Raw genomic sequence first — 288,358 nt, 5'->3', positions numbered from 1 at the left:
TGTCCATGAGTAATGGTGAAACCGAACCATTTTTTTAAAGGAGCACTGATACACACAAGCACTATTATGTCTGATTGTGTGTTGTTTATGTGATGTCTCAGGTTTTAATGAATTATTAAAGGCTGTATTTTATTTTGAATGGGAATCCTGCAAGCTACTGAGATTTAACTCCTGAGGGTTGAACATGTGGTATTAAGCATTCTTTGCCACAGCTGATCTTGTCCAAGGTCAGGCAGCAATAGATCAACAAAAACAACAAAAAGAGCACAGAAATACAAGGCAAACAACTGAGCAGATGCTACATCTGGTAGAGATCTGGGACTGGGACTGACAGCTCAGCTAAGTAGCTGGGTAAGTGTGGTGCCTCCAGGAGTATGGTCGCCACAATGGCATTACCTTACTCCTAGGGAGTGTGATGTCATGCTTGGAAGCAATAAAGGATCTCTCTAGCAGTTAATCTCTACATACAACACAGTTCCCACTCCAGGTCAGCAGAGGGAGCTCTGAACCAAAACTGGGGGAAGAGCTACTCTCTGAGGGCCAGGAAGGGGAAAATTAGCCAGTTCTGTGAGGAGGGCAAAGTGTGTGGACGTGGAGAGAGGAGCTGGGGGATTGAGCAGAAAGTTGAGGCTCATTCCCAGCTGGAGCGCGTGATTTGGAGCCTGGTCTCCAAGGTTGTATGGATACTGACGGTCCTGCAGCAGAAACCAGAGGAATAGGAAGCTGTAAATGCTCAATTCCCATCTAAGACTCGGAGGCACAACAGCGACGTGTGAGCCAAAGGAGATAGAAGGCTACAGCTGTCTGCCATACGAGGTAGATCCAAAAGGGAAGAAGAAGGAGGAACGTCAGTGTAACACAATACTGCATGTACCTCAAGTAAGCACTAGAGAGGAGACTACACAACCCATCTGATAGAGAGATTCCTAAGTTGCTTCCAGGCTAATCAGCTCCTGTGCCATCTGTAATTTGGACCCTGAACTGCACTTACAAAGTAAAGGTAAAGAAACTAAACTTTGTTGTGTCCTTGCCTTCTTCCTGCAACTTCTTCAGCACTGCTACATCTCTGTGCCAGACACTGCACCCTCTTCCTCAACACCTACCCTCTTTATCTACACTGCCCTGGGACCAACAGCCCTACCTGTGGAGGGCTATAACATCACTGCTGCACCCCACCATCTGTCCCAGAGGATCTGTCTGCAGCGTCGGCTTAACAACTTCATTGCCGAACACCACACGTGGCGTCACAAATCACTCATAAACTTTTTTCCACCACTCAACTCCTTTTACATGGAAGCCCAGGCCACGGACCGGGTCACCGCTGCTGTGACGCCTCCCTCTGAGAGACCGGCCCGGTACCGAGTACCCCACAGCCCTGGGAGGGCGACCCATTTTGGCGTCACGAAGGATTTACGGAGCCCGGTGTCCCCGGATCCTGTGTGCCAGAGACTGTGTTGTGTGCATTAGACTGTTTGTATCATTGCCGCCATTATCCCGCTGCTTGGCGCGCGCAGGAACCCAGAGGCGGGCCGTCGTGGGTGGAGCCTGCCGAGGAGAGCGAAACAGTGAAGTACCGAGCGGGAAGAGGACGGCGCGCGAGAAGTGAGGAGCTGAAGCCTGCAGCCATAAGCCTGCTCAACACCGGGGCCTGGCTAACGTTAACTAGGGGGGGAAGAGAATGTCAGAGGCACGCGCCGAGGCAGCGGTGGACGCCCCCGCCACCTCCTCAGCGCCGCAAGATGCAGGGCCCAAAGCGGCTGCGGCTCCAATACTACCCACTGCAGCGGTCCCCATAATGCCGCTGTCTATGCCTTACATACCGGGAGCAGCATGGCTACCGCAGTATTCAGGGGAGTCACATACCCTGAGTGACTTCAAAGAGAGACTGTACAGTTTGTTTGAAGTGTTTCCTCTGTCTGAAAGCCAGAAGGTGAACATCCTTATTGGGCAGCTAACAGGTGCAGCACAGAGAGAGGTAAAAGCCTGGCAGGACACTGATAAAGAGACTGTTAAAAAGATCCTAGCTAAGCTAAGAAGCACCTTTGACACCCGCACTGCCGCTGAAATCAAGATGAGATTCTTTGGGTGTAAGCAGAAAGCGCAGGACAGTATACAGGACTATGCTCTTAACCTGCAAGAGGCGCTGCGGGCCGTCAAGCAGATTGATCCAGACAGTGTGAAAGATGGAGACGGACTGTTAAAGGAGCAATTCATTGAGGGACTCCTATCCAGTACCCACAGAGCACAGCTGCGCATCATAACCCTACAAAACCCTGACCTAGACCTTGCTGATTTCAAAGACAGGGCTATCCAGGTGCTGCATGAAACAAATGTCAGCCGTCCAGCGCCCCCTAGGCGCCCAGCGATTACATACCACCTGGAAGCAACATCTTTCCCTTCCATCCCTGTGGAGACTGATGCACAGACTCTGGACAAAGATCCATCTGCAGAACTGCGTCTTCAGGTCCAGGATTTGACCAAGGTTATGGCTGCACTTGCTAAAACCGTGCAGTCCCTGCAGGTATCCTCCAAGGAAAAGATCCAGCTCACCTCCAGTCCAGAGGATGTCCCGTGGCTAAAGAAGAAGAGGATCCCGCCACTCCGAGGAAGGAACAACGATCGCTATAACCAGGACAGACGTCCCATCTGTCGTCACTGCCACAAGGCAGGCCACCTTGCAAGATTCTGTTATTTAAACGAGCAACCCCTGGGGCAGAGGGACAACCCCCCAGGAGTAGGACCACAAGCCCCAAAGAACTGGCGAGCCAAGTATGTTGGAGGGAGACCAGTCCTCCCAGTGGTGATTGACGGTATCCCCATGAACGCTTTGCTGGACACTGGCTCCCAGGTGACAACTATGCCCTATATCCTTTACAAGCGGTATTGGGCTGATTCTGAACTTACTCGTGGCCCAAGTGATGAACTCACAGTAGTTGCCAGTAATGGTCAGTCTTTACCGCAAGTGGGATATTAAGAAATTACTGTTAAAGTGGGTAGAGTAGAGTTAAAATCTCAAGGTCTGATAGTTGTGGATACTGATCGACGAGAATGTAATCCCATGATGACTCTTGGTACCAATGTGATTGAAAATTGTCTTTCCGAGGTTATTGTCTTGTTGCAACAGGTGGCTGAGACTGCTGGTTCCAGTGAACAACGAGTCCTGCAGAAAGAGACCAACGCCCTGATGCAAAGACAGCAGGTAGAACTCTCTGGCGGAGAAATTAGCAGCATCAGAGTGAGTGATTCTTTCCCCATTGCAATACCCCCCAGATGTGAAATGTTGATTTGGTGTTGGGCAGCCATAGGCCTAAGAGGAAAAGATTACCAGGCAATGGTAGAACCAGTGTTCTCTGATAGCAGGCCCACTGTCCTGACAGCCAGAGGGGTAGTTGATGTCCGTAAAGGGAGGGTACCTGTACGCCTCTTGAATTGTGGGGAGGAGGAGGCCATAATACCTCGGTATGCCACAGTTGCTAATCTGCTTACTGTCAGCAATGACGCCATACGGACAGCAGAGCCTTTGGTCTCGTCCAACCAGGTGGAGGACAATGGCTCTGTAAAGCAGCTGGAGGAGTGGTGTCAGCAACTGCAGGTGGGAACTGATTCCACCCCTTCATACCAAAAGAATGGGGTTTACAGAGTGACCCAGGAGTATGAGCGGGTATTCAGTAAACTCCCCCTAGACTTTGGGAAGGCAAAAGGGGTTCAACACCATATCCCCACTGGAGATCATCCACCCATCAAAGAAAGGTACCGGCCTATACCCCCAACACAATACCAGTGTGCCAAAGTTATGTTGCGGGAAATGAAGGAGGCTGGGGTGATCAGAGACAGTTGTAGCCCTTGGGCAGCCCCAATAGTCTTTGTGAAAAAGAATGATGGTACCATGAGAATGTGTGTTGATTACAGAAAAATTAACAACATTACATATAAGGATGCCTACCCATTACCGAGAATTGAGGAATCATTAGCTGCACTTAAAACTGCTAACTATTTTTCCACCTTGGATCTCACTAGTGGGTATTTGCAGGTTCCCGTGGCAGAGGCAGACAAGGAGAAAACAGCGTTTACCACCCCAATGGGTCTCTGTGAGTTCAACTACATGCCATTCGGGCTCTGCACTGCCCCTGGGACATTCCAACGACTGATGGAGTGCTGTCTTGGACACAAGAACTTCGAGACAGTCCTGTTGTACCTTGATGATGTCATTGTTTTCTCCAAGACTTATGAAGATCATCTGAAGCACCTGGCTGAGGTGTTTGAAGCCTTGTCCAACTTTGGCCTGAAGGTGAAGCCTTCCAAATGCCACCTCCTGAAGCCCAAGGTTCAGTACCTCGGTCATGTAGTGAGTGCAGAAGGTGTGGCACCGGATCCTGACAAAGTCACAGTCATCCGGGACTGGCAGAAGCCCAGCAACCTCCATGAAGTACGTCAATTCCTCGGGCTGGTAGGCTACTACCGAAGGTTTATCAAAGGCTTCACTGAGATAGCCACTCCTATGCAAAATCTTCTGGTGGGTCAGCCCAAGAAGGCCAGAAAGCAGAGTCCTACATTCGAATGGAATGAGGAGCTGGAGAGGTTCTTCATTCGACTGAAGATGGCTCTCACAGGAGATGAAGTTCTGGCCTACCCAGATTATGACCAACCCTTTGTGTTGTATACTGATGCCAGCAACGTGGGACTGGGAGCAGTACTGTCACAGGTACAGAATGGCAAAGAAAGAGTGATCTCCTACGCCAGCAGGAAGCTTCGTCCCACTGAAAGGAACCCTGACAACTACAGTTCCTTCAAGCTGGAGTTCGTTGCCATAGTCTGGGCTGTGACTGAACGATTCAAGCATTACCTAGCTTCAGCCAAGTTTACCATCTTCACGAACAACAACCCGTTGACTCACTTGGAAACTGCAAAACTAGGTGCACTGGAGCAACGATGGATGGCTCGGCTGTATAACTATGAATTCACCATCAAGTACCGAGCGGGGCACAAGAACGCCAATGCTGATGCACTGTCCAGAATGCCTAATCTGCCAGATGCATGAGAAGAAATCGAGTTACCTGCCTTCCACCGGCCAATTGCAGCCCAACGTGCCCAAGGAGTGAGAAACAGACGGTCTGGCTTGAAAGAGGCCACCCTAAATCCATTGCCTCATCCTGACTGGGCAGAAACGCAGGATAGTGACCCCGCAGTCCGCCTGGTGAAAGAGCTACTATCACAAGCTGACTCACGCCCAGAGTCAGATGCTCCTGAAGAAACCCAACAGTTGTGGAAGGAAAGAGGTCGGCTGTTCATCTGTGAAGGAAAGCTGTGCCAGAGGAGTATCAATGCGCGCACTCATGAGCTGGTCTGGCAGGTGGTAGTCCCAAAGAGAGAAGCATCAATGGTCTTAGAAGCATACCATAATGGAGCTAGACACTTCGGATGGAAGAAGTTGGAAGCCTTGCTCCAGGAGAGATTTTACTGGGCTGGTATGAGGAAAGCCATTGAAAATTGGTGTCGGGAGTGTGGACAATGCAACCTGCGCAGAAAGGACCGTAACAGCCAGCGAGCTCCTTTGCAGCCAATAATAACCAAACAGCCACTTGAGTTGGTCGCCCTGGACCATGTGAAGCTGGTCCCAAGCCGTTCAGGCTACCTTTATGCTCTTACCATCGTTGACCACTACTCAAGATTCTTGGTAGTTGTGCCTGTCAAGGATCAAACAGCCAGAACAGCAGCCAGAGCCTTCCAACAGCACTTCTGTCCACCACACGGATACCCCGAGCGAGTGCTTACAGATCAAGGTCCAGCCTTTGAGGCGGAAGTGTTCCAGGAATTCTGTAACTTGTATGGTTGCAAGATGATCAGTACAACACCGTACCATCCACAGACCAATGGCATGTGTGAAAAAATGAACCAGGTGGTGATCGACCTTGTGAAGACTTTGCCTTTGGAAGAGAGGAATCTGTGGCCAGAAAAGTTGCCAGATCTGGTAGACCTCTACAACCACATTCCTGTGAATTCCACCAACTGCACTCCAGCCTACCTAATGAGAGCGAGGCCTGGTAAGCTGCCTATTGATTTGGATATGGGAGTCCTTACACCTGAGGTGACATCACCAGATGCTGACTGGGACACAGAGAGGCAGCAACAGTATCGAAGAGTACAAGAGTGTGTAGAGAAGAGTCTAGCTCAGGCAAGACAAAAACAAGAAAGGCACTACAATCAACATGCACCTGCAGTTCCCTTGTCACCAGGAGAACAAGTCCTAAAGAGGAAAAGAAGGATGCATAAATTGGATGACCAATGGGAAGCTGAACCCTACACCGTCTAAGGTGTGCCTTATCAGTAAGGATGGGGTAGAAACCTCAGCAGCAGTATCAAGGGATCATTTGAAATTTTGCCCTGACCAGTTAAGAGAAAGAATGGAAGAGCAAAACAACATCCAACCCATAGAAGAAGAAGAAAAGGTCAGCACTGTACTTGGAGAATTCCCTGTAAATTGGACTAGAGCAAATAATGCCATAGTGGTGCCAGTTTTGACCTTTCCCCACTGGTAGTACAAGAAGTGACTCAAGAGAACTGTGAAAATCAGGAAGTTCAGGTAGCAGATGCCACACCAGCAGTGGAGCCAGAGAATCCTCGCCCTGCCAGTGGTGAATCTGTCATACCCATGGTGAGTGTAAGAGTCCATAGACGGCTACTAACCAGTTTACCCACACCAGTGTTACGCAGGTCTGTCCGTAGTACCCAAGGCATACCACCCTTCAGGTTTCGCATCTAAATAAGTTATGCAAATGTTAAATTGTATGTATATATGTAACGTTTCAAGTTTTGTGCCTACAGAGACTCTGTAAGAACCCCTTGTATATAGTTGACCATTTGCCCAGGAATGGACCATGGACATTGACGCATGGACTATGGTCGCCACAATGGCATTACCTTCCTCCTAGGGAGCGTGATGTCATGCTTGGAAGCAATAAAGGATCTCTCTAGCAGTTATTCTCTACATACAACACAGTTCCCTCTCCAGGCCAGCAGAGGAGGTTCTGAACCAAAACTGGGGGGAAGAGCTACTCTCTGAGGGCCAGGAAGGGGAAAATTAGTCAGTTCTGTGAGGAGGGCGAAGTGTGTGGACGTGGAAAGAGGAGCTGGGGGATTGAGCAGAGAGTTGAGACTCATTCCCAGCTGGAGCGCGAGATCTGGAGCCTGGTCTCCAAGGTTGTATGGATACTGACGGTCCTGCAACAGAAACCAGAGGAATAGGAAACTGTAAATGCTCTATTTCCATCTAAGACTCAGAGGCACAACAGCGACGTGTGAGCCAAAGGAGATAGAAGGCAACAGCTGTCTGCCATACGAGGTAGATCCAAAAGGGAAGAAGAAGGAGGAACATCAGTGTAACACAGTACTGCATGTACCTCAAGTAAGCGCTAGAGAGGAGACTACACAACCCATCTGATAGACAGATTCCTAAGTTGCTTCCAGGCTAATCAGCTCCTGTGCCATCTGTAATCTGGACTGCACTTACAAAGTAAAGGTAAAGAAACTACACTATGTTGTGTCCTTGCCTTCTTCCTGCAACTTCTTCAGCACTGCTACATCTCTGTGCCAGACACTGCACCCTCTTCCTCAACACCTATCCTCTTTATCTACACTGCTCTGGGACCAACAACCCTACCTGTGGAGGGCTATAACATCTCTGCTGCACCTCACCATCTGTCCCAGAGGATCTGTCTGCAGTGTCGGCTTAACATCTTCATTGCCGAACACCACAGGTGGCGTCACGAATCACTCATAAACTTTATTCCACCACTCAACCCCTTTTACATGGGCGCCCAGGGCCACGGACCGGGTCACCGCTGCTGTGACACCTCCCTCTGAGAGACCGGCCCGGTACCGAGTACCCCACAGCCCTGGGAGGGCGACCCATATTGCACTTGAAACACGGAACACCTGAAAAAAGCTCAGCACCTCCCAGACTCAGATTGAACGGCTTAGCTGTCCATCAAAGCACCAACACTTCAGCACATCCCTGCACTAAAATGGATGACAGGCTGTCAGTCACCGCATCCAAGACACACTGAGCGGAAAAATCGTGATACCAGACAATCTATTAATAATTGTTCTGGGGACATTTGAAGTGCTGTCTAACTGTCTAAACAGACTATTAAACTACTGCTGATCGGCAAACATGTTGCAGATTGGCATCATTTAATGCTGCCGGTCAGCTGGTGTTAGGCTTTAGGGCATGTTCACACAGCTAATTGGCTAGGAATTTGGAGTGGATTCTTCTACAAAAGCACATAAAAAGTGACTTCAAATACTCGTTGAATAAACATCATTTTGATGTATTGGTAAAACATGCACATGGTGCTGTTTCGTCCAAGGTTTTTCATGTATAAAAGTAGCAAATTTAATCAAATTTAAGCATAACAATCATCCATACACAAAAACCTGTAAAAAAAAACAAAAAAAAAAAACAGGTTTTGTTGAATGGATTTTTCAGCCAGAAAAATCTAAGTAAAAAAACCCTAATTATTAACCCCGTTACAAATCAAAGTTACAATATCCACCATACACGTAACAGCATCGTGGGAGGTGCGTTCCTGCAAACCACTGATGGTGGGACGATCGCCTCGGCTCACCCACAGAGCCAGTGCGATCATCAGCAGGCATCAGCTATTTATCATAACTGACACCCTGCAGAAACACCCGTGATAACGTGGTACTAGCAGGTACGCAGGATGCAGTGACGAGATGCAAGACGGTTTTGTGTTTTTGGTAGTAACTCTTGTAGGTTTATAGGTAACTATTCGCAGGGGTAGTCTAAGCAACCGAACAAATAACAGGGATTGTCCTCGCAGGGAATCAATACAAACAAACACGGAAGTATAAGAACATGACTACATCCGGCAAAGCCGGTCACTATAGGGCCGCGGTATGGCCGACTACGGGTCCTTAGCTATATAGTGTGAAAAATGAGGATGAATGAACTCATGGAGATCAACATCCAACACTGCGGAGACACCATCACATGTTTCTCAACGCAGTGATTCTAGAGCAATGCCCCCATCCCTCATGGGAAATATGCAAAACACAAGCCGCGGAGACACCATCACATGTTTCTCAACGCAAGCAATGACTAGCCAGGTCTTTCCCCGGGAAGGAACAACCACAGGAAGGGCAGTCTCCAATGAAGGAAACCACCTATGCCAAAACATGGTATCCATCCACAGACAGCTGTTTCGGGGTATTGCCCCTCATCCCGTGGTTGTTCCTTCATAACACTAGGTGTTATGTTATGAATGGGTCACCGAGGAGAAAAAAGCAAAACAAGCTAAGTCACAGAAAACCAGAGAGGTTGGTAACTATGCAGATTGCAGATCCCTGATCCTACCACACAACTAGCAGCAGCCGTGGAGCGTACCTACGATGTTCCTAGACGCTTCGTCACAGCCGGAGGACTAAATAAGCCTGAAGCATGAAAAGGGGAAAACTAACTGCCCCAGAGCAGACCCCAAAGGAATAGATAGCCCCCACACATGTATTGATGGTGAAACAAGATGAAGGCACAAACACAGGCAGGAAAATAGGCTGAGCAAACGATGGGGCCCAAACTAACTAGAAAGGAAAGACACTGTCTGCAACCTGCAAAAAAACCTACAAAAATAATGTCCAACACTTCTGATAGCAAAAATTAACCCTGAAGTCACTAGACTTCACCCACTATATCAGCACTCTGAAATATTCTGAGACAGAGCAAAAAGAGACCAAACTAGTAAGGGACAAAAAACAAATTGGCAAAATACTGATAAATAAGAGTGTAAATTCAGCACAGCCCCCAGCCGAAACTGGCTGACCACACAAAAAGCTGAATAGACCAACAAAATCAAGTGTGAATATTAGCAGAAAAACTTAGCTTTAGATGACTGGAACAGAGCTGAAAACCAAGAGCTGACAAGCCAGAAGGAATCACCAGCAACTGAATAGGGCGTCGGCTGTCTTAAATCCAATCTGAGACTCCTGAGGTCCAATCGTCATCCTCATTCTCAGGTGGCAGATCTCCACCGATCAAATCAGCCTCACTACCTCCTGTTACCACCAGAGGGAGTCTGGAAGGAGAACTCACAACTGGTGAACCAGAGAATGAACTCACAACAGGGTTAGTGCTGATCATAGGCATTTAACCCCTTTGAGGCCACTGTCAAAAGCGACACTGACATCGATCGGATTACAGTGGCAGGGAACTCCCTCTCTGCTCTTATAGGCACAACGCGATTGCGTTTGTTTTGTGCCGATGGTCTCTATGGTGACCCAGGGCCGAAAAATGGCAGTTTGGTCATCCAAGTACAGTGGCCTGTAAGCTCCTGCCTGTAATCAAGACATTGATCTAATACTCTTCAATGCAAAAGTAATGCAATGCAAAGAGTATTAGATCAGCGATCATGGCAAGGAAAGTTGATATCCCATACTAGGACAAGGTAAAAAAAATTAAAAAGTTGTAAAAATCTTAAAAATAATCAAAAAAATCACAAAATAAAGAATAAAAAAATGAAAAAAAAACATTATACAAATAAATACATATCTTAATGTAAAAACAAAAATAAAAAATAAATTACACATATTCGGAAAAACCTAGTCTATAAAACTGTGCACCTAGTTAATCCCTTTAGAGAACATTGTAAAAAAAAAAATAATAATATGGAAAAAAAAACAATGCTTTCTCATCATTCCGCCAAACAAAAAGTGGAATAAAACGCGATCAAAAAGTCAAATATAAATAAAAATGGCATATCTGAAAATGTCATCTTGTCTGGCAAAAACAAACAAACTGCAATATAGTTTCATCAGCAGAGAAATAAAAAAGCTATGACTCTCAGAATATAGAGATGCAAAAACGATTATTTTTTTCTAAAAGATAGTTTTTATTGTGTAAAAGCACCAAAACATTAAAAAGCATACATATTTGGTATCGCCACGTCCAAAATGACCAAATCTATAAAACTGTCATAAGAGATAACTCCTTCAGAGAACACTGTAAAAAAAAGTGCTAAAAAAATTTGCTTTTTCATCATACCACCAAAAAAGTTGAATAAATCGCGACGAAAAAGTTGAAAACGTCATCTTATCCAGCAAAAACCAATCCACCATATACCGTAGCTCCATTAGCAGAAAAATAAAAAAGCTAGAGCTCTCAGAATAAAGCGATGCAAAAACAATTCTTTTTTTTTATAAAATTGTTTACGGTATATTGTGCAAAAGCGGCTTCAAGCATTCATGGTGCTGGGTTGTGTTATGGGCCAGCAGAACCCTGATCGCTGTTCTGAATTGTTTATACATAATGCATTAAAATCCCATAGGGACAGCACCTGGCCCAAATATGACGAGAAGTTTCGCCGGCACTTGGAGTTGCAGCCCGATATTGGTTGGGGGGTAAAAGCTACAGACGTATGGCTGCGGCTCATGATGTCACAGACCATCCCTCGTTAGTCTTGATTAATTATCTAAAGGCTCATATACAAAAAACTAATCCTTAAAAGATACTTTATTATCAATTTATTAAAAAATCCGAAAAAACTTTTTAGACAAACAGGCATAAAAAGTGCTGATTATATCTCTCAAATCCAGCAGTAGATACATAGAAAAAATCAACGCCAGGTAGGGGATAAAAACCTGTTTATCCCTATAGAGCCCTAAAGCTCACCCCTGCCTGACAGTGGAGGTTGGCACCCTCTTGAACGCAAATGGCGCCCCCGCTCCACGGTGGCTTTCCCTAATCACCCTGTTGACTCCTATCTATGAAACACCAAACTGGAGAACAACAGATAGCCGGGTACATCAAATCTCAATCAACAATCATACGTATCCCGTGCCACAAACCACCACAAACAAGAAAATATGTGAAAAACAGTAGCTGGATAAAACATTACTTAATGGCACATATAGGGAGGAAAAATAACTAAAAGTCCCTATTTGATAATCTCCCTGCCTAACAGCGAGCTTTTTCACCCTATGTTACTCTGGTGCCCCTGCTCCACGTAGGCTGAAACTTACTGACCCCTACACTACTGACCTATACAAAGGGAGAAGGGGATTAGAATATAGCAGGGCCTGAATATAGAGAATATATCAAAGGATTATTATCACAAAACTCCTTCCCAAAAAAATAAGTAATAGTAATATGTCTGCAAACAAATCCGACATGCAGGGTTATAGTGAATGATAACAAGCGCAAATGCAAAAGGGAAAAATGGACACTTGTCAATATTCTAAAACACAGTTAGTGGCCTCCCTTTGATAGCAATATTAATCATTTCTAAGGCCACCAATAGTTATTATTGCATCCATTCCCACAACAATAGACCATTATCCACACATTTCATATTGCATTGTGCCCAAAAAATAAGCCATTAACCACACAGCTCATATTACACTATACCCAGAAGAAGAGATCAACAAAAATATATAATACATTCACAAAAACTTAGCTCATCGCTGATAAAGTAACGCCTCTGATTAAGGTATCGCCTCATCTGGTGTAGGGATTTCAGATCTGTTGTCTGGGATCTGATTACACTCGAGGATTGTAGGTAGTGGTAGGCAGAACTGTCCGTCTAAGGACTCAATTTGGTGGTCAGTGTCTTTCCTGCCTGCTGTTGTCACAGTACCTGCACATGTCTTTAATGAGTAAGGAGTGCTTGGTCCTTTAATGTTGAATAGGTCAAAGAATGTTGATCTAGCCAGGGATCGATTACTTTGATCATCCAAAATAGCATACAGTCTTAAAGCTTTGTCTCTATGGCCTCTTGGGTACACTCTGACGAGGCATATTTTAGAACAGGACCTACTGTCTATTGTCCCTGATGGAGCGGGCACTGCTTGTCAGGGTCCTGTACCTTTGTCTCTGATTGAAAGCGGCCAGACCTGTAATTGGAACTTAGAGAAGAAACATAAGTCTTGTGCACTGCCACAGATGTTCTGCGTGGGTTTGCAGCTGGTGGCGGTGCGGCATATGACATTGCAAAGTTAAAGCCGGGATCATTTCTGATTTTCGCTTGTTCGTGTATAAAGTCTACAAAAATGGAGAAGGGAGGGAATGAAACACTGTGTGAGCCACCTCTCCTGTAGATTGTAGGGCAACTTTTGGACTATAGGGTTAACACCTTTGGCTGTGCCAAGGTATGCAAGTCCTTGTAGGTCACCTTCACATTTGGCAACTAGGACCTCCTTTAGCAGGTCACCTAGCTTTCTAAGTTTTGGGAGACCTTTGTTAGATATTTTAGGAAAGTCATTGATTCTTTTGAACAAGGCTCTCTATTACCTCTGCTGAGCTGTAACACTCATCCAGCCTCTTCCAGATCTCTTTGAGGCCAATTTGAGGGTGATTTATGTTAATGTCTCTGATCCTTAATGCGTGTTTGACTGACTCTTCTCCCAGGTATTTGACTAAGAGGTCTATCTCTTCCCTGTATTGTAGCCCCAAGTCTCTAGTGACATTTTGGAAGGAAGCTTTCCAAGCTCTGTAACCTTCAGCATGGTCAGTGAATTTCATGAGTCCCATGGCACCCAGATCATGCCGTGTGAAGAACTTAGCAAATTCTGTTGTGAACCGGTTGTCAGCAGAGTATACTGGTGATGGGTCACCCTGATAGTGATGTGAGGTGCATTCATACCTCTTAGTATCCTCAGGGTGGCGCCAGCCGGTGTCATATTGCTTCGGTCTGATGTGCGGTGTGTCAGCAAGGTGATTCACATTGGTTACCTGGCGAGGGGCAAGGTAGACATTAGCAGAGTTGTTTTGCTCCACGTTTCCTGGAGCTGAGCCTCATGATGACTCCCACTCTCTTCACTGGATGTGTCGTGATCTTGGTTATAGTTTGGATCAGGAAGTTCATTTACATACTGAGATGTGCGTTGTGATGAATCTTGCAGTGGCATCTTCAGAGTTGATGCACTGCTACGGCTATGCAGCTCAGGGTTGTGTGCGGCTTCTAGTGATTCTGCTTCGGCTAGTGCTGCAGCCCCCTCTCTTTTTACTGCTAAGCTCCCTAAGGCGGCATCCACATGTGCCTTCTCTAACTGTGTCATTCTCTCTTGATCCTCTCTCTCTATGCGTGACTTTCTCTCTTGATCTTCTAGGCGTGCTTTCTCTAATTTAAGTTGCATCTCTTCTTCAGCATAGCTTGCTCGCATTTTGGCGACTTCAGCATTTGCGCGGGTAATGGCGACCGCGCTGCTGATAGATACAGTCTTTGAGGAGACGGATGTAGCATATTTTGTCCTGTGTGATTTGTGGGACATGGTGTCTTGGAGGGATGCTTAGCTGGACAGAGATTGCTGTAGCTGTATTAGTCTCTGTGTAGCCGGTGACTTGAATCTCACTAGATGGATTTCTGAAGTTTACTAGTTCCTGCAAGCTGGATGAAGAGCTGTCTTTTCCCTGAATTGCACTAGCTGAATGGCGCTGTGTAACTAGCCTCTGCAGGATGGAAGACTCTTCTATCTCTGAGTTTTCACTAGCTGGATAGCCATTGTTCATTCCGGTCCTGCAAGATGGAAGACTCTTCTCTCTGTATTCCCACTAGCTGGAGAGCCTGTGTTTCACTGTTCTGTCCCCACTAATGAACCGGGATTCATATAGCTTATACAGGCAGCTAAACCGCTATACCAGGGGTCCAATAAGGGAGACTGTAGATGAATCTGTATTTTATTGAACGTAGTGTTGTGAGTTCATTTTCCCCTTCACCGTCAATGTCTGATGAACTCCCTCTTCTGGTGAAGGAAGGTAGTGAGGCTGATTACCAAACACCTGATCTGGTAGATGATGACTGGGTAACAGGAAATTCTGACTGGATATAAGGCAGCCGACGCCCTTCTGAGTCGCTGGTGATTTCTCTGCTGGATTCTTGGAGACCAGTCTGATTCCTGCTTCCCAAAGATAAGTTTTTGCTCTGCTATTGAACTTATTAGTTTTGTTTTGTTTTCTGTTATGAATGAGTCACCGAAGGAGGAAAAAACAAAAATACAAGCTAAGTCCAGAAAACCGGAGAGGTTGGTAGCTATTGGATTGCAGACCCCTGATCCTATCCACAACAACTAACAGTAGCCGTGGGGGGTTCCTACGATGACCTAGACCCCTCGATCACAGCCGGAGAACTAAATAGGCCTAAAGAAAGAAAGGGGAAATCTAAACTGCCCCAGAGCAGACCCCAAAGCAAATGGCAGCCCCCAACATATAATGACGGTGAAGCAAGATGAAAACACTAACACAGATAGAAAGATAGGTTGAGCAAACGATGGGGCCCAAGCTAACTAAAAAGGACAGGGTAGAAAAGCTGCTGTCTGCAATCCGTAAAAAACCCTACCAAAAAATGTCCCAACCGACTGATAGGAAAAACAGGCCCTGAAGTCGCTAGGACTTCAAAAAGAGTATCAGCACTCAGGTAAATTCTGAAGACAAAGCAAAGAGAAAAACTGATCAGAGACAAAAATGGAACTCAGCACACCCCCGACCGGGGATGGCTGAACTCCAAAAGACAAGGTAAACAAAGCAAAACTAATAAGTTCAATAGCAGAGCAAAAACTTATCTTTGGGAAGCAGGAATCAGACTGGTCTCCAAGAATCCAGCAGAGAAATCACCAGCGACTCAGAAGGGCGTCGGCTGCCTTATATCCAGTCAGAATTTCCTGTTACCCAGTCATCATCTACCAGATCAGGTGTTTGGTAATCAGCCTCACTACCTTCTTTCACCAGAAGAGGGAGTTCATCAGACATCGACGGTGAAGGGGAAAATGAACTCACAACACGTAGGGTATATTGGCACGGTGAAACTACAATAGAAAACTTATACACAGAATCAGTACTTGGTTCATAGGAATATATAATATACATAATAGCTAACCAGGGGAGAGCTGACTTAGCAGGGTGATCTAAGACAGGAATTAGATGTGGGAAGCGTGATTACCTACCACAGATGCTGACACAAGGGGAGTAGAGGAATGAGATGTTCACAGGAAGCAGGCTTGAGAGAAAATAGTGAACTGGAGAGAAAAATGGGGCTGGACTAGACCATAATGCTTTGCAAACTTACCCAGAATACATTGTGAATTGGAGGGAAAGAGAATTCAGGAAGTATAACGCATAATAACATGGAGTTATGACTTTGATCACTAGATGGAGCCAAAAACAATGAAAACACTAAATCTATGGCTGAAACTGAACATTATGGATATTCATAGCAAATCATTGTATATATATAAACAAATAGACAGTCAAGGATCATGAATTATGTCGGAGACAGAACACTGCTATCACGTATACTGTAGGGTTGCTGTTAAGATGGCCTTTTCTACTATGATACCAGCTTGTCAATGGGGTGCTCTATATCAAGTCTCTATTTCGAGTTGTTCAGCTGTTTTCTGGAGTGGGTAGTTTGTTATGAGACTGGGTCCAGGTCAATCAGCCATTACCTGGATGATTTTTTATTTGTTTCCTCGTGGGACAGTAGCAGATCTCCTTGATCCCTTCCTTCACCTAATGCAGCATTTCGCCATCCCTCTTTTGAACGAAAAGACATTGGGCCCTATTTGCCGGCTGTCTTTTTTGGCCACAAAATTCGACTGTCTGTTTCAGGGTTTCTGCGCTGCTTCTAAGATGACTTTGAAGCAAATGCAATCACTTCTCAACTTGCTGGCCTTCACATGCCGAGTCATGCCAATAGGTCAAATTTTTTCATGGCAGCTATGCTTATTTACAAAAGGGCGTTACTAGGTTGGAACACCACATTCGTTTAACAAAACCCATGAAGAGCGACCTTGAAGTGGGTCAGGTTATTTTAAAGGCTGTTATCCTTATCCACAAATGGCACTACAAGGCCAGAACACCACATTAGTTTAACAAAACCTATGAAGGGCAAGCTTGAAGTGGGTTAGGGCCCTGTCACACTTAGCGACGCACCAGCGATCCCGACAACTATATGACCTTGTCAGTATCGCTGGTGTGTCGCTACGTGATCGCTGGTGAGCTGCCAAACAGGCAGCTTTACCAGCGATCAGCACCAGCGACACGTGGGTAACAAGCGACGCAGGTCGCTTAGTTACCCACTGTGTACCTTAGTTACTAGCGTGCTGGTGCAGGGAGCTGGTAACCAAGGTACACATCGGGTTTCTAAGCGGCGCACGGCACTTAGAAACCCGATGTGTACCTTGGTTACCAGCTCCCTGCACCAGCGCGCTAGTAACTAAGGTACACATCGGGTTTCTAAGCGCTGCACGCCTCTTAGCGCTTAGAAACCCGATGTTTCTCTTAGTTACCAGCGCCAGCTCACTGATCGCTGGTCTCCTGTCTGCCACACGCAGCGATGCGTGCTGGCCAGCGGGAGACTAGCGATCAAAAAAATGTCCTGACCATTCCAGGACGATCAGTGATACCCGGCAGGGGGGCTGGTTGCTGGTAAGTGTCACACACAGCGATCTCGCTGGTGAGATCGCTGTTGCGTCACAAAACTTGTGACGGGGGCTTCTAAATAAAGAAATAGAGACATCCCTTTACTATAAGTCATTTGACCATCCAACATACCATAAATGGGACACTTTCCATACAAAACACATAAAAATCTATATTGTCTACAGCCAAGCCATCAGATACAATCAGATATGTTCTAACCCAAGGGACAGAGACAAGCACATTGGTGGTCTCAGAAAAACTTTTTTGAACCAAGGCTACCATCCAAGAAGAATTGAAAACCAGATTGCAAGAGCTATCAGAATATCAAGGAATCATTCTACATGACAAAACTAAACAAGAAAGCAACCGAGTGCCTGTAGTAGTCACCTACAATCCAAATCTGGTGGTACTAAGGGAACTGCACAGAAACTACAATCTTTCTTACAAAAAGATGCCCGATTACAATCTATATTTCCAGATCCTCCACTTCTGTATTTTAGGCAGCCCCTGAAGCTTCCTGTCCTCTCCAACAGCTACAGGAACCTTTCCCTGCAAGAAAAAAATGTAAAACCTGTCCAATTATAATGAAAACATACAAGATAAAAATCTCCAACTTACTTCAGGACTGAAAGATTACATGTACTTTCTTTCAGCTACGTCACATCTAATGTACTTAATTATATGTACCAAATGTGCAACTGGGGGTCTGTATGTAGGGGAAACAGGGCAAAACTTATACCAAAGATGAATTCTCAACCCCACACAATAAAAGAAAAAATTATAGATCTACCTGTGGCCAAACATTTTTGTATTCCTGATCACAGAATCAGGAACATGAAATTACTTGTATTAAAAGGTACCTTCAAGTCTCAGCGAGACAGAAGAGTCTGGGAGTATAAACTTATGACAACATTTGAGACACTCAGTGCAGGAATGAATGTGTCGCATGGATTTATGTCTTTCTATAGCAACTAAGGAATGTGCTCTTCAGACCATTTGGGGCATCACAACCATTCACCAGACCTTAATCACGGGACAATAAAATTTCACGCTCCTTATCTACGAACTGTTCCAATATTTTCGGCCACAACTGTTTTCTCCCTGTCCAACACTGATAGTTCTGCTTCACGTCACTTGTCTTATCTGTTGCATTACTCCTTTGTCCTCTTGTGCATAAATATGTGACTCTTCAGATTTTGTGTTACTCTATGCCTGATGAAGAGATCTGAATAGACTTGAAAGCTTTCAGTTTGTTACCACCTTTTCAGTTAGCCATTAAAAGGTATCAACCACTGAGGACTAGCATCGCCATAGACATGTGTGTGCGCGCAGACTGATTTCCCAACAGGTTTACAATAAAATGGCACCTCGGGCGGCGCATTCGCAGGTGTCTCTACATGACTTAATTGAGCCCAGATAATAATCTGCAGATGCGCCACTCACAGCAATGAAGGCAATGCCAGCGCGGTTTCAGATGGAGGGGGCTGGGCAGGAGGAGAGGACCCAGTGCACAGTCCTGCCCCTGTGCACACACACCATAAAGTGGATTTGTTCACTTGACAAAGGACCATGTAGGTCTGAAACATGTTGCCTGAGAGCACAGTGAAATATTTATTTTCTGCGTTTTTAATTTTTGTGCTGTTGGATTCAACCATTTTTTGTGTCTATTATACTACTGGATCAATAAAGCAATTATTTTATGAAGATATGAGTGGCCGCTACCATTTGGACTGTTGCTATTACGGGAGTGCCGTGTACCTGGACAGGTGAGCTGATTGCTCGCTTTTCACATAAAACAGAGTTCTTCACCAAAGGCATCAATGTAATCAGTATTACAGCGCCATTACAGCCATTTCGTTACTTTATATTGCAAAATCAAACTGACAGGTTCTCTTTAAATGAGCACTAGTTTGCCATGCCTTCCCCTGCTAATGGTAAGTTTTTATGTACAATGAGGGGGTCTCTGTGAGTTTCAAGCAAGTGATTGACAATGTGTTCAATAACCAGCAGCAATTTAGTGCACGACAGTAAATAACGCTCATTTACATTCCATAAAACAGGTAGAGAATAGCGGCACAGTGCTTCTGATTGATACACATATTAAAGACTCAGCAGTGACAATACCTGGAATACGGAACATATATTACGGCAGGATCAAATGGAGGACTTGACAGTCGCATTATAATGCAAATTACACTGCAGTACTATGAATTACAAAGTAATAGAAGAATTATGAAGTGCTTCGAGTTATACATTTACGTGTATAAAAATGTAGTAAAATTATGTAGAATCCAAAATTATTGCAGTGTTAGTTATTGTTTTAATTGCATTCTGTAAGTAATCAGTTGGACATTTCTATCCTTGGAAATCTTCATCACAGTAACCTATACAAAATTCTATTAAGGTAAAATGTCGGAGATTTCGTAATATGGTCACTCACAAAACATCATTTATGGTGACAACCATCCACAACCAATTGTCACAGTTACATCAGTGTAGTTTATACATAAGGGCAGGGAGGGTTTCTTTCTCAAGCAAGTTATCAGGACACAAAAATGATCACATTTGTTGGATGTTCACAAAATAGAGTATAGCTTTCTGATCGCAGAGGGTCTGACCGCTGGGACCCCCTGCTACCCAAGAAGGGGGCGCTAAGAATTGGTCTCTGTGACCCTGCCTTAAATAGAGCGGAGCTGTGCATGCTCAATCTCTCCTCCATTCATGGTGTATGGAGCCGTAGGTCAAAGCGGAGAGCAGCCCATACTCCAGCTGGCAGTTGTGAGGATCCATTGAAAAGAGAATATATTGCAACTTGCTGCTGTTATATCTTCAGAGACCCCTATGCATTATTAATAACACACACAACAGACATGAGTGTTTTTTACACAGCAGAATTACACTTTTTTTAAAAAAATTCTACACAAAGATACAGTTGAAACCAGAAGTTTACATACACTATATAAAAAGACACATATGCATGTTTTCTCAATATCTGACATGAAATCAGAATAAACCTTTCCTGTTTTAGGTCAATTAGGATTACCATAATTATTAATATTTGCCAAATGCCAGAATAATGAGAGAGAAAGAATGTTTTAAGGCATTTTTATTACTTACTGCAAAGTCAAAACTTTACATACATTTCATTAAGTATTTGGTACCATTGCCCTTAAACTGAATGTCTTGGGTGAAACATTTGGAATATCCTTCCACAAGCTTCTCACAATAGTTGGTTGGAATTTCAACCCATTCCTCCTGACAAAACTGATGTAACTGATCCAGGTTTGTAGGTCGCCTGGCTTGCAATGGCCTTTTCAGCTTTGCCCATAAATTTTCAATAGGATTGAGATCAGGGCTTTATGATGGCCACACCAAAACATTGACTTTGTTATCCTTAAGCAACTTTTTCACCACTTTGGCAGTAACCCATATGAGGGAGAAAACCACTGTTTGGGCGCTCAGCAGAGCTCGGAAGGAAAGGAGCGCCATTTGACTTTTTGAATGCAAAATTTGATGGCGGAAGCCATGTCGCATTTGGAGAGCCTCTGATGTGTCTAAAGAGTGAATATCCCCCATAACTGACATCATTTTGGAAACTAGACTCCTCAGGGAACTGATCTAGATGTGTGGTGAGCACATTGAACCCTGAGGTGCTTCACAGAAGTTCATAACATTGAGCCGTAAAAATACAAAAAATCTAATTTTCCACACAAATGTTTTTAGCCCAAAATATCGCATTTTCATAAAAGTAACAGGGAAAATTGCACCATAAAATTTTTTGTGCAATTTCTCCTGAGTATACTGATACCCAATATGAGGAAGAAAACTACGGTTTGGTCACACGGCAAGACTCAGAAGGGAAGGAGAGTCATTTAACTTTTTGAATTTCCTGGAATCATTAGCGTACGTCATGTCCCATTTGGAGAGCCCCTGATGTACCTAAACAGTGAAAAAACCCCATAAGTGACCTCATTTTGGAAACTAGACACCTTAAGGAATGTATTTAGATGTGTGGTGAGCACCCTGAACCCCAAGGTGCTTCACAGAACTTTATAATGTTGAGCCGTGAAAATAATGAAATCACATTTTCCCCACAAAAAATGTTATTTTAGCCCGAAATTTTGCATTTTCATAAGGGTAACAAGAGAAATTGCACTATACAATATGTTGTGCAATTTCTCCTGAGTATGCCCATACCCCATATGTGAGGGAATACTACTTTTGAGGCACAATGCGAAGCTCAGAAGGATAGAGGTGCCATATTGGAGTACAGATTTTGCTGGAATGGTTTGAGGGTGCATGTCACATTGGCAGATCCCCTGAGGTGCCAGAAGAACAGAAACCCTCATATGTGAACTCATTTTACAAACTACACTCCCCAACAAATTCATCTAGGTGTGCAGTGTTCATATTGACACCACATGTGCCTCACAGAATCTTATAACATTGAGCAGTGAAGAATAAATTACATTTTTACCACTAAAATGTTGTTTTAGCCCCAAGTTTTTAATTTTTTTAAGGGCTAATAGGAATTATTTTTATTATAAACTGAGATCCATTTTTTCCTGAGTGCGCCAATACCTTACATGTAATTGGGAAAGCTCAGAAGGCAAGGAGCGCCAGATTTTGCTGTTATGGTTTGCAGGTGCCATGACCCACTGGGAGAGCCCATGAAGTGCCACAACAGTAGAACCCCACAAAAGTGACCCCATTTTACAAGCTACAGCTTTCAATGAATTCATCTAGAGGTTCGGTGATCATATTAACAGGATTTTATACCATTGGGTAGTGAAGAAAAAATAACTAGATTTTTACCACCAAACTTTTGTTCTAGCCCCAGTTTTTATATTTTCACACAAGTGGGTAAAAATGGCACCAAAATTTGTCCCACAATTTCCACCGAAAATGGCAATAACCCATATGTGGTTGTATAGTGCTACTTAGCCATACGGAGGGACTCGGGAGGAAAAGAGCGCTATTTACCTCCCGGAGCATCGTTTTTCCTAGAACATTTTAAGGACTCTGTTAGCGCGGGTGGTCTGGAGCGGGAGACTCCGAGAGTGGACCCTCTGGACCGTGGCACCGAGGGACCATTAGCGAGCTGCCAGGTGGAACCGACCCTTATACAGGGACCGTTAGGAGCAGGCCCAGGGGTTCGAGTACCACGGTAGCAGGTACCGAGAGGGGCGGCTCAGGATGGACCGGAGTAAAACTGAGACTGGAGTAGGACGGCAGGAGCACTGAAGGCAGGACTGGAGTAGGACGGCAGGAACACTGAAGGCAGGACTGGAGTAGGGCGGCAGGAACACTGAAGGCAGGACTGGAGTAGGACGACAGAAACACTGAAGGCAGGACTGGAGTAGGACGGCAGGAACACAAGGCAGGACTGGAGTAGGACGGCAGGAACACTGAAGGCAGGACTGGAGTAGGGCGGCAGGAACACTGAAGGCAGGACTGGAGTAGGACGACAGGAACACTGATAGCAGGACTGAGAAGCTGCTGTGAGGAGCAGCCGAGACTGGAACTGCAGGAGCAGAGTGTGCACGATGGAGCGAGGCCAGAGTGTCAGGAAACACAACGATCAGGCGCCTCCCTCAGGGGGAAGCGGCCTGATATGGCCCCGTCTGGGCAGCCATTGGTCCAAAGGTGCTTCCGGGTCAGGGCACAGCCGGAGCATAAGAAGCAGGAAGGAGGTGCGGCCGCGGCCTATGGCGCATGCGCATAGCATGCAGGGAAGGCATCGGTCGCGGGCCTGTCTCAGGTGACCGCCGCGGCCGTCGGGTGGAGAGAGGCTGCGGCGTGGGAGCGGAGGGCGACTGCGGGGTGGGAGCGGAGGCCGGGTGGGTATGGCGGAGCGGTGTAACAGTACCCCCTCCCCTAAGCCGCCCCCCCGGAGGTTAACAAGAAACCTCTTGAGGATACGGGGAGCATTAATATTCTCCCGAGGCTCCCAGGATCTCTCCTCAGGACCAAAACCCTTCCAATCAACGAGAAAGAAAGTCCTACCTCTAACCCTTTTCACAGCGAGGATGTCCTGCACTTCAAAAACGTCGTCGGCACCCACCGGCTGAGGACCAAGATCAAGCGAGGAATGGAAACGATTCAGCACCACAGGCTTCAGGAGAGAGACGTGAAAGGTGTTCGGGATCCGGAGCGAAGCAGGCAACCTCAATTTGTAGGCGACTTCGTTAATACGTCCCAGAATTTCAAACGGACCGATGTAGCGTGGACCCAACTTGTAGGAGGGCAGTTTTAATCAGACGAATTTGGAGGAGAGCCAGACCTTGTCGCCAACACGATACGGAGGAGAATCCAACCTCCTTTTGTCTGCATAGTTCTTCATCTGATCCGCGGATCTCTTGAGTGATGTGTTGGTCTCAGCCCAAATCTTAGAAAATTCCGAGGACAAGGCATTGGCTGCGGGTACCTCAGAGGCAGGAGTTATCGGAAGAGGAACACCAGGATGTCTGCCAAAAACAATAAAAAACGGAGACTTGGCCGAAGACTCACCAGCATGGTTGTTATAACCGAACTCTGCCCAGGGGAGTAAGTTGACCCAATCGTTCTGGTGGGCGTTAGAGAAGTGACGTAAGTATCCCGTAAGCGTCTGGTTGGTACGCTCTACTTGTCCGTTGGACTGTGGATGGTAGGCCGAGGAGAAGTCGAGGGAAACGTTCATGAGCTTACAAAGCGAACGCCAGAACTTGGAGGTAAACTGAACCCCTCGGTCAGACACAATGCGTCAAGGTAGTCCATGAAGCCTGAAGACTTGATGAATGAAGATTTCGGCCAGCTCTGGCGCTGAGGAAAGACCGGGCAGAGGGATGAAGTGAGCCATCTTGGAAAAATGATCCACCACCACCAGAATGACTGAGCTGCCCGCAGAGCAGGGTAGGTCGGTGATGAAATCTATGGCGATGTTCTCCCAAGGAACCGTAGGGACAGGCAACGGAAGCAACAAGCCGGACGGAGATCTCCGTGGCACTTTGTTTTTTGCACAGGATGGACAAGAAGCCACAAAGTCGAGTACATCTTGGTGAAGTGAGGACCACCAGTAGTGACGCTTGATAAGGTCAAGGGTCTTCTTAGTTCCGGCATGGCCGGCCAGTTTGGAGGAGTGCCCCCATAGAAGAACCTTTCGCTTGAGATTCTCTGGCACAAGCGTCTTGCCAGGTGGAGGAGTCAGCCAGTTCACCGGAGCCACGGTGATGATCCTAGTGAGATCAATGATATGCGACGGTTCCTCCGTGGATTCGTGTGGCTGGAAGACCCTGGACAGGGCGTCGGCTTTGGAATTCTTGTTGCCAGGACGGAATCGGAGCTCGAAGTCAAATCAGGCAAAAAATAAAGACCATCTGGCCTGGCGAGGGTTTAGACTCTGGGCAGACTGGAGATAGGCCAGATTCTTGTGGTCCGAGAAGATGACAAAAGGATGGACAGCTCCTTCCAGGAGGTGGCGCCATTCCTCCAAGGCCAACTTGATGGCCAAAAGTTCCCGGTCACCGATCAAGTAGTTACACTCGGATGGAGAAAAGGCCTTCGAGAAGAAGCCACAAGGGTGCAGGCGACCGGAGGCGGTTCTCTGGGATAGCACCGCCCCGGCGCCAGTCGAGGAAGCGTCCATCTCGAGTACAAAAGGTCGATCGCTCTCAGGGCGATGCAGGACCGAAGCAGTGGAGAAAGCCCGTTTTAGGGTCAGGAAGGCCTCCTCTGCCTCAGGAGACCAATCCTTGGAAGTAGCCCCTTTATGGGTGAGCACAGAAATGGGTCTTGTGATCGCGGAGAAGTGGGAGACAAATTGCCGGTAATAGTTGGCGAACCCGAGGAATTGTTGTATCGCCTTTAATCCGACGGGGCGAGGCCATTTGAGGATGGCAGACAACTTCTCGCGATCCATCCTTAGACCAGCGTCGGAGATAATGTATCCCATGAATGGCATAGAGGTCTGTTCGAAGAGACATTTCTCGATCTTCGCATACAGACGGTTCTCCCGAAGACGTTGAAGCACCAGGCGGACACTCTTTCTGTGGGACGAGAGGTCCGGCGAGAAGACGAGGATGTCGTCTAAGTACACGACCACACAGGAGTACAAGAGATCACGGAAGATCTCATTGACGAACTCTTGAAAGACTGCAGGAGCATTGCAAAGACCGAAGGGCATGACCAGGTACTCGTAATGGCCATCTCGAGTGTTGAAAGCGGTCTTCCACTCGTCACCTGCATGGATACGGACCAGGTTGTTGGCTCCTCTGAGGTCCAGCTTGGTAAAGACCTGAGCCCCTCTGAGACGGTCAAACAGTTCCGGAATGAGTGGAAGAGGGTACCTGTTCTTGATGGTAATCTCATTCAAGCCCCTATAGTCAATGCATGGCCGTAGCGTTCCGTCCTTCTTTTTGACGAAGAAGAACCCGGCTCCCGTTGGCGAAGAGGATTTCCGTATAAAGCCTTTGGCGAGGTTCTCTCGGACGTACTCGGACATGGCGTTGGTCTCTGCAGGAGACAGAGGATAGATTCTGCCCCTTGGAGGGGTTGAACCGGAAACAAGTTCAATTGGGCAGTCAAACGGCCGGTGTGGAGGAAGGGCCTCCGCTTCCTTCTTATCAAAAACATCGGCGTAGGAGCTGTAAGCTGGAGGAAGACCCGGGAGGTCTGGAGGTGACCGTGGAGCGGCCGCCAGGCGGACAGGAGTCAGACAGCGAGCTTGGCACGGGTGCCCCCAGCGGAGTATCTCCCCAGAAGACCAGTTGAGAACAGGCTGATGAATCCTTAACCATGGAAGAACGAGTAGAATGGCGTGAGAGAGCTTAGGTAAAATGTAAAAGGCTATCTTCTCTCGATGTAAGGCTCCGATTTGCAACTCCACCTCTTCAGTGACCAAGGTGACGGTCACCTGTAGCGGTTTGCCATCCACGGTGGCAATCTGAATTGGGTTAGATAGAGTGACTACAGGAATTTGGTATTTGTCTACCTCTTCCGGCCGAATGAAGTTACCCGCTGAGCCCGAATCCACGTAGGCCACCTCGGAACCACGCCTCCCTCTTGAAACCAAAAGCACAGAAATCGTAAGGGGTTGAGAGGAATCATCATCACCTAGGAAGGCCTCTCTTACCTGACCTAGGTGGAGTCGTTTCCCTGTCTCTTAGGACAGGTGCGGATATAGTGTGACGAATGACCGCAATAGAGGCACAGACCTTGTGCCCATCTCTCTCTCTGACGTAACTCGGCCAACCTGAGATGATCTAACTGCATGGGCTCACCCGAAGAGAGGGAAGAGGATCCGACTGAACGGGAGCTGGCAGACTGGGTGAAAGGAGAAACTGACCTGGAGGAGCGCCTGTCTCTCGCTGACTCCCGAGCGCGCTCCAGGAAGCGCAGGTCAATGCGGGTAGCCAGTGAGATAAGATCCTCTAAGGTGGACGGGGTATCTCGACCTGCGAGTTCATCCTTTATTTTACTAGAAAGACCGCGCCAGAATGCCCCCACCAAAGCTGCGTTATTCCAGCCGAGCTCGGAGGAAATAGTGCGAAAGCGAATAGCGTACTGTCCGACCATGAGAGAGCCCTGGTGTAAGTTAAAGAGTGACTCAGTGAGAGAGGCTAACCGACCCGGCTCATCGAAAACCTTACGAAACATATCCAGGAAAACCGGGAGACTCGAAACGACCGGGTCGTCACGTTCCCAGAGCGGGTTTAACCAAGACAGGGCCTCTCCCTCCAGATGGGACATGATGAAGGCCACTTTGGCCCGGTCCGAGGGATATTGCTGCGGCAGCCATTCAAAGTGGAGACTACATTGATTTAAGAACCCCCTACAGAGCTTGGGATCCCCGGTGAAACGAGGCGGCTTGGCGAGGCGGGGCGTCGGAGGAGCAGTAGACGCAGGGGGAGGAGTCGGCCCTGCAGTGGCAGCCTGGAGGGCCGACAAGCAACTATCAAAGGAGGCCATGTAGGACAAAATGTGGGTTTGAGTATCTTGCTGCTGACCCAGCTCCTGTTGGAGACTGGCCAGCTGAGTGGCATTTCCAGGATCGGCCACCTGTAAGGCCGACAGACGGGTGTCCATCGACTTCATGACTGACATAATGCGCCCCTGATTCTCCCATAGGAATAGTAGCTCTTTCTGGGTAGCAGCCATAGTACCGGCGGAGTCCATGGCCTGATCGTACTGTTAGCGCGGGTGGTCTGGAGCGGGAGACTCCGAGAGTGGACCCTCTGGACCGTGGCACCGAGGGACCCCGGGGGAGCTGCCAGGTGGAACCGACCCCTATACAGGGACCGTTAGGAGCAGGCCCAGGGGTTCGAGTACCACGGTAGCCAGTACCGAGAGGGGCGGCTCAGGATGGACCGGAGTAAGACTGAGACTGGAGTAGGACGGCAGGAACACTGAAGACAGGACTGGAGTAGGGCGGCAGGAACACTGAAGGCAGGACTGGAGTAGGACGACAGGAACACTGATAGCAGGACTGAGAAGCTGCTGTGAGGAGCAGCCGAGACTGGAACTGCAGGAGCAGAGTGTGCACGATGGAGCGAGGCCAGAGTGTCAGGAAACACAACGATCAGGCGCCTCCCTCAGGGGGAAGCGGCCTGATATGGCCCCATCTGGGCAGCCATTGGTCCAAAGGTGCTTCCGGGTCAGGGCACAGCCGGAGCATAAGAAGCAGGAAGGAGGCACGGCCGCGGCCTATGGCGCATGCGCATAGCATGCAGGGAAGGCATCGGTCGCAGGCCTGTCTCAGGTGACCGCCGCGGCCGTCGGGTGGAGAGAGGCTGCGGCGTGGGAGCGGAGGGCGACTGCGGCGTGGGAGCGGAGGCCGGGTGAGTATGGCGGAGCGGTGTAACAGACTCCATATACAGAGCACCCAATTGCTAGAAGAGCAGAATCCCCCCTAAAGTGACCCCCTATTTCGGAAATTATCTATATTTGGGAATTTATCTACTGGTGTACTGCCGATTTTGACTCCAAGCAGCAGTGAGTGTTGGCGAGTGAAAATTGCAAACCGCCACTGTAGTGACTAGTACGCTGTAGTGACCAGTACGTTGCAGTCACCAGTATGTTATGCCCAACCCGTGCTTCTGGAGACATGCACTCATTAGGCGGTCTCTCATCGCTTCAGAAATGCCAAACGTGGACACAATATGTGGTTGGATTGGGAGTGGAGAATTTGCTGAATTTCTTTTGGGAGCGAGGAGCCATTTCACTTTTCAGCTGACAGATGACAGATCTGAGTAGGGACTTGCTTTTTTTGTGGAATAAATTGAAGCTTTTATTGGGAACATTTTACATAACATTTGGGATCACATTTATCTGGCACTCTACACTGACCAATTAATTAGGGGTTTCCACTTAAATCTCTGAGTGACATGATTCAGATGAAACCCCCAAGGGATCCATTCACTATAATGAGACAGCAGAGTTACTCTGCACTCTGTCTTGCCTCTGTTCAGTGGTGTCCTTCTTTTCAGAAGTGCACAAAACTGGCACTTTTATACAATCCTAAATAGACAGACACGGCTGGATCACTGGTCAGACAGAGTCCACATTACCTTCATATGCCTCATTATAGGGAATCTTCTGCCAGAGCTTCCATCTCAATCACGTATTTTAGTGATTTACACGGAAACCTCAGTGCAAGTGCTCAGCGCAGAGCTCAGGATAAATGTGCGCCAAGCCTTACTTGATCTTAGGGAAACAGAATGAAAGAACCAACAGCTGGTGAAGAATTTTTTTTTTACACCATTTGTCATGCAGTATAAGTGATTAGGTGACTTTATTCTTTGAGTCGATGCGATATCAGATTTATATCAGATTTTTATGTTTGGCCGCTGACACACATTAAAAGACTCTATTTATTGCAAAAAATAGAATTTGCATCACCATATTTTGAGAGTTATAATATTTCCATATTTTGGCCCACAAAGTCATGTGAGGGATTGTTTTTTTGCGGGACGAGTTGGCGTTTTTATTGATACTCTTGATACCAGCAATTTAGGATTTTTTTTAGGGGGCGGGGTTATGCCATTCCATGTGAGGTAAAATTGATAAGGCAATTTTATTCTTCAGGCTAGTACAATTACAGCGATACCTCATTTATATCTTTTTTAATGTTTTGGTGCTTTTACACAATAAAAATTATTTTATAGAAAAAAATATTTATTTTTGCATCGCTTTATTCTAAGAGCTATAACGTTTTAATTTTTCCGCTGATGGAGTTGTATAGAGGCTTGTTTTTTGCGGGACAAGATGACGTTTTCAGTGGTACCATGTTTATTGATGGAAAAAAGGGGGAAAAGTCAGCCCACCACTTGGAGGAGCCCATGCAAGGAAACCTGCAGTGCTGAAGTATGTAGAACATGAAAAAAATTGGAAGAAATCCAGCTTGTTCAGTAAAAATAAGATTCTTTATTGGTAATACCTAAAAATCGCAACAGTGTGCATGGGATTAATAAAATGTGTAAATAGAGCATGTTTATTAATAGCCGTCTTTTTGATCGCGTTTTATTCCACTTTTTGTTCGGCGGTGTGATGATAAAGCATTGTTTTTTTTTACTTGTTTTTTATTTTTTTATGGTGTTCACTAAAGGGGTTAGTTAGCGGGACAGTTTTTAGGACATGTTGTTGCGATACCAAATATGTGTACTTTTATTGCTTATATTTTTTTCATACAAATATTTATTTATGGAAACAATATATCTTGATTTTTTATTATTATTTTTGATTTAATTTTAAAATATTTTTACAATTATTTAAAAAAAATTTATAACTATTTTACTTTGTCCCACTATTGGACTATCATTCTTTCCAGGCTGATTGCTTGTACTGCATGGGGATGCAGCTCTGCACTGACAAACTTGCGCACTGCGCATGATCAGCAGGCTTGTTGGCTCTGGTGACCCGGATGTCGTCATGACAACATTGGGTCACAACAGCAATGATCGGAACCCGTGTCATGCCGCGGGGTCTCCAATCCAAATACAGAGGGGCTGTCATCCCTCTGCCGGCTCCCGAAATGCTGCTATTGCATTCAATGTCAGCATTCAGGGGGTTAAAGTGTCGGGAGTCTTGCATGACCACTCCTGGCATTTTGTACTGGGTGTCAGCTGTCAGAATCAGCTGACACCTGGCGGTAATCGCCCGCGCACAGCCCGTGTGCACGGGCAATCTCAATTACGTAATAATCCGTCCCTGGTCAAATAGGTCCAGGGCACAGGGACGGATTATTTCATCAAGTGTCAGAAAGGGGTTAAAAACTGCAAAAAGGAAAATGGGCCAATGCAAAAGTTTGGGCACCCTGCATGATTAGTACCTAGTAGCACACCCTTTTGAAAGTTTCACAGCTTGTAAACTCTATTTGTAGCCCACAGCTTGTAAAGTCTATTTGTAGCCAGCCAAGAGTCTTTCAATTCTTGTTTGAAGGCTTTTCATACATTCTTCCTTGGAAAATTCTTCCAGGTCTGTTAGATTCCTGGGTTGTCTTGCATGTACTGCTATTTTGAGGTCTAGCCACAGATTTTCAATGATATTAAGATCAGGGGACTGTGAGGGTCATTGTAAGGGCTCATACTCACTTGCGAGAGACTCGCCCGATTCTTGTGAGTCTCTCGCATGAAAACCAGGCACTGCCGCCGGCACTGGGACCGGAGTGTGCGGCTACATGTATTTCTATGCAACCACACGCTCTGGTCCAAGTGCCGGCGGCAGTGGCAGGTTTTCATGTGAGAGACTCGCACGACAATCGTGCGAGTATCTTGCACGTGAGTATGAGCCCTAAACCTCCAGCTTGTGCCTTTTGAAGTAGTCTCTTGTGGATTTTGACATGTGTTTAAGATCATTAGCGGGGCGGACACTGGCAGCTTGGGGTTCCTGGGCAAAAAATGTGTCTGGGCCCCCCTCCTTTTGTGGCGATAAAGCTATATATATGTAATAAAATTTAACATAGCGCCCTCTCTTGTCCTTGACATTCTCTTGTTATTTATAGAGTCCTGTTCTTTATTAAATACCATCCTCTCTTGTTAGATATATAATTCAATGATTGCTGATGGAGCATGGGAAAGCTTCTTTTCTGATGGAGGAGCTGATGGACAGGTCTTCTGGTCAGATGCTGCTCAATCTGCAGTCATTTTATATCTAAGAAGAGAAGACTATGTGATAGAGAGAAGGTGCTGTGAATAACCAAAATAACGAGAATACACTATGTAAGGGACAGTCCTGTACATGTAGTAGGTGTAGTAATATTAGCAAATACCTCCAATTAGAAATGTAGTATAGTTTTCCTAATTAGCTATGTCTGTTATCTCATGTGCAGGCATTGTAGTAGCTTAGATACAACCACTAACAGCTGACTAACTAACTAAGGCTGGTTTCACATTAGTGTTTCTGTGTGCAGCGTATGATCCGCATGCATCATGCGTACATAACTTTAACATGTTGTACGCAGGGACATGCGTTTGCATGTGTTCTTATGCAGATGCTTACCATGTGTCATTTCACGGTGTGCGACTGGGTGTGGTACGAATGCAGCATGTTGCCATTTTTGAGGCGTCAATTATGCGCAGCTATGCGAATGCTGATGATTGTGGATTGAGTGCGTCAAAACAACGCATTACTGTCTATGGGAATGCATTGTTACGCAAGGACATGAGTACGCATTTGTTCGATACAAATGCGTTCTTCAGACTGAACATGGCCAGGAACTGGTTTCAGCCACTCCTAAAACAAAGGGGTAAAAATGGGGTGAGGACAGCCCAGCCTTCAACTTCCACCATGCATCTGAGTGCAGCAGCCCAGCCTTCAACTTCCACCACGCAGCCGAGTTCAGCACCCCAGGAACAGGGAAAAAATGCTGAGGAACCGGTAAAACGAAGGCCAGGAAAAGAAAAGTAGCAAAGAAACATTACCCACCCTCTCCACCCTCACCTCTGAATGTGTCTTTGTTTTGAAATCTGTCCACACCTTCCCTACGTTCTCTCCCATCCAATGAGTCAATCCCTTCCAACTTGTATTCCACTCCTAATGTGTCCTTTTCCCCCAATGTGTCATCTGCCAATGTTTCTGACCCAATCCTCCAATTGACTGCCCCTTCCCCTGGAACAACTTCCCCAACCACTCCTAGCCTACCATCACAGCCCGACACCCCCCAGGTCCACAATGTAACTCCCTCCAGCAGACCCCGAAAGTAAATCCCATTATTTTTCTTTTTTTTATCTATTAAATTTCAAATTGTTTTTATTTTTGTAATTAAAAATTATTTTGCTTCACAATACCTGTTTCCCTGTGTTTTCTTTATCTCTTTATTTAAACATGTGTGTATTGTTGAGTAAAGTATTAACAGGTGTTACAGTCAAGTTGTTTATTATTAAAGTTACAGTCAAGGTGTTAGTATTAAAGTCAGCAAACACTACAGGTACATAACATTAGAAGTACAGTTTACTTAGCGGCTTAAACCATTTCGTCTTGCAATGCCACACATCCAATATCTAAAACAAAGTAGGCAGCAAATTTATTCCTCATTTGGGCAACTTCCATTGTAGTCCTGAGAGGGTGATCTTGGTAATCCTGCAATGTGGTACTAACAGGTTCCTCAAGTTCTAAGTTGGGTCGCTCTTTTGCCAGGATGTATTTGTGGCACCCCCAGGAATACGGTTGCCACAGTGGCTTTGCTTCCCTCCAGGGGGGAGTGATGTCATGCCTGGGAGCAGTGAAAGGATCTCTCTATCAGGTAGTTCAAGCACACAATACGGTTCCTACTCCAGGCCAGCAGAGGGAGCTCTGAACCTAACAGCAGTAGAGCTGCTCTCTGTGGTCAGGAATAGGAAGTTAGGGAGTTGGAGTGTAGACAGGGAAGAGTGTGGACGTGTGGAGACAAGCTGGGGACTAGAGCTAGAGCAGAGCTCACCCCCAAACTGAAGCGCAGTGACCGGACGCCGGAGTCCGAGGCTGTATGGATACTAATGGTCCCACAGCAGAAACCGGAGCAATAAGAGGCTGTACATGCTCTGCTCCCAATTGAGACTTGAAGACACAGCAGCATGTGTGTGTGAGCGAGAGGAAGGCTACAGTTGCCTGTCATACGAGTGGAGTTCTAGGTAACGGACAGAAAGAGGAACTTGTGTTGAGTCCAGAACCACAAGTACTTCAGAATAGCGCTAGAAAGGAGATCTCACAACCCATCTGCATAGAGATTCCCAAACTGCTTCCAGGCTCATCAACTCCTGTACCATCTGTAATCTGAGTCCTGGACTGTACCTACAAAGCACAGAAAAAGGTAAAAGAAACTGCACTCTGTCGTGTCCTTTGAATTCTCACTGCATTACCTTCTTAGCACTGCTACATCCTTTGCTCCTCACTACTTCACCATCTATCTCAACATACATTACAGCTGCCCTGGGACTACAGCTCTGCCTGTGGAGAGCTATTACACCTCTGCTACATCATACCATCTGTCCCAGAGGATCTACACTGCAGCGCTAGTCCCCTTCTGACCAGATACCACAGGTGGCGTCACAAACTTATCTACGCATAAACTTTATTCAGCATCAGTCCTCTTATTTTCATGGACACTCAGGGCCATGGACCGGGTCACTGCCACCGTGACACTTCCCCTTTAAGACACTGGCCTGGTACCGAGTAAACCCACAGCCCTGGGGGTGCTCTATTTTGGCATCACAAACAGGATTATGAAGCTCGGTATCACCGGGTACTGTGTGCCATAGACTGTACAGAACTGTGTATTGAACTGTGTGTAATTGCTGCCATTACCATGCCACACGGCACGCGGGAAGCAGAAGGGGCCTAACATCATGGGCGGAGCCTGTGAGAGAGCGCGAAAAGTGAGGTGCTGCGCACGAAGATATCAGTGGGCGGGAAGCAAGGAGCTGAGGCCTGGAATCCCGGCGTGCACTATCCATTGAGCCTGCGGAGCTAGAGCTCGGTAAAATTCAAGTGGAAATTCAGAGCCTGGCTAAGATTAACTAGGGGGGAAGGGAATGTCTAGTGCAGAAGATGTAGTGATGGATGACGCCATACCCCCCACAGCGCCGCAGGATACAGGGACAGTTGCAGCCGCTGCTTCCATAGCGCAGCAGAATCCAGCGGTCAGCGCAGCTCCCAGAGTGCAGCAGGATAAAACGACCGCCACTGCAGTCCCTATAATGCCACTATCCATGCCATATATACCGGGAGCATTCTGGCTACCACAATACTCAGGGGAGTCACATACCCTGAGTGATTTCAAGGAGAGACTGTGCAGTTTGTTTGAAGTGCATCCTCTGAAAGCCAAAAAGTAAAGATCGTTATTGGACAGTTAACTGGTGCAGCGCAAAGAGAAGTAAAGTCTTGGCAGGACACTGATAAAGAGACTGTTAAGAAAGTGCTAGCTAAGCTGAGGAGCACCTTTGACACCCGCACTGCAGCGGAAATAATGATGAGGTTCTTTGGGTGCATACAAAGGGTGCAGGACAGTATATGGGACTATGCTCTTAACCTGCAGGAGGGGCTGCGGGCCATAAAGCAGATTGATCCAGACAGCGTGAGGGATGGAGACAGACTGTTAAAGGAACAATTTATTGAAGGACTTCTATCCAGCACCCACAGAGGACAGCTGCACATCATAGCCCTACAGAACCCTGATCTAGACTTTGCAGATTTTAAAGACAGGGTTATTCGGGTACTGCATGAACCAAATGTCAGCCGCCCAGCGCCCCCTAGGTGCCCAGCGATCACATACCATCAAGAAGCAGCATCTTTTCCTCAGAGCCCTGTGGAGGCTGATGCAGACTGTGGATAATGATCCATCTGCAGAACTGCGCCTTCAGGTCCAAGAGCTGACCAAAAATATGGCTGCACTTGCTAAAACCGTGCAGTCCATACAAGAGTACTCAAAAGAGAAGATCCAGCTGGCCTCAGTCCACAGGACATCCCGTGGCTATGGAAGAGGATCCCACCGCTCAGAGGGAGAGGCAATAATCGCTATGACCAAAATGGACATCCCATCTGCCGCCGCTGCAGCAAAGCAGGCCACATCGCAAGATTCTGTTATTTAAATGGGCAACCCCTGGGGCAGAGGGCCAACCCCCAGGAGTATGACAAGCAGGCCCAAAGAATTGGGGAGCCAAGTACGTTGGAGGATGACCGGTCCTCCCAGTGGTGATTGACGGCATCCCCATGAACGCTTTACTGGATACTGGCTCTCAGGTGAACACTATGCCATATATTCTTTACAAACAGTATTGGGCTGATTCTGAACTTACTTGTGGCCCAAGTGATGAGCTGACAGTAGTTGCCAGTAATGGTCAGTCTTTGCCGCAAGTGGGATGTAAAGAGATTACCACTAAGGTGGGCCGAGTAGAGTTAAAAAACCAAGGTCTGATAGTTGTAGACATTGGTCGACGAGAATGTGATGCAATAATGACCTTAGGTACTAATGTAATAGAAAATTGTCTTGCAGAGGTTATTGTTTTGTTGCAACAGGTAGCTGAGACTGCTGGTTCCAGTGAGCAACGTGTCCTGCAAAAGGAGATCAAGGCCCTGATGCAAAGACAACAGGTAGAAATATCTGGGGGAGAAATTGGCAGCGTCAGAGTGAGTGATTGATTCATTCCCCATTGCAATACCCCCAAGAAGTGAAATGTTGATTTGGTGTCGGCAGCCATAGTCCTCAGAGGAAGAGATTACCAAGCCCTGGTAGAACCTGTATAGTCTGATAGTCGGCCCACTGTCCTGACAGCTAGAGAGGTAGTTGATGTCGGCAAGAGGAGGGTACATGTACACATCTTGAATTGTGGGGATGAGGAGGCCACAATACCTAGGTACGTCACAGTTGCTAAGCTGTTCAATGTCAATAACAATGCAATATAGACAGCAGAACCCTTGGTCTCATCCGACCAAGCGGAGGACAATGGTTCTTCAAAACAGTTGGAGGAGTGGTGTCAGCAGCTACATGTGGGGCTGACTCCACCACTTCACACCAAAAGAATGGGGTTTACCAAGTGGCTCAAGAGTATGAGCAGGTATTCAGCAAACATCCTTTAGACTTTGGGAAGGCAAAAGGGGTCCAACACCATATCCCCACTGGAGATCATCCACCCATTAAAGAGAGGTACCGCCTATACCCCCAACACAATATCAATGTGCCAAGAGTATGTTGTGGGAGATGAAGGAAGCTGGGGTGATCAGAGATAGTTGTAGCCCCTGGGCAGCGCCAATAGTCTTTGTGAAAAAGAAAGATGGTACCATGAGAATGTGTGTTGATTACAGGAAAGTTAACAGCATTACATATAAGGATGCCTACCCATTACCCAGAATTGAAGAGTCATTAGCTGCACTGAAAACTGCTATTTTTCCACCTTACATCTCACTAGTTGGTATTGGCAGGTTCCCGTGGCAGAGGCAGACAAAGAGAAAACAGCGTTTACTACACCATGGGGTCTCTGTGAGTTTAACTACATGCCGTTTGGGCTCAGCACAGCCCCAGGGACGTTTCAACGGTTACTGGAGTGCTGTCTTGGACACAAGAACTTCCAGACAGTTCTGTTGTACCTTGATGACGTCATTGTCTTCTTCAGAACTTATGAAGACCATTTGGTACACCTGGCTGAGGTGTTTGAAGCCCTGTCCAATTTTGGCCTAAAAGCGAAGCTATCCAAATGCCACCTCCTGAAGCCCAAGGTACAGTACCTAGGCCATGTAGTGAGCACAGAAGGCGTGGCACCGGACCCTGACAGAGTTACTGTCATCCGGGACTGGCAGAAGCCCAGCAACCTCCATGAGGTACGTCAATTCCTCGGGTTGGTGGGCTACTACCGAAGGTTCATAAAGGGCTGCACTGAAATAGCCGCAACCATGCAACCACCGCACCTCTTCGTGGGCCAGCCCAAGAAAGCCAGAAAGAAGAGTCCTACCTTTGACTGGAATGAGGAACTGGAAAGGTCCTTCACTCAATTGAAGATGGTTCTCACAGGAGATGAAGTTCTGGCCTACCCAGACTATGACCAAACATTTGTCCTTTATACTGATGCCAGCAACGTGGGACTGGGAGCAGTACTGTCACAGGTACAGAATGGCAAAAAAAGAGTGCTCTCCTACACCAGCAGGAAACTTCGTCCCACTGAAAGGAACCCAACAACTACAGTTCCTTTAAACTGGAGTTCCTCGCCATAGTCTGGCCTGTGACTGAAAGATTCAAGCACTACCTAGCTGCGGCCAAGTTTACCATCTTCACGGACAACAACCCTTTGACTCACTTGGAAACCGCAAAGCTTGGTGCGCTGGAGCAGTGATGGATGGCCCGGCTGTCCAACTACCAGTTTACCATCAAGTACCGAGTGGGGCACAAGAATGCCAATGCTGATGCAATGTCCAGAATGCCCAATCTGCCAGATGGGGGAGAAGATCCTGAAGCACTCGAAAAAATTGAGTTACCTGCCTTTCACTGGCCAATTGCAGCCCAACGCGCCCAAGGAGTGAAAATCAGGCGCTACATCATAAAAGAGGCCACACTAAACCCATTGCCTCACCATGAGTGGGCAGAAATGCAGGATAGCGACCCCGCAGTCTGCCTGGTAAAGGAGTTACTGACACAAGCTGACTCATGCCCGCGTCCAGATGCTCCTGAAGAGACTCAACAGTTGTGGAAGGAAAGAGGCAGGCTGTTCGTCTATGAGGGAAAGCTGTGTCGGAGGAGTGTCAATGCCCGAACTCACAAGCTGGTCTGGCAGGTGGTAGTCCCAAAGCGAGATGCGTCAATGGTCTTGAAAGCATAACATGATGGAGCTGGACACTTCGGATGGAAGAAGTTGGAGACCCTACTAAAAGAGAGATTTTACTGGGCTGGTATGAGGAAAGCCATTGAAAATTGGTGCCGAGAGTGTGGACAATGCAACCTGCGCAGGAAGGACCGTAACAGCCAGCGAGCCCCATTACAGCCAATAATCACCAAGCAGCCGCTTGAACTGGTAGCCCTAGACCATGTGAAGCTAGTTCCAAGCCGTTCAGGCTATGTTTATGCTCTCACCAGAGTTGATCACTACTCAAGATTCCGGGTAGTTGTGCCTGTCACGTATCAAACAGCCAAGACAGCGGCCAAAGCATTCCAACAACACTTTTGTCGACCATATGGTTACCCTGAGAGAGTGCTTACAGATCAAGGCCCAACCTTTGAAGCAGAAGTGTTCCAGGAGTTCTGTAATCTGTACGGCTGCAAGAAAATCAGGACAACACCGTATCATCCACAGACCAATGGCATGTGTGAGAAAATGAACCAAGTAGTAATTGACCTCTTGAAGACCTTGCCCTTGGAAGAGAGGAATCTGTGGCCAGAGAAGTTGCCAGATCTGGTGGATCTCTACAATCACATTCCCGTAAGCTCCACCAATTGTACTCTAGCCTACTTGATGAGAGCAAGGCCTGGCAAGTTACCTATTGATTTGGATATGGGAGTCCTGACACCTGAGGTGACATCACCAGATGCTGACTGGGATACAGAGCAGCAGCAGCAGCACCGTAAAGTGCAAGAGTGCGTAGAAAAAAGTCTAGCTCAGGCAAGACAGAAGCAGGAAAAGAACTACAATCAACAGGCACCTGCAGTTCCCTTGTTGTCAGGAGAACAGGTCCTAAAGAGAAAACGGAGGATGCACAAATTAGAAGACCAATGGGAGTCTGAACCCTACACCGTCCTACCTTCAAATTTTGGTAATACCATGGTATGCCTCATAAGTAAGGATGGAGGAGAAACCTCATCAGCAGTGTCAAGGGATCATCTGAAGCTGTGCCCTAACCAACTAAAGGAACGGATGGGAGAGCAAAACAACTTTCAGCCCATAGAAGAAGAAAAGGTCAGCACTGTACTTGGTGAATTCCTTGCAAATTGGACAAGAATGAACCAAGCCATCGTAGTTCCCATCCTAATCTTTCCCCAGCCTACTGCACCTGAAGAAGTGACTCAAGACTACCCTGAAAATCAACAAGTTCAGGCAGCGGATGCCACACCAGCAGTGGAGCAAGAGAATCCTCGCCCTGCCATTGGTAAATCTGCTGTGCCCACAATGAGTAGAAGTGGTCTTAGGAAATTAGGTATCCCTGTACTACGTAAAGTCACCCATAGCGTAGCTAGTAAAGAGCGCACTACACCAGTGGTAGTTAGCATAGTGAATCCAGTAAGGTCACCACCAACACCCGTGCTACGTGCTACGTAAGTCTACCCGTAGTACCCAAGGTTTACCACCCATAAGGTTCCATATATAAGTAAGGGGAATTTCCGCCTACCTTGCTCATTCACATGCTGCTGAACCAAAGATCCCTACTCCTGATGTGTTTTTTGGGATCGGTCTAAATTTTTGAATTTCAAAAATAATTGTAAATTATTTTTTGCCTTAAAGCCTAACTCGTCAGGGAGCTCCGTGCAGCGTGTTAAAATAGTCATCATTTTGCTGCGTGGCGATCCCCAGGATTGGGCGCTTTCTTTGAAACCAGATGATCCTATTCTGACTAATGTGAACGCATTTTTTCAAGCCTTGGGGTTGTTGTATGACGAACCTAATGCTATTGATCAGGCTGAAAAGACCCTGTTGGCATTGAGCCAGGGTCGAGATTCTGCAGAATTGTACTGTCAAAAATTCCGAAAGTGGGCGGTCCTTACTACCTGGAATGATAATGCCTTGGCAGCTCTCTTTCGGAAGGGTTTGTCAGAAGCCGTAAAAGATACTATGGTGGGATTTCCTGTTCCCGCCGGTCTTGACGATTCTATGTCATTAGCCATTCAGGTTGATTGGCGTTTACGTGAACGCAGGACTGCACGAGAGGTGTTGCCACCTGTTGAACAAGTGTCTGAACCTATGCAATGTGATAGAGTTTTGTCCAGGGAGCAACGTCAGGAGTTCAGAAGGCGTAATAAGCTGTGTTTTTTTTGTTGAGATGCCTCGCATATTATTTCTGTCTGTCCTAAACGAGAGAAACGTTTTGCACACACGTTTTCTGTGGGTGGTGTTCAACCTAAGTTTCTTCAGGCAATTACTCTGATCTGCTCCCTGTCCACATTTTCCGCCAAGGCTTTTGTGGATTCGGGAGCAGCCCTGAACCTAATGGACTTGGATTTTGCTAAACGTTGTGGATTTCCGATGACACCTCTGCGGACGCCTATCCCTTTGAGGGTGATTGATGCTACTCCTTTGGCGAAAAATAAACATCAGTTTTGGACCCAGGTGGTAATACGGGTCGCCCCAGACCATCAAGAAAATTGCAGATTTTTGTTGTTGCATAATTTGCATGATACCATTGTTCTGGGGTTTCCCTGGTTGCAAATTCATAATCCAGTTTTGGATTGGAAATCTGTGTCTGTGGTGAGTTGGGGTTGTCGGTGTGCCCTTAGTAAGGCTCCGGTTTTTTCCACCTCTCCTCAGTCGCATGATGTTCCTGACTATTTGGCGGACTTTTATGATGTATTTAGTGAGAATGAGTCTGCGTCTTTGCCTCCTCATAGGAGTTATGCAATTGAACTGAGCCCGGGGTGTAAATTTCCCAAGGGTCGGCTCTTCAATTTATCTGTACCCGAGCACGAGGCTATGCGATCCTATATTAAGGAGGCGTTGGAGAAGGGTCATATTAGACCATCCTCTTCACCCTTAGGTGCCGGGTTTTTTTTCATGGCCAAAAAGGATGGTTCATTTAGGCATTGTATCGATTATCGTGCCCTCAACAAAATTACTATTAAATATCAGTATCCGTTACCCCTGATTTCGGATCTATTCTCCAGAGTTAAAGGTGCTTGCTGGTTTACCAAGCTTGACCTCAGGGGGGCGTATAATCTTATCCGCATTAAGCATGGGGATGAATGGAAGACGGCGTTTAATACTCCGGAGGGACATTTTGAGTACCTGGTGATGCCTTTTGGGCTCACTAATGCCCCTTCTGTCTTCCAGTGCTTCATGAACGACATTTTCCGGGACTTTGTGGATAAATTTTTGATAATCTATCTGGATGATATTTTGATCTTCTCCAAGGATTGGAACATGTTCGGACTGTGTTCCGGATCTTGAGGGAGAATTCCCTGTATGTCAAAGGATCGAAATGCCTTTTTGGGGTACAGAGGATTTCATTTTTGGGATTTATTTTGTCTCCGTCAACTATTGAAATGGACCCGGCCAAGGTACAGGCCATTTATGATTGGGTTCAGCCCACTTCTTTGAAGGCCCTCCAGAAGTTTTTGGGTTTTGCTAATTTTTATCGGAAATTTATAGCAAAATTTTCTAGTATTGCCAAGCCATTGACTGATCTGACTAAGAAGGGTGCTGATGTGTTGAATTGGTCTCCGGAGGCTGTTTCTTCCTTTCAGGAGCTGAAGCGAAGATTCACTTCTGCCCCGGTTTTGCGGCAACCTGATGTCTCACTCCCGTTTCAGGTAGAGGTGGACGCTTCTGAGATTGGTGCAGGAGCTGTTTTGTCCCAAAAGGGTCCTGTAACATCTAAAATGAATCCCTGTGCTTTCTTTTCCCGAAAGTTCTCTCCATCTGAACGTAACTATGATGTGGGGAATCGGGAACTGTTAGCCATGAAATGGGCATTTGAGGAGTGGAGACATTGGTTGGAGGGAGCTACACATCAAGTCGTCGTCCTCACTGACCACAAGAATTTGATTTACCTGGAGTCGGCCAAACGCTTGAACCCTAGACAGGCTAGGTGGGCCTTGTTTTTTATACGTTTTGATTTTGTGGTCTCTTTTCTTCCTGGCACTAAGAATGTCATGGCTGGCACCCTCTCTAGGAGTTTCTTTGCTGATTCTCCTGTGGTGACCAAGCCTGCTACCATCTTAGGCGAAGGGGTATTTCTTTCTGCCATCTCGCCCGATTTGAGACGTGCTCTGGAAGAGTTCCAGGAGGACAAACCTGAGCATTGTCCAAGTGGAAAGTTGTATGTTCCTGACCAGTGGAAGAAGAGAGTGATGTCTGAAGTTCATTGCTCTGCATTGGCTGGTCATCCAGGTATTTTTGGTACTAGAGATCTGGTGAGTCGGTCTTTTTGGTGGCCCGCTTTGTCTCGTGATGTCAGGAATTTTGTGCAGTCCTGTGGGACTTGCTCCCAGTCTAAACCTTGTTCTCGCTCTAGTGGGTTGTTGATGCCTTTGCCGGTCCCCAGGAGGCCATGGACCCATATTTCAATGGATTTCATCTCTGATATGCCTGTCTCTCAGAGAATGACTGTTATTTGTGTGATTTGTGATAGGTTCTCTAAGATGGTTCATCTTGTACCACTCCCTAAGTTGCCATCTTCCTCTGAGTTGGTGCCCCTGTTTTTGCAACAGGTGGTTCGCTTGCACGGGATTCCTGAGAACATTGTATCTGACAGAGGAGTTCAGTTTGTGTATAGATTTTGGAGGACTTTCTGTTCCAAGCTGGGAATTCAGTTGCCCTTCTCCTCTGCTTTTCACCCTCAGACCAATGGGCAGACGGAGAGAACAAATCAGACCTTGGAGTCGTATTTGAGATGTTTTATTTCCGCTGATCAGGACGATTGGGTTCAATTTTTGCCCTTGGCCGAATTTGCTTTAAATAATAGAGCTAGTTCTGCCACTTTGATGTCACCTTTTTTTTGTAACTTTGGGTTTCATCCTCGATTTTCTTCAGGGCAGGTGGAGCCTTCTGCCTGCCCAGGTGTTGACACTGTGGTAGAGAGAATGCACCAGATCTGGGACCAAGTGGTGGATAAGTTATCTCTCTCCCAGGAAAAGGCCCGGCGGTTTTCCAACCGACATAGGACCATTGGTCCCCAGTTTAAGGTGGGTGATATGGTTTGGTTATCATCAAAAAATATCGCTATGAAGGTGGCTTCTCCTAAGTTTAAGCCTAGATTTATTGGACCTTACAAGATTTTGGAGATTATTAATCCGGTCTCTTTTCGTTTGGCTCTTTCTGTCACATTTAAAATCCATAATGTGTTTCATAAGTCCTTGTTGAAGAGGTTTGTTGAACCAGTTGTTCCTGGGGTGGCACCTCCGGACCCAGTATTGGTTGAAGGTAACATGGAATATGAGGTAGAGAAGATACTGAATTCCCGTCTGGCTAGACGGAGACTCCAGTATTTGGTTAAGTGGAAGGGTTTTTGGCAGGAGGATAATTCCTGGGTCTCTGCCTCTGATATTCATGCCAAAAGATTGGTGCGTGCCTTTCATCGGGCTCACCCTGATCGCCCTGGTGGCGTGGATGAGGGTTCGGTGACCCCTCCTCAAGGGGGAGGTACTGTTGTGAGTTCATTTTCCCCTTCACCATTGAGGTCTGTTGAACTCCCTCTTCTGGTGAAGGAAGGTAGTGAGGCTGATTACCAAGCACTTGAGCAGGATGATGATGACTGGGTGACTGGAATTGCTGATTGGATATAAGGCAGCCGACGCCCTCCTGCCTTGCTGGTGATTTCTCAGAGGGATTCTAGGAGACCAGTCTGATTCCTGCTCCTCAAAAGCTAAGTTTTCTGCTCTGCTTTTTGCATTTGTGTTTTGGTTTTGTTTTGCCTTGTCAGCACTGTACTCGGTGAATTCCTTGCAAATTGGACAAGAATGAACCAAGCCATCGTAGTTCCCATCCTAGTCTTTCCCCAGCCTACTGCACCTGAAGAAGTGACTCAAGACTACCCTGAAAATCAACAAGTTCAGGCAGCGGATGCCACACCAGCAGTGGAGCAAGGGAATCCTCGCCCTGCCATTGGTAAATCTGCTGTGCCCACAATGAGTAGAAGTGGTCCTAGGAAATTAGGTATCCCTGTACTACGTAAAGTCACCCATAGCGTAGCTAGTAAAGAGCGCACTACACCAGTGGTAGTTAGCATAGTGAATCCAGTAAGGTCACCACCAACACCCGTGCTACGTAAGTCTACCAGTAGTACCCAAGGTTTACCACCCATAAGGTTCCATATATAAGTAAGCTATGTAAATGGTAAATGTAAATATATAAAGTAAATACGTAACTTTCAAGAATATGTGCCTACAGAGACTGTTGTGAATTCTCTCTCTGGCTTCCCTCTGGTGATTACTGAAGATGGTGGAGCTGGTCAGATTGAGAGTTCTCTTTCTGGGCTCCCTCTGGTGGTTACTGGAGGTAGTGGAGCTGATCTGATTGACAGAGGCTTGCCACCTGATGATGAGGAAGACGACTGGAGATCTGGGGTTTCTGATTGGGATTTAAGACTGCTGATTCCCTCTATCCCTGCTGGTGATTTTCTTCCTGTGCCTCCTGAGGTCTGATGTCTCCTGCTCTTTCCCTGCATGTTCAGCTAAAGAGTTTCCATGGGGAAATTCAGTTCTGAATTTCCCCATGGTGGGACGATTAAAGGATTATCTTAGCTAAGTAGTTCATTTGCTATTCTGTTTGCATTTGATCTGGTTTTGTTTATCTCTGCTTGGTGCGGGCCAGCTAGCTCCGGCTGGGGCTGTGCTGAATCACCGCTCATATGTTACTTCAATGTGCCAGTTTGTTTTGTTGCCTTTTTTATTGGTCTCTTTTTGTTTTGCTTTCAGAATATACCAGAGTGCTGATATAGTGGTGGGCGAAGTCGTGCGACTTCAGTGTTTTTGTGCATCAGTCATTTTGGACTTTTTGCATGGTTTTTTGCATGATTGCAGACAGTCTCTTTCCTTTCCTGTCCTGTCTAGTCAGTTTGGGCCCCATCGTTTGCTCAGTCTATTTTTCTGCCTGCGTTTGTGTTTTCATCTTGTCTCACCAACTGTTGTGAGTTCATTTTCCCCTTCACCATTAAGGTCTGATGAACTCCCTCTACTGGTGAAGGAAGGTAGTGAGGCTGATTATCAAGCACCTGAGCAGGATGATGATGACTGGGTGACTGGAATTGCTAACTGGATATAAGGCATCCGACGCCCTTCTGCCTTGCTGGTGATTTCTCAGAGGGATTCTAGGAGACCAGTCTGATTCCTGCTCCTCAAAAGCTAAGTTTTCTGCTCTGCTTTTTGCATTTGTGTTTTGGATTTGTTTTGCCTTGTTTTTCTGGATTTCTGCCATTCCCTGCTGGGGTGAGCTTAATTCCTTTTTGCTCTGTCTTCAGAAAATACCTGAGTACTGATATAGTCTTTTTGAAGCCTAGCGTCTTCAGGGCTTTTTTCCCTATCAGTCTGTTGGCGCTTGTTTTGATAGAGTTTTGGCGGATTGCAGACAGCAGCTTTTCTATCCTGTCCTATTTAGTTAGCTTGGGCCCCATCATTTGCTCAGCCTATCTTTCTATCTGTGTGAGTGTTTTTTCATCTTGCTTCACTGTCATTATATGTTGGGGGCTGCCTGTTGCTTTTGGGTCTGCTCTGGGGAAGTTTAGATTTCCCTTTCTGTCTTTAGGCTATTTAGTTCTCCGGTTGTGATCGAGGGGTCTAGGGCACCGTAGGAACCCCCAATGGCTACTGCTAGTTGTTGTTGATAGGTTCAGGGGTCTGCAATCCGATAGCTGCCAACTTCTCTGGTTTTCTGGACTTAGCTAGTATTTCTGTTTTTGCCTCCTACGGTGACTCATTCATAACACCAACAATATGTTTGGGGGCTATCTATTCCTTTGGGGTCTGCTCCGGGGCAGTTTAGATTTCCCCTTTCTTGTTTTAGGCTTAGTTAGCTCTCCGGCTGTGCCGAGGCATCTAGGATCATCGTAGGTACGCTCCATGGCTACTGCTAGTTGTGTGGACAGGATCAGGGGTCTGCATCCGCTTAGTTACCAACCTCTCTGGTTTTCTGTGGCTTAGCCTGGCCTGCTATCCTCCTCGGTGACCCATTCATAGCAAGAGACTCTGTAAGAACTGTTGAGCAATCTTATTTTATTTTGATGAACAATTAGGCCACAGGACTATGTGTGGTCAGGACTTGCCTTGTATATAGTTACCCACTTGCTCAGGACTGGACCATGACGCATTGACTAATCGTCAAAAGGACTATTTTTGAGCTATAGTTTTTTGTAATATTTCATTTTTTAAATCTTGTAATAATTACAATTGTTTATGTATTAATATGTTTGTTCATGTTTCCTCAGTCCAGGAGTAATGAATTGCACTAGGGGGGAATGTGGCACCCCCACAAGTACGGTTGCCACAGTGGCTTTGTTTCCCTCCAGGGGGGAGTGATGTCATGCCTGGGAGCAGTGAAAGGATCTCTCAATCATGTAGCTCCAGCACACAACACGGTTCATACTCCAGGCCAGCAGAGGGAGCTCTGAACCTAACAGCAGAGGAGCTGCTCTCTATGGTCAGGAATAGGAAGTTAGGGAGTTGGAGTGTAGACAGGGAAGAGTGTGGAATGTTTGGAGACGAGCTGAGGACTAGAGCTAGAGCAGAGCTCACTCCCAAGCTGAAGCACAGTGATCGGAAGCCGAAGTCCGAGGCTGTATGGATACTAACGGTCCCAGAGCAGAAACCGGAGGAACAAGATGCTGTAAATGCTCTGTTCCCAACTGAGACTCAAAGACGCAACACGTGTTTGTGAGCCAGAGAGGAAGGCTACAGCTGCCTGTCATACGAGTGGAGTTCTAAGTAATGGACAGAAAGAGGAACTTGTGTGGCGTCCAGAACCGCAAGTACTTCAGAATAGCGCTAGAAAGGAGACCTCACAACCCATCTGCATAGAGAGATTCCCAAACTGCTTCCAGGCTGATCAACTCTTGTACTATCTGTAATCTGAGTCCTGGACTGTACCTACAAAGCAGAGTAAAAGGTAAAAGAAACTGCACTCTGTCGCATCCTTTGAATTCTCCCTGCATCACCTTCTCAGCACTGCAACATCCTTTGCTCCTCACTACTTCACCATCTACCTCAACATCCATTACAGCTGCCCTGGGACATCTCTGCCTGTGGGGAGCTATTACACCTCTGCTGCATCACACCATCTGTCCCAGAAGATCTGCAATGCAGCGCTGGTTCCCTTCTGATCAGATATCACAGGTGGCGTCACAAACTTATCTACACATAAACTTTATTCAGCATCAATCCTCTTATTTTACATGGACACTCAGGGCCACGGACCAGGTCACTGCCACCATGACATTTCCCCTTTAAGACACCGGCCCGGCACCAAGTAAACCCACAGCCCTGGGGGTGTTCCATATTTGTGCTTAACAACACATGCTTTCACAACCTCATCAAGTATCTCAATTTTAAGATTGATAGCTGTACCCAAAATGCGCCATTTAGATACCATCAGTCCAAAGGCACACTCCACAGTCCTTCGTGCCCTTGTCAGTCGGTAGTTGTAAATCCTTTTCGTGTGATTCAAGTCCCGAATTGAGTACGGTTTTATGAGGTTGGCACACATTTCAAATGCCTCATCCCCAACCACAACAAATGGCATTGGCAGTCCTTCAGTGTTTGGAAGAGGTCGTGGCTGTGGAAAATTGAAATCATTACAATACAAGCATTGGCCCATGACTGAGTTTTTGAATGTCTGGGAGTCATTTCCTCATCCAAATGACCCAACGCCCATGGTGACAAATCGACAGTCAGCATCTGCAATCACCATGAGAACAATCGAAAAGTATTTTTTGTAATTGAAATACTCGGATCCAGCTGGTTTCATAATTCGAATGTGTTTGCCGTCCACAGATCCAAAAAAGTTTGGAAAATTGCAAATGTCCAGAAATTTTGCAGCATTTTCCAGCCAGAGTTCAGTTGTGGATTGGGGGTGGAATTCTTCATGCAGAATGTCACATAAAGCACGGCAGGTGTTTCCAACAATCCCTGAAAGCGTGGACACTTCAATCCGTAATTGAAAATGTAGAGATGATAAGGTCTCTCCAGTAGCCAGGAGTCTGCCGAACAGAAAATGGGGAAAAAAATAAGTACATGACTTTTCAAACGATACTAGCGACATGTGTTTGTTTTTCAAAATTACGTACCTCAGGGTCACCAACAGACATTCTTCTGCAGGAATTGCTCGACGTAGTTGTGTGTCCTGCCTGGCGATGGATCCTCAGACACGTTGCAGCAAGTCATCGAAGCTCTGTTCCGACAACCTTGTGTAGTCGAAAAACTTTTGCGGGTTTTTACGCAGCTCAGTGTACGATGAGTGGTAGGCTCCACGGCTCTCTCGAACTTCAACAATGGGGTGTTGCCAAAAGCGATGATGACATCTTCTCCGTCTTTCTCTTCTTCTTTCTTCTTCACAAGCCACAGCAAAGGCAACAGCCAATTTCAATTGCAAATCAAGGTTAATAAAGAAGCTCTCCACGCTAAGATCCATCTTGCAGATGGATACAGCAGTAAAAGACGGGGAGTTCATCAGTGCAGTGTGTCTATATATAGAAATCCCATGAGACACACCCGTTGGGTGGCTGGTGTCAAGGAAACTCTACTGGAAAAGCATTGGAAATATTGAACGTATGCGCAGTAACAACGCAAACCAGTAGCGCAGCTGCCGGGGGGGCAGAGGGGGCGATCGCCCCGGGCCCTGAGCTCTAACATTCTGCGGCAAAGCAGAGAGAATCGATCTCCCTACTCTGTCGCCCAGCCGCTATGGGCCCCTGAGAAGGCGGTGGGGGGCCCCGGTGCCAGCAGTTGGCCCCCCACCTCACAGCCAGCAATGTCGTCCTGGGCTATTCTGTGTGCACAGGACCTGTGATGAGGTCATGGGAGGGGCAGTCAGGGGGTCACATGATCAGGGGCTTCAGCGGCTGCAGGGCTCTGCTGTGCTGGTCGTCATGGTGCTGGATGAGGTGAATTAAGTTTCTGTGTGGGGTCAGGAGGGGTTTACAGGGTGGATGTAGCAGAGCTGTGTGTATGAGGTGTACAGTGCGGAGCCGTGGTGTGTGTAGAAGGTGTATGGAGCAGAGATATGCATGTATGAGGTGTACAGAGGAGCAGAGCCGTGTGTCTATGGGGTGAGCGGAGCCATTTGTGTACAGAGCAGAGCCAAGTGTGTACGGGGTGTATGGAGCAGAGCCGTGTGTGTGCAGGGTGTACGGAGTGGAGCCGTGTGTGCAAGGTGTACGGATTGGAGCTGTATGTGCACGAGGTGTATGGTGCGCAGTCGCGTGTGTACGGGGTGTGCGGAGTGGAGCCGTGTGTGTACAAGGTGTACAGAGCGGAGCCAGGTGTGTACAAGGTGTACAGAGCGGAGCCACATGTGTACAGTGTGTACGGAGCAGATCCGCATGTGTACGGGGTGTAGGGAGCAGAGCTGCGTGTATACAAGGTGTACGGAGCAGAGCCACATGTGTACAAGTGCACGGAGCGGAGACAGGTGTGTACAAGGTGTACGGAGTGGAGCCGCGTTTGTACAGCGTGTACGTAGCAGAGGCGCGTGTGTATAGTGTGTACATAGCAGAGGCGCGTGTGTACAGCGTGTACGTAACAGAGGCACATGTGTATAGGGTGTACGGAACAGAGCTGCGTATGTACAAGGTGTACGGAACAGAGCCGCATGTGTACAAGGTGTACGGAACAGAGCCGTGTGTGTATAGGGGGTGTGGAGCAGAGCCGTGTGTGTATAGGGGGTATTAGGTGCAGTAATAGGGACACATATGGCAGCAGTGGCTCAGCATTGGGGTATCAGGTGCAGTAATAGGGACACATACGGCAGCAGCGGCTCAGTATTGGGGTATCAAGTGCAGTAATAGGGACACACACGGCAGCAGCGGCTCAGCATTGGGGTATCAAGTGCAGTAATAGGGACACATACGGCTGCAGCGGCTCAGTACTGGGGTATCAGGTGCAGTAATAGGGACACATACGGCAGCAGCAGCGGCTCAGCATTGGGGTATCAGGTGCTGTAATAGTGACACATACGGCAGCAGCGGCTCAGCATTGGGGTATCAGGTGCAGTAATAGGGACACATACGGCAGCAGCGACTCAGCATTGGGGTATCAGGTGCAGTAACAGGGACACATGCAGCAGCAGCTGCTCAGCGTTGGGGTATCAGGTGCAGTAACAGGGATACATATGGCAGCAGCGGCTCAGTATTGGGGTATCAGGTGCAATAATAGGGACACATACGTCAGCAGAGGCTCAGTATTGGGGTATCAAGTGCAGTAATAGGGACACATACGGCAGCAGCGGCTCAGTATTGAGGTATCAGGTGCAGTAATAGGGACACATACGGCAGCAGCGGCTCAGCATTGGGGGATCAGGTGCAGTAATAGGGACACATACGGCAGCAGCAGAGGCTCAGTATTGGGGTATCAGGTGCAGTAATAGGGGCACATACGGCAGCAGCGGCTCAGTATTGGGGTATCAGGTGCAGTAATAGGGACACATACGGCAGCAGCAGAGGCTCAGTATTGGGGTATCAGGTGCAGTAATAGGGGCACATACGGCAGCAGCGGCTCAGTACTGGGGTATCAGGTGCAGTAATAGGGACACATACGGCAGCAGCAGCGGCTCAGCATTGGGGTATCAGGTGCAGTAATAGGGACACATACGGCAGCAGCGGCTCAGCATTGGGGTATCAGGTGCAGTAATAGGGACACATACGGTAGCAGCGGCTCAGCATTGGGGTATCAGGTGCAGTAATAGGGACACATACGGCAGCAGCGGCTCAGCATTGGGGTATCAGGTGCAGTAATATGGACACATGCGGCAGCAGCTGCTCAGCATTGGGGTATCAGGTGCAGTAATAGGGACACATAAGGCAGTAGAGGCTCAGTATTGGGGTATCAAGCGCAGTAATAGGGACACATACGGCAGCAGCAGCTCAGTATTGGGGTATCAGGTGCAGTAATAGGGACACATACGGCAGCAGCGGCTCAGCATTGGGTGATCAGGTGCAGTAATAGGGACACATACGGCAGCAGCAGAGGCTCAGTAGTGGGGTATCAGGTGCAGTAATAGGGGCACATACAGCAGCGGCTCAGTATTGGGGTATCAGGTGCAGTAATAGGGACACATACGGCAGCAGCGGCTCAGCATTGGGGTTTCAGCAGGATGAGGGGTTTGTGCAGGTTGGAGATACATGATGATGGGGCTGGAATATGAGAAGTGAAACGTGTCGTTGTTGTATTCTCTGTAGACGAGTCCTGGCTGGAGGAGTTGTCATGTCGGTCTGGGCCAGATGGAAAAGACGTGAAAAGTGACCGATTCCATCAGAAAGAACGTCAGCGGTAAGACACCAACTATACCTGTGCAGTAATCACATATGTTTTGTAGGACTGGTATTTACCACTGACCATATTGCGGTAATATCCATGCTGGGTCTTTATATAGGGATTATTTTCAGTAACAGCGCATCTCATCTACACTATTAGGGTGCGTCACCGAGTTGTAATCAGAAGTTTTGCCCCCCCCCGCACCTAAACCCTAGCTACGCCTCTGACGCAAACACATGCAAAAACGCGTACAAACGCATGCACACGCAGCGTTTATTGCCATCTCGCGTAAGATGATGCGTACTAAAAACGTTGCTAAACATGCATTTGCATGCGTTTGCGCATGCAGATGATATGCTGCGCACAGAGACGCTAATGTGAGCTTAGCCTAACTGTCATTATATGTGTGGTCATAGCCATGGAGACGTAAGCTGCTGCAATGTCTGCACATGGTGTAGGCAATATAGCTAATCAGGGGAACTATACTACATTTCTAATTGGAGGTATTTGTTAATATTACTATACTTACTACATATTGGAATAGGATCTTGGAGATGGGAATATTCCTTTAAGGACTGTGCTATACATAATAAGTGAGTACACTATACACTAAGGTAGGGGTGGGCAATTAATTTTCCCAAGGGGCCACATGAGAGACCGTGACTTTTGAGGAAGGCCAAACCAACAGGCCAAAATTAATTCTTCTCAATATTAACATATATATTATAATTATTTATACAGTATTTTTCGGACCATAAGACGCACTTTTTTCCCAAAAAATTTTGGGGGAAAGTGGGGGGTGTGTCTTATGATCGCAATATACTTACAGCAGTCCATGGCTGGTGGCTGGTGCGGGTGCCGCAGGGCTCTGTGTTGCGGTGGTGGCAGCGGGCTGTGCTCCGGTGCAGGGGTAGCGGGAGACGAGATTCAAATCTCGGCAACGAGATCTCGTCCCCCGAGATCTCAGGGCGAGATCTGAACCTGCGCATGCGCCGTCCCTGGATCGGCGTCCATCTTCCCGGCGTCCATGTTCCCGGAGGCCACCGCAACATGGCAGCAGCCAGCAACGGATGTGCGGGGGCCTCCGGGCTTCGAGGAAATGCCGGCGGAGCCGCCGCCCCTGCACCGGAGCACAGCCCGCCACCCACCTGCCCCAGCCCACCTGCCCCAGCACAGCTGCCCCAGCCCAGCACAGCCCGCCTGCCCCAGCCCAGCCCACCTGCCCCAGCCCAGCCCACCTGCCCAAGCACAGACCCAGGGGTGAACCTAGCCTCTCTGCTGCCTGAGGCGAACAGCAAAATGACGCCCCCCCCCCACAAAGTAAATTTTCATATCTATCCTGTAAAACTGAGTTCAATAGTGGACATTTTGATTTAGATAAATAGAAAAAAAAAGTGTCCAAAAACACAAGGATGTCAGCGCCATCACACACACATACAAGAACAACACAGAAGTATCCAGAACAAGGACCATTGATGGCAATAGTAGGCTTGCCACAGGGCCAGACTGGGACAAAAATGCAGCCCTGCCACACACATCCCACCAGCCCACAAACTATAGCACTCCTCACCCCGATCAGTGAATTTTTGCTATACTTTGTCGTCCCCTCATCACTCTCTTTAAGGAGTTATATGAAGAGCAACATGTGAATGGCACCACAGTGCGTATGATTGATCACAGCTCCATTTACATGGTGCTCTTCAAAGCTACGTTTCCTAGGATCATGGGTGTCCCAGCGGTCAGATCCACAACAAACAGAAAGTCATCCCCTATCCCCACATAATGCTCCATACAGTATTATGGGCCCCATATATTATTGCATACAGTATAATGGGCACCATATACTACTTCATACAGCATAATGGGCACAATATATTACTTCATACAGTGTAATGGACCCCATATAATGCTCCAGACAGTATAATGGGCCCCATATAATTCTTCTATTCTTCTCCCCAAACCCCGCTGCTCTGGTCTCCTCAGTGTATTCTGATCCTCCGCACTGCTTGGCACAGGGACATCATTACCTTTTCGTATATAATTGTCCACTTGGACTGATAGTAATAGTGATTTGTTTGTACCCTGTTGTCTGGGGCTGGCCCTCTTTAAGGGGTGCTCAGGGCATATGATTATACACCAATAAAAAGTATGAGGTGACCAGTGCCACCTATTTTCCTACCCCCCTTATTCTACTGGTACTGTGGGCACGCTGACTGGTACTGAGGAAAAGAAACAAAGAACAGAGAGAAAAAAGAAAACAGAGAGAGAAAGAAAGAAAGAACAGAGAGAAAGAAAAGAAAGAAGAAAGAAAGAACAGAGAAAGAAAGAAAGAAGAAAGAAATAACAGAGAGAGAGAGAAAGAAAAAAAGAAAGATTAGAGAGATAAAGAAACAGAGAGAGAAAGAAAGATTCTGTAAAGATACTATAGCAGCCCGGCTGTTAGGAATCTGGTTTCTGACACGTCTATACAGAAACCCAGGTTCTCACATGCTGCAGTATCTTGCCCATCTGCTGCAGCAGAAGGGATTGCTGAGGAGATTGTCTCACAACAACTGTCTCCAGAGGCTAAGTCCTTTATTCCATCTATTGGGCATGCTCACGGGACGAGCTGCTATTGGACTTCGGGAGTCAGGTGCTCAGGTCCCGCTCCGGATCCTATTGGCTCTTCCTGGACTCCTGGAGATTTTCGGAAGGTCCCGTGCGCTATAAAAAGTACGCATGGCCGTTCCGCCATGCGCTAGTGTAGCATATTATGCTGTGTGTGTATGGTGATGGATGCATGGACTGGTGACTGAATTATTATGAAACCCCTTCCCTTGGTTATTACAAATGGTGACAGTGTGTCGGTCTTAGTCAGTTACAGCGCCAGCGCGCCATTTGCATCCCTGCCTCAGCAGCCTAGTGTCCATATTGCGCTTGCCTGATAGCAGCGTTTTCTTAGCGGTTGCGTTCCTGCCGCGCTGCTGTAGCAGCACAGTGTACGTTCGCTGTGGCAACGTCTCTGTCACAGACGTATACGGTAGGTCTAGACGGAGTTGGTGCCGTCAGCTCACGCCTCTCCTGTGACCAGTTACCGTGTCTGTGTAGCTGAGCCTCTGTGAGTTAAAGACTCAGCACTTTTGCATTTCTGTTTATCATTGGCAGCTCTGTGAGCTAAACTGAGCTTGCCTAGTGCACCAGGGTGACGTTAACCCCGTGCACTCTACCACCTTATATTCTGCCATCTCCAAGCAGCGGTCTTACCATCTGCCGCACAGTGGACCCCGGGTGGCGAAGGCACTTTATTCATAATTTTTATTTAGTGCTTTCCCCAACTCCTAACACCGGCTCCCACTGTAGTGACCACCTGAGCCTCCCGATGCAGGACATATCATGATCCGCTCACATGGCCGACATCCCTGAGTTCAAGGCGATCCTGCTATCTGCGCTGTTGGAGGAGAACACTGATGGATCTGAAGCATTCCCTGAAGTGCCTCCATGGTCCCGTCACAATCTCCTCCTGAAATTACCTCATTTCCGGTTAGCTTCTAGCACGTCACTTCCGGTGGAACGTCACGTGCGAATTTTAAAGTGCTCCTCGGGGCTCCGCCGTGCACTCTTGTGTCCGCTGGAAAAGTAAGCTCCCAGCCGGGGCAGTATCTCTCTCAAAATCGCAACTGTCCCGCTGGGAGGTATGAATGCTCCCCACCATACACCTTATACACGTATGGTTCCGCATACATCATACACACACGGTTCTGCTTTTTATGCCTCGTACACACGGCTCCGTTCTGTACACCTCGCACACACACGGCTCCACTCAGTACACACATGGCTTCACTCCGTAAACCTCGTACACATGCGACTCTGCTCCGTACACCTTATAGGCACGTGGCCACGCTCTGTAAACCTTGTACACAAATGGCTCCACTCCGTAAACCTTGTACACATGCGGTTCCACTGCATACACCTCCCACACACGCGGCGCCGCTCCATACACACACGTGCGACTCTACTCCGTACACCTCGTACACGTGTGGCTCCGCTCCGTACAACTCACACACTCGCGGCTCTGCTCTGTACACCTCGTACACACACATGGCTCTGCTCTGTACACCTCGCGCACACGGCTCTGCTACATCCACACTGTAAATCCTACCTGACCCCACACATAAACTTCACCTCATCCAGGATGATGAGAACCAGCACAGACAGCAGAGTCCTGCATAAACCAAGGGCTGATACTGGGCACTGGGGGAACATTATACTGTGTATGGGGGGGATGGCGATACTGGGGGAACATTATACTGTGTGGGAGGGGTGACGGTAGTGGGGAACATTATACTGCGTGTGGGGGATGGCGGTACTGGAGGAACATTATACTGTATGTGGGGGGATGGCGGTACTGGGGGAACATTATACTGTGTTGGGGATGGCAGTACTGTGGGAATATTATACTGTGTGGGGGGATGGCGGTACTGGGGGAACATTATACTGTATGTGGGGGGATGGTGATACTGTGGGAACATTATACTGTGTGTGGGGACAGGAAAGGGACATTGCAATATGTGTTTCATTACTTCCTGTTTTCCATACTTGGGTCATATGCATCTATCAGAGGAAAAGGAACAAAATGCTATGGTTCTTAGAAAGTGACAACAAAAAAGCACCAAGATATTCTCAGCTCTGAAAAGGTTACTGCCCCCTGTGCCCAGTAATGGGGAATCTCCAGCACCTACCTCCACCCGCAGAGCCACACTCCACATGGAGGCCCCATTATTCTCTATGTGGATTGTGGCTCTGCGGGTGGAGGTCAGTGCTGGAGGCTCCATTATTCTCTATGTGGAGCGCGGCTCTGCGGGTGGAGGTCGGTGCTGGAGGCCCCATTATTCTCTAGCACCGACCTCCACCCGCAGAGCTGCACTCCACATATAGAATGGAGCCTCCAGCACCGACCTCCACCCGCAGAGCCACACTCCACATAGGGAATAATGGAGCCTCCATGTGGAGTGTGGCTCAACGACCTCCACCCGCACTCCACATAGAGAATAATGGAGCCTCCAGCACCGACCTCCACCCGCAGAGCCGCACTCCACATAGAGAATAATGGAGCCTCCAGCACCAACCTCCACCCACACAGCCGCACTCCACATAGAGAATAATGGAGCCTCCAGCACCGACCTCCACCCGCAGAGCCGCACTCCACATAGAGAATAATGGAGCCTCCAGCACCGACCTCCACCCGCAGAGCCGCACTCCACATAGAGAATAATGGAGCCTCCAGCACCGACCTCCACCCGCAGAGTCACACTCCACAGAGAATAATGGGGCCTCCAGCATCAACCTCCACCCGCAGAGCCGCACTCCACATATAGAATAATGGGGCCTCCAGCACCGACCTCCACCCACAGAGCCTCACTCCACATAGAGAGTAAGGCTACTTTCACACATCAGGTTTTCGGCGTCAGGCGCGATCCGGCGTCGTGCCGGAACGCCGGATCCGGCAACTGTTTCGTAAAACCGGATGTGACGGATCCGGTTTTCTGCCGGATCCGTCTTTTTCTTGACAGACAAAACCGGATCCGTCTCATCTGATTCATCCGTTTTTCGACGGATTACGCCGGATCCGGTTTTTAAAATTGACCCTTGTGGCCTTCCGAACGGGATTGGCTACTGGAAAACTATATATAGCATGTTCCTACAGCCCTTCTTTGACAGGTTGTAGAGGAGAAAGTGCAGGTTGGAGAGAAGAGCAAGTTACTGGCGAAGATGGATGTTGTCATTGGAAATATTTTGAAGAATTTGGCGGAGGCAAATCGTTTGAGGGTGATTGTTCTGGAGAAGGAGAGAGCGAGACAGCAGCGCATCAGGCATCGTAGACGACGTTTGTGGATCCACCCCATCACAGCCAAGAGAATGACGCGTGGGGTCTATTCTACACTATGCATGGACCTTCGACGAAACCCGGATAAATTTTTTGGATATGTTAGGATGAAAATGGAGAATTTTGATTACTTGGTGGAGCGCATTGCACACCTCATAAGAAAAGCGGACACCTATTGCCGCTTCTCTGTTTCACCCGCAGAGCGTCTGATGGTGACTTTAAGGTAAGCCACATTTATTGGATATGCTCGCATCAGAGCACACTTTCACTGCAATCTTGTTGGTGGTAGTTTGTATCTCCAAGTGTTATAGCTCAGTTTTGGTATGTAATGCTGTGATTTAAAACTAATTTATTGTTTTTTAATTCCCCACAGATTTCTTGCAACTGGAGAATCCCTTTCGTCACTGCATTTCCAGTACAGACTCGGGATTTCCACCATATCTGGAATTGTGAAGTACACATGCCGTGCACTGTGGGACTCCTTAGCTGAAGAGTTTTTACCAGAGCCCACAACAGAGAGGTGGATTGAAATTGCTGACAAGTTTCAACAGATATGTCAGTTTCCAAACTGCTTGGGCGCTGTGGACGGGAAACATATCCGCATTGTAAAGCCTGCTGGATCGGGATCGGAATATTTCAATTACAAGAAATATTTTTCAATTGTCCTCATGGCCATCGCTGACGCGGAATACAAATTTATTGCGGTTGATATTGGGGCCTATGGCCGCTCCAATGACTCTCAAGTTTTCAAACTGTCTGCCATGGGGCGTAAACTGTATGGAAACACCTTCCAGTTCCCACCACCTAGACCGCTGCCGCAAACATCTGGTCCACCTATGCCATTTGTCTGTGTAGGGGATGAAGCCTTCCAGCTGTCAGAACACCTTTTGAAACCGTACTCTAGCAGAGGATTGACAAGACCAAAACGCATTTTTAATTACCGCCTCACAAGAGCAAGAAGAATGGTTGAATGTACCTTTGGTATTCTGACAGCCAAATGGCGGGTCCTATTGACTGCGATCAACCTCAAGACAGAAACTGTGGACGAGGTGATCAAAGCGTGCATGGTACTCCACAATTTTGTTATCTGCAAGGAACCCATTTCCATTGAGGACACCTCTGAAGAAACCACCTTGCAAGATTACCATGACATTACCACTAGAAGTTCTGTGACGGTTTCAGTAATGAGGGACAATTTTGCACTATACTTTATGTCACCTCAAGGCAGAGTACACTGGCAGGATGACAGAGTGTGAAAGATTTGTGCCCAACCAAACTTGTGTACCTTCTGTACCAACAGTATATACCTTTGCCAACCAAAGTTGGCTATCTTGTCATGGTCTCTATTTTTAGCTTTAGGCCACAGGTGTGTACCTGGTTGTGTTTTATGCAAAGTATTTCACCTTTTAACAAAAGTTGTGTACATTGTTAGGAAATCACCAACAATAAACACAACTTTTTAGGTGAAATACTTTGCTTCAAACACAACCAGGAACACAACTGTGGCAAAAAGCTAAAATTTACCCACAGTTATATACCTAGTTTTGAATACCATTTCACCTTTTAAATACCCTGTATTTAACCTTTTTCGCCGCAGAAAGAAATGACAGACAACCAGTGTAAAATAATTTAACTTTTATTGAAAAATGTTTTTTTTAGTAAACTTTTGTAAAATTTTAATAAACTTGTTTAATAAAACTTTGAAACTATAAAACTGAAACCATAAAACTGGTCATTTTTATTTAAATACACACATTATAAATCTGTGTAGTGTGTGGTGGAAATACTGCTGTAGGGGCTGCGGGACACTTCGACACTGGGAGTGTGGAGAGAGGACTGGGATCGTGGTGGGGAAGGAACAGTTAGAGGTGAAGGTGTGGAAAAAACTACAGAATGGGTGGACATGTGGGAAGCTGAAGAGGTGGTGGGTGGTGGAGTGGAGGGTTGGGCAGGGACTGTAGGAGCAGATGATGTTGATGGCAAGTTGTATGCGGAAGGAGTTTGGTACGGGGCAGGTTGCTGGAAGTGGGGAGATGTCTGGTACGGGGCAGGTTGCTGGAAGTGGGGAGATGTCTGGTACGGGGCAGGTTGCTGGAAGTGGGGAGATGTCTGGTACTGGGGAGGTTGCTGGTACTGGGGAGTTTGCAGGTACTGGGGAGGTTGCAGGTACTGGGGAGGTTGCTGGTACTGGGGAGGTGGATGGTGCTGGGGAGGTGGATGGTGCTGGGGAGGTGGATGGTGCTGGGGAGGTGGATGGTATGTAATAGGAGGGGGAGGATGGAAAGTGGCTGGAGGGGGTGTAGATGTAATAGGAGGGGGAGGATGGAAAGTGGCTGGAGGGGGTGTAGATGTAATAGGAGGGGGAGGATGGAAAGTGGCTGGAGGGGGTGCAGGTGGAGGAACTACTGTGGTGGGAGGAGGAGGTTGGGAGGTAACTTGCTGGAGAGCAGCGTGGCATGAATGCATTACATGCATCTGCTGGGCAGGAGAGAGCGTTTCCATGCGCTCCACAACAGACCTGAAAAAGGTGTGGTTTGGCGAAGATCTTGCTTCTGAATGCATGGTTTGCAGAAGTGTCTTCACCTCCAGAATGCTGGAGTTGATCTGCTGATAGCCTGCGGAGATTTGCTCTGACAAGACTTTTAGACAGTTCTGGAAAGATGCATTCAGATGCAAGAACTCTGGCGCATAAGTCTTTTCCTGACCCCTCTGCCGCTGCTGCCCAGTACCCGCAGGTGTACTAGAGGTGGCAGGGGCAGAAGGGTGGGGTAAAGGGAAAGCGATCTCCTCACCAGCAGCTTCATGTAATGTAGGCGGCCACGATGCTCCTGTGCTGGTGGATGGGACAGATGGGTCGAATGTGTGGGAAGGCGCAGATGTACCGGGGCGGTCGAAGTGTCCCTCGGTGCCAGTCTCCTCAGGGATCGCCTCAGAAGGGTCCAATCGTGCAGGCTCCCGAGTGCTGCTCACCGTGCTGTGGAATAAAGAGAAAAAAAAACAATTAAAATACTGACATGGTATGGCCCTGGCTGAAAAAAAAATTTACATCTAACATTTGTTTTCACATGTGGTGTGTAATATTTACCTTCTGGTGACCATTGTTTCCCGGAGGAACGACAGGGCTTCTGCGTACTTGTACTTGCTCCTGCGTCCTCCAGATCCACTCGGGGCCCGCATCTCTTTATTGAACTCCTTCTTGAAACGATCCCTCACAGACCGCCACCGATTCACAATTCTGTTCCCTGAAACGAGAAAGGAGTGGTTAGTATACAACATCAGTGTTTCCCAAACTCCAGTCCTCATGGTCCCCAGGGGTCATGTTTTCAGGATTTCCATAGTAAATAGAAATCCTGAACACATGATCCGTGGGGACCACGAGGACTGGAGTTCGGGAAACACTGGTTTACATCAAGCAACCGGTACTGTATATACTTACGCTCTGTAATCTGGGCCCGAACATCGAGGTCCTCCCAGCGGCCCACAAGGAGCGAACAGATTTCCTCCCAGAGTCGTCGGGTAACGATAAGGTCAGCGTGGCGGCGGTCAGCCATATTCCAGAGCGGCTCCCTTTCTCGGACGAGATCGATGAGGTGGTCCACATCGAGTCCTCCATCCTCACCGTCAGAGTCGGGAGCACGCTGTGAAGGCTGTTAAAGAAAAAGACAAAAATAACGCCTCCACATAAGAAATGAAATAAAAAGTGCAAAAAAACAAAGCAAAAATATTTATACTTACACGCTGGTGACCGCCGTGTTGCTGTCGCCGACGACCCTGGGAGGCACTGCGAGGACCTCTTGGCCGAGCACCAGATTGGGAAGACTAGAGAAGAAAACAAAAAATGTTATGTCTTTGGATGTAGGCATTTGTTTGCTGTGTGTGGTCTGCAGAACATTGTTTTCTATGTGTTGTGTGTAGTGTGATGTTGTGTTTCTGCGTTTGATGCAAAAAACTTACCAATTGTGAGCCCACTCCAGGTGTCTGTCCACCCCTTCCTTCTTCTTCTGGGAGCTCCTCTTCATCTTGTGAATCCTGTTTTGAAATAAAAGGCAATGAATAGACATATATTACAGAGAAGATGGATTTTGGAAATAAAAACTTACCGTCAAACGCTGACGATGCGAGGGAGGGCTCCCAGAAGATGATGTGCTGTCTTCCTGGTGGCCACACTCCATGCCTGTGGGTGGTGTTCCAGCTGCTGCCATTGCTGCTGCTGCATCTATTGGGCGGCTGTTGAATAAAGAGAAACAAAGGGCCAATGAATATCTTGATATTCAATAGCCCTAGTTTGGCCTCCCCTCCTCAGCATGTTGCATTTGCTGCTCCATTTGGGGTGGTTGTGGTGCTGATGGTGCTGCAGTGGTCTCCTGCCTTCTCCTGCTTCGCTTGGTTGCTTTCTTGGGTGGCATGTTGGGTGTGGCTGTGGGTCCCACTGTCTTGCTTTTATATATGTCTTGTGGGCAGAGCTACTGAGCATGCTCAGACCAAAAAACCGGATCCGGCCGCCGGATCCGGCTTTCGCCGGATCCGGCGCATTGCGGCGCTCATAGGCTTTCATTGTGTGAAAAAGCTGGACGCGCCGGATCCGGCGTGTCCGGCTTTTTCGCCGGAGACAAAAACCGTTACAGTAGCCGTTTTTTCCAGACGCCGGATCGCGACACATTGCCGGATCCGGCGAAAACCGGATGAAACGCATGGACATCCGGCGCGATCCAGCGCAAATGCAAGTCAATGGGGGGAACCGGATCCGGCATTGCATTTCGCCGGATCCGGTTTCTGTCAAAAGCGCCGGATCGCGCCTGACGGCGAAAACCTGATGTGTGAAAGAGGCCTAATGGGGCCTCCAGCACCGACCTCCACCCACAGAGCCTCACTCCACATAGAGAATAATGGGGCCTCCAGCACCGACCTCCACCCACAGAGCAGCACTCCACATATAGAATAATGGGGCCTCCAGCACCGACCTCCACCCACAGAGCCTCACTCCACATAGAGAGTAATGGAGCCTCCAGCACCGACCTCCACCCGCAGAGCCGCACTCCACATAGAGAATAATGGGGCCTCCAGCACCGACCTCCACCCACAGAGCCTCACTCCACATAGAGAATAATGGGGCCTCCGGCACCGACCTCCACCCTCAGAGCCACACTCCACATAGAGAATAATGGAGCCTCCAGCACCGAATTCCACCCGCAGAGCCGCACTCCACATAGAGAATAATGGAGCCTCCAGCACCGACCTCCACCCGCAGAGCCGCACTCCACATAGAGAATAATGGAGCCTCCAGCACCGACCTCCACCCGCAGAGCCGCACTCCACATAGAGAATAATGAAGCCTCCAGCACCGACCTCCACCCGCAGAGCCGCACTCCACATAGAGAATAATGGAGCCTCCAGCACCGACCTCCACCCGCAGAGCCGCACTCCACAGAGAATAATGGGGCCTCCAGCACTGACATCCACCCGCAGAGCCGCACTCCACATATAGAATGGAGCCTCCAGCACCGACCTACACCCGCAGAGCCTCACTCCACATAGAGTAATGGAGTCTCCAGCACCGACCTCCACCCGCAGAGCCACACTCCACATAGAGAATAATGGAGCCTCCAGCACCGACCTCCACCCGCAGAGCCTCACTCCACATAGAGAGTAATGGAGCCTCCAGCACCGACCTCCACCCGCACTCCACATAGAGAATAATGGAGCCTCCAGCACCGACCTCCACCCGCAGAGCCACACTCCACATAGAGAATAATGAAGCCTCCAGCACCGACCTCCACCCGCAGAGCCGCACTCCACATAGAGAATAATGGGGCCTCCACTCAGTCCTGCAGCTTACAATCGCTGATGTATGTGGGTATTATATCTCAATCTCCGTTCTTCAAGTACTTCTCCAGTAATCTGCAGTAATCCACATAGTGCTGGAGGCTCCATTATTCTCTGACATCCACCCGCAGAGCCGCACTCCACATATAGAATGGAGCCTCCAGCACAGACCTCCACCTGCAGAGCCGCACTCCACATAGAGAATAATGGAGCCTCCAGCACCGACCTCCACCCGCAGAGCCGCACTCCACATAGAGAATAATGGAGCCTCCAGCACCGACCTCCACCCGCAGAGCCACACTCTACATAGAGAATAATGGAGCCTCCAGCACCGACCTCCACCCGCACAGCCACACTCCACATAGAGAATAATGGAGCCTCCAGTACCGACCTCCACCCGCAGAGCCACACTCTACATAGAGAATAATGGAGCCTCCAGCACTGACATCCACCCGCAGAGCCGCACTCCACATATAGAATGGAGCCTCCAGCACCGACCTCCACCTGCAGAGCCGCACTCCACATAGAGAATAATGGAGCCTCCAGCACCGACCTCCACCCGCAGAGCCGCACTCCACAAAGAGAACAATGGAGCCTCCAGTACCGACCTCCACCCGCAGAGCCACACTCTACATAGAGAATAATGGAGCCTCCAGCACCGACCTCCACCCGCACAGCCACACTCCACATAGAGAATAATGGAGCCTCCAGTACCGACCTCCACCCGCAGAGCCACACTCTATATAGAGAATAATGGAGCCTCCAGCACCGACCTCCACCCGCAGAGCCGCACTCCACATAGAGAATAATGGAGCCTCCAGCACCGACCTCCACCCGCAGAGCTGCACTCCACATAGAGAATAATGGAGCCTCCGGCACCGACCTCCACCCACAGAGCCACACTCCACATAGAGAATAATGGGGCCTCCAGCACCGACCTCCACCCGCAGAGCCGCACTCCACATAGAGAATAATGGAGCCTCCAGCACCGACCTCCACCCACAGAGCCACACTCCACATAGAGAATAATGGGGCCTCCAGCACCGACCTCCACCCACAGAGCCGCACTGCACATAGAGAATAATGGAGCCTCTGGCACCGACCTCCACCCTCAGAGCCGCACTCCACATAGAGAATAATGGAGCCTCCGGCACCAACCTCCAACCACACAGCCGCACTCCACATAGAGAATAATGGAGCCTCCGGCACCGACCTCCACCCACAGAGCCGCACTCCACATACAGAATAATGGAGGAGCCTCCAGCACCGACCTCCACCCGCAGAGCCACACTCCACATAGAGAATAATGGGGCCTCCACTCAGTCCTGCAGCTTACAATCGCTGATGTATGTGGGTATTATATCTCGATCTCCGTTCTTCAAGTACTTCTCCAGTAATCTGCAGTAATCCACATAGAGAATAATGGAGCCTCCAGCATCGACCTCCACCCGCAGAGCCACACTCTACATAGAGAATAATGGAGCCTCCAGCACCGACCTCCACCCGCAGAGCCGCACTCCACATAGAGAATAATGGGGCCTCCAGCACCGACCTCCACCCGCAGAGCCACACTCCACATAGAGAATAATGGAGCCTCCAGTACCGACCTCCACCCGCACAGCCACACTCCACATAGAGAATAATGGAGCCTCCAGTACCGACCTCCACCCGCAGAGCCACACTCTATATAGAGAATAATGGGGCCTCCAGCACCGACCTCCACCCGCAGAGCCACACTCCACATAGAGAATAATGGGGCCTCCACTCAGTCCTGCAGCTTACAATCGCTGATGTATGTGGGTATTATATCTCGATCTCCGTTCTTCAAGTACTTCTCCAGTAATCTGCAGTAATCCACATAGAGAATAATGGAGCCTCCAGCATCGACCTCCACCCGCAGAGCCACACTCTACATAGAGAATAATGGAGCCTCCAGCACCGACCTCCACCCGCAGAGCCGCACTCCACATAGAGAATAATGGGGCCTCCAGCACCGATCTCCACCCGCAGAGCCACACTCCACATAGAGAATAATGGAGCCTCCAGTACCGACCTCCACCCGCACAGCCACACTCCACATAGAGAATAATGGAGCCTCCAGTACCGACCTCCACCCGCAGAGCCACACTCCACATAGAGAATAATGGAGCCTCCAGTACCGACCTCCACCCGCACAGCCACACTCCACATAGAGAATAATGGAGCCTCCAGTACCGACCTCCACCCGCAGAGCCGCACTCCACATAGAGAATAATGGGGCCTCCAGCACCGACCTCCACCCGCAGAGCCACACTCTACATAGAGAATAATGGAGCCTCCAGCACCGACCTCCACCCGCACAGCCACACTCCACATAGAGAATAATGGAGCCTCCAGTACCGACCTCCACCCGCAGAGCCACACTCTATATAGAGAATAATGGAGCCTCCAGCACCGACCTCCACCCGCAGAGCCGCACTCCACATAGAGAATAATGGAGCCTCCAGCACCGACCTCCACCCGCAGAGCTGCACTCCACATAGAGAATAATGGAGCCTCCGGCACCGACCTCCACCCACAGAGCCACACTCCACATAGAGAATAATGGGGCCTCCATCACCGACCTCCACCCGCAGAGCCGCACTCCACATAGAGAATAATGGAGCCTCCAGCACCGACCTCCACCCACAGAGCCACACTCCACATAGAGAATAATGGGGCCTCCAGCACCGACCTCCACCCACAGAGCCGCACTGCACATAGAGAATAATGGAGCCTCTGGCACCGACCTCCACCCTCAGAGCCGCACTCCACATAGAGAATAATGGAGCCTCCGGCACCAACCTCCAACCACACAGCCGCACTCCACATAGAGAATAATGGAGCCTCCGGCACCGACCTCCACCCACAGAGCCGCACTCCACATACAGAATAATGGAGGAGCCTCCAGCACCGACCTCCACCCGCAGAGCCACACTCCACATAGAGAATAATGGGGCCTCCACTCAGTCCTGCAGCTTACAATCGCTGATGTATGTGGGTATTATATCTCGATCTCCGTTCTTCAAGTACTTCTCCAGTAATCTGCAGTAATCCACATAGAGAATAATGGAGCCTCCAGCATCGACCTCCACCCGCAGAGCCACACTCTACATAGAGAATAATGGAGCCTCCAGCACTGACCTCCACCCGCAGAGCCACACTCCACATAGAGAATAATGGGGCCTCCAGCACCGACCTCCACCCGCAGAGCCACACTCTACATAGAGAATAATGGAGCCTCCAGTACCGACCTCCACCCGCAGAGCCACACTCCACATAGAGAATAATGGACCCTCCAGCACCTACCTCCACCCGCAAAGCCGCACTCCACATAGAGAATAATGGGGCCTCCAGCACCGACCTCCACCCGCAGAGCCGCACTCCACATAGAGAATAATGGAGCCACCAGCACCGACCTCCACCCACAGAGCCACACTCCACATAGAGAATAATGGAGCCTCAAGCACCGACCTCCACCCGCAGAGCCGCACTCCACATAGAGAATAATGGAGCCTCCAGCACCGACCTCCACCCACAGAGCCGCACTCCACATAGAGAATAATGGAGCCTCCAGCACCGACCTCCACCCACAGAGCCACACTCCACATAGAGAATAATGGGGCCTCCAGCACCGACCTCCACCCGCAGAGTCACACTCCACAGAGAATAATGGTGACTCCAGCATCAACCTCCACATGCACTCCACAATAATGGAGCCTCCACTCAGTCCTGCAGCTTACAATCGCTGATGTATGTGGGTATTATATCTCGATCTCCGTTCTTCAAGTACTTCTCCAGTAATCTGCAGTAATCCACATAGAGAATAATGGAGCCTCCAGCATCGACCTCCACCCGCAGAGCCGCACTCCACATAGATAATAATGGAGCCTCCGGCACCGACCTCCACCCGCAGAGCCACACTCCACATAGAGAATAATGCAGCCTCCAGCACCGAATTCCACCCGCAGAGCCACACTCCACATAGATAATAATGGAGCCTCCGGCACCGACCTCCACCCACAGAGCCACACTCCACATAGAGAATAATGGAGCCTCCAGCATCGACCTCCACCCACAGAGCCACACTCCACATAGAGAATAATGGGGCCTCCAGCACCGACCTCCACCCGCACTCCACATAGGTGAATAATGGGGCCTCCGGCACCAACCTCCACCCGCAGAGCCACACTCCACATAGAGAATAATGGGGCCTCCAGCACCGACCTCCACCCGCAGAGCCACACTCCACATAGAGAATAATGGAGCCTCCGGCACCGACCTTCACCCGCAGAGCCACACTTCACATAGAGAATAATGGGGCCTCCTGCACCGACCTCCACCCGTAGAGCCGCACTCCACATAGAGAATAATGGAGCCTCCAGCACCGACCTCCACCTGCAGAGCCACACTCCACATAGAGAACAATGGAGCCTCCAGCACCGACCTCAACCTGCAGAGCCACACTCCACATAGAGAATAATGGAGCCTCCAGCACCGACCTCCACCTGCAGAGCCACACTCCACATAGAGAATAATGGGGCCTCCAGTACCGACCTCCACCCGCAGAGCCGCACTCCACATAGAGAATAATAGGGCCTCCAGCACCGACCTCCACCCGCAGAGCCACACTCCACAGAGAATAATGGAGCCTCCGGCACCAACCTCCACCCGCAGAGCCGCACTCCGCATAGAGAATAATGGGGCCTCCAGCACCGACCTCCACCCACAGAGCCACACTCTACATAGAGAATAATGGAGCCTCCGGCACCGACCTCCACCCGCAGAGCTGCACTCCACATAGAGAATAATGGAGCCTCCAGCACCGACCTCCACCTGCAGAGCCACACTCCACATAGAGAACAATGGGGCCTCCAACACCGACCTCCACCCGCAGAGCCACACTCTACATAGAGAATAATGGAGCCTCCAGCACCGATCTCCACCCGCATAGCCGCACACCACATAGAGAATAATGGGGCCTCCAGCACCGACCTCCACCCGCAGAGCCACACTCCACATAGAGAATAATGGGGCCTCCAGCACCGACCTCCACCCGCAGAGCCACACTCTACATAGAGAATAATGGAGCCTCCGGCACCGACCTCCACCCGCAGAGCTGCACTCCACATAGAGAATAATGGAGCCTCCAGCACCGACCTCCACCTGCAGAGCCACACTCCACATAGAGAACAATGGGGCCTCCAACACCGACCTCCACCCGCACAGCCACACTCCACATAGAGAATAATGGGGCCTCCAGCACCGACCTCCACCCGCAGAGCCACACTCTACATAGAGAATAATGGAGCCTCCAGCACCGACCTTCACCCGCAGAGCCACACTCCACATAGAGAATAATGGAGCCTCCAGCACCGACCTCCACCCGCAGAGCCGCACTCTACATAGAGAATAATGGAGCCTCCAGTACCGACCTCCACCCGCAGAGCCACACTCTACATAGAGAATAATGGAGCCTCCAGCACCGACCTCCACCCGCAGAGCTGCACTCCACAGAGAATAATGGAGCCTCCAGCACCGACCTCCACCCGCAGAGCCGCACTCCACATAGAGAATAATGGAGCCTCCAGCACCGACCTCCACCCGCAGAGCCACACTCCACATAGAGAATAATGGGGCCTCCAGCACCGACCTCCACCCACAGAGCCACACTCCAAATAGAGAATAATGGAGCCTCCGGCACCGACCTCCACCCACAGAGCCGCACTCCACATAGAGAATAATGGAGCCTCCAGCACCGACCTCCATCCGCAGAGCCACACTCCACATAGAGAATAATGGAGCCTCCAGCACCTACCTCCACCCGCAAAGCCGCACTCCACATAGAGAATAATGGGGCCTCCAGCACCGACCTCCACCCGCAGAGTCACACTCCACAGAGAATAATGGGGCCTCCAGCATCAACCTCCACATAGAGAATAATGGAGCCTCCACTCAGTCCTGCAGCTTACAATCGCTGATGTATGTGGGTATTATATCTCGATCTCCGTTCTTCAAGTACCTCTCCAGTAATCTGCAGTAATCCACATAGAGAATAATGGGGCCTCCAGCACCGAATTCCACCCGCAAAGCCACACTCCACATAGATAATAATGGAGCCTCCAGCATCGACCTCCACCCACAGAGCCACACTCCACATAGAGAATAATGGGGCCTCCAGCACCGACCTCCACCCGCAGAGCCACACTCCACAGAGAATAATGGAGCCTCCGGCACCAACCTCCACCCGCGAGCCGCACTCTACATAGGTGAATAATGGGGCCTCCAGCACCGACCTCCACCCGCAGAGCCACACTCCACAGAGAATAATGGAGCCTCCGGCACCAACCTCCACCCGCAGAGCCGCACTCCACATAGAGAATAATGGGGCCTCCAGCACCGACCTCCACCCGCAGAGCCACACTCCACATAGAGAATAATGGGGCCTCCTGCACCGACCTCCACCCGTAGAGCCGCACTCCACATAGAGAATAATGGAGCCTCCAGCACCGACCTCCACCTGCAGAGCCACACTCCACATAGAGAACAATGGGGCCTCCAGTACCGACCTCCACCCGCAGAGCCGCAAACCACATAGAGAATAATGGGGCCTCCAGCACCGACCTCCACCCGCAGAGCCACACTCCACATAGAGAATAATGGGGCCTCCAGCACCGACCTCCACCCGCAGAGCCACACTCTACATAGAGAATAATGGAGCCTCCAGCACCGACCTCCACCCGCAGACCCACACTCCACATAGAGAATAATGGAGCCTCCAGCACCGACCTCCACCCACAGAGCCGCACTCCACATAGAGAATAATGGAGCCTCCGGCACCAACCTCCAACCACACAGCCGCACTCCACATAGAGAATAATGGAGCCTCCGGCACCGACCTCCATCCGCAGAGCCACACTCCACATAGAGAATAATGGAGCCTCCAGCACCTACCTCCACCTGCAAAGCCGCACTCCACATAGAGAATAATGGGGCCTCCAGCACCGACCTCCACCCGCAGAGTCACACTCCACAGAGAATAATGGGGCCTCCAGCATCAACCTCCACACGCACTCCACATAGAGAATAATGGAGCCTCCACTCAGTCCTGCAGCTTACAATCGCTGATGTATGTGGGTATTATATCTCGATCTCCGTTCTTCAAGAGCGGTGCTCCAGGTGCGCCGAACGTCTGTGGAGAAAATCCAATCTACCCGAAGATTTCATCCATTTTAAGTTTATGCTTAGAACATACAACACTGCCCTTCACCTCTCAAAACAAACCTATTTCAACACCCTCATCACCTCACTGTCCAATAACCCGAAACGTCTCTTTGACACTTTTCATTCTCTACTCAATCCAAGAGTACAGGCCCCAACCACGGAGCTCCGAGCTGACGATCTGGCCAATTACTTCAAAGAAAAAATTGACCAGATCCGACAGGAAATTATCTCCCAATCACCTCATACCATGCACTGTCCTCCCTCCCCCACTGCATCTAACTCACTCTCTGATTTTGAACCAGTCACAGAAGAAGAAGTAAGCAGGCTCCTTGCATCTTCTCGCCCAACTACTTGCACCAGTGACCCATTTCTGTCACAGCTCCTCCAGTCCCTTTCCCCTGCTGTCACCCCTCACCTAACTAAAATATTTAACCTCTCTCTCTCTTCTGGTATTTTTCCCTCCTCATTTAAGCATGCCATCATACATCCACTACTTAAAAAACCATCCCTCGACCAAAACTGTGCCGCTAACTATAGACCTGTCTCTAATCTTCCCTTCATCTCTAAACTCCTGGAACGCCTGGTCCACTCCCGTCTTATCCGCTATCTCTCAGAAAACTCTCTTCTCGACCCTCTCCAATCCGGTTTCCGCTCTTTACACTCCACTGAAACTGCCCTCACTAAAGTCTCTAATGATCTGCTAACAGCTAAATCAAATGGTCACTACTCCATGCTAATTCTCTTGGATCTCTCTGCAGCATTCGACACTGTGGATCATCAGCTCCTCCTCACTATGCTCCGTTCCATTGGCCTCAAGGATACCGTTCTCTCCTGGTTCTCCTCCTATCTCTCCGACCGCTCCTTTACTGTATCTTTTGCCAGTTCCTCCTCCTCTCATCTTCCCCTCATTTTCCCTTACTGTTGGGGTCCCCCAAGGATCGGTTCTAGGCCCCCTCCTCTTCTCCTTGTACACTGCCCCTATTGGTCAAACAATCAGTAGATTTGGTTTCCAGTACCATCTCTATGCTGATGACACCCAATTATACGCTTCTTCTCCTGACATCACGCCAGCCTTTCTAGAAAACACCGGCGATTGTCTAAACGCTGTGTCTAATATCATGTCCTCACTATATCTGAAACTGAACCTGTCAAAGACTGAACTCCTGGTGTTTCCTCCCTCTACTAATGTACCTATACCCGACATTGCCATTTCTGTGTGTGGTTCCACTATTACTCCCCAGCAACAGGCCCGCTGTCTTGGGGTCATACTTGATTCCGAGCTTTCCTTTGCCCCCCACATTCGATCACTGGCTCGCTCTTGTCATCTTCACCTCAAAAACATTTCTAGAATTCGACCTTTTCTTACCTTTGACTCTGCAAAAACTCTTACTGTTTCTCTTATTCATTCTCGTCTCGACTATTGTAACTCTCTTCTAATCGGTCTCCCTCTTACCAAACTCTCCCCTCTCCAATCTGTCTTGAATGCTGCAGCCAGGATCATATTCCTCACCAATCGTTACACCGATGCCTCTACCTTGTGCCAGTCATTACACTGGCTACCCATCCACTCCAGAATTCAGTATAAATTTATTACCCTCACTCACAAAGCCCTCCATGGCTCAGCACCACCCTACATCTCCTCCCTTGTTTCAGTATACCACCCTACCCGCGCCCTCCGTTCTGCTGATGACCTGAGGTTAGCATCCTCAATAGTCAGAACCTCCCACTCCCGTCTCCAAGACTTTACACGTGCCGCGCCAATTCTTTGGAATGCATTTCCCAGGTCAATACGATTAGTCCCCAATCCCCACAATTTTAAGCATGTCCTGAAAACGCATTTATTCAGACTGGCCTATCGCCTCAACACATTAACCTAATCTATCCCTGTGTGGCAGAGCCAAAAGTCTTACCATAACCAGGTTCCCCGCATCATTCTCCCACATGCTTTATGCATCCATTAGCCCTCTGTGTCCGTACTGTCACACACCTAACATTATGGCTGGTCCATACAATCAGGGCAACTGTTACCACCCACCTTTCGTGTCTACCTCTTTCCTCAGACTGTAAGCTTGCGAGCAGGGCCCTCTTTCCTCTTGGTATTTGCTATAATCTACTGTATGTGATTATTGTTATGCTGTAATGTCTATTGTCTGTACAAATCCCCTCTGAAATGTAAAGTGCTGCGGAATATGTCGGCGCTATAAAAATAAAATTTATTATTATTATTATTATTCAAGTACTTCTCCAGTAATCTGCAGTAATCCACATAGAGAATAATGGAGCCTCCAGCACCGAATTCCACCCGCAAAGCCACACTCCACATAGATAATAATGGAGCCTCCAGCATCGACCTCCACCCACAGAGCCACACTCCACATAGGGAATAATGGAGCCTCCAGCACCGACCTCCACCCGCAGAGCCGCACTCCACATAGGTGAATAATGGGGACTCCAGCACCGACCTCCACCCGCAGAGCCGCACTCCACAGAGAATAATGGAGCCTCCGGCACCAACCTCCACCCGCAGAGCCGCACTCCACATAGAGAATAATGGGGCCTCCAGCACCGACCTCCACCCGCAGAGCCACACTCCACATAGAGAATAATGGAGCCTCCGGCACCGACCTTCACCCGCAGAGCCACACTTCACATAGAGAATAATGGAGCCTCCAGCACCACCTCACCACCTCCACCTGCAGAGCCTCACTCCACATAGAGAATAATGGAGCCTCCAGTATCGACCTCCACCCACAGAGCCACACTCCACATAGAGAATAATGGGGCCTCCAGCACCGACCTCCACACGCAGAGCCGCACTCCACATAGGTGAATAATGGGGCCTCCAGCACCGACCTCCACCCGCAGAGCCACACTCCACAGAGAATAATGGAGCCTCCGGCACCAACCTCCACCCGCAGAGCCGCACTCCACATAGAGAATAATGGGGCCTCCAGCACCGACCTCCACCCGCAAAGCCACACTCCACATAGAGAATAATGGAGCCTCCGGCACCGACCTTCACCCGCAGAGCCACACTTCACATAGAGAATAATGGAGCCTCCAGCACCACCTCACCACCTCCACCTGCAGAGCCACACTTCACATAGAGAATAATGGAGCCTCCAGCACCGACCTCCACCTGCAGAGCCACACTCCACATACAGAACAATGGGGCCTCCAGTACCGACCTGCACCCGCAGAGCCGCACACCACATAGAGAATAATGGGGCCTCCAGCACCGACCTCCACCCGCAGAGCCACACTCCACAGAGAATAATGGAGCCTCCGGCACCAACCTCCACCCGCACTCCACATAGAGAATAATGGGGCCTCCAGCACCGACCTCCACCCACAGAGCCACACTCTACATAGAGAATAATGGAGCCTCCAGCACCGACCTCCACCCGCAGACCCACACTCCACATAGAGAATAATGGGGCCTCCAGCACCGACCTCCACCCGCAGAGCCGCACTCCACATAGAGAATAATGGAGCCTCCGGCACCGACCTCCACCCGCAGAGCCGCACTCCACATAGAGAATAATGGAGCCTCCAGCACCGACCTCCACCTGCAGAGCCACACTCCACATAGAGAACAATGGGGCCTCCAGTACCGACCTCCACCCGCAGAGCCGCACTCCACATAGAGAATAATGGAGCCTCCAGCACCGACCTCCACCCGCAGAGCCACACTCCACATAGAGAATAATGGAGCCTCCGGCAACGACCTTCACCCGCAGAGCCACACTTCACATAGAGAATAATGGAGCCTCCAGCACCACCTCACCACCTCCACCTGCAGAGCCTCACTCCACATAGAGAATAATGGAGCCTCCAGCATCGACCTCCACCCACAGAGCCACACTCCACATAGAGAATAATGGGGCCTCCAGCACCGACCTCCACCCGCAGAGCCGCACTCCACATAGGTGAATAATGGGGCCTCCAGCACCGACCTCCACCCGCAGAGCCACACTCCATAGAGAATAATGGAGCCTCCGGCAGGCCGGAGGCTCCATTATTCTCTATGTGGAGTGTGGCTCTGCGGGTGGAGGTCGGTGCTGGAGGCCCCATTATTCACCTATGTGGAGTGCGGCTCTGCGGGTGGAGGTCGGTGCTGGAGGCCCCATTATTCTCTATGTGGAGTGTGGCTCTGTGGGTGGAGGTCGATGCTGGAGGCTCCATTATTATCTATGTGGAGTGTGGCTTTGCGGGTGGAATTCGGTGCTGGAGGCCCCATTATTCTCTATGTGGATTACTGCAGATTACTGGAGAAGTACTTGAAGAACGGAGATCGAGATATAATACCCACATACAATGGGGCCTCCAGCACCGACCTCCACCCACAGAGCCGCACTCCACATAGAGAATAATGGAGCCTCCGGCACCAACCTCCACCCACACAGCCGCACTCCACATAGAGAATAATGGAGCCTCCGGCACCAACCTCCACCCGCAGAGCCACACTCCACATAGAGAATACTGGAGCCTCCGGCACCAACCTACACCCGCAAAGCCGCACTCCACATAGAGAATAATGGTGCCTCCGGCACCAACCTCCAACCACAAAGCCGCACTCCACATAGAGAATAATGGAGCCTCCGGCACCAACCTCCAACCACAGAGCCGCACTCCACATAGAGAATAATGGAGCCTCCGGCAACAACCTCCAACCACAGAGCCGCACTTCACATAGAGAATAATGGAGCCTCCGGCACCGAACTCCACCCGCAGAGCCACACTCCACATAGAGAATAATGGAGCCTCCAGCACCTACCTCCACCCGCAAAGCCGCACTCCACATAGAGAATAATGGGGCCTCCAGCACCGACCTCCACCCGCAGAGCCGCACTCCACATAGAGAATAATGGAGCCTCCAGCATCGACCTCCACCCACAGAGCCACACTCCACATAGAGAATAATGGAGCCTCCAGCACCGACCTCCACCCGCAGAGCCACACTCCACATAGAGAATAATGGGGCCTCCAGCACCGACCTCCACCCGCAGAGCCACACTCCACATAGAGAATAATGGGGCCTCCAGCACCGACCTCCACCCGCAGAGCCACACTCCACAGAGAATAATGGGGCCTCCAGCATCAACCTCCACCCGCACTCCACATAGAGAATAATGGAGCCTCCACTCAGTCCTGCAGCTTACAATCGCTGATGTATGTGGGTATTATATCTCAATCTCCGTTCTTCAAGTACTTCTCCAGTAATCTGCAGTCTGCACTGGGAGTTTGGGACAGGACATGGAATGAACACATACATAGAGGTAGAGTGACTGTGACTCACTGACTGGATCACCAATCATCTCATCACACTCCCTGGCTGCAGGGGGTGGACACAGAGGAGGCAGAGAGCCAACCAATTGTTGTTCAAATGAAAGTGAAACAAAAGTATTACAGAGAGACAGGCAGCCTCGAGTCCTCCCTCCCAGGTCTTGATCACAGCCAGCCAGGCAGCTCTCTGGTTCTTATCTTCACACAGTGTCAGTGTCACACAGTGACACAAACACAAGTGACTCGTCACCAATCTCCGCTAACAGCATTGCAGCCAGGAGCACGGCGTCAGCTCTGATTGCAGGGGACAAAGCTGCTCTGCCGCCCCCTCTCTTCAGAGACTCTGTGCCGCCTGAGCTGACTTCTCACCTTGGCTCATAGATGATGCGGCCCTGCACAGACCACCTGCCCCAGCCCAGCACAGCTGCCCCAGCCCAGCACAGTCCAGCTGCCCCAGCACAGCCCTGCTGCCCCAGCACAACCAACCTGCCCCAGCACAGCCCAGCTGCCCCAGCACAACCAACCTGCCCCAGCAGAGCCCACCTGCCCCAGCACAGAGCCGCCGCCACCACACCAGCCTGGAGCACTGAATGACCCCTGTGACCACTCCTCCACCTGTGCCGGATCTCTTCCCAGGTAAGGCTGGTTTCACAATTGCGTTTTTTTGCGCTGTGTTTTAGCGCAAAAAAACGCATGCGTTTTTTCCCCATACTTTAACATGGGTGCGCATAGGTGCGCTTACACATGCGTTTGTACGCGTTTGTATGTGCATGTGTTTTTTTGTAGTGTGCGCTCGGGCGCACAAAATGCATCCCGTTGCATTTTTTGTGCGTCCGACTTGCCCCCAAAAAACGCATGCGCACGCAATGCGTTTTTTTACAGCAAAACACCCATTATAGTCTATGGGTGCGCATACGTGCGCATTGTAATGCGCACGTATGCGCAAAAAAAGCATACTTTTTTTTATAAAACGCACCAAAACCCGCAAAAAAATGCACACAAACACATGATGCTTGTTTTTCATGCGTTTGTGTGCGCAAAAAACGCGCAGCAAAAAAACACAAGTGTGAAAGTAGCCTAAGTTGAATTTGGACTGTAAGACGGACCCACATTTGACACATTATTTTTTTCCCTATTTTTCTTCTAAAAATTGGGGTGCGTCTTACGGTCCGATGCGTCTTATAGTCTGAAAAATACGGACTATATTAATTGTATCACTCAATATTGAGCAGAATTAAATATGCTGACATCCCCCTATACATTGTTTGAACCCGAGTATAGCCCCTTCTGTATATTGTATGAGCCCCCAAGAGCCCCTTATATGCAGCATGAGCCCCACACAGCCTCTCCCATATGCGTCATGAGCAGCGTAGTTTGGGCCCATCAGAGAAAATCATTTTTTGGAGCACACCATGCTTAAGGGATACTAGTTGCAGAGTCTTCCATTAGCTTCCATCTAGACAAACTGATAATCAGGGAATTTTTTCCAACTATATACCTGTCCAAACAATCACCTGACAAACAAGCAAAAAGCTCATTTGTTGTGTGCAATGATTTTTACACTTGATCTATAAACATCCTTATTGGCAGCAAATAATTTTGTGAAAACAAGACAAGTGCTGCCGAGAACAATGATATTCTATAGGCACAGAAAGATTGTGTTAGACATATGCCAGATACATTCACTATACACATGACAAATACACACCAGTCACGCACTAAACGCAGGACACATACAAACCAGTCACACACTAGCCACAAGATTAGAGATGGGTGGACCTCTGAAAGTTCGTGATCAGGTAGAAGAACAGTACCTGGACCCAATTTACTTAAATGAGGGACCTGAACATCCAGTGTATTCCACGCTGTCATATGCATGACAGCGCGGCAAGCACTACTTCTGATTGGTAGTAAATCATTTACCGCCGGTAAGACTGCCACAGTTCCCACGCTGTCAAATGACAGTGTGAGCCCGCAGATATGATCGGAGGTACAATGTTTTACCTCCAGTTACTGGTGTCAGCTGATGGGACTACTGTTCCCATCAGCCTATGCTTGCTGCTGCTAATAACAGCAATAAATTATATTAATAATAATACAAAAACGGGCGTTGGTTCCCTTGTATTTTTGATAACCAGCCAGGCAAAACTTACAGCTGTGGGGCTACAGCCCTCAGCTGTCAGCTTCATCAAGGCTGGTTATCAAGAATAGAGGGGTCCCCATGATGTTTTTATTATTATTATTATTTCAATAATTTAAAAAAATGATGTGGGGTCCCCCACATTTTTGACAACCAGCCTTGCTAAAGGAGACAGCTGGGGGCTGGTATACTCAGGCTGGTAAGGGGCCATTGATATAGGCCCCCAACTTAAAAGCAGCAACTCGCAGCAGCCAAGAAAAGGCGCATCTTTTAGATGCACCAATTCTGGTGCTTTGTCCGGCTCTTCCCATTTGCCCTGTAGCGGTGGCAAGTTGGGTAATATTTGTGGGGTTGGGGGCGTGGCTATGCCGTGAACGGGAGAGGACGCTGGCTAGGAGAGCTCCTCATAATCCTGCTGGATCCTGGACCCCTTCCTGGAGGCTTACCTGACGCTGGCTGGAGCCCCTTGGAAGTCGAGACCCCTTGGGTACCCCGCGGCAGATCGGGAAGTAATTTCTGAGAGCGGGCGGCGGGGGAGACAGGAGCAGGCGGCTAATCCCCCACGAGGCGGCGGCCATCTTGGACGCGCAGCTCAGCTACTGAGAGCTGCAGCGTCGGCTTACACCGCTTCACCGCCACCGGGCAGTGAAGATACCGGCTGACAATCTTGAGGGGGCGCGCGGTGAGTGCCCTGAAAAAGTGGGCCCTGCGTGGTATCCCTCTTCTATTAATTGCTCACTGCGCCGGCTGGCACCATCACTAAGGGAGGCTCTGTATACCCTCCCCCATTGCAGCTGTCTCTGTGGGGCCCCCTCTCCCTCCCCTGGCCACAAGGAACAGTGCTGAACGAGGCTGGCTGCCGTCCTCATAATCTCTGTGGCATCCCTCTGTGGCCTAAATTACAATTAACTATTACCAGCCCTGCTGTAACCCTCATCTGTGGTGGGTGATACCCGGATCACACGTTTTCAGCTGGTTCTTTAGACCGCACTGCAGATAACCATGAGCCGACTTAAAGGGTCAGGTGCGGCGGAAAAACTGAAGGAGTTTGTCAGATCTGACCCCGCTAAAAGTGCACGACATAATAGGAGCACTTCCTCTCAAGTTCAGCGCAAAAATTGCCCTTCTGGGGGCGAGGAGGAGATGGAACAGGAGGAATTGACCCTTAAGCAGGCATCTGAGCAGTTGATGCCAGCTATCTCTTTGACCAGGACATCCCTGACGGAGAAAATTGAGGATGTTTACACGGAGGTGGGGAGACATCGTCAGGATATGCAGGCCATGAAAGGACGCATTACGGAGGTGGAGACGAGGGTGTCCAAGGTGGAAGATACCATTACACCTATGGAGGCTAAATTAACGAAGGTGGTGGACTCCATGAATGCTTGGAAACAGAAGGCGGATGATTTGGAAAACAGAATGCGCCGGAATAATATCCGCATCGTTGGGCTGCCTGAGCGCTCGGAAGGTCAGCATCCTGGAAGATTGGCTTAAGACCTCCCTGGGAGATGAATTCTCCTCAATGTTCGCTGTTGAAAGAGCTCATAGGGTCCCTACAAAACCCCTGCCTCCAGGGGCCCCGCTTCGACCTTTCCTGGTGCGCTTGCTCAATTGTAAGGACAGAGATACCATTCTGCGGCTTGCACGACTAAAAAGTCCTATTAAGTTCAACAATGCTGTCGTTTCCATCTTTCCGGACTTTTCCATGGAATTACAGAAACAGCAGGCACAATTCATCGAGGTCAAGAAACGGCTCAGGGACAGAAACATTGTATACTCGATGATATATCCGGCCCGACTTCGGGTTGTTCATGAAGGTTCCTCTGTATTTTTCACAGATCCAGCGGAGGTGACTGAGTGGCTGCGGTCCCGTGGGGGATCCCCTGCGAGGGGGTCCTAATGTGGCGGCTGTTACTTTGGATCCATTCAACCAAAGGTCTAATTGGAGCTCTCTCGGCGAGTACCCAGTTATCAACAATACCGGACGCTGTGCTCAGTGATGGTATCCCCTTGTTTATTTTTTGATGGGGGCATGAGACTGTGCTCCTATGTTACTAGGTTTCTGTTTTGTTTTTTCTCTTTCAAAAGTTTTATTTTTTACAGTTATTTAGGTAAATGCCGCAGCCAATGCCAATTTTGTTATCTGGGTGGGATCTTTGCACTCGGTTCGGGCACCATTATGCAACATATCCAGATGGACGGGAATGGGTTCTGAGTTGATTTGTATGACTTGGAACGTAAGAGGCATAAAAACCCCTTGAAAGAAAATTAAGGTGTTCTCACAAATTAGACACTACCGTCCTCACATTGTGGCTTTGGTGGAGATGCACCAGACCAGGGACACGGTTCGGTGGGTACAGAAACCGTAGGTGCAATGGTTTATACATGCTTTTCACACCAGCTATTCAAGGGGGGTTTCACTGTTAATTCATAAAGATGTTCGGTGGGAGACTACGGAGGCCCGGAAAGACCCTGAGGGACTATTTGTGTTTGTGCATGCGCTGATCAACTCTCAGAAATATGTTATTCTTTGTATTTATAATCCCCCTCCGGCCAATTTATCAGTCATACAGAAGGCATTGAGCTTTGCTTTAAATTACCCAGAGGCACATGTCATTTGTATGGGACATTTTAATTTGGTCATGAACAGTCATCTTGATAAATTGAGATTAGATGATGTAGTACAGCGTGGTGTCCCCCCCCCCCCCCCCCCCCGGGATGCATTAGAAGAGGTCTGGGGACACGAGATGAAAACATAGTTCTCCCTCTGTACAAATCACTCGTCAGACCACACTTGGAGTATTGTGTGCAATTTTGGACGCCGGTGCTCAAGAAAGACATTACTGAACTTGAAAGGGTTCAAAGGCAGGCTACTAAAATGATAAATGGAGATGGTTCACTACAATACCCGGAAAGGTTATCAAAATTAGGTCTATTTACTCTAGAAAAGAGGAGACTTAGGGGAGACTTAATATATATGTACAAGTATATCAGAGGGCAATACAGAGATCTCTCCAATGAACAGTTTGTACCAAGGACTGTGACAAGAACAAGGGGGCATTCTCTTCGTTTGGAGGAAAGACAATTTCTGCACCAGCATAGAAGAGGGTTCTTCACGGTAAGAGCAGTGAGGCTCTGGAATTCTCTTCCTGAGGAAGTGGTGATGGCCAACTCAATGAATGAATTTAAGAAAGGAATGGATGCTTTTCTTGTGAGTAACAGTATAGAAGGTTATGAATAACATAATATTATAGGTAGATGGTTGACCCAGCTTAGGAGAAGGAATTTTTTTCCCTATGGAGAAAATTGGCTTCTACTCTGTGGGTTTTTTGCCTTCCCCAGGATCAACAATGCAGAACAGCTGCACTAAAAATAGGCTGAACTAGATGGAAATAAGGTCTTCCTTCAGCCTTCAAAACTATGTTGCTACTGTATGTTACTATGTTACATCCCAACTGTCACAATTCATAGCGGGTAGTGGGTGGCTGGATCTTTGGAGAATACGCCATCCGGGGATAAGGGAGTATACTTGCCATTCCTCCACTAAACGCTCTCTGTCTCGCATAGACTACATTTTTGGATCCAGCAGTCTGGCGGCGTGGGTAGATGATATTAAACATGGAAGTAGGGGGATTTCGGATCATAGCTCAGTTATTCTTAAGCTTAAATATTTGTGGGGTTGATGTCACCTTTGTATTGTCAGGTGACATCAAGCCCACTGGTTAGTAATGGAGAAGCGTCTATAAGGCACCTATCCATTACTAATCCTATAGTTATGTGGTAAAGACACAGCCAGAATAACACAGATTCCTTTAATGATTCTAAATGAAACCATACTCACCTCATTGCCCATTCCACTGAATTATCTCCTATAGTAAAACAAAAATAAAAAACAACCATATCCGTCACCTGTCCCTATAATAAAACAAAAATAAAAAACAACCATATCCCTCACCAGTACACTTTATTGATCTGTCCCATGACGTAATTCATGTCTGGGGGATAAACAGTTTTCAACCTGGATGGTGCCAACCTGTGACTGTCCAGGCTGAGAACCACTGGAAGAATGAGCTGCTGCTAACGCAGCATCAGTGACTGGCGGTGACGTCATAAAGGTTACGTCGGGTCAATGAGGTTGCATTCCCAGCTGGGCTTAACTGCGGTGACCTCGCTGAGATCCCCGCTAGCACCATGAGAAAGCCTCACGATGCAGCGCTGAGCTCAGAGTTCACGGCAGGTCACTTTGAGAAATTCCTCCCGGTGAACTCTCTGAGCTCAGCGCTGCACTGTGAGACTTTTTCTCACTCCTGCCCTTCTCCACACAGCCCCTCTTCATCCCTTCATCACACAGCCCCCTCATCAACATAGCCCCTCATCATCATGCTCCCTTTTCCACACAGCCTCTCATCATCCGCCTTCTCCACACAGCCCCTCATCACCTTCCCTATGCACCCCCACTCAAGTTACATCAACCCTTTCCAAAATACATCCTCAGAGCTTCACACCGAATCCTGTGTCATCATTCCCAGCTGTACACAGGTCCATGGTGCAGCCCCTGAATCCTCTCCTCATACGGCTCCATGGTGCAGCTCCTCATTTCCCTCCTCTCCAGCAGACTCAGCACATTGCTGCTTCCTGCTATGGGTTCTTCACTGGAGAGAAGGAGACCGGTGACATCATTCCCTCAAAAAAATCAACTCCATTCTAGACACTCCCGTGCTGTGTGTGAAGCCTCACAGTCTGTGCCGGCTTTGCGGTTAGTGCGCTATTGCATACTGGGTGCCGACGGGCCGTCTGCACTGCTCAGCAAAAAAACATGTCAAGTGAGGGCTTTCTCATCACCTGCTGCTGCCGGCTTCTATCTCATTGCGCTCACCGCTCTCTCAGCTGTGGAGTGCTCTATAAGATCAATAGATGCCGCAGCAGGTGATGAGAAAGCTCTCACTCCACATCACTTGTTGCTGAGCAGTGAAGACGGCGGCTTGGTGCGCACGATCGGAATACAGGGCAGAGCAGGCACTAGTGAATTAGGTAGGAGTTGTGGTGCTGTCAGGGGGCGGGGCCCACCGGAGAATTCTCCAATTTCCCAGTGGGCCAGACCAACCCTTGTCATGAGCCCCACACAGCCTCCCCATATACGGCATGAGCACCATACAGTCTCCCTCTATATGCTGCATGAGCCCCAAATAGCCTCCCCATGTTCAGTATGTCGCCCGCATATGCAGCACCATATGCAGCATGTTGCCCCCATATGCAGTACCATGTGCAGCATGTCGCCCCCATATGCAGCACTGTATGCAACATGTCGTCCCCATATGCAGCATCATGTGCACCATGTCGCCCCCCCATGTGCAGCACCATGTCACCCCCCATGTGCAGCACCATTCACCCCCCATGTGCAGCACCATCTCACCCCATTAGCCTACCCATCATCATCAACCTAAAAAAATACCGTGACCAGCCGGATACACCTCTCAGGCCCAGAGCTAAAACCGAAAACTGAATCTTATGTACAGTATATATAACTACTAATAGCATTGAATAAATCAACAATAAATTCTATGTTAGATACAATATAGAGTAGAGATATACCACAATAGAGAGAGGATTATAAACAATAATACATTTTATTGCACATATAAATTTAGACAAAAATTATGCAGGTATCGCAATGATGTAGATAGAACATAGTAGCTAAAAGATAATGGCATAATAAAAGGATGGTAAATAACTCGTATAGTGCCAGACAGAGAAGAAGTGTCTCAGGGCTGAAGTCTGCACCGAGTCAGGGAGATAATAATAGGGACCATGAGCCTAATGATGAATTAATCCAACTGCCAAGTAAAGAAGCCAGGAAATGCTTGGGCAAAAAAACATTTAGAAAGCTATAACTAGTCCCAATGGATGGCCAGGAAGATTGTCCTAATAATGTCTTAGGAATGCCCTAAAGCAGATCCTATAATCTAAGGATAAAGTTGTGGAGTCCTAGATTACACCTAACTAATGGCTACATGGGTCAGTACAAGGCATATAATTATAACATGAGACCAAAATATATGTGGATAGATACCTTGTGACATGATCCTGGATGTGTGCAGGGACGCCCGTGAGCCCCGATGCGCGTTTCACCGTCCTTGGTTAGCCTTCCCATGTCCACCCAAACAGCCCATACACGAGAAAAAAAAATCAACACCACATACTCACCTCAGTCCCGTTCCCTAGTGCTCTGCTTCTCTCCCTGCCTCCGGTGCGCAGACTCTCCGGAGTACACAGCTGACGCGATTAAATTACATCATCGCGTCAGCTGTTTCACACGCTGATTGGTGGAGGAAGTGGCTGGAGGAAACAGCGAGTGGGAGGGTACCATGCGGCCCATGGACCTCTGATTTCCAGCCCCACGGCTGTCTCAGTCCACGGTCCGGCCTGAGACAACCAGAGGACCGGATGTGGCCCACGGGCCGCACTTTGCCCCGGTCTGCACTAAGGGATGGCACCAGAACAGTACCCGAAACCGGACACCATTCACTTGAATGGAGGGCCCAAATATCCATTGTTTGCTGCGCTGTAATGTGCATGACAGCGTGGCAAACACCGCTTCTGATCGGCGGGGAAATCACCCCGCCCCTCAGAGAGCCACGGTTCCCACGCTGTCAAAAGACAGTGTGAGCACTCAGCTGTGATCGGAGGTATAAAGCTTACCTCCGGTCACAGGTGTTGGCTGATGGGACTACTGATTAGCCACGCCTGCACTGTAAATAAATAATTACAAAAAAAACATTGTGGGTTCCCCTTATTTTTGCTAACTAGCCAGGCAAAACTCACAGCTGGGGGCTGCAACCCTCAGCTGTCAGCTTCAGCAAGACTAGTTAGCAAGAATAGAGGGGTCCCCACACTGTTTTTTTAAATTATTTAAATAATTTTTTAAAAAAATGGTGTGGGGTCACCCCTATTTTTGACAACCAGCCTTGCTAAAGCATACAGCTGGGGGCTAGTATTCTCAGGCTGGTAAGGGGCCATGGATATTGTCTCCCCCCAGCCTAAAAATAGCAGCCCGCAGCTGCCCAGAAAAGTCACATCTATTAGATGCGCCAATCCTGACACTTTGGTTCATATTTGTGGGGTTGATGTCACCTTTGTATTGTCAGGTGACATTAAGCCCACGGCTCCTATAGTTGTATGGTAAATAAAGACACAGCAAGAATAAAGTCCTTTTTTGAAATAAGACTGATCACAGTTTTCTATTTTTATTTAAACACCTAATTCCAGCAAAGCCTTCGTTCTCCTGTAATAAAAGTAAAATAAAAAAAACAACAATACCTGTCTGTCGTTCTGCCCCACGCCGTAATCCATGTCTGGGGGATAAACAGTTTTTAAACTGGACAGTGCCAAGATGCGACCGTCCAGGCTGACAACCACTGGTGACTGAACTGCTGCGAGCGCAGCCTCCGAGACCGGTGGTGACGTCATAGAGGTTATGTCAGGTCACTGAGGCTCCGTTCCCAGCCGAGCTGAACTGCCGTGACGTCGGTGACATCCCCTCTAGCACCGTGAGTTTTTCTCCTACAGTACTTTACAATTAACCTTCTCACGCAATCTCCCCCCCACATCTGCCCAAAGCCGGGGGGGGGTTGTCACCTTCAGCCACTAAACAGGGATGTCGAGACAGAGCATCCAGCATTTATCCAGTCAATCACCAATTCTTCATCTACATCAAAAAGTTTGTCCATCCCCAGATGGCCCCACCAAGACATGTGAATAGGCTATGTGGAGGAATGGGGTCAGTGGGTGCTCTCGTCCGCTGGCCCGGCTGCTTTTATCAAGACTGCATGAACCAGGGCTCATACCACTGAACGCCCGCTCTATCTCCCGGTGGGCAATATACTACACAGACAACACAGGATTAGGGTAAAACAGTATTGAACCACAACACCCAATAGCAAACAGAACAATCCCAGCAATTACCCCAAGATAGTGAATATTACAGGGTCTCACCCTTCCGTTGTCTCTCCCGGATAATGTCAGATGTTGCGTCAGAGCTCCCAGGGTCGCTATTCGACCTGTGATATACACTCAGAGAAGAAATATTGACAAGCCTAGGGAGATGACCGAGAACAGTCCTTTGAGTCCGTACAAGGTCCATATCAGTTGACACAAAGTTCAGAGCTCCCAGGGTCGCTATTCCAACTATGATCCACGCACAGAGAAGAGATAACAACAAACGTAGGGAGATGACAGAGAACAGTCCATAGAGTCCATACAAGGTCTAAAGCCAGTTGACACGAGAGTCAGCACCTGGCTTATCCGACCATCTCCATGGAACCAGACGACTGGCAGCTCCCAAAACCTGGCTTTCTCCAAACATATCCATGGTTAAGAGATGGTCACTGGATCAGATCTGTGTCCATCTAACCGGAGCCGACAACCCCTAGGTTGATTCCTGTAGAATCATAGATTCATGTCCCTCTTGACGGTGCCATAATGAATTGGCTGCAGTCCTCTTGTCCGTTGAGTGTTTTGCAGAATGTCCGACAGGTGTGATGAGATCTGCTCTATCTGTCTCTTGAGGTTTTTTTTTATACCCGAGGCATGTGATCTATTTTTAGATTTAAATAAGTAAATAGAGAAAGGCACCGCGCTCACAGGAGGATTCACAGATGATAACGTAAAAGTAAAAGTGAAAGTCCTGCCTTTCACACATAAGCCCGATACTCAAAGCATGCAGGAGATTAAAATCTACCACAGCAAGATACACTGATGAACGGTAAAGGACTAAAGGTACTGTCACACTTAGCGATGTACCAGCGATCCCGACCAGCGATATGACGCGGTCAGGATCGCTGGTACATCGCTAAGTGGTCGCTAGTGAGCTGCCACATAGGCAGATCTCACTAGCGACATCGCTGGGGACGGGGGTCGCTACTTACCTGTCACACCAGGCGATCCTGCGTCTGCCCGCCCGGCTCCACGCGTCGCTCGTCGTCACAGCAGGAAGCGCCACAGGAAGCTGACGACGAGAAACAGTCCAGCCTGTTCTCGCGCGATCAGCGATAAGCAGCGGGGGAGCCGGTCGTAGGTAAGTATCACACACAGAGATATCGCTAGCAATATCGCTATAACGTCACTAGTTATAGCGATATTGCTAGCGATATCTCTTAGTGTGACATGCCCTTTATTCAAACTTACCCTAGCTCTGCTGAATGAGGTGCTGTGCTTATCACAGTGAATGATCCACAGAAATGCTGGATAAGCAGGTGAGAAGCTCGGAGGATGTGGATCATTCACTGTGCTGTGGTAGATTTTTTCTCTATTTACTTATTTAACCCTTTTTTGGCAGAACAAGCACAGCTTCTGTCTAGGCACCAGCAGCCCTCCCTTTCTATTGGTAGCGCCGGTGTATATCTGTATAATATTTTTAGATTTACCCAGTGTCCTTCACTCCACTCTCACAGCCTTTCCCTATCTACCTTTGAAGTCAACAAACTGGTTATAGAATACAATTAGCATATGAGCACACAATAAACAAAGATAAACACACACTATGTACAAGTCACTATTACAGACTTAGGGTACCGTTACACCTAGCGATGCACCAGCGATCTGGACTAGCGATATGACGCAGTCAGGATCGCTGGTGCATCGCTGGGTGGTCGCTAGTGAGCTGCCACTCAGGCAGATCTCACCAGCGACATCGCTGGGGACGGGGATCGCTACTTACCTGTCAGACGCGGCAATCCTGCGTCCTCCCGTCCGGCTCCACGCGTTTTTCATCGTCACAGCAGGAAGCGCCGCAGGAAGTGACCGACGAGAAATGATCCAGCAGCTTCTCGCGCGATCAGCGATTACCAGCGGGGGAGCTGGTCGGAGGTAAGCATCACATGCAGCGATATCGCTAGCAATATTGCTGCAACGTCACAAAATCGGTGACTTTGCAGCGATATTGCTAGCGATATCGCAGTGTGTAACGGGGGCTTTAAACAGTATGTTAAATGGTATGCAAGTCTGTCTTCTTGACCCACTAGAGATAAACACTTAAATCCACAAGCCAATATACAGATAAAAAGTCAATTCTTCTTGGTTTGCAAAAACAGTCATGTGGGTAATTAACATATACTCTGGTGTTCACAGCCTACTTCCAACGCGCTCCGTCTATAGGGACCAGGTACCAACAATTGTTTCACTGTCTCCTCTCTCCCCTTAGTAACCCGGTACAATAAGTCCCCACTCAACATAATATAGGAAAATCTGGCATCAGTCCCCAGCTCCTGCGCTGTACCGCTTATGACGGTTACATTATTAAAAGCCTCCTTCAGAATTAGGTCCCTATGTTGGGCGGACTCAAAATATTTGCTTGTCACCCCTAACTTGGGAATGTCAGCCTCAGGGGACACTACCTCCTCAACCCCCACAAGTACACAGAAGGGAAACCCATCAGACTCTGGTTGTAGTGATTCTTCTTTAGGGTCAACCAGTCTCTTATCCAAGCAACTGAGCCCTGTCTCTTTCCTAGCACAAAGTCCCAGCCTATGATAATGGGGTGCAGAAAAGTTATGGACCATGAAGACCTCATGAAATTCAGTACCTTGGGCCATTTCAATGTCCACTCTGGCCTTTTGGCCAAGAACTTACTCTCCACTGTGGGAATAAGTATGAAGACTCGGTTCCCAGAGCTGAACTGCCTCACCCTGGCTGACCGATTGTAGACCCTAGCTTGAGCTTCTTGTATGATGAGAGGAGGGTCACCCGGCTGGCACAAGTTCCAGCACGTGAGACTGACCTAGAACACCCATGTCGGCTTTGCATCTACTGGATATTGTACTATGGAATGAATAGCGTCATCCACTGTCGTCCCTAGATGTAGTGAGAGATTTGCAAAAGTTATGCCTGTCATATAAAAAGACGGTCGAGACTTGAACTATCTCCTAGCGCACATGTTGCTTTCTATCCAAGGATCCACAAGCCTCTACCGGATTTGAACTTTTAGGGTAAGCAATCTGCAAATTAAGTGGTTAATATCTGCGTTGCTGTAAAGATGAAAGTCCGGACATATAAAAAATAAAGATGATGGTTTATTCTCACAACGCGTTTCGAAGTCACTGGGACTTCTTCGTCAAAACGCGTTGAGAGAATAAACCATCATCTTTATTTTTTATTTGTCCGGACTTTCATCTTTACAGCAGAGCGGATATTAACCACTTAATTTCCAGATTGCTTACCTTGACTTGGTCACGAGCTGACCTAGTGGATCTGCAGCAGCTGTGATAACTCTTATGAGTTTATTATGCAATTTTCTTCTGGTAATAGGTGAGTGCAATCCTATTGTATTGTTGGAACTTTCTCTCGGATAAGACCCTATTGCGTTTTTCATTTTTCCTTTAGTTGTTCCTTGGATTTGAACTTTTGTATGGCCATTTCTGAGTGGCTGCGGATTGCTATTTTTAGGCTGGAGGGGGCAATATTAATGGCTTCTTGCCATCCTGACAATACCAGACCCCAGCTGTAGCTTTAGTTTGGCTGTTTGTCAAAAACAGGGGGGAACCCCGTGCCTTTTTAAAAAAAATTATTTAAATATTTTATAAAAACAGAGTGGGGACCCCGCTATTCTTGATAACCAGCCTTGCTAAAGCTGACAGCAATGCAGAGAGATTTTGGTAATTGTAGATCTACAGGTCTGGTTTATAAAGCCACATGCACGTGTCCCAGGGACTATGTGGGTAAGACCACTAGGGAACTCAGGGTTAGGGTGGGGGAGCATTTGGGGGATATCAAGAATAAGAGAGATACCCCTGTCGCAAGACACATGAATGCAGTACACCAAGGCTGTGTGAGCGATATCTCCTTCACTATGATTGAACTAATAAAGCCGAAAGTGAGGGGAGGTAACCTGGATAACTTAATTCTGAGAAGGAAATGTGAGTGGATTTTCAGGTTACAGTCCCTCTTCCCAGACGGGATGAATGAGTGCATGTCATATACCTGCTTTATATGATGGAACAAGAGTTTTCCTGATATGGCGACTGTTCCCTAATATATATATTTGTTTTGGATTAATGGGGGCTTTTTATCGGAAGGGCATATTTGAGGATGCCTTTTAGGCATACGCTGCATTGAAAAGGCGGCATGTATTTATCATATTGGTTTTTTGTTTTTCATCTATATAAAGAATCTTTTGTCCCCAATATTGTCTCCCTAATAATAGTCAGTTGGTGGTATATTAGTAGATATAAACTTTATACTTTTGAATATCGTGCACCCTGCGCTCTGTTCAGTGTCTTATTTCCCCATGGTAACCATGGAGGCGGGATTATTAGGACTAAGGCCGGAAGGTCCGACGCCATTTCTGGTGCGTCCCGCTATCTGATACATATACCCTTTGCTCCTCCCTTTGGTTGAGGGCAAAATGAATGCTGGTATTGGAGCCTAACTAAGTCTGCCGAAACCGGAAGTTCCAGCGCCATTTTGGATGCGCCCAAACCGGAAGTCCCGGCGCCATCTTGGATGCGCTCCACTGTGGAGCGCACACCGGGGCTCTATCCACCCGCTATGTATCTGAGGCGGATGTATCTGAGGCGGTTGTGATGACGTGGGACGCCAACGCTGACACTGAGGGCGGCTACTATTTTATGGTATCATGTGGACATATTGGGGCTATTACTACCTTCTCATACGTGATTTGCCCACCTGATAATGGGTGGGGCTGACTTGTGGCTTTGCATCATGGGGGTTATTTAAATCCACCCTTTCTTGACCACCGGTGCCATCATGCATCATTTGGGTATCGTTACTGATTGATCCTCCTGATGAACCACTACAGGCGGGGAAACGCGTCGGGGTTGTACCTGCACATGATAAGTGACTTTGTTTATTTTACTATGATTCATAATATACCCTTGAGAGGGGTGAGTGTGTATTATCTGTCTGTCGGACACATTAGTCTGTCACATATGATCATGATGTGGAGGTATTAGATTTTTTATCTTTAATATTATCCTGGGGTCCTATTTTAGCTTAAGGCAATCTGAATGTTCACTGCTATAATATCAGAAGGGTAAACCTATATATGACAAGCAATTTATTGGTTAATATACCCCTGTGTGGGGGGTTTTTCAGGACAATATCAATTGTCTGAGGTTTTGCTCGAGCTTAGGGCATTCTGAAGTTTCATTTCTGCACTATCGGATTATTGTTTTCCCTCCTGTCTGAATAGGGACTGGTAGGGGAGTGAGGGACAGTCCTCGTTGAGTGGGGGCGCCAATTCTCGTTTGTAGGGTGCCAACCTCCATGGCTAGGAAGGTATCAGTGAGCATTAAAGTAGGGCTATATAGCATCCCAGTTTAGGTCTGGTTATTTTTGGCATTGGCCATTTTTCACTGGGATACGTGTTTTTTAATGTATTAAATAAAAATTCGTTTTAGGGGATATATATGTTCGCACTATATCAAAGAAGGGGTCTTATTTTAACTTGGCCTGATAAGATGTTTTTAATGGAAAAAGCAATTGATTTCAGTAAATGTGACCTCTTTAGGGTATGTGCACACTTTGCGGTTTTTGCTGCGTTTCCGCAGCGGTTTTGGCTCTGCAGATTCTGCTGCGTTGTACAGTACCTTTATTTCCTATGGAAATAAAAAAAATATGTGCACATGCTGCGTTTTTTTCCGCGTGGTTTTGCTGCGGTTTAGAATCCGCAGCATGTCAATTGTTTGGTGCAGAAACGCTGCAGTTTTACAACTCATCCATTAATGAGGTGAAAACCGCAGGCAAAATCGCAGATAAACCGCAGGACTTTGTCCTGCGGATTTACCTGCGGTTTTCTCTACAAAATCCGCAGAGCCAAAAACCTACGTGTGCACATAGCCTTAGGCTTCCTTCACATATCATTTTTTTTGGCGCCAATCACAATCTGTCGAATTGACGGATCGGTCGCAGATTGTGAAAAACTGATGCAACTGATCCGTTTTTTCGCCGGATACGACTGACGGAGCCGTCAAAAAACGGATCCGTCGCATCCGTTTTTCATCCATTTTTAAAAACGCCCAGATAGATAAGACAGATCTATAGATAGATTGATAGACAGATAGCTATGGGATAGATAGAATACATAGATATATCTATAGATATATCCATAGATATATCTATAGATACAGTATATCTATGGATATATCCATAGATATATCTATCTTTTGATATATCTATGGATAGATATAGATAAACATTAGCAAGGCCGATGTTTATTAATGAACAATATTTTTTATTTTAAAAAAAATGGCGTGGGCTCCCGCACAATTTTTGCGCCAGAGGGGGAAAGTTGACGGCCTGGGGCCAATATTTGTAGCCTGGGAAGAAGGTAATACCCATGGCCCCTGCCCAGGCTATGAATATCAGCCCGCAGCTGTCTGCATAGCCTTTACTGGCTATTAAAATAGGGGGACCCCAAAAAAATGACGTGGGGTCCCCCTATATTTTATGGCCAGAAAGGATACGCAGACATCTGCGGGCTAATATTCATAGCCTAGGAAGGGGCCATGGATACTGGCCCCCCTGGCTACTAGCCCGCAGCCGCCTGAGAAATGGCGCATATCTAAGATGCGCCAATTCTGGCACTTACCCCTCTCTTCCCATTGCCGTGTAGCGGTGGCATATGGGGTAATAAGGGGTTAGTGTCACCTTGCTATTGTAAAAGTGACATTAAGTCCGGTTAATAATGGAGAGGCGTCAATAAGACACCTATCCATTATTAATGTTATATTAATAAAGGGTTAAAAAGCCCACACACATAAGAATAAAGTATTTTAATGAAATAAAACACGACACTTTTTTTCAAAATTTTTATTTTACGCCTATACAGTCGAAGCCATCGATCACCTGCAAAAAAATAAAAAAACAAACAATATACTCCCTGTCCGACATAATCCATTAATAACGATTGTTCCACGACGATCTCCCCTATAGAGCTGTCACATCAGCAGATGTGACCTCTCTATAGGCCTCTGATGACACACTGACCGGAGATAACCCTCCAGCAGTGTGTCACTGGAGATAAGCCTCTCGCTTTATGGCACTACATTCTCACGCTGTAGTGGCGCCAAGTGAAAGGTGAACTCAGGTGACCTGTCGGCAGCGGAGTGATACAATGCAGAGGATTATCTCCGTCATTGTATCACCGGAGCCCCTGGAGAGCGGTCGCATCAGCTGATGTGACAGCTCTCCACGGGAGATCGTCGTGGGACAATCGTATTAATTGGATTATGTCGGATACAGGGTGTATATTGTTGGTTTGTTATTTTAATTTTTTTTGGGTGACGGATGGCTTCGGGGATTAGCAGTATATGGTAAGTATGAACTATATGTGTGTATGGTTTTTTTTTTTTTACTTTACATTCAACACATTAGCCGGATGATGGGACTTTTACTGTCCCATTATTGGCTAATGTGTCAATCACTGTCACTGTAGCAGGCATAACCCGATGGGACTTGTAGTCCCATCGGACGATGCCTGCATACACACACAATCACACACACAAGCAGGCCCCCACACAGCCCCGCATACCCCCACACAGACCCCCGCACAGCCCCGCATACCCCCGCACAGCCCCGCATGCCCCTACACAGACCCGCATACCACCACACAGCACTGCATACCCCCACACAGCACTGCATACCCCCACACAGCCTCATACAGACCAGCAAACCCCGCACAGGCCCGCCACACACGCACACACACATAGCCTGCACACACCATACAGGCACACAGTGTCGGCGCATGCGCAGTTAAAAAAAACGGACTCCGTCGCCCATAGGCTTCTACTCTAGCAAAGTAGATAAAAAAGTTCCTATGTCCGTTGTCTCCAGCCGACCGACAAACAATTCCCGACGGATCCGTCAAACGACGGATGAAATGTGTGACCATACGTCGCTAATGCAAGTCTATGAGAAAAAAACGGATCCAGCAGCATCAGTCGCCGGATCCGTTTTTCAAAATTTGACGATTGTGACTGACTGCAAAAAAAGGGGCCTAATCCTGCAAATTCAACAAATGACCATTTCAGTCCTTTACATGCTATAAATGATTGGAAACTGTTGTGCACAATAATTTGGAACAGTGCATTTAGAGTATTTTTAGTTTTTGAAATAAATCCTGAAATCATTGGGAGGTTTGTCTAATAAAATGTGATTTATCCTCTAGTGGTTGATGATTTGTACATTATTATTTATTTATATAGCACCATTAATTCCATGGTGCTGTACATGAGATGGGGGGTTACATACAAAGTTATAGACATCGTTAACAGTAAACAAATTTACAATGACAGACTGGTGCAGAGGAGAGAGGACCCTGTCCTTGCGGAATTATATTCTACGGGATAGTGGGGAAGAGACAGAAACGTTGGGTGGTGATTAGGCGGCAGCTCGGGGGGTGGTGAGGTGGCAGAATGGTTATTGCAGGCTGAAAGCTTTCCTGAAAAGATGGGTTTTCAGATTCCGTTTGAAGGATCCGAGGGTGGTAGATAACCAGACGTGTTGAAGCATGGAGTTCCAGAGGATGGGGATATACGGGAGAAAACTTGGAGGCGGTTGTCTGAGGAACAAATAAGTGTGGAGCAGAGTAGGAGGTCTTGGGAGGATCAAAGATTATGTGAGGTAAGATATTGGGAGATTAGTTCAGAGATATAGGGAGGGGATAGGTTGTGGATGGCTTTGCAGGTCAGTATTAGTAGTCTGAATTGGATTTGTTGGGGAATTGGGAGCCAGTGGAGGGATTTGCAGAGGGGAGAGACAGGGGAGAGGTGGATTAGCTGTGCAGCATAGTTGAGGACAGACTGGAGTGATGCAAGAGAGTTGGAGGAAAGATAATGAGTTCAGTTTTGTCTACATTGAGTTTTAGAAAGCGAGAGGTGAAAAAGGAGGATATGGCTGATAGACACGCCGGGATTCTGGACAGCAGAGAGGTGACATCTCGGCCAGAGAGGTAGATTTGAGTGTCGTTCGCATACAAGTGGTACTGGAAGTCATGGGACTTTGAGTTGTCCTAGGCCAAGGGTATAGATGTGTAGGGTCGGTGGTGGGGTGCCGAGCTGGGGGGGGTGATAGGGGGTGATCCCACTTCTTACCGCGCAGAGATGATACAGAGACACGATGAGGCAGATTCTGGGTGCAACAGGTCCAAGTTTATTTCACACCGTCCGACTGACGGTCCTCGCGGTACACCGCGATATCTCTCTCTGCCCTCCGTGTTCAGGGCCGCTTCAACACCGTATGTTACACAAGGGACGTACTTACACGTCACGTCCCGTCTCACACTGTGACAATCCTGACAGCTCGGTTACTGTGGCCGCCTTAGGCCCGTACACCAACAGCACTTTACTAATCAGTCTCGTCGTTACACATACGGTGTCTTCCACCCAGAGCCTTGTCTCTGCTGCGGTCCTTCCCTGTCAGGACCACCCCCCTGACGTTTCCTCTCCTCAGTCCCCCTGGTCGGATTCTCCTCAGGGCACACAGACTGGCGAAGTCCTCCTGTCACCTGGGCTCCCCCTGGGGACTGGAACTTTCTGGAACCCTCCCTCAGAATTTATAACTTCCCCGGTTCCTTGAAACTGTCACTAACTGTCACCACGCCCCCCATGACCAACGGTTTCTAAAGCCCTAAGCTGCTGTAAAGTCCTTTACTCACACTCCACCCTGCCATCTAATGGTCATCCCAAGGTACTGCACGTCCACTACACTTTTCTAGTTGTTTCCCCACTGTAATCACTGTCTCCTACCTACACTGTGCAAACCTATCTTTCTTCACTCTGACTAGTCCGTCCGTCAGGTCACCTTCCCTACACTCCCCCTTCCTTTGTCCATTGTCGTCCTCGACAATCGTCATCCCTGCCTTCGTCGTTCTGAATCTACACCTACATTCTGTTGTCGGACCAGAAGTTGAGCCAAACCCACTATCTGCGGGGGCCGAACCATACTGGGAGCACTATGCTCTGAGCAGCCTACTGCTACTCACCAGCGCGCACGCCACATGACAACGTCTTTCAAATTGGGCAAGGTACACCCGTATTCTCTCTACGGCGTGTATCTTTCCCCTACTCTCCCCTACTGTTACCTTTCACTATCCGGTACGCCATGATCGAGGCCACTCACCTACCAGATCATTGCCGGCGCCCGCCTTTCCTTCTTCAGGGGTGTCCGTGGTGTTGGGGACCTGACCGAGGACGGCTGTCTTTCTCACATCTTCCCATTCATTTTCCTTCTTTCAATTACATGTCATGGTCGGCGTCCCGGTCTCCCAGACCTCAACTCGTAGATCCCTACCGGATCTCACACTTTCCTTTGGTCCCTCGGACCTTCCCGCACTCGGACCTGTTGCATTTTACTTTGGCATATCATACAATAAACAACTTTATAATAGCACAAGTACCCATTTTTATATTATTTTTTTTTTCATTTTCTTTTGCTTTAAAACTCAACGTTCAACAATAAACATCGCCAGTACTCCTTTTCCCTCCCCCTTCCTTGGACATGGACACTCCCTCTCTTTTACATATCCCCGCTCTGTCAGGCAATCAACTTTACGTTTGCTTTCCATACATGAAACATAAGAAAAGAGAGAAACAAAAAAAAATAATTGCATCAGATAACAACAAAACATTTTTTTTTTTTTAAATACAACTGTCCTTATAATCTGCACAACGGTGCCTCGAACTCCTGACAGTCTATACCACTCTCAATGGACAGAGGTGAGGGCTCCACAGCCGTGGAACTCCTGGGGGAACCGAGAGTGTCCATAACAGTCCTTTTTTTACGGGGGTCCGCTTTGCTCAGGCTCCGCCAGCACTGCCACCGCATAATACCCGCGGGGGCAGTATTCCTTATAATAAGAGACCAAGTCCCCTACTTCCAGAGCCCGGCCATGCCGTATAGAGGCAACGTTCACATACACTTTCTGGCCAGTCTTATCACGGATGAAACCGTACCCCTTCTCGAGGTCGGTGTATACCAGCCGCCCCTGCGATCTCTTCTCTGCCATGCCAGCCTCCCCCTTGTCATGCAGCTGTTTCCAAATCGCTTTCTCCCGTGTCTTCTTTCCCTTAATAACCTCCGCAACCCAAACGGAGGGTACCGCACCAGTCCCAGAGTCCGGTGGGCGGGACCTTGCCGAGAAAGGGCGTGGGGTAGAGGCGGCCGATGATATCTGTGGCCCAGCAGTCGCTGGGGCCGGGTAGCGGATGGGAGCAGCCGTGACTCCGGAGGGCTGGTCCACAGGGCCCGATAAACAGACCCCAGCCGGTTCCAATACTGGCTTCACCGCGGCCACAGGGTAGGCCGCATCCACAACTCCCAGCAAAGCCGGAGTAACGGCCGGTTCGGGTGATGAGGCTGACACCGGCCGAGGGAGCGCAACCGCGCTTTCTGTAAATAAGCCCCGCCCTGGTGACTCCGGGCGGGAAGGTTCGGGAACGGGAGCTAGGGCCTTGCTCAATTCCACGTATAGCATAGGGCCCTCCGCAGCCGGGCCTTCCGGTACACTGGAGGCTGCGTGTTGTGGCAAAATGATAGGGGCCGCTTGTGAAGCTGTCGGCAAGGCCGGGGGAACTCTCACCTTCCTCGGCGCCACGGCCTCCGTCACACCACCGCACGGATCATCCCGCAGCCTCCGCTCTCCAATTTGCTGCTCAGCGGGCCTAGCCTCCAGACTCAGGGGCTCCGCAAGGAGACTCTCCGTCGGTATCAATGGCGGCCGCTCCTTCTGGTTCCGCAGGGGCTCCGCATAGATTCCTCTTCTTGTCCATGGACCCGAAGATGACGTCTTCTGTCTCAGCTCGTTCTCCTGCCGCCACTGCCATTCTAGGCGGCCAATACCCCGACTTTCGCAGCGTCTCATACCGTCCGGTGGGCAGCAATCGAATGGCGCCAAACAGTCGCTCCCAGGCTTTCCTTCGGTGTCACTCCCTCTGCGGGGTGGAGCGTTGGTAGGCCTCTCCACCCACCTGTCAGGGTCCAATGCTTGGAAACGTCGGCCTCCGGACACATACTGCTGTCCACGGGGGTACGTTGGAGGGGGTCCCAATCCATTCGGAACTACCGTGAACACCCGGACCTCGCCTCTGCGTTGAAGGAGCGCTGCCATACTGCACTGTCTCTGGTACCGCCCCGGATCCTCTACTGGCCACACAGATTCGTCACTGCGCTCCTCATTTGTAATCCACTGGTAAACAAATTGTAATCCACCGGTAATTGTATTCCAGACTGAGTAGACTAAGTCCTTTTCCATTTTTTTGAGGCAGGTCTGCCGCAGAAGATGAGGTATTAGCGGCGGCGATCCTGCCGACTACGCCAAATGTGGTGGGGTGCCGAGCTGGGGGGGGGTGATAGGGGGTGATCCCACTTCTTACCGCGCAGAGATGATACAGAGACACGATGAGGCAGATTCTGGGTGCAACAGGTCCAAGTTTATTTCACACCGTCCGACTGACGGTCCTCGCGGTACACCGCGATATCTCTCTCTGCCCTCCGTGTTCAGGGCCGCTTCAACACCGTATGTTACACAAGGGACGTACTTACACGTCACGTCCCGTCTCACACTGTGACAATCCTGACAGCTCGGTTACTGTGGCCGCCTTAGGCCCGTACACCAACAGCACTTTACTAATCAGTCTCGTTGTTACACATACGGTGTTTTCCACCCAGAGCCTTGTCTCTGCTGCGGTCCTTCCCTGTCAGGACCACCCCCCTGACGTTTCCTCTCCTCAGTCCCCCTGGTCGGATTCTCCTCAGGGCACACAGACTGGCGAAGTCCTCCTGTCACCTGGGCTCCCCCTGGGGACTGGAACTTTCTGGAACCCTCCCTCAGAATTTATAACTTCCCCGGTTCCTTGAAACTGTCACTAACTGTCACCACGCCCCCCATGACCAACGGTTTCTAAAGCCCTAAGCTGCTGTAAAGTCCTTTACTCACACTCCACCCTGCCATCTAATGGTCATCCCAAGGTACTGCACGTCCACTACACTTTTCTAGTTGTTTCCCCACTGTAATCACTGTCTCCTACCTACACTGTGCAAACCTATCTTTCTTCACTCTGACTAGTCCGTCCGTCCGTCAGGTCACCTTCCCTACAGATGGAAAAAAGCCTTGGGGGACTCCGACAGAGAGAGGGCGAGATGAGGAGGTAGTGTGGGAGTGGGAAACGCTAAATGTGCGGTCAGAAAGGTATGAGGCAATCCAGGACAGAGCAAGGTCTTTGATGCCAAGGGAAGAAAGAATCTGTAGCAGTAGGCAGTGGTCGATTGTGTCGATGGCAGAGGACAGGTCTAGAAGGAGGAGGATGGAGAACTGTCTGTTAGCTTTGGCTGTAAGTCATTAGTAATTTTGGTCAGGGCAGTTTCAGCGGAGTGGTGGGGGTGGAAGCCAGATTGGAGGATGTCAAGGAGGGAGTTAGATGAGAAGTGGGAGGAAAGTTGAGCATGGACATGCTGTTCAAAGAGTTTGGAAGCAAACGGGAGCAGTGATATGGGGCGATTGCTGGGCATAGCAGTTGGGTCAAGGTTTGTTTTTTTTGAGGATGGGTGTGATGGTGGCATGTTTGAAGGCAGAGGGGAAGGTACCGGAAGATAGCGATAGGTTGAAGAGATGGGTTAGGACTGGGATGAGCGTGTTAGTGAGGTTGGGGAGCAGGTGGGAAGGGAAGGGGTCAAGTGCACAGGTGGTGAGGTGTGATTTGGAAAGGAGATGAGTAAGCTCTCCTTCAGTGATGTTGGAGAGGGAGGTTATTAGGGAAGGGCAGAGGTCTGGTATGTGGAGTGGCTGGGGTGGTGGAACAGTAAATGTTTGCCTTGCTTGGTCGATCTTGTCTTTGTAGTAGGTGGCAAAGTCTTCGGCAGAGATGAGGGGAGATGGAGGTGGCAGTGGTGGGCGGAGGAGAGAGTTAAATGTGCGGAACAGTTGTTTTGGGTTGTGGGATAATGAAGATACAAAGTTTGTGAAATAGGTCTGTTTCCCAGAGGTGAGGGCTGAATTGAAGGCAAGTGTAGCTTGTTTGAGAGCATTTTGCCATGCATGAGAGGGGCAACTGAGTCTATGGCTGATGTGAGGGTGGTGTTGTAGAAAGCGGTGGCGGAGTCCGTATCATGGAGTGAAGATATGGAGGACAGAGGTAGAAGAGAGTCTGAGAATGTCTAGGTGTGCGAGGTTTCTGCGAGGATGTACTAGTGGCTGGACATGGGGGGCAGGTGAGGAGGATAAGGATGAGAAGGTGAGCAGATGGTGGTCAGATAGGGGGAAGGGAGTGGTTGTGAGATTGGGTAGAGAACAGAGGTGGGTGACGATGAGGTCTAATGTATGTCCATCTGTGTGGGTGGCTGTGGAGGACCACTGAGTAAGTCCAAAGGATGAGGTAAGTGACAGGAGTTTGGAGGCTGCTGGCTGTTGCGTGTCAATGGGGATGTTGAAGTCCCCCATGATGATGGTTGGGATGTCAGCAGAGAGAAAGTGGAGGTGCCAGGTGGAGAATTGGTCGATGAAGGCAGTGGCTGAGCCCGGTACATTACACTTACTCCTTTCCATCGACCATTTAGGAAAATCAGAGAAAAATAGAATTTGCGTAATAATTTGGAACGCGGTGTAGATAGACCAAGACTGCGGGATCACAACTCTCCATACACAATAATAATAATAATTAGTGATGAGTGAGCGTGATCGTGTCCTAATCGAGTATTATCAGAAGAAAATGCTTCTGTCGCCACGGCTGATTGACAGCCGCAACACAAACAAGCTGTCGAACAGCCGCCATACATTCAACTGTGGTGACTTGAGCATTTTTTTCACGAAAATATTCGATTAGGACACGATCACGCTCGCTCATCGTTAATATTAATAATCATTTTATTTATTTTAGAAATCAGAGTTATCCATACATAGACATGTGATGGTAAAAAAATCTATAGCCTAAAGTATGATATTAGTGATCGGTACATCCGCATATAGGAATATTTCCATGGACTATAGGCAGAACTACTCTTCTCCGGTTAGTATAGCAGTCCCTTTAAACCCTTAACTCTTTCCTGCCCAATATTGTACCATGCCGAGTCCCAGGCAGGACGGGGCACTCCTGCAGTGCTGGAGGCAGGATGGGGGACCTCAGAGCCGCTGCTGGGCACAGTGCTGTCTCTCCATCCTCCCAGCACCTGGCTGTGAGCACCCAGCAGAGCTCAGGCAGCTGCAGGACCCGCCCCTTCCCCCCATCATCATTAGCAAAGATTACCCTAAACACTTGCTCTTTACCTCCCTTCTCCCTGCAGGCATTGGAGAGGCCGCCTGTCAATCACACGGCACCCTGCACGGCTCAGCAGCAGCAGCTCAGCAGCCACAAGGAGACGAGCCCGGGGAAGGAAGGCAGAGATGGAGGAGGAGATGCAGCCAGCAGAGGAGGGGCCCTGCATCCCCAAAATCTACAAGCAGAGGAGCCCCTACAGCGTCCTCAAGACCTTCTCCAGCAAGAGGTCCCTGGCCAGGAGGTACGAGCGACCCACCATGGTGGAGATCCCACATCTGGGGGCACCTGCGGGGCACTACTTCCAGCACCACCCAGCAGCCTCCATCAGTGAGCAGCAGCAGCATCCCTTCCAGCAGGCGCACAGCTCCTATCAGAACGGGCCCAGCAGAGCAGCCACCTCCACCTCCTCCTCCTCCTCCCAGTGGCAGCAGAGGGGAGGCGCCCCAGCCGGGCATCTGGGCTCCACCACCAACAGGCTCTGTCCGCAGTCCGCCAGTCAGGGCACCACTGAGCTCAGTGCAGGTAGGTGCCTCCCATGGGGTGCCCTTCTGGCAGGGCTTTGGACAATGGTTTGGGAAGTTGGGGTGCACTTTTTGGAGGTGAGAAAGAAAAGATTTTTTTTCTTTTGAGATGATGTCAGGCAAAACCTGAGAAGTTTGGGTGCACTCCTTAAGGAGTTTATTATTGTAAGGGGGCAGGTGGGGTGGATGAACCAATTGGGGTTGCACGTGCGTATGCTGGTTTGGGGATGAATTTCTTGTTCGGTTATTTGGGGTGCAATATTCTTGTCCTTTTGAAGCTTAGGTTGGTGGTCTTCATCTGGAGGGCTGGTTGGGTGCACCCCGTGCAGAGGGTAGGTTGTCTGCACCTCATAGGGTTGTACAGCTGGGGTGCACCTCTTGTTCATGGTCAGTTAGGTGCACTTTATTGGGAGGAACATTTCGGGTGCACATTTGTTCCTGAGTAATTTGGTGCACCTAATGTAGCAAGACATTTGGGTGCACATCTTCTGCCCTCAAAATGGACAGATAGTTGAGGTGCACATCTTCTGTCCTCAGTATTGGCAGATAGTTGAGGTGCACATCTTCTGTCCTCAGTATGGGCAGATAGTTGAGGTGCATATCTTCTGTCCTCAGTATGGGCAGATAGTTGAGGTGCATATCTTCTGCCCTCAGTATGGGCAGATAGTTGAGGTGCACATCTTCTGTCCTCAGTATGGGCAGATAGTTGAGGTGCATATCTTCTGTCCTCAGTATGGGCAGATAGTTGAGGTGCATATCTTCTGCCCTCAGTATGGGCAGATAGTTGAGGTGCATATCTTCTGCCCTCAGTATTGTCAGATAGTTGAGGTGCATATCTTCTGCCCTCAGTATGGGTAGATAGTTGAGGTGCACATCTTCTGTCCTCAGTATGGGCAGATAGTTGAGGTGCACATCTTCTGTCCTCAGTATGGGCAGATAGTTGAGGTGCATATCTTCTGCCCTCAGTATGGGCAGATAGTTGAGGTGCATATCTTCTGCCCTCAGTATGGGCAGGTAGTTGAGGTTGCACATCTTCTGTCCTCAGTATGGGCAGATAGTTGAGGTGCACATCTTCTGTCCTCAGTATGGGCAGATAGTTGAGGTGCATATCTTCTGTCCTCAGTATGGGCAGATAGTTGAGGTGCCCATCTTCTGTCCTCAGTATGGGCAGATAGTTGAGGTGCATATCTTCTGTCCTCGGTATGGGCAGATAGTTGAGGTTGCACATCTTCTTGGTGCTCGCTATTGGCAGATACTTGTGGTGCACATCTTCCTTCCTCAGTATGATGAGATAGTTGGAGTGCACACCTTCCTTCCTCACGCACCATGGACAGATAGTTGGGGTACACATATTTCTGGTACTCTGTATGGACAGATGGAGTGCACATCTTCCTGGTGCTCAGTATTGGCAGGTAGTTGTGGTGCACATTTTCCTTCCTCAGTATGAGATAGATGGGGTGCATATCTTCCTCATGCTCAGTAGAGGCAGATAGTTGGGGCGCATCTTCCTTCCTCAGTATGATCAAACAGTTGGGGTGTACATATTCCTGATTCTCAGTATGGACAGATAGAAAAACACAATGAAGCAATCATCAGATCACTGGGTGGTGAAATGCCTGGAATTGAGAGTGCGGTGAGAGGCTTCAGGCTGGTTTTCTGATCAAGTGAACCATGAAAAAAAAAGTGGAAAATCCAGCAACTGCAAAATTCATTAAACATCACATTTATTTGTAGATTAAAACATGAAAAAGTAAAGTTTTAAAGACTTTTTTTTAGCGTGGACAGATAGTTGGAGTGCCCATCTTCCTGGTGCTCGGTATGGGAAGACCGTTGGGGGTGAACATTTTCTTGGTGTAGAGTATGGGCAGACAATTGAGGTGCACATCTTCTGTCCTCAGTATGGGCAGACAGTTGGAGTGCACTTCTGTCCTCAGTATGGGCAGACAGTTGGAGTGCACTTCTTCTGTCTTCAGTATGGGCAGACAGTTGGAGTGCACTTCTTCTGTCCTCAGTATGGACAGACAGTTGAGGTGCACTTCTTCTGTCCTCAGTATGGGCAGACAGTTGGAGTGCACTTCTGTCCTCAGTATGGGCAGACAGTTGGAGTGCACTTCTGTCCTCAGTATGGGCAGACAGTTGGAGTGCACTTCTTCTGTCCTCAGTATGGGCCGACAGTTGAGGTGCACATCTTCTGTCCCCAGAATGGGCAGACAGTTGGAGTGCACATCTTCTGTCCTCAGTATGGGCAGACAGTTGGAGTGCACTTCTTCTGACCTCAGTATGGGCAGACAGTTGAGGTGCACATCTTCTGTCCCCAGAATGGGCAGACAGTTGGAGTGCACATCTTCTGTCCTCAGTATGGGCAGATAGTTGGAGTGCACTTCTTCTGTCCTCAGTATGGGCAGACAGTTGGAGTGCACTTCTTCTGTGCTCAGTATGGGCAGATAGTTGGAGTGCACTTCTTCTGTCCTCAGTATGGGCAGACAGTTGGAGTGCACTTCTTCTGTGCTCAGTATGGGCAGACAGTTGGAGTGCACTTCTTCTGTCCTCAGTATGGCCAGACAGTTGGAGTGCACATCTTCTGTCCTCAGTATGGGCAGACAGTTGGAGTGCAAATCTTCCTGGTGCTCAGTATGGGCAGACAGTTGGGGTGCACATCTTCTGTCCTCAGTATGGGCAGACAGTTGGGGTGCACATCTTCTGTCCTCAGTATGGGCAGACAGTTGGAGTGCACATTTTCTTGGTGCTTGGTATGGACAGATAGGTGGGTGCACATCTTCCTGGTGCTCGGTATGGCTATCTGGCCATGGGTGCACCTGTAGGTGGGTGCACCTATTTCTGGTGTTGAGATTGTATTATATGCCACATTTGGAGGGACAGTTGAGGTGCCCTTGTTCCTGGGACTCACATTGTATGTCTCATATGGAAGGAGTTTCAGAGTTCCCTTCTTCCTGGGGCTCAGATTTTAGTTTCCCAGGGACGGTTACATTCTATCTAGGATTAATTTGTTCTCCCTGTACTTCTGGTCTTCCTCCCTTGTCCTATACCTGGATGATGTGCCATTCTCTAGTCTCCTACATTTCCTCTATGGGTAGATCAGGTATACTTTGGATTAAAAGTTAACTTTCCTGCAGCTTTATCACTTCCCCAGTGCCGCATCACTCCCATAACTGCCAAGTCCTCTGTGTAAGAAGGAGGTACCTGATCCACCAGTGTAGATAACACAGAAGGAGGAATTACATCTTTATGGAAGACTCTGATGACCTTGAGTTTACCCACATTCTGTGACATTGTAAAACCCCAAGCTCTAGAAATAAAATCCAGGGTAGAACAAAGAAGATACAGGGATCCTGAGTCTGATAAAGGTTTCATGTCTGCATATTATAAACATCATGGTCAGAAAGTCAAGAAGAATGTCTGCCCTACTGCCCTAAACATGTCACTACTTCATCTCCCATGTCTCTCCATCCGTATGCGGAGATAGTGTGACTTTCGGTAACCTGCAGATATAAAGTACACAGTTTAATATATTCCACACAGATAGATCCGACGCTGAAAAAAATAATATACAGCCGTGACACAAATCATTACACCGTGTTGCCTGCTACTGTCACACTGCGTGGATTTCAGCATTAACCCTCGCATTGCTTGGCACCCTCAAACCCCTTTTTGAAATTGAATCCCATTTGCATTTGAAACAAGTGGTTACCGTATTTTTCGGGCTATAAGACGCACCGGACTATAAGACGCACCCCAATTTTCAGAAGGAAAATAGGGAAAAAAATAATAATGTGTCAATTGGAGGTCCGTCTTACAGTCCGAATTCAGCTTACCTGGGAAGGGATCCGGCACAGGTAGAGGAGTGGTCACAGGGGTCATTCAGTGGTCCAGGCTGGTGCAGTGGCGGCGGCTCTGTGCTGGGGCAGGTGGGCTGTGCTGGGGCAGCTTGGCTGGGCTGTGCTGGGTCAGCTAGGCTGCTGGGGCAGCTGGGCTGGGCTGGGGCAGGTTGGTTGTGCTGGGGCAGGTGGGCTGTGCTGGGGCAGGTAGGCTGTGCTGGGGCAGCTGTGCTGGGCTGGGGCAGCTGTGCTGGGGCAGGTGGGCTGTGCTGGGCTGGGGCAGGTGGGATCTGTGGGGTGAGGGTGTCGGCGGGCTGTGCTCTGGTGCAGGGGCGGCGGCTTCGCCGGCATTTCCTCCAAACCCGGAGGCCCCCGCACATCCGTTGCTGGCTGCTGCCATGTTGCGGTGGCCTCCGGGAACATGGACGCCGGGAAGATGGCCGCCAGTCTGGGGACGGCGCATGCGAAGGTTCAGATCTCGTCCCAAGATCTCGGGGGGACGAGATCTCGTTGCCGAGATTTGAATCTCGTCTCCAGAGATCTCGGGACGAGATCTGAACCTGCGCATGCGCCGTCCCCAGACCAGCGGCCATCTTCCCGAAGGCCACCACAACATGGCAGCAGCCAGCAACGGATGTGCGGGGGCCTCCGGGCTTCGAGGAAATGCCGGCAGAGCCCCCCACGGAGCACAGAGAGCCGCTACCCCTGCACCGGAGCACAGCCCGCTGCCACCACCGCACCACAGAGCCCCGCGGCACCCGCACCAGCCACCAGCCATGGATGGCTGTAAGTATATTGCAACCATAAGACGCACCCCCCACTTTCCACCAAAATTTTTTTGGGAAAAAGTGTGTCTTATGGTCCGAAAAATACGGTATTTTGGCGTCGAGTTGGTTTCCTTTCACGTAGGAATATGATATTGTTCCGAGTTCACGCCCCTCGTTGGATGATTATCTTCCATCATCTACACATATACTGGAGCGCAGATAATTGACCAATGGCTGTAGTGCTGAAGAATGGCGTCCCTGGATCTAATTAAAAGTCACAGCAGTAACAGAAGTGGGATTTATGTCTTCGCCATTCATTCCCTGGATTCGATTTAGCTTTTTATGTAAAAAAGGAAGGCGAACAATTCAATCATCCACGTCGCCTCCTGACGGGGGCTGATGTACGATCTGGCAGAACTACTGACAAGATCTGTGAGGCTGAGATGCATAGGTGGTTCCATTCCTATCAGATCCTATATCTGGAGTGGTCAGACCACACGTGGTGAACAGCAGAGGACATCTCAGTCAGGTTGTGTGCCATGCCTGCTGTCACTCAGGACTGTGCAGAATACTAAATCCATTGTAGACGTCGACAACTTTTACAGAATTCGCCCTCATTTTTTAACCTTGTCAATTTTCCATTGCTGATGTAAAGGGAGCTGCAAGAGTCACTTTTGCAGCCAGAAGAAAGCTGGTCTATGGTTAGGGTCCTGCAGGCCGAGGGATCATTCCTATGTCAAAGCTGGGAGCAATTTCTAGTTCATGTGGATAAAAATATGTTCCTAGGTGTCCGTCAGCGCAAAATGACTGTTCAAACAAAGCGAAGCGCCTTGCAGAGGACATAGCCCTAATAAAAAATCATACCTTTAGTGTCAAAATCTTTTTTTCTTTGTTAGAAATCGTTCTTTATTACAAACCCTAATGAGATGTTTGGTTCACCCTGGTTGTGGCTGAGCAGTCCGGTGCACCTTCACATTGTCTAGTTTTCCATCTATCTCCTCCAACTTCTGACTCCTCTGAAGCCAGAGCTGTCAATCAATGAAACGGGGGTGGAGATAGGTGGTAAGGTCCATTATACTGTCTGGCCACACCAAGGGTGCACCGAGCACCTCGTGTGTGAATAAAGATCCATCTCTGACTATTGCAGAACAATATTTGTACTTTTTTTTTAAACTATCAATCACCCTAGACCTACACTCACTGGCCACTTTATTAGGTACACCATGCTAGTAAGGGGTTGGACCCCCTTTTGCCTTCAGAACTGCCTCAATTCTTCGTGGCAGAGATTCAACAAGGTGCTGGAAGCATTCCTCAGTGATTTTGGACCATATTGACATGATGGCATCACACAGTTGGCGCAGATTTGTCGGCTGCACATCCCTGATGCGAATCTCCCGTTCCACCTCATCCCAAAGATGCTCTATTGGATTGAGATCTGGTGACTGAGGAGGCCATTTGAGTACAGTGAACTCATTGTCATGTTCAAGAAACCAATCTGAGATGATTCGAGCTTTATGACATGGCGCATTATCCTGCTGAAAGTAGCCATCAGATGTTGGGTACATTGTGGTCATAAAGGGATGGACATGGTCAGCAACAATACTCAGGTAGGCTGTGGCGTTGCAACGATGCTCAATTGGTACCAAGGGGCCCAAAGAGTGCCAAGAAAAAATTCCCCACACCATGACACCATACTGATGCTCGGTTTGAACTGCAGGAGATTGTCTTGACCATGTCTACATGCCTAAATGCACTGAGTTGCCGCCATGTGATTGGCTGATTAGAAATTAAGTCTTAACACACAGTTGGACAGGTGTACCTAATAAAGTGGCCAGTGAGTGTATATATACAGTTGTGGCCAAAAGTATTGATACCCCTGCAATTCTGTCAGATAATACTCAGTTTCTTCCTGAAAATGATTGCAAACACAAATTCTTTGGTATTATTATCTTCATTTAATTTGTCTTAAATGAAAGAACACAAAAGAGAATGAAGCAAAAAGCAAAACATTGATCATTTCACACAAAACTCCAAAAATGGGCCAGAAAAAAGTATTGGCACCCTCAGCCTGATACTTGGTTGCACAACCTTTAGCCAAAATAACTGCGATCAACCGCTTCCAGTAATCATCAATGAGTTTCTTAGAATGCTCTGCTGGAATTTTAGACCATTCTTCTTTGGCAAACTGCTCCAGGTCCCTGATATTTGAAGGGTGCCTTCTCCAAACTGCCATTTTTAGATCTCTCCACAGGTGTTCTATGGGATTCAGGTCTGGATTCATTGCTGGCCACCTTAGAAGTCTCCAGTGCTTTCTCTCAAACCATTTTCTAGTGCTTTTTGAAGTGTGTTTTGGGTCATTGTCCTGCTGGAAGACCCATGACCTCTGAGGGAGACCCAGCTTTCTCACACTGGGCCCTACATTATGCTGCAAAATTTGTTGGTAGTCTTCAGACTTCATAATGCCATGCACACGGTCAAGCAGTCCAGTGCCAGAGGCAGCAAAGCAACCCCAAAACATCAGGGAACCTCCGCCATGTTTGACTGTAGGGACCGTGTTCTTTTCTTTGAATGCCTCTTCTCCTGTAAACTCTATGTTGATGCCTTTGCCCAAAAAGCTCTACTTTTGTCTCATCTGACCAGAGAACATTCTTCCAAAACGTTTTAGGCTTTTTCAGGTAAGTTTTGGCAAACTCCAGCCTGGCTTTTTTATGTCTCGGGGTAAGAAGTGGGGTCTTCCTGGGTCTCCTACCATACAGTCCCTTTTCATTCAGACGCCGACGGATAGTAAGGGTTGACACTGTTGTACCCTCGGACTGCAGGGCAGCTTGAACTTGTTTGGATGTTAGTCGAGGTTCTTTATCCAACATCCGCACAATCTAACGTTGAAATCTCTTGTCAATTTTTTTTTTCCGTCCACATCTAGGGAGGTTAGCCACAGTGCCATGGGCTTTAAACTTCTTGATGACACTGCGCACGTTAGACACAGGAACATTCAGGTCTTTGGAGATGGACTTGTAGCCTTGAGATTGCTCCTGCTTTCTCACAATTTGGTTTCTCAAGTCCTCAGACAGTTCTTTGGTCTTCTTTCTTTTCTCCATGCTCAATGTGGTACACACAAGGACACAGGACAGAGGTTGAGACAACTTTAATCCATGTCAACTGGCTGCAAGTGTGATTTAGTTATTGCCAACACCTGTTAGGTGCCACAGGTAAGTTACAGGTGCTGTTAGTTACACAAATTAGAGAAGCATCACAGGATTTTTCGAACACTGACAATACTTTTGTCCACCCTCTTTTTTATGTTTGGTGTGGAATTATATCCAATTTGGCTTTAGGACAATTCTTTTTGTGTTTTTTCATTTAAGACAAATTAAATGAAGATAATAATACCAAAGAATTTGTGTTTGCAATCATTTTCAGGAAGAAACTGAGTATTATCTGACAGAATTGCAGGGGTGTCAATACTTTTGGCCACAACTGTACAAGAGGGAAAATAAGGTTTTGATGCACTTACGATTTTGCAAGTTTCCCCACCTACAAAGAATGGAGAGGTCTGTATTTTTATAGTAAGTACACTTGAGATACAGAATCTAAAAATAAAATCCAGAAATTCACATTGTATGATTTTTAAATAATATAATTGCATGAAATAAGTATTTGATCTCCTACCAACCAGTAAGAATTCTGGCTCGCACAGACCTGTTACTTTTTATTTAAGAACCCGTCCTACTCTGCGCTCATTACCTGTATTAATAGCATCAGTTTGAACTCGTTATCTGTATAAAAGACACTTGTCCACACGATCAATCACACTAAAACCTCTCCACCATGGCCAAGACCAAAGAGTTAAGAACACCAGAGACAAAATTGAAGATCTGCACAAGACTGGGATGGGCTACGGAACAATAGGCAAGGAACTTGGTGAGAAGGCAACAACTGTTGGTACAATTATTAGAAAATGGAAGAAAAACAAGATGACTGTCAATCTTCCTCGATCTGGTACTCCATGCAAGATCTCACATCATGGGGTAAGGGTGGTTCTGAGAAAGGTCAGGAATCGGCTTAGAAGTACATGGGAGGACCGTTTCAGTGAGCTGAAGAGAGCTGGGACCACAGTCTCAAACATTACCGTTAGTAACACCACTACGCTGTCATGGAATAAAATTCTTCAGGGCACGCAAGGTCCACCTGCTCATGCCAGCACATTTCCAGGCCCGTTTTAAGTTTGCCATTGAGCATCTGGGTGATCCAGAAGAGGCATGGGAGAGAGTCATGTGGTCAGATGAGACCAGAATAGAACTTCTTGATATAAACTCTACTCTCCATGTTTAGAGGAAGAAGGATAAGTACAACCCCAAGAACACCTTCCCAACCGTGAAGCATGGTGGGGGAAAAATCATACTTTGGGGGTGCTTTTCTGCAAAGAGGACAAAACAACTGCACCGTAATGAAGGGAGGATGGATTGGGTCACGTATCGCAAGATTTGGCCAGCAACCACCGTCCCTCAGTAAAAGCATTGAAGGTGGGTCATGGTTGGGTCTTCCATCATGACAATGACCCAAAACACACAGCCAGGGCAACTAAAGAGTGGCTCCGTAAGAAGCATTTCAAGGTCCTGGAGTGGCCTAGCCAGTCTTAAGACCTGAACCCAATAGAAAATCTTTGGAGGGAGATGAAACTCAATGTTGCCCAGCGACAACCCCGTAACTTGAAAGTTTTGATGAAGATCTGTATGGAGGAGTGGGCCAAAATCCCTGCTGCAGTGTGTGCAAACTTAGTCAAGAACTACAGGAAACGTCTGACCTCTGTAATTGTAAGCAAAGGTTTCTGGACCAAATATTAAGTTCTGTTTTTCTATTGTTTCAAATACTTATTTCATGCAATAAATGCCAATTAATTAAGTAAAAATCATACAGTGTGATTTTCTGTTTATTTTCAGATTCTGTCTCTTACAGGTGAAGTGTACCTACGATAAAAATTACAGAGCTCTCCATTCTTTGTAGGTGGGAAAACTTGCAAAATCGGCAATGTATGAAATACTTATTTTCCACACTGTGTGTGTGTGTGTGTATATATATATATATATATATATATATATATATATATATAGGTGCTTGTCACAAAATTAGAATATCATCAAATGTTAATTTATTTCAGTTCTTCAGTACAAAAAGTGAAACTCATATATTATTCAGAGTCATTACAAACAGTGTGATCTATTTCAAGTGTTTATTTCTGTTAATGTTGCTGATTATGGCTTTCAGCCAATGAAAACCCAAAAGTCATTGTCTCAGTAAATTAGAATACTTTATAACACCAGCTTGAAAAATGATTTTAAAATCTGAAATGTTGGCCTACTGAAATGTATGTTCAGTAAATGCACTCAATACTTGGTCGGGGCTCCTTTTGCATCAATTACTGCATCAATACGGCGTGGCATGGAGGCGATCAGACTGTGGTACTGCTGAGGTGTTATGGAAGCCCAGGTTGCTTTGATAGCAGCCTTCAGCTTGTCTGCATTGTTGGATCTGGTGTCTCATCTTCCTCTTGCCAATACCCCGTAGATTCTCTAAGGGGTTAAGGTCAGGCAAGTTTGCTGGCCAATCAAGCACAGTGATACTGTTGTTTTTAAACCAGGTATTGATATTTTTGGCAGTGTGGACAGGTGCCAAGTCCTGCTGTGGAATTAAATTTCCATCTCCAAAAAACTTTATCGGCAGAGGGAAGCATGAAGTGCTCTAAAATTTCCTGTTAGATGGCTGCACTGACTTTGGTCTTGATAAAACACAGTGGACCTACACCAGCAGATGACATGGCTCCCCTAACCATCACTGGTTGTGGAAACCTTACACTAGATCTCCAGCAGCTTGGATTATGGCCTCTCCACTCTTCCTCCAGACTCTGAGACCTTGATTTCCAAATGAAATGCAAAATCTACTTTCATCTGAAAACAACACCTTGGACCACCGAGCAACAGTCCAGTTCTTTTTCTCCTCAGCCCAGGTAAGGTGCTTCTGGCGTTGTCTATTGGTCATGAGTGGCTTGACACAAGGAATGCGATACTTGTAGCCCATGTCCTGGATACGTCTGTGTGTGGTGGCTCTTGAAGCAATGACTCCAGCAGCAGTCCACTCCTTGTGAATCTCCCCCAAAATTTTGAATGGCCTTTTCTTAACAATCCTTTCAAGGCTGCGGTTATCCCGGTTGCTTGTGCCCTTTTCTACCACTTTTTCCTTCCACTCAACTTTCCATTAATATCCTTGGATACAGCACTCTGAACAGCCAGCTTCTTTAGCAATGACCTTTTGTGGCTTTCCCTCCTTGTGGAGTGTGTCAATCACTGCCTTCTGGACATCTGACAAGTCAGCAGTCTTCCCCATGATTGTGGAGCTTACTGAAACAGACTAAGGCACCTTTTTAAACTCTTAGGAAGCCTTTGCATTTGTTTTTGTTAATTATTCTAATTTGCTGAGATAATGACTTTTGGGTTTTCATTGGATATAAGCCATAATCATCAACATTAACAGAAATAAACACGTGAAGTAGATCACTTTGTTTGTAATGACTCTATGTAATATATGAGTTTCACCTTTTGTATTGAAGAACTGAAATAAAATAACTTTTTGATGATATTCTAATTTTGTGAGAAGCATCTGTGTATATATATATATATATATATATATATATATACACACACACACACACACACTCAGCGGCACTGCACAAGTTGATGGTTCGAGACAGTCAGCGTTACTAAGCTCACTGATTGTTTGCAGTGCTGCAGATATTAGAAGACTGAGTGCTGCACCCAGGGGTTTTCCCAGCAGATCCTGAAAGAAGGCAAGCATATAAAACACCTGGCTGCAGTTTAAAAAAAAACAAAAAACATTTTTAATCACCCTCCCCAGGTCCAGTGCTGAGTCTTCTGTTATTGTCTGCAGCACTGCAGGCCATCAATGAGATTTGTAACGCTGATTGACTCATGTCATCAACTTGGGCAGAGTCGCTGATCTCAGTTGGTGTCTGCAGTACTGTCGACATGATGTTAGCGCTACAGACAGCAACGGACACTGGGAAGAGTGTCAGAGACTCAGTCCTGGACCCAGAGAGGGTGAAAAAAGAACCTTTTCTTTTTTTCTAGACAGGGAGATTCTGTCAAAAGAAAAACACTCATTCACATATCTGTGTTGAAACATGGCCGTGAAAAATTGGTACCGGTGACATCAGTGTTTTAGAGCCGTGTCATCAGTGTTTTGTCATCATTGCGTCATCAGTGTTTTGTCATCAGTGCTTTAGATCAGTGTGCCATTAGTGTTTTGGATAAGTGTGTCATCAGTGTGTCCTCAGTGTTTTAGATCAGTGTGTCATTAGTGTTTTAGATCAGTGTGTCATTAGTGTTTTAGATCAGTGTGTCATTAGTGTTTTAGATCAGTGTGTCATTAGTGTTTTAGATCAGTGTGTCTTCAGTGTTTTACATCAGCGTGCCATCAGTGTTTTAGATCAGTGTGTCCACTTTCACCATCAATGTTATCAGTGTTTTTCACGGACAAAAAATAAATAAATGACAAGACTCCTCCTATCCTTTCCATGTTAGATATGTACAGCCCACAGATAGCTCACTCAAAGTAGTACAAATGAGAAAACTCGTATCCATTTTACTAAATTGCACTTTTTACAAGAATTAAAAAATTATTTTTGCCGACTTATCTACATGGAGGCAGACTTACCATTGATGAACTTGGCTCCTGGAGCAGATGGTGTGAGACATTGCTCTTTCTGGAGAGCTTTGAGACTAAAGCCCCCGTTACACATAAAAATGTCCCAGCGATCCCACCAACGATCCGACATGATGGGATCGCTGGGACATCGCTAGACTGAACGGTGGTGAGCTGTCACATAGACAGCCCCAGCGATCAGGACCAGCGATGCTGGACGCTGGTTTCTAATGTAAGCGTCGGGTATCCAGGAGCCGCGCGGACTCCTGGATATACGCTGTTTACCTTGGAAACCGGCGTACACGCTGGTTTCTAACGTAAACATCGAGTATCTAAGAGCCGCGCGACTCCTGGATACCCGGTGTTTACATTAGTAACCAGCGTCGCTGATCGCTGGTCTCTCGCTGCCACACGCAGCGATGCGTGCTGGGCAGCGGGAGACCAGCGACCGAAAAACGGCCCTGGACGATGCTGCACGATCAGCGATAACCGGCAGGGGGACCAGTCGCTGATCCCCGTCACACACAGCGAGATTGGTGTGTGACGGGGCCTTTACGTCTGCTGAGCAGGATATCAGGAGAAGGGAGGAAAGTGAGAAAAGCTGGTCAATAGAGATAGATGGGCTAAGATAAGAGAATACAGCCTGAATACACTGGTACTCAAACAGTGTGTACCTGGATTCAGCGTTCAGAAAGGAATCAACTCTCAGGTGGATTTGTAAAGTAAGCACCCCAGCATCATCAGGGCTGGGTGATCTATTTTATGATGTACACAGATTATGTTGTAGATCTGGTGGCAGATCCTGTTTAAATATTGCCTGTGAGTGTATAAAGACACATACACTGTGTATATAAAAGTATTGGACACGTCTTCACCATTGAATTCAATTGTTTCATTCAGTCCCGTACAAGTGTACAACATCCAGCCTCTCACTGCCGGTGTAAAACATGTGGCCCCTCACCTCTCGGTGTATAACATCCGGCCCCTCTCCCCCTGGTGTATAACATCCGGCCCCTCTCCCCCTGGTGTATAACATTCAGCCCCTCACCCCTTGGTGTATAACATCCAGCCCGTCACCCCTGGTGTATAGTATCCGGCTCCTCACCCCTCAGTGTATAACATCCAGCCCCTCTCCCCTTGGTGTATAACATCCAGTCCCCCACCCCTGGTGTATAACATCCAGCCTCTCTCCCCCTGATGTATAACATCCAGCCCCTCACCCCTGGTGTATAACATCTGGCCCCTCTCACCCTGGTGTATAACATCCGGCCCCTTGCCCCCTGGTGTATAATATCCAGCCCCTTACCCCCTAGTGTATAATATCCGGCCCCTCAGTGTATAACATCCAGCCCCTCACCTCCTGGTGTATAGTATCCGGCTCCTCACTCCTCAGTGTATAACATCAGCCCCTCTCCCTTTGGTGTATAACGTCCAGCCCCCCACCCCTGGTGTATAACATCTATCCCCTCTCCCCCTGATGTATAACATCCGGCCCCTTACCCCCTGGTGTATAATATCCAGCCCCTTACCCCCTAGTGTATAGTATCCAGCCACTCACCCCTGGTGTATAGTGTCCGGCCCTTCACCCCTCGGTGTATAACATCCAGCCCCTCACCCCTGGTGTATAACATCCGGCCCCTTACCCCCTGGTGTATAATATCCGGCCCCTTACCCCCTAGTGTATAATATCCGGTCCCTCACCCCCCCGGTGTATAATATCTGGCACCTCACCTCCTGGTGTATAACATCTGGCCCCTCACCCCTAGTGTATAACATCCAGCCCCTTACCCCTCGGTGTATAACATCCAGCCCCTCACCCCTGGTGTATAGTATCTGGCTCCTCACCCCTCTTTATAACATCCAGCCCCTCACCCCTCGGTGTATAACATCTGGCCCCTCAATCCCCGGTGTATGTTATCTGCTTTTGCTAACGTGACAGAATAGCTCATTTTAATAGGAAGTCACTGATGTAACAACTCAGTTCATGTGATTTCATCCCTCCTAAATATTCCAAAATCACCGGTAAGAGGTTTTATTGTAAGGGGGAAGGAACTGTAGCAACTCAGCCATGAATTGAATACCACGTAATGTTACAGAACAGAGTTGTCAGGTGCTGAGGTGCATATTTCACGAAAGTCACCAATGATCTTCTGATTCCATAATTACAGATACTAAACCTTCCCTGGTTTTAACATTGGCCCCAAAGTTTCATTGTTTACATTTGCATCCGGCCAAGAAGCTGCATGCAGCCTTACATCACTAAGCACAATGTCAAATATCGGATAGAGTGGTGTAAAGCCACCACTGGACTCTGGTGCAATAGAAATATATTCTGTGAGGTGACATATCACTCTTCTCTATGTTGTAGTCTGATGGATGAATCTGAATTTGGCTGGGAGAACATTCCCTACCGGACTGCACTATAAAGTGTGATAGAGGAGGGATAATGCAGCGAGGCTGTATTTCAGGGCTTGGTCAATGGCAATTAGTTACAGTGAAGGGAATCTTAATATTTCTGCATATCAGACGTTGTATAATCCCAACATTTTATGGGAACAGTTTGGAGAAGGCTTTTTTTCTGATCCAACATGACTGACTCAGTGCAAAAAGCAAGGATCATAAAGGCAAGGATGGAGAGTTTGGTGGTGTGGAAGAACTTGACCGACCACACGAAGTCCTGACCTCAAACCAGTTCAACTCCTTTGTGATTAACTGGAATGAAGATTGTGAGCCTTGTCCTGTCATCCTTCATCAGTGCCTGACCTCACATTTTTCCTTTTCTGGATAAATGAGCAAAAATTACCTCAGACCCCTACAAAATCTTGCAGAAACCATCCCAGAGGAGTGGAAGGTATTATAGATGTAAAGTAGCGACCAACTCCATATTTTTGCCAATGATTTATCATAGGATGTCCGTGTAATGTGGAGGTGTTACAATAATTTTCTTCATATAATGTATGCAGAAATGAAGCATACAAGGGAGGTAATTTTCAGGAAGATGCCACAGACCTTAGGTGTAGGTTATTGAAGACCATTTCTCAGCATTCATCCATAGTTACTGAATAGAATAAATGAAAAAAAATCACCCACAATAATGTTTTTAGGTATAAATCAAAGTGTCAGCTTTAATGAAAGCTTCCAGATCCACCTGGTTGCTTTGGTTTACGGCCAGAAATCTACACTTATTTGTACTTTTGAATTTGAGGAAGATGTAGGGTTTGTGGCCTTCCTTCAGGTCCCTCCTAGTCATTGACAGTATGGCGGACATATGGTTATTGGATCTTTCTAGTAAGCGTGAGCAGAACATCATAAGCAGGGAAGTCTGGTACACAGGGCTGTGGAGTCGGTAAGCCAAACCTCCGGCGACTCAATTTCCATGACACCGACTCCAACTCTACCAAAATAGACTCTGACTTGAGGACTCCAACTCCACAGACCTGCCTGCCAGGGCTGTGGAGTCGTTAAGCCAAATCTCCGACTCCTCAATTTCCATGACACCGACTCCAACTCTACCAAAATAGTCTCCGAACTTGACGACTCCAACTCCACAGGCCTGCCTGCCAGGGCTGTGGAGTCGTTAAGCCAAACCTTCGACTCCTCAATTTCCATGACACGGACTCCAACTCTACCAAATAGACAACCCGACTCCAGGGAGACCGGGTCCCGCCTCGCCGGGGGCCGCTACTGGCCTACCACCGTCTGCTGGTCTCTCACCGATATTTAGCCTTAGATGGAGTTTACCACCCGCTTTGGGCTGCATTCACAAACAACCCAACTCCAGGGAGACCGGGTCCCGCCGCGCCAGGGGTTGCTACCGGCCTACCACCATCCACGGGCTGAGGCCACTATTAGAAGGCTTGAACTCACTCTTCAAAGTTCTTTTCAACTTTCCCGCACGGTACTTGTCCGCTATCGGTCTCGCACCGGTATTTAGCCTTAGATGGAGTTTACCACCCGTTTTGGGCTGCATTCACAAACAACCCAACTCCAGGGACACCGGGTCCCGTCGCGCCAGGGGCCGCTACCGGCCTACCACCGTCTGCGGGCTGGGGCCATTATTAGAAGGCTTGAACTCTCTTCAAAGTTCTTTTCAACTTTCCCTCACGGTACTTGTCCGCTATCGGTCTCGCGTTGGTATTTAGCCTTAGATGGCGTTTACCACCTACTTTGGGCTGCATTCACAACCCGACTTCGGGGGGCCGCTACCGGCTTACCACCGTCTGCGGGCAAGGGCCACTATTAGAAGGCTTGAACTCTCTCTTCAAATTTCATTTCAACTTTCCCTCACGATACTTGTCCGCTATCGGTCTCGCGCTGGTATTTAGCCTTAGATGGAGTTTACCACCCGCTTTGGGCTGCATTCACAAACAACCCAACTCCAGGGAGACCGGGTCCCACCGCGCCGAGGGCCGCTACCGGCCTACCACCATCCGCGGGCTGGGGCCACTATTAGAAGGCTTGAACTCTCTCTTCAAAGTTCTTTTCCACTTTCCCTCAGGGTACTTGTCTGCTATGGGTCTCGCGCCGGTATTTAGCCTTAGATGGAGTTTACCACCCGCTTTGGGCTGCATTGACAAACACCCCGACTCCGGGGGGCCGTCACCAGCCTACCACCGTCCGCGGGCTGGGGCCACTATTAGAAGGCTTGAACTCTCTTCAAAGTTCTTTTCTCGTTTCCCTCACAGTACTTGTCCGCTATCGGTCTCTCGCCGGTATTTAGCCTTAGATGGAGTATACTACCTGCTTTGGGCTGCATTCACAAACAACCCAACTCCAGGGAGACCGGGTCCCGCCGTGCCGGGGGCCGCTATCGGCCTACCACTGTCTGCGGGCTGGGGCCACTATTAGAAGGCTTGAACTCTCTCTTCAAAGTTCTTTTCAACTTTCCCTCACGGTACTTGCACTGCGTGTGCACTGCAGATTTCATTTTCCATTGATTATAATGGTACTGTACACCGCAGCAGAAATCCGCTGCGGATCCGCAGCAGAATCCGCAGCATGTGCACAGACCCTAAGGGATCCTCAATGGCTTGCTCTCAAGACATCCTGGCACATTAGTTGGTTATACATTTTCCATTTTTAATAGATAATAGCCTCTTCTAAACTAGAAAAAAAATGGAGAGAACTTATACAGATTATTTTGGCTGTATTTATTATTTTACAGGCTACAGTGAATCCAGCTGATGTCTTTGTGTTAGAATTTTGGGTTGTAGACTCGGATCGCTTATAATCCTAGTGATTTATTATGGTTTTTCCAATGTGTCAGCAAAAAAAATTGGGGAAGGAAAAAGTTGATCCAGTTTCTGATCCACAGTTCGAGGAGACATGGTAAAATCATGAAGTCTTTATTCTAGAAGAGTTAAAAGTCAGTAGAACAAATAAAAAAATACAAAATACAGGAAATAAACATCCTATCTGGTAGAGGAATAGTAGGGTGGACACAGAAAATTGAGAATAACAGACGCGTTTCAAGCGCAAGTGCATTCTTAAACTTGGTTTCAATACGTAAAAAATATTGTCCGTGATTTTTTTGATAAGCTGTCCAAAAAAAATAAATAAAAAAAGTTGAGTTGGCAGCCCTGATAAAATGGCATTCCTACTTTATACATGCCTTCATATTGAATAGATTCAACCTATGAATTAACACTAGTGTTTCTATAATCTATGCAGCCCGCTGCCTTGTATATTATATAGTATAATATCCACTCTGTAAATACTAGTACTATGTAAGGAGCATATGTACAAAGCATTACTGCAGCAGCTTATATTATATCTTGTACAGCCACGCTCCTACACTTTACAACATGTCAGGTTAGCAGTGTCTACATGTTGTAGGCACGCTTCTATCCCTGATATAAAGGAAAATAAAACAAAACGATGAAGGCAATTTTCAGATTTCAGAATAATCCCGACGCATGTTAGCAGCAGCATCGCACATGAAGTGTTCATTGATATCGAGTCTGACGTAGCGATAAAGTCATTAATTTAGCTTCTTTTATTCCATTGTTCTCCTGTGTCAGCTTATTGACTATTCCCCATTGTTTTGTATGCACATGCCATAGTACATCAATGATCCCTGAGCCTCTTCAAGCTTCAAAGTAGTTTTATTCTTCTCCACTGTGAGCGATAGTAGACAGCGCTCCTTCTTAGTTACTTGGCGAGAAGAAAGTTAATAGGCACAAGATCACAATATACTGTAGGTCACAACCTTGTGCAGATGTGTAGTGTTAGCGACACTGAAAATGTTGTTGTGAACAGATTGAAAATGGTTTGAAAACACAAAATTGTGAAATGATTTAAATGGGATTTTCACTTTGGTTATTACCAATCTGCTAAAAAATGACTCCTGATGGATTTTGTATTAATCAGCTATAATCTGTGAGCAAAGGTGCAAGGAAGTGTTTCATTTCTTAACCAGGAGCGGACATACCAATGGTTCAAACTGGGGCCCGAGAGGTAATGGGGCCACTGCTGTTGAGTTGATCTCTTAAGATGAGATCTTAGTGATTGCCTGCCCCTGACCTGATAAATATGAGCCAAGTGCATGCATAGAAGAAATACATCAGACCCAAGGTCAGATGTGTGCTCCTCTCTCGTCAAGAGTTGGCACTAAACTTGACTTTATTAGTACAAACAAAAGATCATGCAGCAGACAGGAAGAGGGCGTTGCACAGCTTCAGCCATTGCATCAGTCTGTAATAGGTCTGTACTAGGTCTATTCCATATATGGTCTTCAGTGTATTCACCTCACATTCCAAGGATTATAGGGCGTAGTTCCAGGATGTAGGCGCCATCTTGCCACACCACATATATTACTAGCTTACGTAAGATTAATAATTGATTTCATTAGCCATTCTCTCCTTTAGGCTGTGTGCACACGATTTTTAAGCGTTTTTGCCATGATTTTCGCCGCGAAAACGCTTAAAAAACACATACAGAACGCACTCCATGTATTCCTATGGCATTCCGCACATGCTGTGCTAATGCTGTGATTTTTCCCGCTGCGGAATCGCATCTCGGAAAAAAACGCAGCATGCTCATTCTTTTTGCGGAATCGCCGCAATTCCGAAAAGAATTGCCGCGATTCCACACCCATAGGAATGCATGAGATCAGCTTACTTCCCGCATGTGGCTATACCCACCATGCACAAAGTGAGTGGCTCATGTGTGGATGGTACCCACGGTGTGGAGGAGAGGAGACTGTCCTCCAGGCCCTGGGTACCATATCCCTGTAAAAAAAGAATAAAAAAATAAAAAATCGGGTTATATTCACCTTTCGGCATCCAGCGCAGCCTTCCCGGGCCTCAGCGATGCTTCCATTCCCAGTAATGCCTTGCGGCAAGCAGGGCTGTGGAGTCGGTAAGCCAAACCTGCAACTCTGACTCCGACTCCGACTCCTCAATTTCTCTTACACCGACTCCAACTCCGACTCCACGACTCCGACTCCGACTCCCACACATATTGCTTATATTTAAGTGAAAAATTTATTGTAGTACAATGTGAACCTCAGACATTTAATCATTTTTATGATCCCATAATCAAGATATTTAGATAGAACAGAATATATATTGGTGTACTACCCGGTTTTCATTCTTTTTGGTACAGATACGATATGGATAGACAGATATGGATAAATGGATAGATAGAGCAGATTTCTAATCTGCTTTTGCTATTGAAAACATTATCTATGAGCTCAAAAACCTTTCAGGTGATGCGGTTTTTTAAAAAGATGATCAGCTTTTGCAGCTGAAAAACGTATCCTCAAAAAACACAGGAAAAACGCTGTGTGTGAATGTAGCCTTAGATCAGGAATAGAACAGCCATTTATAGGACATTTCATAACTTTCCCAAATTCCTATGAAAAAATATTCAGCACACCTGCATTGAATTACTGTACCCAATTTATTATATATTTTAGGAGTCGGAGTCGGTCCATTTTAGGCTGTGTGCACACGCTGCGGATTTTGCTGCGGTTCCGCAGCGGTTTTGGCCGCTGCGGACCCGCAGCAGTTTCTGCTGCGGTGTACAGTACCATGATTCCCTATGGGAATCAAAAACCGCAGTGCAGACGGTGCGGAATTTTCCGCGCGGATTATCTGCGGTTTTCAATCCGCAGAAAGAATTGACATGTCAATTCTTTCTGCGGATTCTCCTGCGGTTTGCCATCTCCTCCATTGAGGAGATGAAAAACCGCAGGGCAAAACCGCAGAGCAATCCGTAGGTAAAACCGCAGGTCTTTTGACCTGCGGTTTCACCTGCGGATTTTACAAAATCCGCGCGGATGAATCCGCACCTAATCCGCAGCGTGTGCACACAGCCTAATACCGACTCCGACTCCACCAAAATGAGCACCGACTCCACGACTCCGACTCCACAGCCCTGGCGGCAAGGACCTGTGATGACGTAGCGATCTCACGAGACCGCTACAATATCGCGGGACTTTACGTCATCAAAGGTCTCGCAAGGCATTACTGGGAACGGAAGCATTGCTGAGGCCTGGGAAGGCTGCGCGGGACGTCGGAAGGTGAGAATATCACAATTTTTATTTTTTTATTTTTTTTTATTTTTAACATTCTTTATTTTACTATTGATGCCGCATAGGCAGCCTCAATAGTAAAAAGTTGGTCACACTCGTCAAACACTATGTTTGACGAGTGTGACCAACCTGTCAATCACATTCCAAGCGATGCTTCAAATCGCTTGGAAAGTGCTTGAATTTCGCACTCGAAAATCATGGGAAAAACGTGAAAAAAAAAGCACGTTTTTCCTGGGAAGAAGTGCGTTTTTTTTTCTGCATACGTGGGCACATAGCCTTACACTACCACCTCCATAACAAGTTGAATTAAGCATTATGATGAGCTATTTGCCGGCAAAGGGCCCATATACTGTTCTTGCACAGGGGCCCTCTTCTGTCTGTGTCCACTATTAAGTGCCACCGTAGGCTGAATGGAGCAATATACAAAGCTCATGCAAATCGGTGACTTGCGTGTGTAAGGGTATGTGCACACAATGGCCCCAATTCATCAAATCAATTATTGCCCAAATTCTGGCGTGAATTGTTTTGAAAAGTTACAAAATTTTGGCACAACTCGAAGTTGCGGCAAAATTTTTCAACTTTTTGTCATTTTTAACATGGTCAGGGGTGTGATTCCACAGCTCATGTAATTCATAATGAAAAGGCATTTGTGATTCATCTAGAAGCACGCACCTCTTCATGAATCAAGAGCCCCTGACTCCTACATGCCTCCTCATGGCTATTGTCTTTCAGATGCCAGCGTGCCCCCTGAGTTTTTCAAGCAGAAACGCTTCAGGAAGACGCTGGCGGTGATTTTCCTGAAGCATCTTTATCTTTTTTTTTTTTCATTATATATACAATAGTGAAGCAGAAGCCGCTTGAATATTATTCAGGACTTTTCTTTTAGCCACTTCATGGCTTTTGAAGCCCAAGGCATTAAAAAAAAAGCTCACACAGACTGATCATATGCACAGCAAGTCGTTTTGATATTATAGTGCATTTGTTCATTCTTTTGATTGATTCTTATTGCTTTTTCAGGTGGGTTCCTGAGCGCATGTGAAAAGAGGTCATGTGCGTATACCCTAGGATAGGTTCTCCAGAGTGAGACAAGCTCCTTGGAACCGCTTTTCACTCTGATCAGGACGAAGTTTCTGAGCCAAGTACTTTTCCTTATTAACCTTGAATTCTCTAAAATAAATAGTCTATCTCTGTGATGAGGAACACGTTTGTGCTCCGGGGCGGCCTGTGGACAGGTCTTTCCTTGGTTTCTCTGGCTTAGAGCAGGAAGATAAGACTCTGCCTACAGTCCCGCCCTGGAGGACGGACATCTCATTAACTGAAAACGTCTAACACTGATAACACAAGAACCACAAGACAGATTTCTTCACCCCAGGTATCATTTTGTGAGTGCACTGGGGCATGTCAGTGCACCTCCAGCATATAGTGCCTCGGTACTTCTTGCTGGCACTGCCCACCGCTCCTTGATTGACAGTGCAGTCAGACGCTCTGCTGCTTAACGTCATTAAGATACATTTAGGTTTCTGAATGTTTTACACTGCCTTATCTTGCATTACTTCTGCTGGTGGAGGGGTTGTGTTACTGACAGGCTCATTATAAGAATTGGCCTTGCGGAGGGGCTAATAGTAGATAAAGAATTAGTTCCGTTATTTAGTACGATGTAATTTTTATTAACCCGAAACGTATGCTTTTACTTAGTAACATTTTATTTCCGTTCATGCCTTTTCTCACATAATCTTCATAATACCCTGACATATGGATCGCATTGAATCATAGTAACAGTGTGTGAAGCTGCAAACACCATGTTTCACACATCAGCTCCATGCACGCCAGATACACACGTACAGCATTCACCGGTAAGAGAATAGGGTATGAATTGATCTTTAAAATCCAAATAACGGTGCCGCCAGACGGCCGTGTAATATGGCTGACAAGCGCATCGCAATACTCGGACTGGCTGGCAGCTAGCCTGACCTGAGCTGCATAGAAATACATGCTGTCACGCTTGGGTCAGAAGAGCCGTCGGCCAGTCTGAGCATTGCAATGCTATCATCGTCCGAGTTATATGGCTGTCTGACTGCACCCTAAGAAGGAAAGGGATTTGTTTTTTTGTTATCTAACTGGACTCTGCACATGTAGGTCCCCTCGCATGTATCCGGTGTTCACTTGTTTCCATCTGGCTTCTATAGGGAACCTGTCATGTCTCCAAATGCTGTTAACCTGCAGATATAGGATTAATCTGGGGGCTTCAGTAACCGCTCGGTACAAAGCGAGCGACACCGGGCTCTGCACTGATACTCTGCATGTGGCTGTCAGTCAGTATGTTTGGGGGTTGTTACAGTCGCTGCTCGCTGTGCTGAGCGATGACTGAAGCCACACCAGCACGCCAGATGGAGACTGATGGGGGAACTGCTCCTATTGATTGCACCAGGAATGACCTTTCACCTGTCCAGCTCGTCAGTTGTGGCTCCAGGCAGAAGCCGGTGTGGGGGCCAGATCACATTTGATGCATTATTGATCCAGTCCTGGAATAGTTCTTGGGAAGAAATGAGGTAAAATTCTGATGACAGTTTTGCTCCAGTTCTTGCATCATTCATGATCAGTTGAGTTTCACCAGGCTCAAAAACTCAGCTTAAAGCAACTGATATATGTGTGTCCAGTCATAGTGCTGCAACACAGGAAATCCAAAAGGGCTTGTTTGGGATTTAAAAGATAAAACTTTCTTCCAAAAACAGTGTCTCATTCTTCTACTGTTTGCTGTATAGCCACATATCTTCTTTATGTTACTGGGGATGAACTGTAAACAACTTGTGGACAGGTGAGGTGCTGTTTTTGGAAGTAAGCAATCACATTATTCCTATCCCTGTCAGTCTTTTTGGTGTTGTCTTTTTCCTCTTTTTCTTCCTGAAAAGATTGATTATTAGGGTCGATAATAATGTGGTAGAGGACATTTTATGGCAATGGGTAATTCGGGCATCTATTCTGACTCTATAACTAAGATGCAAGTGTGGGCCTCTTGAGACAGGATGTCTGTGGCTGTATTCAACCAGTACTCACACCAAGAACTTCATCAGATAGCTTAACTCGACTGCAGAGGCACTTATGAAGATTCCAGAAGAAGTTCATTCTCAGGCTGAATTCTTGTATTATGCACAATAGATAGTTTATTAGTTATGGACAACCCCTGTAATATGTAATCACATGGCCTGCGCTAAACTAGGGATAAATTACTCATCCATCACATGTGTACTTTAAATACTGTGGATAAATGGGGAATTGTGATCATTACCAGTCTCAGGTCATCATTTGGTTTTGGGTCCATGTACCCAAAGTAACTAAGGTAGCACAATCCGTGAAGAATACATTAGTATTGTTTTTTGATTTGTGATCTCAATCTATGACTTATGAGATTTGGGGCTGGTCTTGTCCTTTTCCTCTTGAATGTCATTCCCCACATATTTCATCTTACATCTTTTTTTTGTGGAGAGGGTGGCAAAAGTCATAAATAACCCCCATGGTCCTTTTAATAACACCTAATTAATTAAAGAAGTTTTCCACTGCACCAATATTTATTTACTACTGCTTGGCTGGGATTCTTGGTGTTGGACCGCCAATGATCTGAGTTTCATGACTTCTCCTAAGGCCATGTGCACATATAGTGAAAGGTGCTGAGGATTTTTCCGTGCGGATTTAGAAAAATCCGCAGGTCAAAAGACGTGCGGAGTAGCCTGCGGTTTTCCCCATGTGGTTTGACACCTGGACAATGGAGCAGATGTAAAACCGCTGCGGATTCCGCACAAAGAATTGACATGCTGCGGATTTGAAACAGCAGCAAATCTGCGCGGAAAAATCCGCAGCATGTGCACAGCGTTTTTTAATTTCCATTGAAAACAATGGTACTGTACAACGCAGCCAAATCTGCGCAGGGCCAAAAACGCTGCGGATCCGCAGCCGAATCCGTAACGTGTGCACATGGCCTAAGGGTAGGGCATCAATGTTTGTGTTGTGGAAAACCCCTTTAAACAAATCTTTGGCTGTTTGTCACATTTGCCTACCTCTTGATTCTCTAAGTAGCACTTCACGTTCTCCGACACTACGGAGTGACAGCGCCAGTCTCGCAGACACATCTGCCATTAAAATTTCTTTATTTTCCTTCCACTTGTCCGATTTTTGTCCAAGGACGGTAAAAAAAAAAGAAATGGATAACAGCGGAGGATGCGGTGATTTGTTTACCCATCTCTCATCTCCTCCGAGGACAGCTTGGAGTTAAACGCAGAAGAATTTTGATATGCGACCGAAATGTGGCATCGGGAAATGGGAAACTGCATCTTTAAGCAGAACACAATCAAAAATGAATTACAATAAATCCTATATAATTGCATAGGTCATTCTCTTTAATGAGATTTTATTAACCTGACTGTCAAGCTTTTGAGTCAGGCAGATATTTTATCTTCTTCAACTGATAAAAGTGTCAGCTATAAACCAGCGTATAAATATTCATAAATCTACACATCTGTGGCAGCCTATCGGCATCATTCTTTTGGACATTAAAAGCATTCTAATTACTTTCTGTCTCGCGGAGCGGAGATGCCGCCTGCTATACTGTGTGTTTGGCAGTCATGATTGCTTTTGTTTGCCGTCACAAATAGCAGCAGTCTATTCCTTCTACAGATCGCTCACAAAATATTCCCGCTTTCTGATTGTTATAGAGGGTGAAGGGAAGGTGCTGCACGCATTCGGGTGACGTAGCGCACAATCCATTATTTAGATGGATTAGAAGATGCCCTTATTAACTGTGTAATAAAAAAAATCACCGGCAAAATCCTTCCTCCACCCTGATCCATATGATTGCAGGCACTGATATGGCACATAAGTATGTAGAATGGATGCTTAGGATTTAGGAATTTCATAAAGAGATAGAGTTTTTAGTTATTTATAATTATAGCGCAATCATGTTCCACAGCCCTTTAAAATACATTATCATAGATGGATGGAGAGATAGAGAGCAGTGATGAGCGAGCGTGAGCGTGCTCAGATGAGGTGTTATCTGAGTATGCTTATGTGCCGGAAACAGGAAGCCATAAGCAGAGGAGCAGTGCACTCCTGAAGACAGAAAACAAGCACACCCCTTTAAAGAGAACCTGTCACCAGGTTTGGCCACTACCTTTCAGACCTGACTGTATATACAGGTGCTTCTCACAAAATTATAATATCATCAAAAAGTTGACTTCTGTACATCTGTCAAGTCAGCAGTCTTCCCCATGATTGTGGAGCCTACTCAGACTAAGGGTACCGTCACACTTACCGATGCACCAGCGATCCCGACAACGATATGACCCGGTCAGGATCGCTGGTGCATCGCTAAGTGGTCGCTAGTGAGCTGCCAAACAGGCAGATCTCACCAGTGATGTAGCAGCGGTCGGCGGTCGTTACTTACCTGTCAGACGCGGCGATGAAGACGTCCTCCCACCCGCATCCACGCGTCGCTCGTCGGCGCCAGCAGGAAGCCGCCAACGAGAAACGGCCGAGGACGTTCTCGCGCGATCAGCGATAACCAGTGGGGGAGCCGGTCAGAGGTAAGTATCACACATAGCGATATTGCTAGCAATATCTATCGCTGCTGCGTCACAAAATCGGTGACGCTTAAGCGATATCGCTAGCGATCTCGCTTAGTGTGAGAAGCCTTAAGGGACATTTTTTAAATGTTTAGGAAGCCTTTGCAGGTGTTTTTTTTCGTTAATTATTCTAATTTACTGAGATAATGACTTTTGGGTTTTCATTGGCTGTAAGCCATAATCATCAACATTAACAAAAATAAACACTTGAAATACATACGCTGTTTGTAATGACTCTGTATAATATGAGTTTCACTTTTTGTATTGAAGAACTGAAATAAATTAACTTTTGAAGATATTCTAATTTTGTGAGAAACACCTGTATGTTACACCGCTCCGTCATACTCACCCGGCCTCCGCTCCCACGCCACAGCCTCTCTCCACCCGACGGCCACCTCTGACGGGCTCGCAGCCGACGCCATCCCTGCATGCAATGCGCATGCGCCATAGGCCGCGGCCGCGCCTCCCTGCTGCTGCTTATGCTCCGGCTGTGCCCTGACCCGGAAGCACCTTCGGACCAATGGCAGACTAGACGGGGCTATATCAGGCCGTTTCCCCTGAGGGAGGCGCCTGATCTTTGTGTTACTTTGCACACTGGGCCCTGCTTCCTCCTGTGCTCTGTACAGTCTCTCGGTGCCATCCTCAGTTTTTCCTGCAGCAGCCTCGCAGCCTGTCTTCCGTGTTCGCTAACAGTTATTCTCAGTTCTGCTCCAGTGTTCCTGTTTCCTCCGTCTCCTGCCTCCGGTGTTCCTGATCCATCCTGCTCCAGTCCTGCCTCCGTTGTTCCTGATCCATCCTGCTCCAGTCCTGCTGTCCTACTCCAGTCCTGCCTCCGGTGTTCCTGTTCCAGTCCTGCCGTCCTACTCCAGTCCTGCCTCCGGTGTTCCTGTTCCAGTCCTGCCGTCCTACTCCAGTCCTGCCTCCGGTGTTCCTGATCCATCCTGCACCAGTCCTGCCGTCCTACTCCAGTCCTGCCTCCGGTGTTCCTGTTTCAGTCCTGCCGTCCTACTCCAGTCCTGCCTCCGGTGTTCCTGTTCTAGTCCTGCCGTCCTACTCCAGTCCTGCCTCTGGTGTTCCAGTTCCATCCTGCTCCAGTCCTTCCGTCCTCCTTTATTCCTGTATCCTGTGTTCCAACTCTGTCCTGTCATCTACACTTCAGTTCCTCCACGTTCCAGTCTATAGTCTTACTCCATTCCTGTCTCCTGTGTGCCTGCCCTGTTCTGTCATCTACACTTCAGTCCCACTGTCCTACTCCAGTCCATCCTGAGCCGCCCCTCTCGGTACCGGCTACCGTGGGTACTCGAACTGCTGGGCCTGCTCCTAACGGTCCCTGTATAGGGGTCGGTTCCACCTGGCAGCTCGCCCGGGGCCCCTCGGTGCCACGGCCCAGAGAGTCCACTCCTGGAGATTCCGGCTCCTGACCACCCACGCTAACACTGTATGTCCCCAACCTGCCAGACAAGAAAAAGAACTTTTATTATACTCACCTGCGGGGCGGTCCGATATGAAGGGTGTCGCTGGTCTTGGTCCGATGCCTCCCATTTTCTTGTGATGCCGTCGTCCTTTTTACTTCATACGGATGATGAGTCCCTATGTCATTCGCACAATCTCCCCAGCATCGCGCTCCTCCGCCGGCGTACTTATCTGCCCTGATGAGGGCAGAGTAAAGTACTGCAGTGCACGTGCGCCAGGACTCTTTGACCTTTCCTGGCGCCTGCGCACTGCAGTACTTTACTCTGCCCTCATCAGGCCACAGTAGAACACCTGCGCAGGAGAGCAATGTCGAAGTGACTGTGGATGACACGGGGACGCATCATCCACACAAACCAAGAAGAAAGACAGCATCGCAAGAAGATGGGAGGCGCCGGACCAAGAAGAGTGACACCCCTCGCACCGGACTGCCATGCAGGTGAGAATAATAAAAGTTATTTTTCTTCTCTTACAGATCAGGTTGGGCACATATATATAACATTATAGAACACTGTATATCAAGCCTGAAAGTTGATGGACTTATCTCATATCGGCCAAACCTGGTGACAGGTTCGCTTTAAATTGTATTTAATTATTTTCCTATTACACTGAAGACTTCTGTACTTAAATCTGGGGATAGGCATAAAACACTTGTCAAAACAGTAATTTAACCAACAGGAATTTAGAAGATGCCCCCAAAACATCAGCTTCAGATGGACATGTAAGATTTTAAGTGGCTGCCAGAAATCCAGACAGTCTGATCATACTTTTTCCCTAAGATTTTGGGAGACATTCATATGTCCATGGATGCAAGATATAGATAAAATCTTGTGTCTTACCGATATCTCTTATTAGAACATAAGCAGCATTATTGTGCGAAGAAATTTAAAGGCTGATTTTTTTTTTTCTATAAATCATGCTGTGGTGCCGTCTCAGCTGCCTATTGTACCAAACCTGCATTCTGGCCATGGTACCAATAAAACTTTTTTTCTCAAACTAGACAAATAAATTTCTGTGATTCCAGCAGCCCCGGCACTGACTGAAGCAATGCATATGAATATATCAACATTTTAAAGATAAAAAACTGGAATATTTAAGATCCAAAATTGAACTATTGGAAAGTATTCATAGTAAATGCCCATTGTGCACCAAAGGATCTTTGAAGCCAAAATTATGAATGATAAACTGCAGCATGGTTGTAAGAACAAGACCCGGGACAACAGAGATCTGCCAGCTAGGAAAAGGCTAAAGGGAATCTGTCAGCAGGCTTTTGCTATTTAATCTGAGAGCATATAATTTAGGAGCAGAGATCCTGATTACAGGGATGAGTCACATCTTAGGCAATTGTGCCGTAATTTCAATACAATCAATGTTTTATCAGCAGGAGATTATTACTGCATTACTAGGTCTCACGTGCAGTGCAGTTCAGCTAATCTGTGTAGCCCCACCCTCACCACTGATGGGCAGCTAACTGACAATAATAATAATAATACATTTTATTTCTATAGCGCCGACATATTCCGCAGCACTTTACATTTCAGAGGGGACTTGTACAGACAATAGACATTACAGCATAACAATAATCACATAGATCATAACAAATACCAAGAGGAATGAGGGCCCTGCTCGCAAGCTTACAATCTATGAGGAAAAAAGGGAGACACGAAAGATGGGTGGTAACAATTGCCCTGATTGTATGGACCAGCCATAATGTTAAGTGTGTAACAGTACAGACACAGAGGGCTAATGGAGGCATAAAGCATGTGGGAACATGATGCGGGGAACCTGGTTATGGTAAAAACTTTTGACTGTGCCACACAGGGATAGCTTAGGTTAATGTGTTGAGGTGGAAGCCAGTCTGAATAAATGAGTTTTCAGGGCACGCTTAAAATTGTGGGGATTGGGGACTAATCGTTTTGACCTGGGAAGTGCATTCCAAAGAATTGACGCAGCACGTGTAAAGTCTTTGATGTGGGAGGTTCTGATTGAGGATGCTAACCTCAGGTCATCAGCAGAACGGAGGGCGCGGGTAGGATGGTATACTGAAACAAGGGAGGAGATGTAGGGTGGTGCTGAGCTATGGAGGGCTTTGTGGGTGAGGGTAATAAGTTTGTACTGGATTCTGGAGTGGATGGGTAGCCAGTGTAATGACTGGCACAAGGTAGAGGCAGAGGCATCAGTGTAACGATTGGCGAGGAATATGATCCTGGCAGCAGCATTCAAGACAGATTGGAGGGGGGAGAGTTTGGTAAGAGGGAGACCGATTAGAAGAGAGTTACAATAGTCGAGACGAGAATGAATAAGAGAAACAGTAAGAGTTTTTGCGGAGTCAAAAGTAAGAAAAGGTCGAATTCTAGAAATGTTTTTGAGGTGCAGATAACAAGAGCGAGCCAGTGATTGAATGTGGGGGGGGGGGCAAAGGAAAGCTCGGCCTGTTGCTGGGGAGTAATAGTGGAGCCACACACGGAAATGGCAATGTCGGGTATAGGTACATTAGTAGCGGGAGGAAACACAAGGAGTTCAGTCTTTGACAGGTTCAGTTTCAGATATAGTGAGGACATGATGTTAGACACAGATTTTAGACAATCGCCGGTGTTTTCTAGAAAGGCTGGCGTGATGTCAGGAGAAGAAGCGTATAATTGGGTGTCATCAGCATAGAGATGGTACTGGAAACCAAATCTACTGATTGTTTGACCAATAAGGGCAGTATACAAAGAGAAGGAGTGGGCCTAGAACCGATCCTTGAGGGACCCCAACAGTAAGGGGAAGATGAGAGGAGGAGGAGCCGGCAAAAGATACAGTAAAGGAGCGGTCAGAGAGATAGGAGGAGAACCAGGAGAGAACGGTATCCTTGAGGCCAATGGAACGGAGCATAGTGAGGAGGAGCTGATGATCCACAGTGTCGAATGCTGCAGAGAGATCCAAGAGAATTAGCATGGAGTAGTGACCGTTAGATTTAGCTGTTAGTAGATCATTAGAGACTTTAGTGAGGGCAGTTTCAGTAGAGTGTAAAGAGCGGAAACCGGATTGGAGAGGGTCGAGAACAGAGTTATCAAAGAGGTAGCGGATAAGACAGGAGTGGACCAGGCGTTCCAGGAGTTTAGAGATGAAGGGAAGATTAGAGACAGGTCTATAGTTAGCGGCACAGTTTTGGTCGAGGGATGGTTTTTTAAGTAGTGGATGTATGATGGCATGCTTAAATGAGGAGGGAAAGATACCAGAAGAGAGACAATACACAGGAAGCTGCCGATCATGGGTGTGGGTGGGACATTGCACAGCTTAGCATTTGAGCACTGCTACATCTACAACAGAAAAAAATAGAGATTTTATCAAAATTGCACCAAGCAGCTCAGTAAGTGACACATCGCTGGAATCAGGGTCTCTGCCTTTACATTATGCTGCTTTCTGATTATATAGCGAAAACCTGCTCACGTATTCATTTAAAGGAATTGTCGATAGATAATGATGACCTGTTGTTTAAATCATAGTTTTTGTGTAACATGTATTTAAAAAAAATAATGACACTTTTTTTCTTTATTAATAAACAAATGGGTAATTACATAATTTTTCATTGTGGGTAATGGAGGTATTTTGGATTCTAATTTCCTATAATTTCAGGAAGAGTTCACAGCAGCTTCCTTATCAGCATAGGCAGGGGATTACAATGACTGGTGATCCTGTACAATTGGTAACACAGGATCCACCAATCACAATAGGCGAGGTCCGTGTTGACTCGGCTCCTTTGCTGGGCTAACGCTGGCCTATTATGGTGAACAAGCTTTTGTAAGAACACTGGCTTACCCTTAATCAGGGAATGTGAACAGGCTGCACATTTGTCAGGTGAAATGATCAACATTAAAAATCGTTTTCTGCAGCACATCATCCTATGATTTGAAGGATGTGCTGCCGAGAGGAACAGCAGTGTGAGCGCATCGAACGATATAGTAACATAGTTATTAAGGTTGAAGGAAGACTTTAAGTCCATCTAGTTCAACCCATATCCTATCCTAACCTGCCCTAACATGTTGATCCAGAGGAAGGCAAAAAAACCCATGTGGCAACAGTAAGCTACACATTGGGGAAAAAAATTCCTTCCCGACTCCACATACGGCAATCAGACTAGCTCCCTGGATCAACGCAATATTAAGGAAACTAGTGTATATACCCTGTAATATTATACTTTTCAAGAAAGGCATCCAGACCCTTCTTAAATTTTAGTAGGGAATCACTCATTACAACATCATATGGCAGAGAGTTCCATAGTCTCACTGCTCTTACAGTAAAGAATCCGCATCTGTGATTACGCTTAAACCTTCTTTCCTCCAGACGTAGAGGATGCCCCCTTGTCCCCGTCTCAGGTCTAAGAGTAAAAAGATCATTAGAAAGGTCTTGGTATTGTCCCCGCATATATTTATACATTGTAATAAGATCACCCCTAAGCCTTCGATTCTCCACACTAAATAACCCCAAGTGTAATAACCTGTCTTGGTATTGCAGACCCCCCAGTTCCCTAATAACCTTGGTCGCTCTTCTCTGCACCCGCTCCAGTTCAGCTATGTCTTTCTTATACACTGGAGACCAGAACTGTACACAGTATTCTAAGTGTGGTTGCACTAGTGACTTATATAGAGGTAAAATTATGTTCTCCTCATGAGCATCTATGCCTCTTTTAATGCATCCCATTATTTTATTTGCCTTTGCAGCAGCTGCCTGACACTGGCCACTAAATGTGAGTTTGTCGTCCACCCATACACCCAGGTCTTTTTCAGTGACTGTTTTGCCCAGTGTTTTACAATTAAGCACATAATTATACATCTTGTTCGTTCTACCCAAGTGCATGACCTTACATTTATCCCCATTAAAGCTCATTTGCCATTTATCAGCCCAAGCTTCTATATTCCCGGTTGTTCTTTTAGCATAGTAAATGCGGTCGTCCTATCTAAATAGACAAACGACGACCGATCAGTAATCGAGCAGCTGATCGATGATTGGTTAATGCCGCAAGTCATTTAGTGTAAACCCGCCCTTAGATGCCACCTTATAAAACATAGGAAATTGTTGTTAGATGGATGGTATATCCTGGACTTCAAGGAACATCAAAAATGAAAGGATTATTCTTCAGGTACACTTACCTTGTACAATTACCTTTGTTACCTGGGTTAATACACATGGAGCACCACTTTTTCTTCTCTTTTACAAAAGATAGGGTCAGAGTTTGGTCATTGTATCTAATGTACAAGTGGATTTCCTGAAACATCAGGAAGATATATATATATATATATATATAGTGGTGCAGTGACCGCTGTGACAGCTAGGGGGCGCGGTGTGGGCGTCTCAGGACATGCATACAGGCATGTCCATTATTGTAATGGAGAAAGGATGAACGGCAGGATGGTAAATGACCGATATGTATCACAAGGTGGGTGGCCTTGTGATGGAATCTGGAACCAGTATTAATCAGCAGATATTCTGCTGAGTGTTTGTTACTCTGTATTAGGGAAAGCTTCCAGGTGGCTTGGTGAGATGGGTGGAAGCAGTCACCTACAAAGCCACCCAGGGGCGTGTGACTGAACGCCCATAGTAAAACCTGTATATGTGTGTGTATGGCTGGGTGTCTGGAAAGGACCTGCAATGAGGTCATAGCTATTTGATCCATACCTCACCTGTGGGTGTGGCTACGGACCATATAAGGTGACCAAGTTAGGTCACATGAGAGTGTGCATGGATCTGATTGGGCCATGTGGAAGGTCCCGGAAGGCCTAGGTGCTGCAAGGTGTGCTGCCTCCCTGAAGAGCACATGCTGAGGCCGCGGACCTGGTGAGGCCTGTGTATATTGGCCTGTGGTGTGGGACAGTCCCCGGGAGGGAATAGACATCCTGAATGAGAAGCAACTAAAAGGTAACCCTGGACCGGGGGAAATAACTATGAGGCTATAGAGCCTGATTGCTGGACAAAGCACAGCCTGTGTGACCACAGGGCTAAGAGAGCGGAGCTCTACATTGAACATTCGTTTGGTCTGATGTAAGATTGTTACCCTTTCTACATGCTGTTTATGCTGCATAATAAACCACATGGACTGATTTATGTGAAAAACCCCATGTCGGACCCTATTAATCGGCTGCCAAGTGAGTGTCACCCAACACGAACAGTAGGCGCTACCTTACAATATATATATATATATATATATATATACACACTCACTGGCCACTTTATTAGGTACACCATGCTAGTAAGGGGTTGGACCCCCTTTTGCCTTCAGAACTGCCTCAATTCTTCGTGGCAGAGATTCAACAAGGTGCTGGAAGCATTCCTCAGAGATTTTGGACCATATTGACATGATGGCATCACACAGTTGGCGCAGATTTGTCGGCTGCACATCCCTGATGCGAATCTCCCGTTCCACCACATCCCAAAGATGCTCTATTGGATTGAGATCTGGTGACTGAGGAGGCCATTTGAGTACAGTGAACTCATTGTCATGTTCAAGAAACCAATCTGAGATGATTCGAGCTTTATGACATGGCGCATTATCCTGCTGAAAGTAGCCATCAGATGTTGGGTACATTGTGGTCATAAAGGGATGGACATGGTCAGCAACAATACTCAGGTAGGCTGTGGCGTTGCAACGATGCTCAATTGGTACCAAGGGGCCCAAAGAGTGCCCAGAAAAAATTCCCCACACCATGACACCACCACCACCAGCCTGAACCGTTGATACAAGGCAGGATGGATCCATGCTTTCATGTTGTTTACGCCAAATTCTGACCCTACCATCCGAATGTCGCAGCAGAAATCGAGACTCATCAGACCAGGCAACGTTTTTCCAATCTTCTACTGTCCAATTTCGATGAGCTTGTGCAAATTGTAGCCTCAGTTTCCTGTTCTTAGCTGAGAGGAGTGGTACCCAGTGTGGTCTTCTGCTGCTGTAGCCCATCTGCCTCAAAGTTCGACGCACTGTGCGTTCAGAGATGCTCTTCTGCCTACCTTGGTTGTAACGGGTGGCAATTTGAGTCACTGTTGCCTTTCTATCAGCTCGAACCAGTCTGCCCATTCTCCTCTGACCTCTGGCATCAACATGGCATTTCCGGCCACAGAACTGCCGCTCACTGGATTTTTTTTCTTTTTCGGACCATTCTCTGTAAACCCTAGAGATGGTTGTGCGTGAAAATCCCAGTAGATCAGCAGTTTCTGAAATTCTCAGACCAGCCCTTCAGGCACCAACAATCATGCCACGTTCAAAGGCACTCAAATCACCTTTCTTCCCCATACTGATGCTCGGTTTGAACTGCAGGAGATTGTCTTGACCATGTCTACATGCCTAAATGCACTGAGTTGCCGCCATGTGATTGGCTGATTAGAAATTAAGTCTTAACACACAGTTGGACAGGTGTACCTAATAAAGTGGCCAGTGAGTGTGTATATATATATATATATATATATATATATATATATATATACAGTATATATATATATATATATATATATATATATATATATACACTGAAATATATAATATTGAGATATGGAGAAAAATCCATTGCCAAATTAAAACAACAAAAAAACTCATTGAAAACACAACCCTGATTTAAACAATAGATCATTTTCTGATGACCCATCCCCTTTAACCAAGATTAGGTTCCTTTGTTAGCATCTGCCACCCTTCCCCCATATCTCCATTCCCTATGTATCTATCTGTAATCAATCTATCCGTCCATCTGCTCGTCGATATTTCCGGCCGTTTCTCCTGGTGACTAGATATAAAAGTGGCCAATCATTTATGCAGATGAATTCATTTTAAAGATAATGTCAATGAAATACATCAACGTTACAAATGAAATGTGTTAATTCCTTTATCTGATTCTTTTACACAAAGGATGTGGTAGAAACATTGTATCTGTATTTCCAGGAAAGTAATTTTCAATCTCTTCACAGAACACCAGAACTGACATGTAACTAATCATATCTATGGTAATGTTCCTTCAAAATAGAATCCACCGGGGAGACTTTTTCTGCATTGATTTGCAAATACTCTTTAATTCCCGAATGATTAGGTTGAGTGACATGAAAAACGCGCTGAAAAATCACACAGTACTTTTATTATTAGTATATCTTAAAGATAGATGCCGTCTCTCCTGCCAATTCCCACAATCCCCCAGGTTTTCCTGTGCGGCACTACACATTTCCTCCGTGTAGGACAATCAGTCTGGTTCTTCTACACAATGTCACCACATGCAACATTCCATTAGTGTCCCTGTGATGGCGTCTGACTGCTTGATTTAGAAATAAAAATGGAAGCAGCACTTCGACCCTCTATCCCCAACATCTCTTTGCAGTTTTTGAAGCCTCAGATTTAGACTATTAGATTCCCTACTGGACAGGAGACTTGTGCATTTTAACTAGTTCAGATCCAGGCCATTTCTTCTTTCCCAACTGATATATTTTCATTTGTTTTCATAAATGCCATGTAAAGAAATGCGCATCAATTAAACACAGTGAATTATATTTATTTTGCTATTCTCTTCTTTTTTTTAACAGTATTGGTGGGAAAATAAAAGAAATACGTGTTTGTTTTTCAACTTTTTTTATGACCACAAGGGACCACTGAAATACATTTTACCCCTTTAGGGGGCGTTTCAAAATTTAAATTCTGTTTTTTTAATCGGATTTCTCCTGTAACTGGGGCTGACACATTAGCCCTAGTTACAGTGGACATGCAACCTCCTGTCTGCGAAGGTGACTGGGTCTCCTAGGATTCAGCATCTACTGTTCCCTCCCTAGACTTAGTGATTACATGACCGCAGTGTATGGAGGAGATGCGCTATTAGCTCTTCCTATTACTGTATACCTAGCGATTTGTTAGCATACATCTTAAACAAATGTGCCAGTCTATTTGGAAGTGCAGTGAAGGAGCGTTGGGAGAGATTAGAGCAGGCAGACTCACTGTATGTAGTAAGTGCGGACTTGTCACAGCCCCGGCGCCACCCTCAGGCCTGGAAGCGAGTTGCTCCAGGGAGGATATCATTTTATTTCTCCCTGAAGATGCATTTCCAATTAGGCTGCAACTTTTGCTTTTTTTTACTGACAGGTTCCCTTTAAATCTGCTGCAGGATATAGTTACAGACAGTCTCATCCACATGTTTGAGTGGTGATGCCTATTTCAAAAGCTGCAGCATGTCCAGTAATGTGGATTTTCATAGTGGGTACCCCTCTTCAATGTGGATGCAGATTTTGCTGAGGATTTATCGCAGACTTGTGTTGAAAAATTGTGGACACCGCGTGCTCCCAAAAAATCTTGATCATGTTGGTCTTGTCAAGGCAAGACTAAACAACCAAGTTGAAAGGTGGACGAGACGGCCACAGCATGAAGGGTACAGCAGCAATTAGCAGACACGCACAAAAGTTAGATCTTATAGTGCAAATATTTACTAACCAGGTTATAAAACAAAGGAAAGTATGGTAGGTAAAATTGTATACAGTTGTGGCCAAAAGTATTGACACCCCTGCAATTCTGCTCGATAATGCTCAGTTTCTTCCTGAAAATGATTGCAAACACAAATTCTTTGGTATTATTATCTTCATTTAATTTGTCTTAAATGAAAAAACACAAAAGAGAATGAAGCAAAAAGCAAAACATTGATCATTTCACACAAAACTCCAAAAATGGGCCAGACAAAAGTATTGGCACCCTCAGCCTAATACTTGGTTGCACAACCTTTAGCCAAATTAACTGCGACCAACCACTTCCGGTAGCCATCAATGAGCTTCTTACAATGCTCTGCTAGAATTTTAGACCATTCTTCTTTGGCAAACTGCTCCAGGTCCCTGATATTTGAAGGGTGCCTTCTCCAAACTGCCATTTTTAGATCTCTCCACAGGTGTTCTATGGGATTCAGGTCTGGACTCATTGCTGGCCACCTTAGAAGTCTCCAGTGCTTTCTCTCAAACCATTTTCTAGTGCTTTTTGAAGTGTGTTTTGGGTCATTGTCCTGCTGGAAGACCCATGACCTCTGAGGGAGACCCAGCTTTCTCACACTGGGCCCTACTTATGCTGCAAAATTTGTTGTTAGTCTTCAGACTTCATAATGCCATGCACACGGTCAAGCAGTCCAGTGCCAGAGGCAGCAAAGCAACCCCAAAACATCAGGGCACCTCCACCATGTTTGACTGTAGGGACCGTGTTCTTTTCTTTGAATGCCTCTTTTTTTCTCCTGTAAACTCTTATGTTGATGCCTTTGCCCCAAAAGCTCTACTTTTGTCTCATCTGACCAGAGAACATTCTTCCAAAACGTTTTAGGCTCTTTCAGATGTTTTGGCAAACTCCAGCCTGGCTTTTTTATGTCTCAGGGTAAGAAGTGGGGTCTTCCTGGGTCTCCTACCATACAGTCCCTTTTCATTCAGATGCCGACGGATAGTACGGGTTGACACTGTTGTACCCTCGGACTTCAGGGCAGCTTGAACTTGTTTGGATGTTAGTCGAGGTTCTTTATCCAGCATCCGCACAATCTTGCTTTGAAATCTCTTGTCAATTTTTCTTTTCCGTCCACATCTAGGGAGGTTAGCCACAGTACCATGGGCTTTAAACTTCTTCATGACGCTGCGCACGGTAGACACAGGAACATTCAGGTCTTTGGAGATGGACTTGTAGCCTTGAGATTGCTCATGCTTCCTCACAATTTGGTTTCTCAAGTTTCAGACAGTTCTTTGGTCTTCTTTCTTTTCTCCATGCTCAATGTGGTACACACAAGGACACAGGACAGAGGTTGAGTCAACTTTAATCCATGTCAACTGGCTGCAAGTGTGATTTAGTTATTGCCAACACCTGTTAGGTGCCACAGATAAGTTACAGGTGCTGTTAATTACACAAATTAGAGAAGCATCATATGATTTTCGAACAGTGCCAATACTTTTGTCCACCCTCTTTTCTATGTTTGGTGTGGAATTATATCCAATTTGGCTTTAGGATAATTCTTTTTGTGTTTTTTCATTTAAGACAAATTAAATGAAGATAATAATACCAAAGAATTTGTGTTTGCAATCATTTTCAGGAAGAAACTGAGTATTATCTGACAGAATTGCAGGGGTGTCAATACTTTTGGCCACAACTGTAAATAAATACAATGGCAGCAGTTACTCTCAATAACACCAACTAAGAGTACACACAGGTTAGGCAGGTACACTTACACAGAATTAACAGTTATATGCGATCAAAATACAACGCGATTAACCCTTTCTATGGTATTGGCAGCACACTGCATAGATAAATCAATAAAACTACAGTGTTGTGCCAGTACTTTAGGAATTGCCTACTCGGAGCAGTTTTCAAACTGTTTCTTACAAAAGAGGCCTTTTCTCCTAACTATCCGAACCTCTATAAGGCTATTTATGTATGCGCATATATAATCCGGAGTAAATTGGTACCGGTACATCTTGAAACTGAAGTAGAAAAGTCCTTGCTGGGCTGAGTTTCATATATTTAGAAACGACATCTTTTAAGCTCTTAGGGAATGCCAATCTCTCCAATGCAGGGCTTTCCTAAGTCGTTAGCGATAGAAACACCGTTTCAAAGCCTTAGGGAATGCTGATTTCTCCAATGCAGGGCTATTCTAAGTCATTAGAAATAAGCCCAAAATGCTGTGTACTTGGTTTTCCTCACTGAGTCGGCTCATGTCGAACTTCGCATCCTATAGTCACCAACAATAGATCCAGAGTCGCACTGCTCTCTCCAGACTTTCTCCAAGGATACGCAGCATCACTTCCACCTGGTCTCTCCTTCATCTCCTCCCTACAAAAACTGCCACGCTTCAACTCCGGCCTCTTGCCGTTGCCCTAAAAGTGTATGATAATTTTTCTCTAATGCATCTACAATATGAAAAAAAAGAACTTTGATAATAGCCTTGAAAACAATTTGCTGCTGATTGGCTAAGTGCACACATTGTTTTTATGCCTGGTATCTGGCTGAAAAAGTGCGAAACAGTTGCAAAAAATGAACATACTGCCCAACAATGTCCAAATAACATTGTTTTGTCTTTTATTAATTCCTTTAGCCACAGGAACCTCGCAATGTGTAAGAGAAGTAATGTGCTCATTTTTCTAACATAGTATAGTACGAGTATCAAGTATAGTGCCATATCAGTAAGGCTATGTTCACACAGAGCTTTTTGACACATTCAAAATAATGAGTTTTTCAAGTGGAAACATTCAGGAAACTCAGCTTTTTGGGGGGATAGTTTTTGGATCATTGTTTCTTTTACCTAATTGTTTATTGAAACAGGTTTGAAGACTTTTTCCTGAAGAGTTTTTTGCTGCCTTTTCCATTAAGGCAATGTTAACACGTCACACATTGCGTTTTTGCTGCTTTTTTTTTTCTGCAGGCAAAATAAAAACAGCAAAAAAAACAGCAAAACCTACTTTCTCTTAGCAGCTTCTTTACGACCAAGAGAGCAAAAAGAAGCTGCTTACAAAAAGCAGGTTTTGCTGCGTTTTATTTGCCTCTTGTGCGTGCTGATAAAGTTAGATTTAGTGCCCCCCCCAAAAAAACATGATTCACCTTCCTTAGGTTTTTGCACCAAAAACGCAGCAAAACCTGATACCCATGTTTTTTGCTGCGTTTTTGCACTTATTGCTTTTTGTGGGTGAAAAAATTCTGCAAAAATGCTGAAAATACTCTGAAAGAAGTGACACGCTGCGGTTTTCAAAAATACAGTTTTCCAACTCGGTCAGGAAAACACCCAGTGTGTGCATGAGATTTCTGAAATCTCTTCGCGTTTGCTGTAAAACGAAGCTTAAAATCTAAAAGCAAAAAACGCAAAGTGTGAACATGGCCTAACAGTGGCTAGTTTAGAGCGGGTTCCTTCCGGATACACCTCAACTAAGGCCTCTTTCACACTTCCGTTTTTGACCATCAGTCAAAATCCGCCAGTTTTTGAAAAAAACGGATCCCCCATTTTTTTTTGGCGGATCCGTTTTTTTCCCCATTGAGTTGCATTACCGACGGATCTTGACGGACGGCCATCCGTTGGATCCGTTTTTTTGCGGATCCGCCAAAATGTTTGCGTCCGCCGGCATGCCTGGATGGACCCTGCAACGTTTTTTTGGCTGGAGGATCCGCATTTTACAGTGCGCATGCCCGGAGAAAGGAAGTCAGGCAGGGATTTAACCCTGAAATCCTTTCTGGCGGTGGAAAAAAAAAAATCCCTCTCTCTCCATCCCTCTCTCTCCCTCTCTCTCTCTCTCTCTCTCTCTCTCTCCTTCCCAGACTGCGGTTCCTTTAAAATTTGTATTTCCACAAGACGTTTTTCAGAAAAAAAAAGCTCTGAAAACTCCTTATTCGTACTGCAAAGAAGATCTCCCACAAAGATCAAATTGAAGAGTATTCCACTCGATGTTGACGGTTTTTCTCTAGCGGATCTGCTCCAAACACCTTTGCAAAAAACTCTATGTGAACGTAGCTTAAATGGTTCAACGGAAACTCTAGTTTTTTACGTCCATCCATATTCTTGATGATTGTCTTCTTCTTAACCCCCTTGGAGTATATTTTTGCTTCTTGCCATTACTCTGATAATTTGTGCCTTAAGTTGATGAATAGGTTGATTTTGATCCAGGATTGCTGCTTCACATTCTCTGTTCAGATTTCTCATCGACAAACATCTAAATACTGAACCATAGCCTGGAAAATTCTGGTCCTTGTTTTTATACGCACATCATTACAAGTGAAGATCTTTTCTAGATCTTTCATCTTTTGCTTCATAAAGTGCCAGTCGGAATCATATTACTTGAACGCTAGATCTTTGATGTTAATTGATCCAAGTAGACAGAAGACGTCTTGTGCATCTGGGTCTTCACCGTCGAATTTTAAGTTACCGTAGATGTCTTCCCCTTGTTATAACCTTTGTTTTCTTTAGGCTGAGTTCACACGTGGCATTTTTTCCGCGTTTCCGCGGCGATTTTAACCGCGCGATTTTGCCGCGAAAAATAAGCATTCCATGCATTCCTATGGGATTCCGCAATGCTGTGCTAATGCTGCGGTTTTTACCACGGCGGAATCGCTTCGCGGTAAAAACCGCAGCTTGCTCATTAATTTTGCGGAATCGCGGCGATCCCGCACCCATAGGAATGCATTGTTCCGCTTACTTCCCGCATGTGGCTGTGCACACCATGCGGAAAGTAAGCAGAACAATTGCGGATGGTACCCACGGTCCGGAGGAGAGGAGACTGTCCTCCGGGCTTTGGGTACCATATCCCTGTAAAAAATAGAATTAAAATAAAAAAATATTGTTATTCTTACCTTCCGACGTCCCGCGCAGCCTTCCCGCCTCTCTCCACGCTCTCGTTCCCAGTAATCCTTTGCGAAAATGCCCACGATAGCGTCCGTTCTCGCGGGATTGCGATGTCTTGCGGTCATTCGCGCGACGTCATCGCGAATGACCGCGAGACGTCGTGATCCCGCGAGAACGTACGTCATCGCGGGCATTTTCGCAAAGGATTACTGGGAACGGCTACGCGGGACGTCGGAAGGTAAGAATAACACCTTTTTTTTTTTTCTTTACATTTTATCTTTTACTACTGAGGCTGCATAGGCGGCCTCAGTAGTAAAAAGTTGGTCACACTTGTCAAACACTATGTTTGACGAGTGTGACCAACCTGTCAATCAGTTCTCCAAGCGATGCTACAGATCGCTTGGAAAACGCTAGCATTTTGCAAGCTAATTACGCTTGCAAAATGCTAGTTTTTCCGCGGGAAAATCGCGGGAATTTAAAATGCGATTTTCCCGCGGAATAGAATTCCGGAATTCTCGCGGTAATTTCCGCGAGAGTTCCGATACGTGTGAACTTAGCCTTATTCTGTTCTCTAGATTTCCTTCTAAAGATCTTTTGATCTTTATTTTTGGAAAGCTTTATAATGGACATGCAGAATTTGTACTATAGAAATCTTGTCATATACAATTTCAAAAGCTATTGCAATATCTGGATTTCCGAGGTATACATGTCTAGAAGCGATAGAAAAAAAAGTCTACATGCCTATGAAAATCTCAGGTAAACAATGTATCCCCCCGGGGCCCCTAATGAATTTTGTAAATACCTTATGTTGCCTATACTGCCTGTGAGCGGCGCTATCCGTGGCCGCTCACAGGCAGCTCGTGACCCAGCACTGACGTAACGACAAGTGAGGCGTGACTCAGCGCTGGGTCCCCGCGGTGGCTGCTGGGTTGTGGGCGGGGTTACCCCCCCTACATCACACCCAGCATCCACCGCGCTTTCTCAATGAATGGGCGCGTGGTGGATGCCGGGTGTGACGCAGAGGGATAACCCCGCCCACAGCCTGGCAGCCAGCACGGAAGGAAGAAGAGGGACCCCCGGCTGCTGCCAGCGCTTGACGGGACATCAGCAGAAGCAAGAGCCGGCTGCAGCCGGGGGTCACGTGTTGCCTGTGAGCGGCCAGCGATACATTGGTGGGTTAATTTAATGTAGTGGACAACCCCTTTAATGTCACCTATAATCTGTGCAAATCCATTGAGAAAGAATATGAAAACATTTTAAGGGGGAAATAAAAATAATGTGGTTGCATAAGTGTGAACACGCTTTTATTACTGGAGATGTGGTTGCGTTCGGAATTAGTCGATCGCAGTTAAACTCATGTTAAATAGTAGTCAGTACACGGCTGCCATCATTTACAGTGATTCTAATTAACCCCCATATAAAGTTTAGCATTTCTAGTAGGATTTTCTTGACATTTTCTTAGTTGCATTTTACAGCTTACAACATGGCTAAGGGATTTCATAGTTGAAAGTTATTAGTCAGGAAAAGGGTACGAAAAAAAAGTCCAAGGCATTATATAAGCCACACAGAACGGTGAATATGGTCATCAAGAAGTGTCTTAAAGCCCCGTCACACACATGATGCATCAGCGATCTCGCCAGTGATCTCGCTGTGTGTGACATGCATCAGTGACCGGCTCCTCGCCGAGTATCGCTGATCATGCACGAATGTCCTGGGCCATTTTTTGATCATTAGAGCAACGATCAGCGATCTCCCAGCGCTGTAAGCAGACGCTGGGAGCTAGTATCTAAATATCGGGTAACTAAGCGCGCCGTCACTTAGTTACCCGCTGTGTACCTTAGATAACTTGTGCTCGAGCAGGGAGCTGGTAACCAAGGTACACAGCGGGTAACTGACACGCGTGCTTAGTTACCCGCTGTGCACCTTAGATACCAGCTCCCAGCACGCAGGTATCTAAGGTACACAGCGGGTAACTAAGTAACGTGCTCGCTTATCCCGTATCGTTGTCGGGATCGCTGGTGCATCGTTTAGTGTGACGGGGCCTTTATATTTGTCCCATGTGACATTACCTGAGACTGGACGTCCCTCAAACATTGATGAAAAGACAAGAAAAAAAATGATCTGGGAGGCTGCCAAGAGGTGAACAGCAACATTAAAGGAGCTGCAGGAATTTCTGTCAAGAATCAGTTGTATATTGCATGTGAAAACAATTTCCCGTATTCTTCCTATGTCTGACCTGTGAGTACGGTGGCAAGACTGAAGTCATTTTCTTACAATGAAAAGAATCCAAGCTTGGCTATGTTTTTTACCAAAACTTAAATCAAGTCTGCCAAAGACGTGAGAATAACCTATAATTATATTTGGTGTTTTCTTAAAATACATCACATGTACTTGGGAGATAAAGTTCAATTTTGGACGAGTTGAAGGGACTTTGAGTGGTCCATGGGTTAGGGGGGCACATAATACTTCTTATCTTGCCTAAGTTATCCAGGGGTCCCCAACCTGTATCCCACAAGATGTGTGGCTTGTGGTTATCTGCCAGCTTGATGCATTAGAAACCAGCTATGAAGAGGTCTCCAGATGTTGAATTTTATGAGTAGCCCCTCACATAAAAGAAGATCTGGATGTGCATATACTAACGGAGGGTGAGGGGGAAAGAAATAAATATAATAATCTAGAGATAGGAGGATGATGATAGGGATGTGGCTCCCTTATCCAACTGTTGTCCGGCGGGGCTAATGTCCGCCAACTTCTGTGCGCCATAAAGTCGACGTACTCACCGTCTCACTGTATACACTGTATTGGTGGTCGCTAAACTGCTGGGAGAGGCTTGCGCTCCATTTACTGTTTCATGTTCTGCAAAATGGATCCTTAATTGCTTGAGCAACATAAAACTTTGGTATAATGCAAATTAAATTGTCTAGTTCTGCACATCTAATTAACTGCTGTCTTTGTTGTTTAGTTTAGTCGGTAGCAGAAATATTATACAGGTATAAAAATACGTTGGTTAACATTGGCTCGGGCAATAATTACACATGTAATTACCATAGGTTTAAAGAGCGAAATGCTCGGCGCGTTAATTATTTGCAGGTAACCTATGATATCTGCATTTTATCTAATGGGTTCTGTTAATAGACCAGAAATTATAGGTGTTAGAGCTTTCCGTGCTTGTCTGTAGGTTACATAGAAAGTGATTCTAAAATTCATTATCTCCTACTTTTATATTTTATTTTCATACCGCAATTTTATGCCATAGAATTGGAGCACACTTGTAATATATCTTGTGGCATCTTGTGAATATCCATTTGCGTAACTTTGTCCTTTAACAAAATAAATCTGTATTGCTACTTGGAAACCGTCAACAAGTTGCCTAGCTTCTGTGGACAAATCTCTGTCTGTGATGGCCAGGCATATGTGCAGTGCCTTGAAAAAGTCTTCACACCCTGAGAACTTTTTCACATTTTTCCATGCCACAGCCACAAACTTAAATGTATTTTATTGATATTTTAAATGGATGTTATATGACATGTCAACACAAAGTAGCAATATGAAGTGTAAAGGAAAAAATAAATGGTTTTCTAATTATTTTAGAAACATAAATCTGAAAATTGTGGTGAGTATTTGAAATTCAGCCCCCCTGTAGTCTGATACCCCTAAATAGAATCCTGAGTGACCAATTGCCTCCAGAAGTCACATAATTTAGTAAATTGAGTCCACCTGTGAGTAATTTATTCTCAGTATAACTACAGCTGTTTTTGTGAAGGCCTCAGAGTTTTTTTTTGACAACATTACGGATCAAACAGCATAATGAAAATCAAGGAACACAACAGACAGGTCGGGGATAATGTAGTGCAGTAGAGAAAAGCTGGGTTAGGTTATAAAAAATAGCCCTAGTTCTGAACATCTCATGGAGCACTGTTCAATCCATCATCCAAAAATGGAGGAAATATATCGCTGCAAATATACAGTGGGGCAAAAAAGTATTTAGTCAGTCAGCAATAGTGCAAGTTCCACCACTTAAAAAGATGAGAGGCGTCTGTAATTTACATCATAGGTAGACCTCAACTATGGGAGACAAACTGAGAAAAAAAAATCCAGAAAATCACATTGTCTCTTTTTTTTTTCCTTTTATTTGCATATTATGGTGGAAAATAAGTATTTGGTCAGAAACAAGCAATCAAGATTTCTGGCTCTCACAGACCTGTAACTTCTTCTTTAAGAGTCTCCTCTTTCCTCCACTCATTACCTGTAGTAATGGCACCTGTTTAAACTTGTTATCAGTATAAAAAGACACCTGTGCACACCCTCAAACAGTCTGACTCCAAACTCCACTATGGTGAAGACCAAAGAGCTGTCAAAGGACACCAGAAACAAAATTGTAGCCCTGCACCAGGCTGGGAAGACTGAATCTGCAATAGCCAACCAGCTTGGAGTGAAGAAATCAACTGTGGGAGCAATAATTAGAAAATGGAAGACATACAAGACCACTGATAATCTCCCTCGATCTGGTGCTCCACGCAAAATCCCACCCCGTGGGGTCAGAATGATCACAAGAACGGTGAGCAAAAATCCCAGAACCACGCGGGGGGACCTAGTGAATGAACTGCAGAGAGCTGGGACCAATGTAACAAGGCCTACCATAAGTAACACACTACGCCACCATGGACTCAGATCCTGCAGTGCCAGACGTGTCCCACTGCTTAAGCCTGTACATGTCCGGGCCCATCTGAAGTTTGCTAGAGAGCATTTGGATGATCCAGAGGAGTTTTGGGAGAATGTCCTATGGTGTGATGAAACCAAACTGGAACTGTTTGGTAGAAACACAACTTGTCGTGTTTGGAGGAAAAAGAATACTGAGTTGCATCCATCAAACACCATACCTACTGTAAAGCATGGTGGTGGAAACATCATGCTTTGGGGCTGTTTCTCTGCAAAGGGGCCAGGACGACTGGTCCGGGTACATGAAAGAATGAATGGGGCCATGTATCGTGAGATTTTGAGTGCAAACCTACTTCCATCAGCAAGGGCATTGATGATGAAACGTGGCTGGGTCTTTCAACATGACAATGATCCAAAGCACACCGCCAGGGGAACGAAGGAGAGGCTTCGTAAGAAGCATTTCAAGGTCCTGGAGTGGCCTAGCCAGTCTCCAGATCTCAACCCTATAGAAAACCTTTGGAGGGAGTTGAAAGTCCGTGTTGCCAAGCGAAAAGCCAAAAACATCACTGCTCTAGAGGAGATCTGCATGGAGGAATGGGCCAACATACCAACAACAGTGTGTGGCAACCTTGTGAAGACTTACAGAAAACGTTTGACCTCTGTCATTGCCAACAAAGGATATATCACAAAGTATTGAGATGAAATTTTGTTTCTGACCAAATACTTATTTTCCACCATAATATGCAAATAAAATGAAAAAAAAACAGACAATGTGATTTTCTGGATTTTTTTTTCTCAGTTTGTCTCTCATAGTTGAGGTCTACCTATGATGTAAATTACAGACGCCTCTCATCTTTTTAAGTGGTGGAACTTGCACTATTGCTGACTGACTAAATACTTTTTTGCCCCACTGTACAAAGAAATGGCAGTCCACATAAAACTGACATCCCAAGCATGGAACACTAATTAGAGAATCAGCCAAGAGGCCCATGGTCACTCTGGAGGAGCTGCAGAGATCCACAGCTCAGGTGGGAGAATCTGTCCACAGGACAACTATTAGTTGTATACACCACAAATCTGACATTTAATGATAGAGTAGCAAAAAGAGAGCCATTTTTTAAAGGAAGCCATAAGAAGTTCTGTTTTCAGTTTGTTAAAGTTTCAACAAAGCTATTTGGGGTCTCCTTCCTGCATAAATACACTGGGAAATCTCTTTTCCGGAGCCAAAAATATTTTATCAAATAAAAGGCATCTGTCAGTAGGATAGTCCCTCCTAAGCCGTAAGTCAAAGGAAATAGAATAAAATGATACCATGATATCTGCACTAAAAATGTGAGACATGTAATAACTGACTGCTCTCCAGATCTATATGTCCCACAGTGGTAATGTCCCTTTTCATTTATAATAATCACTGGAGGCAGATTCTCAGGGTGATCTATATCCGACCCATAGATCTTAACAGTTGATTAAGATATAAGAAAAATATGGCTTTCTCTGGAATAAGACATCGGCTCACAGATCTCAAGGTATCATTTTATTCAGCTTCTTATGGTCTACATGTCCATAGAGACAGCTTAGGAGGGTGAATTCTATTGACAGATTCCCTTTATAGGAGGTTAGTTTAGGTTACATAGCAAATCAGGAAAGATGTATATCTTTGTACCGTGTTAGCCAGTAGATAGAAGAATATTTAGAATTGAGAGTCCTCAGTGGTTGATACCTTTTAATGGCTAACTGAAAAGATGGTAACACATTGCAAGCTTTCGAGACTACTCAGGTCTCTTCATCAGGCTAGAATAATACAAAATCTGAAGAATCACATATTTATACACAACACAGCACAGAAATAACGGCAATAGATAAGACAAGTGATGTGAAGCGGAATAGTCATTATGGGAGAGAGATAAACATAAATATTGGAGCAGTTCAAAGATAAGTGTGAAGGTTTTATTGCCCTCTGATTGCGGTCTGGTTCTGTGTTGTGATGACCCCAGAAGGTCTGAGGAGCAAATTCTTTAATTGATGTAAAAATACATAAATATTTATGCTTATCTCTCTCCCATAATGACTATTCCCCTTCATATCACTTGTCTTAGCTATTGCGTTATTTTTGTGCTGTCTTGTGTATAAGTATGTGACTCTTCAGATTTTGTATTAGTCTATGCCTGATGAAGAGACCTGAGTAGTCTCGAAAGCTTGCAATATGTTACCATCTTTTCAGTTAGCCATTAAAAGGTATCAACCACTGAGGACTCTCAATTCTGAATATAGCAAATCAGGTAATTTCCCAATATTAATTCCAAAATAAGTCTTTTATTACTGTTTAGAGCAATGGAAACTGTAGATGACTATAAGAAGTAAATTGTCACATAATATAGATTGCATGACACTCTGTCAAAATGAAGTTCTAAAAAGCAATGTTAATTTACTATAAATTGTGCAGTATTATGTGGAAAAAATATATATGTATATACAGGGTGGGCCATTTATATCGATACACCTAGATAAAATGGGAATTGTTGGTGATATCAACTTCCTGTTTGTGACACATTAGTATATGGGAGGGGGGAAACTTTTCAAGACGGGTGGTGACCATGGTGGCCATTTTGAAGTCGGTCATTTTGGATCCAACTTTATTTTTTCGTAATGGGAAGAGGGTCATGTGACACATCTTACTTATTGAGAATTTCACAAGAAAAACAATGGTGTGCTTGGTTTTAACGTAACTGTATTCTTTCATGAGTTATTTACAAGTTTATGACCACTTATAAAATGTTTTCAAAGTGCTGCCCATTGTGTTGGATTGTCAATGCAACCCTCTTCTCCCACTCTTGACACACTGATAGCAACACTGCAGAAGAAATGCTAGTCTAAGGGGGGCAGATTCCTTGTAGGAATGCTCGGACCTGACACCCATAATGTGGTGGTGCACTGCTTGCTGGAAAAACTCAGGGAACGTGCCATCTTCCTGGAAAGAGGATTGGTCGTCGTGGGCCAGTTGAATGGCCACCAAGGTCTCCCAATCTGACCCCTTAGACCTTTATCTTTGGGGTCATTTGAAGGCAAATGTCTATGCTGTGAAGATACCAGATGTGCAGCATCTGAAACAAGGCATACTGGAAGCCTGTTGAGTGTTTGTAAATCCTTTCTCTGGCTAGTGCTTTGTTAGAAATTCGTCAGAGCTCCTGGTTCTCTCGGTTGTCTCTGCTCTCCCTGTCCCTTCTATTAGAGTTAAAGATCAAAGCAAGGGAATGAGGTGGTAATATATAGAGGGGAGAAAGTATCTAGAGTCTCAGGGACGGCAGAGAAAGCAGGCTATAGAAAAGGATTAAATTGGAGTTTAATGAAAACAGCAGCCCCATGCATACACACAGATCTCATATCCAGCCTATATTACTGGGAGGGACACTCTTTGAGGAAAAACTGTAACTTGGATCAAGGTACAACCTGCTTATCAGGGAGTCTGAAAATTAATGAATGAAGATTGGTGTCTTAAACTTAATGCAATTTTATTAACCAAAAGTAGCCACTACCATATATAAAAGAATTGTTTCCATGTCAGTGTGTCCATAGCCTTTAAATTGACTACAGAACTAACACTACTATAATAATGATACCTGTAACACTGTCTTACATTTCTAATATCAAATATTTAAAAAAGATTGATGATAATAATAGTAGAGCGCTGTGATATTTGCCATTTACTGAGCTGTGCATTATTAAGGCGGGCGGCTCTTGCGCCTCTCCTACAGTTGCTACCTAACATAAATCAAACATTTGCAAATATCATAAAGGGGTGGAAGAATAAGAATGGATTTTCCAAGCATAAAACATGTTCCTTGCTCTGTCACTAACCTGCAAATACATTTTATGCTTACTCCTATTTTTGCTTGTAGAAGTATCAAAGGAAAAATCTTGAAGTAATGTACAGAATATGTAAAGTGTATGTTTTCCAATGCAGATTGTACAGAGAAAGCCTAGTGCAAAGGAAAGCAATTACTTCTGTGCAGTGCGTCTGGCAGATTTACATACAAAAGCTTTTACATGTAAATACGTCTCGAAGATAAATATATGTTACAGTCTCACTGAGGATATGGTGTTCAGCTCTTTGGGTTCAAACATGAATGAAGATATTGTTAAAACCTTAAGAAGTAAAAAAAAAAAAAAAAAAAAAAAAAGATTAACTAGGTTTTATGCTTATTTTCCTTCCTTACTTTGGGATGGAACATTGAGAGAGGTTTTCCTGGGCTCTCTGTTGCTCCCTGTTAAGTAATGAACGTTGCATGGCTTGTTCAAGAGAAAGGGTTAAAATGGCATTCTTATTATAACAGGATAGATGCTAACTGCTAGGTCATTGGAGATCTGACCCCCCACAGTCACCAGAAATGGGGTCCTGAGTGCACCATTCGAATGGACGTTTCCTGGTTCCCAATCTATGTACTTCATGCTTCAATGATGATATTCCAACAGAGATACGTCACTGCTATGGCTAATTACTAACTGTAGCTTGTCACTGCTGCAGTCAGTGATTGGCTGCAGTGCTCTCATACCCATGTCAGGGCATTGTTTCTGGAACAGGAAGTACAAGGACCATTGGTGGTCCTGGAAGCATCTGAGCTAGAGCTTTGGGGGATCAGTATGGTGAGTATGATTTAATTTTTTTTTTTATAGCATTCTAGAATTAAGCTAAAATCATCACTGGACGATCCTTTTAAAGACATGAATGAGACAGAAAATGAGGGCACCGACAAAACACATGGGTAGAGCCTTGAGATAAAGATATGAAACAAGCAGTGCAGTCACAGCCAAAAAAACCCAAAATATTAGTATTTTTAATAAGTGTAAATTGAATTAATTAATTAATCATAACCAGGACAAATATGGAAACCTCAGCCAGAATAGTTATACACATTTATGATGAACTATGGGGCCTATTCATTAAGAATTAAGGGCTCTCTGGAGTCAGTATGATGCTCCATATTCATTAAGAGTCTCACTCACCTTAATGAAGGCGTCACATCTTTTCAGTGGCGCACCCCTCACCAAACATGCAATTTCCAATCATAGACCGAGACTGGAATTGCATTTCTGGCATAAAGAGGCACTGGCACGTTTGATGACTTTCATGGACGGACCTAGCCATACCCCATCCCTCCCCGGTTCCTATTCAGCTCACGCCATTTTGATGGAACTGATTCAAACTGAAAACGCAAAAAGTTATGTTTTTGAATAACTCTTCGTTGCGCAAAATGCGTAAGCCTTTTCGAAGCATTTATGCAAGTTTTCAGGCATATCAGCTTTAAAGAATCAGCCCCTATGTCTTATAGGTGTGAATACGGCTGGTCAGGTTCTTCTAGGTCAATGTTTCTCAAGACTCATAAGTCACGTGCCCTCTATTCCAACATATGATGTCAAAGTTCCCCATTGCCATGCGTAACATGGTCATTGACCAGGTCTGGTATGTGAGGCTAATGTAATGTTGCTTACTCAACTTTACACATACAGTATATGTACTAAAATGTACAGCAAATTGATCTAAAGTGAGATTTGGGGTCCAAGTTTTTACTTATGTGGCACTTGATGACTAAAGTGTTATTTTTGATCATTCCTGTTCTTTCCTCTCCAATGTATTGAACATTTTTGAAAGAACTCAATTGGGGTTTTTTTGATGAAAGAGGATAAGATGTGGTACATTTAGACTTTCTTGCTTTTAATACATGTCATTGTTAATTATGCAAATCAATAGGAACATGAGCAATTACCTTTACATTGCAGTGAAAGCTTGTTTTTCCTGTCAGACTGAATAATGGGTAATTCTGTTCGTTAATGAGGGATTGGGCCCATGCAGTCTTTTTTATTCCTGATGCTTTTGTACTGTTTTTTGTTACTATTTTTGTTCTGTGTTTGCAGAGAGCCGAATGATTCTTGATGCCTTTGCCCAGCAGTGTAGCAGAGTACTCGGCCTGTTGAACTGTGGGGGGAAACTTTTGGACTCCAAGCCTTCTCAGTCTCTGGTGTCATGTGTGAAACAGGAAAATAATGGTTACAGTGAGAGGTCGGAGCAATGTCAATTTAGTAAAGCCTTTCACGGCCAATCGACCAACAAACCAGACGTAGAAATGCAGTACATACAAAAAAAGCAACAGACCTCAGCGTTTTTAAGGGTCTTCACAGATTCACTCCAAAACTACCTATTGGCCGGCAGCTTTCCTGCTCGTAATACCTCATCTTCTAGTGATTATGGTCACTTGACAGACATGGATGTTCTTTCCTCTTCTCCGGTACACACAGTGGGTGGATGGGCATCTCCTGCAACCTCGGAATCACATGGCCACCCGTCTTCGTCAACTCTTCCAGAAGAAGATGATGATGAAGACGAAGAAGGTTATTGTCCAAGGTGTCAGGAATTAGAACAAGAAGTTATCTGTCTACAGCAAGAGAATGAGGAACTCAGAAGGAAATTAGAAAGTATACCAGGTATTTTACAGTTTCATTATCTGTTGTTATCCGTCTTATGCTTATCCATCATTACGTAGAAATGTTGCCCAATATCAAGTCATGTCATCGACTGTCACAATGATAAGGTGGGAGCTTGCTTTGTACCAATTCCACTTTCAGGAAAGTAGGCCACAAATTGTGTAAAATATAGTCAGCAGGTACTCACCCTTTTAGTCTCTGTCACTACCCTAGCTAAGTAACTGAGCTCAGCGTCTCTGCCAATGTTGACGTCACGCGCCGCGGAGCTCAGGGTGGAAACTTGATTGGCTAGAACGGTGATGCGTGTTGTTGATGTGACTTCACCGTTGCAACCAAACCATTTGAGACTAGATCTTTATTTTAGGTATTTTACAGAGTTCAGGGTCTCTTTTCCTGAATGTGGACAAACCCTTTTACAAAATACTCAAATATATAAGTACATGTACCCTAGACGATGTAAGTGTTTGATCAGTTTGCAAGTTAAAGTAAAGACTTGACCATAATGGCGCTGTTATCCAGATTAAATAGATAGGTTTAGTGAAGAAATCCGCATGGTGGTTGTTCATTAATCAGCATTTGAAGTTTGGGTGTAATAAGCCTTCAGTGAATGAGGGAGGACTGTGGGTAAGGTCTTCAGCTCCTGCCTCGGACTCCCCACCAGCTTCTGGTGTCTGTATCTGCCTCTTCTTTGAAAATTTGTGCTGGCGTCATCCTCACAGCGAGCTGTGCTTGCACAGATTGATCTCCCGATGGTCTTCAATAAAATGGTGCCTGTTGCACTCATGCGCAAATTGAGATCTCAACTCACCATTGTGCAGAAGTTTCAACCTGTGCATGCTCCACCACTGGCGCCATTTTACTGAAGATAGCTGAAGTCAATCTGCGCATGCGTCGCCATTGGTGCCATTTTACTGAAGATAGCCGAGGTCAATCTGCGCATGGGATGCCACCGTCGCCATTTTATTGAAGACCAGTGGGAGATAAATCTGTGCAAGTGGCGCCTGAGGCAAGGATAGCACTTGGGAGAACTTTCAAACAGAAGGCAGATACAGACACCAAAGGCAGGTGGAATGGCTGGGCAGGAGACGAAGACCCTACACACAGTCCCACCACTCTGCATCAAAAGCTTATTACACCTAAACTTCAAATGCTGATTAAAGAATAACCAAGAAGGGGATTTCTTCAAAAACAGTAGCTATTTAATTTGTATAACAACACCTTTATGGTCATGCCTTTACTTCAACATGCAAAATCATGCTTTCAGGTTCTCTTTAAGAAGTCTGATCATTCATCTTAGATTTCGATATAAAGATTTCATGGAATAGTATTATTCAGCCTATGCATTTATGGATGGAGCTGTTATCCTGCAGCTTAGTGTGTCTGGCTGTCGACATTTGATTCCACAATTAATATCTCTGATATGTTATTAAGACTGTTATTCTCCTGTTACCTATGGATTTTCATTGTGTTGCTTTTCTCAGATGCTCAGGAAATTGATGAGTGGAACATTCTAGGTTTTATATTGAACTCTGATAGCACTGCAATGCTCTATTGATCATCACATGCATGAATCTCAAAAATTTGTCATGTCACCAGGGAAAAGTAGGGCACATCGACAGACATCTGTAATTCCATCAAATCACAATATACCAAACATTTTCATGTTCTCTGATCATGTGTTGTGTTCAAAATTGTGGATTGCAAATAACTTCCTTCCATTTTCATCGTCCTGCAGAACAAAATGCGCTGATAAATATTGCAAGTTTGTGTTGTTATTATTTTCAGTTTAAGAAAGATATAATGTGATTAAAGAGTTTTCCTATTTCAAGGTATTCCATTGAAAAAAATGCCAAGTAAGGGTGTGTACACACGGCATCTTTTTCAGGCAAATTCCATCCACAATTTGTATGTATTAGATTCCTCTTTTTTTCCCGATGTGGGCGCTGCTAGTAATACCAATTTGGATTGGTAATAGCTTTTTTATTTATTTTCTTTTTGCTCTTTATTTAATTTTCATTTATTTCACACATTGTTAACCACCTCATCACGCCCTATAAGGTCATTAAAGAACTTTGGGGGAATGAAATACTTTATATTTTTTATTTAATTTCCTCTGTAACTGTAGCTTGTATATTAATCCCAGTTACAGGGGAAATCCGGCCTTCTGGTTGCACTACAGAGCTTATATGGATCTGATATGACCCAGCAGCTCCTGCTTTCTCTACACCCACTGTCACGGGGTCCTACATCGGTATCACACAACCAACACAGCGAGAGATGAGTGAACAGTCCCAAGAAACTTTATTACATGCAAACCGAAAGGTCCATAAAACAATTCACCACACAGAGGATAACCTAGTCCAGGAACACGGATACAGTCCATTAACGGGATAAATGCCCCACAAGATGATAGTCACAATCCTTGGCTTAGAGATTAATATGGCAGTGCTGCACCAGATACTTCTCTGGATAGGGTTCCTCCAGCAGTATTTTTCAGGGTAATAGGGGTTTCTCCAAGTCTCTCTGGGATGCTGGCCTTAGCATCAGCATCCCACAAAAGATAAATCTTAGGCTACTTTCACACTTGCGTTTTCTTGCTGCGCGTTTTTTGCGCACACAAACGCATGGAGAAAATGCTTCATGCGTTTGTGTGCGTTTTTTTGCGGGTTTTGGTGCGTTTTTTTGCGCATACGTGCTCATTACAATGCGCACGTATGCACACCCATAGAGTACAATGGGGGTTTTGCTGTAAAAAACGCATTGCGTGCGCATGCGTTTTTTTGGGGCAAGTCGGACGCACAAAAAATGCAACAGCTAAAAAGCAGCGCAAAAAAACGCAAGTGTGAAACCAGCCTTACTGGTCTCCATGTCCTCCTCAGGCCCCTTCCTTATATCTAGAGGTAGGCAGAGAGGTTGGACGGTTTTCATTTCGACCAAACCTGTAAACGGTGCCTAAGAGATCAAGGCACTACAGCGGATGATTTTTGGCATTTGGAGGACAAAGGGGTAATGAAAGGACAGTTAGGAAAAGTCAGCAGGGGTTCATCAAGGGGCATAGACACATTCCGGCTGAACATGGTAACTGAGCCAATTCAATTATCAGACCTTTTGTAAGGTAATTACGACTCTAGATAAGACGGGGAATACACTCCTAAAATCATTAAAAATCTGAACATAGAATGATATCCCACACACCATATCACAAACCTCTCCTCCCTTTTAATAAGTGAGCACGCCACAAGGTCTACACAGACCTCTGGCCACCTCATTTTAGTCTACATTGCACAACTGTTTATAGCTCCTTGTACAGCGTTAGGAGTAGGTCGGCCTGGGGGAGTATATGGTTCTTTTGGCACAGGGGTTGACGGTCCACTCTGGTGGGTGTGGTGGTAACTATTTCTCTAGGCAGGATGTAGTGCACAAGATACATCGGACAAGGTGGGGGTGCTTGGGTCTCCATCCAAGTCATTGAGGGACAGCTGGATTGCAGGTGCCCAGGTTGCCTGCACGCATAACATCTCCTCTCTGTGATGCCCCTAGGTTGTGGTCGGAACTTTTGGGGCCTGGGATTGTGAGGCGTGGTTGTCATCGGCCTGCGGCTGGGTGGAGGGGCAGATATTACCAGAGGGGACCGGGGCGCAGGAGTAGGCTGTGTTTTATTGTTAAGAAGCCTCCTCCATTGCGGTTTGATAATAAGGGCTTCACCGGCCAGAGCTGCAGCTCTATCCAAGGTCCACATTGTTCGCTCCCGGACCCATTTCCATATTTCTTAGGGGCACATGGCAAGAAATTGTTTTATAAGGAAGACGTTTTCTGCTTCCAGCCATCTCCGACATTCCTGAGACATCTTATGGGCATACATCCTAAACAATCTCCCCGTGGTGCATGGGAGGTCTCCCAACTGGGCCCTATATGAGTCTAGGGTGATAGCATGGTAATGTGAGACCCTGATCTCAGAATAAAAAGCAGCCTCCTTTTTGTTACTAGGTATCTTCATATTATTTTCTAGCCTTTTAACTCTGAAGCTAAATATCCAAAACACTGTATAGGCATACTGAAAAACTGAATCATTTATTATTTTAATGACTTCAGTAAAATATTTGTTGATTTAATATATATATATATATATATATATATATATATATATATATATACTAGATGGAGGCCCGATGCTATTGCATCGGGAGGGCAGTAATGTCACAATGGGGTCAGGCTTTGCAGCATTGAGAATTTAACCCCCCCCATGTGCTCACCCACCCATCACTTTTCCCATGCACTGACTTCTCCCGTCTGTGCTCTATTCTTTCACCTGTCTACCCCATGTGCTATCCCCCTTGTCTGCTGTCTCTCCTTCCTGTGCTGTGTTCTCCCTTCATGTGCTGTCCCGTTTGAGCTGTCTCACCCCTGTGCGCTTTCTCCTCCGCTATCTTCTCCTCTCATGCCATCTTTTCTTTGACCTGTGTACCCCATGTGCTCTCCCCCTTGTCTGCTCTCTTTCCAACACTGTGCTGTGTTCTTCCCCCATGTGTTCTCTCATTTGAGCTGTCTACCCCCGCCCCCGTGTGTCCTCTTTGCTGTGTGCACTCACACCTCCCCCTGTGTTAAAGGAGCAATGTTGGTGCTTTTTAAAGGGGTTTTCCCACGAATGGAAGTTCATTTTAAAAATTTTCTGTGTCTGGTCGTGTACAGAGCATACCACAGCTCCTGGTCAGGGGAGGAAGCAAAAGACAATACTTACATTACACCAGGAGATCGCAGAGGATACATTTTGTGAGGTAAAATATTGTTTAAAAACAGTGAAATATTTTACCTCACAAAATGAATCCTCTGTGATCCTCTGCTTTAATCTCGGTATTGTCTTTTGCTGATGGTACCATGCAAGACGGTGCGTACGGCGTATACAGTGTGTGTGGCGCTTACAGCATATACAGAGTGTGTGTGTGTGTGTGTGTGTGTGTGTGTGTGGTGCGTACGGCATATACAGTGTGTGTGTGTGGTGTGCACGGCATATACAGTGTGTATGTGTGGGTGTGTGTGATGCGACGGTGTTCTGCTGGTGGTACCGCCAGCAGTTTCCATATTGAGATACCCATCACTTGGGTGTCCCAATATGGCGGTCGGTGAACTTCTGCCATTTGGAATTCTGGGATCCGGACACATCTGGGCGAAACAGGATGTGAAGACATTACAAGGCAAGTATATATTAGATATAAGAATTAATATATATATATATATTTATTTATATATAAGATAAAAAAAAATGAAGGCAGCACCCAATTATAAATCTCAGATGTAGTTTAATTGCCCATGTGCGACGTTTCGGTTCCAAGTGTGAGAAAGGTCCACACTTGAGACCGAAACGTCGCACATGGGCCATTAAACTACATCTGAGAGTGCTGCCTTCATTTTTTTTGGATCTTATTATGAGGTTTGGTATATGCCTGGAAGGACTTCTTACACCCTACAGATTTTCTTTGATGCTGCTTTTTGATTATACAGTTGTGGCCAAAAGTATTGACACCCCTGCAATTCTGTCAGATAATACTCAGTTTCTTCCTGAAAATGATTGCAAACACAAATTCTTTGGTATTATTATCTTCATTTAATTTGTCTTAAATGAAAAAACACAAAAGAGAATGAAGCAAAAAGCAAAACATTGATCATCTCACACAAAACTCCAAAAATGGGCCAGACAAAAGTATTAGCACCCTCAGCCTAATACTTGATTGCACAACCTTTAGCCAAAATAACTGCGACCAACTGCTTCCGGTAACCATCAATGAGTTTCTTACAATGCTCTGCTGGAATTTTAGACCATTCTTCTTTGGCAAACTGCTCCAGATCCCTGATATTTGAAGGGTGCCTTCTCCAAACTGCCATTTTTAGATCTCTCCACAGGTGTTCTAAGGGATTCAGGTCTGGACTCATTGCTGGCCACCTTAGAAGTCTCCAGTGCTTTCTCTCAAACCATTTTCTAGTGCTTTTTGAAGTGTGTTTTGGGTCATTGTCCTGCTGGAAGACCTCTGAGGGAGACCCAGCTTTCTCACACTGGGCCCTACATTATGCTGCAAAATTTGTTGGTAGTCTTCAGACTTCATAATGCCATGCACACGGTCAAGCAGTCCAGTACCTGAGGCAGCAAAGCAACCTCAAAACATCAGGGAACCTCCGCCATGTTTGACTGTAGGGACCGTGTTTTTTTCTTTGAATGCCTCTTTTTTTCTCCTGTAAACTCTATGTCGATGCCTTTACCCAAAAAGCTCTACTTTTGTCTCATCTGACCTGAGAACATTCTTCTAAAACATTTTAGGCTTTTTCAGGTAAGTTTTGGCAAACTCCAGCCTGGCTTTTTTATGTCTCGGGGTAAGAAGTGGGATCTTCCTGGGTCTCCTACCATACAGTCCCTTTTCATTCAGACGCCGACGGATAGTACGGGTTGACACTGTTGTACCCTCGGACTTCAGGGCAGCTTGAACTTGTTTGGATGTTAGTCGAGGTTCTTTATCCAACATCCGCACAATCTTGCGTTGAAATCTCTTGTCAATTTTTCTTTTCCGTCCACATCTAGGGAGGTTAGCCACAGTGCCATGGGCTTTAAACTTCTTGATGACACTGCGCACGGTAGACACAGGAACATTCAGGTCTTTGGAGATGGACTTGTAGCCTTGAGATTGCTCATGCTTCCTCACAATTTGGTTTCTCAAGTCCTCAGACAGTTCTTTGGTCTTCTTTCTTTTCTCTATGCTCAATGTGGTACACACAAGGACACAGGACAGAGGTTGAGTCAACTTTAATCCATGTCAACTGGCTGCAAGTGTGATTTAGTTATTGCCAATACCTGTTAGGTGCCACAGGTAAGTTACAGGTGCTGTTAATTGCACAAATTAGAGAAGCATCACATGATTTTTCGAACAGTGCCAATACTTTTGTCCACTCTCTTTTTTATGTTTGGTGTGGAATTATATCCAATTTGGCTTTAGGACAATTCTTTTTGTGTTTTTCATTTAAGACAAATTAAATGAAGTTAAAAATAACAAAGAATTTGTGTTTGCAATCATTTTCAGGAAGAAACTGAGTATTATCTGACAGAATTGGAGGGGTGTTAATACTTTTGGCCACAACTGTATATATATACAGTATATATATATATATATATATATATATATATATATAAAATATAAGCTGAATATGTGATACTTAGCCTTGATATCAGATGGTCAAAAGATAAACTATTTCTGATTTCTGTTGTGAAAACCCCTTTATATTAACTTTAAGCAGAAGCCAGTAAATATGACTAAATTTATTTTTGGTAAAGTTAAACTCTCCTCAAATTTTACACCATGATTTTTCTGAACTACAGAGTGTCAGGCAAAAGGTTAAGAAAAGTAATACTCACCACTCACCTGTCTTGCTGTTCCCACAGCCCACCATCCAGTCCTTCTTGTATATTAATTTCTCCTACCCCAGTAATGCGCATCCTCTTTGCCTTCTTCAGGCTTTTGGCACGACTAGGCCTCTGATGTCTCTGTGTGCTGTGTGAACAGTGATGTCAAAGGCCTAACATGCCATAAATCTTGGCTGAACTGAAGAGGCTATAAAGGATGCTCGCAACTGGGAAAGGGGAAAAGGAAAAGCACAGAGGACTGGAAGGATGCAGGGAAGGTGAGTGACAAGGTGAGTATTAAAGGGATTGTCTCAGACAACCCCTTTCCAATAGCTATATTCCACCGTCTAAAATAAAAACTGCCTGTACTCATCTCCTGTGCCAGCTTCATTCCAGCGATGTTGATGCTAAGGCTCCTGGTGTAACAGGCCAGATTAACCCCCCGCCCCAAATATACCCGAGGTTAAAGTGGCCTAGGCCAGATTATACCCCTCCGGGTTAGAATCTACCCCAGCTGCTGTAGATCAGATTTTTCACACTTTTGAGAACCATCAAAAAAGGGGCCCCAGGCAGTGCACAGGGCCCCAAGGCATCACACAGGGGCAGAGACAGCGAATGGTTTCCCAGGTAGCACATGGGGGCCCCGGCACCGCACAGGACCCCAGGCAGCACACGGGGCCCCGGCACCGCACAGGACCCCAGGCAGCACATGGGGCCCCAAGCAGCGCACAGGGCCCCAGGCAGCACACGGGGCCCCAGGCAGCACACGGGGCCCCAGGCAGCACACGGAGGCCTCAGGCAGCGCACAGGGCCCCAGGCAGCACATGGAGGCCCCAGGCAGAGCACAGGAGCCACAAGCAGCACACGGGGGTCCCAGGCAGTGCACAGGGCCCCCGCAGCACACGGAGCCCCAGATAGAGCACAGGAGCCCCAGGCAGCGCACGGTGGCCCCAGGCAGTGCAAAGGGGCAGAGACAGCGAACGGGGTCCCAGGCAGCACACGGGGGCAGAGACAGAGCGCCAGGGGGGGGGAAGAGACTGTCTCTGCCCCCTTGTGTGCTGCTTTTGCCCCCCTGTGTGCTGTCTGGGACCCCCTGTGCGATGTCTGGGGCGTGTGCTGCCGGGGGCCCTGTGCTCTGTCTGGGGCGCCGTGTTCTGCAGGGGGCCCTGTGCGCTGCGTGGGGCCCCGTGTGCTGTCTCTGCCCCTTGTGTGCTGCCTGGGGCCCATGTGTGCTGCCTGGGGCCCCGTGTGCTGTCTCTGCCTCTTGTGTGCTGCCTGGGGCCCATGTGTGCTGCCTGGGGCCCCGTGTGCTGCCTGTGGGCCTTGTGCTCTGCCTGGGGCCCCGTGTGCTGCCTATGGCCCCTGTGCTCTGCCTGGGGCTCTGTATGCTGCGGGGGGCCCTGTGCGCTGCCTGGGGCCCCCGTGTGCTTCCTGGGGACCCGTGTGCTGTCTCTGCCCCTTGTGTGCTTCCTGGGGCCCCTGTGTGCTGCCTGGGGCCCCGTGTACAGTCTCTGCCCCTTATGTGCTGCCTGAGGCCCCTTGTGTGGTGCCCGGGGCCCCTGTACTCTGTCTGGGACCCCGTGTGCTGCCTGTGGTCCCTGTATTTTGCCTGGGTTCCCCGTGTGCTGCCGGGGGCCATGTGCGCTGCCTGGGGCTCCGTGTGTTGCCTGGGGCCCCGTTTGCTGCTTGTGGCCCCAGTGCTCTGCCTGGGGCACTGTGCACTTCCTGGGGCCGCCATGTGCTGCCTGTGACCCTGTGCACTGCCTGTGGACCAAGTGTGCTGCCTGGGGCCCCATGTGCTGCCTGGGGCCCCCGTGTGCTGCCTGGGAACCCGTTCGCTGTCTCTGCCCGTGTGCTGCCTGGGACCCTGTTCGCTGTCACTGCTGCCCCGTGTGCTGCTGTGTGCTGCTTGGGGCCCTGTGTGCTGCCTGGGGCCACATTCTTGATGGTTCTGAAAAGTGTGAAAAATCTGATCTACAGCAGCTGGGATATTCTGACCCAGAGGGGTATAAACTGGCCTAGGCCAATTTATACCCCGGGGTATATTCTGGGCGGGGGTTAATCTGGCCTGTTACACCGGGACTTGCATGGTGATGTTATGCCACTTGAGCCCTGCAGCCACTTTACTATCACACTTCAGACAAAATTGACACTTTGAAGAAGTGAGAGCTGCTGCTTTCAGACCCTCTCTGAAAGTAAGGTATCTCCAAAGGAAGTGAGAGTGAAGAACCAGCTAATTTAGTGCAGGGCTCGTGGCATACTAACATCATGCGAGTCCCAGAAGACCATGCGCCAGCACCAGAGGCTGCTTTTTTTTATACAGGGGAAAAATAACAATTGAGAAGGGGTTGTCTGAGTAGTAGACAACCCTTTTAATTTTACATGCTACTTTTCTTATGCTTTGGGATCTGGAGTGACCTCAGAGAATGGAATAATAAGGAATATTCAATTTGTATCAAATAAGTTCACGGCAAATCAAATTTCCTTTATAAAATTCATGTGATTTGCCAAATTCGTACCTTTGCTGATTCACTCAACTCTAGAAGCCAAGTACCGGTAACTATTTCCGAGACCTCTCAAATGGTCCAACCACCGAATTGTAGCTTGTCTGTGTGCTGGCACCTGCAAGCAAGGGCGCATAAATAGGTTATTTCTAATGTGAGAACCCTTTTAAAGAGAACGTGTCTATTTTATACCCCAAACCAACATCATGTACGAAAATGCGCTTTAATGCTGATTAAATTCTTAATTTGCTTATATAAATCAGTTTTGCAATTTTAGAGAAGTCCTTTGTTGACATTATATGCTAATGAGCTGCAAGTGCAGCTGGGCCGGACATTTCACTTGCAGCTCTCTTGCCTCTCTCCCTATTCCCCGCCTGCCTCATGTCTTTGACTGTGTAATGAAAACAGAAAGCGAGGCTCCCAAATATGTTACCATAAAGTGCGAGTAATAGGACAGATAGAGGTGTTCGCTCACCTGGATGAGTTGTGACCTGGAACAACTTGGTTGATCGTAGGGCAATGGATAGGCTATTTCTCCAGCCTCTGATCCACACCTGGGTGGGAAGAGACATAGGAGCGGTAATCCCCGAGCCAAGACGTTACAGCCTGGATGTGCGCTAAAAGATTCTTTATTCACACAACGTGTTTCGGAAGAAGGAATCTACCTGATTCCAAAAAGAATCTTTTAACGCACATCCATCCCATGACTTCTTGGTGGTGCCGAGACTACTGCTCCTGCTTCTCCTTCAGTCTCTTCTCCTGTCTCTGACTGACAGATCTCTGGCAGGTGAAAGTAGATCACTAAAACAGCAGTGATCTGTCAAATCAGCGACAGGAGGTGGCGAGGAATAATGAGAGAGGCAAAAACTGATTTCAAAAGTTAATATAAGGTTTTAATCATTAAAGCGCCGTTACATACCTACCGTTAGTTTGGGGTATAAAATCTTGATGACAGGTTCCCTGTAAGGTAAATCTTGGTGTAATGCCAAGAACAATAGAGTCATTTGTGACCAGAAAAAAGGCTAAAATTGAAAAATTTCTGAATAGATAAACAATTTGCACAATCGATGATCATATTATATTCGGTACATTATGTCCCCTTGTAGCTCGGTCAAGGCTGTGACTCTTAAAAAGACTGACATAAAATGTGGGTCATTTAGAGAGATGTCCAAATATCTGAATGCTATCAATAACAGCATGAGCTGGAATTGCAGTCATGGGGAACATGTTTCATTAACTTGTCCCTTTGTGACTGATCCACTTTAATTGGAAGCCCATTGTTTTATTGTAATGCGTAGGAATGTATAAAGCTTATATTGTTCCAATATTCATGGAGGATATGAGAATATCATTGAAAGAAAGTTTAGTACTTTTTTGACTTTCACCAAACTGCGTTATATGAATTATTGACATTGTCTACAAATCTCATGGTGGTCTTAGAAGAAACCGCCACTTGTCGTGAAACCATGGAAATATGTCACTAAGGTCAGATTTAAGAGTGACTTTAACTTCATGCTCAATCTCAAAGCATTAACCATCTGGAATGAATCTAATTAAGGTTATAATGACCTCATTTGCATTTCATTAGTAAACGAGAATAAAATTGAACTGCAGACTTTTACCGGGAATTACATTTGTTTAAGATTATTACCTCCTTTTACTTTAAGGGATACAGAAAAGTTTGTCTTTCATTACCTACACCTGTAGCCTTCAGAAGATTACCAGACTCAACAACATTCTTGAAGAAAAGTGACATTTTTGTTTCACAATTTCACGTTTTTTTATTATTTGTTGGTTTAGACGGCAGCTGCTGACTTTAGCGGGCGTGTTTGTGACTTTTTTGTCTTTTACAGTGCCGTGCCAGACAGTATTAGACTATTTGAAGACTGTTCTTCAACATCACAATCAGTTGATTATGACGCAACCCATAGATCAACCTTCTGAGGTAATGTACTGACAAGTCTTCTATCTAATGAAAACTGTTTAGGATACAATTAAAATGTGAGAATTCAGTTTTTGTCCAAGTTAGCAGCATTTTTATTGCGTAAACAGTCTTTTTTTTTTAACATAGGATTCTACTCAACCGATTGGCAGGTGTTTTATGTATAATGTATAGAATGCTAAATTAGTGGTGGAGACGTGGTTGGACTAGCAGGCACAAGGCAGCTAGTCCTGTAGTGTTAGGCCGGGATCACACACAGCGAGATACGGCCGAGTCTCGCAGGTTAAAACCAAGCTTTGGCACCGGCACTCTGGATCGCAGCGTGCAGCTCCATGTATTGCTGTGCGGCTGCACACTCCGCTCCGGAGTGCCGGCGCCAGAGCTTGGTTTTAACCTGCGAGACTCGGCCATATCTCGCTGTGTGTGATCCCGGCCTTAAGCTCCTGCTGAGAAAACACTGATTTTATTGAAAATAGAACAACCCAGTAAGTGACACATTGCTGGAATCAGGATCTCTTCTTCTACATCATGTTGCTCTCAGATTTAATAGCAAAAACCTGCTGACAGTTTCCTTTTAATATTCACTGGCTGGTACATTTATTTATACTGACCATACCTGTTCAATAGCACGAGGAAAAGGTCAAAAGTTATTTTTGGGACTGTCCTTTGGAGGAAAGATTGTGTGTGGACGACATATCTTGAGAACAATTACAGATCTGTTCTGTTGGGCAAAAATGTCAACCAGGATGCCGATATATCACGGGTAAAATAAAACTATTGTTCGCTGTTAAAAATTACCAAATGTTTCTTAAGACTGAAATTGTCTATTTTCATCTTTTTTACTCGACTTATATTGGGCATAGGAAGTCTTCTACTACCTTGCTCCTGACGACAAAATGCCCTACATGGAATAATAACATCTGATCTGATGTGCATTAGAAGGATGGGGTGGATGATGACACTGCTTCATATCAGCGATGGTCCAAGGAAAGTAGGTTAACTATTCATAGGATCCTTTTAGAATCTTTTACCCCCTATACACACACACCAAACCATTAATATGTTTGCGCAGTCCTTTAATTCCTTACGTACCGATGACCTACTATTGCGGTGAGCCCACCTCAAAGCCACGACATGTCAGCTGTTATAAACAGCTGACATGTGCCCGCAATAGGCGCGGACGGAATTGCGATCCTCCCGCGCCTATTAACTAGTTAAATCAGTGTTTGACAGTGGGCATTTAACTAGTACTTCTGGGGCCCGGTCGGAAATGAGCGCATTGCCGACCCCCGTCATGTGATCGGGGGTTAGCGACGCGTTGCTTTGACAACCAGAGGTCTCATAGAGACCTCTATGGTAGTTGCCGGCAAATTACTATGAGCGCCACCTGGTGGTTGGCACTCATAGCGATGCAGTAAATCTGCTACAAATAGGCGATCTGAGCATCGCCTATATGTAGCAGAGCCAATCAAGTGTGGCATGCTTCTAGCTATTGAAGCATGCCAAAAGAAAAAAAAAAGTGTTTAAAAAAAATAAGTTTTAATCACCCCCCTTTTGCCCCAAGCAAAATAAAACAATAAAAAAATCACACATATTTGGTATCGCCATGTTCAGAATCGCCCGATCTAGCAATTAAAAAGGGATTAACCCGATCGCTAAACGGCGTAGTGAGAAAAAAAATTAAACGCCAGAATTACGTTTTTTTGGTTGCCACGACATTGCATTAAAATGCAATAACGGGCGATCAAAAGAACGTATTTGCACAAAAGTGGTATCATTAAAAACGTCAGCCCGGCACGCAAAAAATAAGCACTCACCTGACCCCAGATCACGAAAAATGGAGACGCTACGGGTCTCGGAAAATTGCGCATTTTTTTTTAGCAAACTTTCAAATTTTTTTTTCACCAGTTAGATAAAAGAGAACGTAGACATGTTTGGTGTCTATGAACTCGTAATGACTTGGAGAATCATAATGGAAGGTCAGTTTTATCATTTAATGAAAAAAGCCAAGCTAAAAACAAGTGTGGGATTGCACTTTTTTTGCAATTTCACTGCACTTGGAATTTTTTTTCCTGTTTTCGATTACACAACATGGTAAAACCAATGGTGTTTTTCAAAAGTACAACTCATCCCGCCAAAAATAAGCCCTCACATGGCCATATTGACGGAAATATAAAAAAGATATGGCTCTTGAAAGAAGGGGAGTGAAAAACAAAAAAAACAAAAAAAACAAAAAAAAAAAAATCGAAAAAAGCTTCGGGAGTTAAGGTGTTAAAAGATAAATACTTGATCCTTTTATGACCCCAAAGTGCTGCTTCATGTTTTGAATCTGTGTCTGGAAGGGCGTTGAGGCGTGACGCTGTTCTTACAGATCCTTAGCCTCGTGTGTATTCCTGAACCACCAACTCCCTCCATGGTCCTGTCACTATGAATTTTGGTGCCTGGATGTAAATGTAGTCCACCTCCCAGGTGCTGCAGTGCATAGAGGTCTTTTAAAGCAGCATTGTCATCAGGTGTGGTATCATAGATTTGCATCCAACTGAAAAGGACAGAAGTGACGATCATTGTGAGGAGGAAAATCTTGGTAATCGGCTGTTTTTAACCAAACGTCATTGTTGTTGGTGTTCTCTGCTCTACTGTAGGGCCGATGGTCGCTCCGTGACAGGGATTTCCTCGCAATGCTCCTCCCTAATGTGCTTTTGGGTTTAATGCTGGTAAATCATACCGCCTTTCATGGTGACGATTGACTGGAATTTTAATTTTCGTAGTGGATAGACCTATTATACTGTCTTAGGGGAGCCCAAAAGTTAAGGGGGTTTTACACAGAGCGATATCGCTAGCAATATCGCTATGACGTCACCGATACTTACCTCCAACCGGCTCCCCCGCTGTCCATCGCTGATCGCGCGAGATCGGCCGGCTCCATTTCTCGTCGGGCGCTTCCTGCTGGCGCCGACGAGCGACGTGTGGACGCGGACGGGAGGACGTCTTCATCGCCGCGTCTGATAGGTAAGTATCGTCCGCTGTATCGCTGTGAGATCTGCCTGTGTGGCAGCTCACTAGCGATCATTTCGCGATGCACCAGCGATCCTGACCGCTGGTGCATCGCTAAATGTAAGAGGGCCTTTAAGGGCATTGTCCAGGATTTCAATTAATTGGGAAAAAGTTGATAAAAACTAAACACAATACTCACCTGCCTGTGTTATTGGAGACATTAACAACTTTAGTTCTTAGTTAGAACCTCTTTAGCCAACAATTATTTTTTGCCTTTGGCCAGGGGGTTAGTCCTAAATGCGTCTTTGTACCAAGTCCTTTGCGGAATCACTGAAGATTAGACATCCTCATCATTCCTCTCTAACATTCACTTACTTTGTAATTACAGACTACTTTTATCCTGCTTTATCGTCACTTTTCTGCTTTTTTTTTTAGGTTGCATGTAAATTATGATAATGACATTGTTTGTTCACAGCAATGATTTGCTCTCAAACGAGAGCGGTATCGCCAAAATTCCCACAAGTCTCCGAGAGTTTTTGAAGGTAGAGGACACCGTAGCTTCCTGCAAAGTTTCCAACTCTCACATTACTTTGATGGAAGGTGTCTTGATATGTTAATTGAAGATGACATTTTATCTCGTTCATAGCTTTTATGGTTACCCACACTTTTTCTAAGTCCCATAGGACCTCAGATGCATCATGATGAGGAGAGTCAAGATTCATCTTAAGTAACTGTTAATACTTCCTTTCTTCAGAAACCAAATATGGATGTGTGCACGATATTAACCATAATGATCTTACAGTGAAAATGGCATTGTATTTTATTGCTATGTTAACCCCTTCACGACTTTGCAACTTTCCGTTTATGCGGTTTCATTTTTTGCTACCCTTCTTCATAGAGCCATAACTTTTTTTTATTGTTTTGTCAATATGGCCATGTGAGGGCTTGTTTTGGACAAGTTGTATATTTGAATGACACCATTGATTTTTACCATATTGTGTACTGGAAAACGGGAAAAAAATCCAAGTGTGATGAAATTGCAAAAAAAAAAAAAATGCAATTCCACAATTGTTTTTTTTTTTTTTTTTTTAACCATGTTAATTAAATGCCAAAACTGACCTGCCATTATGATTCTCCAGGTCATTACGAGTTTGCAGATACCAGAGATTGACAGCGGCAATGTAACATGTTAAATGATCCCAGCAAAGAGCAAACAGATGAACGGCATACTAGGGCATACAAATCACCACATTAACAGACGGAGCTATTTATTTGAAGTATTGCGGTATATATTTCAGTCAAAAAACAGAGGTGCTTGCATGAAAAAACATGAATATTTCAATGTGAAGAGAAAAAAGGAGAAATATGCAGCACTCACCAATATAGCTGAAAAACTGTGCATCTTTATTTCACATAAATTCCATCAATAGATATGTGGACATGCAGGACGTTAGAGGAATGCTAGGGGAGGGAGGGCCGTATCGCGATTACTCGCTTCTTTGGTAGAAGCGAGTAATCGCGAAACGGCCATTGTCCGGCACCTCCCTCCCCTAGCATTTCTCTAACGTCCTGCATGTCCACATATCTATTGATGGAATTTATGTGAAATAAAGACGCACAGATTTTCAGCTATATCGGTGAGTGCTGCATATTTCTCCTTTTTTCGCTTCACATTTAACATGTTAACAGCCACGGTTGGCTCACAATTCCACCCATGGCTGTTAAAAGCACACGTCAGCTGATCAAATCAGCTGTCATGTGCCGGCAAAGATGCAGTCTCAGCACAAGAGCCTGAATCAAAGGCAGGGACATTACAAATGAGTTATCTATACGTCATAGGTTATCAAGGGGTTAAAGGGAGCCTGTTAGCAACAAAAACACTATTTACCTTCAGATATAGTGGTAATATGCAGGTAAATAGCGTTCTAATCCCTCCTGGCTGGCATACTGGAAGTGTGACGGACTCAGCTCCTGCTGAGCCCATTTTTTGAGTGGACCCTCTGGGTCGTGGCACCCACCCACCGAGGGCGAGCTGACCTTGTGAGAATCCACCCCCTATACAGGGAGTGTCAGGGGCAAGACCAAGGGGGTGAGCCACCACGACTGCTGGGACCAGACGGCCGGCTCAGGGGACACTAGACGAGTGTCTGACGACAAGGACGAGCAGGAAGCAAGACGAGACTAGACGTAGGTGCAAGGTATCTTCATTAGAATAACACATACAGAGTAAACAAGCAAAACGTGCGAGGTGCGCGCGTGGGCACGCCAAGGTCCATAACATGGTACGTGCCAGATGGCACGCCTAGGCACAGGTAATGGCATGATGGCATCGGACTCCGGACTGCTGGCAAACCGACAGGGTCCAGGGATCAGGCTGCGGACGTCAGCTCCGGACATCAGGCCGTAGTCATCTGGTTCCGGACCTCTGGCAACGGTCGGCAGGTTCCGGGCATCCGGCAGGCAAACCAGGGTTCAGGCAAGGAGGCACGACAGATATCCAAGCAGGGTGCGTGTTTAGGGAACACGTCAAGGTCCAAGGCTAGGTGCGTGTGTAGGGGACACGCCAGGGTCCAAGGCTAGGTGCGTGTGTAGGGGACACGCCAGGGTCCAAGGCTAGGTGCAAGGCAAGGTGCGTGTGTAGGGGACACACCAGGGTTCAAGACTAGGTGCAAGGCAAGGTGCGTGTGTAGGGGACACGCCAGGGTTCAAAGCGAGGTGCGTGTGTAGGGGACACGCCAAGGTTCGCAAACGAGACAGGGTGCGTGTGTAGCCACGCCAAAGCATAGAATAAGACCGAGTGCGTGTAGAGACACGCCAAGGCACAAGGTACAAGACAGAGTGCGTGTAGAGACACGCCAAGGTACAAGAGAGTGCGTGTAGAGACACGCCAAGGTACAAGACAGAGTGCGTGTAGAGACACGCCAAGGCACAAGACAGAGTGCGTGTAGAGACACGCCAAGGCACAAGACAGGGTGCGTGTAGAGACACGCCAGGGTTCAGAGCAGGGCTGCGTGCTAGGAGCTACGCAGGGACGCACACCTCACTGGCCAATGCACACGGCTGTAACGCCAGCACGAGGCACGACTAAGGCACAGGAGGGGGCAAAGGAACCTTCGTGCTAGGAGCCACGCCAGGTTCAGGGCAGGGTGCGTGCTAGTAGCCACGCCAGGGTTCAAGGCAGGGTGCGTGCTAGGAGCCACGCCAGGGCACAAGGAAGGGCTGCGTGCTAGGAGCCACGCAGGGGGCACGCCACACTGGCCAGTACACACGGCTGTACACAAACACGTGGCACTTACCACGGCACAGGAGACGGCCAAGGGGAACCCACGACGGGGTTCAATGCAAGGACAAGGCAGGGAACAAGGCAAGGAATACAGGCAGAAACAGAGCCAGGTCAGAGAGAGGACAGAGTCTAGCAGCGGAGCGTAGGCAGAAGCCCAGAGCCGGGCCAAGGGAAGACCTTGGGACTAGACAAAGAAACGAGCACTAAGGAGAGGAGAAATGGTGCGTGTGCCAGGGAGCACTACAGAGCACCATAGGAGAGAGCGAGGCAGAGCAAGCAAAGACTGAGACCATAGGGAGGAACACAAAGCAAGGAATAGCAAGGCAGAGAACACAGGGAGGACTACAAGTCAAAGCATAGCAAAAGCAAGACATGGCAAAACAGGCGAGGCAGAGAACAAAGGAAGGACTACAAGTCAAAGCATAGCTAAGGCGAGACATAGCAAAACAGACTAAGACAAAGAACAGCAGAAGGACTACAAGGCAAAGCAAGGCAAAGACAAACATGGCACGAGAGACAACACAAGACATGGCACAAGACAAGAGGCGGAATACGAGCACGGAGCGTGTGCAGAGACGCACTACAGAGCAAAGTGCAAGGGCACAGAATAGAGGGAGCGACCCCACAGACCCAGAGCCTTGCAGGGAAGCAACACAATAATCAGGCACTGAGCATAGGAAGAGGCGGCCTGATATAGGGCATAGCACCTCCTCCTCCAGGTCAGGACCAGGGGAGAACTTCCGGATTCTAGACATGACGAGATGATAGCAGAACCAGACAGTGCAGGATCTTAGGAAACGTCACATGATCAGGGTTTCAGACATGACGAGATGATCACCGAACCAACCAGTGCAGGATCCTAGGAAGAACACATGATCCGGGATTCTAGACATGACGAGATGATTGCAGAACCAGACAGTGCAGGATCTTAAGAAGCATCACATGATCAAGGACTCCAGACATGACGAGAAGATCACAGAAGGCAGAGCAGAAACGCAGGGATCCTGCAGCTCAGACATGAGGTGAGTCTGCACACAGCTCTAGCGAACATGCAGGACAGCAGACAAAACATGCGCATGCACATCGCTCCAGGAGTTCTTGAGACAAACAGACATGGCAGACATGGCGGACGTGACAGGAAGCGCGAGTATAGGGTGAAACTGAAGTTGTATCCTCCTTGCAGCCGTTCGTTTCCAGTCATTGGTGTTGAGCAGGGAGCGGCTACAGTCATTGCTCACTACACAGTGAGTGTGTTGACTGCCATGTGTATGGAAGGCTTTAGCTGTGTTTATGTGTGTACAATGCGATAGTGGGGATAAATCATTACCAGACTACCAGCTGAGACTTATTTTGCACAGGTACAAAGGATTGGACTTTGAAGTCCACCATATCTATTCCTTCTTACCACTGGCATCAGAGTGTAAAGGGTAACAAGCAGGAACGCGGGATGCAGTGACAGTACGCAGGCAACAGAGCAAGGGTTAACAGGATTTATTTACAGGGGAAGTACTCCACACAGGGAGGTGAAGAGTTAAACAGTATTAAAGGTAAGGTACAATGCAATGTTTCAAATATTAGCAAATGTATAAGGAAGTTCTAATACTGCAGCTCCTGCTGTGAACTCAATGGTGTCGACAACGGCCGATGCAGTGTCCTCATTAATGGGGTCAAGGAGACAACAATACCCCCGTCTTCTGGTGACAGTGGTCGGTCTCCAGTACCTTCCACTGCCCGTAGTCCATATTCTGTAGTGGCCAAGCAACAGTAAGGGCCATAGGATGCTCTACGCTCGACGAGACTCCTGCACCACTCTCCTCACAGTGTCAGCCAAGTGTACCCAAAGCGGCTGACGAAAAAAGGGGCCACGATCTGATACGGGCCCCACGTGGCTCAGAAGTTGTTTAACGGCAAGGTCAAGGTTAAAGGGTCTGTCCTTTATTCGGTCACTAGTATGGGGCATGTGTGTAGTACTCACGGACACGGATTGCCCTGCGTCTCGCTTACTGGAAGTCACCGGCACATACTATTCATCTCTCTCGCTCTCTGTCCCCACCTGCTGGCAGCGGAAAATGATGGTCACTGGTCTGCGGGGCACTGGTACCTCCCGGACGAAGTACTTCTCTCTCTCCGGCTGCAGCATGACCGGCTCTGCTCTGTCCTGCAGCGGCTCTGCACTGTTCTGCACCCAACTTCTCTCCTGGCAGCGGCCCCGCTCTAAACGGTCGGACCATGCCGCAATGCCGTCACCCAGAGGGGGAAGGGGCAGCCAAGCACGCCGCTCACCGCGCTCCTGCACACTGATCTGCTCTGGCGCCAAACTGCTGTGTTTCACACCCTTTGCCCTTTTATCTGCCGGCTGCTGCGCGCCCTTTTCCTCAGTCTCCTCCCACCACCCTCAGTCAACAGGAAGGTGTCTCTCCCCCGGGCTTCCCTCAGGCTGCAGGGGAAGGTCCGCCTCCTCAAAGCTGTCCCCCGGGAACAGAGGATGCAGCCTCTCAAGTTCCGGACCCAGCATGCAGGTACCTGTGGTCCGGTCCACCTCCCTTACAAGAGTAGGGAGACCCCATGGTCGTCCGATCTCACAACAATTGTCAGGTTTTCCATTTTTTAACATGAGCGAGAGGCATATCAACTCTTCTTAGGAAAACCTTTTGTCCTTATTGTCGTCTCATCTTATTAAATTCATAAAAATGCAAGGTGTTTGTAAAAACAAGCAACTTTTCAAGTTGTTTTTTTTATTAAAACTTGTATTCTCATGATCAGAAAGATTTTTAATTCTATAGTTTATAGCTCGTTGCATAAGTAAAGATGTCTGGTTTCTTTGGCAAGGAGCGCATGCTTACAAGCTGTTGGCTATACAACATGCAGCACTGCTGTGATGATGGCCACAGCGTTGGACCCAGCCGACTTAACTACCCCTGTCTTTGCTTGCAGCATGGGAGGTCGCACAGTTTGGGCTGAAAGCTCTGCCATGCCGATGACCCAAACTGTCAATAATCTGGAGCACACTGCTCCCTGATATGCGGGAATCCAAGAGGCCGAGTAGCGGCGCGCTCTTGAAGTGAGGCAGCCTATTTAAAGAGGTTCTCCCACAAACAAAAGTTAATTTTAATCAATAGATCTTGGAATAATAATGATTTCCACAATTGGATGTGTTTATAAATAATGTTCCTGTGCTGAGATAATCTTATACATGTGCCCCTGCTGTGTACTGTGTAATGGCCGTGTCTGACCGTACAGGGACATAGTCTGATCATACCACAGTTCCTGGCAGGGAAGGGAGGGAGAAAAAGACAATACGGCATGGGATCACAGCTGATTCTTTCTTTCTTTTCTCGAAGTAAAGCATTGATTAAAAACAGGCAGGGAAATGTTTTACCTCACAAAAGGAATCAGCTGTGATCCCTGCAGTAATGTCTGTATACTCCCTTTTTGCTCCCCCCCCCCCCCCGCCCCCGCCCCCGCCCCCGCCCCGGGAGCTTTGGTACGATCAGACCATGTCCCTGTACGGTCAGACACGGCCATTACACAGTGCACAGCAGGGGCACATGTGTAGGATTATCTCAGCACAGGAACATTTTATTTAAACACATCCAATTGTGGAAATTATTATTTTTCCAAGATCTATTGATTATAATTAACTTTTATTTGTGGGAAAACCTCTTTCAGCCTGCAGGCTTGGTCTCTGTACAAACATAAATGCAGGCAGGATGTTGTGAGCAGCCATTACAGGAACGATTGAGCCTTTTTACTAACACTTGGCCACCAAAGATCTTTAATGTGGCGAACAAGTGAATCACAAAGTATTTTAGACAATTGTAAAACTGCTCAGTATACATTGATTAAGTTTACCTGATATAAAACTTTAAAAAAATGAATATCCTTATTAGTAGTTTGCTTCTAAAGAACTACTGGTTTATTGAACATTTGATTGATTGATCGATCGATCGTCCGTTCTGTGACAGTCACGCCAATCAGAAGATCTGCTCAATAGCAGCTGCAGCTCTCATCTGTCCTTACTGCCCAGCGCATAGATTGTCTGATCAATTTCAGTGCAATTAATCTTGTGGTTTGTTGCGAAGATTCTACAGATCAATGATGCTGCAGAGTTCAAACCTATATTTTAGACATATGTATAATCAATATGCAGTGTGCACACAAGCCAGTCTGTCACAGGGGCGGATATGGGTAAGGATGCAGTCCGGCGTTCTAGGTCTTTCATTCCCTCCAAACAATGATTTGCTGTTTGTTTTTCCCTTTGCCACATAAAGTGTCGATGGGCCTGGATCTGCTTTACCAAGTGATTAAAGTAAGAGACCTCGCCGGCTGTTATATAGAATATATTGCAGATTCAGACATCTAGTCACTTTTGACCTATTGATAAGCCCTTCCTTGTGACATGATCCCAACAAATATACGGACATTATCCATAAAATGTCCCTTAGTATGACATTTAAATATGCAGAATGTATCTGGTACTAACATTACTGATAACTTTCATATGTATTTATATTTATTTACAGGGTGGGCCATTTATATGGATACACCTAAATATAATGGGAATGGTTGGTGATATCAACTTCCTGTTCGTGGCACATTGGTATATGGGAGGGGGGAAACGTTTCAAGATGGGTGGTAACCATTTTGAAGTCAGCCATTTTGGATCCAACTTTATTTTTTCTGCTCTTGACACACTGATAGCAACACCGCAGAAGAAATGCTAGTCTAAGGGGTTCAGATTCCTTGTAGGAATGCTCGGACCTGACACCAAATAATGTGGGGGTGCACCATCTTGCTGGAAAAACTCAGGGAACGTGCCATCTTCAGGGCATAAAGAGGGCAACACATCATCATGTAGCAATTTCAGATATCTAGTGGCATTGAGGTTTCCATTGATGAAGAATGGCTCCACTATCTTTGTACCCCAAATACCTCACCATACCATCAATTATGGGTGTCAGGTCCGAGAATTCCTATATGATCAGTTCCCTGGAAAGTGGATTGGTCATCATGGGCCAGTTGAATGGCCACCAAAGTCTCCCGATCTGAGCCCCTTAGACTTTAATCTTTGGGGTCATCTGAAGGCAGTTGTCTATGCTGTGACGATACGAGATGTGCAGCATCTGAAACAACGGATACTGGAAGCCTGTGATAGCATTTCTTCTGCAGTGTTGCTATCAGTGTGTCAAGAGTGGTAGAAGAGGGTTGCATTGACAATCCAACACAATGTGCAGCACTTTGAACACATTTTATAAGTGGTCATAAACTTTTAAATAACTCATGAAATAATAAAGTTACGTTAAAACCAAGCACACTGTTGTTTTTCATGTGAAATTCCCAATGAGTTTGATGTGTCACATGACCCTCTTCCCATTGAAAAAAATAAAGTTGGATCCAAAATGGCCGACTTCAAAATGCCCACCATGGTCACCACCCATCTTGAATTAGATCCCTTGCGTGCTGCCTCCATTTTTATTCCTTTTATATTTCTATGGATAGATATGAGTTAGATAGATAGGTATTAGGGCTAGCGGAACGTACCAAATAATAAAATAATAGTAAGGTGCGTTCGCAGCCTGGGGTCCACGGTGCAGGGGTGGTAAACTGCTGCTTAGTAATGGCGGAAGTATAAAGCGGTGTACAAAAGGTCACCCAGTGTGAACAGAAGCAAACTCTGTTAACTCACAGAGCCGTGCTACCGCAGAACATAAATGCCTGTGCCTGTTTAGCTCACAGAGCTCGGCCACGGAGCGCACAGAAAGCGGTCACAGAACTCTGCCCCAAGGACACTGGATCAGAGTCCCTCCAGACCTTCTGAGCGTGTGGCGTCTTACCTGTGGACGCCACTATAGATGCTGACTATGGAGAGTCGAGCACGTGCACCGTGGACACTGATGCCTGTCTCAGACTCTGTCCTACCTACACCTAAGCCTGGGCAGGCTAGGCTGCACAACACATGCGTACCAAGGGTAGGGGTTTCTTAATGAGTCATTCACCAGAGACATTGATACATGCATAGGACACTCACTCCTCATAGTCTGATAATGCAGTCTATACTAGCGCATGGCTGAGCGGCCATGCAAACCTTTTATAGCCATGTCCTTCCGGGACCTTCCTGACCTTTCTGCTGGTCCAGTCCGAGCTGGAGAAGGACCTGAGCATGTGACCTCCGATCTCCAATGAGAGATCGTCCCACGGGCATGCTCAGTGGACCGAAAGGAGGACTTAGTCCCTGGAGTAGCTTGCTGCTGACCAGCATGCGTCTCTATAGCTGGGCCAGAGGTGGCAGCAGCAACCAAACCCACAAAGCTGGTTTGAGCAGAGCGCCGGGATCGACGAGTCTGCTGAGCAGGTTCCTCTGCGGCCGAAGAGGAATGGGAGACTGCCGGATGCAAGGCTCGGGATTCCTGCTGTGCAGCGACAGGAACCCAACGCCTAACATTGTCCCCCACCCTTCTGAGCCTTGCTACGCTCAAATGCCGCAATAAGGAGTGGAGCGTGGATGTTCTCCACTGGCTCCCAGGTCCGAGCCTTTGGACCATGACCCTTACAATCCACCAAATAAAACTTTTTACCATGCACCACCCTGCATCCCACAATGGCATTGACCTCAAACTTGTCCGAAGACAGGTCTGATGTTCCTGCAGATTACTCGGAGAACCGGGACATGTGCACAGGTTTAAGGAGGGACACGTGGAAGGTGTCAGAGATAGCCAAGTGCCTCCACCGCCCAGTCTGCCACCCTAGTGTCGGTGGATGACACGGGCATGGGCACAGGAACATGAGGATGTTGGCCGTAGTTAAGGAGGAATGGGGTCTGGCCTTTGGAATCGGCCACAGTGTTGTTCAAGGCGAACTCTTCCCACGGCAACAAGAATGCCCAGTCATCCTGCCTGGCCGAGACAAAATGTCGGAGATATGTGACCAGGGTCTGGTTGGCCCTCTCTACCAACCCGTTCGTCTCGGGATGATAGGCCGAGGAGAGATTCAGCTCAATACTGAGCTACCGTCAGAGCTCTCTCCAGAACCGAGACGCAAACTGGGGACCCCGGTCACTGACAATCTTGTCTGGCATGCCATGTAACCGAAAAACGTGTTTGATGAACAACACTGCTAGGCCATGTGCGGAAGGTAGCCGAGAGAGAGGCACCAAGTGCACCATTTTAGAACAATGGTCGGTGACGACCCAAATAACTGTGCTGCTACTGGACTTGGGTAGACCCACCACAAAGTCCATGCCAACCATCTCCCAGGGCCTGTCCGCCACCGGTAAGGGGTAAAGTAACCCAGCGGGTCGTTGCCGGGAAGGCTTATTGGCGCAGGAGACACACGCCTGAATATAGTGTTTGACGTCACGAGTAGAGATGAGCGACTTTGCCTTTTTTAGGGCTTTCTCAAAAGTTGATTCGAACGTGAAAAGTCGAAGGTCCGACTGAAACACGAAACCCAATGCAAGTCAATGGGGAAGCAAAGTCGGCAGGGAGTGGAGGACAGTAAACACACCAACATGCCAGACCGCTTTTTTAAAGTACGTGAAAACTCTCTCTCTCCGGACACTGCACATGTCATCTCGTTGCCCACAGTGCCTTGCTCAGTGGCTGAAAAAAGTCACGTGCAAGCATTCTGGGAAGTCCGACTTTGGCGCTCGGGTCGGCGACCGCATGGCCGACCTCACGCTATGGTCGGGGTTCGCGCGGCGAAACCCGACTTTGCGAAAGTCGGCGACTTTTGAATTTGACTGACCCATTTCGCCCAACTCTAGTCACGAGCCATATGCGGCCACCAGTACGTCCTTGCCAAAAGCTCAACCATCCGCTTAGTACCAAAGTGTCCACCCACCCTGGACGCGTGAGCCCAAGAGAGGACCTCCGAACGCAAACGGGCAGGGTCAAAAGTCTTGCCCGAGGGTACAGACTCAAGGGTGACCGGAGCCACTCTCCTCAGGCTCTCAGATGGTACAATTAACCGAGGCTCTTCCTCCGCTGACACCACGGAGCGAGAGAGCGCATCGGCCCGGACATTCTTCTCACTGGAAAGGAAGTGTAGGGTGAAGTGGAACCGGGAGAAGAAGAGAGACCATCGGGCTTGGCGAGAATTTAACTGCTGGGTGGTTTGAAGAGAGACCAAGTTTTTGTGGTCAGTGTAAACTTGGAAGGGATCAGGGCTGTGGAGTCAGAGTCGTGGAGTCGGAGCTCATTTTGGTGGAGTAGGAGTCGGTATAAAATGGTCCGACTCCTAAAATATATAATTAATTGGGTACAGTAGTTCAATGCAGAATGTGCTGAATATTTTTTCATAGGAATTTGGGAAAGTTATGAAATGTCCTATAAATGGCTGTTCTATTCCTGATCTAAGGCTCCATTCACACACAGCGTTTTTGCTGCGTTTTTTGAGGATACGTTTTTCAGCTGCAAAAGCAGATCAGCTTTTTAAAAACCGCATCACCTGAAAGGTTTTTGAGCTCATAGATAATGTTTTCAATAGCAAAAGCAGATTGGAAATCTGCTCTATCCATTTATCCATATCTGTCTATCCATATCTTATCTGTACCAAAAAGAATGAAAGCCGGGTAGCACACAGACTAACACTCCTTTATTTTTTAGCACCAGTCAGGTACACCTCATAGCTGCCCAAAAGGACGCCCAGGACAGGCATTGCTCGTCTTCAGTAACACATCAACATCAATTGATAGTTGGAATAAATAGACTGCATTCACCACATCTTAAGGTGCAGGCTTTATTTTCAAGTGTAGGTGTGTGCAGTATAAGGTTCTGCAGCAGCTGAGGTGTGCAGTATGAGATTCTGCGGAACAGTATGAGGTTCTGCCCCCCCAGTTTTGATCCTGGCTAAAACCATTTCTTATAGATATGGCGAACCCTCAGGTAACCCTAAATGAAGGTCAATGGACACAGGTGGCTGAATAGAAGGAATTGCTTAATCACCTATTTACCGTGACTAAAAAATTACAAGCTGAGGATTTAACTCCTGGCATTTTCATAAGGGAGTGGAAGAACTTGCTATTTTGCCTGTCCCAAAGAGGAGATTTAATCGCAGATGGCATTTCTGCTTCAATGAAACGGAGAGAGACACCTATATTGGAAAATAAAATTTTTCTGGCAGCTGTTTATGTGGACCCAAGTCATCGTATATTGCTTGATGATCAACAGCTTACTAAAGGTAGCAGTTAGGATGAGTGGCCTACAGGAGGACTGCCAGGCGCAAGAGGACTTGGGTCCTGACAGTGCTACTGCTGCCATATCTTCATCCTCATCAGATGAGGAGTTTGACTTTGACAAGTATTTGGATGACATGGAGCAGGCAAAGCGTTGCCGCAAGGAAAAAGATTTCACTCCGTCTCCTATAGCAAGCAGATTGACTATATTTCAGCAAAATGTTTCACTTGCTCTCAAATAAAAAGAAAAATTCAACCGTTCATCAAAACTGACTGTGCATGAGGCAATTCCTTTATACTTGGAAATTGTTAGAGATGTTGCCCATGTGGTTACGGCTTTGCCTCCAACCCAAGTTAGTGTAGAGAGGTTGTTCTCTGGCCTTAAAATTATTAGGTCAGATTTTAGGTCATCTATGAAGGAGGATCTGATGGAGGCAATTCTATTTCTTAGAACAAATTCATAGACTGCACAAATGTTATTTAGTATGTTTTTGTTGAAAACTGTTTTTTGCCACTTACATAGTTTATTACATAGTGTTATATATATATATATATATATATATAGAGAGAGAGAGAGAGAGAGAGAGATATACTGTATATATATATATGTAATCGATATTACATAGTGTATTACATATTTACAATTTATTACAGTTTTTTGTGTTCTAAAGTTGTATTCCAATAAATATATATTATGTTCTGTCTAAATGTCTTGATTATTGTATCATAAAAATGATTAAATGTCTGATGTTCACATTGTACTACAATAAATTTTTCACTTTAATATAAGCAATATATGTCGGAGTCGTGGAGTCGGAGTCGGTGGAAGGGAAATTGAGGAGTCGGAGTCGCAGGTTTGGCTTACCGACTCCACAGCCCTAGAAGGGATAGCGAGCCCCCTCCAGGAGGTGTCTCCATTCAGAAAAGGCCAACTTCATGGCTAGCAACTCCCTGTCCCCAATGGAATAGTTCCTCTCCGCCGGCGAGAAGGTCTTGGAAAAGAAGCAAGGATGCTTCCGACCTTGAGCATCCTTTTGGAACAGGACTGCTCCAGCACCGACGGACGAGGCATCCACCTCTAAAATAAATGGCTTATCCACATTGGGGCGATGTAAAATGGGAGCGCTAGCGAAGTGGGACTTGATGGAGAGGAAGGCCTTGGAGACCTCCTCTGACCACAATTTAGGATTCGCTCCCTTCTTGGTGAGGGCAACCAAGGGAGCTACCAAAGTCGAGAAGTGCGGGATGAATTAGCGGTAGTAGTTAATAAATCCCATAAAGCGCTGCACCGCTTTGAGGGAGTGAGGCTCCTGCCAATCTATCACCGCCTGAAGTTTGGCAGGATCCATGGCCAACCCCTGGCCGAGATGATATAGCCTAAGAAAGGCAAGGACTCCTGCTCAAATAAACATTTCTCCAACTTGGCATATAGGGAGTTTGCCCATAGGAGCTCAAAGACTTTGCAAACATCCTTCTGGTGGGAGTCTATATATGGAGAGTTGATGAGGATATCATCCAGATAGACTACAACCGAGGTGGTGAGCATATCCCGGAAGATGTCGTTCACAAAGTCTTGGAAGACGGCAGGAGCATTACAGAGCCCGAAGGGCATCACCAGGTATTCATAATGCCCATCCCTGATGTTAAACGCCGTCTTCCATTCGTCTCCCTCACGGATGCGAATCAGGTTGTAAGCACTCTGCAGATCCAGCTTTGTGAAGACCCTCGCTCCTCGCAGCCTATCAAAAAACTCAGATATCAGGGGCAAAGGGTACTTGTTCTTAACAGTGATGGCGTTAAGACCCCTGTAATCTATGCATGGATGTAGTTCTCCATTCTTCTTCTGCACGAAGAAAAACCCGGCCCCTGCAGGTGACACTGACTTCCTAATAAAGCCTCTTGCCACATTCTCCCTCATGTACTGAGACATGCCCTCTGTCTCTGGGAGAGATAAGGGGTAGACTCTACCCTGGGGAGGCTCCAAACCCGGCAAGAGGTCAATAGGACAGTCATAGGGGCAATGCGGTGGAAGGGTCTCCTCCGCCTTTTTGGAGAACATGTCCGCATACTGTCCATAATGTTTGGGGAGCGAGGAAAGATCTGCGGGGACCTCGGTGGAGGCAACCTTGACACACTATCTCAGACATCTACCCTCACATGACTTTCTCCAACCAAGAATTCTCCCCGAGGACCACTCTATATGGGGAGAGTGGTACCGCAACCAGGGGACCCCTAGAAGGACCTGGTTGATACCCTCGGGCATGACGAGGAGGGATATCATCTCCTGATGAGATGGAGACACCGAGAGTATCAGTGGAGCGGTTTGGTGGGTAATCTGTGAGGGCAGAGTTGCGCCATTCACTACTCTGACGGTGACTGGCTTAGATATCATAACCATTGGTATTGCGTGCCGCTGAGCGAAGGCAGATGACATAAAATTGCCCTCCGCTCCGGAATCCACGCAAACCTCCACCGCCAGAGTGGAAGAACTAAACTCAAGTGTCCCCTTAAAGGACAACTTGGAGGAAAACGCAGCGGATTCTAGTGAGCCGCCTCCTACGGCCACTAGATGCGAGCGTTTCCCCAGCCGCTGTGGGCACAGGTTGGCAAGGTGACCGGACTGCCTGCAACCATGACAGATCACAGGGACTGAAGCAGATCGGGGCCTGGATCCCTCACGGGAAGCCCCCTGACGCTCGAACGCCCGAACGGGAGGTTCCAGAGGTTTAGCAGAACTGGGTGCCAACCTAAATCTCTGCCTACACTGGGACCGCTCCAACCTTCGCTCGGCAAAGCGAAGGTCTATACCGGTGGAGATGGTGATAAGCTCCTCCAGTGAAGCGGGAATCTCCCTGGTGGCCAGAGCGTCCTTCACATGGTCAGCCAAACCTCTCCAGAATGCCGGGATGAGGACCTTATCTGGCCACTCTAACTCGGAGGCCAGCGTCCGGAACTGGATGGCAAAGTGGCTGACCATGGACGAGCCCTGTGACAATTCCAGCAGCCGGAGCGCGGTGTCATGGGTGACTCACGGTCCCAGGAAGACCTGCTTCAGAATGCCCAAGAACTGCGAAGCACTCTGCACCACATGATCACCACGCTCCCACAGCGATGTGGCCCACTCCAAAGCCCTGCCCGACAAGAGGGAAATAATAAATCCCACCTTAGCCCGCTCGGAGGGGAATCGTGCTGCCAGCAGCTCCAGCTGTATAGAGCACTGGCTCACGAAACCCCTACAAGAAGCACGATCGCCCGAGAACTTCTCGGGCAGCTGGAGGCGGGACAAAGTCGGGGCAGGGATGGCAGTGGTCACACGAGAGACAGCCTCCGTGGCTGCCTGAACACCGACCGCAGTAACATCTGCAGCTGAGGCTGAACGCTCAAGAGCCGCCAATCTTCCCTGCAGCTGCCGGATGTACTGCAGCAGTCGCTGTTCGTCCGCCATTACTAGCCAGACCCTGGCGCTAGTATAATATTAGGGCTAGCGGAATGCACCAAATAATAAAATAATAGTAAGGTGTGTTCGCAGCCCGGGGTCCACCGTGCAGGGGTGGTTAACTGCTGCTTAGTAATGGCAGAAGTATAAAGCGGTGTACAAAAGGTCACATGTGGGTAAACGTTACCCAATGTGAACAGAAGCGAACTCTGTTAACTCACAGCCGCGCTACCGCAGAACATAAATGCCGGTGCCTGTTTAGCTCACAGCCCGGCCACAGAGCGCACGGAAAGCGGTCACAGAACTCTGCCTCATGGACACGGTGTCAGAGTCCCTGTAGACCTTCTGAGCGTGCGGTGTCGCACCTGCGGACGCCACTATAGACGCTGACTATGGAGTGTCGAGCACGTGCACCGTTGACACTGATGCCTGTCTCAGACTCTGTCCTACCTACACCTAAGCCTGGGCGCTTAACAGACAAGGCTGCACAACACATGCGTACCAAGGGTAGGAGTTTCTTAACAAGTCATTCACCAGAGACATTCATACATGCATACGACACTCACTCCTCATAGTCTGATAAAGCAGTCTATACTAGCGCATGGCCTAGCGGCCAAGTGAACCTTTTATAGCCGCGTCCTTCCGGGACCTTCCTGACCTTTCTGATGGTCCAATCCGAGCTGGAGAAGGACCTGAGCATGTGACCTCCGATCTCCAATGAGAGATCGTCCCACGGGTATGCTCAGTGGACTGAAAGGAGGACTTGGTCCCTGGAGTAGCTCGCTGCTGACCAGCTTGCGTTGCTATAGCTTGGCCAGAGGTGGCAGCAGCAACCAAACCCACAGAGCTGGTTTGACCAGAGCGCCGGGATCGACGAGTCTGCTGAGCAGGTTCCTCTGCGGCCGAAGAGAAATGGAAGACTGCCGAATGCAAGGCTTGGGATTCCTGCTGTGCAGTGACAGGAACCCGACTCCTAACAGATAGGAGAGACATAGATAGAGTGATAGATACAGTGGGGAAAAAAAGTATTTAGTCAGTCAGCAATAGTGCAAGTTCCACCACTTAAAAAGATGAGAGGCGTCTGTAATTTACATCATAGGTAGACCTCAACTATGGGAGACAAACTGAGAAAAAAAAATCCAGAAAATCACATTGTCTGTTTTTTTTTTATTTTATTTGCATATTATGGTGGAAAATAAGTATTTGGTCAAAAACAAGCAATCAAGATTTCTGGCTCTCACAGACCTGTAACTTCTTCTTTAAGAGTCTCCTCTTTCCTCCACTCATTACCTGTAGTAATGGCACCTGTTTAAACTTGTTATCAGTATAAAAAGACACCTGTGCACACCCTCAAACAGTCTGACTCCAAACTCCACTATGGTGAAGACCAAAGAGCTGTCAAAGGACACCAGAAACAAAATTGTAGCCCTGCACCAGGCTGGGAAGACTGAATCTGCAATAGCCAACCAGCTTGGAGTGAAGAAATCAACTGTGGGAGCAATAATTAGAAAATGGAAGACATACAAGACCACTGATAATCTCCCTCGATCTGGTGCTCCACGCAAAATCCCACCCCGTGGGGTCAGAATGATCACAAGAACGGTGAGCAAAAATCCCAGAACCACGCGGGGGGACCTAGTGAATGAACTGCAGAGAGCTGGGACCAATGTAACAAGGCCTACCATAAGTAACACACTACGCCACCATGGACTCAGATCCTGCAGTGCCAGACGTGTCCCACTGCTTAAGCCTGTACATGTCCGGGCCCGTCTGAAGTTTGCTAGAGAGCATTTGGATGATCCAGAGGAGTTTTGGGAGAATGTCCTATGGTCTGATGAAACCAAACTGGAACTGTTTGGTAGAAACACAACTTGTCGTGTTTGGAGGAAAAAGAATACTGAGTTGCATCCATCAAACACCATACCTACTGTAAAGCATGGTGGTGAAAACATCATGCTTTGGGGCTGTTTCTCTGCAAAGGGGCCAGGACGACTGATCCGGGTACATGAAAGAATGAATGGGGCCATGTATCGTGAGATTTTGAGTGCAAACCTCCTTCCATCAGCAAGGGCATTGAAGATGAAACGTGGCTGGGTCTTTCAACATGACAATGATCCAAAGCACACCGCCAGGGCAACGAAGGAGTGGCTTCGTAAGAAGCATTTCAAGGTCCTGGAGTGGCCTAGCCAGTCTCCAGATCTCAACCCTATAGAAAACCTTTGGAGGGAGTTGAAAGTCCGTGTTGCCAAGCGAAAAGCCAAAAACATCACTGCTCTAGAGGAGATCTGCATGGAGGAATGGGCCAACATACCAACAACAGTGTGTGGCAACCTTGTGAAGACTTACAGAAAACGTTTGACCTCTGTCATTGCCAACAAAGGATATATCACAAAGTATTGAGATGAAATTTTGTTTCTGACCAAATACTTATTTTCCACCATAATATGCAAATAAAATGAAAAAAACAGACAATGTGATTTTCTGGATTTTTTTTTCTCAGTTTGTCTCCCATAGTTGAGGTCTACCTATGATGTAAATTACAGACGCCTCTCATCTTTTTAAGTGGTGGAACTTGCACTATTGCTGACTGACTAAATACTTTTTTTCCCCACTGTAGGTAGGCGATAGATTGGAGAGAGATACATAGATGATAGATGGGAGAGAGAGATCTCCCTAACTACTAAGATCAGTTCCCATTAGATCATCACATTAGACGAGACGACTTATCAGTGGCTTCCTGAACACTTGTGTCCAATTGGTATATGGCATTATTTCCAATAAATGTACATAGCATTCATACCCACATGTATTTCTGCTGTCATTTGGTATACCAAATTTAAAACCATTCAGAAAAGGTACGTTTCAACTAGTAGGTAAATTCACGTAAAGCTTTTGTCACGCAGATTTCGACACGTATTCTGTGCCAAAGCAGAAGGGTCAGCCTTGGATTCCTGCCATGGGGTTTGCTCCAAGTACATGTTGGATTTTTTTAAGTTAATGCCCTCATTTACAGCTCACAAATCCATCTCTTTTATATTACTAGGGACATTTTTTAAAATAATCATTTGTATCTCCGTAAGCGTATGTTCACACATGGCGTTTTGCTGTGGGTTTTTTTTTCTGCAGCAAAACCTGCTCTCTTTGCAAAGAATCTGCATAAAAATTTTTTCTTGCGGTTCTTGTTGCGTTTTTGCTGCTTGTTTTGTGGTGTGTTTTTGTCGTGCTACATTTGTCTCTTGTGCATGCTGATAAAGTTTAGTGACAAAAAAAAATTTCATAAGGTTTTGTCACAAAATAACGCAGCAACACCTGAAACCTGTGGTTTTCTAGTGTTTTTTTCACCACTCATTACTTTCAATGGGTGAAAAACAGTGAAAGAAGTGACATTCTCTATTCTGCAAAAAACAATCAAAGCACAAAATACTGAGGACGAAAAAAACCAAGCTGTGTGCATGAGATTTCTGAAAACTCATAGACTTTGCTGGTTCTGTAAAACGCAGGTGAAAATTTGCATAAAGAAACGCCTAGTGTGAACATAGCTGAACAATTCAGAACATAAAGTAAGTTTCCACATTTCTAGATTATTTAACCCAGAAAAGAAAATTCATTCCATTTAAAACCTGCCATGATTAACTATTACTGCACTAAAGCCTTGCCTGCTCTCGGCCATAATCGGCCTTTTTAGTTTCAGAGTCTTATGGCTCATAAGCACATTTGTTTGCGTAAGAAAAAAAAAAACTTCTTAGCCGAAATGCAACACGATCATAAACTCGCCCACAGAGTCCCATTTCATATACTGTGTGCATCATCTTCAGCTCTCACTGCAAAACCAAAGCTTGTCTTTATTGTGAATTTTTACCTCCTAATCAGAAGAGTGAGATTTTGTTTCTGACGTTATTTGTCATTGATATCCTCCCCTTATTGGAGGAAAAGCTGAGCGAGCTCATCTGTATCTTCTATTCTAGCTGACATCTTGTGTCTGGAGATACGGATCACTCCTTCTGCTTGCACTTTTATTTGGCTTTTATGTTATTTTAGTTTAATCGATGTTGATGTTTTGCAGTCACATGTGATAGCTATTCCGTGGCGCTTTACATGTGAAAGGGGTGTCAATAATCATGAACAATACAAGTCACCGACTGGTGCAGGAGGAGAGAAGACGCCGCCCGTGAGGACTCACAATGTGTATCTAGAGTATTTCGATAGTCATGTGAGCCCTTCGCTTCCTTCCATCTCCATATACTGTGCCGCTATTTGATAACAGAGGAACACCAAAGTAAAGAGTCCTTAGAAAATGATTTAGAATTGTTTCTTTTGAGGGAAGAGTAACAGGTATTTAATAGAATACTTGCTAGGTCTTTTCAGGTACATGGGCCATATTATGGTACTACAGTATGTTGTGCATAGCTGTAATGAATTACCAATTGAGCTATGTCAACACTGATTCCCAAAAAGTTGGAACCTTGTGTAAAATGTAAAGAAAGCAAGAATAATTTGGAAATCTCTTAGGCCTGTTTCACACATCCGTTTGTCATCATCAGTCAAAATCCGCCGATTTGCAAAAAAAAACGGATCCACCATTTATCTTGGCGGATCCGGATTTTGACTGAGGATCGTCCGTTGCATCCATATTTCTGCGGATCCGCCAGAATTATGGCGTCCGCTGAGATCACCGAACGGACAATGCAACTTTTTTTTTGTTGTCCGGATCCGTATTTTCCTCTTTTGCTACAAGTTTAACCCTAAAACCAATCTGGCTGCTGGATAAAAAAATCTCTCTCTCTCTGTCTCCTCCACTCACCGCCTCATTACCCGAGATCTCGCCTCCACTCACCGCAACATCGCCCGAGGGATCTCGCCTCCTCTGACCGCTACATCGCCGGTAGTCATTTTTTCGTTTCAGCCGCGGTTCCTTTAAAATTCCAAAATCGGCGGATCCTGGCGCACCAACGGTCCGGTGGCTCCCGTTGGTGTTTCATCGCCCAAGGATCCGTTATCCGCCATTTTAGCGGCTGCCAACGCACAGGAAAAACGTAAGTGTGAAACAGGCCTTACAGAGACATTATATTCACAACAGAACATAGAACTGTCATGCCTTGGGATCCGATCTGGCATTCCTCTGCTCTTCCATCAGCATCTCTGTCCACTAAGCCACAGCAGATCCTGACGCTGTCTGGGTGCTGATTATCTTTTCCTTTCATCCATCCAGGGGTGGGATTCAGCCGGATCTCCCCGGTTCGGTGGAATCGGTTGTTAAAAAAGCAGCCAGTTCCCCGAACCGGGGAGATCCAGAGCCGCGATCCAGTACTTTGATGTTGCAGGCAGGAGCCGGAGCAGAGGAGGACTCTTGCTCTGTTTCCTAGCCCCGCCCTCCGGACACCGCACACTGATACATGCTCTGTCTGACTACTGGGACTGAACACAGCACACCCCGGCGGCCCCCGCGCACTGATTCCTGTGGCAGTACGGCTATTGGCGGGTAACTGGAGCTCGAGGAGTTACCGCGCGCCGCAGCCCAGTGTGAGCTGAGTTACTTCAGACGCGTCGCAGACTGCCACTGTGCACTGTACTCCAACGCCAGGTCAGTATGTCACTGTGTTGCCTATACGGATCAATGCTGCCTATAGGGAACAATGCTGCCTATTGGGGACCTGTGCCTGCCTTTTGGGGACCTGTGCTGCCTATTGGAGATCTATGCTGCCTATTGGGGACCTGTACCTGCCTATTGGGGGCCAATGCTGCCTATAGGGAACAATGCTGCCTATTGGGGACCTGTGCCTGCCTATTGGGGACCTTTGCTGCCTATTGGGACTTTTATTGGGACAGACTGTCGTATGAATCAGAATGTAGTGCACAGCCTGGCCAGCCGGTCAGTCAAGTGAGACAGCTGCATAGAAATATATGCAGCTGTCACACTCGGGTCAGGAGAGCTGCTGGTCAGAAGGTGCACTGTTCTGATCTCATTCAAATTTATTTTTTTTCAACTGTTTGACTGCGCCCCTACTTGTATGTTTGAGGAAAAGGTGCGTGTAAATGGTGTGGCTTAACAATGGGTGTGGTTTTTCTACACACAAACACAGAACCTGTTGTTAAAAATTTGAATCCCACCCCTGCATCCATCCCTGATGTTTCCATTTGCTATCTTGCCTGCCCTATCACACTGCAGGTGCTTCTATTTAAAGGGAACCTGTCACCTTTTTTGACTGATATTAGATGCTGCCACTGCCTTTCAGGGCTTATCTACAGCATTCTATAATGCTGTAGATAAACCCCCGGTCCGACCTGAAAGATAAGAAAAATAAGTTTTATTATACTCACAAGGAGGGCAGTCCGGTCCGATGGGTGTCATGGGTCCGGCGTCTCCCATCTATTTGCGACACCCCCCTCCTGCTTCTTCATTGCTCCCCAGCATAGCGCTCCTGCGCAGGCGCATTTATATGCACTGTTGAGGGCAGAGCAAAATACTTCAGTGCACAGGCGCCGGAAAAGGTCAGAGAGGCCCAGCGCCTGTGCACTGCAGTACTTTACTCTGCCCTCGTCGGCGCCACAGGAAGCCCAGCAGGAAGCGCCCGACGAGAAATGGTCCAGGACGTTCTCGCACGATCAGCGATAATCAGCGGGGAAGCCTTTCGGAGGTAAGTATCACATGTAGCGATATCGCTAGCAATATCGCTGCTGCGTCACAAAATCAGTGACGTTACAGCGATATTGCTAGCGATATCGCTATGTGTAACGGGCCCTTAAGATGGAATCTCCTAGTTTGTGATTAGGGCTATATCTGATCCTGTAGGCTTCGGATTCAGGGTATCTAGTCTGTACAAGAAATGGCAGGGTCAGTTGCAGTTTTTTGTGTATAACCTATTATTCCCTAGTGACTAAGTATACAAGCATAGTAATAACACAGAGCTTAAGTTTTCACATTTTATTTGAAAAATTACTGTAGTTAATTTAGAAATTAATGGTAGTAATACTTCTCAAAAAAATAAGGACAGGGTTAACAAAAGGCTGAAAAAGTATGTGGTACTTATGACAAAACAGCTGGAAGGTCAAGTTTAAATTAGGTCATATGACCGTATATAAGAAGAGCATGTTAGAGAGGCAGAGTCTCTCAGAAGCTAAGATGGTCAGAGGATCATCAATTATTCAACCCAAACAGACAACAAAATAAAACCATAGATGTCCATGAATGAAGTTATGTGTAATAATGAGAAATGACACAGGGAAAAAGTATTCATCATATGATGAAAGGTGCAAAAAGCCATGGGAAATAATGACACTAGCTGAAATCTACCAGAATTTAAAAAGCAATTCTGCCACTTAGTAAAAAATAATATCCACTGGTTCAACTAAAAGTATATAAAAAGGTGTCTCATTATATCAAGGTGCTACGTAAGAAACATCTCATGATGTGTAAAAACTGTGAGTTGTCTCAGTATGTTTGCAACCTTATTGCTGCAAAACAATGGTGATGGTTACAGAAGAATTTCTAAATTATTGAAGGTTCCTATAAGCCCTGTTGGGGCCATAATCCAGAAATAGAAAGAACATAATTTCACCATAACTGGCCACACCAGGTGCTCTTCGCATGATTTCAGACAGAGAAGTGAAAATAATTATGATCAGAAGGCCAAAAGGCCCTACATATCATACCAAAAACACCATACCAACAGTGAAGTATGGTGGTGGAAATATGGTGTGGTACTGTTTTTCAGCAATGGACAAATGTACCAAGGCATTCTTGAAAAAAATGTTATGCCTTCTCTCAGAATAATGAAGATGAAAGAAGGATTGACAGTTCAGCAAGACAATGCTCCCAAACACACCGCCAAGAAAACTCTCAATTGGTTTCAGAGAAAGAAATTAAAGCTGCAAGAATGGCTGAGCCAATCACCTGACCTGAATCCAATAGAAAGTTTATAGAAGGAACTAAAGCTCAGAGTTTATAGAGGGAGCGCACAGAACCTTCAGGATTAAAGAGTGTGTGGAAGAATGGGCCAAAATCACACATGAGTAATACGTGCAAAGCTTTTGTTTAAGAAAATACTACCTTACAAACACCAAAAAAACAAAGTCACCAAACTCACACAATGTTTGCTTTAAATTTGACAATTACTGACTAACATTCAACATCTAAGTTCAGAATTTTTACTGTCAACAAAAAAAGCGAACAAATGTCTGTTTTACGAACGAAATGCTATGTGCAAATGCACACTTGGAAAGGTTAGTTTAGTAAAAGAAACTTTCAAACATATTCTGTATAATGGCATTCAAAGGGGTTGAACCCCATTGTGGACAATTTTAATGTTATTTGAATGCAAGTATTTGGAAATAAAAAAAAATACTGTTTACCTTTTATAAACTCTGTGTTGCACTGTCTAATGCTGACTGGAGAATGAGTTAACTGAGAATCCATCAGTGAGCTCATACTGATGGCTTCAGGAGAGAGTCTGTAAATGTTTTTTTTGTCTATTTCTGAGCTCCTCTCACCTGATTTATGACCACATCAAAGTCAAATGTGCAGAGAAAGAAAAATGCCTGTAAAAGTCAAACAGGACATTTTGAATGCAACTGAATTGCAAAAATAATTTATAGCCCCAATAATAATAATAATAATAAATTTTATTTCTATAGCGCCGACATATTCCGCAGCACTTTACATTTCAGAGGGGATTTGTACAGACAATAGACATTACAGCATAACAATAATCACAGAGATCATAACAAATACCAAGAGGAATGAGAGCCCTGCTCGCAAGCTTACAACCTATGAGGAAAAAAGGGGAGACACGAAAGGTGGGTGGTAACAGTTGCCCTGATTGTTTGGACCAGCCATAATGTTAAGTGTGTAACAGTACAGACACAGAGGGCTAATGGATGTATAAAGCATGTGGGAACATGATGCGGGGAACCTGGTTATGGCAAAACTTTTGACTGTGCCACCCAGGGATAGCTTAGGTTAATGTGTTGAGGCGGTAGGCCAGTCTGAATAAATGCGTTTTCAGGGAACGCTTAAAATTGTGGGGATTGGGGACCAATCGTATTGACCTGGGAGGTGCATTCAAAGAATTGGCGCAGCACGTGTAAAGTCTTGGAGACGGCAGTGGGAGGTTCTGATTATTGAGGATGATAACCTCAGGTCATCAGCAGAACGGAGGGCGTGGGTAGGGTGGTATACTGAAACAAGGGAGGAGATGTAGGGTGGTGCTGAGCCATGGAGGGATTTGTGGGTGAGGGTAATAAGTTTATACTGAATTCTGGAGTGGATGGGTAGCCAGTGTAATGACTGGCACAAGGTAGAGGCATCGGTGTAACGATTGGTGAGGAATATGATCCTAGCTGCAGCATTCAAGACAGATTGGAGAGGGGAGAGTCTGGTAAGAGGGAGACCGATTAGAAGAGAGTTACAATAGTCGAGACGAGAATGAATAAGAGAAACAGTAAGAGTTTTTGCAGAGTCAAAAGTAAGAAAAGGTCGAATTCTAGAAATGTTTTTGAGGTGCAGATAACAAGAGCGAGCCAGTGATCATATGTGGGGGGGGCAAAGGAACGCTCGGAGTCAAGTATGACCCCAACACAGCGGGCATGTTGCTGGGGAGTAATAGTGGAACCACACACGGAAATGGCAATGTCGGGTATAAGTACATTAGTAGAGGGAGGAAACACAAGGAGTTCAGTCTTTGACAGGTTCAGTTTCAGATATAGTGAGGACATGATGTTAGACACAGTGTTTAGACAATCGCCGGTGTTTTCTAAAAAGACTGGCGTGATGTCAGGAGAAGAAGCGTATAATTGGGTGTCATCAGCATAGAGATGGTACTGGAAACCAAATCTACTGATTGTTTGACCAATAAGGGCAGTGTACAAGGAGAAGAGGAGGGGACCTAGAACCGATCCTTGAGGAACCCCAACAGTAAGGGGAAGGTGAGAGGAGGAGGAACCGGCAAAAGATACAGTAAAGGAGCGGTCAGAGAGATAGCAGGAGAACCAGGAGAGAATGGTGTCCTTGAGGCCAATGGAGCGGAGCATAGTGAGGAGGAGCCGATGATCCACAGTGTCGAATGCTGCAGAGAGATCCAAGAGAATTAGCATGGAGTAATGACCATTTGATTTAGCTGTTAGTAGATCATTACAGACTTTAGTGAGGGCAGTTTCAGTAGAGTGTAAAGAGCGGAAACCGGATTGGAGAGGGTCGAGAAGAGAGTTATCAAAGAGGTAGCGGATAAGACGGGAGAGGACCAGGCGTTCCAGGAGTTTAAAGATGAAGGGAAGATTAGAGACAGGTCTATAGTTAGCGGCACAGTTTTGGTCGAGGGATGGTTTTTTAAGTAGTGGATGTATGATGGCATGCTTAAATGAGGAGGGAAAGATACCAGAAGAGAGAGAGAGGTTAAATATTTTAGTTAGGTGAGGGGTGACAGCAGGGGAAAGGGACTGGAGTAGATGTAACAGAAATGGGTCACTGGTCCAAGTGGTTGGCCGAGAAGATGCAAGGAGCCTGCTTACTTCTTCTGTGACTGGTTCAAAATCAGAGAGTGAGTTCGATGCAGTGGGGGAGGGAGGACAGTGCATGTATGAGGTGATTGGGAGATAATTTCCTGTCGGATCTGGTCAACACATGCATTCATTAAAAAATGTCTCCAAAGGAGGGCAACCCTTTTAATTATATATGAATGCCCCCCATCTTGCATATTGTATATATTCTTTAATATACAATTATTATAGTGAATCAAATTAATATATTGTAAATTGAAGGAATCCTGAAATTGTAAAATAACCCAGTTTATTTTCAGGACACTTTAAATGGGATGTCTTCTGCATGATATTGATAACTTATAATTAGGATAGATCGTCAAGATCAGGTGTCTCATTAACTTGAGAGAGTTTTTAGGAATTTTTGGTGATCTGTGCAGAGGCAGCACTAAGTGGAATGAAAACCCCAAATTCTCACGATATAAGGTAGCAAATCAGCAATAGAGAAATCATAAAACATAACCTTTAATGAATACAATAAAAGCTACCAAAAGATATAGTGAAGATAAAGCACACTAAATTAAATGCCACAGACGATAACAGAGAGTGTCTTTATATGTCTCAACAACAGATCACACAGAGTATATACATGTGACTATTCCAAGTCCAAAATTTGAAAGGACTGGACAGAAAAAAATAAATTACTTGGTCTGAGACAGTGTAAATAGAGACCAAAGTCAAACAATGAACGGTTTCCTTATCAGAGGTATAAAACAGAAGAACCTCAGGTTATCAAGGAATATGCCTATTCATGTGTATAGAGGAGACATCAAAATAACAGAATCCATAAACATTATGAGAAAAGGAAAGATCTCACCGCATACATATGGAAGATGTCCAAAGTCAGATGTCCCATCAGAGTCATGTCAGGTCAGGAAGAAAGGCATTCGCCCTAATCAGGCCCTAAACAGCTAACAATTCTGACACCCATGACTCCCGCCCTGACAAGGGCAGTCCACATCTAACCCTCACAATAAGGCCCTACAATATCCCTGTGCATCCCAACGCGTTTCGTCACTTGATGACTCTTAAGGGGACCTACTAGCACACACTGGGCATAATAACAAGGTATATGGGCTGCCTTCTAAGATGACAATGGAGTGAGGCAGACTGACAGAAAAGGGCACTAAAATAAACTGCCAATCAAGATAAGATCACCCACCTGAGGTTTATTGGAACGCACGCCGTCCGCCATTAGCCATTGTGGAGCGCAGCACAAGTGGCGCAGGAGGAGATAATGACACTGCCCCCTTCCTTCACTCCATGGCTAGCGTGTATGTTAGCGTACACCGCACGGTAGAAGCCGCGATACTTAAGGTTGCTCAAACCGCCCGAAAGCAAAATGGCCGCCACACTTCCGGTCATGCGCACACTTATCAATCAGTGCGCCGCAATTCAGACCGGCCAAGCACGCCGCGCGGTAAGAGCCGCAATACGTCTGGTTGCTCATACAGCCCGAAAGCAATATGGTCCCCATACTTCTGGTCATGCGCGCACTCATCGATCTGTGCGCCGCTATTCATGACCGGTCAAACAGGCCATGCAGCTCTGAAGAGCCTCCCCTCTCCTTAAGGTGATATTTAGAGTTGAGCGATACCGTCCGATACTTCAAAGTATCGGATCGGAATGGATCGGCCGATCTTTAAAAAAAGTATCGGTATCGCCGATTCCGATACCGGAAGTCCCATTCAAGTCTATGGGACTTCCGGTATCGGAATAAGAAAAACCCTTTTTTTGCCTTGTACAGCCTCTCTGGGGTCTGTACGGGCCTTTCGGGGGGCTGTGCCGGCCTGCCAGGGGGTCTGTGCAGGCTCCGGTGGTCTGTGCCGGCCTGCCGGGGGGCTGTGCCGGCCTGCCGGTGGTCTGTGCAGGCTCCGGTGGGCTGTGCCGGCCTGCCGGTGGTCTGTGCAGGCTCCGGGGGGCTGTGCCGGCCTGCCGGGGGGCTGTGCCGGCCTGCCGGTGGTCTGTGCAGGCTTCGGGGGTCTGTGCAGGCATCGTCCGATGGGACTACAAGTCCCATCGGGCGATGCCTGCTACCATGACAGTGATTGACACATTAGCCAATGATGGGACAGTAGTAGTCCCATCATCCGGCTAATGTGTTAAATGTTAAAAAAAAAAAAATAAAAAATACTACATACATACTACATGCATGCTACATACATACTACATGCTACATACATACTACATGCTACATACATACTACATGCATGCTACATACATACTACATGCTACATACATACTACATATATACTACATGCATGCTACATACATACTACATGCTACATACATACTACATATATACTACATACTACATACATACTACATGCATGCTACATACATACTACATGCTACATACATACTACATATATACTACATGCATGCTACATACATACTACATGCTACATACATACTACATATATACTACATACATACTACATACATGCTACATACATGCTACATACATACTGCATGCTACATACATACTACATACATACTACATACATACTACATGCATGCTACATACATACTACATACATACATACTACATGCATGCTACATACATACTACATGCATGCTACATGCATGCTACATACATACTACATGCTACATACATACCACATACATACTACATACATACTACATACATACTACATGCTACATACATACTACATATATACTACATGCATGCTACATACATACTACATGCTACATACATACCACATACATACTACATACATGCTACATACATACTACATACATACTACATACATACTACATGCATACTACATACATACTACATACATACTACATGCATGCTACATACATACTACATGCATGCTACATACATACTACATGCATGCTACATGCATGCTACATACATACTACATGCTACATACATACCACATACATACTACATACATACTACATACATACTACATACTACATACATACTACATATATACTACATGCATGCTACATACATACTACATGCTACATACATACCACATACATACTACATACATGCTACATGCTACATACATACTACATATATACTACATGCATGCTACATACATACTACATATATACTACATGCATGCTACATACATACTGCATGCTACATGCATGCTACATACATACTACATACATACTACATGCTACATACATACCACATATATACTACATACATACAATACATTCATACAATACATACATAGACATACAGTACATATAACATAGAGTAACATACTTACCAATACTTGTCACATTGTTCCCCGAAGCCATTGTCTTTTCCGGAATAAATATTAACATAAGTTAATATTCCGTCATTGGATTCCTGCAGCCCGTAGAGAATGGCAGCATCATCTGATGCTGCAGTTCTCTACCCCAGATCGTCGTGGGACACACTCGTGGACTGCTTCGGATCGTGGGTGAGTATTTTTGTGGTTTGTTATGTTAATATTTATTCCGGAAAAGACAATGGCTTCGGGGAACAATGTGACAAGTATTGGTAAGTATGTTACTCTATGTTATATGTACTGTATGTCTATGTATGTATTGTATGAATGTATTGTATGTATGTAGTATATATGTGGTATGTATGTAGCATGTAGTATGTATGTAGTATGTATGTAGCATGCATGTAGCATGCAGTATGTATGTAGCATGCATGTAGTATATATGTAGTATGTATGTAGCATGCATGTAGTATATATGTAGTATGTATGTAGCATGTATGTAGTATGTATGTGGTATGTATGTAGCATGTAGTATGTATGTAGCATGCATGTAGTATATATGTAGTATGTATGTAGTATGTATGTAGTATGTATGTAGTATGTATGTGGTATGTATGTAGCATGTAGTATGTATGTAGCATGCATGTAGCATGCATGTAGTATGTATGTAGCATGCATGTAGTATGTATGTAGTATGTATGTAGCATGTATGTAGTATGTATGTGGTATGTATGTAGCATGTAGCATGCATGTAGCATGCATGTAGTATATATGTAGTATGTATGTAGCATGTAGTATGTATGTAGTATGTATGTGGTATGTATGTAGTATGTATGTAGCATGCATGTAGCATGCATGTAGTATGTATGTAGCATGCATGTTGTATGTATGTAGTATGTATGTAGCATGCATGTAGTATGTATGTAGTATGTATGTAGTATGAATGTAGCATGCAGTATGTATGTAGCATGTATGTAGTATGTATGTAGTATATATGTAGTATGTATGTAGCATGTAGTATGTATGTAGCATGCATGTAGTATATATGTAGTATGTATGTAGCATGTAGTATGTATGTAGCATGCATGTAGTATATATGTAGTATGTATGTAGCATGTAGTATGTATGTAGTATGTATGTAGTATTTTTTTTTTTTTTTAACATTTAACACATTAGCCGGATGATGGGACTACTACTGTCCCATCATTGGCTAATGTGTCAATCACTGTCATGGTAGCAGGCATCGCCAGATGGGACTTGTAGTCCCATCGGACGATGCTTGCACAGACCCCCGGACATCAGCACAGCCCCCCGGCAGGCCGGCACAGCCCCCCGGCAGGCCGGTACAGACCCCCACAGGGTGCACAGACCACCGGCAGGCCGGCACAGCCCCCCGGCAGGCCGGTACAGACCCCCACAGGGTGCACAGACCACCGGCAGGCCGGCACAGCCCCCCGGCAGGCCGGTACAGACCCCGGGCAGTCCACACAGCCCCCCGGCAGGCCGGCAGAGACCCCCGGAAGGCCCGAAATGACGGCGCATCATGATGCGCACACACCGCGCATCATGATGACGTCAGGCCGTCAATCAACTTTGAACTTCCGATTCCGATGCCGAATTCCGATATTGAAAAAATATCGGAAGTCGGTATCGGAATTCCGATACAGCAAGTATCGGCCGATACCCGATACTTGCGGTATCGGAATGCTCAACACTAGTGATATTGAAAGCGCTCAAGGTAAGTTTGTAACTTAGTTTCTTTTAGAGAAAAATCAGTCTCTGTGGAGAATTATTTGGTGACCTCGATTTGATCTTTCAAACGATCATTCAAAAAAGACTTAGCTCAGACTACCACAAGCTCAGGGGCACCGCCATGGGGAGCCCATGTGCCCTGGCGTACGCTAATTTCTTCCTGGGCTGGTGGTAGGATACTCAGTTCTTCAGGAGTGGTCTGGATGTTATGGGACGGATTGAGCTGTGGGTCCGGTATATAGATGACATCCTCATACTGTGGAGGGGTTCTATTGACAGCTTTTCTGAATTTGTTGGCACATTGAACCATAATGATTGTGGTTTATTTTTTACTTCTGTGATGGACCTATTTTCATTGTCTTTCCTTGACTTTTTTATTTGAGAGGAGTAATGATGGAACTATTACCACCTGTACCTACAGGAAGCTCACGGCTACGAATTCTCTATTGAGATGGGATAGTAGTCATCCGGTACATTTAAGACGTGGGGTACCTAAGGGCCAATACCTCAGGATACGCAGAAATTGTTCTACAGAGGAATCTTTTGAGAGACAGGCTAAGGAACTCAGAGACAGATTTTTGGACAGGGGTTATCCCCATGATGTTTTGAAACATGCCTACAGAAATGCAAAAGGTAAACATAGATTAGAACTCCTTAAACCCAAACCCAGAGTTGAGAACAAGGGTGAAATGAGACTAATCACTACTTTTGACAAAGGATCTAATGATGTTCGTGCTATTCTCACCAAACACTGGCCCATTTTGTTAATGGATAAGGACATTGGAAGGGAACTTTCCACGCGACCTTTGATCACATACAAAAAAAGCCGTTCGTTGAAAGATCGTCTGGTTAACAGTCATTTCACTAGACCCTCCAATACTACCTGGTTGTCCACTAATGTGAAAGGCTGTTTTAGATGTGGCCACTACGTTGCTTGTTCCCACATTGCTCCAGGCAGTGGCTTTGTCAGTAATGTTACAGGACAACAGTTCCAAATTAGAGAATTTATAAACTGTAGCAGTAAGGGAGTGATTTACAAGGCCACTTGCCTGTGTGGCAAGGAATATGTGGGCAAAACCATTAGGGAGTTTAAACGCAGGGTGGGGGAACATATTGGGGACATCACCCATAAGAGAGATACCCCCATCTCACGCCATATCAATCATTGTCAAGGAGGGAATATTAATTCCATCCAATTTGCGGGGATTGAGAGGGTAAAAAAACCACCAAGAGGTGGTAATTGGGACCGGATCATCTTACAAAAGGAGACTAAATGGATATTTTGTCTGAGTACCATGACCCCTGGAGGGCTCAATGACCAACTCAATAATAGCTGCTATATTTAGGGTCTCAATTTAATATAACCGATACAATAGGTGATAGAAAAATTCCATATTCCCCTAAGGGGACGGGCAACTCCCAGCATAGTCAAAATTCACACATGTAAGGAGCATCCAGCCCTACATAAGCCATAGCACAAAGATATATAGTGTTAAAAATATTTTTTATTCAACATCACATAAAAACACAATAAACATAGTAATAGATGAATGGTTAGTTATAGGAGACTAACAGAATTCCCCGTAACCACTCAGAGCTTAGATACAGTAATGTGCACCGCAGAAGAGACCTTCAAAGGGAGAAAGATGTATATAATATCGCAAGCCACAAGCCTAAGTGTACTATTGCTCATAATCAAAACCTCACCCTGCAGATATATTCAAGTAATACATCGACTAGACTCCGGTGTGAATCAGGGATAAGGGGCCAATACAGAGCAAAGGGGCCCATAAAAGGGGTAATGAGTGTGGCTGACCACAAGTAAATAACCCAGAGGTAAATCCATGTATGAGGGTAATATCCCTTAATACATAAAGTAACAGTGCAGATTAAAATGTCCTTTAGTGCTTACCCATGTAGGTGAGTATCCCGGTTCCAGGAACGTGCCCCGACGCACGTTTTGCCTATTGGCTTCCTCGGGGGGCATATTTAGGGTCTGCATATGTGTGTGAACTTTTATGTGATTTTATTTTCTATGCATTTCCTGTAAAATACCCATTTATTTATTTTCCAGGCTACCATGTTATTCCTAGTTTGAGGGTTTGATTTATTTCTCCCACCGTGTTTTGGTTTACCGCTTCTATGATTTTTATCATATGGATTTTTGTCCAACTATCCATATTGGGAACTTTGCAGCTGGATTGATGTTTCCAGAGGGAGGCCCTTTTGTTGCGCTACTTTTGGGTCATCATGCTGTATTCCCGGGTTTTGTTTTTGCCTCCCGGAACTATTTTTTCACATTTGGTGTTGTCTGGGGAGGCTATTCAGAGCTGCACGGCCTGTTTGACCGGTCATGAATAGCGGCGCACAGATCGATGAGTGCGCGCATGACCGGAAGTATGGGGGCCATATTGCTTTCGGGCTGTATGAGCGACCGGACGTATTGCAGCTCTTACCGCGCGGCGTGCTTGGCCAGTTTGAATTGCGGCGCACTGATTGATAAGTGTGCGCATGACCGGAAGTGTGGCGGCCATTTTGCTTTCGGGCGGTTTGAGCAACCGGAAGTATCGCGGCTTCTACCGCGCAGCGTACGCTAACATACACGCTAGCCATGGAGTGAAGGAAGGGGGCGGTGTCATTTATCTCCTCCTGTGCCACTTATCATGTGCTGCGCTCCACAGTGGCTAATGGCGGACGGCGTGCGTTCCAATAAACCTCAGGTGGGTGATCTTATCTTGATTGGCAGTTTATTTTAGTGCCCTTTTCTGTCAGTCTGCCTCACTCCATTGTCATCTTAGGAGGCAGCCCATATACCTTGTTATTATGCCCAGTGTGTGCTAGTAGGTCCCCTTAAGAGTCATCAAGTGACGAAACGCGTCGGGATGCACAGGGATATTGTAGGGCCTTATTGTGAGGGTTAGATGTTGACTGCCCTTGTCAGGGCGGAAGTCATGGGTGTCAGAATTGTTAGCTCATTTAGGGCCTGATTAGGGCGAATGCCTTTCTTCCTGACCTGACATGACTCTGATGGGACATCTGACTTTGGACAACTTCCATATGCATGCGGTGAGATCTTTCCTTTTCTCATAATGTTTATGGATTCTGTTATTTTGATGTCTCTTCTATACACATGAATAGGCATATTCCTTGATAACCTGAACAGGGTAGAGGTTCTTCTGTTTTATACCTCTGATAAGGAAACCGTTCATTGTTTGACTTTGGTCTCTATTTACACTGTCTCAGACCAAGTAATTTATTTTTTTCTGTTCAGTCCTTTCAAATTCTGGATTTGGAATAGTCACATGTATATACTCTGTGTGATCTGTTGTTGAGACATATACAGACATTCTCTGTTATAGTCTGTAGCATTTGATTTAGTGTGCTTCATCTTCACTGTATCTTTTGGTAGCTCTTATTATATTCATTAAAGGTTGAACTTTTGAAAGTGCATTGAGCAGCAGGGTGGTGTGCTGGTAAAAGGGAAAAAAAAAATCTTTTAATTCTTCTGCCTGAGCAAGTGTGAACGAGCTGAGTGTGACCTGAGCGTAAGTGCGAACTGTGGTAAGTGTGTGACTTGTGATTCAGTGAAGAGTTATTTGGAAAACCTATAACAAATACCTGTGTGAGTTGCTGAATTGTAGGTTGCTGAGTGCTTTCTACCTGTTCAATTTTTGGGGGGCTTGTTTAACCTATTTTTTCTTTCTACAGGGTTAATCTCTTATTTTACTATCTGTGTTTTTAAGGGTTAACTATATTGCATTTAAATCTTGAGGTGTAACTATATTCACAAGGGGTTAATTAAGGGTGGGAGTTCATAATTAAGGGTTTATAAGGGGCAGCTGGTTGGGGCTCAACTCCTTTTGGAAGTGCATTGAGCAGCAGGGTGGTGTGCTGGTAAAAGGGAAAAAAAAATCTATTAAATCTTCTGCCTGCGCGAGTGTGAACGAGCTGAGTGTGACCTGAGCGTAAGTGCGAACTGTGGTAAGTGTGTGACTTGTGATTCAGTGAAGAGTTATTTGGAAAACCTATAACAAATACCTGTGTGAGTTGCTGAATTGTAGGTTGCTGAGTGCTTTCTACCTGTTCAATTTTTGGGGAGCTTGTTTAACCTATTTTTTCTTTCTACAGGGTTAATCTCTTATTTTACTATCTGTGTTTTTAAGGGTTAACTATATTGCATTTAAATCTTGAGGTGTAACTATATTCACAAGGGGTTAATTAAGGGTGGGAGTTCATAATTAAGGGTTTATAAGGGGCAGCTGGTTGGGGCTCAACACCTTTTGGAAGTGCATTGAGCAGCAGGGTGGTGTGCTGGTAAAAGGGAAAAAAAAATCTATTAAATCTTCTGCCTGCGCGAGTGTGAACGAGCCGAGTGTGACCTGAGCGTAAGTGCGAACTGTGGTAAGTGTGTGACTTGTGATTCAGTGACTTTGAATTCAGGGAGTTTCCAAGGGAGGTATTACTGAATTGCTGTTATATTTTATTAATACTTTTTATTTATTTTTGCTTATCTTTTTGTCTGGTGCAATCCCCATTAGGATGTGCACCACTATTGCCAATGCCATCCAGTGCACGTCTTGCCGCATGTATGAAATCCTTGAACAGCCGGTCGAGGGTGCATACTGCTGTGCGAGATGTGAGCACGTTGTGCATTTGGAAGCCCAGATACTGGATCTAAATGTGCAGCTGGCAACACTGAGATCCATAGACAATATGGAAAGGAGTCTTCTGCTCACTGAGCAGACGCTCAATGGGATTGATGAGGGGGGGATGCTAGGTTGGAGCTACAGGACAATGAAGCAGCTAGCTGGGTGACAGTAAGAAGGCGGGGTAGAGGGAAGAGCACCAGGGAGGCTAGTCCTGATCTGGCACACCCCAATAAGTTTGCTAAGTTGGCAGATGAGGGGAGTGTTAGTGCAGGAGTAGCACTGCTGCAGCAAGGCATGTCCTCTGAAAGCCAGAGGAGTGTCTGCTCCAGTAAGGGGGGAAATAGGAGAGCATGGCAGGCCAGACAGGTTCTGGTAGTGGGAGACTCAATTATTTGGGGAACAGATAGGGCAATCTGTCACAAAGACAGGGATCGTCGAACGGTGTGCTGCCTACCTGGCGCTCGAGTCCGACACATCGCTGATAGGGTTGACAGATTACTGGGAGGGGCTGGGGAGGATCCAGCGATCATGGTGCACATTGGCACAAATGACAAAGTTAGAGGTAGGTGGAAGGTCCTTAAAGATGATTTCAGGGAATTAGGCTGTAAGCTTAAAGCAAGGACCTCCAAGGTGGTATTTTCGGAAATATTTCCTGTACCACGTGCCACGCCAGAGAGGCAACGGGAGATTAGGGAGGTTAATAAGTGGCTCTGGAATTGGTGTAGGAAGGAGGGGTTTGGGTTCCTGAAGAACTGGGACGACTTCTCAGTTGGCTACAGGTTCTACGCTAGGGACGGGCTTCACCTCAATGGGGAGGGTGCAGCTGTGCTGGGGGAGAAAATGGCTAGAAGGTTGGAGGAGTGTTTAAACTAGGGACGGGGGGGAGGGTATTCCTTTTATAGGAGGGGAAGACAGTGCAGATAGAGACCTGGGCGCAAATAATGAAATTGGGGGTGGGGGTGGCATGGGGGGTGGGGTTAGAACAGTTAATAATTTAAGAAAGGATAGAGGTACAGAGAGATACATAAAGTGAATGCATACTAATGCCAGAAGCCTCGCCAACAAAATGGAGGAATTGGAGTTAATGTTGTTGGAACATAGTTATGACATGGTGGGGATATCTGAGACATGGCTGGACGAGAGCCATGACTGGGCGGTTAATTTACAGGGCTATAGTCTGTTCAGAAATGACCGAACAAAAAAGCGAGGGGGAGGCGTGTGTTTATATGTAAAATCATCCTTAAAACCCATCCTTCGTGATAATATATATGAATCTAATGAAAATGTAGAGTCCCTGTGGGTAGAGATAAGGGGAGGGGGGAAAAATAATAAATTACTGATAGGGGTTTGTTATAAGTCTCCAAAAATAATGGAAGCAACAGAGAATATCCTCATAAAGCAAATGGATGAAGCTGCGACTCAAGGAGAAGTCATTATTATGGGGGACTTCAACTACCCTGAAATACATTGGGGAACCGAAACCTGCATTTCCGGAAAAGGTAATAGGTTTTTGACAACTATGAGAGACAATTACCTTTCACAACTGGTTCAGGACCCAACAAGAGGGGGGGCACTGCTAGACCTAATATTAACCAACTTGCCAGACCGCATATCAAATGTAAGGGTTGGGGGTCATTGGGTAATAGTGATCACAAATTAATAAGTTTTCATGTATCCTTTAATAAGATGTGTAGTAGAGGGGTTACAAGGACACTAAACTTCAGGAAGGCAAATTTCCAACGGATGAGAGATGATCTTGGTGCAATTAACTGGGACGATATCCTGAGACATAAAAATACACAAAGAAAATGGGAGACATTTATTAGCATCCTGAATAGGACCTGTGCACCATATATACCATATGGGAATAAACATGCTAGAAATAGGAGGAAACCACTATGGATAAATAGAGCTGTAAGGGGCGCAATAAGAGATAAAAATAAAGCATTTAGAGAATTAAAGCAAGTAGGTAGTGATGAGGCATTAACTAAATACAGAAGATTAAATTCTGTAAAAAGCAAATCAAGACAGCAAAGATTGAGAGAGAGAGACTCATTGCCAGAGAAAGTAAAAATAATCCCAAAATATTCTTTAACTACATAAATAGTAAGAAACTAAAAAATGATAGTGTTGGTCCCCTTAAAAATAGTCTGGGTGAAATGGTGGATGAGGATGAGGAAAAAGCCAATATGCTAAATGACTTTTTTTCAACAGTATTTACACAAGAAAAACCCATGACAGATAAAATGATCAGGGATAAAAATTCTCCATTAAATGTCACCTGCTTAACCCAGCAGGAAGTACGGCGGCGTCTAAAAATCACTAAAATTGACAAATCCCCGGGCCTGGATGGGATACACCCCCGAGTACTGCAGGAATTAAACACAGTCATAGATAGACCATTATTTTTAATCTTTAAAGATTCCATAATAACAGGGTCTGTACCACAGGACTGGCATATAGCAAATGTGGTGCCAATATTCAAAAAGGGGACTAAAACTGAACTTGGAAATTATAGGCCAGTGAGTTTAACTTCAACTGTGGGTAAAATTCTGCAGGGTTTTCTAAGAGATACTATACTGGAGTATCTGGAGAAGAATAACCTCATGACCCAATATCAACATGGGTTTACAAGGGACCGTTCCTGTCAGACTAATCTGATAAGCTTTTATGAAGAGGTAAGTTCAGGACTGGACCAAGGGAATGCAGTGGACGTGGTGTGCATGGACTTTTCAAAAGCTTTTGATACAGTGCCACACAAAAGGTTGATACATAAAATGAGAACAATGGGGATAGGGGAAAATATGTGTAGGTGAGTTAAGAGCTGGCTCAGGGATAGGAAACAAAGGGTGGTTATTAATGAAGCACACTCGGACTGGGTCACAGTTAGCAGAGGGGTACCACAGGGGTCAGTTTTGGGCCCGCTTCTTTTTAACATATTTATTAATGACCTTGTAGGGGGCATAGAGAGTAGAATTTCAATATTTGCAGATGACACTAAACTCTGCAGGGTAATCAATACAGAGGAGGACAATTTTATATTACAGGAGGATTTATGTAAACTAGAAGCTTGGGCTGATAAATGGCAAATGAGCTTTAATGGGGATAAATGTAAGGTCATGCACTTGGGTAGAACGAACAAGATGTATAATTATGTGCTTAATTGTAAAACACTGGGCAAAACAGTCACTGAAAAAGACCTGGGTGTATGGGTGGACGACAATCTTAGATTTAGTGGCCAGTGTCAGGCAGCTGCTGCAAAGGCAAATAAAATAATGGGATGCATTAAAAGAGGCATAGATGCTCATGAGGAGAACATCATTTTACCTCTATATAGGTCACTAGTGCGACCACACTTAGAATACTGTGTACAGTTCTGGTCTCCGGTGTATAAGAAAGACATAGCTGAACTGGAGCGGGTGCAGAGAAGAGCGACCAAGGTTATTAGAGAACTGGGGGGGTCTGCAATACCAAGACAGGTTATTACACTTGGGGTTATTTAGTTTGGAAAATCGAAGGCTTAGGAGGAGTGATCTTATTACAATGTATAAATATATGCGGGGACAGTACAAAGACCTTTCTAATGATCTTTTTACTCTTAGACCTGTGACGGGGACAAGGGGGCATCCTCTACGTCTGGAGGAAAGAAGGTTTAAGCATACTCACAGACGCGGATTCTTTACTGTAAGAGCAGTGAGACTATGGAACTCTCTGCCATATGATGTTGTAATGAGTGATTCCCTACTAAAATTTAAGAAGGGTCTGGATGCCTTTCTTGAAAAATATAATATTACAGGGTATATACACTAGTTTCCTTAATATTGCATTAATCCAGGGAGCTAGTCTGATTGCCGTATGTGGAGTCGGGAAGGAATTTTTTTCCCCAATGTGAAGCTTACTGTTTGCCACATGGGTTTTTTTTTGCCTTCCTCTGGGTCAACATGTTAGGGCAAGTTAGGATAGGATATGGGTTGAACTAGATGGACTTAAAGTCTTCCTTCAACCTTAATAACTATGTTACTATGTTATGTTTTATTATTTCTCTATTGCTGATTTGCTGTGATCTGTGCAGAGGCCATCAAGCAGAGAGGGGGGAGGAGGTGAGCTGTATCCATACCCTATTGTGAATAGTGGATCCTGTCTTATCTATTTATAGGTGTTATCTGACATTTTAATCCTGCCTGTGATGATAATGAGATGACTGCCATGAGATGATCTCTACAAAACAGTCTCAGTTGCCATAAATAAATAAATATATTTGGTCGATGACTCTCCCTTTAATCAGTGCTTTTGCCCTTTCATTTTAAGGATCAGTGGGGGTCCCAGAGGTCAGACCCCTGACATTATTTAGTGATAGTACATCCAGTTTCACCACGTTATGTTCACTTTATTTATCGCACAATAAAACGCATATTGGCAGATGGTCCGGAGTTCTTTGTGCTGCTTCACTCACATCTTGCTCTACTGATTTTGATGAAATGTGTTACTTTTCATCATTTCACTTATTAAAATCATTAAAATTGAACATTTACACATTTTTAACAACTGAAATGCAAAATAGCTTTTTCTTACACTACATATTGGTGCACTATATGTTAAGAAATATATATACCATTAGTAAGGATTCATTACAATGTGTGATAGTTATCTTGGCAAATGAATACAACATCTTAATCCTAATCATTGTAATGAATGTTTAATGCTGCCAACTTATTGTGTGCCCTGATTATTATGTTCCTGATCTTCATAGATTCAGTTGCGATATCTCACATTAGATGTTAAGTACAAATAATTGTGATGTAATTAAACAGTTGATTGGTATCTGCCAAAGGTATATATGTATATATCAGTGACCTGTTGAGTTAAATGTAACAGTTTCAGGGTTCAAAGAAGACAGAAGTCCAACAAGTTCAACCTATAACCTAACAGGTTGATCTAGAAGGAGGCAAAACCAAAATGTGGTAATGAGTAGAAAAAATCCTTCCCAACACCACAAATAGTAATCAGACTAGGTTTTTGGATCTATGTCCCATGACAGAATCTAGCGCCAATAACCTGCAATATATTTTTGAGTTAACTCCTAACATACCAGTCAGCCCATTGATTTCTATACAACAGTTAGTTGCACTCTTCTCTCCCCCTCTCTATCAGCTCATGTCAAGGCTCTTATCAATCCTGCAAAAAAAACACATTTTAGATCTGCATTCTACAGATTTGTAGTATGGCACAGATCGCTTGCTATGAATCCATGTTGTACCTCAACCTGTAAAGATCATGGCTTGTTGTGCTTCTAGAGGACAATATTTGTCTCATGAAAGCATCAACATGCAGTGTGCTTAGGGTTCTGCAGGCTGCCCCTCGTGCTACAATTTAGTGGCAATGTCATGGACACTTATACAAAAGGATATTTAAAAGTTGCAACCAATTAGATGGTGTCACTAGATTAGACTGTCTGGTACTAAAAGTGTAGCACTCCAGAGAAATTGAACTTTATTCCTCCCTGGAAATACTGGCTTTCAGTCATATAAGCGTACCGGCGCGGCCTCCGTCACCATTCAAACTGCCGAGAGCGGTGGTTATAAGCGCGCCCTAGCACTCTGATTGACAGCCAGCTCTGCACTGATGCACTGCAGACCATATTACCATATGCCATACTACAGATCCATACACTACAGATCTAATATGTGGAGAACAAAGTGATTTTTCACATGCAGTCAGCCAAGTAAAAGTAGGCATGATGGGATACTATATGTAATCCTGTGACTTTGGTGGCATTTTACTAGAAAACCGATCTTGAGCTCACAAAAGAGCATGGAGCAGGTCATCAGAGATGCAAATGTAGAGAAACTGTGTATTTGTTATGTACTGACCTAGGTTGGAGTATTGGTATTGCAGCGACTAGGGGCAGCACCGGCACGTAGCGTAGTCAGGGATAGCCAAAAATTCGACACACGGAAGCAGCAGTATAATCTTAGAATGAAGGAGCAGGTGAAAGGAAGCTTGACTAGAGACGACTGGTAGCTCAATAATCTTGCAAGGAAGGGAGTGCAATGCCAGGTTTAAATAGAGTGTTCAGTTAGGGTGGAGACAATCAGAAGCAACGCAGGTACAAGTATCTGGGTTAGCATGGAACTGTCCAGCGAGCTGAAGAGCTGCCGCCTGGTGCACAAGAGCTGCTGGGTTAGAATCCTAACAGTATTAAAGGGGTTGTCTAGTGAAAAAAGTTATCACCTATCCACCTGGTGTCTGACTGCTGGGATCCACACTGATCGGCAGATTGAGGAATTTTTATCCTACCTGAAGCATCAGTGTGAATGCCTGACAGCCGCTGAATTCCTTCTTTGTGGGACTTCCGGAAAAAGCCAAGTGCAGCTCTCATAAGCCCCATATATACTGAAAAGAGCGCCGATTGCAGGCCGAGCATGTGCACTGCTGATCCATTCCAACAGGGATAAAAGTGCCCATTTTGCCAAGCAACACGTGTCCCAGTGGTCAGATCACTTATAAATAAGGTATCAGCTATCATTTGGCTATAACTTTGTTTTCACCAGATAACTTTTTTAATGTATAATGGAGATAAGAAGTGTATTCTGAAGAGAAGCAGCCGGTGGACTCTACTATAGATATATGATGCCCTGAGTATTGCACAAAGGTGGAAGTAATAAAGATGGAAGGCCTTGAAGGCTAGTGAAAATTCAAATTAGATTATTATAGATTGGTAAGAAGCCATATAAAAAATTGTTTATTTTACAGCTATCAACAGGGGCAGGGAGCATATTCTGACATCTTTTCTTTGGGCACCAGAAGAGCTTGTCCTGATACTGACTAGTATTAGCTAGTTTTGCATTCTGCAGAGTGGCCAATAACACATCCATTACACTGCTCTTTGGTTGCACTAATTCAGACTGCTCACTCCCTCTGAGAACAAGGCACAGGAGAATCATTACATCTGTGTGACTGGCACAAGTACTCATTTTTATTTTTGCTATACATTAGAATCATTGCCAAATGCAACTCACAAGATATTACTAAAACACAATTTACAAATACAACATACTACCAGTACACAAGTATAGCATATTTCAAATAAACATATGGCAAGTGCAACTGTAAGGAGGTGGTGGAGACCCTCAGTTCTCTCTCTCTCCTATATGTCAGGCCTGAGTGTCCCGTGCAGTGGCCTGATGGTTTGCCTACATTTCATGGTTTTATTAATGCTCTATGTACTGTCTGATGCTCTTCTATCCCATGCCCTTGTATTGTATATATTTGTTGTAATGAGCATGTTAACATTAGGGACAGCAAGGGTTAATCTGGTAGGCTGGGTCAACAGCCTCAAACGAACATGAAATTCCTGTCTCCCAGTCAGTGCCCGGGCAGGCTTGCCCGTGGCAGGACGCTCCTACAGCCAGGAGCAGAAGGTGCCTTGGATGACGGTACAAAGCTGCCGCAGACCCCTGTTTGTCTGCCAGGCAGCGTAGAAGGACCTTGGGACCGTCATCAGAAAGACTATTGTGGCTCTCCATTTCGGGAGGGAGCAGAACTGTGCCTGTCGTGTTTTTCCTGGACCCTCACCTTCAGTGGCTGCAGTAAGCATGGAAAGAAGGTAACTGAATGTGCTGTAGGATTGGGACCAAACCTGTCTTTTTCATGTGCAAGGGGCCGGGGTGCTTCTTGACTGTTGCTTTAAGAGACTCGGTCATGACTACCACCCCGTGCCACCTTGTTACACAACAATTCAATATACTGTTAGACACAAGTAGATCATACTGATAGTAAACAGGTACGATATACTACTAGTAAATAAGTACAAAGTATTATGAATACAGCATACTACTAGCACATAAGAACAACATACTGCAAGTGCGCCATTACAACATACAAGTACGTCATACTACTATTACAATAGTATAACAGACTACAGTACAACATACCACTAGTACATCTGTAGAACATACTACTAGTACATCAGTACAACATACTACTAATACACAAGTACAACATACTGCAAGAGCAACATACTGCAAAATGTATAAGTACAACATATTACAAGTACAAAATTACAACATGCTTCAAGTATAACATACTACTAATACATAAGTATAACACTACAGAATACAGCATATTGCAAGTACATAAGTACAACAAACTGCTAGTACACAAGTACATCATACAGCTATCACAAAAGTATGACAAACTAGTACATAAATACAATATACTACGAGTACAACAAGCAAAAGTACAATATATTACGAGTACAACATTCAAGTACAAAATACTACAACATACTACAAATACAACATACAAGTACAACATACTATGAGTACAATCTTTAACAAGTACAACATACTTTGAGTACAACATACTGCCAGTACAAGTACAACATACTACAGTACAACATAGTTTGAGTACAGCAAGTACAACATTCTGCAAGTATAACACTAAAGTACAACATACTTCAAGTACAAGTACAACATAGTACAAGTACCACATAAAAGAAGTACAACATACAACGGGTACAACATACTACTTGCTTCATTTACGTTTCTCCTTTGAGAATAAAAGTATTTTCTGAATTACAAGTTACTTATGGAAATGTATGAATAGAAAAGTTTCCTACCCCAGTTTTCTGAAGTGTACAGTCCAGGTTGCCAACCATGGTATCACTTATAAATGCAGATGAAATACCTCTTTATTATTTCAGTAATTAGTCCCAATGCTGACAGTTAGCCCTTGAATTTCACAGCTCATGAAAATTATGAATTAGAAGCATTGTCGCTTGACACGTTGACATTTACTTAATGCTATAAACTGGTGGGAATATTCTTTGCTTTTACATCAAGCTTTTTTTGCACGGGTTTAATGCTGCTGTTTTATTGATTTGTTTTTTATTCCTCCATTAAATTGAGCAGCGCATTTTCCACTACTTAATGGTAATTTAGGAGCTGATGATAAAGCATCATCTTTACAGTATACTGTCACCCGTCATAAAGACGACACCTTCATCAGACACATCCCGGGCACCTGACATCTTAATAGAGGAAGAGAAGGGTTACGGGTTATATTTAAATGATGTTCTCAGTCACTGGATCATTGACACTTTTGCTCCTACCAGCTAAAGTGCAAATTATAAATAACTGCTTTCTCAGAGGTGTTCATTATACCTCATTGGGTCTTGTTATGGAAAATGCAAATGTAATTTAAAAGTGTCAGCCCTTAGAATGAGCAATTACTTGTTCATTCCTGAGCATGTTTTATTGTCAGTGTAATGGTGTGCTTGTGTTCTCGGGGAATGAATTGACTACATTGCTTTGTGTGTCGCAATCAGGGCCGCTGCCAACATTGTGTTGTGAAGGAATGGTGCATGTAATCAGGCATGAGAATGGATGAATAGTAGTGCCGTTCTATGCTAGGGTCCTCTGCGAAGAAGGGGAAGCACACGTCACATTGTATAGGATATAATTAAGCACATTGATATACCGGTATACCCTATCTGTCAGTCTGTCTAGTGTCTACCTATCTATTATCTAGCTATATCTACTTTATCTATCTATTATCTATCTATCTCCTATCTATTTATCTATCTGGGTGACAGTCTGGGTCTAGTGAGGGTGATTTCAGCCCTTACATAGGACATGTTATAGGACATGCTACCATGCATTGATTTATGGATCAGTTTCATAGCTATAAAATATGTCTATCAACCAGCATATAAAGATTTATCAAAGCAGCAAAATAAGAAATTGTTAGGTGTGGGGTTCCTGCCACTGCACAGCAGGAATCCAGAGCCTTGCACTCGGCGGTCTCCCATTCTCCTTCAGCCGCAGTTGAGCCTGCTCAGCAGTCTCGTCGGTCTCGGCGCTCTGCCCAGATCTCGGCGCTCTGCCCAGACCAGCAGCGTGGGATTGGTTGCTGCTGCCACCTCTGGTTCAGGTATGACAATGCACACTGACCAGCAGCAAAAGACTCTAGAATCTAAGTCCTTCCATCGCTCCACTGAGCATGCTCATGGGACGATTCCCCATTGGGGATCGGGAGTCACATGCTCAGGTCCTTCTCCAGTTCTGATTGGTCCATCAGGGGGATCTGGAAGGTTCCGGAAGGTCTCGGCTATAAAAGACTTGCATGGCCACTCGGCCATGCGCTAGTATAGACTCAAGTTGCTATATGTGTGGATGATGACGGATGCATGTACCTGGTGAATGACTTATTAAGATTCCGCTCCCTTGGATATTACGCATGTGGTTAGGGTATCAGTATTAGAGTCAGCGCCAGTCAGTGGCTAAGCTATAGACCACAGTGCACATCAGTCCACAGCACTAGCGTCCGATGGTGTCTCCTACTATAGGGCACTATCGTACCACGGCAGTCACTGTTGCGCCGCTGCAGTCAGCCTCAGTTAGCGGCGTTCGCGGTTGCGATGCCGCATGCTCAGTAGGTCTAGAGGGACGCTGGCCCTGTGTCCTTGGGCCCGAGTTCTGTGACCATATACTGAGCGTTTATCTCCCCGAGCTCTGTGAGCTTGAACAGGCTCGGTATTTGTGTTTAGCGGTCCCGCAGCTCTGCGAACGGACCTACTATTATTTTATAATTTGGTGCGTTCCGCCAGCCCTAACATTATACTAGCACCAGGGTCTGGCTAGTAATGGCGGATAAACAGCAGCTACTGCAGCACATTCGGCAGCTGGGGGGCAGATTGTTGGCTCTCGAGCGTTCAACCTCAGCTGCGAATGTTACTGCAACCGTTGCTCAGGCAGCCGCAGAGGCTATCTCCCGTGTTCCCACTTCCATCCCTGCACCGATGTTATCCCACCTCCCGCTGCCCAAGAAGTTCTTGGGCGATAGTGCCTCCTGTAGGGGATTCGTAAGCCAGTGTGCTATTCAGCAAGAGCTGCTGGCCACGCGATTTCCTTCTGAGCGGACTAAGGTCGGATTCATCGTTTCCCTTCTGGATGGCAGGGCTCTGGAGTGGGCCACCCCACTGTGGGAGCTTGGTGACCCCGCAGTTCCGAGAGCCTCTCAGTTCCAAGGTCTTTGAGGCAGGTCTTTCTGGGATCACGGGTCACACACAATACCGCGCTCCAGATGTTGGCCCTGACACAGGGGTCATCCCCGGTCAACCACCATGCCATTAGTTTTCGGACACTGGCTTCGGAGTTGGAATGGTCAGATAAGACCCTCATACCAATCTTTTGGAGGGGTTTGGCTGACCACGTTAAGGACGCTCTGGCCACTCAGGAGGTTCCCGACACTCTGGAGGAGCTCATTACCATCTCCACCCGTATAAATATCCGCTTCTTAGAGCGAGGGTTGGAGCGCTCCCAGTCCAGACAGGGGTTTAGGTTGGCTCCAACTTTCTCTAAGTCTCTGGAGCCATCTGACTGAGCGTCCGAGTCATTGGTGGTTATGGAGGTGCCTCACACGCGCTCTAAGTTCCGCCCAGCTCGAACCTCCATGGCTCGCGCTCACTGCCAACCGTCTGGTCACTTTTCCAATAGGTGCCCACAGCGCTCAGAGAAACGCCCGCGTCTAGTGGCAACAGCAGGAGGGCTACCAGATACCACACCATTTTCCTCCAAGCTAACCTTCAAGGGGGTGCTGGAGTTCGGCTCCTCCACTCTGGCAGTGGAGGTTTGCGTAGATTCTGGAGCGGAGGGTAATTTTATGTCCTCAGCCTTCACTCTCCATCACGCAATCCCCTTGGTTATACTACCTCAGCCGGTCATCATCAGAGTGGTGAATGGCTCGACATTACCCTCGCAGATTACCCATCAGACTGCTCCATTAAGACTCTCTATCTCCGTCCCATCACGAGACAGTGTCCCTCCTTATGATGCCTGAGGGTATCGATCAGGTTCTCCTGGGAGTTCCCTGACTGCGTTGCCATTCTCCCCATAATGAGTGTCCTCGGGGAAAATTCTTAGTTGGAGTAAGTCCTGTGAGGGTAGATGTCTGAGCAACTGCCCTCAGATTGCCGCCACTGCGGCTCCCGCAGATCTCTCTTCGCTCCCTAAACACTATCAGCAGTACGCTGATGTGTTCTCCAAGAGAGCGGCAGAGACTCTTCCGCCGCACCGCCCCTTCGACTGTCCTATAGACCTCATGCCTGGTACAGAGCCTCCCCGGGGTCGTGTATATCCCCTGTCTCTCCCGGAGACGGAGGTCATGGCACAATACATCAAGGAGAATCTGGCCAGGGGATTTATTAGGTAGTCGGTGTCACCATCATGGGCGGGTTTCTTCTTTGTGCAAAAGAAGAGCGGTGAATTGCGGCCTTGCATCGATTACAGGGGTCTTAACGCCATCACCGTTAAGAATAACTACCCTCTGCCCATGACATCGGAGCTGTTCGATAGGTTGCGGGGAGCAAGAGTATTTACCAAACTCGATCTGCTGGGAGCATACAGCCTGATACGCATACGTGAGGGAGACGAGTGGAAGACGGCTTTTAATACCAGGGATGGCCATTATGAGTATCTGGTCATGCCCTTCGGCCTATGTAATGCCCCGGCCGTCTTCCAAGACTTCGTAAACGATATCTTTCGAGATATGCTTTCCTCTTCGGTGGTGGTCTATCTGGATTATATTCTCAGATTTTCTCCAGATTTGGAGTCCCACCGGAGAGAGGTTTGCAAAGTCTTCGATCTCCTACGGGCAAAAACCCTATATGCCAAGTTGGAGAAGTGCGTGTTTGAGCAGGAGTCATTGCCTTTCCTGGGCTTTATCATCTCGGCCCAAGGGTTGGCCATGGATCCTGCCAAAATTGCGGGCGGTAAAGGATTGGCAGGAGCCTCACTCCCTTAAAGCGGTGCAGCGCTTTATGGGATTTATTAACTACTAGCTGAAGAGCCCGGCGCTGCCCGGGCATAGTAACTAACTGTTGTTAGTTATAGAAAATTATAATTATCCTCCATCCCATAGTCCCGTGCCCATATACCAATCATACATATCCACGATCCCATAGGTCCGTGCCCATATACCCATCATACATATCCTCCATCCCATAGTCGAGTGCCCATATACCCATCACACATCCTCCATCCCATAGTCCCATGCCCATATACCCATCATGCTTATTCTCCATCCCATAGTCCCATGCCCATATACCCATAATACATATTCTCCATCCCATAGTCCCATGCCCATATACCCATCATACATATTCGCCATCTCATAGTCGAGTGCCCATATACGCATCACACATCCTTCATCTCATAGTCCCATGCCCATATACCCATCATACATATCCTCCATCCCATAGTCCCGCGCCCATATAACCATCATACATATCCGCCATGTCATAGTCCCGTGCCCATATACCCGTCATACATATCCTCCATCCTATAGTCCAGTACCCATATACCCATCACACATCCTCCATCCCATAGTCCCGTGACCATATACATATCCGCCATCCCATAGTCCCGTGCCCATATACCCGTCAAACATATCCTCCATCCCATAGTCCAGTGCCCATATACTCATCACACATCCTCCATCCCATAGTCCCGTGCCCATATACCCATCATACATATCCTCCATCCCATAGTCCGGTGCCCATATATTTATCACACATCCTCCATTCCATAGTCAACCATTATGACATCATAATGAGCGGCGGCAGGGCTTGCAACCTTTGATGACAGCGTCGCCATGGCAACCATTGTGACAGAGTGAGGGGCGGGGCTTGATATGCACACACTGCTTCCCCAGTATGCAAATAGGGGCATTATGACATCACAACGAGGGGCGGGGCTTGACGCGCACACACTTTTTCCCCCAGTATGTAGATAGGGGCAAAATTTTTGGTGAATTGGAACGCACAGGGTTAAAATTTCACCTCACAACATAGCTTAGGGCGCTCTCGGGGTCCAGACGTGTGACTGTGCCAAATTTTGGGGCTGTAGCTGCGACGGTGCGGATGCCTATCCCGGACATACACATACACACATACATACACACTTTGAGCTTTATATATTAGATTACCGCCAATTCATCCCGCACTTCTCGACTTTGGTAGCTCCCTTGGTTGCCCTCACCAAGAAGGGAGCGAATCCTAAATTATGGTCTGAGGAGGTATCTAAGGCCTTCCTCTCCATCAAGTCTCACTTCGCTAGTGCTCCCATTTTACATCGCCCCAATGTGGATAAGCCGTTTATTTTAGAGGTGGATGCCTTGTCCGTCGGTGCTGGAGCAGACCTGTTCCAAAAGGATGCTCAAGGTCGGAAGCTTCCTTGCTTCTTTTTTTACAAGACCTTCCCACCAGCGGAGAGGAACTATTCCATTCCATTGGGGACAGGGAGCTGCTAGCCATGAAATTGGCCTTTTCTGAATGGAGGGGGCTTGCTATCCCTTCCAAGTTTACACTGACCAAAAAAATTTGGTCTATCTCCAAACCGCTCAGCGGTTAAATTCTCGCCAAGCTCGATGGTCTCTTTTCTTCTCTCGGTTCCACTTCACCCTACATTTCCTTTCCGGTGAGAAGAATGTCTGAGCCGATGCGCTCTCTCACTCCGTGGTATCAGCAGAGGAGGAGGAGGAGCCTCGGTTAATCGTACCATCGGAGAGTCTGAGGACAGTGGCTCCAGTCGCCCTTGAGTCTGTACCCATGAGCAAGACTTTTGTCCCTGCCCGTTTGCATCCGAAGGTTCTCTATTGGGCTCATGCGTCCAGGCTGGGTGGACACTTTGGTACCAAGCGGACAGTTGAGCTTCTGGCAAGGACGTACTGGTGGCCGCATATGGCTCGTGATGTCAAAGACTACATACAGGAGTGCGTCTCCTGTGCCAAGAATAAGCCTTCCCGGCAGCGACCTGCTGAGTTACTCTACCCCTTACCGGTGGTGGACAGGCCCTGGGAGATGGTTGGCATGGACTTTGTGGTGGGTCTACCCAAATCCAGTTGCAGCACAGTTATTTGGGTCGTCAACGACCATTTTTCTAAAATGGTGCACTTGGTGCCTCTCTCTCGGCTACCTTCCGCACGGGGCCTAGCAGTGCTGTTCGTCAAGCATGTTTTCCGCTTGCACGGCTTGCCTGACAAGATTGTCAGTGACCGGGGTCCCCAGTTTGTGTCTCGCTTCTGGAGAGAGCTCTGTCGCTTGCTCAGTATTGAACTGAATCTCTCCTCAGCCTATCCCGAAACGAACGGGTTGGTAGAGAGGGCCAACCAGACCCTGGTCACATATCTCTGACATTTTGTCTCAGCCAGGCAGGATGACTGAGCATCTTTGTTGCCGTGGACAGAGTTCGCCTTGAACAACACTGTGGTCGATTCCATCGGCCAGACGCCATTCCTCCTTAACTACGGCCAACATCCTCGTGTCCCTGTGCCCATGCCCGTGTCATCCACCGACTCTAGGGTGGCAGACTGGGCGGTGAAGGCACGTGATTTTTGGGATCGCACCCAGGATGCCATTCGGGCCTCTAAGGAGAGAATGAGGTCCTCCGTGGATGCACATCGTCGTCCTGCTCCAACCTTCTCCCCTGGAGACTTAGTGTGGCTCTCCGCCCATAACATCAGGCTGCGAGTCAGGTCCACTAAGTTTGCTCCTCGCTACATTGGTCCCTTCAAAGTCCTCGAGCGGATCAGCTCTGTGGTCTATCGTATGGCTCTTCCTCCACACTTGGCTATCTCTGACGCCTTCCACGTGTCCCTCCTTAAACCTGTTCACATGTCCCTGCTGTCCGAGTCATCTGCCGTGACATTAGACCAGTCTTCGGACGATTTTTAGATCAATGTCATTATGATATGCAGGGTGGTGCGTGGTAAGTTTGCGTAGTGAGGCTCAGAGGGGAGGGGGCCCTAGGAGGGGGGTAATCTTAGGCGTCGGGTTCCTACCACTGCACAGCAGGAATCCAGAGCCTTGCACTCGGCGGTCTCCCATTCTCCTTCGGCCTCGTCGGTCTCGGCGCTCTGCCCAGACCAGTAGCGTAGGATTGGTTGCTGCTGCCTGCTCTGGTTCAGGTATGACAATGCACCCTGGCCAGCAGCAAAAGACTCCGGAATCTAAGTCCTTCCGTCGCTCCACTGAGCATGCTCATGGGACGATTCCCTATTGGGGATCGGGAGTCACATGCTCAGGTCCTTCTCCAGTTCTGATTGATCCATCAGGGGGATCTGGAAGGTTCTGGAAGGTCTCGGCTATAAAAGACTCACATGGCCACTCGGCCATGCTCTAGTATAGACTCTAGTTGCTATATGTGTCGATGATGACGGATGCATGTACCTGGTGAATGACTTATTAAGATTCCCCTCCCTTGGATATTACGCATGTGGTTAGGGTATCAGTATTAGAGTCAGCGCCAGTCAGTGGCTAAGCTATAGGCAACAGTGCACATCAGTCCACAGCACTAGCGTCCGATGGTGTCGCCTACTATAGGGCACTATTGTACCGCGGCAGTCACTGTCGCTCCACTTCAGTTAGCGGCGTTCGCGATGCGACGCCGCACGCTCAGTAGGCCCTGAGCTCTGTCAGCTTGAACAGGCACGGTATTTGTGTTTAGCGGTCCGGCGGCTCTGAAGCAACAGAGTTCACCCTGTGCACACCGGGTGACGTTTAACCCACGTGTGTTCCGCCATCATACCGCCATATTGGGTGTCCATTATCTCGCAGCAGTGTACCACCTCGGCACAGTGGACCCCGGGTGCGAACGCCCCTACTATTATTTTATAATTTGGTGCGTTCCGCCAGCCCTAACAGAAATACTGTATTTGTTACCTATAGCACCAACAATTTTGTCCCTGCATGTATGTATTTCATGAGAATGATTCTAAATCTTATTTATTTCACCTATTTATATACCTATCTACGGTCATTAGACTATCTAATGTTCATTGCTCCAGTAGCTGCTGTTAAAGGCAGTTGCCAGCTGTACAACAAAGCCAGAATATTTTTTGTATGAAATGGTCTCGGTTGGTAAATCCGATCTATACACCTGCGCTCATCATGATCTGTAGATGTGTTATGGGTGTTAAGAAGCGGTTTTCCAAATAATTTGGATTCCATCGTCCTACAATGAGAAAGATTATTCACAAGTAGAAAACATTCAAGACAGTTGATAAATCTTCCTATGAGTGGACATCCCAGCAAATTCACCCCAAGGTCATTTTGTGCAATGCTTGGAGAAATTTTAAAAAAAAAGACTCTAAAGGCCTCAGCATATTAGCATGTCAAATTCATGAAAGTACAGATAGAAAAAAAATCATCAAGTATGACTTGACAGATCCTTTTATTTCTAAAAATCATGGCAGTATGGCTAAAGATTGCAGTATGGCTAAAGATTTGGATAAACCAGGATATTTCTTGAACTTTGACCGAGAGAGACTGAAGTAGAGATGTTTGCCTTAATATGCATTGAAGGGGTTGTTCAGTCTAAATTAGTCAATCTGCAGACTTATGAATCCCCCCATGCACTGTGCACTGCGAGGTTTCAGGACTGGCTGATACGTATGTATACTCCCGACCAAAGCCCGTCTACTGGGCGTGGCCTCGCTCAGTTGTATTGAACGAGGCCACACCCACTGGATAGTCGCGTCACTAGTTGGGGCGCAGCCTCACTGGATACAAGACCTCCACTGACCATATTATTGGCTTCAGCAGCGGCTGGATGTAAACATTAAATGGAGAAGAACAGTACAGCTCAATTCAATTTGTGGTAGGCACTGGCAAGAATTGAATATCAGTTTCCTTTCTTGTTAATCTCTTGAACAGAGTTTAGTATGCAGTACCCAGTAGCGGCTGCTACACATTCAGCACAGTTGAGCTGTTCATTGTTGAAATCCCTTTCACCGCCATAGCTAATTTATTAATCTGTGGCAGGTGAAAGACTGCCGCTGATCCTATAATGATGGTCTATTCTTAGGATAGGTCATCAATGTTAGAGCCCTTTAATATGTTGTTAGTTGTCCCTCTGCAGCTATCCCATGTTTCACTTTTCCAGGAAGTCTTTCTACAATATTTTCATGTCTTTTTGGGAGTTTTTGGACCGTGATTCAGAAGGACATTTGAGAGGTCAGACCCTGATGCTGGATACTATGACCTGACTCGCAATCTCTGTACTAGTTCAACACAAAGCTGTTCAATGAGGTTGAGGTGCATGTGGTGTGTGGCCAATAATATTTTTCCACACCAAATTCTCCCAACTGTGCCATTATGGACCTTGCTGTGAGTACTGTGCACAGTCCATGGGAGCAAAAAGGGCCTGCTCCAAACTATTCCCTCAAAACTGGAAGCTACAATTGGCCAAAAGGTCTTGCTGAAGCAATAAAATTTCCCTACACTGAAACTAGAATCATAGAATCATAGAATCGTAGAGTTGGAAGGGACCTCCTGGGCCATCTGGTCCAACCCCCTGCTCAAAGCAGGATTCGCTAAATCATCCCAGTCAGATGTCTGTCCAGCCTCTGTTTGATAGAATCATAGAATCGTAGAGTTGGAACTAAACTAAAGCACATTGGAAGATCCCTGTGAAAAAAAACAGTCCATAGCTTTATCCTTCCTCCACCAAACTTTACAGCTGGCACAGTGCAGTCTGGTAGGTAATGTTCTCTTGGCATTCACCAAACCCAGACTGAAATACCAGATAGAAAAGCGCGATCCAACTCTCCATGGAACGTTTCCACTGCTCCAGGGTCCAGTAGAAGTATACTTTACACGGCATCCAACACTGGACATTGTTATTAGTGATATAAGGCTTGCACGCAGCAGCTCGGCCATGGAAACCAACACCATAAGCGTATGGCACACAGTACTTGTGCTAATGATAATGCAGTTAGGGAGTCAGAAGATCATTGGTGTCTTTTATACCCTCTGCACTCAGCGACCCCAATTTGTTTCTGTGGTTCCTAAACTCTTCCATTTTTAAGTAATATTACTCACGACTGATAGTGGAATATTGAGTAGAGAAGACGTCTCATGAACTGACTTGTTACATCCGTGATGTCCTATTACAGGAGCACGCTCGTATCAGTGAGCTCTTTAGAACGAGCACTACCCCTCAGTTACCATACAAGCTTTATTTTCTGAATTAGTGGAAAGTGTCTATTTTGTAACAAGCTTATCACGGTATCACTGCTCCATTGTCATACAGCAGAAAAATAATCAAACTTTGGCAGATATCTAAGAAAATTAAAAAATTGTTAGCTCATCAAATGCAGTAGTTTATTGATTGTATTGTTGGCCTAATAATTTGCAGAGTATGAACTAGGAATGGTCTGAAATCATTTTGCATAAAATATTGTAACATTTTCAACAAAAGGCACAAGCAAATTATTACAAACAGATGTGCCTACCTTTACCTTTTCTTGGATTTTTAATTTTCCAGTTTCTTACTTTGCAATTAAATGAATTTTTGTGACATGCTAGAAAAACCCTAGATAGGTTGCAATTCACATGACTACCACTCCAGCAATTACATACGGTAACTACAACTCCCAGTACTCCCTTGCTGTAGGAGTATGCTGGAAATTCTTCCTGACAAATGGAGAACTAAAGTTTGTAGATCACTGTTATGTTATTATTATTATATTACTAATTTTTAATTAAAGGGGTTATCCAGGTCTATGTTTTTTGGCTATGGACTAAGAACTTACGTGTAGGTAGTTGCTAATGTACCTGCCTGCTCTTCTCTGTGCCAATCTCATCTGGCTCAGAGTGATCACTGACTGGTCCTGTCTTCGATTACCCAACTTCGGTTGACATCACGTCGACAGAGCAGCTTCTTTTCTGCTCTCTTCTGTTGACAGGGTATCAATGCCAATGTCATGCTGACTGACAGCCAGTTCCCGAGTAGTTGACTATCAGAATGATGTCAACAGTGACGCCCAATCCACAGGTAGTGACGCCCATCAACTGAGCAGACTGGAAGTAAAAGAGCTGCTCTGTTGACGTGAGATCAAGTGAAGAGGGAGATTTACCGCCTGAGCTTTGAGAGATTGTCACAGGGCTGAACAAAACAGGCAAATGGTAAGTACCTAGACCATTAGCTAAAAAAAAACAAGCAACATCCACGATAACCCCTTTATGTTAAACCTACTTGTTCCATTATACGTGTATTCAAGCCTAACCCTTACCGTTTCCGTTCGCTCCACAGGGCAGCAAACAGCTGCTGAACAACTACCCTGTTTACATAAGCGGTAAACAATGGGATGAGGCAGTCAACTCCTCCAAGAAAGACGGAAGGCGGCTCCTCCGATACCTCATAAGATTTGTTTTCACAACTGATGAGCTTAAATACTCATGTGGCCTTGGGAAAAGGAAAAGGTCAGTGCAGACAGGAGACTCTGGTCCTGAAAGACGTCCCCTGGATCCTGTTAAAGTTACATGTCTCAGAGGTACTGCATCTTTCCACTCAGTGTAAACCTCATCTCACATCTGGCACTTTCATTTATAGGTTTCATATAATACATAAATTCTGCTGGATTATTGCTATGTCTGTGCTAATGTACATAACTTTTGTGTCATATAGGAGCGTGCACCTGATCTACAGTAATAGAAGTCCTTGTTGTCCTCCCCAGTCACCAAATTGTAGAATAAAAAACAGCAAAACTTTGCTATATACTGTACATCTATTTAGGCTGCAGGATATGGGTTTACAGTCAGTTTCATAGTAAGAACAGTCTGGTGTGAATTTCCCAAATTGTGTAATTTTTGCAGATTTGTTGGATCTTAGACAAGCATTTATGTATCACATCAATGAGAGCAGAAAAAGGTTGAGTGAAGATTCAGTAACTATAGGGTCATGCTGGATCTTACTATTCTTAGACTGATAACTTAGTATCCAGATATTCCTCATAGACATGAACAATAGAGTAGAAGAAAAAACACCTTGTGAGGGAAAAAAAATTGAGGTTATTGAAGTCCAACATTTTTTTTCCACAAGATCCCTACGTTGATAGTCAGGAGGTCCACAAACAGATCAGGCATTCTCATGATTATCCACAGGGTTTTGCCAATTTTGATCCTGTCTGTTTCTCAGTTATGACCAGTTTTGCTGATAACAATTGGGTAATAGGAAATAATAAACATAACAAGCTAGGAATAAGAGATTTTTTTTTTTTACAATTCACTATTTTTGGTAATTTTGTTATTAGATTCTAGAATTTCTTAATTATGGCTAATATTTTCAACTGTCAACATGGCTATTATTATAATTTCCACCAAGACACTTAACCAGCTTTCTATTAATCCTGAATGGAAAATATTATTTTATAGGTATTTAGCTGATGAGAATTGCTATTAAAGAAGCACTCGTCCTCCTCCCATCAAAATTTTTATCCTCGTAATATATTGCAATCATCTTATTATACAGCACTGTTTGCTTACAATTGCTCATTTTGCCTTTCTGCTCTTTTAATTCTTCTCTTTTCCATTAAGTTTATGACATCACGTGATTAAAAACTGACTGACTATCTGAATCCTGAAACCATCTTTTCAGTTAGCCATTAAAAGGTATCAACCACTGAGAATTTTCAATTCTAAATATTTTTCTATCTACTGGCTAACATGGTACAAATACATATATCTTTCTTGTATCTGAAGCCTTCTAATTTCTATGTAGAAACAAGAGGTACATTTTTCCTGTGTGGGTCATAAGTCACTGCAAAAGTCTCTGTCGGGAAGGAGGGAACAGCTGGGTCAGGAGTTGAAGAGGGGAATGATAAATGTAGGGACAAGAGACTACCTGTTTCGGCATGGAGCTGAGAAAAGGGAATAATTAACTGGGTAGAAAGGCAAAATGAGAAATTGTAAGTACACAGTGCTATATAATATGACTGTTGCAGTATATTAACTCTTTTACCACCTTGTACGTCCAAGGTGGGCTTCCCTTGTTTGCTGCGGGCTCAAGCGTTGAGCCCGCAGCTTTCCTGGCACATGTCAGCTGATTAAATGCCGCTGTCAATCTCTGACAGCGTCATTTAACATGCACGCGCCAGAAGCTCGTCACTAATCCCGCCAATCGGCTCCCGTGTCACATGACCGAGGGTCGTCAATGGGTTGGCATGACAACCCAAGGTCTGCAGCAGACCCCGGTGGTTCTCAGTGCTGGATAGCTATGAGTGCCGCTCAGTGGTCAGCGCCCATAGCAAATGATCATTTTAGCTACATAGAGCTGGGACCGCTTTCAGAGTCGCGTGATCTATCAATATATAAAAAGAATTAATCCAATTGGTAAACGGCGTAACGAGAAAAAAAATCAAAACGCCAGAATTAAGTTTTTTTGGTTGCCGCAACATAATAAGCGATCAAAAGATCATATCTACACCAAAATGGTATCAATAAAAACATCAGTGACCTGGAGAATCATAATGGCTAGTCAGTTTTAGCATTTGGTGAACATGGTAAAAAAAAAACAAAAAACAATTGTGGAATTGCACTTTTTTTGCAATTTCACCGCACTTGAAATTTTTTTCATGTTTTCCTATGCACTATATGATAAAACCAATGGTGTAGTTCAAAAGTACAACTCGTCCCGGAAATAACAAGCCCTCACCACGCCATATTGATGGAAAAATAAAAAAAGTTATGGCTTTGGAAATAAGGGGAGCAAAAAAAGGAAACTCAGAATTGGAAAAACCCCAGGTGGTGAAGGGGTTTAGCGCAATGGGAGTGCGCCTTTAAGTAAATTAGCTGTGAAAGCCAGGAAAACAAGCTGACAACTATTATGGGAGACAGAGTGATTGTCATCTTACTATTACAATATCAAGAAATCTAAGAAACGTCTAAATAGGAGTTTGTAACAAAAATCTGTGACAAAAGATAAGCAAGACATTCAAGATCTTATATTTACTGAGTAGTACGAAATTTGTCTAGTAAATAAATCCAAAATGTTGATCAGCGATTGCCGCAGGTTCATCTGTTATTTCCAAGAAATGTTAACTCTGACAATACATTTTCACTGCCGCAGCCAAATTAATGGCTATTTCTGTAGACAGGTGAGGTGCTCAAGAAAGTGAGAGACGCTCGTGCCGCTCACAGAGGAAGATACTGAACAAAGAATCCCTCAATCTTTTCCAAATTCTCATACAGAGCTTATGCCCAAAAGGTTTTCTTCATAAGTCAAGGCCTCTTTAAAGTTTTCTGAATGGAGACAACCCCATTATGTTCTGAGTTGTCATTGAAACCAAAAGATCTCTCTGGATATGTTCGTGAAGGGATGTATGGAGTGTGTAGATTATGCTGTGTTATCAGTTCTTTCTCATTTTTCAGAGATGTGATGTGAATACTTTATGATGGTAAAGGAGATAAAAAACAACAACTTTCTCCAGTATATGTCATTAAGAAAATTAAAGCATTCCTGATTAATTTAGTGATAATAGTAGCTCTATCCCGTATAAGAAAGAAAAGCTGAAGTCATGAAGTTAGGGCTCTTTGCTGCCTCACTATTTGACAGCTATTGGGGTCTTCTTGTTTCTGCTCTGGGAGAGATCACTGTGTAGAGGGAGACTGTGCAGCTTTTAAACACAAGGGAGTTTGCTGTGATATTTATGCATATACAGGTAAGTCCAGATGTATTTGGACAGTGACACAAGTTTTGTCATTTTATATGTTTACCAAAACATATTTAAGTTTCAGTTACGTAATCAATATGGGCTTAAAGTGCAGACTCTCCGCTTTAATTTGAGGGTATTCGCATCCTAATTGGAGTAAGGGTTTAGGAATTACCGATCTTTAATATGTAGCTGCCTCTTTTTAAGAGACCAAAAACATATGGACAATTACAGTATATGTACTGTATGTATATATATAGAGAGAGCGAAAGAGAGATACAGCTGGTATAATAAGTATTGAACACAACACCAATTTTATAAGTAAATATATTTTTAAAAGTGCTATTGACATGAAATTGTCACCAGATGATGGTAACAACACATCCCATCCACACAGGCAAAGAAATTCTTCCATAGATGTCCATGAATTAAGTTTTGTGTAATAATGAGAAATGACAGGGAAAAAGTATTGAACATGATAACTGAACTTTAATTAATACGTCGTACAAAAGCCTTTGTTTGTGGAGACAGTTTCAAGATGCCTCCTGTATGGAGAAACTAGTCGCATGCATTGCTCAGGTGTGATTTTGGCCCATTCTTCCACACAAACACTATTCAAATTCTAAAGGTTCTGTGGGCTCCTTCTGTTAACTCTGAGTTTTAGTTCCTTCTATAAATTTTCTAATGGATTCAGATTAGGTGATCGGCTCAGCCATTCTAGCAGCTTTATTTTATTTCTCTGAAACCAGTGGAGAGTTTCCTTGGCTGTGTGGTTGGGATCATTGTCTTGCTGAAATGTCCACCCTCATTTCGTTTTCATCACCCTGGTGGATGGAGCAGATTTTTTTGGTTTTTTTTTGAGCGGTTTATGAAGTCTTAATAAAGCAGCCTGAACATTTTTACTGAAACCACTTCATGTGCCTACCTCCAACACAACTGAGTGAGTAGAAACCCTAAAATGCCTTCAGGCTAAATCCATTCATTCTCTTTGAGGCTGCCGAAAAAGTCAAGTGCAGTGCTCGGCAGCCCCATTCTAGCTGGGATAAAAGTGTTGATTGTTGTCAGTCCCAGCTGTCAGACCCCCATCATTCAAAAAGGTATTACCTATTCTTTAAAGAGGTGACAACTACATTTCACTGGATGTCCCCTTTACGTATAGTCAGTTTGTGCAGGTGTAGAAATACAGACATAGAAAATGTTATGAGTCACAATGCACCATCTTGGTGGCTCAGTGGTTAGCACTGCAGCCCTGCAGCGCTGGGGTTCTGGGTTCAAATCCCACCAAGGACAATATCTGCAAGGAGTTTGTATGTTCTCCCTTTGCTTGCGTGAGTTTCCTCACGTGGGACTATGTAATAAAGTTAAAAAAAAGTGTTAAAATAATTTTAAAAAAATCGCCAAATTAGAAAAAAAAAAATATTCCCCCAATTTTTTGGAAATAAAAAAAACAAAAAAACAATAAAAGTACACATATTAGGTATCGCCGCGTCCGTAACGACCCGCCCTATAAAACTGTCCCATTAGTTAACCCCTTTAGCGAACCCCTTAAAAAATAAAAATAAACGAAGCAAAAAATAATGATTTATTATCATACCGCCAAACAAAAAGTGTAATAACGCGTGATCAAAAAGATGCATATAAATATCCATGGTACCGCTGAAAACATCATCTTGTCCCGCAAAAAACGAGCCACTATACAGCATCATTAGAGAAAAAATAAAAAAGTTATAGCTCACAAAATAAAGCGATGCAAAAATAATTATTTTTTATATAATAGTTTTCATTGCATAAAACCGACAAAACATAAAAAAATGACCTAAATGAGGTATTGCTGTAAGCATACTGACCCGAAGAATAAAACCGCTTTATCAATTTTACCGCACGCGGAACGGTGTAAACGCACCCCCCCCAAAAGAAATTCATGAAACGCTGGTTTTTGTTCATTCTGCGTCCCAAAAATTGGAATAAAAAGCGATCAAAAAATGTCACGTGCCCGAAAATGGTACCAATAAAAACGTCAACTCGTCCCGCAAAAAATAAGACCTCACATGACTCGGTGGGTCAAAATATGGAAAAATTATAGCTCTCAATATGTGGTGATGCAAAAACTATTTTTACAATAAAAAGCGTCTTTTAGCGTGCGACAGCTGCCAAACATAAAAACCGCCATAAATAGTAAATCAAACCCCCCGTTATCACCCCCTTAGTTAGGGAAAAATAATAAAATTAAAAAAAATGTATTTATTTCCATTTTTCCATTAGGGCTAGGGTTAGGGTTAGGGCTAGGGTTAGGGCGAGGGTTAGGGCTCAGATTAGGGTTAGGGGTTTGTTGGGGATCGGGTTGGAGTTAGAATTGGGGGTTTCCACTGTTTGGGCACATCAGGGGCTCTCCAAATGCAACATGGCGTCTGATCTCAATTCCAGCCAATTCTGAGTTGAAAAAGTCAAATGGTGCTCCTTCCCTTCCAAGCTCTGCCATGCGCCCAAACAGTGTTTTACCCCCACATGTAGGGTATCAGCCTACTCAGGACAAATTGCAAAACAACTTTTGGGGTCCAATTTCTCCTGTTACCCTTAGGAAAATAAAAAATTGGGGGCAAAAATATTTTTGTGGAAAAAAATGATTTTTTTATTTTCACGTCCGAGCGTTATAAACTTCTGTGAAGCCCTTGGGGGTTCAAAGTGCTCACCACACATCTAGATAAGTTCCTTAGGGGGTCTAGTTTCCAAAATGGGGTCATTTGTGGGGGGTTTCCACTGTTTAGGTACATTAGGGGCTCTCCAAAGGCAACATGACACCCGCAGAACATTCCCTCAAAGTCTGCATTCCAAAACGTCACTACTTCCCTTCCGAGCCCCGACGTGTGTCCATACAGTAGTTTTCTCCCACATATGGGGCGTCAGTGTACTCAGGACAAATTGGACAACAACTTTTGGGGTTCAATTTCTCCTGTTACCCTTGGGAAAATAAAAAAATTGGGGACTAATTGATCATGTTTGTGGAAAAAATACGATTTTTTTATTTTCATGCCCTGGCATTATAAACTTCTGTGAAGCCCTTGGGGGTTCAAAGTGCTCACTTCACATCTAGATAAGTTCCTTAGGGGGTCTAGTTTTCAAAATGGGGTCATTTGTGGGGGGTTTCCACTGTTTAGGTACATTAGGGGCTCTCCAAAGGCAACATGACACCCGCAGACCATTCCATCAAAGTCTGCATTCCAAAACGTCACTACTTCCCTTCCGAGTCCCGACGTGTGCCCATACAGTAGTTTTCTCCCACATATGGGGTATCAGCATACCCAGGACAAATTGGACAACAATTTTGGGGTCTAACTTCTCCTGGTACCCTTGGGAAAATAAAAAAAATGGTGACTAAAAGATCATGTTTGTGGAAAAAATACGAATTTTTTATTTTCACGTCCGGGCGTTATATACTTCTGTGAAGCACTGGGGGGGTTCAAAGTGCTCACGACACATCTAGATAAGTTCCTTGGGGGGGTCTAGTTTACAAAATGGTGTCATTTGTGGAGGGTTTCCACTGTTTTGGTACATCAGGGGTTTTCCAATCACGACAAGGTGTCCGATCTCAATTCCAGCCCAAAACGTCAAATGGCGCTGCTTCCCTTCCGAGCTCTGCCATGCGCCCAAATAGTGGTTTGCGCCCAAATAGTGGTTTACCCCCACATGTGGGGTATCAGCGTACTCAGGACAAATTGCACAATAACTTTTAGGGTCCTGTTACCCTTGGAAAAATAAGAATTGAGGGTGAAAAGATCATTTATGTGGAAAAAATATGATTTTTTAATTGTACGGCTGTATGTTATAAACTTCTGTGAAGCCCTTGGGGGTTCAAAGTTCTCACCACAGATCTAGATAAGTTCCTTAGGGGGTCTAGTTTCCAAAATGGTGTCATTTGTGGGGGGTTTCCACTGTTTTGGTACATCAGGGGTTTTCCAATCGCGACAAGGTGTCCGATCTCAATTCCAGCCAAAAACGTCAAATGGCGCTGCTTCCCTTCCGAGCTCTGCCATGCGCCCAAATAGTGGTTTACCCTCACATGTGGGGTATCAGCGTACTCAGGACAAATTGCACAATAACTTTTAGGGTCCTGTTACCCTTGGGAAAATAAAAATTGGGGTGAAAAGATCATTTTTGTGGAAAAAATATGATTTTTTTCATTGTACCGCTGTACGTTATAAACTTCTGTGAAGCCCTTGTGGGTTCAAAGTTCTCACCACATATCTAGATAAGTTCCTTGGGGGGTCTAGTTTCCAAAATGGGGTCACTTGTAGGGGGTTTCCACTGTTTAGGTACATCAGGGACTCTCCAAACGTGACATGGCGTCCGATCTGAATTCCAGCCAATTTTGCATTGAAAAAGTCAAACGGCGCTCCTTCCATTCTAAGCTCTGCCATGCGACAAAACAGTGGTTCCCCCACATATCAGGTATCAGCGTACTCAGGACAAATTGCACAATAACTTTTGCAGTCCAATTTCTCCTGTTAGCCTTGGTAAAATAAAAAAAAATTGAACCTGAAGTATTTTTTTTTGTGAAAAAAAGTTAGATGTTCATTTTTTTTTTTTAAATATTCAAAAAAATTCCTGTGACGCACCTAAAGGGTTAATAAACTTCTTGAATGTGGTTTTGAGCACCTTAAGGGGTGCAGTTTTTAGAATGGTGTCACTTTTGGGCATTTTCTATCACATAGTGCCCTCAAAGTAGCTTCAAATGTGATGTGGTCCGTAAAAATAAAATGGTGTTGCAAAAATTTGAAATCGCTGGTCAATTTTTAACCCTTATAACTTCCTAACAAAAAGAAATTTTGGTTCCAAAATTGTGCTGATGTAAAGTAAACATGTGGGAAATGTTAGTTATCAAGTTTTTTGTGCGCCGTATCTCTATGATTTAAGGGCATAAAAATTCAAAGCTGGAAAATTGCGAAATTTTCAAAATTTTCGCCAAATTTCCGTTTTTCTCACAAATAAACGCAAGTTATTTGAATGAAATTTTACCACTAACATGAAGTACAATATGTCACGAGAAAGCAATGTCAGAATCACTGGGATCCATGGAAGCGTTCCAGAGTTATTACCTCATAAAGGGACAGTGGTCAGAATTGTAAAAATTGGCCCGGTCATGAACGTGAAAACCACCCTTGGGGGTGAAGGGGTTAAAGAGTGTTATGATAACAAGACAGTGAAGACAACCAATGGTGGAACCACAGGTCAGAGGCAAATGAATAAATATTTAATGCATTATGCCCACTCCAAACAACAATTGTATACACATATCATACGTAAGTATTGTGCCATTGTACAGCTGAATAAAGCCAAGGGTGAATATCACCAAAAATTAGAGGAAAGATGGAGGGGTAAATAGAGATTGCTGGTAGAAAATAATTACCTCAGACCTGCGGTGCCACAACCCCTACACCCATTTCGGCTTGTGCCTTCTTCCGGGGGACAGGTGTTTAGAGCTGTTTAACACTGTGCATTTTTGTCTATATCTGTTTACTTGTTTGCTAATTGTACGCTAAACATTTAAGGCCCCGTTACACACAGCGATGTCCCAGTGATCCCACCAACGATCCGACATGGATGGGATCGCTGGGACATAGTTAGGCTGATCGCTGGTGACCTGTCAAATCGACAGACTCACCAGCGATCAGGACCAGCGAGCTAGCTGGTATCTAGGGTAAACAGCGGGTATCTAAGAGCCGCGCGGCTCTTAGTTACCCACTGTTTACCCTAGATACCAGCGTGCACATCGTTGGTCTCCCGCTGCCAAACGCAACGATGAGCGCTGGCCAGCGGGAGACCAACGATCAAAAAATGGCTCAGGACGATCGTGCACGATCTGCGATACCCGGTGGGGGGGGCCGGTCGCTGATGGATGTCACACACAGCGAGATCGCTAGAGAGATCGCTGGTGCAGCACAAAATCAGCGATCTCACTAGCGATCTCGCTGTGTGCGACGGGCCGTTACCGTACTCTGAAGATTTGAATTTGTAGAGTTCACAACTGTCAATGTGCAGTAATAATCTTGTGTGTGTAACATATACCTGTTTTGTGTGTAACATACAGTGTGTGTGTAGAGACTTGAGTGTGTGTAACATTGTGTATAGAGAATTGAGTGTGTGTACCATATAATCTGTAACATACAATGTGTGTGTGTATTATAGTGTTTGTGTGTATGTCTGTAACATAGAGTGGGCATTTAGAGTGTGTGTAATATACAGTGTGTAACATACAGCTCTGACAAAAATTAAGTGACCACTGCAAATTTTCAGTTTGACTGATATTTCTCTATATAGGTATATTTTTGTGTAAAATGTAAATTGCTCTTTTATTGTATAAACTCCTTATCTATGATCTGGTCCAATATTTATGGCCATAACTGTCTATCACTCCCCCATAATGATAGTTCTGCTTCACATCACTTGTCTTATCTATTATGTGACTTCAGATTTTGTATTAGTCTATGCCTGATGAAGAGACCTCAGTAGTCTCGAAAGCTTGCAACTTGTTACCGTCTTTTCAGTTATCCATGAAAGCATTTAAAGGTTTCAACCACCGAGGACTCTCAATTCTAAATATTTTTGTGTATAACATACAGTGTGTGTAGAGACTTGAGTGTGCAACTTTGTGTGTAGAGCATTAAGTGTGTGTATCATATAATGTGTAACATACAAAGTGTGTGTATTATAGTGTGTGTATGTCTATAGCATAGAGTGGGTATATAGAGTGTGGGTATAATATACAGTGTGTAAAATACAGTGTGTGTGTGTCAGGCACTTTTTTTTAATTAGCTCTATTTCAGGCTATGTGCACATGGAGTTTTTTGGGTGTGCGGATTTTGGAGAGAAAACCGCAGGTACAAGTCCTGCGGTTTATCTGCGGTTTTACACCTCATAAAGGATGGATGAGGTGTAAAACTGCAGCGTTTCTGCACCAAACAATTGACATGCTGCGGATTGTAAACCGCAGCAAAACCGCGCGGAAAAATCTGCAGCATGTGCACAGCGTTTTTTAATTTCCATAGGAAATAAAGGTACTGTACAACGCAGCACAATCTGCTGCGGACCCGCAGCTGCAGAAACGTTGAGGAACCGCAGCAGAATCCGCACCGTGTGCACAGACCCTCACATGTTGCAATAAATACCAATAAATTAATACAAAGAATATATGCAAGTCGATCATACAAAAAAGCATACTGTTACAACCTGGATAAACTTACATATGGAACATACGGATAAATCTATGGGGATAAGGCTACGGCCCTACTATCAGTATTTAGTCAGTATTTTACATCAGTATTTGTAAACCAAAACCAGGAGATGAGCAATCCAAGGAAAAGTATAATAGAAACACATCACCACTTCTGCATTTTTGACACATGCCTATTTTTGGCTTACAAATACTGATGTAAAATACTGACCAAATGCTGATAGTGTGGTTGTAGCCTAAATAAGACATCTTCACTGATTTACAGAATGTGACATCCACATTTTAAGCAACCAAGAAAGCAAATGTACGGGATCAGATCGCTTGTGCTGTAGCAAAAATCACCACTCTCAGCAGCACATCGCTGAGCGTAATAATGTGCTGCTGAGAACGTGATACTGCATGGGACAGAAAGCTCTATTAGCGATCGTTTTGTCCACATCAATTCTTAATTAAGAGGCCGAATGACTTGAATATAATGGATTGGCGCTCATTTAATGGTGTAAAATCGGCAGTGTAGCCTAATTGTTTCTGTTGATGGTGCAGTATTTTAGTATTTGGGACCCTACTTTTCATTTTTAATCAGGGCCCATGTTCTCTGAAACCAGCCCTGTATGCATCTGTAGAATATATACAAGTATACAAACGGGTTCTGGTGCAATTAAACATCAGACCCAACAAAGAGATCCACAAAAAAAATTAATATTAAAAATAATTTTTTTATTAATATATTAAAAAGAATTTTTTAAAAGATTTTATGGCACAGAACATACTCACAGGAAAACCATCAGAAGGGGGCACTAGCTTAACACCCGGTATAAATAAATATTACCAACTCAAACATGGTAGTTCATCAGAAAAACAATTCACTGAGTGCACACTGACAATAATGGTATAATATCCAGGTCATATATTTTAGAGTCAAATACTGAGTATATAGATAGGGAGGTTATAGCAGACTGGCAAATGCCACTGATAAAAAAGGTACTGAAATTTCTCCAAAAATATTATGCAGCCTAATAAGATATACATACAGCACATAACCCCCGTCTAGTAAGTGAAATAAGACCGCAAGGATATCTACCTGGAAAAAGGTGGCCAGTGATCCAAAAGGGTGAGCTAAGCCTGCCCCCTCGCCCCGATGCGCGTTTCACCCACAGCTTCTTTCGAGGGCGTGTTTTACAGAGGCTTGGGATGGCTTTTATTATCATGGTAGGGTCAATCAGAGTGCTGCATAAAAATAAGCAAAGGGCTCAATTGTGTCCCACTCCAGACCTAATGGCGCATGCACCCGTCAATTCTTATCCATCTTTGAAAGGCATTTCCAGAGTTGTGCTAGCTGGACCGCATGCTGGAACGCACCCCCGGAAATACGTGGAAAGATGACTTAACGCGCATGCGCACAGTCCGTGAGTGTCAGAAGACAGGAAAATGAACTGTGAACTAAAGAGAGCAGCGATGACCAGAACCCGCTTGTGTACTTGTGATGATTTTTGAAGTGCCACTTGTTTAATTGGTTTTGGGACTAATTTTGTGCTAATCTGTAGAATATAGTAGAGATGATAACTCATGATTGTAGTTACATTACCTGTAAAATCGTGTTCAAATCTGGGCATACATTTGCTCCAAAAAGTGTAGAACAAAAACTACAAATGTGCAGAACAGAGTTGCGCAACAAAATTTGTGGGGGGGTGGAGGTTCTGCCAGAATTCTGGCGCGCGTCCTTTCAGAAAATCTACGCTTAATTCTCTACAGGTACACTCAGTGTAAATAGCATAGTTTGTTATTACAACATGCCGTGTATTCTTTCTAGCATGTGGCACATATGATCTTTGGAGATAAATACATTTGCAGGATATTCAAAATCTACGAGTTAAACTGTATATAAAACCACAAACAGCAACTGAAACCACTGTGATCAGATACTGCACCTGCTGCTTAATGATAGTGGTTGCTACATTTGCTGTTTTTTGTTGTCAAGATAGATATTACAAGCCACAAATGTCTAAATAAGACTTCTCAGAAGAAATCTAGAAGTAGCAATTTAATTCTTTGATAGCTATATTGACAAATATCGTTACCTCCATGTTACACATACACACTACGTGGATAAACATATTGGACCCCTATACATTACACTTACAGGAGATTTTATTAGACCCCATTCTAAATCCATAAGCGTAAACTAGAAGTTGTTCCCCCATTTGCTGCCATAATAGCTCCCATTTTTATGGGAAGACTTTCCACGAGATTTTGGAGCGTGCCTGTGGAAGTTTTTGCTCATTCACCAATAAGGTCACTTGTGAGGTCAGACTCTAATGTTGGATGAGACAATCTCCTTTCTAGTTTATTCAAAAGTTGATTTAGTGGACCTTGCTTGTGCACTTAAGGACCTGTCACACTAAGCGATATCGCTAGCCATATCGCTATAACGTTACTGGTTTTTGTGACGTTATAGCGATATCGCTGTGTCTGATACTTGCCTCCGACCGGCTCCCCCGCTGCTCATCGCTGATCGCGCTAGAATGTCCTGGACCGTTTCTCGTCGTCAGCTTCCTGCTGTGGAGACGAGCGACGCGTGGACGCGTGTGACAGTACCTTTAGGCAGTCATGCTTGGACAGAAACTGTTCCCACAAAGTTAGAAGCTACAATCAGGGCCGCAGCTATAATGAGCCAAGTTGAGCCAGGTGCTGAAGCGGCAGGCAGCAGGGGGCGGCATTATGCACTCCACTACCCGCAGCACCTACAATTAAGCCTCTGCACGCTGGTGCTGCAGTTGTGCAAGAGGCTGTAATTGATGAGATCACAGGAAGGAAGGAGTCAGGGGCCCCCTGATCATGTGACCCCTGACTCCTCCCCTCCTGTGACCTCATCACAGGTCCTGTAGTCGCTCCTCTCCTCATCTGTAGCGTCTTCAATCCGGATATCATGTGACCCTGACTCCTCCCCTTCTATGACCTCATCACAGGTCCTGTGCGCATCAGCCCTTGTTTTATGCAGGACTCTGCTGTCTGTGCTGGCTGTCATCGTCCTGGATGAGGGAAGTTTATTTGTGGGGTCAGGGGGGTTTACAAGGTGTATGTGGCAGAGCCGCGAGTGTGTGAGGTGTACGGAGCAGAGCTGCAAGTGTACGAGGTGTACGGAGCAGAGATGTGTACGGAGTGGAGCTGTGTGTGTGTACGAGGTGTACGGAGCAGAGATGTGTACGAAGTGGAGCTGTGTGTGTACGAGGTGTATGGAGCAGAGCCGCGAGTGTGTGAGGTGTACGGAGCGGAGCTGTGTGTGTGCGAGGTGTATGGAGCGGAGCCGTGTGTACGAGGTGTAAGGAGCAGAGGCGCGTATGTACAAGGTATAAAGAGCAGAGGCACGTGTGTACAAGGTATAAGGAGCAGAGCCGCGTGTGTACGAGGTGTAAGGAGCAGAGCCGTGTGTGTACGAGGACCGAGGTGCACGGAGCAGAGCTGCACGTGTACGAGGTGTACGGAGCAAAGCCTCAAGTGTGTGAGGTGTACGGAGCGGAGCCGCATGTGTACGAGGTGTACAGAGCGGAGCCGCGTGTGTACGAGGTGTACGGAGCAGAGCCGCGTGTGTACGAGGTGTAAGGAGCAGAGCCGATTGTGTACGAGGTGTACGGAGCAGAGCCGTGTGTGTGTACAAGGTGTGCGGAGCCGCGCGTGTGGGAGGTACATGGAGCAGAGCTGCACGTGTACGAGGTGTACGTTGTAGAGATTTGTACGGAGTGGAGCTGCGTGTGTGTACGAGGTGTACGAAGCAGAGATGTGTACGGAGTGGAGCTGTGTGTGTACACGGAGCGGAGCCATGTGTGTACGAGGAGTAGGGAGCAGAGCCGCGAGTGTGTGGGGTGTGCGGAGCTGTGTGTGTGCGAGGTGTATGGAGCGGAGCCACGTGTGTGCGAGGTGTATGGAGCAGAGCCGCATGTGTACTGAGCAGAGATGTGTACGGAGCAGAGCCGTGTGTGTGTACGGAGCGGAGCCGTGTGTGTGTACGGAGTGGAGCCATGTGTACAGAGCAGCGCGTGTGCGAGGTGTACAGAGCGGAGCAGCGCGTGTGCGAGGTGTACAGAGCAGAACAGCGCATGTGCGAGGTGTACAGAGCGGAGTTGCACGTGTACGGAGCAGAGCCGCACGTGTACGAGGTGTACGGAGCAGAGTCGCGTGTGTACGAGGTGTAAGGAGCAGAGCCGCGTGTGTACGAGGTGTACGGAGCAGAGCCGTGTGTGTGTGTACAAGGTGTGCGGAGCCGCGCGTGTGGGAGGTACACGGAGCAGAGCTGCACGTGTACGAGGTGTACGGAGCAAAGCCTCAAGTGTGTGAGGTGTACGGAGCAGAGCCGCGTGTGTACAAGGTGTACAGAGCTGAGCCGCGTGTGTACGAGGTGTACAGAGCGGAGCCGCGTGTGTACGAGGTGTACGGAGCAGAGCCGCGTGTGTACGAGGTGTACGGAGCAGAGCCGCGTGTGTACGAGGTGTACGGAGCAGAGCCGCGTGTGTACGAGGTGTACGGAGCAGAGCCGCGTGTGTACGAGGTGTACGGAGCAGAGCCGCGTGTGTACGAGGTGTAAGGAGCAGAGCCGCGTGTGTACGAGGTGTACGGAGCAGAGCCGCGTGTGTACGAGGTGTACGGAGCAGAGCCGCTTGTGTACGAGGTGTACGGAGCAGAGCCGCTTGTGTACGAGGTGTACGGAGCAGAGCCGTGTGTGTGTACAAGGTGTGCGGAGCCGCGCGTGTGGGAGGTACACGGAGCAGAGCTGCACGTGTACGAGGTGTACGTTGTAGAGATTTGTACGGAGTGGAGCTGTGTGTGTACGGAGTGGAGCTGCGTGTGTGTACGAAGCAGAGATGTGTACGGAGTGGAGCTGTGTGTGTACACGGAGCGGAGCCGTGTGTGTACACGGAGCGGAGCCGTGTGTGTACGAGGAGTAGGGAGCAGAGCCGCGAGTGTGTGCGTGCGAGGTGTACGGAGCGGAGCCACGTGTGTGCGAGGTGTATGGAGCAGAGCCGCATGTGTACAGAGCAGAGATGTGTACGGAGCAGAGCCGTGTGTGTACGGAGCGGAGCCGTGTGTGTACACGGAGCGGAGCCATGTGTACAGAGCAGCGCGTGTGCGAGGTGTACGGAGCGGAGCAGCGCATGTGCTAGGTGTACAGAGCGGAGTCGCACGTGTACGGAGCAGAGCCGCACGTGTACGAGGTGTACGGAGCAGAGTCGCGTGTGTGTGAGGTGTATGGAGCGGAACCGTGAGTGTACGAGGTGTATGGAGCAAAGCCGCATGTGTACAAGGTTTACGGAGTCGAGCCATTTGTGTACAAGGTTTACAGAGCGTGGCCACGTGTGTACAAGGTGTACGGAGCAGAGCTGCATGTGTACGAGGTTTACGGAGTCGAGCCATGTGCGTACTGAGTGGAGCCGTGTGTGTGCGTGGTGTACACAACGGAGTCGTGTGTATGAGGCATAAAAAGCAGAACCGTGTGTGTATGATGTATGCGGAGCCATACGTGTACAAGGTGTATGTTGGGGAGCATTCATACCTCCCAGCGGGATAGTCCCGATTTTGAGAGAGATTCTGCCCCACTGCCCCGACTGGGAGCTTACTTTTCCCGCGGACACAGGAATACACGGCGGAGTCCCAAGGAGCACTTTAAAATTCACACTTGACGTTCCACCGGAAGTGACGTGCTAGAAGCTGACTGGAAATGAGGTAATTTCAAGAGGAGATTGTGACGGAACCATGGAGGCACTTCAGGGAATGCTTCAGATCCATCACTGTATCCTCCCCCAACAGCGCGGACACCAGGATCGCCGTGGACTCGGGATGCCGGCCATCTGAGCGGATCATGATATGTCCTGCATCGGGAGGCTCAGGTGGGCACTACAGTGGGAGCCGGGCTGCTGTAGTATCTTTATAGAATCTTTCTTTGGCTGGTTTCACATTTGCTTTTTATCGCGCAGCGCATTGTGCGCTATCGGTCGCACGCGCATTTGTCCCCTATTTAAAATGGCGTGCGCAATGTCTAGCGATTGCACGCAGGCCTCAGCGTTTCAGTACGCTGCGCATTTTCCATGTCTGCGAACAGACGCGCCGGACGCTACATGTTGCATTTTTTGGTCCGCCCAACGTCGTTAAAAATCCGCATGCGCGCATCAGCGCACGCAATGCGGAAAATAAAGTATTACAGTCTATTTGCGCGCTGACGTGCGCTGTATAGTGTGCATGTCAGCGCTTAGCGAGCGCGTGCGATTTCAGAGTAAACAATGTCTAGACACGGTCTAAATCCAGCCCCTCAACAAGAAACATTGTTTGGGAGCATGGGAGATAAAAGAAGGGCTTTGTAGTACCACCTCATCACTCTCCAGACATACTGCAAGAAGAAAAGACCCCCACCCAGCCAGAGATCATATTTTGGATCACAGCAGCTTAATGTGAGTATAATTTTTCTGTGAGCCTGTGCTTTCAAATATACAAATATATAATGTGTAGTAATGTTTTATTTTTTTCTTTTGCTAGAATGTCTTCTGGATCCGAATACTCACCAGCAGCGGAAGAATTGGCAGACGCAGAGTGTGAGGTGAGTAGTTTGCTGTCTTGTGAAGTATACCTGCCTGTCCAAATGTTTATTTATTTTCTTTTACAGACCTCAGCACAAAGCACGGCGGGAAGGAGACGCACGGTAGGAATGTTTTTTCCTAATTTTTTTAAAAAATTTTTGGATTCTGGTTTTTCTGTCCAGCTTTCCTCCCCTTTTTTTTTTCTTCTTCATCACCACTCTCCATAAATGCAAAGATTCTAAATGTATTTCTTTTCTAGGTTCCACAACGGGATGAGGACGTCTATCTAGACAATGAGCAACTCATCAGCCTTGTCCAGGAGCCTGTGCCGTTGTGGGACAGCCGTGACCAGCAGTACAAGGACATTGTGGTGACCCGGCGGCTATGGAATGAAGTGGCTGCAGCATTGATGGAGGGCTGGGACAGCGCCTCTGCAACTGTCAAAAAGGCGTTCAGTAAGTATTTCTCTGTTGTGTGATGCTGCATTGACTCTTGATCCTGATGATACATGTGTGTTTACTGCAAGAGATCTGCTTGCAGTAAACACACGTGTCCTCAGGTTCAATAGTGTACGCATTGTGTATTGAATGCTGTGTCTTTTTTATGGTTCACTCTTGATCCTGATGATACAGGTGTGTTTAGTGCAAGAGATCTGCTTGCAGTAAACACACGTGTCCTCAGGTTCAGTAGTGTGCGCATTGTGTATTGAATGCTGTCTCTTTTTTATGGTTCACTCTTGATCCTGATGATACATGTGTGTTTAGTGCAAGAGATCTGCTTGCAGTAAACACACATGTGACCTCAGGTTCAATAGTGTACGCATTGTGTATTGAATGCTGTCTCTTTTTTACGGTTCACTCTTGATCCTGATGATACATGTGGGTTTACTGCAAGAGATCTGCTTGCAGTAAACACACGTTTGTTCAATAGTGTATGCATTGTGTATTGAATGCTGTGTCTTTTTTATGGTTCACTCTTGATCCTGATGATACATGCGGGTTTACTGCAAGAGATCTGCTTGCAGTAAACACACATGTTTCCTCAGGTTCAGTAGTGTACGCATTGTGTATTGAATGCTGTCTCTTTTTTATGGTTCACTCTTGATCCTGATGATACATGTGGGTTTACTGCAAGAGATCTGCTTGCAGTAAACACACGTTTCCTCAGGTTCAATAGTGAATGCATTTTTATTTGAATTATTGGCGATTCAGCATTGATGACAACTCAGGTGTGTGTGGTAATACAGATACCATCATTGTGTTGTCCAACCTAATTTTGTTTTTCTTTTCCATTGTTTCAACAGTGAACAAAGTCCGCACACGTTGGCGCTCGATGAAGGACCGTTTCAACACTGATGTTCGTGCTGAGGGACAGGTTCGCAGTGGCTCTTCTGCAAGGACAAGAACCAAGTATCGGTATCATCGCACCTTGGAATTCTTACGACCAGTACTTGCCACCACAGCGTAAGTATTTTTTTTTCTGGCTTATTAACCCTAATTTATATTCCACAGCTAATCCGTCTTGTTAATGCTGGATACTAATGTTTACCTTTTTTTTCCACAGCACCTGGAGCAGCACCCTGCAACCTGTCCCGGGAGCGGTTCTTCATCGATCGACCTCGGACCCGTCCCAGCCATCCGACAGCCAGGAAGCAAGTTGCAGGTCAGTAACACAGACAGCTGGTGGCCAGGAAGCTTGTCAATCAGGTGTTCCCCTGTCCCAGGTCTCTGCCACTGGTTATGCGGGCACTACCCGCCAGCGGCAGAGGGCCTTGGACAGGTCTGTCTTGCCCGAGTTCATGTACTTGAGCGAGACCTTTCATGCCAGTCTCAAGACGCTGTCCGAAAGAGTGGAAAGTGGATTTTCTCTAATGGAACGTGGTTTTAACTACATGGAACACCTCTTCCACTCTTCCGCACAGCGCCTTGACCGGCTGGAGGCCGACCTCAATAGACCAGCTCACCATTTCTTTAGTAAAATTGAACGGGGCATGGCGGATCACCTTAGTCCTGAGCAACAGCTGACTGTCTTACACGCCTGCAACACTGCTTACTTGCAGGCTATGCAGCAGAATCAGTACGTGCAGCAGTCAGTGTTGTCATTCCCATCTGTGCCACCACTGACTCGCTTCACCACAATACCGACTTCTGCTGCATATCACTGCACAGCCACCTGCATTCCTAGCCAAGCTGGGAACCACTACACCACACCAATGTTGAGTGCTGCTGGACACTCCACCCCCGTCGCCACCACCATGTCATGCGCTGCTCCTGTCTGGAGCACCAGTACTGCCACCGTTACCTCATCTTGGCGCACCTCCAGCGCTAAATCTCGGGCCACCACCTCTTCATCTGTTCGCACAGATCGGAGCACCGCCGGAGCACCGCCACTTCTCCAATGCATGAGAGCACCACCACAACTCCGCACCATACAAGGAGCACCCCAACCACCACTCTTCAGAGGACCAACACCACCACCACATCTCATCATAGGAGCACCGCCACCACTACTCTGCAGAGGATCACTGCCAACACTTCGCCTCCTTATGGCACCTCCAAAACTCAACATCAGAGTAGCACCGCCACCACTTCACCAGATCGGAGCACCGCCCACACTTCTCCCACCAGAAGCACTGGGCGTAATTCACCTTCCATGAGCACCGTCACCACCATTTCACCTACAAAGGAGCACCGCCAGCGCCACCACCGAGCACCCTAGGGGAGACCCTCATTCTGTTTTTTATTCACATCGTCGACGGACCAGCAGCTCTAGGCGGTCAAGCCATGGAAGGCGGTCACACGGTGGTAGTCGGTCCAGACAGGTGACTCCTGCCCCAAAGAAGAAAAAACAAAAGACTTTGTTACTCAATCCCCCCTCTCCTTCCAATGTTTCACAACCTTCCTCCTTTATCATGCCTGACCTCCCTTCCCCCAGTAATTTAGTAGCACCTTCACCTCGAACCCCTTCGTCAGTTTCCAGCCGTTCATCCTCTCTCCACACCCCCAAAGTATCTAACACTTCTCCCAAATGTCCTTCAAAGTGAAAATAATTTTATTAAAAAAAAAAATAAACATTGAATATTTTGTGTTCAAATAATGTTTGGTTAATGTGTCTTTCGCTGCCTACACACACTGCGCCGTACACTTTTCTTTTTTGTGTACACGTAGCTCCAGAAATGACACGTTTCGTGTGTCAATTTTGGAGATATGTATCTGCAAACAAGAAAAACTCAATATCCGTTCATTTTTTACATGGCCTCAGTGTCTTTGCTCAGGTAACGTAATAGATGATAGTGTTGATTACAAGGACTATCTATGTTACCTTGATGAGTATCCTTATCAGTTAATCTACTATGGTGTTTTGTAACATCATTTTACTGTTTGGAATACAATCCAAGGTTATTATAGATAGGCCTTGTAAATCAGGGTTCCCCAACTCCAGTCCTCAAGGCCCACCAACAGATCATGTTTTCAGAATTTCCTTAGTATTGCTCATGTGATAATTGCATCACCTGTGCAATACAAAGGAAATCCTGAAAACATGATCTGTTGGTGTACCTTGAGGACTGGAGTTGGTGAACCAAGTTATAAACAACCTCATACTCTATTTAATGTGTGTTTACAAAGTGAGGAGATGATGTTGAAAATACACATCATATGGTCATGAACCTGGCGTTGTATCATACTTTGAAGACACATAAAAATTAGGCTACACCATTTGCTTTTGCCAGGCCACCTGTCCAACATCAGAGGTGAAGTAGGTCGCAAATTGGTCCCTCATTTGCTCTACTTCAACAGATGACCGTAGAGGGTGCTGATTAAATTCAGGCAAGGGGTTAGGAGAGGAATCATCTAGTTCAAAACTAGGGTGCTCTCTATCCATCGCAAAATTGTGTAGAACAACACAGGCCTTCAACACCTCATCCACAGTTTCTAGTTTAAGATTAATGGCTGTGGAGAGAATTCGCCATCTGGACACTAGTATACCAAAGGCACACTCTACAGTTCTTCTGGCCCTTGTCAACCTGTAATTAAAAATTCTTTTAGTGTGGTCCAAGTCCCGGCTGGAGTAGGGTTTGAGCAGGTATTGGCACATCTGGAATGCCTCATCCCCAACCATTACAAAGGGCTGTGGCGGACCTTCGGTGTTAGGAAGAGGCCGTGGCATGGGGAAATTGAACTGGTTGCCATACAACCTCCATCCCATGTCTGAGTTCTTAAAAGCCTGGGAGTCATTTCCACGCCCAAATGCACCAATGTCCACTGCAACAAACTTACAGTCTGCATCAGAAATGGCCATGAGTATTGTAGAGAAGTACTTTTTATAGTTGTAGTACTCTGATCCAGTTCTCTTGGGTTTTATAATCCTGATGTGTTTCCCATCCACTGCACCCAAACAATTAGGGAAATTGCAGACTGTCCAGAATCTTTCTGCATTTTCAAGCCACTTTTCCACGGTGGGCAGGGGCATAAATTCTGGACAGAGAACGTCCCACAAAGCCCGGCAGGTGTCTGCAACTATTCCAGACAAGGTGGATATTCCAAGACGGAACTGGAAGTGCAGAGAAGAGAGGGTCTCTCCAGTAGCCAGGAATCTGGGACACAAAGAAACAACAAGAATGTATATTTGTGTATAGGGATTTTTCACACATTAAAAAAAAAAAAGGGCACCCCAATAAATAAATATGCATCCTTTTCTTTAAAAAAAATGCCTCAAACCAATGCAGCATACTTTTAGTACATGGCAGATCAAGAATTCTGCCATAATATACTACTACATCAAAGAACCAATACTATCATGCAGTCAGTGGTTACGTACCATAATGTGACCAGGAGCCGTTCCTCGGGAGGAATCGCACGACGGAGCTGTGTGTCCTGTCTACGGATGACATCTTGTACACCACCAAGTAAATACATGAAGCTTTGTTGGGACATCCATGTGTAATCCGTAAATTTATCCGGGTTTGCCTGTAGCTCGCTGTAGAGGGTGTATTATGCTCCATGGTTCTCCCGGAGTTCAACAATAGGATGAATCTACAAATGCTGCCGCTGCCGTCTTCTCTATCTCTCTCTCTCTCTTTGTTCACGGCAAGCAACTGCGTAAGCTTGAGCTATCCTAATGTCCAGATCCAAGTGAAAGCTTTTCCAGCGCAGATCCATGTCTTCATCAAAAACTGCTAGCAACTGGGAAGAATAGCTGTAAACTGGGTCTAGATAAGGAATTCCAATAACACGCCCACTGCTGTCCAATTGGTGGAGTATGAGTCATAATTGGTCAATGATTTGTAAAATCCTGTGATTGTGACATCATGCGCACTAATCACGCAAACGCAAAACATTTACAAACGCATATAATCGCTGCGTTTTTTTTGGCTTACCGCGCACGATTATGTCCCAAAAAACGCTGCATTTGTAAGCGTTTTTTGTATGCGTTTGATGTGCGCTCCAAATGCAGCGCAAAAAAACGCTAGTGTGAAACTAGCCTTACTCTCTCTGTTTCTTTCCTTCTTTCTTTATCTGTTATTTCTTTCTTTCCCCTCTTTCTTTCTCTCTCTTCTTTCTTTCCCCTCTTTCTTTCTCTCTCCTGTTTTCTTTTTCTCTGTTCTTTCTTTCTTTTCCTCAGTACAAGTCAGTGTGCCCACAGTACCAGTCGAATAAGAGGGGTAGAAAACTAGGTCGCACTGGTCACATTGAGCCGCTCATACTTTTTACTGGTGTATAATCATATGCCCTGAACACCCCCATAAAGTGGGCCTGCGCCAGACAACAGGGTACAAACAAATCACTATTACTATCAGTCCAAGTGGACAATTATATAGGTAAAGTTAATGATGTCCCTGTGCCAAGCAGTGCGGAGGATCAGAATACACTGAGGAGACCAGAACAGCGGGGTTTCGGTAGAAGAATTATATGGGGCCCATTACACTGTATGAAGTAATATATGGTGCCCATTATGCTGTATGAAGTAATATATAGTGCCCATTATACTGTATGAAGTAATATATGGGGCCCATTATGCTGTATGAAGTAATATATGGTGCCCATTATACTGTATGAAGTAATATATGGTGCCCATTATACTGTATGAAGTAATATATGGTGCCCATTACACTGTATGCAGTAATATATGGTGCTCATAATACTGTATGAAGTAATATATGGGGCCCATTATACTGTATGAAGTAATATATGGTGTCCATTATACTGTATGAAGTAATATATGGTGTCCATTATACTGTATGAAGTAATATATGGTGTCCATTATACTGTATGAAGTAATATATGGTGCCCATTATACTGTATGAAGTAATATATGGGGCCCATTATGCTGTATGAAGTAATATATGGGGCCCATTATACTGTATGAAGTAATATATGGGGCCATTATACTGTATGCAGTAATATATGGTGCCTATTATGCTGTATGAAGTAATATATGGTGCCCATTATACTGTGTGAAGTAATATATGGTGCCCATTATACTGTATGAAGTAATATATGGTGCCCATTATACTGTATGCAGTAATATATGGTGCCCATTATGCTGTATGAAGTAATATATGGTGCCTATTATGCTGTATGAAGTAATATATGGTGCCCATTATACTGTGTGAATATATGGTGCCCATTATACTGTATGAAGTAATATATGGTGCCCATTATACTGTATGAAGTAATATATGGTGCCTATTATACTGTATGAAGTAATATATGGGGCCCATTATACTGTATGAAGTAATATATGGTGCCCATTATACTGTATGAAGTAATATATGGTGCCCATTATACTGTGTGAAGTAATATATGGAGCCCATTATGCTGTATGCAGTAATATATGGGGCCCATTATGCTGTATGCAGTAATATATGGGGCCCATTATACTGTATGCAGTAATATATGGGGCCCATTATACTGTATGAAGTAATATATGGTGCCTATTATGCTGTATGAAGTAATATATGGGGCCCATTATACTGTGTGAAGTAATATATGGGGCCCATTATACTGGATGAAGCAATATATGGGGCCCATTATGCTGTATGAAGTTATGTATGGGGTCCATTATACTGTATTAAGTAATATATTGGGCCCATTTTACTGTATGAAGTAATATATGGGGCCCATTATACTGGATGAAGTAATATATTGGGCCCATTATACTGTATGAAGTCATATATGGGGCTCATTATACTGTATAAAGTAATATATGGGGCCCATTATACTGTATGAAGTAATATATGGGGCCCATTATACTGTATGAAATAATATTTGGGGACCTATATACTGTATGCAGTAATATATGGGGCCCATAATACTGTATAGAGCATTATGTGGGGATAGGGGATGACTGTTTGTTGTGGATCAGACTGCTGGGACCCCCATGATCCTGGGAAACGTAGCTTTGAAGAGCACCATTTAAATGGAGCTGTGGTCAGTCATACGCACTGTGGTGCCATTCACATGTGGCTCTTCAAATAACTCCTTAAAGAGAGTGATGAGGGGACGACAAAGTATAGCAAAAATTCACTGATCGGGGTGATGAGTGCTATAGTTTGTGGGCTGGTGGGATGTGTGTGGCAGGGCTACATTTTTGTCCCAGTCCGGCCCTGTGCCAGGCCTACCATTGCCATTATTGACCCTTGTTCTAGATATTTACGTGTTGTTCTTGTATGTGCGTGTGATGGCGCTGACATCCTTGTGTTTGGACACCTTTTTTTTCTATTTATCTAAATCAAAATGTCCACTATTGTACTCCGTTTTACAGGATAGATATGAGAATTTACTTTGTGTGCGGGGGGGCGCCATTTTGCTGTTCGCCTCAGGCAGCAGATAGGCTAGGTTCACCCCTGGCTACAATTGTCCAAAATGTCTTGGTATTCTGAAGAATCAGGATTTCCCTTCACTGGAACTAAAGATCTAGGAAAACCCCTGAAAAACAACCCCATAGCATTATTATCCCTTCTCTACCATGCATTTCCACTGCTCCAAAGTCCAGTTACGGCTGTTTCATACCACTTCATCTAACACTTTGGCATTGTGCTTGGTGATGTAGGTATTCAGCTACTCAGCGATAGAAGTACACTATGGCCCCTACTCGTCATTTGCTTTTATTTTTATTCACTTTTTATTTTTCCTACCCTTTTTTTACGTCAAATTTTTCAAAATTGTGCAACACGTACTTGTCACGGGGCAGTAGGGGGAAAAACAGGAGACGTGGAACCTGGGCCCCTGAACTGTCCCTCAGCTAAGGAGGTGCCCTGACTCTCCTTAACTTGGGGGTACACTTGATGGTAGTGAGACCCAAGTCCCCGACCTGTCCCTATCTCCTGTTTAGCCCTGAGCTAAACCCCCTCCCCAGGAGGTGAGACAGGGAAAACGTGTACTGCACCGAATAACAAACGAGGAAAGATACGACAGACACCTAAGGGTAAAATAAACTAAAAAACAAGACTTAGCGTCTCTCTGCTGCTAATGCTCCGAGCAGCAGAGTAAGGCACCGGAACAAGGGAATAGCTGGAGCTCCACTGCAACACAGCCTGCTCTTGAGTCCAGCTTGGTTGGTCTCCAAATGAATATCACCAACCGTGAGTTGCAGCACCTGATGACCCTTTATAGGAATGAGGGAGTGGTCACACCTGCTGACTGACTAAACATGTAGTAACACCAGCGGCCACTGTGGGAGGAAAAACCCAGCAGCAGACTCACTAAACTTGTAGTATCACCAGCAGCCACTGGGGGCAAAAACCCATATTAACCCCCGAGGGCCAGAAAGGAAAAAGGTTTATATAAGAGAGTCCAGACTCTGACACAGATCCAAAAATGGATTGTGACAGTACTTCATGAATTTTGCAAAAAATCAAAAATGCTCTTTTTTTGGTTTTGTCTGACTCATTTTGAAACTTTTTACTGTAATAACTTGCACATTTGTCCAAATGGTGCAAGTATAGAAAAATTGCACAAAAATACCTGGTGACCATAAAAATCACACTAAGGAGACTGGAGTACATTTGCATCAAAGTTTGTGACTTTTTTAAAAAGTCTGCAACCAATGCCAGGCACAGTGTAGCCATGGAGACTCACATGTGGACCTAAGGAAGGTGAGTACAGCACAAATAACTTTAAAAATGGATGACATACTGTCTAGAAATGATAGAGGGACTATTGTATACATTTGACATTGCTCCATCTCAGCACCCAATAACAGATATTGGGAGCATTGGCGGTGTCTCGACACTGGACCCAAGGAGGCAGAGTAGAGATAATTTTGTTATTTTTAAAAAAAAATGCTAATGCACAGGGGTTTTACAAAACCAAAAATCACCTTTAAAGAATTTTGCAGCCAGCACTGGATAGTGCGACACAAAGGCTATTGAAATTAAACAATGCAACATTTTTAATAAAACCCTATTGAAAAATCATAGACAAAAATACATGTATTTAAGTAAAAAAAAAGTTGCTCTTGAAGATATTCATATCCTTTATAGCCACAAATATAGAGGAAGGAGGAAAAAGGTAAGACCTCTTAAAACCCTTATCTCCCTTACCAAGATTATGTAACCTCTCCTGCTTTTTTTAACTGTTCCCCTGAGAAACGAACCTTAACATGAGACATTCCCTAAACTCTTTTTTTTGGTGCTCCTTTTCCAGTATTGATATCACCTAGAGATACTTTCTATAATGCCCTCACCTATACTGATTTCACGCCTCAGGAGCCTGCAGACACAGATAGTCTGATATCTTAGACTCTTTGCATTAAGTAGGTCATACCATAAAGAATTATGCTTGTCTTCAGGAGCACACCGCTCCCCAGCCTTCCGGCTTCCTGATTACCAGGTTGTGGTACACTCCTTCTTACGGTAATTGATAGTTAGGATCAGCAGCAATTTTTGGCCCGACTAATGCACTCTCTGATGCTGTGGGCAAAGATGTGTCATTTGCCTAATGAAGACCCCTGTCCAGGATAAAAACATGTTTATAATAGGCACTGTAATACTTTATAGTTTCCTTTTTCTATATGTTTTACCACTATATGCTAATAAAACAGTCTTAGGCTACTTTCACACTTGCGTTTTTTGCGCTGCGTGCACAGTGCAAACGCACATAAAAAACGCATCATGCGTTTTTATGCTTTTTTTGTGTTTTTGCGCATGGTTTTTTTAAAAAACCGCATGTGTTTTTTGCGCTGACGTGCGCATTACCATGCACACATCAGCGCTCCCATAGACTATAATGTGTTTTTGGGTGATTTTTGTGCGGATTTTTTTGAGACAGGTCGGACGCACAAAAAATGCAACAGGATGCATTTTGTGTGCCCGGGCGCACACTCCAAAAAAACGCATGCACATACAAACGCATGTCTATGCGCACCCATGTTAAGTATAGGGGAAAAAAACGCATGCATTTTTTTGCGCAAAAACACAGCGCAAAAAAACACAAGTGTGAAACCAGCCTTATGTTTGACAACGGCCAAAAGTGAGAATATTTTGAGGGCCATCATACTGTGTATGGGGTCTGTGCTAGATATAGAATGATAGAATGTTAGATTTGGAAGGGACCTCCAGGGTCATTGTGTCCAACCACCTGGTCAATGCAGGATTCACTAAACCCTCTCAGACAGATGTCTATCCAGCCTCTGTTTGAAGACTTCCATATCATACTATGTGAGGGACTGTGGGCCCTCCATAATGTTTGAGGGCTGTGGAACCTTCACACTGCTTGAGGGGCTGTAGGGCACATCATATTGTGTGTGGGGGCGTCATACTGTGTTTGTGGACCGTCATACTTTGCGAGAGGTCATGGGGCCATCATACTATGTATGGGGGCAGTAGTTGACATTGTACTGGGTGCTGCAGGTCCATCATACTGTGTAGGGGCCTGTGGGACCATTGTACTGAGTGCCATCATACTATGTGGTGGGCTGCGGTGAATATCATACTGAGTGTAGGGCTGTGGGATAATCATACTGTGTTTGCAGACCATCATACTGTGGGAGCTGTTGGGACCATCATAGTGTGTAGAGGTGTTATAGGGGCTTCATACTGTGCTGGGAGAAAATTGTGGGTGCTTCATACTGTGTGGGAGGCAACTGTGGAGGCACGTTATTAGACTGAATGGGTAGTTAAAGAGCACCTTTCATCAGGTCAAAAGTTAGCTTTTGTTCTTATTTTATTCCCACTTCCCCCGAATATGCAGTTTCTTTCTTTGTTTTTTTTTTTGTTTTGTTTTGGGTTTTTTTAAAATCCGCCTTCCAGTTCCAGAGATATGGGTCCTTTTATTTACTGCTAATTTTTATGGTATTTTCCAAGGGGGCGTGGCTCACAAGGTAATAATGCAGAGCAGCTAAAGACATGCCCCCAGAGAAGTTGTGAGCAACGCCTTTTGGTAAAAAGCATAAAAATTAGCACTGAAGTAAAGGTTCATATCTCTGGAAGCAAATAGCGGATTTAAAAAACAAAAACACAAAACAACTTACAAAGAGGAGCAATGGGAATAAATTAAGAGCAAAAACTGGCCTCTTTTCCCCGGTGACAGATCCTCCGGAATTTAACTGAAGGGATATGTCACACCGCTCTTCCCCGGGCCTCCTCATACTTCCCGATCCGCGGCATCCTGGCACACCTCCGGAGCTGGAGCACGCCGCCCGACATCCTCATTTCCGGTCTCGCGGCCGGCACTGGGGTCCCGTCGGGTGCGCTCGCCTCGCGCTCTTTGACTCTGCAGCTGCGCGTCTGGGTCCCGTCGGGCGCGCTTGCGCACATCCCGCAGCTCTGACTTAGTCCGCGCTAACTGACGTCTCTATGGTCCTGGAGAACCCTAACCCGGAAGTCCTCCGGTGCGCATTCCCTATATCAGGCAGCCTCTTCCTGTAGGCTGCGCCTGATTTTCGTTTTACTTCCTTGCTAGGCCAGCTTGGTGCTTGCATGGTCGCTCTCTGTACTCAGGTCCACTACCTTGTACTCTGGCGTGCTTCCTAGTATGTGCTCTCCACTGTCTTGTACCCAGGCGTGCTTCCCAGCACACGCTCTGCACTGTCTCATACCCAGGCGTGCTTCTCAGTACGCGCTCTGCACTATCCTGTACCCTGCATGCCCCCGTGTACACGCTTTACGCACTCTTGTACCCAGCGTGTCTCCATCTTCACCCTGCCAGACACGGTCTCTCGCGCCTCCTTCGAGCCAGCCACCTGGTTCCAGCAGTCATGGCACTTTATTAGCCTGGGTCTGCTCCTGACGCTCCCTGTATAGGGGGTGGATTCACTAGGTCAGCTCACCCAGGGTGGGTTGGTATCATGGCCCAGAGGGTCCACTCCAGGAGTCGTTATAGGATATAGCTATCACTGTCAGAAAGGCTGCACAGTAAATGCTAAAAGCACAGGGGCAGTGTATAACTTTCATTTATAGCTTGAGGAATTTTTTAAGAAATTTGCTGGGTTCCTGTTACCAGACAGCAGAGCATGTTGCGAGACAAAATGTCCTGTGAAATATTAGGCCACGTGTCCGCCAGCCAACTATGCTGTCTGATTCCCACGTCTGACAGTTTAGAAATCTGCTGTATATATGAAAGATGAAATTATAGGGTATATGGAAAGAAATATGTCCAAACGTGGATTTCCCTGTGCATTTCCATGGCTCCATTGTACTATTGCTTTGGAGCGTCACATGCACCATTTACATTACATCTCTCTTTTATAGGGCTTTTGTTCAGAAGATTTTTTGCATGCAACAATTCCAATGACTCTTTTTAATATCCATTTCCTAAACAAAAGGGCAGACTGTAAGATCATTAATTAAAGCGAACATTCAGACAAATCATATCATTTCATCACTACAGATTAACAGATGTCTTTTTTGGTCATTATCTAAAGCCTAGCCAGATGTTACAGCTATATAAATTAAAGGAGATTATAAAATATAAATTAATAAAGCCGAATGTGGGGCGCAGCACCTGACGGCAGCACAATGTCCGTATTATAAAGAGCTCTTATTTAATGAACATGATAGAGCTGTAGTTTTAATGTAAACTTCATACGGATTCATTTTCCAGGCTCTCTAAAGGCTATGGTATTGAAAAGAAATGGTGTATGGATCATACTTATGAACGTCATATAAAATGTACCTCATATATAGGGCCCAGAAATAGAACTTGTAGCTTCTGGTCCCAAAGAAAAACTTTCTGACTGCCTCCTAAAATGGAAAAGCACTGCAAATGGGATAGCGGTTTTTCACTTCGCAGAGGCTGATGGACAGGTCTGGTTATGTGCTCAGCGCTAAGTCCTACTTTATGGGCTCATACTCACTTGCGAGAGACTCACACGATTCTCGTGTGAGTCTCTCGCATGAAAACCTGGCACTGTCGCCAGCACTCGGACTGTATTTCTATGCAGCCACACGCAGCGGTCCGAGTGCCAGGTTTTCATGCAAGAGACTCGCACGAGAATCGTGTGAGTCTCTCGCAAGTGAGTATGAGCCCTATAACTGCATACTGTGCCTATTACTTGGACTGATCCAGGTCGATAAATTACTTCCTACCGGCTATACACAAGCACATTTGCAGTTGTTTTTGGCCTGTTTAGACAAATATTATATATGATAATACGATTATTCTGTGTCCATAAAATATCATGTAATTGTAAGATCATCCATCATCACCAGTTTACACTGGTTATACTGTATAGTACAAATAGCTGTGATTTTTAAATTAGTTTTAAAATCATCACACCAGATGTACAAGCGCTCTACTTGGACGTCGAGTTAGTGCTCTCCTTTGTAGATAACGTGATAGTCATGAACGAGCCTTCCTACGAACGTTTGTTCCCCAGTTAATGGCTCGTTAAATGAGCCATAAGTAGATCAGAATTTAACCACAAAAGAACTGAAGGTACCTATTACAAGCCATGAATTTTCTGCTCTTCTCTCTGGATTTGAAAACGTGCACATCACAACTATCGCTCCCCTTGTCCTTAAACTTTTTTCCGTTTCCACAAAACCCTTCACCTTTCAAAGAGGTGTATATCTCTTGCCCTTCTACCTACTCATCTCACCTCCTTAGCAAGCCTCTTGGCTATCCCTTTCTCTGTTTATTTTTACTTTAGATGATTTATCCCCTAATTCTGGGACTACTTAAATAATTCCCACTATCATATCTCTCTTCTGTCACTAAAACAACGCAAATTCTTTTAACCATTGTAATTTTAAAGAAGTTGTCCACTACTCGAACAACCTCTTCTTAGTCCGAATGTTTGCCACCAGTAAAATAATAACACTTATTCTCGCCTCCATTGCTGACGTCGTTCCAGTGGTACCGCCATTTCAGTAATGTCTCTCGGTAATTGCGTGACATTGTTGTCACACGATCTTTGTGGCCAGTTAGCAGCCACTGCACTCTTTCCCTCTAGTCTTTAATTGGCCATTATCGATCAACCACCAGGCCCAGCCACCACCTCCATCAACCACTTCATCACCTAAGCTCCTACATTTTCTCTTGATAACATCCCCACCAGCATCATGGGTGACTTCAGCATCCTGATTGACAATTGTCACTCATTTGCCTCCAAAAATTGTCACTTCCTGCTTTGGCCTCTCACAATGGCCCCTATAGCCACTCATAAAGATAGATATACGCTAGACTATCTTCACAGGCCTCTGTTCCCTCCCTTATTACTTACATTTTTATATTAGATTAATCAAATCTCATAGGACAGGATTACACATTGGTATACACCACCGGTACAGTGGAAGTAAACTAAAGAGGAGAAAAATATGTAATTAAAATTTAACTTTTATTATCTATTTAAAAAATTCATATTAATTGGCCTCAAAAAAACTGCTGTCTCTTGGTTCTCTTACCTCTGTAAACGCTCCTTCGCTGTTTCTTTTGCTGGCTCTAATTCCTTACTATCAGGGTTCTTCAAGTCACAGTTCCCTACTCTTCTCTTTATACACTGCCACTATTGGTCAAGCCATCAGCATATTTGCTTTCCAGTACCATCTATATGTTGATGATACCCAATTATACACCTCTTCTTACATCACCACCACCTAATACAAAATATCAGGGACTGTCTATCAGCTGTCTCTAACATCATGTCCTCCCTGTATCTGAAACGGAATATCTCCAAAACGGAACTTCTTGTGTTTCCCCCCTCTACTAACCTACCTGTCTTGGGGTCATATTTGACACAGAACCTTCATTTTTCCCTATATGCAATTTTTTACTTGCTCATGCTACCTGCATTTTAAAAACATATGCAGAATCCAAACTTTTCTCATCTTTGAAACTGCAAAAACTCTTACTGTTGTTATTCATTCTCATCTGGACTACTGCAACTCTACTGATCGCTCTCATTCTAACTAGACTTTCTCCTCTCCAGTCCATCATGAATGTGGCAGCCAAGGTCATATTTCTGTCGAGCTACCACACCGATGCCTCCACCTTGTGCCAGTCATTGCACTGGTTAAGGCCCATACACTACATAATACAATAAAAACTTATCTATCTCACCTACAAAGCTCTGGACAGTTCTGCACCACCCTACATCTCCTCCCTCATCTTTGTCTATCATCCTACCTCTTCTCTCCATTCTGAAACTGATCTAAGACTAACATCCTCCATAATCCTAACCTTGCACCTCCGTCTCCAAGACTTCTCTTATACTGCCCCAGTTTTCTGGAATGCACTACCTCGGACAATCCGACTAATATCTAGTCACCAAATTTTTAAGTGAGCTTTGAAAACACATCTCTTTAGACAAACCTATCACCTCACTAACCTAAGACCAAGTTCAGATTGCGTTAGTGCAGTCTGTTCAATGTATGCGTAAACGGACCGCTAGTGCAACTGCCTTTTTTGGATCGTGCTAAGCGAACCCGCTAGCGCAGATCCGCAACGTGTGCACATACCCTGAGGGTGTGTGCACACGTTGCGGATTCTGCTGCGGATCCACGGCAGTTTCTGCTGCGGTGTACAGTACCATTTAAGTCAATGTCACTTCTTTGTGCGGTCTGGCACCTGCTCTATGACAGGTGTCAAACTGCAGGGGAAAACCGCAGGCTAAACCACAATAAATCCGCAGATAAACAGCAGGTCTTTTGACCTGCGGATTTACCTGAGGATTTAGACAAATCTGCGTGGAAAAATCCGCAGCAGAATCCGCAACGTGTGCACACACCCTGACTCTTCCATGTTCACTCTTTCTAATTTTTCCCCAGAATTTGGTCCTAATAAATCTGTCTACAAATCCCCTATGCACCCAATAGCACTTGCTAACTGTACTTGAACAGATACTGGCTCATGACTGGTTCATGCAGCTTATCTGAAATGCCCCATTTATTATAATGGCTGGACCATACATGGCAAGCACTTTTACCTATTATGCCTTACTTTTTCCTTATAGATTGCAAGCTCACAAACAGGTCCCTCACTCCTCCTGTAACTGGTGATCTATGTGTTACTTTGTAATGTTTTTATTGTTTGGACATATCTCCCTTTAATTTCTATTAATTATTAAAGCTTCAACCTACAGTTCCCAGTACCCTTCTACACAACAGCTATACTTAGAGGTTTTCTCTTCTTTTCTGTTCATGAGCACACCGCTCCCCAGTCTCCTGACTTCCTGTTGCTGTGGGAAGGGGGCACTCTTCAACTGGTTGCTGTGGGCAGGGGTGCTCTTCTTTGACTCTCTTGACTGACAGTTCATGGTAGCGGAAACCATATGCTGCTATGTGAGAGCCTTTTTTTACCTCTGCAGCGTCACAAGTTCTGGGGGATCAGGAGCAGCATTCAGATAATGATCATGTGGTGGGCGCAGCGATGTAGAACTGCTCCTGGGCATGCCAAGTATTAGTTCTACAGAAATTAATGAGGCTGAATAGAGGCAACCAGCCTCAGAGTAAAACAGGAACGGAGTCCAGCCTCTTTGGCAAAAAGTAGTAAACAATAAGACACTAAAATGCAGTTAGCTGGAGATCGGAGGAAGTTAGCAAAAGCAAGTTCATTGTAAAATTGCTTAGTTTAACATTGCCTAGCTGCCTATCACCGTTTCGAAAACTTAGAATTACCTTATAAGAAGCCATCCCTCTTGTCATCCTCCATGACCAGCTATAGCCCCTTCTCACTACTCCCGTTTGTTTCCACACTTCTTAAACCACCCCTCATCTTGACTCGGGCAAGCTACATTTTGGCTTCTGACCCCAGCACTCCACTGGACCACTATAACTAAATTCACAAATAGTCTTCTTACTGCCAAAGCCAAATAACATTATTTTTTGAGATTCAGGTACATTTTCTCAGTCATGGACATCATTCCTCCTGATGAACCGCTGTAGGCGGAGAAACGCGTTTGGGTTCCTTCACACATGATAAGTGACCGCTTTCATCTCTTTTCATCTAACTGTATACCCCTGAGGAGGGGCATGTTTTTGATCTCATTGCATGCCATGTGGCATATTTTTTGGTCATAGGATATCATGATGTGGATATATTTGGTTTTTAATGTTTGTATATCTTTTGCCTGAGATCCTGCATTAGCTCTAGGGCACTCTGATAGTGAAGAGATGAAACAATCTGGTTATTGTTTTCCCTCCTGTCTTATTAAGGACTGGTAGGGGAGTGAGGGACAGCCCTCGTTGAGTGGGGGCGCCAAAGTCGTACTTTTAGGGTGCCAACCTCCACGGTCAGGAAGGTATCAGAGCTGTGTCATATGGCTGTGCAGCATTTCAGATTAGGTCTTCTTTCATTTGTGGCATTTGCCAAAATTCACTGGGAAGGTGTTTTTTTTAATGCATATCTATTAAAAATTCATTTTTAAGGGGATTTGTATGTTCCCCATATTCTTTTCTGATTCCCATGATATATAGTTTTTTGTTCAATTTACTCTGAATTATTACCCTGTGAGCTATGCTCTCTTGGTTGTAAAGATCATAAAAATTAGCGCCAGATAAAAAAGGCCTATATTTCTAGAACCATATGGTGGAGATAACAAAAGAAAACCTTTTTGACCTGGTGACATGTACTTTTTAGCTTTTCATGTTTGAATCTTTTCTACTGGAAGAAGGAAGTCAAGTGTTCCCCACACTGCACGGTAAAAGGCCTTCCCAAATGAATCGACCAAAGATTGCCCCTGACCTGTAAGGTGTAGATAGCTTATGGTCCTAGCACAACTTGCAATATTAGGGCTCGTAGAGAAGAACAGGTCTGAAGAACAAGAACATTATCCAGTAGTTTTGGTCAGTGTACTATGGACACTACAAACCCCATTTAGCATCATTAAAGCAACATGAGGTCAAAGCGCAAATTTAACCATAAAATCAGATTTATTTACATAATTCAACATTAAAAATGTGCCAAACAGAATATCACTACCAAAGCAGAAAAATGCATGGGGATAGTAAAAGCAAGTATAGCCAAGGAATGTAAAAATTATAACTTGAATAAGTGAAATGCAAAGGTTCTGCCAAGAACTCACAAGTAGGATTACTATATATAAGAACACAGTTCATTAAGGGTTAAAGATTGTGCAGAGGCAGAGCATCAATAGAAGGGTGCAAGCTGAGCACCAGAGGTGTTTGTGAAATCAAACATTTACTCCAATCGTCCTTTACAGAAGGTACCTTTACTCATGTGAGATGGAGGGTGGGTTAGATGTATTTATAACAGTGCTGCTAAAGTGCTTGCTGTGCAAAAACAGTAACAAAAAGTGCATGTGCTGGACTATTACTTACATGGTTGTGTAATAATTAGGCCCCAACCTGCCGCCCCTACACGCGTTTCGCCGTGTCTTCATCACGAGTACTATGTTATATCTTGTGGAGCCACCAAACACATCTCTGAGACAGATAGATGTTTCCTAAAAGTTATTTTTAACCCGATTGCAGAATGATATAATTTTTTTCGTTCTCTCCTGTTATGAGCAAAAGAAAAGCAACAAATGTGAAATAAGAATAAAATAAAAATATAAAGTAAAAAATAAGATCTAATAAAATAACATGGACAGATATGTTCTACACCACAATAAACTTGAGCATATAAAAATATACGGTGTAAATAAACTTCAATAGAAAGGTATATAATTATATATCTTTATTTAAGCATATTTAGAATTTGTAATAGCATACATATAAAATTAATCATTAAAATTTACAAGAAAAATATCAGAGTTAGCCATAAGATGGCGCCACAAAAATCTGTATAAGCAGTAGGTAAAAACCACAGTGCACAAATAAGTGTAAAAAGGTGCTAAAGAACTTGTGCCAGTTATAAAAACATAAGGCAGAAGGAGTGTGAATACACAATGAAATAAGTGAAAAATAAAGTGCAAAAGAACAAATGTGCAAAGTAACAATAGTCAGGCATGTACATACAGTGTATGCAGCGCCAGGAGTCCCTACGCACATTTCGGCATAAATGGCCTTCTTCCGGGAGAGTGTCAAATGTGTCTGAGTAGCCCTTATTTATATGGTAGTGTAACCAATGAGAATGTGAGGGTAAAATGCTCACAGCTGCGTCGGTATATGTCGGCGCATGCGGACATCCATTGAAGCCCCATCGCCCCCATCTGTCGGGGCGTCACGACGACATCACAGTCACATGACCAGAAACCACGCCCACATGTCACGTGAGCGTGATCCAGGAAACAGACAGCGACGTCACTGAAGAGACGCGCCAGGGGATGCGGGAGAGGAGGGAATGGGCCCGCATGCGCACACGATGCATACGAGTTGGAGCTTAAATCAACTGAGAGACCAGCAGGAGGACATGTTCAAAATAGGAAAATGCTGAATGTGAATGAAAATGTGTGGATGTGATAACAGCATATAATGTGTATGCAAATAAGTACCAATTACAGCATGAATGAGAGCTTAAAGTGACTGTGCCCAAATTACATTATTCCATCATTATATACAAGACAAATATTACATAAAGAAAAAGATTATTTTAAAGTGACAGTGCATAAATAACAAAGAATGATAATAATTAGTGACAATGCATAAATAACAAAGAATGATAATAATTAGTGACACTGCATAAATAAATATATACATATGCATATTACATGTGTCTGACAGGATATCAGGACTCTTCAGACCTACAGATTCCTACCCATTCCTGCTACTACATGTGGGGACAAATGACACCGCGAGAAACGACCTGGAAACCATCTGCAGAGACTTTGAAAACTAAGGTAAGAAAGTGAAAGAACTGGGAGCGCAGGTGGTCTTCTCTTCCATCCTCCCAGTGGATGGCCATGGAACAAGGAGGTGGAATAAGATTCTGCAGGTGAACAACTGGCTACGTCGATGGTGCCGTCAGCAACGATTTGTATTTCTGGATCACGGAGTAAATTACCTATACCGATGGACTACTTGCTAGAGATGGGGTGCACCTTACGAAGACTGGAAAACTTGTATTTGGAAGTCGCCTTACTACACATCAGGAGAGCTTTAAAATAGAACAATGTGGGAAGGGAAACAAAAGACCAGAAAAAGCCATACACCTGACAAATGCTATTGAAAACTCTGCTATTAGAAGTGGAAAGGAAAAACAAAGACAAAAGAATCTAAATAATAAAAATATTGGAGAAAGAGAAAACAATCACAAATTAAAATGTTTCTATACTAATGCACAAAGCATGGGCAACAAACAAGGAGAATTGGAACTACTAACACAGGAAAAGAAATATGATGTCATTGGAATCACTGAAACTTGGTGGGACGATACACATGATTGGAATACAAGACTAGAAGGATACAACTTATTTGCAAGAAACAGACTTGATAAAGGAGGAGGAGGTGTCGCATTGTATGTTAGAAACGCGTATATCTGCACAGAGATTGAAGCTTCAGAGACTGGGAGTTCTGTGGAAACTGTTTGGGTAAGAATACAAGGACAGAACAATGGAAAGGACACCATTGTAGGCATTTACTACAGGCCGCCTGTGCAAGCTGAAGATATGGATGAACTCTTTATGCATCAAATGGCCAAGTTCTCCAAAAAATATGACATAGTTGTCATGGGAGATTTCAACTATCCAGACATTTGTTGGGAATCTCTCTCAGGCAAAACTAACAGGTCAAGCACATTCTTATCCTCTCTTATTGACAACTTCATCTTCCAAAAGGTAGGGGAGAAAACAAGGGGAACTGCTACCTTGGATCTAATCCTTATAAACAGGGAGGAAATGGTTGAGGAGGTAAAAGTGGCAGGGACCCTAGGAGGTAGCGACCATGCTATTTTAGAATTTTGGATAACTAGAGGCGGAAGACCTGTGAAGACTCAGACGTCAAGGTTAGATTTCAGAAAGGCAGATTTTAAGGGATTCAGAAAGAGAATTGGAGGGATCCAATGGCTGGATATCCTTAAAGACAAAAATGTCCAGGAAGGATGGGAAATCTTGAAGAATGAAATTCTCAAAGCACAATTGTTAACAATTCCAAAAAGAGGGAAGAAAAGGAAGCATTTAAGGAAACCAGGATGGATGAACACAGAACTTAAGCACATGCTAAAAAGGAAGAAAGAAATGTTTATAAAATGGAAAGAGGGAGGCATATCTAAAGAAGAATATAATGATGTCTGCAGAACCTGCAGGGAACATATCAGATTATCTAAAGCTGACAATGAATTGAGGCTTGCAAGAGATGTCAAAAGCAATAATAAAGGATTTTGGGGATATGTCAAAAGTAAAAGAAAAGTCAAAGATGCTATAGGATTTTTACAGGATGAAAATGATGAAATGGTAAGACAGGATGTTGAGAAGGCCGAACTTTTAAATTCCTATTTTGCATCTGTTTTCTCTCAGAAAGGAAATGTAACATCAACTGTTCTTCACTGTCCTATTAAGGGAATAGAAGAATTCAGGATATCTATAAACAGAAAGATAGCGAGGAAACACTTAGCTAACCTAAATGAATTCAGGTCTCCAGGTCCAGATGAATTACACCCAGAGTACTGAAGGAGATAGCAGAAGAAATTTTTGAACCCCTCTCCATAATCTTTGAAAATTCTTGGAGAACAGGAGAAGTCCCAGAAGACTGGAGAAGAGCAAATGTTGTTCCTATCTTCAAAAAGGGGAAGATGGTGGACCCAGGCAACTATAGGCTGGTGAGTCTGACTTCTATACCAGGAAAGATCTTTGAACAAATTATTAAACAACATGTATGTCAATACCTGGATAAGAATGAAGTGATCAAACAGAGTCAGCATGGGTTTGTAACTAATAAGTCATGTCAGACTAACTTAATTTCCTTATATGACGGAATCACTGATTGGGTGGATCAAGGAAATGCTGTAGATATAGTATATCTTGACTTCAGCAAAGCATTTGATAAAGTATCTCATACAATCCTTATTGAAAAAATGGCTAAGTATGGAATGGACAAGGCAACTGTTAGGTGGATTCATAACTGGCTTGGTGATTGGAACCAAAAAGTGGTCGTAAATGGCTGCACATCCAGTTGGAAGAATGTCTCAAGTGGGGAACCACAGGGCTCTGTCCTGGGCCCTGTATTGTTCAACATCTTTATCAACGATTTAGATGAAGGAATTGAGGGTAAACTGATTAAATTTGCTGATGACACAAAGCTAGGAGGGATAGCTAATACTAGAGAAGAGAGAGAGAGGATTCAAAAAGATATAAATAAACTGAAGCAGTGGGCAGCAACTAACAGAATGGTTTGTAACAGGGAAAAATGCAAAGTACTACATCTGGGCAATAAAAATGAAAAAAGCATATACAGAATGGGAGGAATAGGGCTAAGCAACAGCACATGTGAAAAAGACTTGGGTATACTAATAGATCACAGACTGAATATGAGTCAACAGTGTGATGCAGCAGCAAAAAAGGCAAATGCAATTCTAGGATGTATTAACATAAGCATACAGTCTAGATCACGTGAAGTCATTATTGCCCTCTACTCCTCTTTGGTCAGACCTCATCTGGAATATTACATCCAGTTTTGGGCACCACATTTTAAAAAAGACATCAACAAACTGGAGCAAGTTCAGAAAAGAGCGACCAGAATGGTGACCGGACTGCAAACCCTGTCTTATGAGGAAAGGTTGCAGGATTTGGGAATGTTTAGTTTGCTAAAGAGAAGACTGAGAGGAGACTTAATAGCTGTCTACAAATATCTAAAGGGCTGTCACATTGTAGAAGGATCATCTTTATTCTCATTTGCACAAGGAAAGACTAGAAGCAATGGGATGAAACTGAATGGGAGGAGACACAGATTAGATATTAGAAAAAACTTTTTGACAGTTAGAGTGATCAATGAGTGGAACAAGCTGCCACGAGAAGTGGTGAATTCTCCTTCAATGGAAGTCTTCAAACAGAGGCTGGACAGACATCTGACTGGGATGATTTAGCGAATCCTGCTTTGAGCAGGGGGTTGGACCAGATGGCCTTGGAGGTCCCTTCCAACTCTACGATTCTATGATTCTATACATAGTGCTAAATAATGCGCATATATGTGCAAAATAAAGTGGCAATGTATAAATACACCATATACAGTGGGGAAAAAAAGTATTTAGTCAGTCAGCAATAGTGCAAGTTCCACCACTTAAAAAGATGAGAGGCGTCTGTAATTTACATCATAGGTAGACCTCAACTATGGGAGACAAACTGAGAAAAAAAAATCCAGAAAATCACATTGTCTGTTTTTTTTTCATTTTATTTGCATATTATGGTGGAAAATAAGTATTTGGTCAGAAACAAAATTTCATCTCAATACTTTGTGATATATCCTTTGTTGGCAATTACAGAGGTCAAACGTTTTCTGTAAGTCTTCACAAGGTTGCCACACACTGTTGTTGGCAGGGCTGTGGAGTCGGTAAGCCAAACCTGCGACTCCGACTCCGACTCCTCAATTTCCCTTACTCCGACTCCAACTCCGACTCCACGACTCCGACTCCCACACATATTGCTTATATTTAAGTGAAAAATTTATTGTAGTACAATGTGAACCTCAGACATTTAATCATTTCTATGATACAATAATCAAGACATTTAGATAGAACAGAATATATATTGGTGTACTACCCGGTTTTCATTCTTTTTGGTACAGATACGATATGGATAGACAGATATGGATAAATGGATAGATAGAGCAGATTTCTAATCTGCTTTTGCTATTGAAAACATTATCTATGAGCTCAAAAACCTTTCAGGTGATGCAGTTTTTTAAAAAGATGATCAGCTTTTGCAGCTGAAAAACGTATCCTCAAAAAACACAGGAAAAACGCTGTGTGAATGTAGCCTTAGATCAGGAATAGAACAGCCATTTATAGGACATTTCATAACTTTCCCAAACTCCTATGAAAAAATATTCAGCACATCCTGCATTGAATTACTGTACCCAATTTATTATATATTTTAGGAGTCGGAGTCGGTCCATTTTATACCGACTCCAACTCCGACTCCACCAAAATGAGCTCAGACTCCGACTCCACGACTCCGACTCCACAGCCCTGGTTGTTGGTATGTTGGCCCATTCCTCCATGCAGATCTCCTCTAGAGCAGTGATGTTTTTGGCTTTTCGCTTGGCAACACGGACTTTCAACTCCCTCCAAAGGTTTTCTATAGGGTTGAGATCTGGAGACTGGCTAGGCCACTCCAGGACCTTGAAATGCTTCTTACGAAGCCACTCCTTCGTTGCCCTGGCGGTGTGCTTTGGATCATTGTCATGTTGAAAGACCCAGCCACGTTTCATCTTCAATGCCCTTGCTGATGGAAGGAGGTTTGCACTCAAAATCTCACGATACATGGCCCCATTCATTCTTTCATGTACCCGGATCAGTCGTCCTGGCCCCTTTGTAGAGAAACAGCCCCAAAGCATGATGTTTCCACCACCATGCTTTACAGTAGGTATGGTGTTTGATGGATGCAACTCAGTATTCTTTTTCCTCCAAACACGACAAGTTGTGTTTCTACCAAACAGTTCCAGTTTGGTTTCATCAGACCATAGGACATTCTCCCAAAACTCCTCTGGATCATCCAAATGCTCTCTAGCAAACTTCAGACGGGCCCGGACATGTACAGGCTTAAGCAGTGGGACACGTCTGGCACTGCAGGATCTGAGTCCATGGTGGCGTAGTGTGTTACTTATGGTAGGCCTTGTTACATTGGTCCCAGCTCTCTGCAGTTCATTCACTAGGTCCCCCCGCGTGGTTCTGGGATTTTTGCTCACCGTTCTTGTGATCATTCTGACCCCACGGGGTGGGATTTTGCGTGGAGCACCAGATCGAGGGAGATTATCAGTGGTCTTGTATGTCTTCCATTTTCTAATTATTGCTCCCACAGTTGATTTCTTCACTCCAAGCTGGTTGGCTATTGCAGATTCAGTCTTCCCAGCCTGGTGCAGGGCTACAATTTTGTTTCTGGTGTCCTTTGACAGCTCTTTGGTCTTCACCATAGTGGAGTTTGGAGTCAGACTGTTTGAGGGTGTGCACAGGTGTCTTTTTATACTGATAACAAGTTTAAACAGGTGCCATTACTACAGGTAATGAGTGGAGGAAAGAGGAGACTCTTAAAGAAGAAGTTACAGGTCTGTGAGAGCCAGAAATCTTGATTGCTTGTTTCTGACCAAATACTTATTTTCCACCATAATATGCAAATAAAAGGAAAAAAAAAGAGACAATGTGATTTTCTGGATTTTTTTTTCTCAGTTTGTCTCCCATAGTTGAGGTCTACCTATGATGTAAATTACAGACGCCTCTCATCTTTTTAAGTGGTGGAACTTGCACTATTGCTGACTGACTAAATACTTTTTTTCCCCACTGTACATATATGCACAGTATTAAATAATATAAATATATGTGCAAAATGAAATATGATTATATAAATATATTTCATATAGAAATATATATACCGTATTTTCCGCTTTGTAAGACGCACTTTTTTCCCCCCAAAATTTGGGGGGAAAACAGGGGTGCGTCTTACAAAGCGGACATGCCTTACCTAGGCTGTGATCGGGGGCGTCCGGCGGTTGCTGGCCGCTGCTGCGGGTGTGTCCGGTGCCGCGTTGTGTGCCCGTCGATGCCCGGGGCTCTGCCAACATTGAGCGACAGGCCAGAGCCCCGGCATTTCCTCAGTTCCCTGTGTGCCGGTAAAAAGATGGCCGCCGGCGCGTGCGCAGATGGGATCTCGGGACCCAGTTCTCGAGAGATGAGATTTGAAATCTCATCTCTCGAGAGGTGGGTCCCGAGATCCCATCTGCGCACGCGCCGGCGGCCATTTTCCCTGGGTTCCCTGTGTGCGCGCGGTGGTGCCTGCAAAAAAATGGCCGCCGCGCGTGCGCAGATGGGATCTCGGGATCCAGCTCTCGAGAGATGAGATTTCAGATCTCATCTCTCGAGAACTGGTCCCGAGATCCCATCTGCGCACGCGCCGGCGGCCATTTTTTTTTTACCGGCACTTCAGCGCACATATACAGGGAACCGAGGAAATGCTGGGGCTCTGGTCTGTCGAACAATGTCGGCAGAGCCCCGGGCATCGATGGGCACACAACGCCGCACCGGAGCACCCGCAGCACCGGCTTCCAACCGCCGGACAAGTGGAGAAACCTGACACCAGCACAAGACTCTGCAGCAGCAACAGCACACATCGGAGCCCCCCTCATCCCTGAATGCGGCCTGCAGCATCACTCCACGCCTGCCTCCTCCAGCAGCGAGCCTGGGATCCCTCTACACCGCAGCCACCAACCCCGGTAAGCAATAAGATGCAAGGATTATAAGAGGCACCACCATTTTATTAAAAAATATTTTTTTCTTATTTTTCTCCTCAAAAATTGTGGTGCGTCTTATAATCCGGAGCGTCTTATAAAGCGAAAAATACGGTAATATTATAAATATATTAATACAAAGCATAATACATATACAAATCCAAGATAAAGTGGCAGTGCATGATAATGTGTACAGAAAAATTGCCTATACAATATAATCATTTTTAATTCTTTTGCGGAAAAACATTTGGTAAGTCGTGCACATACATGAACACATGCACCCCAACAAATTCACCACAAAAACAAATATATAGATAATAAGAAATATTTTTCGCGAACATGCCTAGCTAAGATATAATAAAAAACCAGAATTGGATATATACTGTAGTAATTGCGAAGATTTCACTCGAATTTATCCAAGTAGGTAGCCAGTCCCATATAGAATTGGACACTATAGATGAATGATCTTAAAAGAAAAAAATAAAAAGTTAGTAAAATATAAATATTAAAAATATATAAATATTATATAGATCAATTAAAAAAGGAAAGCCTATAGATCAGAGAAATGGAGCATAATTTAAATTCTCGTTAAGAGCTGATGGTTGTAAAGTATGCAAAGTCCAAATCCATTTGGATTCTTTCTGGGCAAGAATCTTACTAACATTGCCCCCCCCCCCCCCCCGATATTCAGAATGAACACAATCAATCACTATAAATCATAATCCAGTTGGATCACATGAATGAAAATTTTTAAAGTGTCTAGGGAACTCACAAGTAGGATTACTATATATAAGAACACAGTTAATTAAGGGTTAAAGATTGTGCAGAGGCAGAGCATCAATAGAAGGGTGCAAGCTGAGCACCAGAGGTGTTTGTGAAATCAAACATTTACTCCAAGCATCCTTTACAGAAGGTACCTTTACTCATGTGAGATGGAGGGTGGGTTAGATGTATGTAGAACAGTGCTGCTAAAGTGCTTGCTGTGCAAAAACAGAGTAAAAAAAGTGCATGTGCTGGACTATTACTTACATGGTTGTGTAATAATTAGGCCCCAACCTGCCGCCCCTACACGCGTTTCGCTGTGTCTTCATCAGGAGTACTATGTTATATCTTGTGGAGCCACCATGCACGTTTCTGAGACAAATTGATGTTTCCTAAAAGTTATTTTTAACCCGATTGCAGAATAATATAATTTTTTTCGTTCTCTCCTGTGTATAAATGTATATAAATTAATTCTTTATTGCATAAATGCAACCGTTCTTTTCAAATTTTAAAACCATTAGAAAATGTTAAAAGATCTTCAGATTCAGCAGGCAATTGGGAGCTTACTCCGTGTATTATGTAAATTAATAGTTGCTTAAATGTCACATTTTTCTGTCAGCGTTTAGGCAGCGAGACAATCAATAAGGAATGTGAGCGTACAATGTATGGAGAGATTTCCTGTTCAACAGAGGATCACAAACTACTGATAAAGCACCCTAATATTCATTTCAATTAAATCAGATTTTTCCGTGTAAATGTGTCTGATGTGTAATAGGGAATAATAGGGGTCGTGAGTTTACAGATCTGGTTACCCAAAATTGAGATCTTACAGGAAACGTCATGTATTTGATTGTCATCTAATATATAAAGCTCAAGTGTGTGTGTGTGTATGTATGTATGTGTGTATGTATGTGTGTGTGTGTGTATGTATATGTGTGTGTGTGTGTGTGTATGTGTATGTATGTCCGGGATAGGCATCCGCACTGTCGCAGCTACAGCCACAAAATTTGGCACAGTCACACGTCTGGACCCCGAGAGCGTCCTAGGCTATGTTGTGAGGCGAAATTTTAACCCCGCAAGTTCCAATTCACCAAACAATTTTGCCCCTGTCTACATACTGGGGAAAAAGCATGTGCGCGTCAAGCCCCGCCCCTCATTATGTCATAATGCCCCTATCTACATACTGGGGAAACAGTGTGTGCGCATCAAGCCCCGACGCTGATGTCATCATAGGTTGCAAGCCCCGCCGCTCATGATGTTATAATGGTTGACTATGGAATGGAGGATGTGTGATATGGGTATATGGGCACGGGACTATGGGATGGAGGATGTGTGATGGGTATATGGGCACGGGACTATGGGATGGAGGATATGTAAGACGGGTATATGGGCACGGGACTATGGGATGGCGGATATGTATGATGGTATATGGGCACGAGACTGGGATGGAGGATGTGTGATGGGTATATGGGCACGGCACTATGGGATGGAGGATATGTATGATGGGTATATGGGCACGGGCCTATGGGATCATGGATATGTATGATGGGTATATGGGCACGGGACTATGGGATGGAGGATAATTATAATTTGTTATATCTAACCACAGTTAGTTACTATGCCCGGGCAGCGCCGGGCTCTTCAGCTAGTTTACAATAAAGATTAAATGATGTGTTGTTTTTTATTTTGTACGTATCAATTTTTTATTTATGAAATCTTCTTTGGGAATCGCCAAGTAGATTTTTTTTTTTTTTTTTTTTAATTCATAGACAATACAGTAAGGTGTGTACACTTTATGACATCTAACGTGAATGACAGAGAAATCTCATGGATTTTTAAAGTCCCAAGGAAATTATGGTGTACAAGCCTACTCCCTTTAGACCACACAGGTAGATGCATAGAAAGTGTTAGGCTAGCCCTACATACACAATATCTGATGGATGAGAACTCATTGAGCTGTCAGCTATGTCTACAGACTCTCCTACATACCTTCATGTTAAGTTCAACCAAATATTTTCAATGAGAACAGAGAAAACACCTGTTGAATAGCTCTGGTAGCGACTTATCCCCTTAGAAAAGGGACAGGCATTAATAAAAACTGCCCTATCGTTAAATTAGACTGCTGATCCCGCCAATATCTACGGGATCAGCCGTCTTTAGTCTGGTGTGCATGGGGACCTTTACTGACCTATCTCATCTAGGCATCCATCTGTACAGAAGAGCCAGCCTTATTTTGCTCACCCTCTGATGATAATTAGATGATTTTCCCATCTAGGGAAGGAATATACAGCAAAACTGAAAAGTGATCTCCACCAAACAAGAATTGTCCACATATTGTCATTTCTCTTTTGGCCATTGTGAAGTCAACTGAAGTATTTCAAGATTTTATTTGTGCCAAGAGTCACATCACAAAAAAAAAAAAAACCAAACCACCACAAATATTTTAAAACGTATTTAAAAGAATAATTTTATTTAAATATTGTGGATTGGTACATTCCTTTAAGCATCAAAAGATGTTGCTCCATCTCACACAATGATTCATAATACAAGTGCCATGGATATCAGTGATGTTTTATCTATTAGAGGCACTGTGATGGGAATTTTAATGTTGATTATATTCCCTAGTGAAGTAAATCAGCTCCCCTCCAGAAGAAAGCGGTCTCACTAGTGCCTATTGGAGGTAGCTATCCTAAAAGTCAATATCTGGACCTTTAAGGAGCTTTGCAAATGAGTCTACAACAAAGAAAGGAAAAGGGGCCCATGAGCAGGCAACTAATTTGGAGTTCTTGCTTTTCCCTTTCGTAGAGAGTTGGGTAGTAGTTAGCTGTGACCCACCTCAGAGATGTCTCACCCAGCCAACCAGTACCCTTCTTTTTACTCATAGGGGGAAGAACCTTGAAACCACTGTCTGCAAATGGGTGTCTCTTATTTTGGTGGATAGTCTAGCCTAGCTTATATCCTTCCTCACAGTGCTTGCAAGGCTTGTTAATGGGTCCAACATTGACTTGGTAACTTTCTTTCTCCAGAACAATAGTACTTCCCAAGCCTAAGAAAATATCCCTACTGATGCTTTATTTCATGATGTCTATATGACATGCTCCTTGATTATTTTGCCACCCATCCCACCATTGAAAAACCCAATGTGATAAATAATAATACATAACACAAATACTTTCCTAATACGTTTGTCTCCTTTTTTTTTCCGTTTCAGAATTTATTAGGATGCATTGCACTTCAAACCCAGACTGGTGGATGCCATCCGAAGAGCAGATCAACAAGGTGTTCAGCGACGCAGTAGGACACGCTCGCCAGGGACGTGCTGTGGGAACATTCTTCCATAATGGAACTTCCTATTATGATGCTATAGACCACCAAGTGTGTCATGAGGATATCTTTAACCGAATCTCTCATGATGGATCTGGAGATTGATGAAGAATGTGGACTAAGACGAAATAAAAGATGAAAAAAAATGTGAAAGAAAAAGTTAGCCACAAAATGAAATCTTAGTGTAATAGTTCAAATAATGTGTCTTCAATGTTTTGTTGCTGTGCAGGGTGCCTGGGACACATAGTGGGCCCAATCAGCAATACCAGTCTGCCACTAAACCAGTCCAAAGTATACTACAAGTCTGTACAGTGGGTGTGTGTGCGTGTAAGAACTTTGTCATCTTGGTAAATTCTTCAGGGACTTCCTGTGGACTGTATTATGTGACTGTTACTCACTGTCCTCCCCAAATAGAACACAACACTGATGAAACCAGGCATTCGGAGACTGTCACTGGACAGGAATGTGTCGGTGTGTTCTGTAGAATTAGCTTTAATAGAATTTGCATTTTCACTATTGGGTTCAATTATGCAAGAATTCAACTTGTTCATCCTGTGTTCATAAAACGTCGACACTATTCCGACGCTCAATATTTTTGTGGCTTTTTTTTGTGTGGATTATTTCGGTCTCTGATAATATTTATGTATCTTTCTGCATATGTCGTGCATGTTTTATTCCTTTGGCTGCCAAGGTAAAACAGATGAGGGTAGTTTATTCTCTTTCGGAACAATCACTTCATCATCATAATCTCAGGTTTCTTTGTTATACGATTTTTCATGCGGAGTAATGTGCTCAGTGAATCAGAAGCCATATCTTCTTTGATGATTCAAGTGTTCTTCTCACTGTGTTTTATTGGGTAAGAGCAAAACTTTTTTTTCATCCAATATATTTCTATGGTACTAAAATGGCTAAGTGACATTATACAGATATTAAACATGCAGGTGGTATCAGAGGGGGGGTTTCTCCAAAATATACTGTAGATGGCCCAGTAATGCTGGTTGTCCAAATCACTTGAAAGGACTAGACCATCCTTTTTCAATTAAGCTTTGGGTCCTCCATGGACCAGACCTGCAGATTATTTATCAGTTTCGGACGGCCTCTATCAATATCCCCATATTTGATACATAGACTAAGTGAATCTGGTCTGTCCATACACTGTACAATACCAGGTGTGCAGGAGACATGTACAGTAAATGCATTGAGGGGACATTCATAGTGGGTGTATTTTATATATGTTTCTATAAAAAAAAAGTCAGAGATATGTTGCTACAAAAAGTACAATTATTTGCATCGGGGACTAGCCCTCGGTTGAGAGAAGACGCTCCAAGAAGCAGAAACAAGAATTAATGAATGGTTATTGAGTGCTGGGTCAAGACAAGCTGAGGACTCGCCACTAAATATAAATGATAGTAAAGTAATGTCACGAACGTGGTTAGTGGAACCACTGTGCCACGGACTGTGGAGAGCCTGGAGGGGCGTGACTAAGCGATCACCTGACTATTCACTAGAGCCTCAGATGGTGAGGTTAGACTTGGCTCCTGATGAAAGCCAGGGCAGACCAACGGTCGTGCAGCAGCTGGACCCAAAGAACAGACTAGATCAGGGGTCTCAAACTCAATTTACTCGGGGGCCGCTGGAGGTAGAATCTGGGTGAGGCTGGGCTGCATCAGGTTTTCCACAAAAAAGCTCTTACAAAAACATTCCAATGTTATCAATATACCGCACCGCCCCACCGCTCATTCTGAACCTGGCGCACCTGAGTCTGTGACACGGTCCGGTCCCTGCTCGGCTGCTCCTGCTGCATGTGTTGTGAGTGTGACTCATACGCCTTGCCTGCTGACAGCAGGCTGCTGTGACTGTCTAGCCATCATCATACTCACCTCTTCCTGCTGCAGCTCCGATGGTCCAGCGCCGACATCTTCATCCTGTATGAGCGCGCGGTCACACGTCACGTGGTACCGCTCATTAAGCTCATGAACATGGGCGCCACTCCTATGAGAGTGGAGTGGCATCCATATTCATGATCTTAATGAGCGGTACTACGTGTGACTGGGATTTCACATGTGAGACTCGGCCATGTTTCTCGCATGTGTGATCCCGGCCGAGGTGAGGGCTGCAAACTATTATCCCGAGGACCCATGAGGTGAGGGCCGCAAACTATTGTCCCGAGGGCCGCAGTTGGCCCGCGGGCCGCGAGTTTGAGACCCCTGTACTAGATGAAGCAGCTGGCAGAGCTTGTATCAGAGTGCATCAGAGTTTCAGAGACAGAGTTTGTGTCAGAGTGCAGCTAGCAAGATTTGCTTCAGAGTGCAGCATGTGGTATTTGCACTTAAAGTACCGCAGGCAGAATTCATATTTAGAGTACCAGAGGCAGGATTTGTACTTAGAGTACAGCAGGCAGAACCTGCACTGGTATGCGACCTTACACAACATTGAAACAGGACGGTTGCTCAGGCACCTCTCCTCAAAACCATTGGCTGGGGAGGAAATAGCAAGTGCATGTGCTGGCCCTTTAAGAGGGTGGGAGCACGTGTGCGCCCATAGAGCATGGCCAGAGGCCCAGCTGGAAGTGCCGCTGGGTGCATGTGGAGCATGAGGGGGAGAGGAACTAACTGCAACGCGTGTGAGTTAACTGACACGACAGGAAGCAGGCATGGTGTTAACAGTACCTCCCCTTTATGCCTCCTCCTTTTCAAGCCATTGAGGAAATTCCGGAGAAGAATTGAAGTGTGGAAATTCTCCTTGGGCTCCCAGGACCTCTTTTCAGGATCAGAGCCCTTACAGCCAACGAGGAAGAAGGTCTTGCCTTTCACCTTCTTCATGGCCAAGATGTTCACTTCAAAAACATCATTGGAGGCTGTTGGCATGAGCATGGTACTGGGATCCTTGAATACGGGACTCAGGATGACTGGCTTCAGTAAAGATACATGAAAGGAATTTGGAATCCGCAAAAAAGGAGGCAGCTTCAGTTTATAGGAGACCTCGTTGATTTGCTTCAACACCTCGAAAGGCCCGATAAAACGAGGACCCAACTTGTAAGAAGGGATCTTCAGCTGGACGTACCTGGACGAAAGCCTTTCCTTGTCTCCAGAATGGAAGCATGGATGATCCAGGCACCTGTCTGCATGTCTCTTCATATGAAATGAGGATGCTTCTAATGTGACTCTGGTGTCCTCCCACAACTTTACAAAATCGCTGCATAAGCATAGATCTCCTTCCTCATGAATAGCCATCAGTAATGACGAGAGATCAATTGTAATGTCTTCCTTTGTCCCGCGTGACCAGCCACCTTAGACGAGTTACCCCCAAGACAAAACCCGCTCTTCAGATTTACCCACAAGGGCCTTGCCTGGAGGAATTCACGACAGGCAGACAGGGGAGACCGTAAACATCTTAGAGGGTCCAATGATAAATTGAGGATCCTCCTCTTGGCCCTAGATACAAATGAGCGAGAGAGGGCATCAGCTCTGACATTATTGTCATCGGTTCTGAAATACAAAAGAAAGTTAAAGTGGGCAAAAAACAAAGACCTGATAGAAACTTGCGCTAATTAAATGTGTCTTGGTTAAATAAAGATATCTTATGAAGAAATCTATTACCTTTACTGAAAAGGTACTGAAAAAAACTGAAGGACCTGAAGAAAGAATCAGTGAATTCCGCAACGCTTAGGTTTGCCATTGCTTTCTGGCCCCATCAGCGCCCCATAGGGCTTTCTTGCCTGTCACGTGATCTATCACGTGACTGTGACGTCACGCAAGGTCCTTCAGTTTTTTTGGACCTTGCAGGCCTGCTTTTGCAAGCGGCGGCTGGTACTCTTACAGCCTGCCGATATACACCTCCAGCTGCGCGCCAGTCACTGGCCGGGACGGCGGCATGCTAGGAGGTAGCACCCTTTAGCTCCAGTAAGTTTTTATATACCTGTGTCGGGGAGTATTATTGGGAAAGGACCTGGAAATCCACCCTGCATTCTGAAGACCTTTTTCCCTGCCTCGCCAGTTTTTAGCTTCAGTAAAGGTAATAGATTTCTTCATAAGATATCTTTATTTAACCAAGACACATTTAATTAGCGCAAGTTTCTATCAGGTTTATTTATTATTATTATTTTATGGAGACAACTTGAGTGGTGTGTTGTCTTATTACTTGCTGCTTTGTGTTCTGTGGGTGTACGCTTGAGCGCCATTGGTATACACATATATTTATTGAAAAAACAAAGACCACCTGGCTTGGCGAGGATTAAGTCTCAGAGCGGACTGGCGATATGCCAGGCTCTTATGGTCTGTTTAGATCACTACTGGATAAACTGCGCCCTCCAGCAGGTATTGCCACTCCTCCAGAGCCATCTTAATGGCAAGCAACTCCTGGTCCCCGATGGAGTAGTTACGTTCTGGAGCGGAGAAGAAGCCGCAGGACACGCGGCGACCTGAGGAGGACTTCTGCATAAGCCCCTAATGAGGATGCGTCCACCTCAAGGAAGAACTGTTTATTCAGATCCGGACAATGCAGAATGGATGCGGTGGAGAAGCACAATTTGAGAGAGTGGAAGGCCTCTTCAGCCTCAGGGGACCAGTTCTTTGGATCGGCTCCCTTTCGGGTCATGGCAGAGACGGCCCCAGCAGGTGAGGAGGATTTGTGAATGAACCCCCTGGCCAAATTCTCCTGAACGTAGTCCGACATAGCTTGAGTCTCAGCTGGGTACAGAGAGTAAATTCGGCCTCTAGGGGGTGTAGACCCAGGAATCAAGTAGATAGGCCGTATGACTGCCCTGTGGGGCGGCAAGGTCTCTGCCTCCTTCTTGTCAAATACGTTGGCAAAGGACCAATAGATAGGCGGCAAACTGGACAGAAATGCCGGACTAGATGGGACATAGCCGTGCGTAGAGTAGCCAGACAGCTCCCATGATGGAAACGTCCCCAGTGGAACACCTCTCCAGTCCAACACAGGTTTGTGCTGATGCAGCCAAGGTAGGCCCAAGAGAAAGGCGTGAGGCATGTTGGCGAGGACATAGAAGACCATTTACTTCGTATGGAGCATCCTAATATGGACCTCAAACGGCTCAGTAGCCAAACGAACAGTCTCCCAAAGAGTTCTCCCATCGACAGATGCTATTGCCAGGGGGTTCTGGAGTGGATGAACTGGGATTTGGAACCAATCCACTACAGCCGGAAAGATGAAATTTCCAGCTTCCCTGGAATCCAAATATGCGGACTCAAAAAATGAGAATCACTAGTTGTCACGGCCACAGTAAGAATCGGGTTGAGAGACGTCCATTACGTTTAGATAGACCTCTCCTACCACCCAAAGATGCCGGAGATCAGGTCGTCGAGGGTAGTTGGTAGGACTAGACTGGCTATCTCATCCTTAATATCTCTGGAAAGCCCCTCCCAGAATGTCGCCACCAAAGCTTCATTATTCCATCCGAGTTCGGACGTCAGGATGTGAAAGCGTACCGCATATTGCCCCACAGTAGAATTAGACTGACGTAAACGGAGAAGAGCTGAAGCTGCTGAGGTTGTTAGCCCGGGCTCATCAAACACTTTACGGAAAGCTTCCAAGAATGCTGGCAAATTGGAGATGATCAGATCCTCTCTCTCCCATAACGGATTCAGCCACGTCAGGGCCTCGCCTCCAAGGTGCGACATTAGAAACGCCACCTTTGCTTGGTCCAGTGGGAAGTGGTGTGGAAGAAGTTCAAAATGTAGCCAGCACTGGTTGATGAACCCACAGCAGAGCTTTGGATTGCCGTCCAAACCTGGTGAAGCTGCGAGTCGGGGGCCAGGATCCTGAACTAAGCAAATTGTCTACGAAGTTTCCTGGTACATGTTCTGTATGGGCAGAGTTGGGGATCCAGCGGGATCCATGGCCTGAGCAAAATGTCATGAACCTGGTTAGTGGAACCACTGTGCCACAGACCGCGGAGAGCCTGAAGGGGCGTGACCAAGCGATCACCTGACTATTCACTAGAGCCTCTGATGGCGAGGTTAGACTTGGCTCCCGATGAACACCAGGTACCACCACTCCAGTGCAGACCAACGGTCTGGATTTGCTTCAGAGTGCAGCAGGCAGAATTTGCTTCAGAGTGCAGCAAGTAGGATTTGCTTCAGAGTACAGCAAGTGAGATTTGCACTTAGAGTACCGCAGGCAGGATTTGTACTTCGATTACAGCAGGCAGAACCTGTACTGGTATGCGACCTTACACAACATAGACAGAAACAGGAAGGTTGCTCATGCACCTCCCCAGTGGAGAGGAAGCAATATATACATGATGCCTCAAAACCATTGGCTGGGGAGGAAATAGCAAGTGCACGCGCTGGCCCTTTAAGAGGGCGAGAGCGCCGTGCCCTTAGAACATGGCCAGAGGCCCAGCTGGAAGTGCTGCTGGGAGCATGTGGAGCATGAGGGGGAGAGGAACCAAATGTAGCGCGGGTGAGTGAACTGACACATCGGGAAGCCGGCATGGTGCTAACAAGAAATAATCCTACAATAACTAATTATTATGCTCTATAGATAATAAAAGCCTGTTTTGCTTTGTTTGTATTTTTTAACCCAGAGAAAATATATAAAGATGAATTTTCTCTTTACCTCTGTCTCCACTCAAGAGCTAGTTATTTTACCCTCATGTGACCCTTTTCTCTTCTATAATCTGCATAGAGAGAGTAGATCGACTTTCAGCTCAGTGAGGAATCCAATTACATGTTCATAGTGGTGTGTGGAGAAGAAAGCAGGAAAGAGAAGCTGCAGAGAGGCTACTAAAGGCTCTAGAAAGTTATACATTTCACCCAGTGCTGGATTCACAGCTACACAGCTCAATGCTGCTATTTTTAATTTGGTTCTACTTGAACGCAGAAATGTAGGATATCGTTTATGTGTATTGTGCGTGAGGGATATAAAAAGTGGCTAGTCTTGACCCACTCTGTAACTGAGCTCGGTAAAAGCTAAATATCAGATGGAACATGATGTGGGAAAAACTTGTGAAAAACTACATACAAAAAAATGTGTTAGAAATCAGTGCTACTTCTCATTTACAAATGACAGAAAAAACTGACGGCACATCCTAGTCTGAATAGGTGCATACCACAAAACAGCTTACATATCAGGAAATGTTTGCACTCAATTGCATTAAGGCATATCAAATATGAAATATATGAAATGTGAATAGCATAATGGCTTTTGGAGTTTAGAAAAAACATATGAGATACTTAGCACAAAATTTGGCCAAAAGATGTGAGCCCATTCACCAACGTCAAGGTGATCTCATTGAACGGGTCCCTATTGATGTGGGAAAAACTTGTGAAAAACTACATACAAAAAAATGTGTTGTTAGATATCAGTGCTACTTTTCATTTTACAAACATGACACACAAAAACCATCTGAAATTACAGGTGCACACTGACTATGGTGATGGGGATGGATTATAGTTGGACATGGGTCAACCTGGTCCCAAAGTGCAAGTCAGGTATCAGAGTTTTCAGTGTCTAACTCAAATGATATCGATAACCGGCTAGTAAATCAGCGTTAGACTTGCCCCTGAAGCACAGGCTTCTAAGGTTGCAGCCACCATTTATAAATATGTAATGGAATGTGTTTGTTGTGTGATAGTTCACAAAGATTATTAATTATATGTGACAAAATTAATATTCAGTGCTTAGAATGCAAATGATCATTATCTGTTACTGTAAACTCTTCTTGGTAATGGGAACATTCAGGGCTATGGCGTTTATAGAGGACACTTTTCTGTTTTTACCGTACTGACATTTTCACATACAAAAGTCTTATCAACAACCTTACTGACCCTATTATATAGAGTATTCATAGTGTGGACCAATATAATGATTCTGTGAGCAGCAGTCATATGAATATTCATCCCACAGCAGGGCTTGTATTATCTGGGTCTTGTGCATGCTTGGTGTTTATAATGTAATTATGCAGGACCCTTAATACACGTTGAGACGCACACATTCTGGCAATACAATGAACCTTAAGCTCAAGAGCAGTGGAGGCGCTTCATTAAAATAGAGGTTAGGATTCTTCCTGCAACAAAGCAAGAACAGAAGTCGGGAAAGACATACACAATGTTATATCGCTCCCCGTTATAGAGCTGTACGGAGCCTCGTCTCCAAAAAGTAATTAGTTATGCCTTATCAGGGAATTGCATTCTAATATTTCCTAATTTGCTGAGGAATTTGATTTTTTCAGTTTTCTTGTTTTCGTCCATTTCATATAGTAGCAGAAGAGAATCTGACCATGAAATTATATGAAAGGTAATCACGCAATGCAGTTCTCTAATATATACTATACACTTCCTTGAAAAAGTATTCATTCTTCTTGAACTTTTCCGCTTCTCTTTTTGTTATACCCACAAACCTAAATGTTTTGTATTTGGATTTTATATGATATACCAATACAAAGTAGCAAGTATTTGTGAACTGTGAAGGAAATGATACATTTTTTTAAAATGTTTGAAAAATATAAAATCGGAAAATTATGACGTACTTTTGTATTCAACCCCCTGAGTCAATACTTTGTAGGACCACCTCTTGCTGCAAATATTGCTGCGAGTCTTTTGGGCTCTGTTGTTTTGCACATCAAGAGGCTGAAATTTTTGCCGATTCTTCCATGCACACATGCTCTAGATCAAAGAGATTAGATGGAGGCGTCTGTGAACAGCAAATTTCAAGTCTTGCCACAGATTCTCAATGGGATTTAGGTCTGGACTGTGACTGGGCCACTCACACACATGGAATATGCTTTGATATTGTTCTGTTATGTATTTCCGGTCAAGGATCACACTCCTTGGATATCTCCAGGCTTGTTTATTACATGAGACTTGTGATACATTCCTCCATTACAAGATGTCTGCTAACAACAACTAACCAACAAGTTCTTACACTCTATAGTACACACATCAAAGTAGTGAGACCCCTAGAGGCCACATCAACATATAACATATTGCTACATCCTTTCTCTTTTAACTGAAAGAACAATAAAATTAATAAACAATGTATACCATGACCAAGTTAGAGCTATAATATAATAAGTACAGTTAGATATAATCCTTGAGGTGCGCCAGCTTTCTGATAATTCTGCCAGCTCTAGTAACATAAGATGTGTCACTGCCTACATCTGGTAGTTCTTCTGATTCTGGTAATATGCCTTCTGATATTATCTGTCTCTGGCCAGAATCCTCACCCTGATGGTCAGCTGTCACTGTTGGTACTTGACTTGTACTTGCTGCCTCGCTGTCTTGGGTGTCAGGATACTGCTCAAAAGGCCATGAAAATGAATTCTCTCTTTCTTGTGATTTCCTCAGGTATCTCCGATTTCTCCTTAGTCTTCTTCCTTCCTCTGTTAGAATTTCGTAGGACCGAGGTCCTAGTTTCTGGACAACTTTTGCCTTTTGCCAGTGTTTGTCAAACGAGCTGCTTGGCTGCAGCCGATTGTTGTCATTTCTCTGGAGCTCAGGCAGATCCTTTGCAGAATTATTGTAATAGAAAGCTTTCCTATCTTGATTCTTCTGTAATTTAGCTTTGATGTTTCCCAACAACTTTGGCTTTAACAGATGACTAGCAGTTGGTGAGAGTGTCTTTGTACGCCTACTCATAGGCCTCTGTGCCGGATTGCTGTCTAGGCCTTGAGTGGGTGTGTTTCTATGATCCAGTATAGACAGATATACATCAGTACCTGCTTGCCTTGCTTTCTGCATGAGTCTTTTGGCTGTTTTTACTGCTGACTCTGCTTTCCCATTACTCTGAGGATATCTGGGAGAAGACATCTGGTTTTCAAATTCCCATTTCTTGCTGAAGGTTTTGAACTCTTCCGAAGTAAACTGCGTCGCATTGTCCGAGAAAACGACATCTGGAATGCCATACCTGGCAAAATGGGCCTTGAGTTTTTTAATCACTGTTCCCGCCCTTGTGTCCTGCAACAAATCAACCTCCCAGAAGTTAGATCAGGTATTCTTCGTCATTCCATGTGAACAAGTCCGTTCCTATTTTTGACCATGGCCTATGTGGAATTTCATGTGGTTGCAATGTCTCCTTTGGTTGTTTATCGCTGCAGGATGCACATATTTCACATTGTGCTATATAATTTTTAATGTGGTCATTCATACCTGGCCAATAAACAGATTCTTGCGCTCGAAGTAGACATCCTTCCATGCCTAAGTGAGAAGAGTGCAATGTTTTCAGCATGTCTCTTCTGAGAACTTCTGGTATAACCGCCCTGTCTCATTTAAAGATGATTCCTTGCTGCACTGACAATTCATCTCTTATGTTGAAGAATGGTGAAACTTCCCTTGGAGCATGTTGCTTGTATTTTGGCCAGCCCTGCAAGATGACAGTCTTTAAACTCTGGAGACTTTTATCCTTCTCTGTGAAAGTCTGGATTTTCTTCAACTTTTCTTTTGACACTGCAAGATAGTTACACATATTGATGGTTTCAATGTCTTTTTCCTCATCATTTGTGATAGGAAGGTAAGCTCTGCTTAGCGTATCTGCAATCAGTAAGTCTCTTCCTGGACAGTACCCAATGTCAAAATCATATTTCTGAAGTCGTAACAGCATGCGCTGTAGTCTCTTTGGGGCATTCAGTAGTGGTTGGTTTCTTTGTAATGCTCTCCAAAGGTTTGTGATCTGACTGTACTCTTACCCGTCGACCATAGGTGTATTGGTGAAACTTCTCCAACCCAAATAACACAGCCAGTAGTTCCTTCTCAATCTGAGCATATCCCTGCTCTGTTGTTGTAAGGGCTCTGCTTGCAAATGTGAGTGGCTGTTTGTTCTGCATTAATGTAGCTCCAAGGCCTTTTTCTGAAGCATCACATTGTACCACTACTTGATCTGGATCGAAATACTTTAGGGTTGCTGCATCTGCAATAGCTTTCTTTACTGATTGGAAAGCAGTCTCCTGGATTTCCGTCCATTTCCAGAGCACATCTTTGTGGGTTAGCTGTCTCAGTGGCTCACACATGTCTGACAGATGACTGCAAAATTTGGAGAGATAATTTACCATGCCCAAAAATCGTTGTATTCCACAAACATCAGTAGGGGTAGGCAAATCTTGTATTGCTCTCACCTTTTCAGGATCCACTTTTACACCATTTGAAGTCAGACGATGTCCAATATAGGCCACTTCTGTCATTTTCAGATTGAATTTGTCCAAGTTCAGCTTTATGTGTTTTGCTCTGCATCTGTCCAAAAATTGTATCATCTTCCGATCGTGATCCTTGATTGCAGATTCCATATCTTCACCTTCTCCAACTATTAGTATATCATCTGCTATTGCCTTCACTCCAGGAAGTCCTTCCAAAGCCTGCATTAATGTTTGCTGGAGCACCTCTGGAGCAGGTTTTAGTCCCATGGGCATTCTCAGCCATTTAAAACGTCCAAATGGTGAAGAAAATGTTGTCAATAAACTTGGTTCTTCAGTCAGTGCCACATGCCAAAATCCATTTTTCACATCACATACAGAAAATATTTTAGCTTTTGATAGATCTGGTAGAACATCATCTAATGTCGGCATGGGGTAATGATTTCTTTTCAGCGCCTTGTTGAGTGGCTTAGGATCAATGCATATTCTTAGCTTGCCAGATGGTTTCTGCACTATGACCAAACTGCTGATCCAATCTGAGCTCTTATGGACTGGTGCTATCATGCCTCTTCTCTGTAAATCTTGCAGTTCTACTTTCAGCGGTTGCATTAAAGCTACAGGCACTCTCCTTGTAGGTAATCTGGTAGGCTGCACAGTGTTGTCAATTTCTAGCCTATATTTACCTTCAAAGCTCCCATCACCTTCAAATAAATCAGCATACTTCGTTTTTATTTTCTGAATATCCAAGTTGTGCTCTGCGTTTAGTTTGGGATTTGGTATATCTTGGGAAACTTCAACAGACATAATATTCTGTGACTGTACTTTTATTAAGTCCATTGCCTGAACAGCTTTTACTCCCGAAAATGGTACATGGTTACCACCACGCAACACGGCAAATTCAACTCTATAACTCTTTCTGTTACATGGGTTCCGTATTTTCACCTTACATGTCCCCATCGGTTTCAGAACACTTTTGTTGTACATCACTAGTACCTTGTCAGTTGGCTCAATAGAAACCTGTTTGTTCAGCAGAGCAGATGGAATTACATTGCAGCTTGTTCCACAATCCAGCTGAAATCTAATGGGCTTCTCATCCAACAAGAATGTTGCATAAAGCTGCTTGGCATCCTTGCCTACTGACTGCCTGACTACATTGACTTTCTCTGCTGCAGGCTGCAGTTGTTGCCATGTAATGTCCTCGGCACTGTCAGTGTCTGGTGTCACAGTGTAGAGCTGTCTGTACTGTTTGCCTGTTCCTTGCCTGCAGACAGCTGAGAAATGATTCTTTCCACACAATCTGCAGGTTTCACCATATGCTGAACACTTGGTTTTGCCTCTCTCATGTCTTTTCCCACAATACTTGCAGTGGACAGTGTTTATAGGGGAGCTTGGTCTTGTCTTACCTTTCATAGATACTGCATGTACCTTATCATTATCATTGGTGCCTGCCCTCATCTTCAGGCTGTGTTTTGTCAGTTCAGCAGCCCTGCAGATTTGCATGCATTTCTCTAAAGTCATGTCTTCCTCTCTCAGTAATCTTTCTTTGAGATGACTGTTTCTTATGCCACACACCATTCTGTTTTTGATTAGACTGTCCCTGATCTCTCCAAAACCACATGTTGTTGCCAGCCTCCTCAGCTCTGTCAGATATCTGTCCACATTTTCACCATCCTCCTGATGTCTTGTGAAAAAGTTATATCTTTCCACTGTCTCATTCTTCTTTGGGTCACAGTGTTTATCAAATGCCTGCACAATATCTGCTAGAAGGAGGTTGCCTGTGTGTGGGAGTAAGGTGTGGGCTAATTCTCTGCCATTTTCCACAATAAGGTAATAAAACAGCTTCACTTTTCATTTGTCATCAGTGGGGGCCACTGCAAGATCCACATACAGTGTAAACTCTTCCTTCCAATGTCTCCAAGTCTGGAGCAAATTACATGAAGTCACATCCAGTCCCTGAGGGGGCTTCACACCAGTCTCCACTTTGCAGTAATGTCAGGGAGTCTGTACTTACAGGCAGGGCCGGCGTTTGGACCAGGCAGATGCCTGGGGCCCCCACCTACAAAGGGGGCCCCCTGCATCTGAAGTCCATTTATGAAGTGCCCAGAGGGTGTACAGCAGTGAATAATGCTGTGCATTGCTCTGAAGTCCGGAGCGTCTGTCTCGCAAAGCCCCTTGAGCCCCCCGTCTCTTTCTCCCTGCAGTTAGGTTAAAAGTTGAGGGGGAGGGGCCGATTACAGCACAGTGACAGTGCAGGACCATGCCTGAAGCTCTGTATGTCTCCTCCTTAGTCCTGATCATGGCTACTCCTAGCACTGTCCTGAGAATGGATATGCCTAAGTGAAGCCACAGAACCTGGTACGTAAGAGCAGCAATAACAGGTCTGAGTGCAGTGATTTACTCACTGTGGTCCGGAGCTCAGTGCTGATCGCTGCAGGATCAGGATTCACAGCCACATACAGCAGCGATCAGCATCAGCTCTGACCACAGTCACTAATCACTGCTTGTAATGTGACAGGGCGACCTCCTGTCACTACTGTCTGGATGACACAAGGCAGGGATATAGTCTGCTGAATCGGGATTTATTATATAGAAATAAATGAATTCCCATGTGAAATAAGGGTAAACCATACACATATATACAGTACAGGTGTGCATAGGAATCAGCGTTTTTGTTGCATTTTTTTTTTTGCTGCCAAAGCCTCTCTCTTGGCAGTAAAAACACTGCTTTCAAAACCATTTTTTATGGTATGTGCAGACGATCCGGAAATGGCAGCACTTTGGACACAGCGGACATGTGCTCCATCCAAAGTGCTGCCATCTGTTAAACGCAGGTTATTCCGCATGTGGTCACTGAACCGTGCGGAATCACCGCGTCCAATACATCGTAGGGGTGAGATTTCTCTTGCGGAGACTCGCATCTATGCAAGATGAATTGACATGCTGGGGTCTGGAGAGTCGTACTGCTTGTCCGTCTCTGCGGGTGAGGTGCGGGCGTATGTGCACACATAGTGGACATGGAATTTGTAGAAATCCCCTCCACTATGCTGTAACATCTGGCCGCTGAGGGTTGGATGTTGCGGATGTACACAGCATCCAGAGTTTACTGACTGTGGACACAGACCCTTAGAGCTTTTGCTGGTTTTTTTTGTATAGTATTCATTTTGTCTACAGTACATGTTTAATAAAGTTCTTTTTATTCACCAAAAACACAGCGAAAAACAACGTTGTGACATTTCCAGCTTTTCTAAAACTTTTTCATTGCTTTCTACGGGTGAAAAAAATTGCTGAAAGAAGTGACACGCTGCGGATTTAAAAAACGCTGCAGTTGTGAAATTCAGTCAGGAGAAAATAAAAGGGTGTGCAG

General features: G+C 45.7%; 1 protein-coding gene across 2 annotated transcripts; it reads left to right on the top strand.

The window, feature by feature from the left end:
- Positions 1-101,074: 101,074 nt before the first annotated feature.
- On the top strand, positions 101,075-274,502 carry BEND4 (BEN domain containing 4). Of its 2 annotated transcripts, none has more exons than XM_073583424.1 (5): positions 101,075-101,598; positions 154,380-154,946; positions 166,688-166,779; positions 225,925-226,165; positions 273,796-274,502. In XM_073583424.1, exons 1-5 carry the CDS (start codon positions 101,202-101,204, stop codon positions 274,011-274,013), a joined length of 1,515 nt encoding a protein of 504 aa, XP_073439525.1. In that variant the 5' UTR covers positions 101,075-101,201; the 3' UTR covers positions 274,014-274,502. The 2 variants fall into 2 exon arrangements, with proteins under 2 accessions (XP_073439525.1, XP_073439526.1); XM_073583425.1 differs by having other exon boundaries at positions 225,925-226,094; positions 273,796-273,938.
- The last annotated feature ends 13,856 nt before the right edge of the window (positions 274,503-288,358 follow it).

This window comes from Dendrobates tinctorius, unplaced genomic scaffold (assembly GCF_039654945.1).
Source record: "Dendrobates tinctorius isolate UK_male_01 unplaced genomic scaffold, ASM3965494v1 ptg000079l, whole genome shotgun sequence".
NCBI lineage: Eukaryota > Metazoa > Chordata > Amphibia > Anura > Dendrobatidae > Dendrobates > Dendrobates tinctorius.
Note: the sequence above shows the minus strand (reverse complement) of the source record. Positions and strands in the feature narration are given on the sequence as shown.

Bases quoted from the DNA above. Each gene is read 5' to 3' on its own strand.
- BEND4 (XM_073583424.1), top strand. From the start codon at position 101,202: ATGGAGGAGGAGATGCAGCCAGCAGAGGAGGGGCCCTGCATCCCCAAA. The intron at 101,599-154,379 runs GTAGGTGCCTCC...CTGTGTTTGCAG, and splicing joins CACCACTGAGCTCAGTGCAG to AGAGCCGAATGATTCTTGAT. The intron at 154,947-166,687 runs GTATTTTACAGT...TGTCTTTTACAG, and splicing joins GAAATTAGAAAGTATACCAG to TGCCGTGCCAGACAGTATTA.